Source organism: Schistocerca cancellata, chromosome 2 (genome assembly GCF_023864275.1).
Source record: "Schistocerca cancellata isolate TAMUIC-IGC-003103 chromosome 2, iqSchCanc2.1, whole genome shotgun sequence".
Classification (NCBI taxonomy): Eukaryota; Metazoa; Arthropoda; class Insecta; order Orthoptera; family Acrididae; genus Schistocerca; species Schistocerca cancellata.
In genome coordinates, this window is record NC_064627.1 from 21,479,539 (window position 1) to 21,767,896 (window position 288,358).

The following is a 288,358-nucleotide window of genomic DNA, read 5'->3' on the forward strand; positions in this document are numbered from 1 at the left end:
ACCCGTCCAAAGACGTAAACAACCATGCATGAGCAGCGCCTATTAGACGGAGAGGGTCTGACAGCCGATCACTTCCAGTCATTCCACCAGGAAGGAGATACACGGCTCATGTTGTCTGTAGTTCAACCATGCCTAGACGGTGAATACCGTGGTTCGATCGCGTCCGCATTGTTACTATACGCCAGGAAGGGTTCTCAACAAGGGATGTGTCCAGGCGTCTCGGAGTCAACCAAAGTTATGTTGTTTGGACACGGAGGAGATACAGAGAGACAGGAACTGTCGATGACATGCCTCGCTCAGGCCGCCCAAGGGCTACTACTGCAGTGGATGACCGCTGCCTACGAATTATAGCTCGGAGGAACCCTGACAGCAACGCCGCTATGTTGAATAATGCTTTTCGTGCAGCCACAGGACGTCATGTTGCGGCTCAAACTGTGCGCAATGGGCTGCATGATGCTCAAATTCACTCCCGGCGTTCATGGCGAGGACCATCTTTGCAACCACGACACCATGCAGCGCGGTACATATGGGCCCTAAAACATGCCGAGTGGACCGCTCAGGATTGGCATCAAGTTCTTTTCACTGAAAAGTGTCGCACATCCCTTCAAGCAGACAATCGTCTGAGACGTGTCTGGCGGCAAGCCGGTCAGGCTGAACGCCTTAGGCACACTGTCCAGCGAGTGCAGGAAGGTGGAGGTTCCCTGCTGTTTTAGGGTGGCATTATGTGGGGCGGACGGACACAGCAAGGTGGAGGTTCCTTGCTGTTTTAGGGTGGCATTATGTGGGGCGGACGGACGCAGCAAGGTGGAGGTTCCCTGCTGTTTGGGGTGGCATCATGTGGGGCCGATGTACGCCGCTGGTGGTCATGTAAGGCGCCGTAACGGCTGTACAATACGTGATTGCCATCCTCTGACCTATAGTCCAACCATATCGGCAGCATATTGGCGAGGCATTCGTCGTCATGGACGACAATTCGCGCTCCCATCGTGCACATCTTGTGAATGACTTCCTTCAGGATATCGACATCGCTCATCTAGAGTGGCCGGCATGTTCTCCAGACAGGAAGCCTATCGAAAATGCATGGGATGTATTGAAAAGGGCTGTTTATGGACGACGTGACCCACCAACCACTCTGAGGGATCCACGCCGAATCGCCGTTGAGGAGTGGGACAGTCTGGAGCAACAATGCCTTGATAGTATACCATGACGAATACAGGCATACATCAATGCAAGAGGACGTGCTATGGGTATTAGAGGTACCAGTGTGTACAGCAATCTAGACCACCGCCTCTGAAGGTGTCGCCGTATGGTGGTACAACATGTAATGTGTGGTTTCAATGAGCAATAAAAAGGGCGAAAATGATGTTTATGTTTCTACATCTACATCTACATCCATACTCCGCAAGCCACCTGACGGTGTGTGGCGGAGGGTACCTTCAGTACCTCTATCGGTTCTCCCTTCTATTCTAGTCTCGTATTGTTCGTGGAAAGAAGGATTGTCGGTATGCCTCTGTGTGGGCTCTAATCTCTCTGATTTTATCCTCATGGTCTCTTCGCGAGATATACGTAGGAGGGAGCAATATACTGCTTGACTCTTCGGTGAAGGTATGTTCTCGAAACTTTGACAAAAGCCCGTACCGAGCTACTGAGCGTCTCTCCTGCAGTCTTCCACTGGAGTTTATCTATCATCTCCGTAACGCTTTCTCGATTACTAAATGATCCTGTAACGAAGCGCGCTGCTCTCCGTTGGATCTTCTCTATGTCTTGTATCAACCCTATCTGGTACGGATCCCACACTGCTGAGCAGTATTCAAGCAGTGGGCGAACAAGCGTACTGTAACCTACTTCCTTTGTTTTCGGATTGCATTTCCTTAGGATTCTTCCAATGAATCTCAGCATATTGGCGAGGCATTCGTCTTCATGGACGACAATTCGCGCCCCCATCGTGAACATCTCGTGAATGACTTCCTTCAGGATATTGACATCGCTCATCTAGAGTGGCCAGCATGTTCTCCAGACAGGAAACCTATCGAAAATGCATGGGATGTATTGAAAAGGGCTGTTTATGGACGACGTGACCCACCAACCACACTGAGGGATCCACGCCGAATCGCCGTTGAGGAGTGGGACAGTCTGGAGCAACAATGCCTTGATAGTATACCATGACGAATACAGGCATACATCATGCATCTCTTCTTCTTCTCTTCTTCTGTAGTGGTCAATCCAAGGATTGGTTTGCAACAGCTACAATGGCAGCTTGTCTCCATTCTGTGCGTCTTTCAGCTTTATCTTCATTTCTTTATAGGTGTCACATCCCACATCTTTCACGATTTGATCCATGTACCTCAGTCGTGGTCTTCCTCTTGGTCTTTTTCCCTCGACATATCCCTCTATGATTGTGTTCAGGAGTCCTTTATGTCGTAATAGATGGCCTGTAAATTGCACTCTTCTTTTAACAATGAAACTCCGGAAGCTTCTCTTCTCACCTGCTCTTTCCAGAACCACTTCGTTGGTGACCTTGTCAATCCATTTTATTTTGAGCATGCGTCTATAGCACCACATTTCAAAAGAATTTAGCTTCTGCTGTTCCTCTGTCCCGAGAGTCCATGTTTCACACCCATAGCATGCCACACTCCACACATATGATTTCAAAAATCTTTTCCTGGTTTCAAGGCTGATGCTCTTAGACGTTAATATGTTTTTCTTCTTGTTAAAAGCAGCCTTTGCTTGAGCTATTCTACTTCTCACTTCTGCCTTGCTCCTTCCATCCCTGGTAATATTATTGCCCAGATAAGTAAATTTATCAACTTGTTCAAGCAGTTCATTGCCTACATGAACTTGGACTTTCACTTGATCTTCTTTGTCGCATGCCATTACTTTTGTTTTTGCTTTATTAATTCTCATATTATATTCTTCATCCATAACTTTATCCATTCTATTCAGTAGGACTACAAGATCTTCTTCACTTTCAGCCAGGACAGCTATATCATCGGCATATCTTATCATATCTATTCGTTGGCCATGAATTACTACACCTGTCTGTGAATTTTCCCTTACTTTTTTCAGCGCCTCTTCAATGTATACGTTAAAGATAACAGGGGATAGTGCGCAACCTTGTCGGACACCTTTCCTTATCTGCACCTCTTCTTGTTTTGTCCGTCCACGGATAACTGCTGTCTCGTTTTTGTACAGGTTCCATATCATTTTTCTATCTTTATGGTTTAGTCCTACTTTTTTGAGTACCTCAAACATCTTATCCCACTTAACATTATCAAAGGCTTTCTCTACATCTACGAAAGCTATGTATGTTTTCAGGTTCTTATCTAGTCGTTTCTCTATTATTAGTTTTAGAGCAAATATTGCTTCTATGGTTCCTCTATCTTTCCGGAATCCAAACTGGTCTTCGGAGAGTGTAGCTTCGACTTTTTGTTCTATGCGTTTTAGGATAATTGAGGTTAATATTTTAGAGGCGTGAGTAACTAGGCTGAGCATCTCTATAATCATATAATTGGTTCTGTTGATCACAGAGATGAGATGTCAGATGTTTTGGAAAGCGCTTGGTCTACTGATCATTTGTATACCTACTGGAAAAAGAAGTATACTGTAGCTACCCTACAGTATACTGTCAAAATTTAAACATTTAACTCCACCCCAAGCAAATTAAGCAAATCGGGTGGTTCTTTTGGATTAGGAGTGGTCTAGCGTGGGGTTTAGACAGCTTATAAATGCACCATTTATCCATGCGTGGTTCTCGAAAAAAAAAGCCCAAAAAATCTGTGACAGCTGGGCATAAAAAGTACCAAATGTGCGGATGGAAACTTCTATAATTTCTGTTCATGCTAAATCGTAAAACTTTTGCCAAAGATTCTTGAGATAATGTTCTTGGGGAACCCTGAAAACTTTTTGATACCACTATCCGTTACCGTGTCCTACAGGTTCAGTTACCGTACGTACGAATGAAAAATATGCATTATATCCGGTCTGACGTAGTGAACACATGCAAGGGCTCTGAGATCACCAAATTACGTTTTTACTGGCCATTTATTCACAGATAGGGCTTTATGACGCCGTTTCTCTGTATAATGGGCACTTCACAGCTCTACAGGCTGTCTTGTCCTGGAAGTTATTCTATGTCACATGGTGGCGTAAGCACCTTCAGAAAGTCATTTTGAATTTGAAAATTCCTTTTAGCTACATATCAAACACTGCATTTTTTGGTACACAATAGGTATAGCCCAAAAATGTTGTGCGTTCTTATGTACAGTAGCTAAAGTGTTTGTGTTAACCTTATGTAATGAGTAATTATCTGTTGTTTGTATGTGTCAAAGTATGTAAATTTGTCGAGGTACATAAATGAACTGTCAAAGCTTTACTGATCTACAAAATTATATAAGCAGCACGCCCTACTGTAAAAGAGAAAAGAAGGGAACCAGCTGAAAATTGCTCCTACTGAAGTACAAAAAAGGCGAATATGCTTCTCTTTAAAAAACCGACAGAAAAATGGGAGAACCAGCCTCCTTCAATCCACATTCCACCCTCCTCACCAAAAATTTTGGCATGCAAACGTATGCATACTTTTTGTGGAACAGTGATAATGGTAGAGACAAGACACAGTGCCAATTGGAGAGACACAAAGAACAGGCAGTGATGGTGGGAGAGAAAAAGTGGCAGTGAGAGACAAAGGGGCATGGATGAATATGATCACAGTGGGAGCGAAAGAGAGAGAAAATAGTGGTGCTCAGTGACAGTCAGTGTCAGTAAAATAGAAGGAGAGAAGGGTGGAGTTAGTAGCAGCGTGAGAAAAAGAGAGAGGAGACAGTGGAAATCAAAAAGAGAGATGTGTAGAGACCATACACAGGACGGGGGGCTCTTGACTGCTCCAGACTGGTGAACTTTAACGCGAGAAAATTTGCCTTCTTTCCTCGTCCCCTAAGCTCACGTGTTAAAGTTTCTCCGTCTAGGGATCAAAACCCTGAGCTAACCGTTCCGAAGAACATGTGTGGAAAGTAGATAATGGAGTCGAAGAGAAAGAAAGGAGACAGGAAGCGAGAAAGAAAGAGACAGTGGCAAAGGGAAAGAAAAGAATGGAACAGAGAGCGAAAGTGGAAGAAATGGAGACATTGTTAAGAGCAAGAGAAAGGCATGAAGATGGCATCAATGGGAGAGACAGAAAGGAGAAAGTGCCAGTGGGAGAAAGAGGAGACAGTGGGAGAGAGACATATGTAGGCAGTGGCAGAGAGAGGGAGAGGCTGAGTATGGAGGCTTCAATACAAAGAGAGACTGGGTAAAAGAGATTAGAATTTTCCGTGTTAAACTGGCGCGAATGTGTTCACATTACAGGATTTTTGACGCGGGAGTCGAGGAACGAGGCAGCTCACTTCCCACCTTTCTGCTTTCTGTCAGGATTTTAAAGAGGAGCATGTTCGCCTTTTTCTATGCTCCAACAGGAGCATTTTTCAGCTGGTTCATTTATATTCTTCTACACGACAGTTTCTGAAACTTGTGAAGATTTCCCCGTTTGAAAAATCTGTTTTATTTGTAACTTGTAAAGCCCCATCTGTTTCTCACGACCGATCAAAGTCAGGTTGCTGATTGTGATTCGGCGATCAGATCCACCGTCTTTTATTTAGCACCTTCGACCTATTTGCATCGAAAAGTGATGGAAAAGGCGAAATAAGTAACGTATAAAGAGGAAAGATAAGAAATGAGGATGACCTCCGCAGAACCAGCGAGGAAAACAATAAATACAAACATTGAGAAGAACAAGGGATGGGGTGAATGACATACGTTAAGAAATTAGCAAACAACTTCCATGTTTCTACTGGATTCAGTAGCGTTTAAAAACAGCGTAGGAAGACATATATTGAAATATAGCAATAAATAATTAGTAACGTTGTGTGTGAGCGCTACTCTGAGGTGAAGAGGTCAGCACAGAAGAGAAAGCCGTGGCGAGCCGCATCAAACTAGTCAAAGGACTGACGACACACAAAAAGGAAGGAAGCGCGAACACTCCAAGACATTATTAATATTTTCCCTCGAAACGTAACTGTGCTATCTGTACTGGAAAGGAGCAGTCTCTTCTTGCGATAACTGTTTGATTAAAAGACAGCAAAGAGCAGCGCATTGGCCTCGTTTTCGTGGTTTCATTGTAAGGAGAGATCTGGCAGCCTGTGGAGTTTACCATGTCACGTCACACTGCTGTGTATCGTATAATCTCCGGGTGTCTTGAAGAAGATCAGAAACCACAGGTTAAGCACGGTTCAATATTACCACATGTCAGAAAATCCTAAGAAATGTGATTCCGGTTTATCACAACGTATCGCGAGATCAACGACGTATGTCAGGAATTGTATGAGAAAATTGTTGACTGAAAATCAGTGAGAAGTTTTCCTCATCGTCATGGTCTTCTTCTTCTTCCTTACCTTCTTTTCCGTTTTTCTATGACGTCGACATTTTTCACATATTTTTAACAACGTTAGTGACAGTTTGTGGTCGGTTGCACCTCCTGACGCCACTACTGCCACTGGTGTAGTGACCAGAGTGCGACCACACACGCAAATGCCTATTTGTCGATAGTACAATCACGAAAAACTTTATTTTTAAGATAGTAAATGGTGTCATTTACAAATAATACCTACGGGAACGCTAAGTCAAAAGGACACATGAAATTCAATCTTTCTTAGTAAGGAAGCACAAGAAACTATAAATGACTTGAGGTTAGTTGTCCACACATTGTGATAAACGTCACTTTACTTACCCTGAGTCTGGTCAGATGCTTGTCGCTGAAGGCAATTGCTTGACAGAGGTGCCAGTTCTAATTTCTACATACCATGGCAGTAGCACAGTATCCACTGCGGCATAAGTCGGTGGAGGCGAGGGTTCCTATAGCAAATGCTGGCTCTGCCTTGTGGTGCTGCTGTGGTCTGTAGATCCTCTATGGTTGGTGCTGTGATTCGAACTGTATCTATTTAGGTCTCACTGAGACACAGAATGCAATCCCCAGTGGACGGATGCTGGCTCCGCACTTGGTGGAAACATGATCTATGTAGGTAACATTGTGTCGTGATGCTGCCGCCGCTCGTTTTTATGAAGTCCACTGAAGGCTAGCGTTTAAACACTTCGGCGGGTCAGTGCGAGTACACAAATTTTATTTACATTCAGCGAACGCCAGCTAGTGTTATGATGACAAGCAGTAAACGTAAATGTCGTGTGGCTGGGGCCTCCCGTCGGGTAGACCGGTCGCCGGGTACAAGTCTTCCGATTTGACTTTACTTCGGCGATTTGCACGTCGATGGGGATGAAATGATGATGATTAGGACAGTGAGGCTTGACATTCTGTCCCGCTGACCACTCAGCTACCGGGGGCGGACATGACAAGTAGTGCCAGCTAGCCCCTGTGGATCTGCAGTCAAGCAACCCGCCGGTCTTGCCTGCAATGCCAGGTAGTCAAAGTCACAGGCGACATCTTGGGTTACAACAGTCGTTGTGTAATTTGTACACTCCATCTGTCTCTGTCTAGAGCAGAGTGTGAGAACATTTTCTAAATGCTTGGATAGTGTGTATCTGGGGTAGGATGTAAGCACCAGCGCAGTATTTACCCAGTTGGATGAGGGTAACGGCCAAAAGTCACATTAAGACTGTCTGTCTCACTCGCCCTCTTCAATCCAAGACGGAGATTTGACCTGGAGGAGACGCGCCTCCCCAGTCCTGAAAGCAGCCCACTGATGTGCTTGGGTGTCTAGACGGGTTGTGTGAGAAGATTTCGCTGAAACGAAAATTGGTTCTGATTTATGTATCGCTACCACTGTTCACTGGATACTTCCTTCTCCATTTCGTGATACCACAAAACTAGATCCCATTCTTCAAACTTCCTATCTGGTAAGAGTCCCACAGCAGTACTCATGAAAGTAAAGCACATACGAACTGTAATACGTATCTTACTAAATTTATTGCACTTGCTAAGAGTTCTCCCAATTAAACAGAATGTTTGGTTCGTCTTTCATATAACATTATCTATCAGATCACTCCATTTCAAATAATTTAGAACAGTAATGCATAACTAGTTAATTCGACAATTACTGCATTTGAGTCATTCATCGAGTCGAAGAAATTCTGCGAATTTCTGTTAATATTGATGTCAGCACCTTACAATTTCTGTGATTCACGGTCAGTTTCCACTTTCTGCAGCGATTAGACATATTGTTGAAACCGTTTCGTAATTCGTTTTGAACTTCTTTTGTGGTTACTAGACGGTAAACTATGGAGTCATCTGCTTACAGTCCAAGAAAGCTGCCCATACTGTCTCCTAAATCATTCATATGTACACTCAAGCCTCAAAGACATTAGTATTGGCAAGCATATTGAAATACAGAGATATCAAAACAGAAAGAATACGGCGCTGCGGTCGGCAACGCCTACATAAGCCACAAGTGTCTGATGCAGTTGTTAGACCGGTTACTGATGCTACAATGGAATGTTACCAAGATTTAAGTGAGTTTGAACATGGTGTTACCACAGCATCTCCGAGGTAGCGATGAAGTGGGGATTCCCCGTGCGACTATTTCACGAGTGTACCGCGAGTATCAGGAATCCAGTAAAACATCAAATCTCCGACATCTCTGCGGCCGGAAAAAGATCCTGCAAGACGAGACCAACGACGACTGAAGAGAATTGTTCAACTTGACAGAAGTGCAACCCTTCCGCAAATTGCTGCAGATTTCAAATCTGGGCGATAAACAAGTGTCAGCGAGCGAACCATTCAACGAAACATCATCGGTATGGGCTTTCGGAGCCCAAGGCCCACTCGTGTACCATTGAAGGCTACACAACACAAAGCTTTACACCTCGTCTGGCCCCGTCAACACTGACATTCGACTGTTGATGACTGGAAACATGTTGCTTGGTCGGACGAGTCCCGTTTCAAAACTGTATCAAGTGCATGAACGTGTACGCTTATGAAGACAACCACATCAATCCATGAACCCTGCATGTCAGCAGGGTAATGTTCAAGCTGGTGGAGACTCTGTAGTTGTGTGGGGCGTGTACAGTTGGAGTGACATTGGATCTCTGATACGTCTAGATACGTCTAGATACGATTCTGTTTGATCACGTGTATCCATTCATGTCCATTGTGCATTTCGACGGACTTGGAAAATTCCAGCAGGACAATGTGACACCCCAGATGTCCAAAATTGGTAAAGAGTGGGACCAGGAACACTCTTCTGAGTTTAAACACTTCCGCTTTAATCCACTCCACTAGACTCGCCAGACATGAGCATTATTGAGCATGCCTGGGATGCCTCGCAACATGCTGTTCAGGAGAGATCGCCACCCCCTCGTACTCTTTCGGATTTACAGACAGCGCTGCAGGATTCATTATGTCAATTCCCTCCAGCATTACTTCAGACATTAGTCGAGTCCATGCCACGTCGCGTTGTGCCATTTCTGCGTGCTCGCGGGGGCCCTACACATATTACTCACGTGTACCAATTTCTTTGGCTCTTCAGTGTATATGAAGAACAGCAAAGGGAATGTAACACATTATTAGGAAAGCTAAGGATATAACTTCAATTTTAGTTGATACCTTTCCGTCAGTTACTAGTGACAGCAATTTTTCTGGCAGGAAATAACGAATCCCGCGGTACAGCTGAGACGATATTCCGCAGGCACGCAATTTGATCAGAAGCAGTTTGCGAGGAAGAAAATGAAATCTACTTGAGACGCGTTGTCAATAATACTCATTACTACGAGTGGAAAGAGACCTATTTGTGTTGTACAAAGCAGTTTCCTCTTGTTCCGTGATCCTACTGGAGAAATATGTGCTGACTTCTTGGTAGTGTTTAACTTTCATGTTCTGTCCTACATCAACTCCAGGCTGTAGAACAGGCAGTCCTGAAAGAGTTGCTTACTTTACAGAATATTGGCTATTTTAATGTAACCCACTGGAGCCCCTGATGGTAACACTACCACGGCTTACCAAAGAACTGTGCCATTTGGATGCAGTGATCCTTTTGATTCTGTGATAGCTGATTGAGTGGATTCTTGCAGGCTTTATGAAGGATGATAACAGTGTGGGACGTCGGCCGTCGCTCTGATGGACGTGGGAGAGAAATATGAAATCCAGACGGATGACCAGTAACAGCGCGCGGTTCCCTCACTTAACGAGACAATGGAATTCCGTCCAGCCGTTAGGGCGTATTCTGGTATTCAGGTTCTATTCCGGTCAAACTAGGTGGGTGAAAAGTTTTGTCACTGCCACTATTTCCTGTAACTAACAGCTAAAGTTGTATCATACGGCATCTAGAGGCGACTATCGCGTGAAATATTCTCGAAATAAATTTGCCTGTGGTCGGGCATCCAGCCACGACTGAAATACGAGGGCTGTTCAGAAAGTAAGCTCCGATTGATCGCGAAATGGGAACCACAGTGAAAATTAGAAATGTTTCATTTTTAACAGTTAGCTACACCATCCAGCTACTTCTCTACGTAGTTGCCCTTCTGACTAAGACATTTGTCGTAGCGTTGTACCAACTTCCCAATACCCTCATCATAAAAGACAGCCGCCAGTGCTTTCCGCCAATTCTCTACGCTGGCCTACAGCTCGTTTTCTGTGCCAAAATGTTGTATTCATAGCCAGCGGTTCATGTGAGCAGAAATGAAACGCAGGGGGAGTCAATTACGGGCTGTATTGTGGGTAGTCAAACATTTCCAATTGAAAACGATGCAGGAGCATCTTCATTGCCCCTTCAGAATGCGGCTGAGAATATTGCCTTGTAGAAGAAACTGCACGACAGTTATGTAATGTTGGCTGTATAGCTTCAGGCGAAATTTCTCACCAGGTCCTCGTACTTGGCGGGAGACACTATTCTCTAGACAACTTTACGCGATCACTGTGAGCTCAGAAATGAGAGGAGTGACGTGATGCTATCTAGGGTCATACTAGAGACACTGCCCAACACATCTGTGCAAAGCTTTATCGGATTATCATAGTCGTTTCCATTTCGCGATCAATCGGAGCTTACTTTCTGAACAGCCCTCGTACAATTCGCCACTGCCTAGGAGGATCAAATTGTCTGTCTGCAGCTGCGGAATTTGACTTCAGCGCGATTTATTGATGGTCCCTTCTAATGGATGTTATTAATCATGCCAGGATCCGCTTCAATCGATTGCACTCACCCGTCACCATCAGTGCTTTTATAGCGACTTTCTGAAACTTGCCGTCACGCCTATGTAAGAGCCGACAATTTCGCTCAGCAAAGGTTTCCTAGCCAAATTTTCATTCGATACTTTGAGATATAGCCGCACTTGGTAAATTAAACGTGACGTAGGAATTGAATGAAGAACCCTCAAAAACTACATGGAAACAGCTGCTACGTGCACTCATCAACATCACGACACTGCGCACAGTGAGAATGTATGCCTCCCGACGATGTGTCGTGGTAAGAAAAGTGTAGGGGTGCCCCAGCAATGTTGAGACCAACTTCTAGGGGAGATAGAGCAAATCATAAGAATTGAGAAGTGCATAGCAACCCAAAGACGCATACGTCAGTAGTAAGAGCAGAGGTCGAAGATAGGAGAGGAAATAAGAGAGTGATTCATTTAAAACATCTATGGTACTCGACATAACGAGTACACATGGTACACGACATGAGTACAGCCCTAATGTTACGACAGATGCTCGGAAGTTCGCGTGCTTGATACCGGTGGAGCATTGACTGCCGGGCACGCTCGAACAGACGGGGAATTTCTCTAATTGTAGCGGCTGCCCAAACTATTCTTACGACAAGATCGCCGCGCGGGATTAGCCGAGGGGTCTGAGGCGCTGCAGTCATGGACTGTGCGGCTGTTCCCGGCGGAGGTTCGAGTCCTCCCTCGGGCATGGGTGTGTGTGTTTGTCCTTAGGATAATTTAGGTTAAGTAGTGTGTATACTTAGGGACTGATGACCTTAGCAGTTAAGTCCCATAAGATTTCACACACATTTGAATTTGCGGCAAGATCCACAGGATCGCCGTACATCAAAGAGCTAATGGAAGGATATCGAGACTCGACAAAACGATGCGGGAATGACCAATGACCTGTTCAAATGCCCACGGACATCCTGTCCAAAATGAGCAGGCGCCCAACCGTGTGTTCATGTCGTATATCATGTGCACTCATTATGTTCAATAAAAGTTTCAAATGAATCGTTCTATTGTGTCATTTCCGATCTTAGACTACTGCTACCACTTTCCCCCGACGTTTGCAGCCATGGGTTGATACGCAGATCTCAGTCCTTACTATGTACTCCACTTCTCCTGCAACTCCGTCGCAACATTTCTGGTTTACCCTGTATAAGTGGAAGAGGAACGTAGAATGATTCAACTATTACAGCAACAGCAGGAGCTGTCATCACAAGCACTTTAAAACAAACAAGAAAGACATTCCCTTCCATCATATTCGGTTGGCAGCTCGTGGTCTCGCAGTCGCGTTCTCGCTTCCCGAGCACGGGGTCCCGGGTTCGATTCCCGGCGGGGTCATGGATTTTCACCTGCCTCGAGATGACTGGGTGTGTTCTCCTCATCATATCATCATCATCATGAAAGTGGCGAGATTGGGCTGAGCAGAGTTTCGGAATTTGTACGGGCGCTGATAACCGCGCAGTGGAGCACTACAAACAAATCATCATCATCATCATCATCATCATCCATCATGTTCGAGATTAGGACAGATGACTCCAGCTCACGACGTACAAACCAATGGCATATACCATTACCTGCAAAATTTCGAACAGGTTCTAATCGATTAAAGCATACATCTCTGCCGCGCGCGATAGCCGCGCGGTCTGGGGCGCCTTTTCACGGTTCACGCGGGTCCCCACGTCGGAGGTTCGAGTCCTGCCTCGGGTGTGGGTGTGTGTGTGTTGTACTTTGCGTAAGTTAGTTTAATTTAGATCAAGTAGTGTGTAAGCTTAGGGACCAATGACCTCAGCAGTTTGGTCCCATAGTACTTACCACAAATTTCCAAAATACATCTCTGTCTAATAAAAGAGGCCCATTTAGAAGCTAGCTTGAGACCTAAGGTAACAAATAAGACTTTCTACCGAAATTACAGATTAACTGTTGGAGGATGCACTGCCATTCATATCGACAGCTCTCTCAGGCAATACACAAAGCCGCGACCAACTCAGAGGACCATACAAATCACTGCAGCTGCAGTGGAGACGAAAACAGGAGTGATGGCATTCGTTTCTCCATATCGTGCGTCACAAGGACACTTGAAACTTGACGATGAGCAGCATTTTTGCATCAGTGATGGGCGTTGTTTGTCGCAGGAGGTCTAAAGTCTAAGCGTGTGGAATTCGATGGTCACCAACCATAACGGATGTCTGCTCCTACAAGATGCTGAGAAAGTGCATCCATATGTCTGTGGCCCAGAGGAATCAACTAGATACACGATCAAAGGACGGCATAGATCCTAGAGATTGCCATTCCTAATGCGATAAACAAGTTAATGAAAGTGGAACTTCACCATATGATTCCATACTATCATCTACCTATAATATTCAATTTGAACACAGCAGCAGAAGTATGTAGATGAATCTGAAGAGAACAAACTGGACAGTTTACAGGAAGCAAATTGCTTACTCCCTGGCGACGAACCGTGAAGAAGGGGAAATCGACGTCGATAAAGCTGTGTAACATTTCAGTAAAGTAGTGAACGGACCATTGGTGATGTCCACACGACATGAAGAACATTAAACCGTCCTGCCTCTGTGTTGCCGTGGAAGATACTAGAATCGATATGAGAACGAAATCGTATTTGCCAGGACTGGCAAGACAAGAGGAGGAAATATATACATCGAAGGGAAATTAAAGCTGCTGTCATAAACTACGGGAATCGACGACGGGTAGACAAACTTTCATCACTTCAACCAGATCCATCTGTATCAGACACTGTCGGAATAATCGCGAAGTCATCACAAGGAATGTCGCCACTCGAAGCAACAGGTGCAACAGTCTTCACACCAACAGATAAAACATTAACAGAACTGTTCGAAGATAATTTCAAGCCGGTGGATGGCTCAGTGGATATACAGCACCTATGGATGCCCGAAGAAGGTATCACTATCTACCACGACGCACACAACCAGGAAGACGATATGAAGATTTCTCCCATTACTGCCAACTGCCAACAAGATACGCAGCTACATCAAAACCCGCTGCATGAAAGCCCTGCTAAACAAGGCACCAGGGAAGGACGAAATCGCTGGAAGAGCAGTAAAGAAATTTCCCTTGGAAGCAAGAACTTTCGACGGCATACCAAGAAGTAAAACTCAACAAAATGGAAGCTAGCTATTACAGCAATAGTTCCAAAGCCTGGGGAGTACAGAAAGGCCCTGACTAATTACAGGCAGCTTAGTAAATCTCCATCTCCGGATGGAATTCCAATTCGGTTTTACAAGGAGCACTCTACGACATTGGTCCCTTAGCTAGCTTGCATTTGTGGTGAATCTCTCGCCCAGCACAGAGTCCCAAGCGACTGGAAAAAAGCGCAGCTGACTCCAGTATACAGGAAGGGTAAAAGAACGGAGCCACAAAATTGCAGACCAATATCCCTAACTTCGGTTTGCTGCAGAATTCTTGACCATATTCTCAGTTCGAATGTTGCAAACGTTCTTGACACTGAGAAGCTTATATCATGGTCTTAGAAAGCATCACTCGAACAAAACTTGCCCTTTCCTCGCATGATACACTGCGAACTATGGATAAAGAGCAATAAGCAGATTCCATATTTCTAGATTTCCGGAAAGCATTTCACACGGTGCCCCGTTGCAGGACGTTAGTGAAGGTCCGAGCATATGGAATAAGTTGACAGACGTGAGTGGCTCGAAGACTTTTTAAGTAATACAATCCAATATTCGTCCTCGACGGCGAGTGTTCGTCAGAGGCGAGGGTATCGTCAGGAGCGCCCCACGGAAGTGTGACAGGACCGCCGTTGTTTCTACGTACACAAACTGTCTGGCGGACATGGTAAGCGGCAGTCTGTTGCTGTTCGCTGACGATGCAGTGGTGTACTGGAAAATGACGTCGTTGAGTGGTTGTAGGAGGATACAAGATGTCTAAGACAAAATTGCTTGTTGGTGTGATGAATGGCATCGAATAGTGAATGTGGGAAAATATACAGGGTGTTTCAAAAATGACCGGTATATTTGAAACGGCAATAAAAACTAAAAGAGCAGCGATAGAAATACACCGTTTGTTGCAATATGCTTGGGACAACAGTACATTTTCTGGCGGACAAACTTTCGAAATTACAATTTTCTACAACAGATGGCGCTGCGGTCTGGGAAACTCTATAGTACGATATTTTCCACATATCCACCATGCGTAGCAATAACATGGCGTAGTCTCTGAATGAAATTACCCGAAACCTTTGACAACGTGTCTGGCGGAATGGCTTCACATGCAGATGAGATGTACTGCTTCAGCTGTTCAATTGTTTCTGGATTCTGGCGGTACACCTGGTCTTTTCAAGTGTCCCCACAGAAAGAAGTCACAGGGGTTCATGTCTGGCGAATAGGGAGGCCAATCCACGCCGCCTCCTGTATGTTTCGGATAGCCCAAAGCAATCACACGATCATCGAAATATTCATTCAGGAAATTAAAGACGTCGGCCGTGCGATGTGGCCGGGCACCATCTTGCATAAACCACGAGGTGTTCGCAGTGTCGTCTAAGGCAGTTTGTACCGCCACAAATTCACGAAGAATGTCCAGATAGCGTGATGCAGTAATCGTTTCGGATCTGAAAAATGGGCCAATGATTCCTTTGGAAGAAATGGCGGCCCAGACCAGTACTTTTTGAGGATGCAGGGACGATGGGACTGCAACATGGGGCTTTTCGGTTCCCCATATGCGCCAGTTCTGTTTATTGGCGAAGCCGTCCGGGTAAAAATAAGCTTCGTCAGTAAACCAAATGCTGCCCACATGCATATCGCCGTCATAAATCCTGTGCACTATATCGTTAGCGAATGTCTCTCGTGCAGCAATGGTAGCGGCGCTGAGGGGTTGCCGCGTTTGAATTTTGTACGGATAGAGGTGTATACTCTGGCGCATGAGACGATACGTGGACGTTGGCGTCATTTGGACCGCAGCTGCAACACGGCGAACGGAAACCCGAGGCCGCTGTCGGATCACCTGCTGCACTAGCTGCGCGTTGCCCTCTGTGGTTGCCGTACGCGGTCGCCCTACCTTTCCAGCACGTTCATCCGTCACGTTCCCAGTCCGTTGAAATTTTTCAAACAGATCCTTTATTGTATCGCTTTTCGGTCCTTTGGTTACATTAAACCTCCGTTGAAAACTTCGTCTTGTTGCAACAACACTGTGTTCTGGGCGGTGGAATTCCAACACCAGAAACATCCTCTGTTCTAAGGAATAAACCATATTGTCTACAGCACACTTGCACGTTGTGAACAGCACACACTTACAGCAGAAAGACGACGTACAGAATGGCGCACCCACAGACTGCGTTGTCTTCTATATCTTTCACATCACTTGCAGCGCCATCTGTTGTTGAAAATTGTAACTACTGTAATTTCGAAAGTTTGTCCGCCTGAAAATGTACTGTTGTCCCAAGCATATTGCAACAAACGGTGTATTTCTATCGCTGCTCGTTTAGTTTTTATTGCCGTTTCAAATATACCGGTCATTTTTGAAACACGCTGTAAGTTAGTGCGGATGAGTAGGAAAAACAAACCTTTAATGTTAAAATACAGTCAATTCGTTTGAATATCTGGGCATAACGTTGCAAAGTGACATGAAATGGAACGAGAATGTGAGAACTGTGGTTGGGTAGGCTAATGGTACACTTCGGTTTATTGGGGGATTTCTAGGAGAATTTGGTTCACATGTAAAGGAGAATGCACATAGGATGCTGGTGCGACCTATTCTTCAGTACTGCTCACGTTTTTGGACATGTACCAGGTCGGATTGAAGGAAGACATTCGAGCAGTTCAGAGGTGTGCTGCTAGATTTGTCACAAGTAGGCTCGAACACGACCTTAAGTCTTACGGAGATGATTCGGAAACTCAAATGGGAATCCGTGCAGGGAAGCCGACTTTCTTTTCGAGGACCACTGTTCAGAATATTTTGTGCACAGGCATTTAAAGCTGAATGCTGAGTGATTCTACTGCCGCCAACGTACATTGCGAGTAAGGACCACAAAGATAACATACGAGAAATTAGGGCTCACACGGAGGATTATACATAGTCGTTTTTCGCTCTCTCTATTTGCTAGTGCAACAGGTGAGTAAATGACTAGTAGTGGTACATGACACCCTCCATCAAGCACCGAACGGTGGTTTGTGGAGTACCTGTGTAGATGCAGATGACGATGTAGTCTTTCTCCTCTCTCATTCCTAGTACCAACAAATATTCTCCTCCAACAATTCCTTCTACTGCTTCCCCTACACCCGCTTTCCAATTTCCCATGACTATTTGATTTTCATCTCCCTCTACGTCCTGAATTACCAGTTCAATATCCTCATATACTTTCTCTATGTCTTCATCTTCAGCTTGCGACGTCGGCGGGTATACCTGAACTATCGTTGTCGGCGTTGGTTTGCTGTCGATTCTGATGAGAACAAGCCTATCACTGATCTGTTCATAATTAACATATTTTCTGCTCTACCTTCGTACTCCCGTTATACTTCTGCTGCTGTTTATATTACTCTATACTCATGTGACTAGAAATCTATGTGTTCTTTCCATTTCACTTCATTGAACCCTACTGCATCTAGATTGAGCCTTTTTAGGTTTTCTAGCATGCCTACCACTTTCAGGCTCCTGACATTCCACATCCCGTCTCGTAGAACGTTAGCCTTTCGTTGGTTATTCAGTCTGGCCTCTCCATACGCTGATTAAGGTTGGTTGGTTGATTTGGCGGAGGGGACCAAACAGCGAGGTCATCGGCCCCATTGGATAAGGAAAGGATGGGGAAGGAAGTCGGCGTGCCCTTTCATAGGAACCATCCCGACATTTGCCTGAAGCGCTTTAGGGAAATCACGGAAAACCTAAATCAGGATTCTCGTCGCGGGTTTGAACCGTCGTTCTCCCGAATGCGAGTTCAGTGTACTAACCACTGCGCCACCTCGCTCGGTACCTATTAATATCTATAAAACCAGACTATCTTGCATACATGCAGTTTTATATCATTTCGCTACCGTATTACACTTTCATGCAAAGTAACGCCATGTACATGACCGGGAGTAGGATGCATGCTTGTCATAGTTCTGTTCATGTCACGTTGAAGACGAGCGGGAACTTCTGTTCTGTGAGGAGGCTAACATCTCACTAGCAGTGAACAGTCAGGGGGCAGGCGTGACATCCGGTCGCTGGGAATTGTGGACAGAATCTCGGCGGCATTATCTTCTGATGTCGGGTCTCAGGGACCAGAGTGACGGCCGCTCGCTATTTTTGCAATGGCTGGAGCCAGTTTTCTCGCGAAAACTTCATGTTTTGGGAAGGAACACGCCAGCACATCGCCGCGTTAGTGCTGTTGTTTGGAACGTTTCAGAGAAATGGTCGCCGAGTTCCGGGGGATAACCGCGAGAATGGCGCCACATGTACCAACTCAGTTATCATATACCGTTGGCGCCCATCGTCAAAAAATTTCGCCGCACCAAGTCCTGGCGAAGGCAGTGGTAGGTTGCTCGACCGTTACGTGATGATGATGATGATGTTTGGTTTGTGGGGCGCTCAACTGCGTGGTTATCAGCGCCCGTACAATTATCCAATCTTTGCTCAGTCCAATTTCGCCACTTTCCTGGATGATGATGAAATGATGAGGACAACACAAACACCCAGTCATCTCGAGGCAGGTGAAAATCCCTGACCCCGCCGGGAATCGAACCCGGGACCCCGTGCTCGGGAAGCGAGAACGCTACCGCGAGACCACGAGCGGCGGACGACCGTTACGTCAGCACACGTTTGCAGCCACCGCCGGGAATTGTCTGGAAGGACTGGTACTGGCGCCTAGGTTGACGGAGTACGGAAGTGGCAGTCTGGACGACTTTGCTGTAGCCGGCCGGAGTGGCCGAGCGGTTCTAGGCGCATCAGTCTGGAACCGCAAGTCCCATAGTGCTCAGACCCATTTGAACCATTTTTTTGACTTTGCTGTAAGTCCAAAACTGGCGAAAGCTTTGTTTATCAGCGACGATTGCTCCAACGGGGCAATCGCTATCTGCGTGCGCGGCGGAAGAAAAGTCTTCGGTAGTGGTTCCTGGCCGCCACAGGAGTCGCTCACTTACTTTGTCGCTCTCGCTGCAGAGTAATTCCATTCGCAGTTTCATTTGTCAACCCATGCGGACAAACACTTAGTTTTTTCACCCTCGCACTTCGAGCGGTCTTGAAGGCAGAGCCCATCTCCGGGCAACAGAGCCGACCACGGGTAGCAAGCGTCACCAGCGAGGCGCAGCTGCAGCCTGCACGGTTCCAGTTGATTTCTGAACTGCCCAAAATTGTAAATGAGGTTTCTCAGCGGTGGCATCTGCAGAACCACTTTGCCTCCTCAGTTGATATCGTGGCACTGCGCCCGATAACTCACTTGTTTATTGATGTTATACATTTCGCTAGTTCTATTTCCTGCCCCTTCTTGTAGCAGAGAAGAACACTTGATTCCACGCAGTATCGTTTTACTAGGTTCTTGCACACACCTGTATCAGGTGAGGACTGTTTACATGTTTAATTTACGTTAATATGCACGGTGTCCGAAAAGCCTTTCCCTGATTACATAAATTGATAACTCAGGTTAGAAGTAAGATACAAATATGAAACTGGTGTCTAATTGTTTACAGACTATCAAAGTTTTTTTCACACATCAGTTAATTTCCACATGAGCACCCTTCGTAGCACATAGCACATCTAAGCGATATTCAGTTTCCGTCCACACATTAGCCAACATCACTGGAGGGATCGATTCAATGACTGTGGTTATCCGTTGCCGCAGGGTTTCAAGATCTGGTCAAGATCTGGTACACGTGTTCGGTAGACCTCGTCCTTGACATAACCCCATAAAAAGAAGTCTAATGGGGCTATGTCAGGAGAGCGTGGAGGCCAAACCGTTTGCCCATCACGGCCAATCCACCGCCCAGGGAAGGTCATATCGAGATAGGCACGGACGTCCAAACCCCAATGAGGCGGTGCACCGTCTTGCTGAAACAAGACATCGAGGTGATACTGAAGCAGCTGAGGAACAGCATACAGTTGCAACATGTCCAGGTACACTGCAGATGTGACGGTAGCCTCGGCGAAGAAGAATGGCCCGATAATTCGATCGTGCAATAGCGCGCACCGAAGATTTACCTTTGGACTGCCTCTGGTGCACTCCATGACCTCGGCAGGGGGTTGTGAACCGCAAATGCGCACATTATGGCGATTCACTACTCCACTGAAAAAAAAGGTCGCCTCGTCAGAAAAGGCAATTCGTCTGACATAACCATCATCGTCCTCAATACGTGATAGCATTTCTACCGCAAAGTCATATCGACGTGTACTGTCATTGGGCAACAAGGTTCAAATGGTTCAAATGGCTCTGAGCACTATGGGACTTAACTTCTAAGGTCTTCAGTCCCCTAGAACTTAGAACTAATTAAACCTAACTAACCTAAGGACATCACACACATCCATGCCCGAGGCACGATTCGAACCTGCGACCGTAGCGGTCACGCTGTTCCAAACTGAAGCGCCTAGAACCGCACGGCTACACCGGCCGGCTTAACGGTTTCATTTAATATGAGACTACAATACAGACAAAATATCAAATCATTTTGTTAACATAGAATACTTACATTAAATTCATTTCTACGTGAATAACAATAGTTATTTATCTCTATCGCCGAGTACTAGAACACTGTTTATACCTAAAAAGTGAAACATCCCCATAGAAAAATTATAAATGACTGTACTTAAACTGACACACAATATTTTTAGCGCAACGCAATCTGACTTTCAAAAATTCCTGCAAAAGAATGGCCCTGACTAACAATAACATATACCTTTCATGAATCAGCTACCTCACAAAATCTTCGTTTCTCAAACTACTGCAATACGTGATAGCATTTCTACCGCAAAGTCATATCGACGTGTACTGTCATTGGGCAACAAGGTTCAAATGGTTCAAATGGCTCTGAGCACTATGGGACTTAACTTCTAAGGTCTTCAGTCCCCTAGTACTTAGAACTAATTAAACCTAACTAACCTAAGGACATCACACACATCCATGCCCGAGGCACGATTCGAACCTGCGACCGTAGCGGTCACGTGGTTCGACCGGTTCGACTGTAGCGCCTAGAACCGCTCGGCCACCACGGCCGGCCTGGGCAACGAGGTCTGAACGATTTGCACTTTGTATGCACGAAACAATAAACGTTTGTGTAAAATGTTATGGAGAGAGCTTTTTGGCATCTGTAATTCACGTGAGGCCCTGCGCACCGATTTCTTCGGACTTGGCAGAAAAGACTGCCTTACAGCTTCCACCCTGTCTGCTGAGGTTCTTGGTCGACCAGACCTCGGAAGGTCAGCAACCGATCCTGTGTTCTTGAACTTCTCATACCAGGCTTTAATGCTCTTGACATCAGGTGGATTCCTTCCAAATGTCGTCTGGAAGTGTCTTTGCACTGTGGTTGGTGATCGTGTGTCATGGTACCACAGGACACACTGTGCCTTCTCCTGATTGGTTAACAGGGATTCTTGGGCACTGCACCTCATCCACTACTTACGTACTGCGAACCTAAAACAGAAAAAAAACTTTGATAGTTGTAAACAATTCGACACAATGTTACTTAAAATCCGTCTTGATTGCAATTTTTTTTTATTATTATTCATATGACCGGTTTCGGTTCATTCAGAACCATCTTCAGATCTGGTATTTCAGTTACAGGAGTAACCCGTCCAAATCCAGCAACTTTCACATGCTACGTCACATCTACGTCATGTGACGTAGCATGTGAAAGTTGCTGGATTTGGACGGGTTACTCCTGTAACTGAAATATCAGATCTGAAGATGGTTCTGAATGAACCGAAACCGGTCATATGAATAATAACGAAAAACAATTGCAATCAAGACGGATTTTAAGTAACATAAAATCACTGATTGCTGTTATCCCATAACACATTATGTCTGTTTTTGCAAAATTCGACACAAGTTTCATATTTGCATCTTACTTCTAGCCTGAGTTATCAATTTATGTAATCAGGGAAAGACTTTTCGGACACCCTGTACATAACTGTTCCTTGTAAAAATTCATGATCTATTTTCCATTGCAATTTAAGAAAAATAAATGTAACTGTAATTTTTTAGGACGGCATATATCTGTTAACAGTTACACGCAGCAGAATCCTTTTCCATCACCATTTTCGGAGGGAACTTCGATCAATTAATTTGTCACACTGATGTCCGCCTGCTTAGCTGAGTGTTAACGTGTTTGCCTACTATGCAGCAGACCCGTGTTCGATTACCGGTCGGGTTGGAGATTTTCTCCGCGCTTGGACTGAGTGTTCTGTTGTCCCCATCATCGTGTCATCGCCACCAACGCGCAGGTCGCCCAGTGTGGCGTCACCTAAAGTAAGACCTGGAACGCGGCTGCCGAATTTCCCGAACGGGTCCTCCCAGCTATCAGTGCTACGCGGTCATGTCATTTTTTACCGAATGAATTATATGAGAGGCTAGCAACCCCAACATAGACTTATATGTGGGTCACTAAAATATTGCATTACACACATTCCGGAGATTCAGTATAAACCCACGTAGGTGTGATTTGCATAACATCGAATTCTGTCCTCTATCTTGCGTATCAGTTTAGGATCCCACGATACCAAACACGTGGCTGGTTTGCAAACTCCGCAAGACCTTCCTTGCGCGCTCTGCACAGATGACTGCCGCACACAGCCAGGCAGAGCAGCCTGTCAGAGCCCCGTACTTTTTCATTTAAAAATAAAAAAAAAAGAAAAGAAAAAAAAGGAGGTTGGGGTGCTGGGAGCTTGCCAGTTTGCCCGTTTATGAAAGGAGTCGGTGTGGACAGCCGAAGCATTCCAAGTTCAGCCAGAAAAACGTTAAATGGGACTGAGGTCGGGGCTTTTGGTACGCGAGTCCATCAAACCCACAGCCGGCTTTTTCTCCCCAAAGCGTCTCGTGCCGGTGGCTGCGGTGCACAGAGGAGGCTTATCGCGTTGCTACGGGAAGGCGAGACTTCATTAATCACCGGCCAAAACCAGTGGTGCGGGCCTATCGCGCCACCTCCGCCTGCCTTTACTATCGTCACAGATCCGTCACTGTCAGGTAAAAACAGGGTTCAGCAGGTAGCAGCCAGGCCGCCACGGGGCCGCCAGAGTTCTACGTCGTCACTCAACGTGACTCACCGCCACGTAATCCATTCTTCTGATGCCCCACAGAAAGACGACACGTGTGTGTGCGCCACATTAAGGTACGTCACGCTATCACTTTTGTGGTCAATGGCTTCGCGTCTCCAATACAACGAATGAAGGCAAGTTCGTGTTCAGAAGGGTGTAAGATGGGGTTCCAAACTATCACCACTGTTTGCATAACCTACACTTTGAAAATGCAATGAAAGAATTCGTAGCAAACTTCGGAAGAGGATTAAAAAGCAAGGGGGACAGATCTCAGCGCTCAGGTCGGCAGTCGACTCGGACCTGTTGAAATAATGGACATGATACTCAGCACAGAATAGGGTTCAAGCATAAACTTGTGTACCCTACTGTGTACAGACAGATTGCTATCAGCAGCACTGGCGGTGACATAGAGACTGCTGCGGCAAATAAGCGATTCTGATTCTTTATGACAATGGAGTACACGAAGTGAAAGAAAAGCCAAAAGCAAAGTCCAGACCGCAGCGAAAGTCGTTGTAAGCGTGCACAAAGATTCCAGGGAGTGATTAGAATCAAGAAACATAAACACAGGGGAAGTGAATCACTGTACTGTCAATGTCACGTGAATAGAAACGTCCAGGGAATTGTGAGAACTGTCGGAGAAGTGTGGGGCGGCGTATTTACGGACTCAACTGTCGCGTCAGAGACTGGACCTATGTGAGAAGGATGCAGAGGTGGCCACATTATCTCTGACCTCTCTTCCAAGTCGTTACCAGGCCTATATGGAAAACACGCATCACTGCCGGATACTAAATCAACATAGGGAAAATTATAGCGCTGAAGAGAAGAGTGAAGGAGACCAGCGACCTGCTTTACATCAAAACTGAGATGAAGAAGATGCAAGAATTCTGCCGCCTAGGATGCAAAACAGTTAAGGATGGCGAAGCAACGACGATATCGGTAGAAAACTGGCATGATTCAAGAAAACTTTCTTCAATAGAATAGCACCTCTGGTATCAGATATTGATGTGGAACTGTGGAAAAATCTCCTGCAACTGTGAGTCGGGTGAACTGCAATCTATGGGAATGAAACGAGAATCATAGGAAATCCGGTGAAGAACAAACCAGAAACCTCTGAAATGTTAAAGCAGCAGGACATAATATATTAGTATCGGCTTCATCAATGCTGATAACACTTTGTAATAGCACTGGTAGTATCAGATGCGAATCTGTAACCCAGGAAGGCCACTTCTGCCCACAGTGGGGTGTGCAGGAACTGTTCGTTGGGATCTTCAAATACCGCGGCAAGCACAGAGTCAGGCCAGCTCTTTCAGCGTGACTTCCACACAAGAGCACGATGTCTGGTCACATGCAGCGGGCGTATTCATCGAGTCAGCAGAGCGCTACCCTAGCATAACACACTGTGCACGGGCCCGCGGCGACGAGTGTATACAGTGCTGTCACAATGGGTCGGAAGTGACCAGTGAAGTGGTCAACCTGGCACAAGAATGGCGTCATCCTGGTAGCAGACAACTCCAACGGCGGTACCAGTTCGAGACCCGCGGCTTTGCCCAGCTGATGTCTTTCCTTGGTAAGGTTGGGGCTGCTCAGCAAAATGGCTCTGAGTGCTATGGGACTTAAAAAATCTGTGGTCATCAGTCCCCTAGGACCTAACTAAGGACATCACACACATCCATGCGCGAGGCAGGATTCGAACCTGCGACCGTAGCGGTCACGGGTTCCAGACTGAAGCGCCTACAACCGCACGGCCACACCGGCCGGCGCTGCTCAGCACCACACTGGACCATCGGCTGGTGCGTGCGAAGAGAGTCACGGCGTCGGTGAGTGTGGGAGATCCGAGTAGAAGTGTTATTCACGGCTGAGTAGGTCTGGGCAGCTGTCTGCGACTGCAGCTCGGCCCCTGTTAGGTAGGTGGAGCCGCAGCTTTGTACCGTGGCATGTGGAAACGCAGTCCAGTATCAAGGCTGACTGCTGCACTGCAGAACGCTATAGACGTAGTATTTTAGCATCCAGTAGCAGGATGTCGTAGACGGCTTTCTTGCAAGCCACTCGTCTGTTTGCGAAGTTTGGATAGCAGCTGCTGCCGGTACACGTTGAAAAACACAGCTATCCAACAAACGTGGGGGATTTGTTGGCAAAATCGGCACCGTAGCAATATATAAAAACATGATAATCGTTCTGGCGTAACATCAAGCGCCGGCACGTCGGCATGGAATGTAACCGCAGAGAAGGCTGTGAGGTGACGTCAGGACCGCACCACGACAGGAGCGGCCTCACTCCGGAGAGAATACAAGCGCCACCCAGCAAGTCTCAGCCGCACCAGAAGACCAGCCGTCATCCTAACTGTTTAGCTGAAACTTGTGATCTACATCAATTGCGAGTGCGGTAATTGTACAGGGTTATTACAAATGATTGAAGCGATTTCACAGCTCTACAATAACTTTATTATTTGAGATATTTTCACAATGCTTTGCACACACATACAAAAACTCAAAAAGTTTTTTTAGGGATTCACAAATGTTCGATATGTGCCCCTTTAGTCATTCGGCAGACATCAAGCCGATAATCAAGTTCCTCCCACACACGGCGCAGCATGTCCCCATCAATGAGTTCGAAAGCATCGTTGATGCGAGCTCGCAGTTCTGGCACGTTTCTTGGTAAAGGAGGTTTAAACACTGAATCTTTCACATAATCCCACAGAAAGAAATCGCATGGGGTTAAGTCGGGAGAGCGTGGAGGCCATGACTTGAATTGCTGATCATGATCTCCACCACGACCGATCCATCGGTTTTCCAATCTCCTGTTTAAGAAATGCCTAACATCATGATGGAAGTGCGGTGGAGCACCATCCTGTTGAAAGATGAAGTCGGCGCTGTCGGTCTCCAGTTGTGGCATGAGCCAATTTTCCAGCACGTCCAGATACACGTGTCCTGTAACGTTTTTTTCGCAGAAGAAAAATTGGCCGTAAACTTTAAACCGTGAGATTGCACAAAACACATTAACTTTTGGTGAATTGTGAATTTTCTGCACGAATGCGTGAGGATTCTCTACTGCCCAGATTCGCACATTGTGTCTGTTCACTTTATCATTAAGAAAAAATGTTGCTTCATCACTGAAAACAAGTTTTGCATTGAACGCATCCTCTTCCATGAGCTGTTGCAACCGCGCCGAAAATAGCGTTTGAATTTGTCATCGGGTGTCAGGGCTTGTAGCAATTGTAAACGGTAAGGCTTCTGCTTTAGCCTTTTCCGTCAGATTTTCCAAACCGTCGGCTGTGGTACGTTTAGCTCCCTGCTTGCTTTATTCGTCGACTTCCGCGGGCTACGCGTGAAACTTGCCTGCACGCGTTCAACCGTTTCTTCGCTCACTGCAGGCCGACCCGTTGATTTCCCCTTACAGAGGCGTCCAGAAGCTTTAAACTGCGCATACCATCGCCGAATGGAGTTAGCAGTTGGTGGATCTTTGTTGAACTTCGTCCTGCAGTGTCGTTGCACTGTTATGACTGACTGATGTGAGAGCATTTCAAGCACGACATACGCTTTCTCGGCTCCTGTCGCCATTTTGTTTCACTGCGCTCTCGAGCGCTCTGGCGGCAGGAACCTGAAGTGCGGCTTCAGCCGAACAAAACTTTATGAGTTTCTCTACGTATCTGTAGTGTGTCGTGACCATATGCCAATAAATGGAGCTACAGTGAATTTATGAAATCGCTTTCTATCTATGGAAGGATACTGATTATTTGCATGTCGCCAATTGCTTGCGACCCACCTTGTACATACGCAAGTTAAGTATTGTCAGTTCAATTACTGTGATAAACTGCATTAATATGATTTGCTTGTATGTTGTGTAGCTATCCGAGAAAGCAGCCTCCTAGGCACCCTATAAGACAAGAGTGGGCAGGATCGCACAATAGTAATGTGATAAACACACATCACCCATAGTGTACGGTCGCCGTCAGCATGATAACGCTGGCAGGGAAATGCAAGATCCGGACTTGGAAAAGTTACGGGGAAGTGCGTCGCATCTGCTAGTGCGACCAGTTCTCGAACACTTTTCTGGTGTTTGGAGGCGACGAATAAATTCAAAGACGTGCAGCTACGATCATAACTGCTCGATATGGCCCGTATACATTTATTATGTAACACAAGTGCTTGAAGAACTTAAATGGGAAGCTTAGGAACAAAGACGAAACGCTGTTGGGTAAATTTGGAGAACATCTATTCCACGGTGACTGCGCGACCATCATGCTGCCGCCAACATATGTGTCGCCTAGGGATCGTGAAAGAGAGATAACAGAAATTTTGGCCCTTGTAGAGGTCAGTAACTAATGCAACACCTTTTTCTGAAAGCAGGTTCATATTATTCCGTTTTAATCAGGAATCAAGTAGACCATATTGTTCCCCACTCTTTTGGCTACAAAATCGTATTTTTCAACATAATTTCTGCCCAGTACGACGGCCTTACGCCTCATTATTTCAAGGGCCTGTGTGTGCGCATGGTACCACTCTCTTGACGTCGGAGGCAACATCTTACTGCACCAACAACGTCCCCATCACCCACGTACTGCTTCCCGTGGAGTTACTCCTTCATTGAGCCGAACCGGTGGAGGTCGGAAGGTGCGAGATTTGGGCTGTAGGTTGGATGAGAAAGAGTAGTCTGCTGAAGTTTTGTGAGCTCCTCTTGGATGCTCAGACTTGTGCGAGGCTATTTCATTGTCATGGAGAAGGAGTGTGTTCGCATTTTTGTGGTGACGAACATGACGAAGTCATTTCTTAAATTATTGAAGCGTAGCACAATACACTTCGTAGTTGATCGTTGCAGCAGAAAGGAGAACGTCAATCCCAGAAGGCAGTCGCCACGACTTTATCGGCTGACGTTGCGGTTTGAAATTTTGCATCCGAAAAGAGCTGGTGGGGCTCCATCCATGGACGATTCTAAGTGGTGAACCCATGTTTTATCGCATGTATAACGATGTTCGACAAAAAATTGTCACCATGAGCCTCGTAACAAGCAAGCAATTGCGCACAGATGGCCTTCTATTAGGCGGCGAGGAACCAAGAAGGCACACTCCTTTGAGTACCGCAATTGTTTGATGTCTGTGTCAGCACTACCAACAGATGTCCAGTTCAGCAGCGAGGTGCTCGACTTTGATACGTCGATTACTTCGAATGAGAGTGTCCGCACGTTCCAACATTGCAGGAGTAAGAGCTGTGAGCGGCCGGCCAGCACGCGGGAGGTGGGACAGGCTTGCGCGACCTTGCTGCGACGATGACAAACGCCTCGCCGTGCTTTTGTTCAGTGCCAGGTCTCCGCAGACATTCTGCAAGCGCCTACAAATATCTGCGATGCTCTGGTTTTCCATCAAAAGAAACGCAATGACAGCTCTCTGCTTGGAACGCACCTCTGTTACAGACGCCAATTTGAAAGCAACTTATAGCGCCGCTACCTATCTAAACTTCATGGAACTACAAGGGCTGAAATGGGAATATTCCACGATGGCATTTTAACCGAAATTGGACGAAAAATAAATCCCTTGTATTACTTACTGAAAGCCTATAGCATATAGGCAGTCCCCTACTCAATAGAGGAATGCAGTATGAAAGACAATTGATAATATTGGTACAACATGCCCTCCGCCATACACTGTACAGTGCTTTCCAGAATACGTATATGTAGATCTAGATGTAGAACTGTTGGCCAAACATAGAAAATGAAAGAGGTATTTTCGTCTGGAAATCCTTGTTATGTTCTGCTTGATTGCAAGAACATGTGTTTGATTATTCAATTATAGCATTCTCTACTGGTATTCTATAGTGTGCCCAGCTACTCTTGTCTGTCTCCTGCTTCCTAGTCTATGATTTACAGCTGTGAGCACCCAAGGTACACTTGACAGCATAAAAAGTGGGTCGCACTTGAATTCCAACTTGTAGGCTGCACCTGAATGTATGCAACCAACATAGCATATCTGTGTTGCACGTAGTCGCAACCCTCCACAGCACAGTAGTTGTAAGATACACAATGGGTACCGCTAGAGACTACTAGAGAACACCGGTCTTTATGACAGTCCGTCCAGATAGTACCACGATAGTACAGAAGAGATCAGACAGTCCTTAGCGTTTGTAAACTTAATTACAATAAGTGACATTTCAAACGTTATGGGACAACTAATTTTGTCACATAAATCGTTCAGTAATCCTTAGGTACAATTAAATATTTGAGACAGTATATGGATTTATAAAGTCGTATGGCAATTGGGAACAAGTTCTTTGCTTTCTAAAAGGTTTACCCAACATATGCTGAACGTTGTTCAACGTTCGATGGGGAGTGGTTTGGCATCAACTTTATGTAATACTAAGCAGTTACAAGAAAACGTGATTAATGTCGGAATTCCCAACATTAACAGAGAATCACAAGTAATATCATTGTTCACATTACTCATCAACATTTACTTGTACTCAAAGTTGTACTTTAAATGACATGACCAACGTCTTTGTTCTGGATCTGGATGCCAACCCAGAACGTAAAGCCATTGTTAACCAAGCAAAGCTTTGTGCCTTATCGAGACACGATCACTAGGCAGAAAGAGACGTCAAATATTGATGTTTTCACCAGCATCAGTTATCAATTCTCAGCTTGAACGTAAATGACGATAATGTTTGTACGAAACCAGGAACCCTAACATGACAATTACCTTCTTGGTAATTAACCTCGAAAGACGTATATTTTTGCATTGTCAAAGAACAAAAGATGCACATGTTTAAAATTGAAATACCATCATGTAATGCTGGTGACAAGGATGCGAACCCAGCACCTAATTGGATTGTTGATTAAGTACGTAAAATCAGAATGTAGATATCGCAGTTTGTCACCAATAGTGAGGTTGGAACCTTAAATGACGACTGAAGTTGTATTGCCTGACCGGGATTCGAACCCGGCTCCTACCGCCGCCGTTGTCTAACCAGGAACAGACGGGAAATGTCCAATGTTGGTCCACCATTAGCGAGATGTGCGCACGTTTACCTAGAAATAAGGAGACGAAAACGTCTATGCTCACTGACAGTCAAACGCCGTACACATGGTTATGAAGACACGTTAATATGTTGTTGTTGTTGTGGTCATCAGTCCTGAGACTGGTTTGATGCGTTAATAATCAAATTCTTATTCAGTAGCAGCTAGGAGTAGCACGTTTAGTTGCATATCATGGTGTTAATTTGCAAGTGGATTGACTGCCGTAAAGAGCAATGTTCTCTAGTAGTCGTGTATCATTGAGGTGTAAATGAAGAACCTCAGCAGAAAGTAATTTCCGTCGTGAAGCACGTATTGTTTCAGAGACACTGAGTACATGTTATAAGTACACAAAACGTGTATTATATACTATTATTTGGAGAAGCTGCCGCAAAACCTGTTTACTTTTACATTCCACTTAGTTGTCGTGGTTGAATACGTGTTTTCTTAAGGCTACATCTAATGCAGAATGCTTACAAGAAAGAATAGTTTCCTGCTTCATGCTATTGCTAGCTAGGTGAAATATTTTGTGGTGGCTATGTTTAAAATGAATGTATTTTTGAACGTATTGTTCGTAAAATATTTGAATGAATCGTCAACTGTAGGTGTGCCTGCACATGTTACAGCTGCGTTAGTTTATACTACGTACTTGGGTAGGTTAGGGGTAACTTTTGATCCTCAAGGGGTGACTGTGGCCTTGCGCCCTGGAAGCCTGGGAGGAAGTTGCTTCTTCAGGCTGTTACGTCCGACGGCTTATACATTGTATGCCAAGACGCATGATAGAAGTACAAAATAATGAAGGATTCTGGAGAAAATATTAGAGTCCTTAAAATGTTTTGTTATGTCTTCTTTTTCGTCATTTTTCCTCATTGGGAGCTAGTGGAAGATCGCGTAGCAACAGAAAAGATACAATATGGGTTAGTTTTCCTTTGAGTTGCCTTTTTAATTCAAGTTGGTTTCTTTTGAATAAACAGTTTGTTAAAAATTCTATTTTGATTTCATTTATACCCTGTCTAAATACTTACAAACTAATCAGCGTAGATGGACTCTGTCACAGTAGTTTTTCTTATTTCAAATACATCTCTCTCTTCCCATCCATCCATGAATACACCGTCCGTCCTCCACACAATACGCAAAAGGTTTCATATTATGTTTACTGGTTGTTAATATCTCCTCTATTCTCTCTCTCAAACTCTCTCTCTCTCTGACACTATCGCCACAAGTACCCTTCTATTCCATTCCCCCAAAACTTTATAAACAAATCTAACGGTTTCCATTGACGCTACATTTTCTCTTTTAATTGCCGCTGTCTTTACTCTCTATCATTCCTCTCGCTGCTGTCTTTACTCTCTATCATTCCTCTCAACACCTATGAAACCGTATTCTTTGATCTCTCCTTCCCTATAACCCATTCTTCGTTCTGAAAACAGTCCTTCCTTATCTCTCGGTCCTAAGATAAAACGAACTGTGGCACACATTTATGTAAGCAATACTTTGCAAGCATGTCACGCTTATATTTTGCACTTCTGCACTTCTATCCATTCCCAGATCTCGCTCTCCTTCCTGTAACCCGTCCATTGGCATCTGCATCTACGTCTAAATGAATACTCTGCAATTCATAATTTTGTGCTTGGCAGTGGATTCTGTGGTCTGGTGGATTAATCTTGTATTGATGTGTAAAACGTGTAGGTTCACATCTCACGTCAACCGAGCGAGGTGGCGCAGTGGTTAGACACTGGACTCGCATTCGGAAGGACGACGGTTCAATCCCGCGTCCGGCCATCTTGATTTAGGTTTTCCGTGATTTCCCTAAATCACTTCAGGCAAATGCCGGGATGGTTCCTCCGAAAGGGCGCGGCCGACTTCCTTCCCCATCCTTCCCTAATCCGATGAGACCGATGACCACGCTGTCTGGTCTCCTTCCCCAAACCAACCAACCAACCATCTCACGTCAGGCGTACATTTTTAACACACACAAGTAGCTCTCCTTCACCCCTAGTAACGCCAAGTGCAGAACGCCAGTAAGCTCCGTAGTTCAATGACCGCAGTAAAGATAACACCCCTTCGCTGCCGACTAGGGCAGATCAGGATTCGTTTGAGCTGTGACAGATGGAGAAACCCCGAACGGCAGAGACTCTGTCACCAGCAATCCGTCGTAAACTAGAAAACTCATTTCATTTAATGAATCAATGGCCGTGTAAGTTCACAAGGCTCTTACTTTATTTGATACTGAGACGTTGAAAATTGTAGTGCTGGACTGGATTCGAATTTGATTTCACTGTGTTCCCCAAGATTGCAAGATCTTCTAGGCCTAATCGAAAGGCACCTATCTGGTTTCGAATCCTAATCAGCACAAAATATTCGTTATTTCATTTCAAGCCCTAGCATGTGCACTCTGAACTACTAGTGAAAAATAGTTGCATTTTCAACATCTCTTCGTGCGTTCTCAGCTGTAACGTGTTCGTTTCAACTCACATGATGAGCTTTTTATCACATTACAAGATCAAATGTTTCCTTACATCTTTTCAAGTTGAAACATTCCTCTCCATCCTACTGGCGAAAACGGATTTGGGTTTGACGTTGTGTTCGTTGTGATCACCAATGACGATATGTTGTGGATTCAACTTCCAGCCAGCAAAGTATTTTTCATCACATCATTGAAAGTACAAACGTGCCACTTCTAGCTATTACTGGAAAAGAATTTGATAGTTAAAGTGTCTTCATAACCACGTGTGCGGGGTTTGAATTCCATTCAGCACAGAACTTTTCGTCACCTGATGTCTAGCTAAACATGCGCACATCTCGCTACTGGTGAACCAACAATAGCTATTTATCGTCTGTTCCTCGCTAGAAAACGACGGCGCTAGATGCTGGGTTCGAATACCAGTTAGGCAAAAACAATTCTATCGTCATTTAAGGTTCCAACATCTCGCTATTGGTGAAAACATTTGATATTTAACTTCTGATTTTATGTACTTCGCTAACAATTCGATTAGGTGCTGGGTTAACATCCCTCATTTAAGGTTCCAACATCTCGCTATTGGTGAAAACATTTGATATTTAACTTCTGATTTTACGCACTTCGTTAACAATCCTATTAGGTGCTGGGTTCGCATCCCTGTCACAAGATTTACATGATGACATTTAAATTTTAAACATGAGCATACCTTGTTCCTTGTGAATGACACCATACTAAACGTCGTTGGGGGTAGTTCCCAGGAACGTAACTGTTATGACAGGATTCCCAGTTCAGTACAAACATTTTTGTCGTTTATTTTCAGGATCTGAATTGATAACTGATACTGGTGCAATACGGGTCCCAATAAGGCACAAACAAAGCTTAGTTTAGTTAGCAATGGCTATAGGTGCTGGGTTTGAATCCAGGTCCAGAACGACGACGTTGGTCATGTGATTTAAATTTCAAATTTGTATACACGTAGGTGTTGGTGGGTTACGAGAACAATGATATTACTGGTGATTCGCTGTTAATGTTGAGATTTCCGTAGAGTGCTTGTTGCCGTTAATCGCGCTTTTTTACTGGTTCGTCCAATATCCAGTTTCCAGAGCCACTCGCCGTTGAGCGACGTTCAGCATGTGGACGAAAAACCTTTTCGAGAGCGAAAAACTTTTTTTTCCAATTGCCGTACAGCTTTGAAACTCCATATATTGTCTCAAGTATTCAATTTTAACTAAGGATTACTGTACGATATATGTAAAATAATCCGTTTTCTCAGAACTTTTGGAATGTCGCTTTTGTAATTAAGGTTAGTTTAAGAGTGTTATGGGGTGTCTCACGGCTAAGAAAGTGTTTCCTAGTGTGTTTTGTATGACGATATTAGTTGACGCTTAGATTGGCTGCCATAAAGACCTTTGGTCTCTAGTAGTCTCTTGCGGTACCCATTGTATGTAGTCAAACGTCTGTACCCCACGGGGTTTTGGTGTTTAGAGGACCTGCAACACGGCTACGTTATGTTGGTTGTATTCTGCAGTGACCCATTTTTTTCGCTGTCAAGTGTACAATGATTTGTATTTCTAATTAAATAATGAAATCAATCTCAGAACACCTGAATTTCACGTGAACATAAGTTGTTTTATACGTTTCTGGTCCTCATATGTCATATCTCTTGTGCAGAAAAAATAACATCCAGAACCGCGTTCGGCAGCGCAACAATGGAGGAAGTACGCAGCAGGTGAACCAAGGGGGCAGGGTTTTAGTTGCAGCATACACCATTTGGTTTCCTGATATCTGCTCATAATTAAGCAATTTGAAGAGGACTAGGAGTGCAGCAGAATGCCCTTGGCTGCATGCAACGCAGTAAACTGCTCTGGAAAAGGCAAAACACCCCCAACAGAAGTGCGGAACGTCCACCTGCCACATTCTCCCTGTCATGAACAAGATGATGACGTACCAAACCTTCAGACAGAAGATTCTTTTTGGGAAATGACACAGTCACACGTCGTTACTCAAAACAGCAGGCCATAGCGACTGCTCGTATTTTACTGAGGCACAGAATTAGAATATTTCCCATTATGTTTGGTGGCATGTACGTCAAGAAATTTAAGCAATTATACATAAAATGTTGACTCTCGAAGTCATGTAGTATTCTTTCCGTTATTGTTGATAATGCTGGCCTATCATTTTATGGCTATCAATGTGTAGGGGTCAATGAGTGCTGATATTTCATTGATTTTGAGGATGAAGTGGGTAGAAGTTGTCGATTTTGTGAGAGTAGAAGAGTGTTGTAGTTTATATTTTGAAAAGTGTTTTGAAGAATTGGCAGGTTGTTTGACTGAGAAGAGTATCCCGGACATCTAACAATAAAGGAAGAAGAAAGAAATGTAGGAAGGAGGCTCAGATTTCATTTGGTTTGGATACAACGTGAACAGTATTTAGACGGCATTTTGTGGGGACGTGTTTTATTAAGTGTGGCAGAAAATGTGGACTGGAAATTGGAATTGAAACCAATGGGTGGCTTTGGTCACATTAGTGGAAAGTGAAATACATCTGAAGGCGTTCAATAGTGTTTAGGAGGCGGAGGGAGGGGAGGCATTTCCCATAATCGATACTTGTTTCGCGTGAGTGAAAGATAATGCACAACGATAGGCATATGTGGATTAGGAGTGACTTCCAAAACTCTGGAATATAGGAAAGCACGTTGATATTGGCGTTGTGGCCAACTTTGTGGGTGTATGGGATGGTGGGAGATGCAATCCCTATGTCTGCTCAGTTAATTGTTTTACCCCATTGTGTACTCTCTGTTGGACAGCTAATAGGTGGAATTATATTGTGATTATCGGACCTAACAAAAACGTTAGGTAGTTAGAGGAGCGCGGGACTACAAGTTCCGATTTTTAGTAAACCTCAAAATTCGTTAAGAATACTTGATTTTAGTATTCATGCGATGCAATCAAAATCAACTTATATATGTCATGACAGTTATTTGGGTCATTTGTTGTGAGATTTTTTCAGTAATAATGTTTTAATATCTAAAGTCATAAAATAACAACTTACCCCGACTTGGGGCAAATTGTTAACAAGTAGGGGTAAGTTTTTCCCATATTTGTTAACGCAATGATTTGTGAAATAGAAAACAATAAATGATTAAACCATGTCTTTTTATTTAAGTAATGATGAACAATGTCGTACGAATCATCAGATAAACATTTGTATGTTATACAACAAGTAACTATAATTTGTACTTAAACTGTTATTACCCCTTTAGTAATTAACAGCTTATCAAATAACTTGTAACTACTCAGCCTTGATAATGCAGTCTTCAGTCATATTGGCCTTGTCTGAGGCTGAAAATATCTATCATATTGCCGTCATAGGCAGAAAACATATATACTTATAATTAATTAATCATCAACAGATATATCACAATCACAGTTCGGGCATAGGTAGATTAATAAGGCTTGGTTCTGCGTACATCTGGAATGGGCCCAGTTCTTACATTCTTGACACTGAACACATTCTTCCCCAGAACGTGAATTAGAGTAATTGTCACAGCACACTAGACAATAATAATCTAAACTGTCCTCTTCACTCTCAGACCTTTCACTACTCGTTTGTAAAACCTGTCGTTTAACAGACTTCCCCTTCCCTTTGCCTTTTCCATTTCCTTGTGTTATTTTACCTTTCCCTTTTCCTTATTTTTTCGCACTTTTTCATTTTTGATGTTCAACTTCCTTTTCTTGCTTTGTTCTTCTGCTAAGATTTATTTTACTGGAGTATCGGCTAAAATAGCGGATTTTCTAAGACGTCTCTTGTCAGCGGTGCCTTCGGAAAAGGACGTACTGTTTCTGGGGAGAAAGGGACTTGATCTTCGAGTTGTTCTTCTATGACACTAGCACATGCAGGAAAAATTTAACCAGTGGTGAGATTCTGACCCGGGACTGACGACCTTTTGCTTACTAGTCACAGCTACAACCTCTAGACCGCAGGTGCAACGACTAACGTATCAGCTACAAACTCGTTACTGTTACATTCTCTAGACACACAGACAGAGAAGTTGCAGCATTAGAAAATTGCAGCAAAATTCAGGAAGATCTGCAGCGGATAGGCGCTTGGTGCAGGGAGTGGCAACTGACCCTTAACATAGACAAATGTAATGTATTGGGAATACATAGGAAGAAGGATCCTTTATTGTATGATTATATGATAGCAGAACAAACACTGGTAGCAGACACTTCTGTAAAATATCTGGGAGTATGCATGCGGAACGATTTGAAGTGGAATTATCATGTAAAATTAATTGTTGGTAACGCGGGTGCCAGGTTGAGATTCATTGAAAGGGTCCTTAGAAAATGTAGTCCATCAACAAAGGAGGTGACCTACAAAACACTCGTTCGACCCATACTTGAGTATTGGCCATCAGTGTGGGATCCGTACCAGGTCGGGTTGACAGAGGAGATAGAGAAGATCTAAAGAAGAGCGGCGCGTTTCGTCACAGGGTTATTTGGTAAGCGTGATAGCGTTTCGGGGATGTTCAGAAAACTCAAGTGGCAGACTCTGCAAGAGAGGCGCTCTGCATCGCGGTGTAGCTTGCTCGCCAGGTTTCGAGAGGGTGCGTTTCTGGATGAGGTATCGAATATATTGCTTCCCCCTATTTATACCTCCCGAGGAGATCACGACTGTAAAATTAGAGAGATTCGAGCGCGCACGGAGGCTTTCCGGCAGTCGTTCTTCCCGCAAACCATACGCGACGGGAACATGAAAGGGAGGTAATGACAGTGGCTCGTAAAGTGCCGTCCGCCACATACCACTGGGTGGCTTGCGGAGTATAAATGTAGATGTAGATGTAGATTTGTTACAATGTACGTCTTGTCCTTTCTGGAACAAGAACATTGTCTCTCATTGGTAGTGAATATCATGAAATGTTGCCAGCGTCGCATGTTTCTCAGAATTCCGGTTTGTTTATTTTGCTAATAAACTGTTCCTTGCGTGGTTCCAGGCGGCCGCTACTCGGTGTTCCCGTCCGGCGAGCTGCACATCCGCCACGTGACGCAGGCGGACGGCGCGCTGGCCTACCGCTGCGAGACCAGCCACCTGCTCACCGGGGAGCTGCGCCTCAGCGCCGCCGCCGGCAGGTGAGCGTACTACAGCTCCTACCTGCTGTCTGCCGCTCTGGACACAACTAGAGATGGGCAAAACTGTTCTTTTCAGAGATTGGATCAGAACTGTTCACTCCCTGAAATGAATTAGCTCTTTTTCATGACTCACCACTCATTCACAATAGAAAATAAATGGAAAGCACATTGCCCTTTAAACTTGGTTTATTCCAGTACTATAGCTGTATTTTGATCTTATTTGATCCTATTTTGAAGTAACACAGATAATGAGTAAGAATTTTGTATTGTTTATTGAAATTTCCACGATATGACAAAGTTTTTGATTATTGATTTATTTTGCACTATCGTGGTTTTTTGGGAGATCGGAAAATGTTGTAACTTGAGATTTACATTAACAATATATTTGGCTATAATGTATTAAAATTTCATTAACCTCATACAAATACATCACAAGCCATATATTTTTAAAGTGAACGTTTCCTTTCGAAGACGCCTAAAATCGCAAAATCCGTACCAGAATAAGAAAAAAATATATAAATTTGACTGTAAAACTAAAGTGCTGCATATAGCCTTACGCAGAATAAAACAAGGAAAATATTGGTGTATCACATTTTGCGATACGTTTATCGGTTCGCTCGTAATTAAAGCGTAAATTCGAGTGTCCATAATAAAAATCCTATAGTAAGAGGAGTCATCAGGAACCTAATCTAATCAGTTTAAACAAATAAAAATAAAATAAAAACAATTGATGTATACATAACATAATAATGTAATATACATAGCGGTATTACTACGAAGAACAATATCCAGTGGGGACGAACTCCGATGCAGAGGTGCTGAGTCGAGCAGGTCGAGCTGCGAGCTGTATTACTGCGTGAGCTGAGACCGCAGAGACCAGAGTGACACCTGAGTCGCTTTGCTCGACGCTCTGGCTAGAGTCGAGACGGTGGGGTGAGCGTTGAGCGGGCGAGTTCCGAGGGTGGGGGGGAGCGGTGAACTCACCCGCTCCGAGACAAATCGTCCGTTCCCTTGCGAGCAGGTTTTTGCAAGTAGTTCCTATGTTATCCGCTAGGTGGCTCTCTGTCCTGTTGCTCGCATCAACTGCCCAGAGGGCAGGACGTGCGACTGAAACGATCGCCGACAGAGTGTGATGCGAAGTTAAGCTGCGCCAGACACTGCACAGTGCACACGGCAGACGACGCACAGAGACGGCACGGCATATGTGAAACACAAAATCCAATGGGGCACTGCACAATGCAGGCAGCCAAGGTAGAAGCAGGCCAGAGGCCGGCGCTGGCTGTGTTGTGTGGCATGCACTGTGCCCTGACCAGCAGAGGCACTGCTGATATGCTCCGTCTCTCTCTCTCTCTCTCTCTCTCTCTCTCTCTGCCGTGGGAAACGTTTGGAGCTACCGTTCTTTTTTTCTGAATCACTGATTGTTCACTCCTTTGAAAGATTGAACTCTATGAATTAGTTCAAGAGCGCATCCCCCATCTCTAGACACAACCGGCGACACAGCTCTGTCGTACCATCAGACATCCAACAGTCAATCTTCAGGAAGAGTGACAAGACACTGCATAAAATTACTAACCTCTCACAATTCTCAAACTTTAAATTAAAAAATATGAGCAATTTCCTTTTACTAATGTGTAAAACATTCTGCCGCTCCCCATACTACAATCTTACGTCTTGGGGTAAGAAATCGGTTCATTTCTTTACTCGCCATTCCATGGGCATTGATTTCATTCCCTTGAAAGCTACTATTAATTGCGTGATATGTTGAGGAGGCGACCTTACTGATGCCACAGTGAAGCCTACAGTTGACGACTTAGTAACTTGAACTCAACGAAATTAGTAATCAAATAGTACTAATTTCTATATTATCAACATGCACATGTTATGAAACTAGCCGAAACATAAGTTCTTACGTGAAAACAATGGTATGTAACTCTGTGCTAGTGGTCAGTTCAGGTGTTCCTTTCAGGCTAACGGTCAGTGATATAAGTTAGTAGTCATGTTTCGCCATAAAAAAAAAAAAAACTGCTATCCCTTTCCAAGATTGTTTCAGCATTATAAGTGATCAAAAGGTGGATCAAAATCTAATGATAAAACGTTATCTTAACCAACCAAGCAGTAATTAAGTTTTCTAGCACAAACATGTGCAACATGTTGCTCAATGATGTAAAAATATTCTTTTGGCTCCTTGAAACAAATAGCAACTATTACACTTGGTGATCGTGCTTCGATTCCAGCACATCCACGTGGAGTGAATACATCCTTCAATCAGGTTTCATGAAGAAGATGCCCCTGCAAGAAAAGCACGAAAGTCTAGCTAGTGTGAGTGAACTTCAGCAGCTGTCTAAGACTACTGCACAGTTGCGTGTTGTGGTATATTGTTTTTCCTCTACTGCTGCTGGCTATTGGAATTTCTTGGTACCATCGCATGGCCACGTCAAGAGTGTGGAAAAACATACCTGCGAGCAGAGTTCCACAGCTGGTGTGCCATCGCACACAGGTGTGTGCGGCCAAACTGAAGAGCCAGACAGGAATATTTACATATTATTGTAATAAATTAAGGAGTTCCATTTTACGCATACCGCGACTTTTTATGATCTTAAAGAAATTGAGATTACAGTATTTCCTTCGATTTTTAGTAAGAATATGCTTTTTTATTTATTTATTCGAATAACACTTTTGGAGGGTGCAATAAATCGGCTTTGGTTTTGCTTTTTGTGTTTAATTTTCGTTTCTGCCAGACTTCCTTCACTCTTCGGCAACGAGATTCCTTTCCTTTCGGGTCCACTTTCCGTCTTTTGCAGACCTCTTTCCTTCCTGAAGTCTTACCTTTCATATTGTTTCTCTAAAATGTGTTCCGTTATGTATTATGTCCTCTATAGTTCCTGTTTCCATATCTCCGTCAGTTTCGCGGAACCATGCGGATTTGGATTAGTAGTTGTTTAGTAAGTTGAAGATCTGCTTCGTTATTCTGTTATTATGCATTTGGTATATCTGTCCATAAATGTCCATAAAACCGTAGTCATCTTCTCCTCATTACACTAGTTATCTTTTCCATTTTCAAATAGAGCTCTCGGTTTGATCTTAATTTATATTCAACATTACTATTTCTTCTAGGTCTCAGTATTTTCCTTATAATCCTTCTTTAAACTGTTTCCAGATTTTCAACAACCTCAAATCGTGTTATTTTAAGTGCCTCTCCTGCACACGATGTTTCAGGCCTTACCACTGTTTGATAGTGTCTTAGTTCTGTGTTCCAGGACAAAGTTTTGTTGTTATATATGTTTTCTGTCACTTTGAATGCCCTTTCCGTTTTATGTTCTCTATTTTTGTGGCTACTATTTCTTTTGTGTTGCTTGTTATCTATTCTCCTAGATAATTAAAACAACTTGTTTTAGGTATTTTGTAGTTATGAATTTTAAGATTTGGAGGGGCATCATTGATATTTGCCATTAATTATGTTTTCTATTATGTCTGCTTGTTTCTGTAGCTCTGTGATTTGCTCCTTGGCATTATCCAATGAGTCAGTTATTAATGCCATGTTATCTACTAAAGCTAGACAGTCTACAGCGATTTTATTTGGGTATTTCTTACTATTGGTTAATTTTCTCCATTCTCGCACTACTTTCTACAAAGCTCAGTTAAAAATTAAAAGTGATAAACCGTCTTCCTGTCTTACTCCGGATTTTATTTCAAAAGGTTTTTGACGATTTTCCAATAAATTTTACTTTTGAAGTTTTGTTTGTTAAAGATTCTTTTATATCTGTTGTTTTATTGTCGAAATGTTACTGAGCTGATCTTAGTAGATCTTTTATACGTTGTATTGTCATCTTTATGAGCCTTTTTGATGCATGTTTCCTTGCTTCTATATAAAAAAAATTCTTTTATCATCATTTTTATTTGCATTCCAGATACTTCAAGCCTGTTGTCTCTTTATAATTGTACCCAGAATTTAGGTATTCTTTTTTCCAACTGCATTTTGCAATCATTTCCTCTAGGTAGCTTCAGTATCTCAAACTTTCTCGGTTGTTATTACTTCATTTTTCTAAATATTTATCTAACCTTGAACTTAATCGACTTAAAAAAGCAAGCGTACAATGTGCGTGCCGCTAAAGCTCAAAAACGAGTCCCGACGCGACCAAGGGAGTTATGAGGTCTGGCAGCCTTATATCCCCCATCCATGAAGAAGGTTCCCGTTTTTTACCTGAAGGGCGTGCTTTTGAAGGAATAATGGCTGAGAGGGTTCACGCTCTAGAAATTTCCAGAACATTCGATAGCATTCCACAATATTCCAGAGTGTTCCGGAGTGTTCCGGGATATTCTGGAATGTTCGGGAACAATCTGGAACATTCGCGAGGATTCCGTAATGTTCAGGACATCCCAGATCACTGTGGAACATTGCAGAACACTCTCGAATGTTGTGTAGGTTTCTGTAACGTTATGGACCATTTGAAGTCTTTTTTGTATGTTCTGGAATTCGCTACTGGTGGGACTACCCACTGCCAGGGGTATATAAAGCAAGACCCGTCGTGGGTTCTAACGTCAATTTTTTATAAGTGACGAAGGGAGGAACCGAAAAAGTAGTGCAGTGAATAAAAACAAACAATGAAGTGCGTGTAGTCAAAGTGATTCAGTGAGTATAAATGGAAGGTAAAGTGTGAAACGCGTGTAATGAGTGTATTTGTCAGTAAAAAGTAGATCTGATTTATGTTTTAGACAACGCCCAAACGTAAAAGAGTTGTCAGTTCTGAAGCAAAATGGCGAAAACAAAAAGAACTGCGAAAAAATGAAACACGAAGAGCGCGAAGCACATTTAAGTTCCCAACTAGCGGCAATGAGCATGGTGGGAAGCAGGGAAACCGAACAACAACGAAATGAACGTACTGAAGAACCATGCGACACAATCTTATCACAAGAAACTGCGGACTCAATCCAGCCATGAGAATAGGACCCTATGAAAAGCGCGGACGAGGCCAAGTAAACAGCATGAAGCTAGCAAATGAAGAATTCCACTACGACCCGACGAAAGAATAAACACTTTTAAAAAATGGTTCAAATGGCTCCGAGCACTATGGCACTTAACATCTGACTTCATCAGTCCCCTAGAACTTAGAACTACTTAAACCTAACTAACCTAAGGACATCACACATCCATGCCCGAGGCAGGATTCGAACCTGCGGCCGTAGCGGTCGCGCGGTTCCACGCTGAAGTGCCTAGAACCGCTAGGCCACACCGGCCGGCTAAACACATCCTAATCGATAAAAATTGGTACCATCTACCAATTTTGCCACACAGAAAATTTCAGTAAAACACCAAGAGTCTTTGCATGATTGGAAAAATTCGATTACCACCATTGGAAGCGCCTCTGCACGAATTTTTACATCACATGACCGGGAAAACACCAGAATCAAAACTGTGGGATCCTGCCCACTCGTGTTGTATGGGGTGCCTAGGAAGCTGTTTTCTCGGACAGCTAGACGACATGCAAGCAAATCATAGTAATCGAGTTTATTACAGTAACTGAGTTGACAACCCTTAACTGGCGTTTCTACAATGAAGTGTCGCAATCAATTGGCGACCAGCAAATGATCGTACGAGCAATTAACACAAGGCACAAGCCTCAGCTAAACAGTTAGGATGAGGGCTCGTCTTCCGGTGGCTCTTCTACCAGCGCCTCTCTCCTGGTGCGGCCGATGCTGGCAGGAGCGGCGCCCCTGTCGTGCTGCGGTCCCAGTCAGCGTACTGTTGGCCGGCTTCGCCTCACAGCCTTCTCTGCAGTTACCTTCCGTGCCGACGTGCCGGCGCTTGATGTTAAGCAGGAACAAAAACACTTTCTTCAAAATATAAAAGCGTACAATCCACAAATGTTCAAATGTGTGTGAAATCTTACGGGACTTAACTGCTAAGGTCATCAGTCCCTAAGCTTACACACTACATAACCCAAATTATCCTAAGGACAAACACACACACCCATGCCCGCGGGAGGACTCGAATCTCCGCCCGGACCAGCCGCTTCTATCCACACTAACAGAGTTGAAATCGATTATGGTTTGTTTTTTTTTTCAGCCGAGGGCACATCTATCACAACATGGGATCATCACTACCGCTATCAAACGAAGACATTAAATTTCTTCAAGTATATTTCATCGGAACTGAAGAAACAGAAGGTGATCAACATTTTACAAATATCAGTGGACTGAGACGAGAAGCAGTCGAAGATGTACAGAGTGTCCTACACAAATCCAATCAACTGACTTGCATATTCAGAACAGCACTTGACCGAATGATTTGTGATGACTATAAAGTTATAATTCAGATGACAAAACATCACCTGGAGAATACTAACGTCAATTTATTGCACCTCAGATAGACAAATACGTCATCGTAATTGTGAAAAATGAAAACATAAGCCGTGACGTAGCTGTACAACGAAGAAGATAAGGACTACAACGCATTGCAGACACACACCGTTCATATGATGCGCTCCAGCATCCGTTAATATTTCTGCGTGGTGAGCACGGATATCATTTTAATGTGAAACAAATCTAACCTGAAAAACGCATAGAAACAAAGAAACAATTCACTTCCAAGGAGTTCCGTTCTTACTGCTTAATGATCACAAACAATGAAACATACACCACATTCTCAACACTCGTCGCTTATTCCAACAATTCGTAGTAGATACCTGTGCAAAAATAGGAGCGGAACGGATGCTTAAAGTAAGACTGAATCAGAAGAAACCACGCACGAAAGAATACATCCATCTTCGAGACGCAATAATAAATGATGGAAACTTTGATGACATAGGAACAATGGTAATCTTACTCTCACCACAGACAGGATGTCCGAGAAATACGCACGAATACACCCAGGATTCCATGATCTACATAGGTAAATATGGACGTCCTCATAACATTCACAAGCGACTCACCGTGACCAGAAATCAAAGGACGACTAAGATACGGACAAGCTTCCATGCATCATCACGACATAACAGCCCTAGTTTTCCAACAAAACAAATGACATTTATTGAAATCATCACAAAATACCACATTTTAAACATCGTTAGATGGTAGATGTACACAGTAGAATGGCAGAAACGGGGACTGAATCACTCACACAACCTCACAGAATTAATCCCACGGTTATCGACAGAATCATCCAAGCTGAGTTTCCCAATCCACAAGAAGTTCGGGAACTGTACAACATAGTAGTGAAATATAAGATTCACGGACCATGCGGGCCATTAAACCCTAATTCGCCCTGCAGGACTGATGGAAGATGTACAACAACAAAAAAAATACCCAGAACCATATTTGGACGACACCCAAACCGGAGTTGATGCCTATCCCAAATACACAAGACGATCACCGGAAAACGGTGGCTTCACAGCAAAAGTACGAGTACGAGGCAGTGACGAACTGGAATAGATAATCAATGGGTAGTACCATACAGTACACTACTTTCCCAAATGTTCCAAACGCGCATAAGAGCAGAACGTGCAGTTCAGTGAACTCCATCAAATATGTCTAAGTTTGTGCACAAAGGCAGTGACATACCAGTATTTAAATACCAAAGACAGTTGACAGCAAAACAGAAACGACGAGATCCTGATATACCAAATGGGAAGATACGTCAACAGTAACGAATCAGCCTGGTGGATTTTCAGTTTACCCACACACAAACGCGAACCAACTGTGCAGCATCTGGCAGTACATTTGAAGAACGATGAAAAGAAACAACCAGAAAAATTGCAACCGAACAACCTCGCAACACAACATTAATAGCTTTCTACCAACTGTGCCAAATGGATCCATTCACGAAAACATTACTGTATGTCGACATTCCTATGTTTTATGCGTGGAACACCAACAAAATAAAAACAATATATATATTGGTAAATGGTATCAATTTTTTTGATTAGGAAGTGTTTAGCCGGCCTGTGTGGCCGAGCGGTTCTAGGCACTTCAGCGTGGAACCGCGCGACCGCTACGACCGCAGGTTCGAATCCTGCCTCGGGCATGGATGTGTGATGTCCTTAGGTTAGTTAGGTTTAAGTAGTTCTACGTTCTAGGGGACTGATGAAGTCAGATGTTAAGTCCCATAGTGCTCAGAGCCATTTGAACCATTTTTTTAAGTGTTTATTCTTTCGTCGGGTCGTAGTGGAATTCTTCATTTGCTAGCTTCATGCTGTTTACTTGGCCTCGTCCGCGCTTTTCATAGGGTCCTATTCTCATGGCTGGATTGAGTCCGCATGGTTCTTCAGTACGTTCATTTCGTTGTTCTTCGGTTTCCCTGTTTCCCACCATGCTCATTGCCGCTAGTTGGGAACTTAAATGTGCTTCGCGCTCTTCGTGTTTCATTTTTTCGCAGTTCTTTTTGTTTTCGCCATTTTGCTTCAGAACTGACAACTCTTTTACGTTTGGGCGTTGTCTAAAATATAAATCAAATCTACTTTTTACTGACAAATACACTCATTACACACGTTTCACACTTTACCTTCCATTTATACGCACTGTATCACTTTGACTACACGCACTTCATTGTTTGTTTTTATTCACTGATATATATATATATATATATATATATATATATATATATATATAATAATAATATTGTCGACCACATCAACATTAATATTCAAAAGAAAATTCCCGGCGAAGAGAGAATATACAAATCGATGGTTACGATGCTAAATGTAGAAGAAAGTGTGAATTTCCCTACAGAATTTCTAAACTCTTTGCAAGTACCAGGAATGCCATTACACTGCCTTCCACTTAAAATTTGACCTCCGATCATACTACTCAGAAATGTCAACCCACCAAAACTATGTACAGAAATAAGGAAGATCGCCAAGCAGCTATCGAATAACATCATCGAAGCCGCACTTATGACTGCAAAGTAAACAAAGTGCACACACTATATATCCCACGAATACCACTGATCTCAACTCAACTGCCATTCCAATTTAAAGGACTGCAATTTTGAATCAAATTAACTTGCAGTTTTATAATTAACAAAGAGAAAGGACAAACTTTAAAATATTGCGTCAGCAACCTCAAAGACTCCTGCTTCTCTCACAGTCAACTATATTGGGATTGCTCTCGAGTATGAATTTCAAAAAATTTGTGCATATGTACCCCGGATAACAAAATGAAAAATCTTCTTTACAAACAAGTATTATAAACAGTTACAATATGTTTTCAACATTTTTTTTTACTTCTTACACTTCAAAGTTTGTCCCTTTATTCCATCTACCACACAATTTCATATCATCCCCCTGAGGAAATCTGGATACCTCAGCTAGTGATAGATAGGCAGTGGTCTGAATCTAAACCGGCGCTCTTGGCAGGTAGTCCATTACATACCTTCGTTGCAGAGCATCTGCTTACACGAGAACAAGTTGTTTTTCCTCACAAATCGAATTTGGTAGTTTGTTTTGTAGGTAGTTTTTTGAAGAAATGTTTGTGTTGGTTCTTTTACGTGCACGGAGTTGTCCTGCTATTGAACTGTGCTGACGTTCTTTGCCAATTTCTGAATTAAAGTCTCCAGGTAATAATACTGTGCTTTTCGATGAAATGTGTTCTAGTGCGTTTGACACATTTAGAGAAAAATTTTTTGTTCGCGCCTCCCGTATTCTCTTTTTTTTTTATTTGTTGGTGCTTGCATATTTAAAATAGTGTAAACTTTGTTTGATGATTTGAATGTTAGCGTGAAAAGTATTTCATTGTTTGATTAAAATTCTGTTATTGAGTTTAATATGTTTTTGTTTACAATGACATGTGTTCCCACTTGGGTCACGTTCTTCATAACTCTTTTTCCTGGTTTTCCCTTAAATATCTTGAATCCGTCTGAATCAAAAGTATGTTCATCATATCTTTTTTATTGCAGTTGTGTTATTGTTATAATTTTTCCTGTAGAATGTTTATTAAAGTTTTAAGTTTTCTTGTCTTTATGAGTGGATTTACAATAAAAGTGGCTAGGTAACGTGTTTCTGTGTCTGATTTTATGGGTCTGTTGTTTAAGGCAGGTTTCAGAATGCTCTGACTCATTCCTTGCACGATATCGTAGGCCCTCAGAATCTGAATGCCTACTTTTCATTTCCTTGGAAATGGGAAATTGGGTGCTCCCTGGAGTAAAATCTCTTTCAAAGTGCATCTCCATTGTTTGCTGAGCTACGCGAAACAATCCCCTAACGATACTACTCAGGGTTGTTACCTCTGAGGAACACATGTGGTGAACTGACGCTGACCACTTTACCGCTTTTCACGAGTCGGGCGCATTGCGGATTTTTTCCTGTGTTGTTTCTTCCACTAGTTCGGCCGTTCCGAGATCCGTTCTTTCCGTCTTCACCGCCGTTGAAGTCTCCATTGTAACCCTAACATGGAGCCATCACAGGGTGCCACCACCTGGGCCAGGTGAGCCCTGTTTTTTTTTACGAAGTTCTGACTCCTCGCCTCCTCCCACTACATCACTTGCAACATGAGGCCCTGAGCATGGGACCGGCATAGAACAGTGAAGTGCTTTTTTATCATTTAATTATTTCATACATGCTGATAACTCTCATATTTTCATGGAAATTAAATGTAATTTTTTTTGCACAGTAATGTTATTATTCTTTGCTTATCTTCAGTTAATTGTATTCTCGCCTGTCCCACTGCACCATCTGTGACGCTAGGGTGAGAGTAGCTACTAGCACTGCGTGTTTTGTGTATGGCCGGGTGTATCTGCTTTTCCCTCAAATTCTGGGATTAGCAAAAATGTCCCTCTCTTATTATTTTTGTTGCTCTGCTCTAATATTTGTTCCAGTCTGTAACTGCTTCTTAAACTTCATTGTTCTTCTCGTTCGCTGCCAAATGACCCATACATTGCCAGAAAACAAATCACAGCTGTGCTCTGTAGTCGTGTGAACATTGTGATTGCTACACCAGTATTTTCTATTACAGTACCATTAAACGATTTTTTTCGATATAAGTAAATTCATTGTACATAGTGGTCCATCATCGAGTGCAAATAGTGAAACCGTCGAGCCAGAAAAAACGAAACAGAAAGTAGGTCAAACACAATATAGTGGTAATTATTTACTTTAAGGCTTTTTTTTTTGTTTGGTAACAAACCGTACCCAACCCCTGAGCATGTTGTGTAAAGTGAAAAACTCAGTAATGCTGCTATGGCTCTCATTAGTATTGGGGCACAGCAGGTTCTGAGCCACTTTGCACTGTTGCCAGATGTGTTCAAGATGCCGGTGATAATGTCATACAAGATGACGGTGTGTAAACTTGGCAACAGTGCATGATGTCATCCAAGATGGCAGGCCATGAGTCATCCAAGTTGGCGGATTTTGGTGGGAAGATAGGTCACTTGGGCTAACTCCACTTACCTTAGTCATCCCACCACCACCTCTTCCTAGGAACTGGCGCCAAGTTTGAATTTCGGTGTTAAAGAAAGGTCACTTGGCCTATCACTACCAACCTAAGAAAATGACAGGAAAGAAAGCTCACCTCCACTAACCTAAGTCACCCAACCACCACCTCTTCCTAGGGATTGGAGGGAAATCGACGTAGCCTGTGCTGGGCTCCCGGAGAGAGGAAGGAGTGTACTTTATTTATTTTGGAACAATTTATTTAGGGATGGATTTCGAGAGATAGTATATTTATTACACTTATACAAAACACACACTCTGACATGCTTGGGGTAACGGCACACAGCTTACAGATATGCAAACTACTAAAAGATTTTGCAGACATGCTTGCTTATTGTCAACTGTCAAAATCATGCACCAGTCTTTATTTAAACAATTTGAGAAAATAGAGCTATCAAGCATGTTCACCACGAGGCCGAGAGCCCAGCTGACCTAGTATACAGTACCGCCACCAGAGGGTGGTCCCATCCATTCCTTGACATAACCGAAATTCACTGTCTGGAGGGGAAAATGACTCAGCCTATACTGGGCTGCTGGAGAGAGTTTATTTTATTTATTTTGGAACAATTTATGTAGGGATGGAGTATATTTATCACACTAAGACAAAATACTCCCCATGATGTGCTTGGGGTCACAATACAGAGTCTGCAGACCTGTAAACTACTCCTAAATAACGTTCTCCAGACACACTTGCTAATAGTTGACTGTCGAAATAATGCATACCACAACCTACACACATGCAACCTACCATGCAGAAATAATTTCATTACAGACCTGCAAACTGCTCCTAAATAATGCAGCACAGTGATGTGTTGACACAATCAGTACTCATAAACTGTCCAAATAGCGCATAGAACAGCCTAAAGACCTCCTCGCAAAATAATGCTGGAGCACCAACCGGCACCCCTGTCCAGTAGGTTAAGAGCAGCAGCAGCCAAGTGACGCGGCCGTCAGCTGTCAAACCACACTCAGGTGCCCTCAAGCCTGATGCAATGAATTCCCTTACATACTTGGTACCTGAGAAATTCCTCTGAAAATACGTGTTCACCTAGGCACTGTAGCTGACATAACTGGACAGGAACGCAGATGCTCCAAGAGCGCATGCGCTGACACAGCCGTGAGCCACCGCCGGACGCAAGAAAGTGCAACTCATTGCTCTCACGCGACTGCAGGTGAATATTGCTTCTATTTTCGAGTATACAGCCACTGTTATCCTGACGTCACAGAACTAAAAGGCTCGCTCACGCCACTCCCATATGTAAGACGCCTCTGGGTTGCACGTGTGTTTTTCCATTGATGACTGAGTATCGCAGTGTGCATTGTTCTTAGCTTGACATGTGAGCTGCATCTAACCGTGCTTAACAAACCAGCATGACTCATGCAATGCCGTGAATTGTGCTTGCGTAGCTACGAACTATCGCAAGTGCATCTAACACGGTTCTCAATCTTATACTGATGTCTCATGGCTATGTAAAATCAGAACCAAGTCGACCTCTCGAAAATTGTATAGTGTCCCAGAAATAGTTAACACTCGCTTTCTTGATATCTCAGTTTGTACGCACGGAAATTATTGCCCTAACAGGACCTGTTTACGAAAATAGCGCAGAATAACATCGAATGCAGTCTTCCTCACAGGCTTAACTTGGTACCCCCTCCATAATGTGTTACCCTTCATGCCTTCAACACACACAAACGTACCATCCCCTATGTACAGACTCCTATATCCCAGCACAAAAGAACGTCTTTTGAATGTATCGAGCATTATGATTTGCTCTTATCGAATTTACCCTCCAAATTACTTATGTGAAAGCATGGAACCACCATCTGCCATTTCTTTTTCTTTCTGCCAACGAGATTTTCAGTGGGAAAAAAACTATTTTACACTGATCCCCATATTGCATCGACAATTAAACTCTGCAAAGTTCCCCTACATATCGTCAAATATGGAAAGACTCATAATTACGCTGCTCTCCCACTGAGCACAGGAGCCTGAATATTAGGACGTCAAACCGATCTCTGACCCATCAATATATCACTACATAGTGTGTCGATGTGGTAAACATACAATTCCTATCCTGCGCCATATGAAGCCGTCCTAATACATCATTCATACATATACAGTGAAGACAAACAGAACAAAATGTGTATTCGTGGTACTAAGGATCCACACCCAACGGGTGGCCACAGCAATCTCAGCGCTCAAAGTCACTCTCAGAATTGTTCTACACATATGCATTACTCTTTCTGGTCCGGACCTGCTTGCTTGCCTTTCTACACCCACCTCCAGGCTCTGTAATTACAAGAACACATATATTTTCGAGTGGTATCCCTTAATATTATACCATTTTCACGGTACATTTCGATATCAAGCACATAGCAATAGCCTACCGATCACTCGCGCAACACAAGTCCGAAGATATAGACAGGAAATTATTTCTCTACAAACCCAAAACTTTAGCGCTTATCCTGTCTGTGTAGACCTTTACGTGAGAACTCGAAACAAATATAGCAAAATGACATTTCAACTCGCAAATACCGATGTCGGTGATGCAACAGATTCCAAATCATCCCTGTAATTTACAAAGTCAACTAAGTAGTTTCTCATGTCTAAAGAACAAGCAAACGTCTCTTTCACCTGTTAGATGTACAGACCAAAATCCATAATCCCTCAACTAAATAAAGGCACGAAATGTGCAGAAGTAGTCAATCGAACAATTTACGTGGGTGGGAATAACGGTCCAGCGCAAACACACCTCCATATTTAATATTTTCAAATTTCCACGGGATTACGAAAGTTCATTATTCTGCCCTTTCAGGTTAACTAAGATACATTCCTGCATTCCAATAGGCCTTTGCATTCTGTCGGCTGCTGCTGTTAACGGGAAACATGAATCATTCCCACAAAGGTCACTAACACAGCAGGCCAAGCACTCATAGAGAGAATTATCCTACGAAATCGTTAACATATATATGTTGTCTGTGTACTTACAACTAAATGTTACCACTGTGGTCACAGTTGAATGACACTCGTCTTTGACCAAAGTGTCGGAAATACACCCTGTTGATGGCTATGGCTCTGGAAATAGAAATATCTTTACCCATTCTTATGACTTGACAACCTCTTCCCATGCTGTCACAGTACTCCACGTCAAATCCATACCTTCCTTACACCTGCACATAGTCATTTCCTTTGCACATGTTGCAACACAAACACATACTTTATAAGCCTGATGCTAAAATGCGACTGTATCACGCACCCCTAACTACTAAGTATAATTCTTCGTCAATAACCGATCACAGGCGATTCGAAATAAAACTGAGAGAAAATCAATCATGGATGGACATGTCTCATAACTTTGTCTTGTGAGTGCTAACACCGTGTACTAGAAAGAGAGGTTTAACCACCAGGTGTTAAAAAATCTCGATCCCAACAACTACAGTAAGTTACTGTCAAAAGTGGTCTTGGTTCTACAGGTGCACACAAGTATCCATGTTATAAGCTATACTGGCTTTATAAATCGAGGTACGACATTACCTCTGAATGAGGTGGTTTTTTCGGACAAATGCCGAGACGGTGATCTTAGGAATGTGTATTATCAGACCAGCACTCTGGTTACACGTCGACGACGGTGTAACCTCGTAATAAAATCGCTCAATTTCGAAAGTGATTTGGCTAAGGAATGTGGATTGTAAGCGGTATTTGCTACTCCCTCACGCCGCCCCAGCTGATATTAGCACTTGTAAAGTTTTCTGTCTCGATACCATGTCAGAGGTTCTGCTATATATCCACTGAGTTATAGGCGATGACTGATTGAGAAGGATCATGAACAGTAGTAGTAGATGATGTGCTGATTGAGGTCATAAGGAAATGTACACTAGCTTCTCAGATCTCTAATGTTACGCTATCTGCTAGAAATGATGTCCATGATTTGGAATCAGATCTTTCCATTCAGAAACATACCTACATTGAATCCTTTTGACAAGTCCTTTATGATCCATTACTCAATCATATTTCTGGCACTCCCATATCCTGAACCCGTCTGCCGCAGTAAAATTTACACCTGGTTTCAGTCAGCCGTGCCCATCATGCAATTGCTCCCATTTCTACAGCTTTGCACATGTGATCAGTGCAATTTAAGTCAGAACTGAGCAGAAGTCGGAGACAGCCATATCCTCCACCTTCTGCAACCCATGTAGAAACAGAACGACCTAACTTATTTCAACAGGATGGTATTTTCATCATTCTGTGGAAACGCGCGCAATGTGCTATATCTCCAAACTAGATACAAATACTACAGTCTGAAGAAGATCCACATGCATTCACGTCTATCAGTCCAACATGCTATCATGATTTTCTGTACCATCCAACAGAGAAAAATTACGATCAATGAAAGCTGCATTACCTTCATCCGATATACACTCCTGGAAATGGAAAAAAGAACACATTGCTCCGGACACTGCGAGAGGGCTGTACAAGCAATGATCACACGCACGGCACAGCGGACACACCAGGAACCGCGGTGTTGGCCGTCGAATGGCGCTAGCTGCGCAGCATTTGTGCACCGCCGCCGTCAGTGTCAGCCAGTTTGCCGTGGCATACGGAGCTCCATCGCAGTCTTTAACACTGGTAGCATGCCGCGACAGCGTGGACGTGAACCGTATGTGCAGTTGACGGACTTTGAGCGAAGGCGTATAGTGGGCATGCGGGAGGCCGGGTGGACGTACCGCCGAATTGCTCAACACGTGGGGCGTGAGGTCTCCACAGTACATCGATGTTGTCGCCAGTGGTCGGCGGAAGGTGCACGTGCCCGTCGACCTGGGACCGGACCGCAGCGACGCACGGATGCACGCCAAGACCGTAGGATCCTACGCAGTGCCGTAGGGGACCGCACCGCCACTTCCCAGCAAATTAGGGACACTGTTGCTCCTGGGGTATCGGCGAGGACCATTCGCAACCGTCTCCATGAAGCTGGGCTACAGTCCCGCACACCGTTAGGCCGTCTTCCGCTCACGCCCCAACATCGTGCAGCCCGCCTCCAGTGGTGTCGCGACAGGTGTGAATGGAGGGACGAATGGAGACGTGTCGTCTTCAGCGATGAGAGTCGCTTCTGCCTTGGTGCCAATGATGGTCGTATGCGTGTTTGGCGCCGTGCAGGTGAGCGCCACAATCAGGACTGCATACGACCGAGGCACACAGGGCCAACACCCGGCATCATGGTGTGGGGAGCGATCTCCTACACTGGCCGTACGCCACTGGTGATCGTCGAGGGGACACTGAATAGTGCACGGTACATCCAAACCGTCATCGAACCCATCGTTCTACCATTCCTAGACCGGCAAGGGAACTTGCTGTTCCAACAGGACAATGCACGTCCGCATGTATCCCGTGCCACCCAACGTGCTCTAGAAGGTGTAAGTCAACTACCCTGGTCGGCAAGATCTCCGGATCTATCCCCCATTGAGCATGTTTGGGACTGGATGAAGCGTCGTCTCACGCGGTCTGCACGTCCAGCACGAACGCTGGTCCAACTGAGGCGCCAGGTGGAAATGGCATGGCAAGCCGTTCCACAGGACTACATCCAGCATCTCTACGATCGTCTCCATGGGAGAATAGCAGCCTGCATTGCTGCGAAAGTTGGAGATACACTGTACTAGTGCCGACCTTGTGCATGCTCTGTTGCCTGTGTCTATGTGCCTGTGGTTCTGTCAGTGTGATCATGTGATGTATCTGACCCCAGGAATGTGTCAATAAAGTTTCCCCTTCCTGGGACAATGAATTCACGGTGTTCTTATTTCAATTTCCAGGAGTGTAGAACTCACCTAGATGCCATTGCAGGTGCGATGGCGCATAGCTGCGATGTGGATTCGGCGCAGCGTGAGAGTTGTGCGATGCTCCCCAGAGTAGCATTCCTAACGGGACACCTCGTCTGTCATCCAATTTATTTTCAAACTGCTGCTGCCTATGTGGGACGATCCTATTAAATATACAGCTTTTGATCCACTGCAGAGGGCAGTTTAAGGTTTCGTCACCCATACTGTAGGATGATCATATCCCACAGACAGTACTGTAAGTTGCAAGACACGGTCCATGTGACCTTGCGTCATTGTTGGAAGCATTGTTTTCTAACACTCTTTGTACACTTCCATACATTTTCTTTTTGTGACACGACTTTGAGGTCTGTGTCAGGTCCTAAACTGACATTAAGACGCTCTGATCCACGGCCTCTCTCAAAAAACTAGACACCGTACGGTGTAAATCATTTCTTTACTGAAGCTACTGTAACACGTGACACACAGTGAATGTCTTAAATAAAAGACAGTTACAACACAATTAAACTATAAGAAATTGGTTGCATTGTGGAGAGTTTCCAAACTGATGCCCGAAAGTGATTGATGACCTCTACATTTAAACTCATCTGTCACAGTGACAGAATAGATGACGGCTCCGCGTCCCCTTTAGACTGATTCCTCATATTGCACTCACGTATGCAATCACTTTTTTCAGTGTTATCCACGCCAAAAGGTGCTGTCCATCCACCAAAACTCTTTCCCCAACTCAAACAAGCACTGTCAGTCAATCATTACGTGGTAACCAAGAGTTTGCCAATGCATGGACAGGATGGAAAAGACACCATCGATATACTCTAATAATAAGCATCACAGTTGATAGCGCGAACAATTTTACAGTAATTTCAACACCGACCAATTATGTGACAGCACGTTTCCCCAGTTTCAGTGTCATAGCTAAACAGCCCCTTCTCTACAGGCAAGCATCATTGCGAATGCAGATAGATGACTGCGCAATAAGTACATTCAATGTTAATTCTCGAATACATAAATCGTCAAAGTATATCAGACAGCATTCTACATTTTTCTAACACCTCGAGCACAGTGCTTAATTTACGATCTATCTCTCTTCCTGTGGCAGTTACAGAGTATTCTCGCTGTCTTACGGTAAAATTAAACAGTGAAAGAGCCTCCTCACACTGTCATTGACCAACCAGCCCTGCAGCACTCTTACCGAATGAATCTACAACCGACCAGACGAAGACCGCTACACTCCACATCTCGTGAATGAATGGAGCTTTCCGAGTCCTCACCCATCCAAGTGCACGACATTTCTCGAGACGCACCCATGTCGAGGAGCTTAGCACTCTTTATTGATGTATAGTAACAGATTTCAAAGTGTCGTGATGTAATAGCAGATGGTTAAGAATAATAAGAAACGCATGATTTTTAGGCGTGATGAAGCTCCAGACGGATGGAGTTCGACACAATTTTACGTAAATGAACCACGCTATCAACTCTAAAGTATTGTTCTAGAGTCTAGGATCGGTACCTGGAAGGTATAGGTTAGAGAGAACATAAACACATGCACTCCTGAGGCTACAACATTCTTACTTAAAACGGGCTGTATGTCAGATCGCTTGACTTTCCAACTAATCAGCCGTATGGAATGTAGCGCTGTTAATATTCCAATGTAAGAAATATTTTTCAAGCACTGGTCATAGATCCTTCTTCCCCGTTTCTCTACCATAAACTATGTTATCGAACCATAAAACGAAGAAACTACTTGCTTAAAACATTGGCTCTGTGTGATACGAGTACAATGCAGCTTTCCAGAGATCTATAGCGCCCACTGTTCACATCCGATCACGGTCCGGAAATTATACTATGCCTGCATCAGCCCTGTATAAAATGATCGTTACTACCAGCGAATAGCTCTTACAAGGAAACAGATAAACGCATAACAGCAGTGCCTGTCGCGTGAAAATTACAAGTCATTCCGTCACTAACTCCGTAAACAGCACATCTGTCAGGCAAATGTGTACACGGGAACTGCAGCACTTCACAAGCACCTATCGCTAACGTTGTTATGACGCTGAAGTCTCAATTTTACACCCAAGATGCGATAGGGGGAGATCGCATAAATCAAAGTTCGTTTAGAAGAATGTGTAAAGTTTCATCACACACGAGATGGAAGTCCTCCGATGACCGAAAGGTTTACCGTTAACGATCGCAAGTAGACAGTGCTTTAACACACATACAGAACACGTGGCTCTGTATGAGTAGAACGCAGGTTACGACACGCGACTGATGCATTCTGGCAGAACAGTGGAAAAACTGACCTACAGCAACTTCTCCTTCTCTAGAAGGCATCATTAGTCTACCATTAAATCGTACATCATTACAGCTCCATCTCAATCGATTATCCCGTCTACTCTGTGTCACCCTTTAACGCAGATGCATCTAAGTTTAGAGGTGGATGGTTCTCTGTCTTCCTGAAAAGCGTCAAATACAGCAGTCAACTCGCGTGTATCACTGCTACCTCAATACACATACACTATAATGCCGCCTCTACAGAAAAAAATTACTACTTCGCTGATTCCCTTCATGTCGACGTTTCCTCGGATTTCTCTTGCTGCCTCATACTTGTTCTCATGTTGTTCAGCGGAAACCAGAAGATACGCAAGTACTTCCTAAATTCCCTGGCATTTCAATGTACACTCCTGGAAATTGAAATAAGAACACCGTGAATTCATTGTCCCAGGAAGGGGAAACTTTATTGACAAATTCCTGGGGTCAGATACATCACATGATCACACTGACAGAACCACAGGCACATAGACACAGGCAACAGAGCATGCACAATGTCGGCACTAGTACAGTGTATATCCACCTTTCGCAGCAATTCAGGCTGTTATTCTCCCATGGAAACGATCGTAGAGATGCTGGATGTAGTCCTGTGGAACGGCTTGCCATGCCATTTCCACCTGGCGCCTCAGTTGGACCAGCGTTCGTGCTGGACGTGCAGACCGCGTGAGACGACGCTTCATCCAGTCCCAAACATGCTCAATGGGGGACAGATCCGGAGATCTTGCTGGCCAGGGTAGTTGACTTACACATTCTAGAGCACGTTGGGTGGCACGGGATACATGCGGACGTGCATTGTCCTGTTGGAACAGCAAGTTCCCTTGCCGGTCTAGGAATGGTAGAACGATGGGTTCGATGACGGTTTAATGTACCGTGCACTATTCAGTGTCCCCTCGACGATCACCAGTGGTGTACGGCCAGTGTAGGAGATCGCTCCCCACACCATGATGCCGGGTGTTGGCCCTGTGTGCCTCGGTCGTATGCAGTCCTGATTGTGGCGCTCACCTGCACGGCGCCAAACACGCATACGACCATGATTGGCACCAAGGCAGAAGCGACTCTCATCGCTGAAGACGACACGTCTCCATTCGTCCCTCCATTCACACCTGTCGCGACACCACTGGAGGCGGGCTGCACGATGTTGGGGCGTGAGCGGAAGACGGCCTAACGGTGTGCGGGACCGTAGCCCAGCTTCATGGAGACGGTTGCGAATGGTCCTCGCCGATACCCCAGGAGCAACAGTGTCCCTAATTTGCTGGGAAGTGGCGGTGCGGTCCCCTACGGCACTGCGTAGGATCCTACGGTCTTGGCGTGCATCCGTGCGTCGCTGCGGTCCGGTCCCAGGTCGACGGGCACGTGCACCTTCCGCCGACCACTGGCGACAACATCGATGTACTGTGGAGACCTCACGCCCCACGTGTTGAGCAATTCGGCGGTACGTCCACCCGGCCTCCCGCATGCCCACCATACGCCCTCGCTCAAAGTCCGTCAACTGCACATACGGTTCACGTCCACGCTGTCGCGGCATGCTACCAGTGTTAAAGACTGCGATGGAGCTCCGTATGCCACGGCAAACTGGCTGACACTGACGGCGGCGGTGCACAAATGCTGCGCAGCTAGCGCCATTCGACGGCCAACACCGCGGTTCCTGGTGTGTCCGCTGTGCCGTGCGTGTGATCATTGCTTGTACAGCCCTCTCGCAGTGTCCGGAGCAAGTATGGTGGGTCTGACACACCGGTGTCAATGTGTTCTTTTTTCCATTTCCAGGAGTGTATATTGAGTCAATTTATACCTATTCCCTTGTCATTTTTCGCAATTCCATCGATTTTACGTCAAATCTATCCATGCGATCATGACGTAACCTCTCGTTCTGAGTTCTAAAATTGCTTGTAAATGTAGTACGGCTACTAGCCAGAATGCGCTGATCGGGAGGCGTATTATCCAGTCACCCCCAGATTTGGAGACCTTTTGTTCTGTTTTCTGCATGTATATATGCATACCTCGCGGACGGCTGCCAGATTGCAATATGAGGAGTCAGTAGAAAGTGAACACAGAGCCATCATCTATTCCAACACTGTGACAGATGAGTTTAAATGTAAAGGTCATCAATCCCATTCAGACATCAGTTAGAAAGTCTCCACAGCGCAGCCAAACTCTTCTAGTTTCCTCATGCTGTAACTGTCTTTTGTTTAAAATCATCCATGTGTTATGGTAGCCGCAGTAACAAAATGATTTACACTGTGCGAGAAGCCATGGATCAGAGTACCTTTATGTCAGTTTAGGACCTGACACAGACCTCGAAGTCGAGGGAGAAAAGAAAATGTATGGCAGTGTAAAAAGCTTGTTAGAAAACAATGTTTCAAACAACGACACAGGGTCTCAGGAAGCGTCTCTTGCGACTTACAGTACAGTCTGTGGGATACGGTCACCAACCTACAGTACAGGTGATGAAGCCTAGAACTGCCATCTGCAATGTATCAAAAGCTGTATATACAACAGAATTGTCAAGCATAGGCAGCAGCAGTTTTACAAGTAAAGTCGATGGCGGTCGGGGTGTCCCATTAGGAATGTTATTCTGGGGAGCATCGCACGACTCTCTCTCTGTGTCGGATCCACATCGCTGCTATGCTTCATCGCACCTGCAAGGCGTCTAGATGTGTTCTACATCGGATGAAGTTAGTCCATAATTTTTCTCTGTTGGATGGTACAGAATAATGATGATAGCATGTTGGACTGACAGATGTGAATGGACGCGTATCTGCTTCGGGCTGTAGTGTCTTTATCTCGTTTCGAGATGTAGCACATTGTGCGCATTTCCACCGAATGGTCAAAACACAGTCCCGTTGCGCTACATCAGGTCGTTCTGTTTCTACGTGGCTTGCAGAAGGTGGTGGATATGGCATTCTCCAACTTCCGATCAGTTCTGACTTAAATTGGATTGATCGCATGCGCAAAGAAGTAGAAATGGGAGCAGTTGCAAGATGTGCACGGACTGGCTCAAGCCAGGTTGGAAATTTACTGTAGCAGACAGGTTGGAGAAAGGTGGCTCGTTTCAGAATATAGGAGTGCCACAAATATGATGGAGTAGGGGTTGTAATCATTAAAGGACTTGTCAATAGGTTCCAACAAAGGTATGTGCTTGAGTTGAAGGACCTGACTCCAAATTATGGACATCATTTCTAGCAGATATCGTAACACTAGGGATCTGAGAAGCTAGTGCACATTTTCTTACTACCTCAATCAGCACATCATCTACTACTACTGTTTCTTATCCTTCTCAACCAGTTATCGCCTACACCTCAGTGGACATATCACAAAACCTCTGACATGGTATCGAGACAGAAAACGTTACAAGTGCTATAGAAATATCTAGCTGGGGCGGCGTGTAGGAGTCGCAAATCCCGCTTACAATCCACATTCCTTAGGCGATTCACTTTAGAAATTCATCGATTTTATTACGAGGTTGCACCGTCGTCGACGTGTAACCAGAGTGCTGGTCTGATAATACACATTCCTAAGATCACCGTCTCGGTATTTGTCCGAAAAAACCACCTCATTCAGAGGTAATGTCGTACATCGATTTATAAAGCCAGTATACCTTTTAACATGGATACTTGTGTGCACCTGTAGAACCAAGACCGCTTGTGACAGTAACTTACTGTAGTTGCTGGGATCGAGATTTTTTAACACCTGCTAGCACTCACAAGACAAAGTTATGAGACATGTCCATCCATGGTTGGTTTTCTCTCAGTATTATTTCGAACCGCCAGCGTTCAGTTAGTTGGGGGTGCTTGATATGTTCGAATTTGAGCATCGGGCTTATAAAATATGTGTTTGTGTTCCAACATGTACAAAGGAAATGACTATGTCCTGGTGTAAAGAAGGTATGGATTTGACGTGGAGTACTGTGATAGCATGGGAAGAGTATGTCAAGTCATAAGAATGGGTACCGATATTTCTATTTCCAGAGCCATAGCCATCAGCAGGGTGTATTTCCGATACTTTGGTCAAAGACGAGTGTCATTCAACTGTGACCACAGTGGTAACATTTAGTTGTAAGTACACGGTCAACATATATATGTTAACGATTTCGTAGGATAATTCTCTCTATGAGTGCTTGACCTGCTGTGTTAGTGACCTTTGTGGGAATGATTCATGTTTCCCATTAACAGCAGCAGCCGAGAGAATGCAAAGGCCTATTGGAATGCAGGAATGTATCTGAGTTAACTTGAAAGAGCAGAATAATGAACTAATACTTAGTATGTGTTGCGCTGCTTTCGTGATGCCGTGGAAATTTGAGAATATTGAATATGGAGGTGTGTTTGCGCTGGACCGTTATTCCCTCCCATGTAAATTGTTCGATTGAGTACTTATGCACATTTCGTGCCTTTATTTAGTTGAGGGATCATGGATTTTTGTCTGTACATCTAACAGGTGAAAGAGACGTTTGCTTCTTCTCTAGACATGAGAAACACCTTATAAATTATAGGAATGTTTTGGAATTTGTTACATCACCGACATCGGTATTCGCTAGTGGAAATATCATTTTCCTCTATTTCTTTCGAGTTCTGACGTAAAGCGGGATAAGTGCTAAAGTTTTGGGTTTGTAGAGAAATAATTTCCAGTCTATATCTTGGGATTTACGTTGCACGAGCGATCGGTAGGCTACTGCTGTGTGCTTGATATCGAAAAGTACCGCGAAAATGGTATAATATTGTGGCAAACCATACAAAAATACATGTGTTCTTGTAATTACAGAGTCTGGAGGTGGATGTAGAAAAGCAAGCAAGCAGGTCCAGACCAGGAACAGTAATATGTTTGTGCCGAGGGGAAGTGAGCCCGAATTTGTAGAACAATTCTGAGAGTGACTTTGATCTGCTGAGGGTGCTGTGGCTGCCCATCGGGTGTAGATGCCCTAGTGCCGTCAGTATAGGTACTGTGCTGTCTGTCTTTGCGATACATATATGAATAATGTAAAAGGACTGACTTCATATGGCGCAGGATAGGAATTGTATGTTTACCACATCGACACACTACCTAGTGATATATTGATGGGTCAGAGATCGGTTTCACGTCGTAATATTCAGGCTCCTGTGCTCAGTGGGGGAGCAGCGTAATTGAGTATGAGTCTTACCATATTTGACGATATGTAGGGGCACTTTTCAGAGTTTAATTGTGAATGCAATATGGAGATCAATGTAAAATAGCTTTTTTCCCAGTGAAAGACTCATCTGCAGAATGAAACAAAAATAGCGGATGGTAATCCACATGGTTTCATCAGTAATTTTGAGGGTAGATTCAATAAGATCCAATCATAATGCTCGATTCATTCACAAGACATTCTTTTGTGCTGGGATATACGAGTTTGTACATAGCAGAGGGAACGTTTGTATGTGCTGAAAGCAGGAAGGTTAACATGTTATGGACGGTGTACCATGTTAGGCGTGTGAGGAAGACTGCATTCGATGTTATTCTGCGCTATTTTCGTAAACAGGTCCTGTTAGGGCAAGAATTTTCGTGCATACAAGCTGAGACTTCAAGAAAGCGAGTGTTAACTACTTCTGGGACACCCAATTTCCTAGAGGTCGTCTCGGATCTGATTTTACATAACCATGAGGCATCAGTATAAGATTGAGAACATTTTTGGATGCGCTTTCGATAGTTTGTAGCTATGCGTGTGCACTTTGCGGCATTGCGACAGTCATTCTGGGCAGTTAAGCATGGTTAGATGCAGCTCACATGTCCAGGTAGGGACAAATGCACACTGTGCTACTCTCTCATCAATGGTAGACACACGTGTCGCCCAGAGGCGTCTTGCATATGGGAGTGGTGTGAAAGCGCATTTGAGTTCTGAGATGTCAGTATAACAGTGGCCGTATACTCGAAAATAGAAGCAATATTCACCTGCAGCGGCGTGAGTGCAATTGGTCGCGCTGGCTTGCATCTGGCAGTGGCTGACAACTGTGTCAGCGCGTCCACTTTTGGAGCGTCTGCGTTCCTGTCCAGTCATGTCAGCAGCAGTGCCTAGGTGAACACATATTTTGAGAGGAATTTCTCAGGTACCAAGTATGAAAGGGGTGTCACTGCATCGGGCTTGAGGGCATCTGAGTGTGGTTTGACAGCTGATGGCCACATCACTTGGCTGCTGCTGCTCTTAACCTACTGGGCAGGGGGAGGTGGATGGTGCTTGCACACATTGATTGCATGTCTCCAACTTTATTTTGTGGGCAGGTCTGTAGGCTGTTTTATGCGCTATTTGGACAGTGTATGAGTACTGATTGTGTCTACACCTTACTCTGCTGCATTATTTAGGAGCAGTTTGCAGGTCTATAATGAAATTATTTCTATGTAGTTGTTTGCATTAGTGAAGGCTGTGGAATGCATTATTTTGACAGTCCACAATTAGCTAATGTGTCTGTGGAGCGTTAATTAGGAGTAGTTTATAGGTCTGAAGACTGTGTATTGTGATCCCAAGCACATCATGGTGAGTGTTTTGTGTCAGTGTGATAAATACACTTAATCCCTAAATAAATTGTTCCAAAATAAATAATGGACGCTCCATCCTCTCTCCAGCAGCCCAGTTCAGGCTGCATCAGTTTCCTCTCCAGTCATCTTGGGTTATGTCTCTGAATGGATGATAGCACCCTCTGGTGGCAGTACCGTGTACTAGGTCAGTTGGACTCTAGATCTCGTGTTGGAGATGCTGCCTGCAATAGAAAGACTTATGTCCAGCACAGGCAGAGTCGTTTTCCCCCATTTTCCATCACCCCACACAGCCATCTTGGGTTATGTTATGGAATGAATGACCGCACACTCTGGTGGCAGTACTGTGTACTAGGTTAGATGGACTCTGGCCCCCATGGCAACCACATGGTTTCCCACCATTTCCTCCCCACCATCTTGGATTACATCATCGAATGGATGGCAGTGCTCTCTGGTGGCAGTACTGTGTACTTGGTCCTGAGCTAGTGGTGAACTCAATGTTTCCCGCCAAAATCAGCTATTTTGGATAATGGTACTTGTGTCATCAGCTGATGTCATGGCCACCATCTTGGATTACGTCACAAAATAGATGACAGTGCCCTCTGGTGGTGGTACTGTATACTAGGTCAGTTGGACTCTGGACCTCATGGCGAACACAGCTGTAGTGTCTCAAATTGTTTAAATAAAGACTGGTGCATGATTTTGACAGTTGATGATTAGCAAGCGTGTTTGCAAAGTCTTTTACTAGTTTGCAGGTCTGTGGGCTGTGTGGTGTGATCCCAAGCTTGTCAGAGTGTGTGTTTTGTATCAGTGTAATAAATATACTCTCACTCGAAATCCGTCCCTAAATAAATTGTTCCAAAATAAATAAAGTACACTCCTTCCTCTCTCCAGGAGCCCAGCACAGGCTGTGTCCATTTCCCGCCAATCCCTAGGAAGAGGTGGTGGTTGGGTGACTTAGGTTAGTGGAGGTGAGCTTTCTTTCCTGTCATTTTCTTAGGTTAGTAGTGATAGGCCAAGTGACCTTTCTTTAACACCAAAATTCAAACTTGGCGCCAGTTCCTAGGAAGAGGTGGCGATCAGATGACTTAGGTTAGTGGAGGTAGCCCAAGTGACCTATCTTCCTGCGATTTTCTGAGGTTAGTAGAGATAACTGTGGTGTGATGCATTATCCTGTTCGAATTTGAACTTCCGCCATTTTTCTGGGGAGTGGAGGGAAGGGGGTTAGGTTAGTGGAGGTAGCCCAATTGACCTATCTTCCTGCCAAAATCCGCCATCTTGAATCACGTCACGACCGCCATGTTGGATTATGTCTTGTGCTGTTGCCTAGTTTGCATGTCGCCATGTTGTATGATATCATCACTGCAATCTTAGGATACATCTGGCAACAATGCAGAGTGGCTCAGAAAATTCTTTGGCCCAATACTCCCATTAAATTAAAATGACATTTGTCACCACAACATTCATCTATGTTAAGTATAGGTAATTACTCTCATCAGTTGTTGGAATAAAATAAAAAATAAGTGAAACTCATAACCATGTCAGTAACCATTTCGCAAAAAGTACAGGAAGCTAGCTGTAAGGTTGTCAAACTTACACCATACACAATAGCAGAAACTTTGTTAATACTCATGTGTAAAGAAATGGTAATAATATTCCTTGATTCAGAAACTGCTACTTTAATTTCAAAAGTTCCTCTCTTTGCTGGCACAGTCAGCTGCTGAGAAAGTTACCTGTCCGTTGACATTGAAGAACAAAATAAAGAAGCATCGTAACTTCTCACATCTGAGCGACAAGTCCATCGATATTGGTGATCACCCACTGCTTCTTTCCTACTTGAGATATGTTGGTGGGGATGTAATTGCAATTAATTTCCGTTTTTTGCAAAGAACTACCCACATGTGCTTTGGTTTGTAATTAATTAACGTTGGAAGGTTACGTTAGTGTTTGTGCAGATGAAACCGCTTTTATGACAGGCCGAGTGAAAGTATTCATGGGTAAAGTACGTGAATTAAATCCTAACTTACTAACTGCACATTAACTCATTCACCACGAAGGCTGGATCTGACATATTATTGTGAGCTTCACATAGCGATGTGTTGGCATTACGTTTTCTCTGCATTCTCTCATTGTAGCAAAGTTTTAGCAGTTACAATTTTCATGATTCGAGCAAACAAAATTGTAAGAAAAAAATCATTTTGTCGCAGTGACCACGGAAGATTGTTTAGAATAAAGCAAAATGCGTGTGGTCTTAGTAACACTTTTGTCACGATTGCAGAATCCGGCAATTAAATTATACAATTTGTATTACTGTTTTCGCTAAATTCTCCGAATTTTATCATCAAATCAAGGAAAGTATTGGATGTCTTTTATTATTTTACTTGGTGAGGTTTCAACTAGACCATTTATTACTTGAGTTTTATTTACAGTAGCTCTGCATTTGTCGAATTTGAACTATATGTTCTCTGCTCTTGTGTTTGAGTGGCTGAGTATTTGATTTCTGCGAAATATTCTCAGTATGTCTTTTAAGCAGTTTGTGTATATCAGTTCAACCAGTGGATTCCATGTTCATGCTTGTTTCTATATATACACTAGCTGCCGGAGAATCTAATCAGACTTTCCAATGTATGTCACACAGTGTATTGAAACATTACTCTATTTTCGCTTTGCATTTGCAGAGAGTCTCAGTTCCTAACACTACACTTTCTAGAAGACATGTGAATTCCTGGATTCTCAAGTATATTACGGCACAAACCGAGGCAAGTGCTTCTAGCGTTAATCATGACGCTTGTTGTCACCAGCTGTGCCACCTGTTTCAGTACTCCAGTACACTGTTCCGTCAGTGACCAACTGTGTTACACTAACTAGGGACGCCACAGCGAGAGGTGGGCATGATACTGTATGTGGGGAGTCTGCTCCAAAACAAACTCGCCCTGGCATGTATGAATACTGCCCGCCTAGCCTGGCGGAGGCGCCAGGTCAGCAATCATGAAGTCGACGTTCACTGTATTGTCAGCTTCCGCCATGAGGCCGCTATCCTGACAGGACCTCCTGGGTCAAACTGGGGCCGTCACGGCCACCATGCCACCGGCTGCAGTATATCCACCACACACTGCGGCCGTCGGCCAGCCAGCCTTGCCTACCTACTGTTCAGCGAGGCCTGCCCGCCTCGCCAGCAGCTGACCCAGCACGGCACAGCACGGCCGAGCAGGAATGCTAGCCATGTAAGGTCACCCCGTCGTCGAGCTGACCTGGGCCTGGCCACTGCTGGCTACAACTTACCTACACATCACCTATGTGCGTGATTTCGACGTCAACCACACACCGAGCGCCTGCTGTGGGCACGTGTCTTGTGTATTCAAATGTTGGGAAATAAATAAAGGGTTAAACTGCCTTGGAGTTGTCAATAACTTGTGCTGCCGACCTACTACCAACACAGAACACTGGCATCCTACAGTTTTCTTCTAAAACTCTCAGAGTTTCGCCTAATCTGAAACATAAATCATGTACCATTCACATATTTTCTCCGACTCCAATGGTCCTCTTTCGTGTGTCAGGCACACTCGACCAATCCAGGGAAACCCTACAGGTCTCCACACTTGAGCACACATCGAGGAATCCACAGCTAAGCTCATAAAACATCAACAAAATTTCTGCCTTGAAGCTCCAACGGTTCTGATTATCAGAGTCGTACTGTAAATCAGCAGCGAGTCCGCAAGCGACCTTAGCTGTTTTCAACATACCTGCCAGTTTCCAGAAAGAACTTCTTTAAGTTCCGTTTGGAAAGTCCCAGATCCCAGTCGATGGAACTCATTGATGCCAACGAGAACAGCTGTCCTAAGTTCTCTGCAACCAGTGCTCTGAATTGCAAATTGGTGGCCTCTTGCCTGTAGTGGCAAATTCCTTCAGTGATGCAAACTGTTTGTATACTTAATTCGTTATCCTCGAGTGACGCAGTTTCTGTAGGTGGTACCATCACACGACCCTATCGTTTCAAATACCTATTTCGATATTATTCTACTGAACTTGCCAGGTTTTTATCAATCGAAGATCGACTGCGACCAGTCCACCTATTCCGAACCGATTGCTTCTAATGAAAACTACTGTCTTCTTCACAACCTAAATTACGCGCTATAAGAGTTAATTCTGATGTAATTTCAACCACTCTTTAGGCCACTTCGCAAAATTACTTGAAATTATCCGTCCCTTTTCATATCAATAGATATACTAACATGTTTTAGAAGCCAGAACAACGCCATACTCACAATGACGACGTAGGTTTTCTGGTTGACTGATTCTATCAACTAATATTGCAAAGCAACGTACGAGACCAATGTTCATCTTAATTTTGACGTTATTTTAGAAAAGCATTTTCAAGCAACTAGTGTATTTGAATCAAAGCAGGAAGTAAAAATACCTCGCTTCTGAGAAATAGCTTCAAGCAAAAGACGATGTTTTTATTATCAATCGTTAATTAAAACACTGACAAACACATATCAGTAACTTTCATAATGAATTGCCTAGACAAAATTCAATTATAGTTTTGCAATACTCTGATAAAAGAGTATCTTTTGATGAATATCATGATAAATTTTTATTTTTTATTTTCATTTTTCTACTGATATAGACATCACACAGGATAACACAGATAAAAGAACGCCGAAAGAGAATAATCCCTCTACACCTGCCCTCGAAAGCCAATCAAAGATCCATAAACCGACAACGCCAGTGAACCCAATGCCCGATTCTGGGTTTCATAAAATCGCAGTATAAGAAGACAGAACCATTAAAAACGCTAAACAGATCATACAGCAAATAAAAGATATAAAAATACCACATACAGCATCACTCCTCTCATTTGATATATGAAGCATGTGTTCAACATAAGGGTAGCAGGAACAATAGACATCATAGAAAGAGACCTAAAAACATACAGTCAACATCCTCATGAATAGTTTAATGAAACACTTATATAAATCACAAATAGGTTTTACCTGCCCGTAAAAGCGCAGATACTTTGCGTCACAAGCAAATATTTACTTCCTCAGAACACAACATAAACTTGAAGTACCCCATGACAGAAATCTCAATGGTCTTTGGAACTGATTACGTACAACAGCTAGCTACAGCTGAACACACATTCTGTCCAACAAGCAGGATCATCATGCTAACAATTTGCTCGAAATGTTAGTGGTACAACTTAAAAGGTGGTAGATATTATGAGACTCCATCCTATATTCAAATTGTGTTTAAAACCATTTTTAATACTATTATTACGATTTCATTACTATATGTGATACTAAAAGTATCATTGTTTGGTATCTACGAAGTAAAAAGTACTGTCTGTTTAAAGCCCTGGTCCAGTGCTCAAAGATGACCCTAATCTGATCAGGTCATCTAAATAACATGATAAAATAAAACAAGTAACAAAAATCACCCATTAACTTACATAGCTCACGTGACTCATTAAACTAAGATTTCTAGCTTCTTGCATTCGACCTTTGTGTAAAAACACATTTATGAACACACACAAACTACTGCTTAAAAAGAGATTTTGCCAGTTGGAACCGTGTTTACAATAACGTCCAAGACTTCACAGGCTTTCTATCATTACACATTTTAGTAGTGTTTGTATCTCATAAGCCTCCTTATTGAGGAAAGCATTATTTAAACAAATAAAGGGTTGCACACAGACATTTCTTAACGCTACATCGAACTGATGTGTATAAAACAGCTCCAAAGCCTGACCACTTTACAAATAAGTTAATGCGTTAAATATTTGACATTTAGCCTGTGAAACCTTTATGGCTGAATAAGCAAAACACTAGCTTTTCACACATTTCATAACTTACAACGTCAAAGTATCTTTAACTATGGGTTGTACAGTGATATAATTTTGCGTGTACATTTTATGGCGTACGCGGATGCTGTATGAAAAAGTGTTATGAATAACAGAGTTAGTAGTAAAGCAGAAAAAACTCGGACGTCACGCCTGATGCTTAAGTGTTACCTTATGAACAGCGCAAATCCAGTAAACGATGAACTTTCTCCCTTTCATTATTTTGTAGAAGATGTCAGCGATAAAACGTTTCGAAATGGTTTGAAATAATAATAACAAGTAAAGTTTCTTAGCAGTCGCTAAGTCATCTCATTCTCGAATACTGGCAGAATATACTTTACTGTTGCTAATTCGTGCACTGTGATTTATATTGGCTCAAGATGCACACATTTTCTAATTTTAAGACTCGTCTCATTGTGTCAACATAAGATTCTACTTCTATACCATTGGATTATAACAGCATTTTAAATTTTTGAATTGAATTTGAATTTGAACTGGGTTAATAATTATGCGAAATACTGAAAATCAAATTGTTGTTTCCTCTGGAAGCCGCAAGACAGGCAGTCTGCAATTGGGATTTCGTGATCACTTTAGCCATTTAGTAATAAGCACTGCTTGATTCAGATTCTTGGAATTTTAACTCAATAATTAATGTAAGGTATCATGACACAGAGAGGGAATCCCTCGTGAATGACAGTTTTTGGGTAAAACTTGTCGCCAATCGGCCTGGCACATCTACAGGCCATAAACGATGATGGTCTGCTTCTTCACTATGTCGTCTGGCCTCCACATGAAACTAAATAAAGTCTATATCGTCTGTTACATCAAACACAATCTGGTAGTGGTAAAAATCGCTCACATGAACCTGAACAGCGCACTGGGTGCTAATATCGCTTGGTACGACATCATGCCTGCTGTCACTGGCGGAAGAGGCCGCCATGTTGTTATTCGCGGCTCTGGCCTGCGTTGGGTGACGTCAGAGTCTGCTCCAGTGACGTGCTGGCGCTGCCCTCTGTTCGGGTCAGACTGCACCTCGCACTGTGTGACTAGGTAAACATTAAAATCGTATCGCATCAATGGCCGGGGAGACTCCGAAGTGCAGGTTCAGCTGCCCTGTCCGTACGACAGAATACCGGAGCAGCAGCCGCCTGCAACTTTAATGCCGCGTCCAGGGAACAAGCACCATGCTCTCCGCTGCTAGTGTCAGCCGTCCTGTCATTGACGCCGGTCTTCACTTGTTATCACTGCTGTTTGAACCCTTTTCCTACTCCATCCGCACTTAGAGACCGACATTGATTTATCTTCTGCATGATCTATAGACAAAATAAGCTATTCAAAAGAAGTTTGGCACCATCTGCATACCTCATCATCGAATCACAGCAGCACAGCTACCCTGTAGATGTGGAGGACGCCATCCAATAAACATACACAAGTACACTTACACATACCATACAACTTCATGTTTTTGTATGATACGTATTGTTCCAGAATTAATGCAAAATAGTTCCCATCCCCTGGTATTAGCCAAGGGCAAGATAAAGCGACGATTGGAAGTTCCCTCCCAAATATTCCGAATATGGACACCCACTTCCCCAATATCGTTCTGTAACTGAAGAATCGCTGACTCTGAAATAGGACAGAGCTAAGAGAGATTGTGGTGTCATCCGAAAAGTGAGGTCCTTTAGTAAAGATGGTACTCACGACGGAACTACAATCTAAGGATAGCCGGTGCCGCATGCAGCCACTAATGAAGTGCGTCGAAGAAGACGCGTCCTCAAGAGGCTAGGTACGCCACTGCTGCTGGAAGTCTACTCACATCAGACTGCAGCACCGCCCACCCACTCTCGTGTTCCGATCCAGGCAGTGAGCTACTGTCATTAGTCAGAACTGTGTACCAAAATTATAGTTAAATGATATTTGACAGTCATTCAGTACTATTCAAAGTAATAAAGAGTAATCATTGTGTTCTGTAGTAGTACTACGAGCGGCGATCAATAAGTAATGCGACACATTTCTTTCTTGGACAATTTCGGTTGAAAAAAATGTGGAATTTGCTGTGGGATATCATGTAATATTACGGCGTCTACCCCTGCATTTTCATGAAGTTTCGATGGATAGCGGCACGATATGTAGCCTTCAAAGTGGCGTCTGTAACGGAGCTGTGATCGAAGCAGAGATCTGTCATTGAGTTACTTTTGGCGGAAAACCAGAGTAGAAAAACAAAGCATCACAGATATCCATTGGCTCTTGGAGAATATCTACGGAGACCTGGCAGTGAACAAAAGCACGATGGGTCGTTGGGCGAGAGAGTTGTTCTGTTTTATGTCCTTCCTCATGGTGCAGCGATCGACTCTGAAGTGTATTGTGCTACCGTCAGGAAACTGGAAAAACGACTTCAGCGTGTTCGTCGCCACAAAAATGCCAACGAACTTCTCCATGAAAACGCCAGGCCTCTCACAAGTCTGCACACACGAGAGGAGCTCGCAGAACTTCTTTGGACTGTTCTTCCTCATACACACCACAGCCCGATTCTCGCACCTTCCGACGTTCATCTGTTTGACCCAATGAAGACTGCACAACCCAGGTGTGGATGATAGGGAGGTTACGGATGTAGCAAGACGTTGGCTTTGACGTCGGTCAGCAGAGTGGCACCATGCGGGCAAACAGGCCCTCCCTGTAAGGTGGCGTAAGACCAACGCATTGAACAAAGATTACGTTGGAAAATAGTGTTTTGTGGCCAAAAGAGTGGAGAATAATATGATGTACCGTAGTCTTGAATAAAACAACCTTGTAACCTCCACAAGAGATAAATTCCGTAACCTCTCAATAAAAAGGTGACTAACTCTCAATAAAAATGTGACTCATATATAACCTTTCAAAAGAAATCTCGTAATGTAACCTATCAACAATTAACTGACTGTGAATCTAAACTGGTAAATCTGGACGTCAGCACTGCTGTGTTATGGCCCAGAAAAATCATTCTGAATAAACTGAAAATTCTTACAACAATGATGTCGCCGGATGTTGTTGTTATTGTGGTCTTCAGTCCTGAGACTGGTTTGATGCAGCTCTCCATGCTACTCTATCCTGTGCAAGCTTCTTCATCTCCCAGTACCTACTGCAACCTACATCCTTCTGAATCTGCTTAGTGTATTCATCTCTTGGTCTCCCTCTACGATTTTTACCCGCCACGCTGCCCTCCAATGCCAAATTTGTGATCCCTTGATGCCTCAAAACATGTCCTACCAACCGATTCCTTCTTCTAGTCAAGTTGTGCCACAAACTTCTCTTCTCCCCAATCCTATTCAATACTTCCTCATTAGTTACGTGATCTACCCACCTTATCTTCAGCATTCTTCTGTAGCACCACATTTCGAAAGCTTCTATTCTCTTCTTGTCCATACTAGTTATCGTCCATGTTTCTTATTATTGAAAGATTTTTTGAAAACATTTACGTGGGACTTTGATATAACAATAATACAAAAATCAGTTGTAGCAATTACCATATGCTCGTGGCAATAAAGAACAACAATATTTTGCTTTTACCTTATACTACATCGCTCAGGCACCACCATCGCCTGGGTAATTCCATACAGGACACAAATGCTCTCTGTGAGCTATACAACTAGACAACTGCTCTGTAAGAGCGACCTGGCCCAACCACCCGACTGCGAGCTACTACTACTGCTGTTGCCGACGCTGCTCTCTGGTCTGCGATTCTATTGTTGCTTATATATCGCAGGCAGCGCGTGAGCAATCCATCGAAGTTACATCTGCTCGAGTGCGCTAGCAATAAATTCCTTAGTCATGGACCTCTTATAACCTGATTTTAGAACAAAAATGTTGCATTACTTATTGAACGCTCATCGAATATTGTGATTCATGTAGATATGAAATGCTTCACTGTTCAAGAGTTTGCTGTCCTTAGGTTAGTTAGGTTTAAGTAGTTCTAAGTTATAAGGGACTGATGACCATAGATGTTAAGTCCCACAGTGCTCAGAGCCATTTGAACCATTTTTTTTTGTTAAAGAGTTTTACTACACTGAATTAGTATTCTTCATACGTGTTATAGTAATGATTCGGCCTCCTCCAGAAGTAAAACTACTGAACTGTCGCCTAGGCTCCGTATGACATACATAAGAGAGCCCACTCTACTTTCATGGTTAGAAAATGGAAATAAAACAAAACATGCATATGTGCAAATCGGTAACGGCTTAGATTGAGAGCAATGGGAAATGAAAAAGTAAGTCTTGTGAAACGAAAAATATAACTTTAATGTGAGGTAGAAACAAAATATTAACAAAATAAAATCAGTCTGTTTGAAAGTTCACATCTGTGAAATCCACATCCACTACTGACTAACGTTCAATAACATGTTGCTGCCCCTTTATATTGTAACGTGCTTCTGTCCTACCTTGCATATCTTCCACTTAGTGCTGGAGATGCTCCTACTCAAACTTGCACATTCTTCGACAAAAACCCTCACATTCTTCGACAGAAGCCCTCCTCATGTCATCCAATATGTGAGAAGTGTACCGGAGGCGAAGCACTGCAAGTCCCAAGTCGGCCTCAAGCACGCCCATAGCATCTGCATCAGCAGATACCGCAAGCCAAACGCCTCCCTTTGATTTCTGCCATCTGGAGGAAGGTAATTACAAGATGGGCGTGCTGTGCGCATCCATTATGGACCTGAAAAACAAACCCAGTGCCGAACTGTTGTCAGGTTCTACAAGACGTAGGGTAATGCTGCCCCGATTATGCACAGCCCCTCTAATCACCGCTAGTAGCCCAACGTATGAGAAAGATACAGCCGAAACATGATTGACCCACCTCTCTAAGTAACATTCCTGGGACGTTCCTTGTTACGTGATCATCTGCACATTCTATACCAATGTTAATCAGGCATCGAGCAAATCAGCTAGTGAAAGAACCCCATTCCGTTGACCAAGGTTCCATCCTAGGATTTGACGTTTGCCTACTTGGCGCATCACGGAGCTGGGAGACCTCTACTATTGTACCTAGGAATCAAACGGACTGTATGGCGATAGAAGGGTAATTTATAGGTCGACACAGCCCTCCCAGCACCAACCAAAGCAGTAGCGTGCGGTTGTGACATAACGTCGTAATGTGACAAGGCGCGCATGGTCTGACTTTCAAATGACCCTGTGAGGAACGCTGACAGCCCGAACAGTGTACAGAAAACGCGTTGTCCCTTTCACTGTCAGGGACACAACTCGCTGTACTGAACTACATCGAGAATACAGATTCAGTTTTACCTCCATTACACACCAATTTCCTTCCGCCAAAAAAATATTCAGAAGGAATTTTCTCATCAAAAATTACAAAATTCTCAAGTCATGATGACGGTGCAAAAATTTTTTGATCGGTTTATATCATTTTACTCTCCCCACTCTCTCGTCCCTCACACAGAACACATCATATTTCCCATACTTACACTAAATTTGACGCCAACTGCCCAATCGTTTCATCTCTGGTTATTAGTCCTCGTAGTCTGTTAAGCTTGGACCCACTGATTCCCAACATTACACTTATTCACTCTCCACACTCCATCTAAACGAAACTTAAGCCAACTGGCATCCTCCGAACAGAGATCTATCCCCCCTTGCAGCTTCGACAGAACTCTCCTTTTTCTCTACGTATCTGAGCTCCCCCTCTCCCCAATGCTGTTCCTTCCTTCCTAACAGCTTGGTTCGCACTTTGGAATCATCTACCCCTCGTCACTTCCAACCTAGATCCTTTCCAAAAACTCTCTCTCACGAAAGTCCACTTGCTCCTCACTTCTGTCTCTAATCAGGAAATACTTTCCAGAATGGGATAAAACCCGCACTGATTTTTTTAATTGAATGACAGGAGTTGACCACCAGGCGGCAGGTGTGTCTTATTGTAACTTATTGTTCAATGACTGTCCTTCCCGGCAGGTCCTCCGGAGATGGAAAGCTGAGGTAAGTCTGTTTTTTTACCACTTACATGTAACTTTTCTGATGTTTTATTTCAACATTGTCTAATACAGAGTTTGAAGAAAGAAGAATAAGCGAATTACTCGTTGACACTACTGCATGTAAGTTTCACTTTCCGTGAAGATAATTGTTCCAGTTGGTCCTCAAAATCAACAATGGCGCTTTTGTCAGAAAATGGTGATGGTGAAAATCCCCGCAGGTGATCGGGGTAAGTCCCCGCAACTCCATAACAATTTTCCCACTTTCTCCCCTCTGTCACCCCCCTCCCTCCCCCATAACATGTCATTCAATCTAAACTGTGTGAGATTATCTCACTTGAACACAAAATTCCGTAGCCTAAAATAATGATTTAGGAGAAACCTTTCTGGCAAAGCGTTGAACTTTGTGCTTCTAACGTCGACGCCCGATAAAGAATGAGCGGAAGAAGAATGCGTGGGAAAAGAAAAGCTGACTTCTGCGAAGGAAGAACGTGACAAAGAAAGAAAAGAGCATACTATAGAAACAAAAGGACATAAGCTAAATTTCATTAAATCAGTACCAAAGAAGGAAGAAAACATATCAGACAAGCAGTTAATTGTTGTTCAGAGTCATATTCAGACTTCTCACATCATTACAGTGGCTCAGATATGGATTGGATTTAATATTCGGCGAAGAAGTATCCCAAGAAGAAGAAGAACAAGAAGTACACTGTTTATTAGGTACCTACACAGCGTAACCTCCGTAACTGAACTCTACCAGGCTACCCTACTAATCCTCCTTTCATGGAGAAGAAAGTATTATTTTTGTGCAAGTATTTTTAAGCATGATGTTTAAATTTACGAGGCAGTTTACTTCAGCATTATGTTGGACAACTTAGATACTATAGAACAATGTTGCAAAGGTTTACTTCAAACATTTTCTTTATTCAGTCATCCATTGCCATCCATATTTGTTTCAAATGGGGCAAAAGCCTGCAATGCGGGATTTTATCCATTTTGTTTTAGCTGAACTGCAAACTTCTCCATAATTAGCGATCATACAGACATGGTATTTGGATGGGCTTTTGTTAATAACTCAACCCATTGACTTCAATCTGAAATCGCGGGAAAACGTACCCTTCATTGATCACAATATTAGAAAAACTGATTCTAATCGCCAATAAAGCCTAATGTTAATGAAAGATATACGTTTTATTTGCATTCTCATAAAAAATCGGCTTTTGTCAGGAAAACACGTAGAAATTCATTGATACTGTAACTTTTAAAGGCAACGGCCTTGCCGTTCCCATGAGATCACCGAAGTTAAGCGCTGTCGGGCGTGGCCGCCATGCGCTGTTGCCATTTTTCGGGGTGCACGCAGCCTCGTGATGCCAATTGAGGAGCTATTCGACCGAATAGTAGCGGCTCCGGTCAAAGAAAACTATCAAAACGGCCGGGAGAGCGGTGTGCTGACCACACGACCCTCCTATCCGCGTCCTCATCTGAGGATGATACGGCGGTCGGATGGTTCCGATGGGCCACTTGTGGCCTGAAGACGGAGTGCTGTGCTTGTAACTTTTAAACTACATTTAATTTAATATATTTTAATGTTTCTCAAGCCACTTTCATATTGTCTGAAAAGAGGATGTAATTATTAGCGCTAACAGCCCTTTCCTCTTCACAGAGATCATATAGCTCTAAAGAAAAATATATAATATTTACCGAGTTCCGTGGTTTAGCCCTTTTGCCGTTCATAACAAGGCTTCTCGTGTTTTCATTAATTTAACTATCTCCGTCAGCAAAATGGCTGTTATAAGCCACAAAGTACGCTTCCCATTGTTCAGACGACTTCTTTCAAGCAGACATCACGAGGATCAAATCACTCAAAGAACAACAATGGAAAGCTACGCACGACTCTGCCATCTCGTCCGCCCTGGTTATACCACGCTACACTTCAGCAGAAGTCTCTCTACTTTCACTTTCGTTTCGCTCCGTATCAAACCCGTTCGTACAGGTGACGTCAGAGCGTTCGCCTGAGGGACAGCGTGGTGAATCGTAGCCGGATTTAATACAAGTGCCGGACCAACAACGCCTTATCAGGTAAACGAGCCAGTCTGAGGCTGTATTCCGGTGGGTTCTCACACTTGCTTGGGCAAATACCGGGCTGCATCCCAACCCCTGGCTTAGAAACACGACACACAGCTGTATCATGAATACACACAGCACGAAATTTATACGATTTTCCCCCCCTGAAGGTAATAGACCATTCCTGCTGTAGAAATGCATCAGGCCACGTACATAAATAAAAGTAACATCTCACTCGTAGATAAAAGTTTTCCTCTCGTTAGGTACCTGATATTTAAATGCGGGATCTAGTTTCTCATGACGTACACAGTGTCAAAATAACTTACGGGAATGCAGCCTGGTGACGTCGTCGACAAACGCAGATATTTTGACAGCAGACCATCTTGTCATTTTGAAGATAAAACTGCAGCAGGAAAGCGCTTTGCAAGGACATCACCTAAGTTTGCAGAGCAATTCCAGAAAGCTAAAACACACACATACACAATGTAAACAGTAGCGCCACCACACCAACCAATGATCCCGACGGCAGAAGTCACAGATAGTCAAAGTTGTTGAACGACAGGCAAGGTAGCATTACGTCTGTCCCTCTGCTTGTTGACAAGGGAGACAGTAGGATTCCAAGCTGTATTTAAGCAAAAACCTCCATCTATATTTACAATGGTACTTGCCGATTTAGCTTCAACTTCTTCCTTAGTAATACTATTCCAATAGCTGGAAGTACACGGCAGAATCTGTTAGTTGTTATATTCCATATGGTGGTACCAAAACAATATTCTACAACAGCGTGTGTGACGCTTAAGCTGAGTATTCGGAGCCTCCGTGGCCCTCATACTTTGACCAATGTATGAAATGCCACAACTGCAAGGAATACGATAGACACCAGCCTTACGCAAACAAGTATCATCCTTAACAAGACCTAAAAGGACCCTATTGGAGCTTGGAAAACATTTCACATCATACACGACAAAAAAAGGCGCACAACGAAGAAATTATCCGAATGGGACGGCAGTCGGTAAATGTGATGCAGATGTACAGACAAATAAATGATTACAATTTCAGAAAAATTGAATGATTTGTTCAATAGAAAGAGCTTCAAAAATTGAGCAAGTTAATAACGCATTGGTCGATCCGGATATTTTTATGCTGTCCGCGGACAAGGGCGATGTACCTTTGGACTAGCAGGATTACATTCAAAACATGCAGTTTTTACCATCTGACACAAGGTACCGCAGTATCGGTGCTGATCCCACAAAATGTTTTAAGAGGAAGACAGTCTGCCGAAGAAAGGTTCGCTGTTGCAGGAGACTGTCAAAAGCTTTAATACTTATTGCGCTGTTCGCCTCAGGTTATATGGCCTTTCCATGATCCACAAAGAAGGGCTCCTCTTCGTGTGGTTGTAACATTGGTGCTCCGACACATCGTGTAGCAAAAAACCTCGCTATTCTGTTGAGTTCACTAACTGAGCATCACATTTAAGAACTCAGTGGACTTCTTACGTCAATTAGATGGAATGCGTTTGAATGACTTTGATATACTCATAAGTTTTGATGTGATCTTTCTCTTCACTCATGTTCCTCTGTCTCATTCGCTGGTTCATTGAGTTTAGGTTTGGTGTTGACCAACAAACGTATTTAGGTATGTGTTGGCTTCCATTTATGCTGATGAAGGAATCATCCTGTTAGACGATAACGCCTGCCCCACGCTACCAAGAGGGCGAAGGCTAAGCTTCAGCGATTCGATTGGGAAACACTGCAACATCCTGCGTACAGCCCGGATCTTCTACCGAGCGATTTTCACATCTTTGGCGACCTGAAGAAAGACATGCGTGGACGTCGGTTTCAGTCAAACGAGGGAGTGAAAGAGTGGGTACGTTTGTGTAGCCGTTAGCAGGGAGCCGTGTTCTACGAAAGAGGAATTGATCGTCTCGTCTCCCAGTGGGATAAATGCCTTAACGCGCGTGGTGCTTAGTTTAGAATGGAACCATTCTATGGTCCCGTTGTGGCGGTTGTCGGTTCCCATTTGTTTGCCCCTTATCTTTGCCAGACATAAATCGAATGGGATTACGCTGTTTCCAGCAGACAGATCTTGGATCCGTGAGGATGGAAGCTCATTCCTCATTTGGCCACCTTGATTTTCATTTCCCCTAACTTACTTCAGACAAATGCAGGGATGCTTACTAGTATAAGACCATGGCCTGCTAACTTTCGCATCTTTCTAAAACTAGACCGGGTAAGTAAATTAAAAACATCAAACATTTTTTTTTCTTCTTAAACTGTAACATCACGACGTGTCTGGTAACCTTGTAACGTGATCCACAGATGAATAAAACTTTTACCATTATTTGATAATATGTCAGTACGACCCTATAAAGCTTATACGAAATAACTTCCTCCACTTGTACAGCAGGTTATTGTAGGTCTCTGGGGCAAGAAACAGGTTACAGGAAGGTTCACATAATCACATAATTATAGGCAGTAGGGGATTGTGGGTCCACCTTGATACAAAACACTTTTGTTTAATTTCTTCCCCAAACTAGTTTCAACCAAAATTTCGCCATCATCAGTGGATTTATTTATCCTAAAACGTGCAAAATTAGCATCATTACAAAACATTACAGAAAAGGTTTTACATGTATACTGTATATTTCCATATACTGTGTCGTATGTATGGTTTTATAATACCTTTCCACATTTGAGTCACTGTATGGTTCGCCCGCATCTCGTGGTCGTGCGGTAGCGTTCTCGCTTCCCACACCCGGGTTCCCGGGTTCGATTCCCGGCGGGGTCAGGGATTTTCTCTGCCTCGTGATGGCTGGGTGTTGTGTGCTGTCCTTAGGTTAGTTCGGTTTAAGTAGTTCTACGTTCTAGGGGACTGATGACCATAGATGTTAAGTCCCATAGTGCTCAGAGCCATTTGAACCATTTGAGTCACTGTATGGTTCCCATACTTGTTGCCGCTTTTCGGCCTGTATTCTAAGTTTGTTGGCACCTTCTACGGTAGGAGCCTCAGTTATTAGCTAAATATATGGAAATATGAACTTACATACGCCAGTGTTATGCTGTGTAGATATGAACCTTCACGTTTTCAAAATCACTCAGACAAAACCTGCACTTACTAATAGGAGTGCACGAGTGGCCAGTGGGATCGTGTTGTTTCAGTATCCCTTCCCCAAGATGAACGACCACATGAAACTATCTGTAGATAAATCAGGGGTGATGTTAACATTTAATGGAAGAATCCTAAGATGACGTAATTCGCCCACGATAAATACCAACTTACAAAACACTACTTCTGTCGACCCTTGAATACTCTACATCATCCGGGGACCCTTATCAGATTGAATTAATAGAAGAGATCCATCGAATAGCGGTGCGTTTCGTCACGGGACTGATTGGTAAACGTGAGAGCGTCACCGATGTGTCCGACAGAGACGGGAGGGTTTCACTGCGAAAATCCCGAGAAAGGAAATCAGGATCAGGCCAAATTATTATTACTTTCACAGCATACGTTCTCAGAAAGGTCTCTGGTGAGACACTAGAACTGTTTCTTGTCTTTTCCATTCACACTTCGTTTTCTGCTGAGAGTCTGAATTCTTAGTTGCAAAGCTGTGGCTATAGACAGGTTCCAAAAATGTTCAAATGTATCTGAAATCTTATGAGACTTAACTGCTAAGGTCATCAGTCCCTAAGCTTACACACTACTTAACCTAAATCTATCTATAATGTGTAGATTAAAGTAAAATTAAACAACATTTTTAGTCCCAGTTTAACAATATCAAATGTAATATTCGAAGAATGAAATTTTGAATCTGTAATTTTAAAACTACATGCAATAATTTTGTGATGTGTAGGGTAAAGGTAACATAAAGCAACATCAATACACTATATAAAAGACTGATATGTTGGAATCAAAAGTTGCAGTGCTGATACTAGCACTGTATTTTGCTATTAGTTTTGGTATAGAGAACATCATCTGGCAGGCGTATTATGACGATCAACAAGGATTTCCTTTTGCGACTCTATAAATCGATTGCCAAGTCGAAGGTTGTTCTGTTTGATCCGCCATCTTAAGTTTAGTTCGTAGTACCGATGTTTACAATAAAACGACATGCCGCGGGTGAATGACACAAAGACTTCAGACAGCGATCGGCGAAATTTGATTACCTGCTATGAAGAAAGAAGGGCAGTGCGACACCAGAAGGCATCCAAGACTTACGAGCAAAGTAAGTGAATTTCCAAATTGTTCTGTCAACAGCATACTAGTGGACAACGTGACACACTCAGATATTACACATTGTAGTGCAACGTGAGGGATTTATAGAGTTATTCATTCCGCGTTCTAAATACGAAAGTATCTGAAAGAAACCTTTACACTTGATACAATTATACGTACCTTCTGCCACACCTCAAAGTCATTTGTACAGTACGGATACTTATATGTAGATGTGGGCATCTCTTTCTTCTCAAGTGTTCCGTAGTGCCCACCATCAAATAATATCACGGAAATATCATCGAATATTTCGGCCAGATGTCTGTCATATTTACGTCGGAACATACTGAGACTGCCTACGAGGCAGCCACTGATTGAGAATGGTAGAAGTTCCTGTAGCGCGTATTTATTACAGAGACGAAAATTATGAGAAATCAAACATTGGAAAATTCAGGAATGAACAACGACAGTATTATGTAAACATAGATTGCTAGTCACCATATAGAGAAGATGACTCGCAGATAGGCAGAACAAAAAGACTGCTATAGATTCAAACTTTCGGTCAAAAGGGCTTCTTCTGAAGTAGAAAACACGGAAATTTCCAAGAATGATTGCGTATCAAAGTCGCGGGGTCCAAACGATACATATCGAACGTGCGATCGTAAATTGATCATGTGACTCCGGTGGTGGGTGTTGTGAGTATGTTTACGATGGTCACTGCAGCAACGAAAAAAGAAGAGCGTCACAAAAATACTTGTAATTGCAAAGGAGACGACTTACCTGGTTAGTCGTCGGTGTTGTCATGTGAAAGTCCATTACGGTGGTCTGGATGGATAGTTTGGAAGTGTCGAACCATGTATTCTTCCTGATACTCGTTCGTTTTCCGCACTGTCCGCAATGAAATTGTAACGGTATTTCAGTGTCGAAACTGTTAGTACCAAGTTTCACACACTTCGCACCACCACAGTCTGCACAGTCCGTTCTTTCCTCGTCCGGTAGTACTCCTATTTGTGACAAAAAGTCGAACAATTTTCTACGCTGGATAAACTTGGAATAAGATTTTTCCATGTGAGAGAATCCGCCGAAAAAACGTCAAGAAGACCAGACATCCCACCCCTACCTCCTCCTACCTGGGTAGCATAAGGGGAAAAAGTATTGCAGGTTCCTTTGCGTATAAGACAGATTTCGTTAATTTTGCCGCCATAGTCATTTCGAGAGCTGTATTTTGGAAACATCAGTACGTTTCTTCACACTTACTGCACGGTGGTAAGGGTTTTCGAGGTTCACGACAGCTATTTTGGGAGTATTCCCACTAGTGTGTCTTGGGTATTTCTGTATCCCTCTAGCTTTTACAAAACGAACCTCTGACAAACTGAACAGCTCTTGTTTGAATCCTCTGTGGCTCCCCATAAATCATTCTGGTGAAGGACGAAAATTCTTCAAGAATTGGTCGAACGAACATCAGTATTACTGAAACTCATATATCAGCATGTCGCCGATGCAGACTGCCTATCTAACAGCTTCCAGTGGCAACAAACTTGATTTTCAGTTCGTCATACAATTATTGACCGAAGTTAAAAAGAATTAAAGTGCTGTCATAACCTACTCATTAAGGTGTATAATCTTACATTGTTTTAACACAATAAGTATTAAAGTTACGAAATGTGTGTATGTCTTAAGGTAAGGTAACATTTATTTATTCGTTCGGCATATACAAGGCAAATATTACAGTGTCATTACAATCCACCAGGAAATTACAACACTACACAATGCTACTTATAGTTTTGAGCCAATCTATGGCTAGGTCAGGCAGGTAATGTATGTCCTTCAGTTCACCACTATATCCTACCACTTCACACACCAGTAGGTGGTCCATTGTCTGGATTGTCCATTCACACACGGGACTCTCCGCAAGTACCCACTTATTCATTAGATGTTTGCATCTTCCCACGCTTGTTCCAAGGCGATTTAAGGCAACCCAGGGCTTCCGAGGGAGATCAAAGTCATTTATCTTCTTGCTGGGGTCATCGATAAGCTTTTGGTTCTTGTGTGTCCCTTTGCGCCATGATTCCCCCCAGGCTAGCTTTGGGTCGAAGTCCTGTAATTCCCTGCCAATCTTCCAAAAGGGGGACCTAGATTTTAGCCTGTTGATGGGTGATAAATCTTGGTGTATAGGGAGTTCTGGATTGTATACGATCTTCCTATATATTCTTGAGGTCGCCATGGAGCGCCTTATATCAGGGGGTTCTGTGTTGGCAAGGACTGGGAGCCAGTCACATGGGGTAGCCCTAAGTGTGCCTGAGATAATTCTCATCGTCTCTTTCAATTGGGTGTCTACTTTATTTACATGCGCACTTTTCGCCCAGACTGGTGAACAATCTGGGCGAAAAGTGCGCATAAAATAATAAATAAATAAAAAATTCATTTGGTATTTGCAAATGAGAGCATGTAGCGACTTACACCAAATTTACACATAATTTCAGATCGTTACGAAAAGAAAAAATTATCTCATACCAAATTTTCGCTTTTCATGCAGTAAAACATCAGCATTAGCCATGATGTTTTAACTAGTTATTTTTTACTACTAATTTGATTCGCAACACATTTTGCAGATAATATCCACATATGCCTCTGAATGTATCTGCAAAATTGTAGCACCGTACGACACATACTTATGGAGATATGGCGTCATAAACATTGAGGTGAGTGAAAAACTAGGGTTTTGAGCCTTCAGCGTTAAAGATCTTACATGCTTAACGTCTAATATTCAACATATTAACTCAATTGTAAAATAGTAATGCGATGAAGCTGTTTTATACATTGCAGTTAGATTGCTTAAATATCGGAAGGGCGAGGGAAGGGAATTACTGGTTGGTTTGTTCTATTTGTTCACAACGTCATTAACCAGGGCTCTCTCGTTCTGGATCGGCAGAAGTCAATGGAAGCCGGTTGACTTCGCCCCACTAATGTTTCGTGTCCAGCCGCTGCAACGTTGGCGATCTAACAACTCAGTCTTTTTTTTGTTTGATTGATTAATGGAGTGCTTTATCTTCAACCGAATTGTTGATTCCATTTTTCTGCACGATATTTTGACGACCTTCTCTTCAGGTCGTCGAAATACATCGCAGAAAAATTACGTGAGTAACTCGGCTGTACACATGAAAGCATACCACTAACTGTTTAAACTGGCCGTTGATTTATCTTGCCTATTCTATCCGTGATCGGCTTAGAACTTGTACTTTTGAGGTAGCTGACTCACACCACACCCATTAGATAAGTCCCTAGCAGGATGCTTTCTCTAGAGGCAGCTGAGCCCCAAATAATCTAAGAGCAATGATTTGAAAAAAAATTGGTCTTAGTTCTTTAAATAAGCATTAATCGAAATTTCTGCTATCGTCTATTGTTGTGGGTAACAATAAAACAAAATTTTTTCACAACATTAATTCGATGAGTATTAGGGGATACGTTGTTCATCCAACATAAAGGTTCATAACGCCAATGAACAAAGTTATCGAATAGGAGCCCTTGAAGCTGATTAATCTCACACGGGTCATTCATTACTTCGACCGACTGTGCCGTATGGCTAGCTGAAGTAACTTAATAAAATTCGGTCGCTAGGTTAGTGTCAGACAACGACTAATCAGAAAGAGTAACCGCTCGCGACAAGCAAGCTGGAAACGCTTCGGATCAAAAGACATCGGTTTGATCCTACTTCCAGCGTTGGATGGAACACTGATGCACGTTAATCGATTTCAGAGCTGCAAGATGGATGGAGAAGGCAGTACAGAATCCGTTACTTGTGCTGGTCTTGAATGTATGAAGACAGGAATTCTAGAGAAATTGCATATGTACTTAATGAGTTTCAGTGCATTAGCTATGATGAGAAGAAGGTATGGAGTTCTGTTGAGTGCAGGAGAAACCAGAAGATCTAACATACCAGGGTCCTTAATTGCTCTGAGAGCTTGCCATTATACGGTAATGTGGTATTTTCAGTGACTGACTTCAATGGCGGACGGGCCCAGCGTAGGAAGCAGAGGGTAGTCCTTCACTGGGACGGCCGCGCGATACGCGTGCTCTGTGACACCGCCTGGCTACAGCTGACCTCCTGTTCCCCTGCGGAAACGTCGGCCATTCTTCGGCAGTTGACTTCATGGAATCTCCCGCTCTGTCCCCTCCCATGCTGCCAACCCAAGCGGGCTCTCAGGAACGTCCCTTTCAAAGGGATCACCGGGGAACTCCTCTCTGTTAAGGTTCGTAGTAAGGTCGACTTTGCACACGACCCGCAGCTAACACGGCCTTTTCCAACGAACCTTAACTTGACGGCCTCACTCTCACTTCCTGTCCCAAGAACGGCCACTGCACAAAATTTGCCGGAATATGGAGTGAAGTCGACTTTCTGATTCATCCCCTAGGCGTTCCATTGGGTTCAGGTTCATACTCTGGGCAGGTCAGACCATCTCAGTAATGTCATTGTCCACAAACCTTTGCCACACAGATGGTGCTTTACTTCAGTGTGCATTGTCATGCTGATATAATCAGTCACCGTCTTCAAACTTATCCACTATTGTATGCAATACACAGCACTGTGAAACGTGTTGATATCCTCTTGCGTTTAGCGTTTTCGTAACAGCTTTAAGGGGGCTATACCCTAACACCAAAAACAACCCCAAAACAACACCATCTCCTGTACACCGTTTCCACTACACATAATGCCAGGCATTCGCCATGCTGAAACGCTTCCATTCGGTTGATGCGTGGTATAACGTGATACATCATTCTAAATCACACGTTTCTAACCTTCTACTGGTCAGAACTGTCTCCCTTAAGACCATTTCACAGGCATCGTAGTATTGACGTGTGTGGCTTGTGATTAGCTGGTCGTCCGTTGTTCCCCATTCCTTTCAGCTCCCTATGCACAGTCATTGTGCTAGCTGCTCTGCTGGAAGCACTTTAGAACTCGCGAATGATTCCTTCCGGCCATTTCAAGCGATTTTTCCACAAAATATTCGACGGCCACCATCCGTCAGTACGTAAGGTCTGCCTGGTTTTCCTTTTATCTGTGGTTGTTCATTCGTGTTTCGACTTCACAGCCACATCACCAACAGCCGGCATGGGCAGCTTCACAAGTAGTCAAATGTTCGCGATGCTTTTATTACTGAGGTGACATCTGATGACTAATCCGTGTTCGATGGATTGAGACTTCTTGACCGAACTATTCTGGTGTCAGTACGTCTCTACCGACTACGCAGTGCTCCGTGTCCGCTTTAATACTGGTAAGTCTGCCTCTCGTGACATATGGTGTTGGATTCCACGTTACAAAGGACCGTCCGGAAACTTTTAATCAAATTATGTAAACCACATTGGCTCAATGCCACACATCTAGCTGTGTCACAACGAATATTTGGCTCACTATAAAGCCGCTCTAGAGCAGAAGGACAGGGAGGTGAGAGACGGTGGGGACGCCGCCACTTGTTGCAGACTGCTGGTGACGTCACCGCAGAGCTCGGTGCCGCCGCGCATCACGGACTCCCGCAGCCACGTGCAGGCGCGCTACAGGCAGCCCGTGGAGCTGCCGTGCGCCGCCCAGGGGTTCCCGCTGCCCACCTACACGTGAGTACCGCGTCCAGGCCACCAGTCGCAAGTCCTGTGCTGTCATCTTTTCAATCTCATAGTGATACGTTTAGTTGATAAGCCCCTTTTGAAGGTATTTTTTGTTGACAGATGTGAAAATTACCGAACAATCAGTTTAATAAGCCACAGCTGCAAAATACTAACACGAATTCTTTACAGACGAATGGAAAAACTAGTAGAAGCCGACCTCGGGGAAGATCAGTTTGGATTCCGAAGAAATACTGGAACACGTGAGGCAATACTGACCTTACGACTTGTCTTAGAAGAAAGATTAAGGAAAGGCAAAACTACGTTTCTAGCATTTGTAGACTTAGAGAAAGCTTTTGACAATGTTGACTGGAATACTCTCTTTAAAATTCTAAAGGTGGCAGGGGTAAAATACAGGGAGCGAAAGGCTATTTACAATTTGTACAGAAACCAGATGGCAGTTGTAAGAGTCGAGGGGCATGAAAGGGAAGCAGTTGTTGTGAAGGGAGTAAGACAGGGTTGTAGCCTCTCCCCGATGTTATTCAATCTGTATATTGAGCAAGCAGTAAAGGAAACAAAAGAAAAATTCGGAGTTGGTATTAAAATCCATGGAGAAGAAATAAAAACTTTGAGGTTCGCCGATGACATCGTAATTCTGTCAGAGACAGCAAAGGACTTAGAAGAGCAGTTGAATGGAATGGATAGTGTCTTGAAAGGAGGATATAAGATGAACATCAACAAAATCAAAACGAGGATAATGGAATGTAGTCGAATTAAGTTGGGTGATGCTGAGGGAATTAGATTAGGAAATGAGACACTTAAAGTAGTAAAGCAGTTTTGCTATTTGGGGAGCAAAATAACTGATGACGGTTGAAGTAGAGAGGATATAAAATGTAGACTGGCAATGGCAAGGAAAGCGTTTCTGAAGAAGAGAAATTTGTTAACATCGAGTATAGATTTAAGTGTCAGGAAGTCATTTCTGAAAGTATTTGTATGGAGTGTAGCCATGTATGGAAGTGAAACATGGACGATAAATAGTTTGGACAAGAAGAGAATAGAAACTTTCGAAATGTGGTGCTACAGAAGAATGCTGAAGATTAGATGGGTAGATCACATGACTAATGAGGAAGTATTGAATAGGATTGGGGAGAAGAGAAGTTTGTGGCACAACTTGACCAGAAGAAGGGATCGGTTGGTAGGACATGTTCTGAGGCATCAAGGGATCACCAATTTAGTATTGGAGGGCAGCGTGGAGGGTAAAAATCGTAGAGGGAGACCAAGAGATGAATACACTATGCAGATTCAGAAGGATGTAGGTTGCAGTAGGTACTGGGAGATGAAGAAGCTTGCACACGATAGAGTAGCATGGAGAGCTGCATCAAACCAGTCTCAGGACTGAAGACCACAACAACAACAACAACAACATACATACCACATTCTGGTACTAAGATGTTAATGACTTTATGTTGACTTATGGCATGACTTTCTAGCTAGGAAACATGTTGGAAATATGGCGCCTACTTCTATGCGACATGCTTTTAATAATTTCCACAGCGAAATTCTGTCTCAAAATGTCGCAGAAAAGCCAAAGAGATTCTGGTCATACACAAAGCACACCAGTGGCAAGACGCAGTCAATACCTTTACTGCGCGATAACAACGGTGAAGTCACTGATGACAGTGCCACTAAAGCAGAGTTATTAAACACAGTCTTCCGAAACACCTTCACCAAAGAAGACGAAGTAAATATTCCTGAATTCCAATCAGGAACAACCTCCAAGATGAGAAACATGGAAGTAGATATCCTCGGTGTAGCAAAGCAGCTTAAATCACTTAATAAAGGCAAGGCCTCTAATCCAGACCAGTCAGGTTCTTCTCAGAGTATGCTGATAAAATAGCTCCATATTTAGCAATTACATGCAACCACCCGCTCACAGAAAGATCCGTACCTAAACACTGGAAAATTACTCAAGTCACACCAATACCGAAAGAGGGAAGTAGGAGTAATCAGCTAAATTACAGGCCTATATCACTAACGTCAGTTTGCGGTAGGATTTTGAAACATATACTGTATTCGAACATTATGAAGTACCTCGAAGAAAACGATTTATTGACACATAGTCAGAACGTTTTCAGAAGATATCGTTCTTGAGAAACACAACTATCTCTTTATACCCATGAAGTAATGAGTGCTATCGACAGGGGATGTCAAATTGATCCCATATTTTTAGATTTCCAGGAGGCTTTCGGTACCGTTCCTCACAAGCGTCTTCTAACCAAACTGCGTGCCTACGGAGTATCGCCTTAGTTGTGCGACTGGATTCGTGATTTCCTGTCAGAAAGGTCACAGTTCGTAGAAATAGACGGATAGTCATCGAGGAAAACAGGAGTAAAATCCAGTGTTCCCCGAGGAAGTGTTATAGTCCCTCTGTTGTTCCTGATCTATATTAACGACATAGGAGACAATCTGAGTAGCCGTCTTAGATTGTTTGCAGATGATGCTGTCATTTACCGTCTTGTAAAGTCATCAAATGATCAAAACGACTTGGAAAATGATTTAGGTAAGATATCTGTATGGTGCGAAAACTGACAATTGACCCTGAATAAGGAAAAGTGTGAAGTTATTCACAAGAGTACTAAAAGAAATCAGCTAAATTTCGATTACGCGATAAGTCACACAAATTTGAAAGCTGTAAATTCACATAAATACTTAGGAATTATAATTACATATAACCTAAATTGGAACGATCACATAGATAATATTGTGGGTAGAGCAAACCAAAGACTGCGATTCATTCGCAGAACAATTGGAAGGTGCAAACAGGTCTACTAAAGAGACTGCTTACACCACGCTTGTCCGCCCTATTCTGGAATATTGCTGTGCGGTGTGGCATCCGCATCACGTGGCACTGACGGATGACACCGAAAAAGTACAAAGAAGGGCAGCTCGTTTTGTATTATCGCGAAATAGGAGAGATAGTGTCACAGACATGATACGTGAATTGGAATGGCAATCATTCAAACAAAGGCGTTTTTCGTTGTGACGGGATCTTCTCATGAAATTTCAATCACCAGTTTTCTCCTCCGATTGCGAAAACTTTCTGTTGGCACTCACCTAAATAGGGAGAAATGATCATCACGATAAAATAAGAGAAATCAGGGCTCGCACAGAAAAATTTAAGTGCTCGTTTTTCCCGCGTGCCGTTCGAGAGTGGAACGGTAGAGAGACAGCTTGAAAGTGGTTCATTGAACCCTCTGCCAGGCACTTTATTGTGAATAGCAGAGTAATCACGTAGTTGTAGATGTAGATGTAGAAGGGGGATAAGTTACGATCAACAGCTGTTTAATGAACAAATTTATATATTTAGCGTATGTCGTAGTGCATAGCATGAATTAATGAAATACAAACAATAGAGACTTTAATAACATACAGGTTACATAAAAAGAAAGCAGAGTAAACTTAAAAATACATAAAATATAAAAAACCCACAAATATCTGGAAACACAGCTGAGGCCGAATGTCCATGTTGCTGACATATTCTTTCGCCTTTCGGTAGCAGACAGGAAATCGGAGAGGTCTCCAGTGAAGGCTGCAACCGACGGACTTAAAAGGCTTCAGGTGTATATTCACAGGCTTGCCTAGTAGCTCCATAATCGCAACTGAGATTCTATTTACGGTAAACTAGATTTTTCAAGGCTTATCGAATCCGAGTGCTCTGCTCGTGAGAAATGGCATATTATGAAAGGCAGCGGGTGCCAGTTTAGCCTACTCCTCATTCCAGCGATTGGTTACACTGTTCAATTTTCTCCAAAATCGTTGGGCTCTTCAGGTGTGAATGTCGAGAGCGCAAGTCAGCGATGTTTTGTTGGAATCTGTTGTTGTTGTTGTGGTCTTCAGTCCTGAGACTGGTTTGATGCAGCTTTCCATGCTACTCTATCCTGTGCAAGCTTCTTCATCTCCCAGTACCTACTGCAACCTACATCCTTCTGAATCTGCTTAGTGTATTCATCTCTTGGTCTCCCTCTACGATTTTTACCCTCCACGCTGCCCTCCAAATGCTAAATTTGTGATCCCTTGATGCCTCAGAACAGGTCCTACCAACCGGTCTCTTCTTCTCGTCAAGTTGTGCCACAAACTCCTCTTCTCCCCAATTCTATTCAATACCTCCTCATTAGTTATATGATCTACCCATCTAATCTTCAGCATTCTTCTGTAGCACCACATTTAGAAAGCTTCTATTCTCTTCTTGTCCAAACTATTTATCGTCCATGTTTCACTTCCATACATGGAATCTAGAACATGGTTATTCTCGTATTTTTTTGAGTTCTGTAACAAGTGGTTTCTCTCGTCGCAGGCGGGGAGAACTATATTGCTTAGCGTATTAGCCACTATTTTACTTTTACTTTACACGTCTAGTTCTGTGGGACCAAATTAACGAGCAAATCTTCAACGTCAAGGAACGTGTCAGTAGATGAAATTACAACATAAAAGTAATAACAGGTAAAACAAAAAGCTTACGAACCCAAAAAATAGACAAGTCATAACTTATACTAAAGCAGTTAAGAATTCAACGCAGGATTCAGTTTAGTTTTCCAAGAAACTCCTTGGCAGAACAGACGGAGTGACGCATGAGGAAACTCTTCAGTTTAGATTTGAAGGCGCATGGATTACTGCCAAGGTTTTTCAATTCTTGTGGCAGCTTATTGAAAATGGATGCAGCAGTATACTGTACACCTTTCTGCACAAGAGTTAAGGAAGTGCTACCCAAATGCAGATTGGATTTCTGCCCAGTATTAACTGAGTGGAAGCTGCAAATTCTTGAGAATAAGCTGATATTGTTAACAAGAAACGACAGTAAAGAATATATATACTGAGAGGCCAATGTCAGTATGCCTAGACTAGCGAACAGGGGTCGACAAGAGGTTCGCGAACTTACACTATTTAGTGCCCGAACCGCCCGTTTCTGAGCCAAAAATATCCTTTCAGAATCGGAAGTTACCCCAAAATATAATACCATACGTCATAAGCGAATGAAAATAAGCAAGGAGACTATTTTCCATCTCGAACTATCAGTTACTTCAGATACCTTTCTAATAGTAAAAATTGTAGCATTAAGTCTTTGAACAAGATCCTGAATGTGGGCTTTCCCCCAGTTTACTATCTATCTGAACAACTAGAAATTTGAACTGTTCAGTTCCACTGATCATATGCCCATTCTGTAAAATTGAAACGTCCCGTTTTCTTGAATTGTTTGTTAGAAAATGTAAAAACTAATTCTTACTGTGATTTAGCGTTAATTTATTTTCTACAAGCCATGAACTTTTGTCTTGAGCTGCACTATGTTGGGGGTTGCCTTTATTGGTGCTGTTATGAGGCGCATAGTTCGATTTAGTTTTACGTGAATGAGGCTAGTGTGAGTTCTGTTGAGCCAAACTGGTGCACAGTATTCCACATCCAGATAGGGCAAAGCAAGAGCTTGAAGTCCGTAGCGTGAAGCCTGAATACTCCCATGGAATTATATCAATCATGTTCGTCTCTTGGATCACATTTCATCATCATAAGCACAGCAATCATGGCTGTGTGCAGACAAGCGCAGAGACTGCCTTACCCTCTTTCTTTTTTACTGTCTTATCAGCGTACATTGTCCGTTGACCTTAACGCTCTTGTCTGAACAACACAGCAGAAAGACGGCTGCCCATCAGAGCAAAATGCTTTCTGTCCGATTCCATCGTTCAGCCACCTTCTCGAATTCCATCTCAGTATTAGGGATTCGACTCTGTAACAACCTCCTGCATTATATTAGAGAACCAAATAACATCTTCACCTTCAGAAGACAGGTAATGACATATCTACCAAAGCAACAATAAGATTACTATTCTCTTTGCACTCACTCTTTACCCTTGTACATCCCTCTTTCCAACCTGATCTTCCTCATTTTCCAGTATTCCTAGCCGATGTATTCTCCTAAAATTTCCTTTACCCCAAACTCGCTATATCAGTTAACATTTATTTTGTACATCTATATATTCTTCTTACATCGGCCATTATCATTATTGTTTTTAACGTCACACAATTATTATTAGTAGTAGTAGTATTATGAAATCATTTAATACTAATTGTCATATTGAAATTTTTATTTCTTTGGTAACTGTGATGTAATAGATACTGTACGTGTGAAACCCTGGTCTGATGTAAGTCAGGATCTGATGGCTCTAATCACGTTAAATAAATAAAATAATTTAGGTGCCAACCGTTTTCTGCAAGATGTTGGTGCGAGTTTTAAGTTTGGTTGCTGTGTTCTTGATGCCCTGTGTATTTTTACGACTTACTGCCAGGGCCCAATCGTGAGCATTTTCAAAAATCTGTGAGGTGGCCTCGGACATACCCATTATGTAAAGGCTAAATAACAGACGAGCCAGAACGGATCCCTACAGAAGACTTTTGTTCAGCTTCATCTGAGTGCTCAGTTCAGCTTCACAAACAAAGAGATGATGTGTTCTCTTCTACAGAGCTTGTTTATGCTAGTACGCTGGAACCCATTCCCAGTGGCACTACCGTGATTGTGAAATGCTTTGACGGCTGATCACTGCGGGGAAATGACCAGCGTGCCTACTGCTGCCGGTTTAGGTGCTTTCGAATTCATCAATTTACATGTAAATTTGTACTGCGCCGGCCATTATACAGTATGTGGCGGAGATTACAACGTTGGCAGTGAGTATTACCCCTTCCTCAATGTTCTACTTCGATTCGTGAGTAATGTGCTGGAGAGCCACTACTGGTGTAACACAGTATGATCGCTGGATGGCACTAGTAACGTCTGACGTTATTATTGTTGAAAATCTTGCCATTTGATTTTATTAAAGCAATTGCAGCCTGGTAATTGGCCGAGTGTTTTGATTCCAGTGCGTACTTAAAGAAATTTGTGAAAATAATGGAAATTTCATATGAATGTTACATTTGGACTTTTTTTTATTTTCGTAATGGTATACCACAGCAACAGTGTCTCGATTCATTTCATCCAATATCTGGTAATGAGTCACTCTCTAAAATGAAACAAAATTTCCATATGAATCTGCCTCAGAAGGCCCAAGAGTACCAACTGACCGTTTTGCAATGCTGAACCGATAGACATAACTGAATGTCGATATGGAGGGATATTTAATCAGCACACCTCTCTCCCAGTCATGTTCAGTTGCACTTCACTTGCCAACTGCACTTGGCAGATCTTGATGGTAATCCATCCAAGTGCTAGCCAACCCTGACATAACTTCAGTAATGTCACTAGAGTAGTGGGGGAGAGTCGATCCTGGCGCATTTTGTTTGTGTGGGTTGCATACATTTCAGGAGTAAATTATCCGCCTCCCCTTAAACTGTTTTTCTACTAATTGATTTATGACCCCCTGGGAGTTGGTTTATGACCTCTTGGGGATAATCCATCTATCTGGGAAACCCCCATCTCCCATCACCCTCCTCTTCCCCTACCCCTGTGGGAAAAGGGACACTATTTTGTCACCTTTCCCCAGTTCAGTTCTGAGCCACTTTTGTCCCTCCGGGGAAATCCCCCAGCCCTCCCCTCCCCATATAGAAATAGACAAGAAAAAGACTGAGTCTATACTGATCTGTTGGTATGAATGTTATCTCACAAAACGAAATTCAGTTCAATGTCAATTATCATAATGATATGTTATTCAATTCAGTTTGCATTTTCTTTATTTAATCAGTTTGCAGGAGACAGAGCTCCTCCCCACCCCCCACCCGTTTGGGTACAGCTCCTGGAAAATTCCCAAGCCCTCACCTGCTCCCCCCCACTTCCCCCTTTCACCATATATGAAAACTGGTCAGAAAAATTCTCAGTCTATGCTAAGCTGTTGGTGTGAATAATCTCACAACACGAAATTCAAATCAGTGCTAACTAACATAATAATATATTGTTCACTTCAATTTTCATATTCTTTATATAGTCAATTTGTGGGAGACAGGACTCCTCCCCTAAACACTGGAAATACTGAGGCACTTGTGATTGATCACAACAGGTCTTTTGCATATTTGGTGGGAAATATCTCATCAAACTGATTGACTTGTGAAATTTTTCAATTTGTGGGAAAGAACTTCACTTAAAACACTCGCCCCAACCCATATCTGCAGAAAAATGAAAACTTCCGATCACGCCATCCGGCGATTACAGGCTGGTACATCGCATCTTCACATATGTGTGCCAGTCAGGAGAAGACAGCACTTGCAACGACCACACCAGAAGTTGCACAGCCATCTTCTGTGTGCTCTATGCAGCATCACCGCTGGCCAGCAGAGGTTGAACGCAGCATTCATTCTATTCCAGTCTTTGGATGTTACCTTACAGCATCTGGCATACATCCTGTTTCTCTCTGATGTTCTGTGGTGACAAACTGTAAGTTCATAAAACAGCTATCTTGTACAGCAAAGAAAACATTGCATCATTGTAACGAATCCTTTCTGTGTGCCCCTAGTCCACAATACCACTCAAAACTGACCTGCAACTAACGGTGGAAGAATTTTCTGAGCAACTGAACTGACAATTAACCTACAGTCCTGGTGTTTCAAACACACACAGATTACAGTTCAATAAACGCTACCACAACTGAAGGAAAATGCTTCACCACTCAACTTAAACATCGAAAGAGTCATGAAAAAGAACACCACTGATAAACAATGGATCATAATGCAACACTCACATGAGAATCACATATGCATTTTGCAAATCAAGTAATAAAATTTCAGCCACAAATAGATCATAGTGCTAAATATTTATATCCAACGTCTTGTATGCACTGACATTTGAGAGCAGGAGCACCTTCCTCCACATGCTGTCCATAAGATACACATCACTGTGTTGTCTTGAGTGTCTGGTTGTGTCGCCACTCAACTAACATAAAGGTTAGTTCCCTATTCACCCGCCATGATGGCGCAGCTGTAGACCAGAAGTCGCTTCCCTATGGTATTTTGTGCCTGGGAAATTCCTGTGGAATTCCTCTCCCTCTCTCTCTCTCTCTCTCTCTCTCTTTCACCCCCCCCCCCTCTCTCTCACATTGGTACTTCCTACTATGCATCAAACCCTTAGACAAAGGTGTTCTCCCCTCTCCCACTTCTCATCAATCCATGACATGTGAATTGGCAGGATAAAGACTCAGTGCTATTAGAGGGAAGGATATAAGGTATTTATTTACTTTCTTCATTTTTGTGGGTGTTGCTCTGCTGGATTGTCCTAAAGCTGCCCCTACACACTGCCATCCTCTCCAACCTCACTTTCTGCTGCCCCCTCCCACTCCCTACTTTTTCCAATAGTGCATGTGTGAGTAAACTTTCACCTTGTTGAGAGCCCTAGGCCATAATAACATTTGAAATTGTTGGGGTACCATCCTATTGTCACCCTCTTTTTCCGAAGACAAAGCCTATTCCTATGAAGGTCCTTGGAGAGGTCTGTGTTTTTACGTCAAAGACTCACAATGCGGTGGTCTACTGCCGACTCGTTATTGATGAAGACGATCTATGGGCGGCTTACACAACATCTGCTGATCCTTCTGTTGCTTGCTCCAGAGGGCTCGCATTGATGTATTCCACACTCATCCACCTGTATTGGTCTATGGACAGGCGAGGTGGGGTCTTTATTTATTTTCTGGGATAGTATCTTACAGTGGCCACCTCCAGTGTCTGATATACACTCCTGGAAATTGAAATAAGAACACCGTGAATTCCATTGTCCCAGGAAGGGGAAACTTTATTGACACATTCCTGGGGTCAGATACATCACATGATCACACTGACAGAACCACAGGCACATAGACACAGGCAACAGAGCATGCACAATGTCGGCACTAGTACAGTGTATATCCACCTTTCGCAGCAATGCAGGCTGCTATTCTCCCATGGAGACGTTCGTAGAGATGCTGGATGTAGTCCTGTGGAACGGCTTGCCATGCCATTTCCACCTGGCGCCTCAATTGGACCAGCGTTCGTGCTGGACGTGCAGACCGCGTGAGACGACGCTTCATCCAGTCCCAAACATGCTCAATGGGGGACAGATCCGGAGATCTTGCTGGCCAGGGTAGTTGACTTACACCTTCTAGAGCACGTTGGGTGGCACGCGATACATGCGGACGTGCATTGTCCTGTTGGAACAGCAAGTTCCCTTGCCAGTCTAGGAATGGTAGAACGATGGGTTCGATGACGGTTTGGATGTACCGTGCACTATTCAGTGTCCCCTCGACGATCACCAGTGGTGTACGGCCAGTGTAGGAGATCGCTCCCCACACCATGATGCCGGGTGTTGACCCTGTGTGCCTCGGTCGTATGCACTCCTGATTGTGGCGCTCACCTGCACGGCGCCAAACACGCATACGACCATCATTGGCACCAAGGCAGAAGCGACTCTCATCGCTGAAGACGACACGTCTCCATTCGTCCCTCCATTCACGCCTGTCGCGACACCACTGGAGGCGGGCTGCACGATGTTGGGGCGTGAGCGGAAGACGGCCTAACGGTGTGCGGGACCGTAGCCCAGCTTCATGGAGACGGTTGCGAATGGTCCTCGCCGATACCCCAGTAGCAACAGTGTCCCTAATTTGCTGGGAAGTGGCGGTGCGGTCCCCTACGGCGCTGCGTAGGATCCTACGGTCTTGGCGTGCATCCGTGCGTCGCTGCGGTCCGGTCCCAGGTCGACGGGCACGTGCACCTTCCGCCGACCACTGGCGACAACATCGATGTACTGTGGAGACCTCACGCCCCACGTGTTGAGCAATTCGGCGGTACGTCCACCCGGCCTCCCGCATGCCCACTATACGCCCTCGCTCAAAGTCCGTCAACTGCACATACGGTTCACGTCCACGCTGTCGCGGCATGCTACCAGTGTTAAAGACTGCGATGGAGCTCCGTATGCCACGGCAAACTGGCTGACACTGACGGCGGCGGTGCACAAATGGTGCGCAGCTAGCGCCATTCGACGGCCAACACCGCGGTTCCTGGTGTGTCCGCTATGCCGTGCGTGTGATCATTGCTTGTACAGCCCTCTCGCAGTGTCCGGAGCAAGTATGGTGGGTCTGACACACCGGTGTCAATGTGTTCTTTTTTCCATTTCCAGGAGTGTACATTCACCCCATAAGTTTCATTCCAACACACTATGGTGACAAATTTTAAGGTGATAAAACAAATACCTTGTACATGAAAGAAAACGTCGATTCTTTACAACACAGCCAGGAATGCGGCATTGCTGTATGCCCTACACATCAGTACCACTCGACAGACGCCCTGCTTTTGAGTGTGTTATCCTATAACTGTCTCCATACACCACTACTTCAACTGCCACCCTTGCCATGTATCCGATGTGCCCGAGTGGTTCTAGGCACTTCAGACCAGAACCATGCAGCTGCTACAGTCGGAGGTTCGAATCCTGCCTTGGGCATGGATGTGTGTGATGTCCTTAGGTTAGTTAGGTTTAAGTAGTTCTAAGTCTAGTGGACTGATGACCTCAGATGTTAAGTCCTATAGTGCTCAGAGTCATTTGAACCGTTTTCACCATGTATGTATTAATCTATGACACATCGAAAACTTCCAATATTTTGACGTGAAAACTGCAGAACGTCCCGGATATTTAGGAACATCAAACCAAGTAAAAGTGAGAACTATTTTGGTTCAAACTTCAAGTTGCAAAACATCTATTTTTATAAGCTATAGCACAGTGGAACAGTCATATCTAACATCAACCTAGCTCTCATGAGCAACCAGCTATTAGAAAACACAATTGCAATGATAATAAAGCAGTCATGTTTCCACGAGAACAGATAGAACCTATTTCTTTCAGTTTGATGGCCAAATTGGTTTAGTGTGAGAGCCTGCCTCGCATTCAAAATTAGTGTCTGTGGAAGTATTGTATATTGATTGTCATGCACATCAGCACTACATACATTTCAGATGCAGTACAGAACAGTGTCTTTCACGCCTGTCAGAAGGAAAACACACTCATTTTTAAGTTTGACAGCAAGCTAAAATGCACATCTTCCTCCCTCCTCGTTATTTTGTAACATCCAGTGGAGTAAGATTATGGACTATATTAGCATCACTCTGATGTTCTTTTTTTCGAAATGGGCTGCTCCTTCAATGAACCTATCAGCTAACTATTTTGAGGAAAACTCCTGATGGTCTCTCTCTATATGCATCTTGTTACTGACTAGAACTAGGAGTGATCAGTATGCGCTACTTGTAATATGTAGTGATGGAACAGGGTGAGGTGAGTTCCACAAAATCAGTACACTTCAATATTTTGCATTCGTAAAGGGTGTAACATTGGTTCCAAACACGCACAAACGAATGATGCTGTTGATATAGATTGGTATAGTAATTTCAATATCAGAACTGCCGTTCTGCAAAGACCGTTCTGTACCAATCTGACTCACAGTACCCAGCCAAGTACACTCAGTCTCCTCTCTAGATCTATGCTTGCAGAGGAGGTTAGCACTCCTTATTACCGTATAGTAGATATGTACCTCAAGCATTTGAGAGTGTTGTGGTCATGTAACATACAGTTAAGAAGAAGAAGAAGAAACATATGGGTTACGCATGATGGAGGTCCAGACAGAAGGAGTTTCAAACATTTTACATTAATCACATGTACTATCAATTCTGGAGTTTTGTTCTAGTCAAACTAGTGTTTTGAGTCCATACCAAGAAGGTTTTGGAAATAGACAAATGATTGTAGAACATAATCACAGAGTCCTGAGGCTACACAGTCCTGCACATAAACACCTTATAGTTTTAAGGCTTTGCAGTTTTCCGATAAATTGGTCATATGGAATACAATGCTGTTAATACTCCAATGCAGTAAATAGATTTTCAACATCTGACATACATTCACTCTGTAAGTTTTGCATCCCAATCAATACGGCGAGGAACTTTAAGATGATAAAATTATCTTCTACATCAAAAAATATACACTACTGGCCATTAAAATTGCTACACCGAGAAGAAATGCAGATGATAAACGGGTATTCATTGGACAAATATATTACACTAGAACTGACACGTGATTACATTTTCACGAAATTTGGGTGCGTAGATCCCGAGAAATCAGTACCCAGAACAACCACCTCTGGCCGTAATAACGGCCTTGATACGCCTGGGCATTGAGTCAAACAGAGCTTTGATGGCGTGTACAGGTACAGCTGCCCATGCAGCTCCAACACAATACCACAGTTCATCAAGAGTAGTGACTGGCGTATTGTGACGAGCCAGCTGCTCGGCCACCATTGATCAGACGTTTTCAGTTGGTGAGAGATCTGGAGAATGTGCTGGCCAGGGCAGCAGCCGAACATTTTCTGTATCCAGAATGGCCCGTACAGGACCTGCAACATGCGGTCGTGCATTATCCTGCTGAAATATAGGGTTTAGCAGGGATCGAATGAGGGGTAGAGCCAAGGGGCGTAACACATCTGAAGTGTAACGTCCACTGTTCAAAGTGCCGTCAATGCGAACAAGAGGTGACCGAGACGTGTAACCAACACCACCCCATACCATCACGCCGGGTGATATGCCAGTATGGCGATGGCGAATACACGCTTCCAATGTGCATTCACCGCGATGTCGCCAGACACGGATGCGACCATCACGATGCTGTAAACAGAACCTGGATTCATCTGAAAAAATGACGTTTTGGCTTTCGTGCACCCAGATTCGTCGTTGAGTACGCCATCGCAGGCGCTCCTGTCTGTGACGCAGCGTCAAGGGTAACCGCAGCCATGGTCTCCGAGCTGATAGTCCATGCTGCTGCAAACGTCGTCCAACTGTTCGTGCAGATGGTTGTTGTCTTGCAAACGTCCCCGTCTGTTGACTCACGGATCGAGACGTGGCTGCACGATCCGTTAAAACCATGCGGATAAGATGCCTGTCATCTCGACTGCTAGTGATACGAGGCCGTTGGGATACAGCATGGCGTTCCGTGTTACCCTCCTGAACCCTCCGATTCCATATTCTGCTAACAGTCATTGGACCTCGACCAACGAGAGCAGCAATGTCGCGATACGATAAACCGCAATCGCAATAGGCTACAATCCGACCTTTAGCAAAGTCGGAAACGTGTTGATACGCATTTCTCCTCCTTACACGAGGCATCACAACAACGTTTGACCAGGCGACGCCGGTCAAGTGCTGTTTGTGTATGAGAAATCGGTTGGAAACTTTCCTCATGTCAGCTTGTTGTAGGTGTCGCCACCGGCGCCAACGTTGTGTGAATGCTCTGAAAAGCTAATCATTTGCACATCACAGCATCTTCTTCGTGTCGGTTAAATTTAGCGTCTGTAGCACGTCATCTTCGTGTAGTAGCAATTTAAATGGCCAGCAGTATAGATTCTGTATGATATCGCTTTTTGGAGGTGTATAGCACCGACAGTTCACATCTCATTACAGTTAGAAACTCATGTTACACAGGCATAAGTCCTATAAAATAATCGTTAGCAACGGAAAATGCATGAAAAGACATCTTACGGGGAAACAGACAACCGTATGACAGCTGTGTTTGATATGTGAAATTACACACCATGTTGCACTAACTTCATGAAAAGAATACAGTCTCTTCCATACAGTCCGCAGCTCGTGGACGTGCGGTAGCGTTCTCGCTTCCCGCGCCCGGGTTCCCGGGTTCGATTCCCGGCGGGGTCAGGGATTTTCTCTGCCTCGTGATGACTGGGTGTTGTGTGATGTCCTTAGGTTAGTTAGGTTTACGTAGTTCTAAGTTCTAGGGGACTGATGACCATAGATGTTAAGTCCCATAGTGCTCAGAGGCATTTGAACCATCTTCCATACAGCTGACAACTGTCAAGCCTGTTCCGCCGTAAAGTCGAGCGCCAGCACGGCGGTCGGCACTGTTGGAGCAGAGAGGGCTGTGTAGGCAACCCGACTGCAGCGCCCTCGGCGCGAAGAGGACAAAAGCACCACGTCGCGTGGCCACGGCCCAGTTGAAGACGAGCCCTGTTCTACGAGTTCTACAGCAGCGAGATCAAGAACAGCATCAAGACTAGTCATTTCGCTTCTGCTATGTAGCGTTGTCTATACCGAAGAGATTTCTTATATTGTCTCTCTCCTTTTGTCTGCGACACATCTGTTTAACACAGAGTTAAGTATTGAAATCACTTCCTTTTGTAATAAACATCATTAATACGATTTGCTTGAATTGTCGTCTAGCGATCCGATAAAGTATGTTTCTAGGCACCCCATATTTGACGAGTAGGCAAGATACAACAAAGAAAATGTGTGCACAGGGTTTGCAGTATCTCACAGACCCCTGTCACTGACTTAGGATCACTGCAGTTATGAAACTGAAGACTCGACAGACAGAGAACTTTGTAAATCGATCTGTGCTCCAGTTGTGGTTGAATGCCCCACACGACAAAGGTCAACAGGAGCCTCACATGTTGCCCGACCAGTTCACGTAGAGTCAGCTGTGGCCCACGCCTTTATCTGGAAGTTTCCCTTCATTCCGCTCGCACCCAAGACTGCCAGCTACACTACGCAACGCCACACCGCAAGTCATGACTGATAAGCAGGTCAGTTTACCTCTCTGTATCGACTCATCTTTCTCTCTGTTGTCTTATTTAATCAGGCGTTGATGACCATCATTCCACATCCACCATCCATCGTTCCACGTTGGCTGTAATGCAACACCTCATATGTGACACTTAAATTGTTGAGACCGCATGCTATTATCACGATTCCAAATTTACGTATGATGTTTGCTGCTATCAATATACAGGGTGATCAAAAAGTCAGTATAAATTTAAAAACTTCATAAACCACGGAATAATGTAGGTAGAGAGGTAAAAATTGACACACATGCTTGGAATGACATGGGGTTTTATTAGAACAAAAAAATTCACAAAATGTCCGACAGATGGCGCTGGACAGCAGAACTGCTACCGTGACTGGTGAGAGGTACGCCGATATGTCACAGAATCGCATCATCCCCAGCCTGGCTGACAAACACCTGCTGGAACGTACGAAGTTTAAGCAGGATGGCGCTCCACCCCATATTGCTAGAATCGTGAAAGATCTCTTGCGCGCGTCATTTGGTGATGATCGTGTGCTCAGCCGCCACTTTCATCATGCTTGGCCTCCTAGGTCCCCAGACCTCAGTCCGTGCGATTATTGGCTTTGGGGTTACCTGAAGTCGCAAGTGTATCGTGATCGACCGACAACTCTAGGGATGCTGAAAGCCAACATCCGACGCCAATGCCTCACCATAACTCCGGACATGCTTTACAGTGCTGTTCACAACATTATTCATCGACTACAGCTATTGTTGAGGAATGATGGTGGGCATATTGAGCATTTCCTGTAAAGAACATCTTTGCTTTGTCTTACTTTGTTATGCTAATTATTGCTTTTCTGATCAGATGAAGCTCCATCTGTCGGACATTTTTTGAACATTTGTATTTTTTTGGTTCTAATAAAACCCCATGTCATTCCAAGCATGTGTGTCAATTTGTACCTCTCTATCTACATTATTCCGTGATTTATTCAGTTTTCAAATTTATACTGACTTTTTGATCACCCGGTATGTCATGACCCTAGTGGCAAGTCCAAACAAAAACTTGATAAACAATATCACGTTTCTTATTGGCCAGCTGGCTGTAAGGGCACCAATTCTCTTTATAATCCCTTCAACGTAGGAGGAAGTGACTCACAAATTCAGAAACACAACAGGGACACCTGCAACGTCGTGAAACGATCTGACAGGATTACATGGGACAGGTGTCAGTATACTTGTACGTGAGTAACTGAATTTACAAGTTAAACCTGTGTGAATATAAGCCATTACCATTAAAACTACACACAAAACATACGCTATTATCCGTTATCTAACCTTACACAATGTGTTGTGGCATGACTCATAAAGATTTGTCCTGTGCCTAATCACATCGGTTTACGTGAGGTGACGTTACAATTAGGAGCGATTTGTAGGTACTGGGAGGGAGTAAAAATAATTATCAATACAGTCCCTATAACGCAAAGCGATACTACCCTATTATCAACGCAAAACGATACTGCCCCATTACTACTCTACAACTAGCCACTGGAGGCCACAAGTCCCTTACACCAAAATACTAGAAAATTTCCCTGAACAGCATAGGAAATAACGTCAGAGATCTCGTTCGCCATGTATACATCAAAGTTTACCAAACAAACCGTTTTACAGCAGTGTGGACTCTAGTGGACACGGTACAGAACCGTATTACGCAGCCTAGTACGAATAACTATCAGCATCACTGAGGAGTTGCAAATATTAGCTTAATACTACAGTATTCCTTAGTCAGAGCACTTTATAAATTCCATGAGATATACACGCCTGGAAATTGAAATAAGAACACCGTGAATTCATTGTCCCAGGAAGGGGAAACTTTATTGACACATTCCTGGGGTCAGATACATCACTTGATCACACTGACAGAACCACAGGCACATAGACACAGGCAACAGAGCATGCACAATGTCGGCACTAGTACAGTGTATATCCACCTTTCGCAGCAATGCAGGCTGCTATTCTCCCATGGAGACGATCGTAGAGATGCTGGATATAGTCCTGTGGAACGGCTTGCCATGCCATTTCCACCTGGCGCCTCAGTTGGACCAGCGTTCGTGCTGGACGTGCAGACCGCGTGAGACGACGCTTCATCCAGTCCCAAACATGCTCAATGGGGGACAGATCCGGAGATCTTGCTGGCCAGGGTAGTTGACTTACACCTTCTAGAGCACGTTGGGTGGCACGGGATACATGCGGACGTGCATTGTCCTGTTGGAACAGCAAGTTCCCTTGCCGGTCTAGGAATGGTAGAACGATGGGTTCGATGACGGTTTGGATGTACCGTGCACTATTCAGTGTCCCCTCGACGATCACCAGTGGTGTACGGCCAGTGTAGGAGATCGCTCCCCACACCATGATGCCGGGTGTTGGCCCTGTGTGCCTCGGTCGTGTGCAGTCCTGATTGTGGCGCTCACCTGCACGGCGCCAAACACGCATACGACCATCATTGGCACCAAGGCAGAAGCGACTCTCATCGCTGAAGACGACACGTCTCCATTCGTCCCTCCATTCACGCCTGTCGCGACACCACTGGAGGCGGGCTGCACGATGTTGGGGCGTGAGCGAAAGACGGCCTAACGGTGTGCGGGACCGTAGCCCAGCTTCATGGAGACGGTTGCGAATGGTCCTCGCCGATACCCCAGTAGCAACAGTGTCCCTAATTTGCTGGGAAGTGGCGGTGCGGTCCCCTACGGCACTGCGTAGGATCCTACGGTCTTGGCGTGCATCCGTGCGTCACTGCGGTCCGGTCCTAGGTCGACGGACACGTGCACCTTCCGCCGTCCACTGGCGACAACATCGATGTACTGTGGAGACCTCACGCCCCACGTGTTGAGCAATTCGGCGGTACGTCCACCCGGCCTCCCGCATGCCCACTATACGCCCTCGCTCAAAGTCCGTCAACTGCACATACGGTTCACGTCCACGCTGTCGCGGCATGCTACCAGTGTTAAAGACTGCGATGGAGCTCCGTATGCCACGGCAAACTGGCTGACACTGACGGCGGCGGTGCACAAATGCTGCGCAGCTAGCGCCATTCGACGGCAAACACCGCGGTTCCTGGTGTGTCCGCTGTGCCGTGCGTGTGATCATTGCTTGTACAGCCCTCTCGCAGTGTCCGGAGTAAGTATGGTGGGTCTGACACACCGGTGTCAATGTGTTCTTTTTTCCATTTCCAGGAGTGTATATACCATCCAGCACATCTCCTATATTTAACAGAGACAAAGAACAGGTCAGGTTAACTATAATCCCTCTGCAGGAATCAGCTAGAAACTCTTGCTTAGATTCAGAACAACGATCAACTTAATCACTCTTAAACTCCGAAAAGGGCTATTCTGTTGCTAACCGCACAGTGTCTGCTCCATTATATTTAGATACAGTATCGTTATTGTATATAAGCAGATCAAGAGGGATATTTATAAACATATTTTACATGTGTCCTTATCACGTAAGGCGAGGGGGTGAACAATATACTGGGTAGGTTTGGGTAGAGCTGGGTTAGAGCTCGTAGGTGTATCCACCATGCATTACGTCTGGGATTGGGTTCGAGTGTGGATCGACCACATGTTATGACCAGGATAGTGTTTGAAGATGGATTTACGATGAGTTATGGCCAGTGTGGGGTTCAAAGAACTTGCCCCCCTTCTAACCGCAAGTCTCTAGAGGAACGGAAGGTTCCAAATGATTGGAAAAGAGCACAGGTAGTTCCAGTTTTCAAGAAGAGTCGTCGAGCAGATGCGCAAAACTATAGGCCTATATCTGTGACATCGATCTGTTGTAGAATTTTAGAACATGTTTTTTTTTGCTCGCGTATCTGGAAACCCAGAATCTACTCTGTAGGAATCAACATGGATTCTGGAAACAGCGATCGTATGAGACCCAACTCGCTTTATTTGTTCATGAGACCCAGGAAATATTAGATACAGACTCCCAGATAGATGCCATTTTCCTTGACTTCCGGAAGGCGTTCGATACAGTTCCACACTGTCGCCTGATAAACAAAGTAAGGGCCTACGGAATATCAGACCAGCTGTGTGGCTGGATTGAAGAGTTTTTAGCAAACAGAACACAGCGTGTTGTTCTCAATGGAGAGACGTCTACAGACGTTAAAGTAACCTCTGGCGTTGCACAGGGGAGTGTTATGGGACCATTGCTTTTCACAATATATATAAATGACCTAGTAGATAGTGTTGATTGTGTCTTTCCGCTAGCATATTTCACATACGACCAGAATCTCTTTGGATTTTCTGTCCTGTCTCGAGACAAAGTTTAGTTGTGCAAAGTATTATAAGCATCTTGCACTGAAGTTCGCGCTAAATTTCGAGCTTCCGTAAAAGATCTCCAATATTGGAGATTTTGCGTCTGTTTAATTTTGGTATGTTTTTTTCGATGTTCCTCCAACAGTATTCTGACACGTTTTGTGTACCAAGGAGGATCAGGTCCGTGGTTTCTTAATTTGTTGGGTATAAATTTGTCAGTTGCTGGCGATACTATTTCTTTGAATTCAAGCCACATCTGGTCTACACTGACACTGTTAATTTGGAAGGAGTGAAGACTGTCTCTCAGGAAGGCGTCAAGTGACTTTTTATCTGCTTTTTTGAGTAGGTATATTTTTCGTTTACTTTTGGAGGATTTGGGGGTTACAATATACAGTCTCGCTAAGACAACGTTGTGTTCACTAATCATTGTATCCATTTTCATGCTCATTATTAACTCAGGATTATTTGTTGCTAAGAAGTCACGTGCGTTTCCACAACAGTTTACTATTCGCGTGGGCTTATGAACTAAGTGCTCGAAACAATTTTCAGAGAATGATGTTTTATGCGTACCTCCGGCATTAAACATGAACTTTCGCCAACATATCGAGGGTAAATTAAAGTGACCACCAACTATAACTGTATGAGTCGGGTACGTGTTTGATATCAAACTCAAGTTTTCTTTGAACCTTTCAGCAATTGTATCATCTGAATTGGGAGGTCGGTAAAATAATCTAATTTTATTTTGTTCCGGTAGCCAGAAATGATCTCTGCCCATGCTAACCCACAGGAACTCTGTACTTAAATTTCGCGACAAGATAAACTACTTCTAACAGTAACAAACAAGCCACCGCAAACTGTGTTTAGGTTCTTCGCAAAAATTTGGGCTGACCTTATCTCTGGTTTTAGCCAGCTTTCAGTGCCCATAACGATTTCAGCATCAGTGCTTTCTATTAGCGCTGGAGCTCTGGTTCTTCCCCATCACAGCTACGACAATTTACAACAGTTATACCGATGGTTCCTGTATCTACCAGTATGTTCTTCCTGTGTTCGGCCTGCACCCTTTGTGACTGAAGCCCTTTTTGTGTTTTCCCGAGACCCTCCACGCCACACAGCCCTGCGACCTGTGTAGCCGCCTCCTGCATGTAGTGGACTCTTGACCTATTCAGCGGAAACCGAAACACAACCACCCTATGGCACAAATCAAGGATTCTGCAGCCTACACGGTCGCAGAACCGTCTGAGCCCTTGATTGAGACCCTCCACTTGGCTCTGTACTAGAGGTCCGCAATCGGTCCTGTTGACTATGATGCAAATGGGCAGCTCTGCTATCATCTAGCAAGCAAGACTGGCAGCATTTACCACTTCTGTTAGCAGCTCGAAATCAGAAAGAATCACTTCCGTTCCAAAGTGACACAGATCATTGGTACCAACTTGAGCCACTACCTGCAACTGGCTGCACACTGTGCTCTTCATGCCATCCGGGAGGACCTTTTCACATCTGGAATGACTCCACCCGGTATACACATGGAGTGCTCATTGGCTTTTTTCCTCTTCTTGGCAGCCACGTTCCTAAGGGGCCCAATAAAGCGCCTAACGTTGTAGCTCCCAACTACCAATAATCCCACCCTCTGCCATTGCCTGGATCTTGCAGGCTGAGTGGTTTCCTCTGAAACAGGACAGGCGACAGCATCTGACTGAGTGACAGTGTCAGCCACAGACAGCACCTGGAACCTCTTTGTCAGACTAACTGGGGAGGCGTTACGTGCGACTGCATGGGAAGTCTTTCGCCGCCTGCTATGTCCTGGTGAGAACTCCCACTCGACCACAGGTGACGGGTCAACCTCAGTGCGAGCAGTAACTGAGCTGGCCGCCGGTGGGGACCGAAATGAAGCCATCACAGCCCGGAGCTGAGAGCGAAGTGTCACCAACTGGGCTTGCATCTGCACACAACAGTCACAGTCAGTACCCATAATGAAGACCGTGGGAAACTAAACAACCCAGATAACGGACTATCTGCACATGCTGCAGAACTCTACTGTAGATGCTGACGAAAACGCAGGAACTGCGTCTAATAAATTAGATTAATACGCATAGATTCAAAAACCTAACTGCCGAAGCACTCAGGTGAAACTAAATAATTTTCCCCTGATTAGGAACTTGTAATATGCCACAAAATCGGTTTACTCTCCAGCACAAACGAAAACATGAGAACTATGGCTATTATATATTAAATTAACATGCAGAAACTCAAGAAACTAAACTATCAAAGCACGCAGATGAAGTTATACAATTCGCTCCTGGTTAGCAAATCATTAAAGTTACAAAATCGGTTACTTCCCTATTGCTGTGTCTTTCTCAGCTGGCTGCTGCTGCCTGTAGCTAATATGCAGATAACAGCGAAATTCTCTATTACACCACACCTCAAAATTACGATTATATCTATAGATGGGAGATGCTATTGATATATCACACACTTTGCATGCATTTGAGAGGGTGTCCCCCACTCATTACCACCACCCCGTCACATAAGGAAATCATGGTTGGTCTGCCCTGATGCTGGAAAAGAAGATTAACAAAACAGAGCCCATCCGTCAAACAAGACAGATTTGTATGTGTGTTGCTGTTGTTAAGTGAATAATTACTGAGAGACTTACAATATCTCCTCCGTTCCATATATGGCGTCAATATCAACTAGTGAATCCATAACTACAACTGAACTGGACTGTCTGAATCTATAGCAGAACATCACTCCTCACAAGGCATTGCCATTCGTTGACGGGACAGATATTCATGAGTCATGCCACCACACTTTGTGTAAGGTTAGATGACTGTTAATTGCGTAGATTTTGTGTGTAGTTTTAGTGGTGATGGTTTATATTCACACGGGTTTAACTTGTAAATTCAGTTACTCACATTCAACTATACTGACGTTCCATGTTGTCCTGTCGGATCATTTCGCGACGTTAGAGGCAGCACCGCTGTGTCACTGAATTTGTGAGACATTTCTTCCTATCTTGAGGGGACATAATTATTGAGAGAACTGGCGTGTCCACAGCCAGCTGACCAACAAGGAATGTAATACTGTTTTCAGGTTTCTGTTTGGACTTAACCGCTACAATAGGCCACTGAGATCATAAGACTATTGATAGCATCGAACCTGACATGTCAATTTGGATTCCTAACAACAATATGAGGTCTGAACAATTTTTAAGATGTGGCGTCCGAGGGTTTGAACGGCAGTCAGTGTAGAACGATGAATGGTCAGTCTGGAATGACTGTGATCAACAGTTGCAGTCCGTATGACGATAGGGAAAAAGATGAGTCGATACAGTGAGGTAAATTGACCTGCTCTTCGGTCACGATTTAGGACGTGGCGTTGTGTAGTGCAGCCGACAGTCTTGGGCGTGAACGGAATAAATGGACATGTCCAGATCAAGACGCAGTCAGCCACTGACCCTCTCTGAACCAGTCAGGGGGTGTGCGAATGTGTTTCCACTATCTTTGCATTCTCCAGTATCAGACCATGACTGCAGAAAGGATCGATTTACAAAGTGCTTCGTCCATAAGTCGAGTCTTCAGTTTCATAGCTGTAGTGATTCTAAGTCAGTACCACGTTTTTGTGAGGTGCTGCAAATCCTGTGTACACGTTTGCGTAACAGATGTTGTATGTGTGTGAAGGAACAGTACTCTGTTCATGCAGTTACTGCAACATGGTGTGTAATTTCGAATGTCACACACCGCTGCTGTGCAGTTGTCTATTTCCTCAAAAGATGTCGCTTTACGTGTACTTTCCGTTGCTGATGATCATTTTATGGGACGATACGTGCATAGGAAGATTTCCGAACTGTAATGGGACATGAACAATGGGTGCTATACACCTTCGGAAAGCTACATATTGTATGTCCCACAAAGAATCTATGTTTTTGGGTGCAGATGGTAGTAGTTTTATCATCTTAAAGTTTCTCACGATAGTGATTGGGATACAAAACATTTAGGGTGAATGTATGTTGGGTATTGGAAATGTATTTCCTGCAATACAGTATTAATAGCGTTGCATTCCATGTGACTAACATACACTCCTGGAAATTGAAATAAGAACACCGTGAATTCATTGTCCCAGGAAGGGGAAACTTTATTGACACATTCCTGGGGTCAGATACATCACTTGATCACACTGACAGAACCACAGGCACATAGACACAGGCAACAGAGCATGCACAATGTCGGCACTAGTACAGTGTATATCCACCTTTCGCAGCAATGCAGGCTGCTATTCTCCCATGGAGACGATCGTAGAGATGCTGGATGTAGTCCTGTGGAACGGCTTGCCATGCCATTTCCACCTGGCGCCTCAGTTGGACCAGCGTTCGTGCTGGACGTGCAGACCGCGTGAGACGACGCTTCATCCAGTCCCAAACATGCTCAATGGGGGACAGATCCGGAGATCTTGCTGGCCAGGGTAGTTGACTTACACCTTCTAGAGCACGTTGGGTGGCACGGGATACATGCGGACGTGCATTGTCCTGTTGGAACAGAAAGTTCCCTTGCCGGTCTAGGAATGGTAGAACGATGGGTTCGATGACGGTTTGGATGTACCGTGCACTATTCAGTGTCCCCTCGACGATCACCAGTGGTGTACGGCCAGTGTAGGAGATCGCTCCCCACACTATGATGCCGGGTGTTGGCCCTGTGTGCCTCGGTCGTATGCAGTCCTGATTGTGGCGCTCACCTGCACGGCGCCAAACACGCATACGACCATCATTGGCACCAAGGCAGAAGCGACTCTCATCGTTGAAGACGACACGTCTCCATTCGTCCCTCCATTCACGCTTGTCGCGACACCACTGGAGGCGGGCTGCACGATGTTGGGGCATGAGCGGAAGACAGCCTAACGGTGTGCCCAGCTTCATGGAGACGGTTGCGAATGGTCCTCGCCGATACCCCAGGAGCAACAGTGTCCCTAATTTGCTGGGAAGTGGCGGTGCCGTCCCCTACGGCACTGCGTAGAATCCTACGGTCTTGGCGTGCATCCGTGCGTCTCAGATGTTTGAGGCTCATATCTACTAAACATTAATAAGAAGTTTAATCTCGTTAGCATGCATGTGACTAGAGAGTTCATGTGTACTTGGATGGGTGCCATGCGTTAGAGTGGTACCGAACAGTCTTTGCAGAACGACAATTCCGGCACTGGAGTGAGAATGCCATTCTATATTACTAGCGCCGTTCAGTTGTGCAAGTATCAATGTCTATTGATGACATGGGACTCAGCTCACTCTCTTCCATCACAATGCAAAATGCACCGAGTATAGGGCCCACCTGTTTCTGGGCAGTTCCAAATTGAATCGGAGACAATGCTGCATGGTGGGTTGGCCAAATATAGAGGAACAGTTACAAGACACTTACAGAGAGTGAGACTGGCCAGAATTTGCTTAGCATCCTTAGCTGATAGGTTCAACGAAAGGGCAGCTCTTTTCGGAATAAAGTGTGAAGCGTTGCTGATATACGAGTACTTCATAATTTTACTTCGTTTGATGTTACAAAACAACCAGGATAGAGTAAGATGTGCATCGTAGCTTGCTGTCAAACGTAAAAATTAGCGTGGTTTCCTTCCTAAAGTACGTGAGACACACTGTTCTGTATCGCATCTGAAATTCATGTAGTACCGACGTACATGACAATTTATTTATTTTTTTTAAGAGTTCCACGGACACTAATTTTGAAAACTCTTAAACTGTACCATTTTGTCCATCAAACTGAGAGAAATCGGATTTCTTTGTTCTTGTGGAACCATGACAGCTTAATTACCGCAGAAGTTATGTTTTTTAATAGCTAGTAGCTTCTGAGAGGTAGGTTGACATTAGATATGACTGTTCTACTGAAACTTTTCGTCAGACAATAGCTTATAAAAACAGAAGTTTATAGCTTAAAATTTGACCCAAAATAGTTCTCTCCATTACTCAGTTTGATGTTCCTACATAACACAGACATTCTGTAGTTTTCACGTCAAAATAGTGGGAGTTTTCTATGTGTTAACGATTTTACGCATGATACATATGCACAAGAGATGTGTGGCAGGTTAATACGTATATGGTGTGTGCAGCAATGGAGGCAGTGGTATGTGGAGACAGCTGTAGGATAACATCCTCAATAGTATGGTGTCTGTCGAGTGCTATTGTTGTGTAGGGCACACAGCAATGGCGCATTCCTAGCTGTGTTACAAAGAATCACTGTTTTCTTTCGTGTACAAGGCTTTTGTTTTATCACCTTAAAGTTTGTCGCCATAGTGTGTTGGAGAGAAACTTGCAGGGGGATGTATGTCAGACGCTGGAGGCGACCACTTTACGATACTACCCCCAAAAATAATTAAAGACCCCCACCTCGCCCACGCATAGAAGGGCGGAATGCTGCATTCCCGTCAATTTCGAACAACCTCTGTGAAATAGCTCAGTTGAGTGCCATATATCAAGGTGCAAGTGTTGTGCAGCATCCTATAGATCGTTATCGTCAATAACGAAGCGGCAGTGGACCACTCATATTGGGAGTCTTTGTCCTGCAAGCACAGGCCTGTCGCAGATCCATCACAGATGTAGGTTTTGTGATAAGAAAGAATGTGTGCAGTTGTAAAATATTTTCACGCCAATTCGAGCGGTATTGTGCGCCAGGGCACACAGTAAGGTGAAAGTATAATCACACATCATGCACCATTGGAAAAAAGTGGGTGGGGATTGACAGAAAATGGATGAGGAAGAGGTGGTGGAGTGTGGAGGCAGCTGTAAGACAATTCAACCAGGATAACACTCTCAAAAATAAAGAAAGTGAATAATACCTTACATCCCTACTCTCGAGCAACTAAGTACAGGCTGAGTCTTTATCCTGCGAATTCACAAGTGGGGGAGGGTTGGGAAGTTGGGAAGAAGGGGGTGGGGGGAGGAGTGGGAGGAAACCTTGATCCGCGGGTTTGAGGCACAGGTGTTACAACAGTAACCTGCCACTTGAGAGCGGAAGAGATAGAGAGGGAGAGGGAGATAGCGATAAAGATAGAGAGAGAGAGAGAGAGAGAGAGAGAGACTGTGAGGTCACCGTCCAATGACTGTAGACTGAATGGGCAGCGGCGCTCGTGGTGCCCTCTAGTCGGCTCAATAGTGAACTATCAAGCATGTCTGTGACTTCGTAGGTTTCTCTGGTGTAATAAGTCTTGAAAGTATTTTTGGGTTTGCGACCGATCTAACTGTTCGCTGTCTTCAGAAGACGCTAGTCCAGCTGGAAATTGGTACCACGGCTGCAGATCGTCTTATATATAAGATAATATCCTAACTGTACATGGTGCATGTGCCACCCATCACAGTTGGTACCCTCCAAGAGTGAGCTGCCCTTAATGGAACAGCGGCGTCATCAATATATCGCACTCAAAGACTATTTTCTCACTCTGATCGGTTAAAAAGAAGAACGTTCTCTTTTGATTAGGGCTAGTACAGTGTTCCACGCTCTGTTGAGAGAAAGGCCATAGTGTCTATTAATAAATTTGTCTGCCAACATAATTTCAACTGATTCTTTAAGAACACTGTCCCAAAAACCGGAAGAGTTTGCAATTATCACCAGCTCGTTGAATTTGATTCCATGTCCCTCGCTTAAACAATGTTCTGCTACAGCCGATTTTTCCGTTTGTTGTAGCCTCGTACGACAGCTATGTTCCACGAACCTGTTTCGATCTGTGCGAATCGAATGGCCAATGTAAGCCTACCCATATAGACGGAATTTTATATATGTCAGGCTTCCTAAGCTCCAAATCATCTTTTCAGGGCCACGTACTGCCCTAATCTTGGAAGGTGGATGGAACACACTCTTAATGTTAAAATTCCTTAAAATTCTCCAATTTTAAACTATATTCCCCCACCTCCAGGGATAAAGGCCACAGATCTGTGCTCTTCTTCGTACACTTCCAGGGATGTCCAAACTCCATAGACCAACGAATCTACTTCTGATAATATCCACTCTCCTGAAAGACAGCCATCAAATATGGAAGTTCTTGGGTTCAACTGTCTGCGTCAGAAATGGTATACACTGTGCATATCAGTGTCCTAAGAATGTCACTGCATTTGTCTGGTGAATGGCAACTCTTGGCATGCAGGCACCAATCGCTGTGTGTCGGCTTTCTATGAACGCTATGTCCCAGAGTACCATCTCCCTTTTTGTAAACCACGACGTCAAAAATGGAAACATCTCATTACTTTCAATCTCCATGTTAAATTTTATTCTAGGATGAAGACAGTTGAAGTGGTCCGAAACTCTGTTGAGAGCATCACGTCCATGACGCCATATGATAAAGATATCATCTAAGTACCTCCAGAAGCACGTTGTTTGCAATGCTAAATTTCTCAGTGCTGTATCCGGGAAGTCCTCCATACAAAAATTGCCGATAAACGACTACCTATAGCCACTCTGCTATCATATTCTAAAATGTTGCCAATAAAAAAATGGTTTTTCACTAATCATACTCAGAGACTCTCCCAGAAGGGCTCATGTAAATAGTGACACCGCATCAAAACTCACTAGTAAATCTGAAGGGCCCAGCCTCAGATATTTCAATCGTTGAATAAAATCCATCGTGTTAGAGATAGGATATTCACGCTTTCCAACACATGGGCTGAGAACAGAAGGACTGATTATCCCCAGCTGTCATAAATCAACACCAAGGTGTCATAAATTAATAAGCAGAACAATAGGTTAATGGGAGAGGGAGGGGATGATTTTGCCCTGAACGTATGTGTCCTGCTGAATGTATCCAACCCACACAAAAAATGCCCCAAGATCGGGTTAACCCCGCTACTGATGGAAACGGGTTCTACCACTGTGACAAGGCCGTTGGCAAATCACCTTCAGGAGGCTTTATTCACAACTGATCTGCAAAATTTCGTCATGGGCGTGATTTTGTGAGCCATGGATTTTGTGAAGATCGACCAAAATCAGTTGTTGTTCCGAAATATGTCTATGTTGTACGTACCACCACTGCAGGCGATGGACAAACTACTTATCGTGAGATATATGCGCTCTTAGGCACATTGTAGACTGCAATACTTGTGAAAAACCTGCTCCTGATCAATTTCATGCAAGTTGATCGGAGCTCAAAAGCAGGCCCTTTTCAATTGTTGTGTAAAAGTGTCCAAAACATTCTACCAAGCAAAGGCAAAATCCATATACGTAATCGTAACTGTAGCTAGAAGTTGAGTATATTCGCACGATCCAGAAATTAAGCAGTTCCAAGATGAACCAAAGCCAGCTGTAGTGGTTTGTTCAAAAAGCGCTTAGGAGCAAAATCTTTCTTTGGTTACTTTGGTCGTGTCGAAACCATCGCTTTAGAGGATCTAGAGCAGTTCATACTGAATGATATACAACAGATCGTTCGCTAAAAGTCACCGATGACATCAGGAAACAGAACAAAAATCACATCGTTGTTCATCATGACAATGCCAGCTGTCAACAGTACATCGTTGAAGCCATTGTTGGATGAAGAGAACCCGCTTCTATCGTCTCATTTAAATCTAAACCCATATCTAAATTATAGTCCACAAGCCACGTAAAGGTGTGTGGCGGAGAGAGTTCCTAGTACCACATCCCCTTCCCTACTGTATTCGCGAATGCCGCGTGGGAAGAATGATTGTCGCTAATTTTTCGATTTCCTTGTCACGGTCATTGCGCGAGATGTATCCAGAAAGATTTATATTCATGTGTTGTCTAACTCTTCGCGGAAACCGTCCTCTCAAAATTTCAATAATAAATTTCTCCGTGATCCATAACGTCTGTCTTTTAACGTCTGCCACCGGAGTTTGTTTAGCATCTCTGTAACGCTCTTGCGCCTACTAAACGATTGCGTGACGAAACTTGCCGCCCTTCGTCGGCTCTTATCTGTCTCTTCTATTAGTTCTAACTGGTGAGAATCCCAGATGGATGAACAACACACAAGAATTAATTGAACAAGGGACTTGTAAGCCACTTCTTTTGTGGATGGGTACACTCTTTGAGATTCTTTTTGAGAATTTGTCTCACATCTGCATTTTCTGGTACTTTTTACGTCGTCATTGGACTTCAGCTGACTCTGGATAGCTACTCCTAGACATTTTTCTATGGATACTGTTTGCAGCAATTTGTCATCAGTAGTGCAGTTGTACAACAGCGGATATTTTTTCGTATGTATGCGCAATTTGTCAGATTCATTTATGTTCAGGCCCAACTGCCATAGCGTGCACCATTCATAAATCTTCTGCAGGTCTCACATATTCACAGGTGATTTATCTCCTAACTACTAATTTTCGTTCCATAAAGACAATCAAATTTGTCTTGACAGCAAGTTTCATCACTTCGGTTCTTAAAAATGGTGTTTTGTGGTATCAAATTCAGAGTAGAAGATATGTTTCTGGAACTGGTTCAAGAACGTGAAAAAATGTATTAATTTTAAATGCGAATATACTGATGAACAACAAAACGATTTTTAGAAGATTATCTTTCGTAGTTTTTGTAAAAACTTGAAAACGTGTCCGTCGAATAGTGTTTTCTCTGTATTAGCATAATGACTCAAAACAGAAGAAAGGAGACTGTTTAGCGACACGTCAGCAACAACACTGCACGCAGAGCGAAAGTACGGGGAAGGTATTTGCCGGAAGCTATTCAGGAAGACCAGAAAACCTGAATCTGGTTTGGCCGGACGGGGATTTGAAACCTGCTCTCGGTATCGTAAGAGTAAGTCTCACTGTGATTCAAAGCGACTTCATTGCTGCGAGACCCATCAGTCTGAGGTGAGCATTTCTGTGGCACGCTCGCTCTCACTAAACAGAACCTAAGCGAACAACACTCAGGAGTCAATATGACAAGTGTTTTGCAGATCAGCTCCTTCGTGAGTGGATTAAATCTACTTATACTCCCTCCAAGGAATCACATTTCAGTAGTCCCGTCGAGTCTGATTGTATAGCGGTAAAACGCATATCTGGAAACTGAGATGGCATGCGATCTGATTTCGGCCGAAGGAAATCTTCAGTCTGCCTTTAATCTAGTCTTCAGCTCTGAACGATGTGGGGTGTCACCAGAAAGGTCACGTAGTTAGGGTTCTACGTTAAGCTGTAGGTCCTCTGTTTCTAGGTGGATAACAGTGGTAGGTCAAGTACACGCAAGTCGCCAAATGGCGTCCATTGAGCTACACGCAGTCTTCCCCATAATGAGAGAAGGACCTTACAATTTGTTCCAGAATGAGTCTTCTGGACGAATTCCCCCAACTATTTACCTTTATGTTCCCCTGCTTGACGATTGTGACTGGTTCCAGTAAATGAATGGTATAGGAGTTAAGAGGGAGGACTTGCATTAAGGTCAAATGGAGTTTCAACCATCGCGCACTCATTCCGACCTAAATTTTTCTTGTGGTTTCGCTAAACCACATTCAGTAATTTAGAGGATGATTCCTTAAACAAGTAAAGGCCGCCTCTCTCTCCGTCCTTGTGCATGAGAGCTCGGTGCAAGTCGCACCTTAGGCCGAACATTCACTTTTTTTTCCAACGGTTCGTCATTGACGCTATAGTCGGACAATACTTATTTACTTACTTAGTTAATTCGCTCTTGATCTAACTCGCGGTGTAAAGGACACGACGGATTTCCATCTCTTTCTGTCCGCAACAACTATGGCAAAGCGTAAAGTTCTCGCTGTGACTCACAGACTACATCGACGTCGGTGAAATTTTATTTTGGTCATGACCCTACATAATTCGAGATAACGTGAAATAAATGATGTTTTATGTGTGCAGTAGAAAAGTTTTGTTTGTACAGTTTTTTGAAGTGGTCACGTCGTGTGTGCTTCATTCAAATGGAAACAACTGAATATCGAATCGTATCAAGTATGCTCGTTTTATATGGTTTATTTCCAACGGCAATTAATCCAAGGTTGCTGAAATTTGCCTCTTGTAGTGCAGGCTATGGGTGTAGTGGGGAGCCACAAGAGCTAGGCTTCCGTTTCCAGAACCTCCGCTCGATACTTCACTATTACTACAGACAATGCGACTAGACAGAGCTAGCTAATATACTGACAACGGGCAGCAGCATAACACAGAAAAACTTATAGCTCTGTACAACAAACCTCCGTATGAATACAAAAGGCTATATAGCTATCATTCACTTACTCCGTCATAGCCACGACTTAGAGTATAGGTCTTACAACTTGTAATAGTTACACGATCTTTGTAAACACAACAGCAGCCACTGGCTGAACCCACTACTTTCTGTGCCCACCACACAATAACTTCACCTTGACAACTGCCAGCTGCCCACCAGTAGATGTGGGTCATTAAATGAAAGCGCTCGGCATTCTGTGCAGTACAACACTAGTTAATCAACAGTCTTTGCTACCGAGCGAGGTGGCGCAGCGATTAGCACACTGGGCTCTCATTCGGGAGGACGACGGTTAAACCCCGCGTCCGGCCATCCTGATTTAGGTTTTCCGTGATTTCCCTAAATCGCTTCAGGCAAATGCCGGGATGGCTCCTCTGAAAGGGCACGGCCGGCTTCCTTCCCTAAACTGGTGAGACCGATGACCTCGCTGTTTGGTCTCGTTCCCCAAATCTCGTCTCTAGCTGTGGCTGCAGTTCTTCGTCTGGACACCGCTCACCGAGTAGTCCATGTCCTCGTACAGCTTGGCCACGTCCCGAGTTGACCCTTGTGGCTCTCAACACGCTCGCTGGTGTCACGGCACTCCAAGTTCCACACTCCTGACGGTTCCGTCTCGCTTATTGGTCGACAAGGAACTTCTCCGCCACCCAGCCCCTCGAATTGTGGGTCACGGGGAGTACTTGGGCCAACAGCACTGATTCGAAAACAAGTGCAGCACCCTGCCTTCACCCTGTGGCCTTTGGGTACGGTACAGCGAGTCCAAACTTGCAACGCTGCGTTTCCTTTGAAGGCGTCACACTGTCGTTGCTACGGCTTCTGAGAATGACACATAAATAAATACGCTGGTCTCATAGATTAAGAAAGAGATTTGTACTAAACCGAAATAAACACCTAAACCAAAGTCACGCACACACACAGACACACACACATACATACACCAACTTATGGCTTACAGTTTAATCCCAACTTTTAACCCTTCTTCCCCCAGTAGACAGACAAAATAGTTCACTCTTTTAATTTATAATTTCTGCATAGGCACAGCTGACGGAATCCTTGTATTTACACTCGTTGCTATACACACTTGCAGCACCCAGTCATTGCTCGAGGAGGCTTTCTAAATTGCGGTTATTGGTTACTGGGTTATCAGAGATAGTCATTATCAATATGTACGTCCAGTACCTGTTTGATATGTTCGTGCTCTTGCTCAAATTAGGGCAGTGGTAGCGTTCGTGGAAATAGGTCCCGATACTTGCTTAGCGCTGAAAATCTTTCTACAAATGGTGATGTTTATATGTGAGTCCAGTAACTGTTGGTATAGCTTTGCACTGTAGCATCGCAGATTTTGTCTGCACATCCCCAAAACGTTGTTGGTGTTTCAGAATAGATCTTATCTTGAGATATTTTTTATGTAGTGTTAAGAATGCTTCTACTGTTTTGAGTAACAGTGCATTCATCGGAGTAGAATCTAGAGCTCCTGTGCGTAATGGCAGTGCTTCGTTGTGATATCTGTCTAGTGTCTGCAGCAGCTGTCTGGAGGCTGTCCCATACAACGTGCAGGTGAAATCTGTGTAGGTGAGATAGCAGCAGCGCGTCAAATATTTATAAAACCATTACGGGATAAATACCCCACCTCTTTCCCGTCGTGGTACTAAGTATATTCAGAATGCTTTGACATATAGCTTCGATGCACTCTACGTGGCGGGAACATCGAAGCTTATTGCCTTTTATGAAGGCCTAATTACACTGATCAGCTAGAACATTGACGACCAACCTACTATAGATATAAACCCATTCAGGTAATACCAGCATCACGTGGTGAGGAATGACCGCTAGAGAGATACACGCACAGTACATTTAGTATCGGTGAGCATCCTGTCCATGTGCAGAATGCGGAAGGGGCACAATCTATCTGGGTTTGACTGAGGGCATTTCTGAAACTGCAGGACTCGTCGAGTGTTCGAGGAATGCCGTTGTGTGTATCTTCAACATGAGGCTAAACCAAGGTGAAACCATGTCCAGACGTCGTAGGTTTGGGCGGCCATCCCTCATAATAGATGTCAGACGTCTTGGGCTGGATAGACTGGTAAAACAGGATAGGCAGTCGGAGAACTAACATCAGACTTTAATGCTGAGCAGAATATAAGTGTGTCTGAACACACAGTCCACCAAACACTCCTAACGACTGGCCCCTGCAGCCGACGACCCATGCCTGTGACAATGTTAATACCACGACATCGGCATCTATGACTGACATGGGCACGTGCCCATTGGCACTGGACATAGGCGCAGTGGTGGAGCATTGCATGGACTGATGAATCGCAATACCTTCTTCATGATGCCGGTGGGGGGGGGGGGGGAGCGCAAATCCGTCGTCTTCCAGGGAAACAGCTCTTCAACAACTGTACTGCAGGTCCGAGACAAGCTGGAGGCAGCACCTTTATGTCCCGGGGAAAATCTACGTGGGCATCCAGGATCCAGTGGAGCTCGTGTAAGGCACCATGACGACCAAGGACAACCGTACATTGGTTGCAGATCACATACACCCTTCCATGGCGAACGTGCTTCACGATGACAATGGCGTTTTTCAACAAGATAATACATCATGTCACAAAGGCAGGAGTGTGATGGAATGGTCTTAGGAGCATAGGGGCGAGTTTGAATTGATGTGCTGGGCCCCTGGCTTGGCAGATCTGAACGCAATCGAAGACGTCTGGGATGTGACTGAACATGGCGTCAGAGCTCAGCAAACCCCTCCCCTGAATGTATGGGAATTAGGTGACTTGTGTGTGCAGGTGTGGTGCCACCTTCCCTCCAGCGACCTACCGAGGCCTCACTGCTTCCAAGTCACGATGCGCCCGCTGTTATCCCCGCAGTGTTATTGCTGATCAGTGTACGCTGCTCAACGAAACTTAAAGGCGAGCTAGGTAAAGTAACATAACATATTGAACAGTCGGTAAAAATGAATGAAAGTGCGGGAGCATGTTGCCAGACGTGAGAAACTTGGATGTCATACGCAGTCAGCGTAAGTATTGCGCCAATAAGCAGTTGAAGGAATTGGAAAAAAGTGGGTGTCAATCTGCGACCAATTAGGGTGCGCTTTGATGGCGTTTTCACTACAACTTAGTCCGGAGACAACATCTGGATACCTCCAAACAGGGAAGAATCATTAGGATACTGGAAGGAGGACGAAGCAGGACAATTGTAGCCCAGCAATTTGGTACTGCTCGCAGGATTGTTTCATTTGCATGGGGAGCGTTCCAAACCTGCCGTCCAAAGGTGAGGATGTTATCTACCACGGCCAACTGCAACAGTAGATGACCTCTACATTGTTCGACAGACAAGAAGGGAACCACGTCAAACAGAAGCTGCAATTGGACCACATTTTACAAGACTGAAGGGCACGCCATCTCTCACTCCACAGTGTCACGGTGATTGCATTGAGGTTGTCTCTTTCAAAATGGTTCAAATGGCTCTGAGCACTATGGGACTTAGCTTCTAAGGTCATCAGTCCCCTAGGACTTAGAACTACTTAAACCTAACTAACCTAAGGACATCACACACATCCATGCCCCTGGCAGGATTCGAACCTGCGACCGTAGCGGTCGCGCGGTTCCAGACTGTAGCGCCTTTAACCGCTTGGCCACCCCGGCCAGCTGTTGTCTCTTTGCCCGACGACCAGTATGTTCTCTTTCGCTGACATCCGCACATTGGCAGCACCATTGCGATGGTGCCTAGAGCTTAGGGGCTAGATCAGCGAGGAGTGGGGTTGTGGGGTTGCGCGCTCTTCTCGGATGAGATCAGATTCAGTCTGAGCAGTGTTTCTGCACACACCCTCAGACGGCGAAGGATGGGAACACCTAGCAATATAGTCGAACAGAATCGTTTTGGTAGTGCAGATGTTGTTCTGTGCGGATTCATAATGTAGGTTTACCATACTGACCTCGAGATCTCTGAATGTGGTACACTTACAGGTCAACGTCATTGTGACACTGACCTCCTTCCCCACGTGCGTCTTTTCAGGGGTGCGACCGATCCTGACTTCATGTTTATGGACGACAATGCCGGCCGGAGTGGCCGTGCGGTTCTAGGCACTGCAGTCTGGAACGGAGCGACCGCTGCGGTCGCAGGTTCGAATCCTGCCTCGGGCATGGATGTGTGTGGTGTCCTTAGGTTAGTTAGGTTTAATTAGTTCTAAGTTCTAGGCGACTGATGTCCTTCGAAGTTAAGTCGCATAGTGCTCAGAGCCATTTGAACCATTTGACGACAATGCACTACCGTATCGATCGATGCAGACGACTGAGTTTTTGGAACGAGAGGACATTGAGCAAACAGAGTGGCCTGCCCGTTCCCCGATTTAAAACGTATCGAGCACGTGTCGGATTCGTTCAAATGGTTCAAATGGCTCTGAGCACTATGGGACTTAACTTCTGAGGTCATCAGTCCCCTAGACTTAGAACTACTTAAACCTAACTAACCTAAGGACGTCATACACATCCATGCCCGAGGCAGGGTTCGAACCTGCTACCGTAGCGGCCGCGCGGTTGCAGACTGTAGCGCCTAGAACCGCTCGGCCACTCTGGCCGGCCTCCGTACTGTTAAAAAAAATGGTTCAAATGGCTCTGAGCACTATGGGACTTAACATCTGAGGGCATCAGTCCCCTAGAACTTAGAACTATTCAAACCTAACTAACCTAAGGACGTCACACACATCCATGCCCCTCCGTACTGTATTTTCATTGTTAAGTTAAATATGTTTCAAACCCAAACCACGTCGGCCAGTTACGTCCATTTTCCGTATTACTAGAATCGGTCAGGAAAGTTAAAAACTAACTTTAATGTACTGGGTGTAACGGATATAAGTGCAGATTCTGGTACCTTAATACGTACGCACCTAAGTGTGTAGGTTGTTTTTACTTTGCGTCGAATGGTCTTCCTACAAACACGTCACAAACGTTACAACCTGGTTTTTCTGCATCGTCGTAACTGTATCACTAATTGGACTACGCCTGTCGGTAGAGACTAACCGCTTTGCCTCCACGCGTCCACACTTCATCACCTGATGACGAGGAGAACTGCTCTTGCTACACATTCATGGCAGTGCTAAAGACATATGACTTGAAACATGTATAATTATTAGTTTACACATGACGTAATGTTGTTGAGTTCACCGTCCTCTTCAGCAATAGAAATATCTGCAATTATACCCGTTACACTCAGTATTATCTACTGGTGCTACTAAAACTTGACATCAGATTTCAAGGATCGTTGCATTGATTTTCATAAGAGACAGCCTTTGTCAGATTCATTTAGCGACCCTTTTGCCATTTTGCATGAAAATGCACCAGGATGGATGCAGTAGAAACTCATCAACATGCAAGTGGATGAGGTACGGCGAATTACATATTGTGAAACAAGTCTGTTGAGTTGGTGTCGTCGTGTTGATAGGGACAGTTAGTAGATAATGCAATAGAATGCGCTAGCCTCTTGGGATCAAGTTTTATATATATGAACGAACTTTTCTCATGATGAACATTAACAAATCAAAAATAAGAACCGTCTGACAAATGCCTATTTGGGTCTCTTTTACGCTTGTCTATGTAAAAAACTAGCCAAACATCAAAGCAATTGTGAAATGAGCAGAGTGTCAGGTTCCAGATTAAATTATGTAAATGATATTTCTGTAAAATACGTTTTTGTAATTATATTTGTTGAGTGAAATGAGTATTTGGGAAAGAAATTATGTAAATTTGTTTGTTTTTCTTAACTGCCCTTACGTATTCTGACCACCACCACGCTCTTATAACTCAGTTATTAATTTTCAAGTAAATTTAAATTTAGGCTGCTGGTCACATTTTTCAGTAATTGGCACGCTGAGATAGTGACACGCTGCAGAAGGAGGCAATGGTAGAATCTGAATGAACAGTTTTCATTACACTCGTCTTTTATATCCTTAGTTGTTGAAAGTTTTAGGCTCGTAGTCCATTCTGAAATGCAACCTTTTATACTGGTCTAGAGGATACTCGGCTTCATTTTGTTAAATAATATGAACACTGGTAGAGTTTCTGTTGTTGGATAGATATATTTTTAGTCATTTCACGTCACAATACAAATTAACATCAAACACCATGTTAACAGAACACTCATAACTCGTACTGAAAAAGAACAAATATTCACCTATTACATCATGTAGCAAAGAAAATGTCATCATATATCGATCTCGTCGTGAAAAATCATCTTTGAAACATACGTTACAAAAATAAAGCACAAATCATAGTTTTCCATTGCTTATCTTGTTAATAAGTACATAATCGTCACCTTAATTACATGAAGTGTTTATATATGTTGGCGTTTATGAATTTTCATATAGCTATATACAAGTGGATTTCTGGGTTTAAATCTTCAACTTGGGAATCAGTCATTTCATATGATCCAAGATCGGATAGTACAGGGTGATTCAAAAAGAATACCACAACTTTAGGAATTTAAAACTCTGCAACGACAAAAGGCAGAGCTAAGCACTATCTGTCGGCGAATTAAGGGAGCTATAAAGTTTCATTTAGTTGTACATTTGTTCGCTTGAGGCGCTGCTGACTAGGCGTCAGCGTCAGTTGATGCTAAGATGGCGACCGCTCAACAGAAAGCTTTTTGTATTATTGAGTACGGCAGAAGTGAATCGACGACAGTTGTTCAGCGAGCATTTCGAACGAAGTATGGTGTTAAACCTCCTGATAGGTGGTGTATTAAACGTTGGTATAAACAGTTTACAGAGAATGGGTGTTTGTGCAAAGGGAAAAGTTCTGGACAGCCGAGAACGAGTGATGAAAATTGGCTGTTCCCTCAGCTCGAAGAAGAAGCACAACAATTCATATTTCAGCAGGATGGAGCGCCACCACATTGGCACTTATCTGTCCGTAACTACCTGAACGTCAACTACCCGAGGCGATGGATCGTCAGCCAGGCAGCCCGTGACAGAGCACTTCATCACTGGCCTCCAAGAAGCCCTGATCTTACCCCCTGCGATTTTTTCTTATGGGGGTATGTTAAGGATATGGTGTTTCGGCCACCTCTCCCAGCCACCATTGATGATTTGAAACGAGAAATAACAGCAGCTATCCAAACTGTTACGCCTGATATGCTACAGAGAGTGTGGAACGAGTTGGAGTATCGGGTTGATATTGCTCGAGTGTCTGGAGGGGGCCATATTGAACATCTCTGAACTTGTTTTTGAGTGAAAAAAATCTTTTTAAATACTCTTTGTAATGATGTATAACAGAAGGTTATATTATGTTTCTTTCATTAAATACACATTTTTAAAGTTGTGGTATTCTTTTTGAATCACCTTGTACATTTATCTCACCATTACCAGTTTTATTACGGTAGTCACAGGAGGGGCTTGCGGCTCGCGTTACCAGCAAGTCTGTACACACCTGCTGGACAGCATGTGTAGACGTGCCACCGATGAGGCAGTCCACACTACTATGATCGCCAGGCCAGCAGCAGCTCGCTGTCCGACACAGTAGCCACCTTTCAGTCATCTGCCCATCACTGTGTATATCATATGTGCATACACCAACCATCCTCCTTCTGCATTTGAAGCTTTAGACACTTGTGCACATTCCATTTTCACTTTTTTTCACTTTGCTCTGATACCTTCTTCTGGGTCTTCCTGCTTCCCTTATTTCTCTTGGCTGCTAAAACATAGCCTGCACGGGATTATTTGCACGTGATGTTTCCATAATATTGTGCTTTCTCCAACATTTTCGTTAATATTAGGAATATGTAATTGATGCCTTATACCTTCATTTATTGTATATGTAACTGATGCCTTATACCTTCATTTATTGTATAACCTCCCTGGTAATACCTCTTACTTTCCTGAGAAATCTTATTCTGATGCTTTTAGTTTATTTATATCTCGTTCTTTTAGGGATCAATGATTCACTTCTGTATATCAATTCAGGTACAGCCTTGGTTGTGTAAAATTTTAGTTTTGTTCCCTAATGTATTTTGTTTTGGAATGTTTTGTTTATCATTCTCCATGTCTACTGATATTCGTTGTTGTCTTTTTTATACATTTGTCCATATCATAGCTTGTATCACATCCTAAGAAATTTAAGCTGGAGATCTGCTCAAGTAGCAGGAGGAGAGGACGTATTTGCCCTGACGAGCCATGATTTTATTTGTCTGTATTGATATGCGAAGTTTATGTTCCGTTTTTATGAATTGCCGTAGTCTTTACCCTGCTTTTTGTAGCTTATCTTTACTTTACTCCAGAATTGTTACAATGGGTTCGTACATAAGGATATTAACTGATGAGTGTGGGTCACCTGGGTAGAACGGCTCTCATATGTCCTACTAGGTTTAGGTGCACTGAGGTAAACGGAGGAACTGCAACAATGCAAACAAATTAGTGACACACACATGCGAGGGTTGGAACTTTAATAGTGGCAACTATTTGTTTACGGCTCGTACAAAACAGATACGTGTTTCAAAGTCTTACTGACCTTCATAGTAGTCAGCAGCATTGTGTATAACCCGTTGCCAGTGACGTGGAAGTCGTAGGATACTCTTAGCAGTGCCAGTTGTGTTGACAGTTCGACAGGCGCGGTCTATTGCCCGACGAATTTGTAGCAGTTCTGAAGGGAATGCCGTGAAGTGTTTCCTTCAGTTTAGAACTAACGAGGGCTTAAGTCAGGGGAGTGCAGTAGGTGGTATAGCACTTTGCAGCCCCATCAGTCAAACAAATCAGTAACGGCTTGCACTGCACGTGCTCGACCATTGACCTGCAAAATGATGGTCAGGTCCTGCAGAAAGTGTCATCACGTCTGTCTCTACGCTGGTCGTAGGTTGCATTCCAAAACTGAACAGCATAGAGACAGAAGAGACAAGGCGCTGCCGTGGTGTCAGTCACAAACTGTCTCACCGTGCCAGCTCCGTTTGGATCCACTGGAGAGGACACAGCATTAACATACTTATTTCTATTAATTTGTGTATCCAGTTTTACATACTGTCTCCAGTTCTTAATCAAATAATTTATGTTGTTGTTGTTGTTTTTGTCGTTGTGGTCTTCAGTCCTGAGACTGGTTTGATGCAGCTCTCCATGCTACTCTATCCTGTGCAAGCTTCTTCATCTCCCAGTACCTACTGCAACCTACATCCTTCTGAATCTGCTTAGTGTATTCATCTCTTGGTGTCCCCCTACGATTTTTACCCTCCACACTGCCCTCCAACACTAAATTGGTGATCCCTTGATGCCTCAGAACATGTCCTACCAACCGGTCTCTTCTTCTGGTCAAGTTGTGCCACAAACTTCTCTTCTCCCCAATGCTGTTCAATACTTCCTCATTAGTTATGTGATCTACCCATCTAATCTTCAGCATTCTTCTGTAGCACCACATTTCGAAAGCTTCTATTCTCTTCTTGTCCAAACTATTTACCGTCCATGTTTCACTTCCATACATGGCTACACTCCATACAAATAGTTTCAGAAACGACTTCCTGACACCTAAATCTATACTCGATGTTAACAAATTTCTCTTCTTCAGAAACGCTTTCAAATAATTTATGTACACATTAAATAAGGTTGGTGATATCGTATAGTCTTGTTTAAGTCCTTTATTGGCAGTGATTTGTTCAACTGTTTGTTTTTTACCTACTTTTATTTTTATTTTTTCGTATACGTATGTATTCTTCTTATAGCTTCAGTAAGTTGTATAGGATATTCAGCTTTAATCGTTACGCTCCGAAATCTCTTTCTGTACACACTGTCAAAAGCTTTTTCGAAGTCAGTAAAGGTTTTATGTGTTTTCTAAATTGACTTATCGTCGTTTCTCTATAATGGTGGGTATTTGATCACTGCACGAACGGCCTTTCCGTCTGTATAGCTCAGTAATATTTGAAGCAGGCGCCACAACCGACGCGCCGTCGGCGCTTGCGCGTGGCTCTGTGTGCCTCCTGCACAAGCCGGGCGCCCCTGTCCTCCGCTGCCGTACAAGACGCTCTCTGAAGTGTCGGCAGAAGTGCCAACACTGTTTTGTTTCAGGAGACCGAAATGCACGATATAAGCTCACGCAGGCTGGCGTGAGGTCTGTAACAGGATACGTAATGAATGCTATAAAGAAAAGTACGTAGCTTCTGGAATACTTAACTTTAATCCACATTTGTAGAACATTGCTCTTGATGATACCGAAATATTATAGCAATTGAATACGGCGCCTTGCTAGGTCGTAGCAACTGTAGCTGAAGGCTATGCTAACTATCGTCTCGGCAAATTAGAGCGTAATTCTCAGTGAACTAGCAACGTCGGCTCTTAACATTTAAAAAAAAAAATATTCAGCGGCTGGCTTGCTGTAAGAGATCTCTTATTATTACTGTTAACCACTGCATTCAGTCGGCAGAATCAATCGTGTGGACAATTTGTTCCTTTTACGAAAGATTGCGAATTCCAGATGTGTGCGAAGCCTTTTTGGACGATTTAACACAGACTCAGTGATTGCAGGCTCTCTTCGACACAGCTGAAACTTCCCCACTAATTACAGGGCCAACGTGATCATCAAATGATTCAGAAAAAAAACTCATTCGTTCATTCCCTCCAGAACAAAAAGGTCACAAACCTTATTTATGATGGAATTTGTGTATTCCATCTCCATTACATGTCCAGATCTCCGGTGATTTCAAGTCTTAATTATTTTCCGTTTACATTCTCTTTCTCTTCAAACAAACCGCTAGCGGCACAAATGTTAATGGCTCGCTTTAGCGAGAAGAAAAGCAAAATATGTATCTCTCAGAAACACGTCAATCCCTCAACAGATACTACCGAAGCTGTCCTAGTTACCATTCTCTAACAACCATGGAGAATCCATATATGCATCTCTGTTATTCCAAAGAATAAACGTACTAGAAAATACTTTGGCGTCGACGAGCTGTCGCCGCATATATTACTAGAAAATCAGATCAGATACTTTTCCAAAGTGAATGAATGTGGATGGTTTGATTGACAATGATTAACTGGTGCGTGGTAGAGGGTATTTTATGTGGGGACATTACAGGCTGTACAACTGGGGCGAGTGCTAGTACGTCTCTCTAGACCTGCCGTGTGGTGGCGCTCGGTCTGAAATTACTGACAGTGGCGACACGCGGGTCCGTCGTATACTAGCGGACCGCGGCCGATTTAAAAGCTACCACCTAGCAAGTGTGGTGTCTGGCGGTGACACCACACTCTCGGTCGCCTCGAGCCGTGGAAGGCGCTGGAGGCCTAACTGAGGCCGTAGCCGGCGACTGTCGCCGGTGACGCATTGCCGGCTCAGCGCGGGCCCAGCCTCTGATAAGGAAGGCATTTGCATCCGCCTGAGGCGGGCCCGCCGGCCGCGAAATACGACAGCCAGTAGCGGGAACACGGGCCGCGAGGTAGCGGCTGTGCCTGCGGGTTCCCCAATGGGGCCATCTGCTCTCGCCCACACAATGCTCCGAACAAATTTACCCGAGCTCAGAACTGGGGACGTTTTCTACCATTGTCGGTACTGGCTGCTACCTCACTGGCTGAAGAGAAAAGACATACTGAACCAGGGAAGAAGTTGTATGGGATCTTCAGACTGGGCAGAATAAATATTTCATGTTCCTTAAGGGGCTCCGGAACGCCCTATACTTGCAATGTTAAAATAACGCTTATAAATTACATCTTTCCTCACAAAGTATTTGAGGTAGGAAGTTGAACTTTTTACAGATTATTTATTGGAATATGGGCTACAACGTAACACAGGGATTTTACAAAATTTTAGTTCAGTTATTAAAGGTGATTTTTTTTTCAATTGTAATGAAAATTCACAACAATTTTTTGCAATTTTTTATTTATATATTCAAAAATATAAAGTTTTTTGGAAAAAGGCTGTGTTAAATTATGCAGAAGGTACTGTGTAACATTTACTGAAAGTTTGAAACAAATATGTTTGGAAGATCCTTAGAAAACATGCAGTTAGTATGAGAAAATAAAAGTTTTGGGAATCTAGCGACAAAGATTGGATTAACTTTTTAGTGCATTCCAGGTCCATAGGATGGATTATCTTCATCCTCTGCAAACTCCTCCTCCAGCTTCCTCTTGTTCCTCCTCCTGTTTACTCTTGCTTGTATTTCTGGACTCTTTACAGCCCTGTCTGCAGCCCGAAGGCGTTCCTTGTCTAAAGCAAGCATCGCTCGTACCATGTTAGAACCTATCTTCATTCCCATATTTCTAAATACCTTGCACCTTACAATGTTGCCATCATTGAAAGTCGCAACAGCAACTTTACTTTTACTCATTATTATACTTCAACAAAACAGAGACTCAAGAAACAGAATTAATTACGAATATTTTCGAGAAAACGACAGAGTAAATAAACATGAAACAATCGACAATCACACCAGCGATATATATTGAACCATCACAGGTTAGCCACAACACATACTTTATCTCACATCAGTAAAATGTACCTGATGAACACGGACGTTAATAATAACACCATTTGACAGCAGTTTAACAGCGCCACAGTGGGACACGCCCATGTAGAACACATTTCAAAAAAAATTTAAAAATAGTTATAGAGTTCGGAATTGAATAAATTATATATGTATTAAAAGGTAATAGTCTGCAGATTCAGAAAACGCAAAAAAGTAAAAATTGAACTTTTCATGATTTTGAGCCTTTCCGGAGCCCCTTAAGACAGAAAACTCAACTTACGTCACCAGTCCTGGGTATGGATGACGTAAGTCTGGTTGCCTGTCGTAAAGTGCGTGGAATACTTTCTGGGCTAGTTGCCCATCACGTATATCTGTACAGGATACGGGTAGGTGGGGAGAACCGCCTATACGGGACGGCACACGCGTGGCCAAGCTCCACTGTGGGTGCATGAGAAAGGGAATGTTTGTAAAACAACGGATGTGCCCAGTTAATGGACAGAAATTAGATTTGAAAAACACTCCATAACACTGCCAGTAACGTGCAATTTCTACGTATATAGAGAGTTTGAGATTTGACGCTGTGATTTTCGAAAGAACGGAAGATGCAAGTTGATGAGAAAACTAGTTACAGTATTATAAAGCGGGATGCTCCAAGAACATTGTTAAAGAGGGCGTCTACAAAGAGGTTGTTAACAAAACACTCGTGCATCTTTGAATATCCTTCAAGCCTGTGGGATCCGTACCAAACAATACAAAGAAAGTTTGTTCACCTATATGACTTCATACAGGCTAGTGCTGTGCTGCGCTGTGCTGTGCTGTGCTGTGCTGTGTGTGTGTGTGTGTGTGTGGGTGGGAGGGTGGGTGGGTGTGTGTGTTTGATGGGGAGAGAGAGGGAACAGGGTGAGGGACGGGAGAGAGAAAGACAAGAGTTCCCAGAGCAAAAGGATTTTCACAAGGTACAACCATTGCTAGCTTTGTTTAGAAACCCGTTTACCATTTCGCCTGAAAATGCACCAGGATAGATGCAGTAGGAAATCATCAACGTGCAAGTGGATGAGGTCCTGTGAATTACATTGGATGAAATAAATCTGTTGAGTTCGTATCGTGGTGTTAATAGGAACACTTGTAAGTTATTGGCAGATAATGCAATAGAATACATTAGCCTCTTTCGATGAAGTCATATACGTGAACAAACTTTCTTTCATAATGATAATTAACAAATCAGAGCAGACTGAAATCGTCTCTGCTGATTGCCTAACGTTCATGACGTAAAAGAAACGTAGTTTGGTAATGCAAGAACCGATAGATATCTCTGCGGTCCGCATTTCGTCATCCCATATCGCTGTACAACATTGTAGAAGACGAAATGAAGTAGCATCTGATTATATCTTCAAGTGGCACTATCACTTCAATTTTAGTAGCCTGTTTCTTAAGGGAGAAGTTGACAATTTCATTCTCATTTGGAGCTTTATGGAAAGAAACGGGTTACCACACTAGTAAACTACTGTGTGCGTACCACGCTAGTAAACTACTGTGTGCCTACGTTTAACTGCTGCTGGCTGCCGGATCGGTGGACTACTGCTCTAAAGGTGTGGGGTTCACAGATCCGTGCCATGACTTTCTTTCGCGTACAGACTTCTTTCACCTCCGGTAACGATTTGTTAACTTGAAAAGTGGATAAGCAATGTCTCAGCTTAGGTCAATATCCTATCTTTTTAGTGTTTACTACGTGTCCCACAGGCTTGAAGGATATTCAAAGATGCAGGAGTGTTTTGTTAACAACCTTTTTGTAGGCGTCATCTTTAATAATGTTGTTGGAGTATCCCGCTTTATAATCCTGAAATTAGTTTTCTCATCAACTTGCATCTTCCATTCTTTCGAAAATCACAGTGTCTAATATCAAGATATCCCAAGTTACTGGCAGTGTTCTGGTGTGGTTTTCAAATCTAATTTCTGTCCGTTAACTGCGCACACCCGTTGTTCTACAAGGATTCCCTTTCTCATGCACCCATAACTTGACGCTTCAAGTGAAATGTAAAATGGTTCAAATGGCTCTGAGCACTATGGGACTTAACATCTGTGGTCATCAGTCCCCTAGAACTTAGAACTACTTAAACCTAACTAACCTAAGGACATCACACACTTCCATGCCCGAGGCAGGATTCGAACCTGCGACCGTAGCAGTCGCGCGGTTCCGGACTGAGCGCCTAGAACCGCTAGACCGCCGCGGTCGGCAAGTGAAATGTATCACGGAAACATTTATGACAAACGATGCGTTAATAGCAACAAGAAGTTTCAGGGATCTATTTAACAGACGACGCACTTGTTTGAATACACGTGAAATTTTTCCAACACTTTGCTCCTAAATTCGATTTGAATACTATTTACACGGATGAACGCAATCATCGTGAGCAGACTGCAAGAAGTGCAGCGACATGTATCGGCTCGTAGTAAAAGACCAAGCTGCCCTACATTAGGACATCCTGAACCGTATCAATCAGCACACTTGATGCCAGACTGCCCCAAAAGCAGAAGAGAGAGAGAGAGAGAGAGAGAGAGAGAGAGAGAGAGAGAGAGAGAGAAGGGTGTCGAAGAAACTTTGCATAGTATGGTGGAAGTTGCCAGAGGTGAACAGTACTACCTCGATAGTAGCAATGTGCAAGTAGAATGGTGCACGGTGGCAAGGGCCACCATACCATGCGGTGCTTCAGCCAGAAGCATCGTTCTCCCTCGTCTCTCTGTAGCTTGCACTTTGATGTGTGCGTAGGACATTTAGCGCTCATTTTCATGTTAGCTTTGGTACGGTGCAGGTACTTGTAGGAGACATAAAACTGGCTAGAGTCAGAGTCCAAAACACGGCAAGATCATTGGAAGCATACAAAAACAGTCAAGAGTGAATACGGAAAGAGGGAAAACCGGGACACAAACAGTTGCCCATCATTGTATCGAATGGTGTAGGTTGAAGGCTTCACGGTTTAACATGCAGGTAAGTGACGCCACGTCAGCGTACGAGCATATTTAATAAGCACAGAACTCCGCAAGAGGACGCACCCTTGTGCCAGCCACAGTGTCTCAGATTCCGGAACGATACAGCAGCTTGGCGTAGGATCCGAATAACTGTCGCATACAAGGGAAACTCCACTGCCGAAATGGAATACCGACCCGAAAAGCACCTTCCACGAGCGTGGCTGCGCCCTTCGAAAGCTTGCCGCCGTGTCGTCTAAGCGGCGTGGCAGGACGACGCGCAGTCTGCGAGTGGGGTCTGGGCTGCAGCTGTGTGCACGGCCAGTGGCGACAGAAGGGCTGTTCGATACTTGACAGAACAGCAGGTGAGGTGCCGCAGTCGTGAGATGCTGGGTTTTCATTCAGGAGGAGTTAGTTCAAATCCCCTGCCTCCAATTTACATTTTTGTTTCCTGTGATTTTCCTGAATCGCTTAAGGCAGGGGCGGGCAGGAATCCTGCACATGTGCGGTGCACTTGCACGCGTGCAGTTAACAGGTGTTCCGCGTGCACACAGGGGCAAGCTGGCCACCCGCTTATCTCCCTTCCCCACCATACCTTCTGTCCGCTCCTTCCTCTGTAATGCGTTTTGTTTCCTAGCTTGCTTTATTGAGTGAATGAATGAGGTTAGTAGGAATGCTTGAAAGAAATCATGGTTTGAAAGAGTACCTATTACCTACGATACGTTTTATTTAATTACAATACGTGTAATATCTGGAACAAAATTTCTACATACAGACAAACACAAACAGTTACGTAAATTTTCATCACTGATGTTTGCTCTTAACCGAGACTTATTAATTCAGCAAATGGTTTTCCAGCTCTTCAAATGGTTCAAATGGCTCTGAGCACTATGGGACTCAACATCTTAGGTCATAAGTCCCCTAGAACTTAGAACTACTTAAACCTAACTAACCTAAGGACTTCACACACACCCATGCCCGAGGCAGGATTCGAACCTGCGACCGTAGCAGTCCCGCGGTTCCGGACTGCAGCGCCAGAACCGCTAGACCACCGCGGCCGGCTTTCCAGCTCTCGCTATATTAAGCGCAGTCTTATAACTTGCACATACCGCTGGGCTATTATTGTTGTCGTCCTGAAAACTTGAAAACAGTGCTCCATAAAATGTTAAATCAGTTAGACGAGAGACATGACGAGAGAAAGTCGCAGATCTCTCGTTACAACAGCAACTACGACAAATTCAAATGGCTCTGAGCGCTATGGGACTTAACTGCTGTGGTCATCAGTCCCCTAGAACTTAGAACTACTTAAACCTAACTAACCTAAGGACATCACACACATCCATGCCCGAGGCTGGATTAGTACCTGCGACCATAGCGGTCGCGCGGTTCCAGACTGTAGTGCCTAGAACCGCTCGGCCACTCTGGCCGGCCAACTACGACAGATTCATCTGGTATCGTCAGATCGCTCTTCTTAAGCTCAGTCAATTCCCCGTCAGCTCAGAATCCAACAATAAATTGTACTCGTCCTTGTGAAATTTATTATAATGGCCTTCAATACTAAACTTCCGTTGACCATCGAGAATACTGACACATATTAAACATTTCGAATTTTCACGTTTTTGCACAAAGAAAAAGTGATTCTGCCATTACTTTTTAAAAGATAGCAAATCTCTACTTCTCCGTTTCTTGATATACAACCTTCACTACATAGTGCTCGCTTCGCATCAACGTCCGCAGCTTAGCCTGGCACTACACTGCCGCAACCTGCCGGCTGTCGCCACGGCCCCGGTCGACGCCTGCACGCGAGCAGCACACGTGCAGCGCTGTGCGCTCATGAGCCGCGTGCAACGTTTGCCCGCCTCTGGCTTAAGGTAAATGCCTGGAAAGTTCTTTTGAAACGGGCTTTCCTTCCACACTACACGGACAAAACATCTTTTCCAAACTTTAGTTTCAGCAATAAGTTTCACAGCCTGTTTGTGAAGCCAAAACACCTTAGATCCGCTGGCAGCAAATATACCAGAAATTTTCGATTCACTGATGAAAGTGGTAGCAACGATTGGCCGAAAAACTGTAACTGCGTCAGTTGAAAGAAATGTTAAGAACAATAGGAGAATGTTTTTGTTTAGGAAGTGCGACAAGAAACTGGTTGCACTGAGCAGTGTGGTATCCGCGCCTGCCGATAATTTCGTGCCGGCGAAGGACGCGGAGCCAACGGTGCTGGCCGGCAGCGGACCGGTTGCGGCGCCTGCCGACGCGAAGGGTCGCGCCCACGCCGTGTGTAATGTAGAGAGCCAGTATAGGGAGAGAGTGGCCGACCACACGGTACGGCGGCCATTTTTCTGCCAAGCTGCGGGCCGGACTTTTGAATGGCCAGTAGTAGAGTAGTGGAGTACACACTCACCGAATCAAAAGCACAAGACAATATGGCGAAATCATTCGTTAAATGCCTTTCTTTACAGCTACAATATACTCAAAGTAGCCTACTACGTACAGCACAGGCTGTAAAAATTATTCGTTACTTGCATTTCTCTCCTTTAAAGTTCGTTTACTGGACATATTGCAATGAAAGTAACGTAAATTAAAAAAGAAATAGTGTATAGGATTTGTTTTGTTTCGGAAGTGCATAACGCTGAAGATTTAACGTACCTGTATTACGTCATATGAATGAAAGTCGTAAGCAGTTGTTTACCTCTCGTAGATAACAAACGAAAAAGATTACAAAAATCAGGTAATGTTAAATGTAGGCTACTGTAATAACGACCAAATACAGGGTGATTCAAAAAGAATACCACAACTTTAGGAATTTAAAACTCTGCAACGACAAAAGGCAGAGCTAAGCACTATCTGTCGGCGAATTAAGGGAGCTATAAAGTTTCATTTAGTTGTAGTTCGCTTGAAGCGCTGTTGACTAGGCGTCAGCGTCAGTTGATGCTAAGATGGCGACCGCTCAACAGAAAGCTTTTTGTGTTATTGAGCACGGCAGAAGTGAATCGACGACAGCACTGAGAATCCGCGGGAAACAACTCAGTATGAACGTGCCTCGCCTAAGGTGAACGTTTTCTGTGCCATTTCAGCCAATAAAGTTTTTGGTCTCTTTTTCTTCGAAGGTGCTACTGTAACTGGACTACAGTATCTGGAGATGTTAAAGAATTGGGTGTTCCCTCAGCTCGAACAAGAAGCACAACAATTCATATTTCAGCGGGATGGAGCGCCGCCACATTGGTACTTACCTGTCCGCAACTACCTGAGGCGATGGATCGGCCGCCAGGCAGCCCGTGACAGAGCACTTCATCACTGGCCTCCAAGAAGCCCTGATCTTACCCCCTGCGATTTTTTCTTATGGGGGTATGTTAAGGATATGGTGTTTCGGCCACCTCTCCCAGCCACCATTGATGATTTGAAACGAGAAATAACAGCAGCTATCCAAACTGTTACGTCTGATATGCTACAGAGAGTGTGGAACGAGTTGGAGTATCGGGTTGATATTGCTCGAGTGTCTGGAGGGGGCCATATTGAACATTTCTGAACTTGTTTTTGAGTGAAAAAAAACCTTTTTAAATACTCTTTGTAATGATGTATAACAGAAGGTTATATTATGTTTCTTTCATTAAATACACATTTCTAAACTTGTGATATTCTTTTTGAATCACCCTGTATAATAAGAAAACTACCGTATCCCTTCTACCCCACAGTAAGTAGGCCTATTAGAAACTGTCTTCGAGACTACCCACAATTATTTACTACGAATAATGTTTCAGCAACCACGAAAACGGCGGAAAACGTGCTTACAACTTGCCTGCGTCAACAGTCAGGCAATAATACTGAAACCAAAATAGTGCCTAGTGTTCTGATTCGGAACGAAATAAAGTTTCACGCTATAAAGTCGAATGAGCATGGCACAACAATTACAGAAACTTTCCGTTTCCAGCAAGGAGTGTCAGATATTGGATTCAGAAAAAGCTTGTGATGCTACCAGTATGCACGCGAAAGCTAATTACGTACTAGAAACGATATACAACTATACCGAACATGCATGCACAACGCATAACAAGTCTCTCAATAATTCAAATACCTTTTAATCGTTTCCAAAAGTCCTCTTAACTTCAATTCAGTTCAAAAGCACGGCAAACATTGGAGGCGTGAGAGACGTTTGGCAGAAAAATGGCGCCAAAGCTAATCGACCAGTCACGGGCGACTTCACCCACGGCCACTGTCTCCCTATACTGGCTCTCCAGTGTAATGGCGACGACGGCCTCTGGTGTCAGAGGCGCGAAGGTGGGGCTGCCGCCGACACTCGAGCGTGCGTTCTCTGGCCTGGAAGCGGGGCGCGCCGGTACTCTGCCACAGTGGGACGTTTGTTTGTTTAGGGTCTTTTCTTTCTCAGCATGCTCTATTGGTATATTACGTGCGCTGTTGACTTTCCCGGCTTCTCTACGGTTTCCGTTGGTCTTCGGTTCTCAGAACTCTCGCACTTGACGACGAGGCACGGTCGCAACACAGGGCGGCGTTTTCCTACCAGTTTGCATGTTTATACTTTTAAACAAATAGCCTGGAAACGATTTGTAAAAAGTACCTAAAATTTCTGGCTGAGACTATTGCAGAATGCATGATGGATAATCGACCTTGGATTGTAAACTGAATTTTAATGATACAATTGATACTTTTACCAAAAACATAACGAAGCTGTTTCATGAGCTTAACAGTTTATTGTGTATATTTGTTACATTCATTTTAAACCATTTACAGTAGTAGCTTAGGTATCCGATTAATGAGGGAATTAGTATATTTCATCAAAACGTACAAGGCATTAGAGATAAAGTTAGTGAATTACTTATAGATGTAGACTCTGAAATTATTGGTATATCTGAACACTTCTTAAATAAGGAGATAATTCAGAGGCTTCCTTTACCAGGATACAGGTTGGCTGGCAGCTTTTCTAGGAACTCTTTGCGGTGTGGGGCAGTAGCCATGTATGTGAAAAACGGTATCCCATTTGAGTCAATTGATGTTTCAAAGTACTGCACTGGAAAGGTGTTTGAATGTTGTACAACTGTGGTTAAATTTAGTGGAGCTAAACTTCTTACTGTTGTTATTTATAGATCCCCAGACTCCGATTTCACAACGTTTTTGCTAAAGCTAGAGGAGGTTCTTGGTTCACTTTATAGGAAATACAAAAAGTTAGTTATATGTGGTGACTTCAATATAAATTGTATACGTAATTGTGCAAGGAAAAGGATGCTGGTAGACCTCCTTAATTCATATAATCTTATGCAAACCGTATTCTTTCCAACGAGAGTGCAAGGGAACAGTAGAACAACCATAGACAATATTTTTGTTCATTCGTCATTACTAGAAGGGCATTCTGTTAGCAGAATGGTGAATGGCCTTTCAGATCATGATGCACAAATTTTAAGTCTAAAAGATTTTTGTGCTGCAACGCAGTTACCAACGTTTTAGGAAAGCTGATCCAGTTGCTGTAGAGGCTTTTGTAAACCTTATCAAGGAACAAGAGTGGCAAGATGTTTATAGTGCTGATACAGTAGACGATAAATATAATGCTTTCCTCAAGACTTTTTTCGTGCTCTTTGAAAGTTGCTTTCCGTTAGAACGTTCAAAACAGGGTACTAGCACAAACAGGCAGCTTGGGTGGCTGACTAAAGATATCAGAATATCTTGTAGAACAAAGTGGCAATTATATCAAAACGTTAGAAACAGTCACAATCTAAATGCAGTAGCCCATTACAAACAGTATTGTAAGGTGCTTAAAAAAGTTATTAGGAAGGCAAAAAGTATGTGGTATGCAGATAGAATAGCTAAGTCTCAAGATAAAATTAAAACCATATGGTCAGTCGTAAAGGAAGTGGCTGGTCTGCAGAGACAGGTCGACGATATAGAATCAGTGCGTAGTGGAAATGCCCGTGTTACTGATAAGTCGTATATATGTACAGTATTTAATAATCACTTTCTGAATATAGCAGGCGAACTAAATAGAAACCTAGTCCCAACAGGAAATCATATAGCGCTCGTAGAAAAAAGTGTTCCGAGACTGTTACCTGAAATGCTCCTCCATGATACTGACAAGAGGGAGATTGAGTTAATAATTAAATCACTAAAGACCAAGAACTCTCATGGATGTGACGGGGTATCTAGCAGAATACTGAAGTATTGTTCCATGTATGTTAGCCCAGTACTTAGCCATATCTGTAACTTTTCCTTTAGGAGTGGTCGGTTTCCTGACCGATTAAAGTACTCGGTAGTGAAGCCACTTTATAAAAAGGGAGACAGGGGTAATGTTGATAATTACAGACCTATTTCTATGCCATCGGTGTTTGCTAAAGTTATCGAGAGGGTTGTATATACAAGGTTACTGCAGCATTTAAATTCACATAATTTGCTGTCAAATGTACAGTTTGGTTTTAGAAATGGCTTAACAACTGAAAATGCTATAGTCTCTTTTCTCTGTCAGGTTTTGGACGGATTAAATAAAAGGTTGCGAACGTTAGGTGTTTTCTTTAATTTAACGAAGGCTTTTGACTGTGTTGACCATAAAATATTACTGCAGAAGTTGGAAAATTATGGAGTAAGGGGAGTAGCTTACAATTGGTTCGCATCTTACTTTAAGAACAGAAAACAGAAGGTAATTCTCCACAATATTGAGAGTGGTAATGATGATCAGTCCCAATGGGGCACTGTTAAATGGGGCGTTCCCCAAGGATCGGTGCTGGGGCCACTGCTGTTTCTTATTTATATAAATGATATGCCTTCTAGTATTACAGGCGATTCAAAAATATTTCTGTTTGCTGATGACGCCAGCTTGGTAGTGAAGGATCTTGTGTGTAATATTGAAACATTATCAAATAATGTAGTTCATGAAATAAGTTCGTGGCTTGTGGAAAATAATTTGATGCTAAACCACAGTAAGACTCAGTTTTTACAGTTTCTAACACACAATTCAACAAGAACCGATATTTTGATCAGACAGAATGGGCATATTATAAGCGAGACGGAACAGTTCAAGTTCCTAGGCGTACGGATAGATAGTAAGCTGTTGTGGAAAGCCCATGTTCAGGATCTTGTTCAGAAACTAAATGCCGCTTTATTTACCATTAGAACAGTATCTGAAATAAGTGATATTTCAACACGAAAAGTAGTCTACTTCGCATATTTTCATACGCTTATGTCATATGGTATTATTTTTTGGGGTAATTCTTCTGATTCAAAAAGGGAATTTTTGGCACAAAAACGGGCTGTTCGAGCTATGTGTGGTGTAAGTTCTAGAACCTCTTGTCGACCCCTATTCAATAGTCTGGGAATTCTGACATTGCCTTCACAGTATATATTTTCTTTAATGTCGTTTGCTGTTAGCAATATTAGCTTATTCCCAAGAGTTAGCATCTTTCACTCAGTTAATACTAGGCAGAAATCAAATCTGCATGTGGAATGCACTTCCTTGACTCTTGTGCAGAAAGGAGTGCAGTATTCTGCTGCATCCATTTTCAATAAGCTACCACAAGAACTCAAAAATCTTAGCAGTAGCCCAAACTCTTTTAAGTCTAAACTGAAGAGTTTCCTCATGGCTCACTCCTTCTATTCTGTCGAGGAGCTCCTGGAAGAGCTAAAAAAGTAAGCAAATTCCAGTGTTGCATTCTTGATTTTCTTTATTTAAACTAATGACGTGTTGCCTGAATATGTTTCTTATATTTCATTTTATCTGTTTCTACAATCGTGTTATAATTTCATGTATTGACTCGTTCCATGACCATGGAGACTTCTCCTTAATGTGGTCCCACGGAACAATAAATAAATAAATAAATAAATAAATGTTACGTGCTATAATGTTTGAGATATGCTAGACCACCAAGTCATTCGGAGGAATGTAGGCCTTTCATTCTACATCCTTTTCTAATGTTGAGCATGTTTTGTGTACTCGAATCATATGATATGCAATAAAACAGTGTTTCGTTTTTTGAAACTATTGTTTTATAATCCACTTAAATACCTTAAAAAAAGGTTACACATATATGGAATATTTTTTGCGGTCTGCTCGGGCGGGCTAGTGAGACTCGCCATGTTCCGCGCTTGCTAACGATCTAGCTTTAGTGCAACACAACGCCATAACCATCGCTGACATTCACGTTACCCCTAGAATAGTGCATTGAGAATGGCTAGCCACTATCCGAAATCTGGATTTGCGTAATTAAATCTAAAAAGGGATAACTGGTTGCTGCACTCTATAATTTATAAACCCCTAGAATAACTGGAAAATAGGGAGGGTGACAGCCCAGAAGAAGACAACGTTATGCGAGCTTTCACATTTTCATAAACGGCCACAAGATGGAGCAAATGAAATACAACATCACTGTTGTTGTTTTAATATTTGTTGTCTGTCTTTGTGAAAACTTGGCATCTCAGAAATTTTCCATCTAGTTTGTTTGCAGTCAACGTTCAAAGGAACAACATTGTAAATGAGAAAAAAATTTCAAGGGAAATCTGTCATTTGTCTTTTACTTTTTGCAGAAATAACTAATGCAATGATCAACTTCTTCTTCTTCTGCAATTAAATATTAGGCCAAGGGTGATCTGTTACGTTTCCCATCTTTTTCTTTTCTTTCTTATCTTTTCTTTTCATCTGTCAACTGCCAGTCTCTCTTCTCGATTTTGTTTTAAAGTTCTATATCTGACGTGGTGGTTTTTGTTTTCACCCAGTTTTTTTTTCACACTCCCGATTTTCAACTCCTTTCGAATATATTCGTTTCGTATTTTATCTGTTCTTTTACATCTCTTCACCGCTCTTAAAATTCCATTAGTTGGTCCGCAGATACTTCAAAATCTATTCAACTTCATCTGGATATCTTCTTCGCATGTATACGATATTCTACATTCAAGACAGTTAAAACAGTTTACCTGTAAAGTTGTTTCTACATTAGCTACTATCTTCGTTCACACTGAATATCTTCCACAAAATGCTGTTGACTTAGATTTACTAGGAGATATTACAGTATTATATTCTGTACACACTTTATCTAGATCACAATTTCCTTTTTGTAAATCATCGCCTCTAGAAAAAGATCAGTGCAACATCATTAGCCTTAGTGTTTATCCTAGAATTCCATATGCAGACAGCATCGTCGGTGTAAATATTGAATAGCTTAGCGAATAAACTATAGCCTTTTATCATCTTTTATGATAGTAAATCACCTACAGAGGAGACAGTTCTCGGCACGTGACTGTCATCGAACACTGCCGTACTTTCGATTTTGCAGGAGCGTTTAGGTACGCAACAGATCTGCCCTGGTGGACTTCGCGCAATTTGGCCAAAGCATAAACTGTCAGTTGGTCTGAAGAAATGCTGAAGTACTACGACCGACATACTGCAGAATACGTATATACATCGTTACTGGAGACCAAAGTTGGATATATTCGTCGGAGTCGGCAAGTAAGCATCAAACAGCAGTTCGGGTATTCCAAGACGAGCTGAAAGCAACAAAAGCGGTTGCTTTGCGAAGCACGTCCAAGAAGATGACTGCTTGTCTCCTTGGTTACACAGACGATATCGTGAGTATCGTTTTAGAGGATCAAAGAACAGTTACTGCTCAGTGATGTAATATTTATGTACCATGTGTCCGCGTTGATCTCACGGAAAGTTCTTCACCTTACTCTGTCGGCTGTTGACAATTCATGTAGCATTGGATTATTTGACGGTGAAAAGTGTGGAGTTAATCCCTAATTACCCATACTAACCTGATTTATTGCAAAATAACTTCATTTTGTTCCCTTGTATCGAACAAAAAATTACAAAAAATGTGTGTACATCGATTAATCATCACCTCACGTTGCTACTGATTATTTCTAGATCCATGTTTCTGAGGTTATGACATTAGCGTGGAATTCTTTTTCCAGTTTGAATGGCAAGCAAGACCGTATACATTTTAAAGACGAACATTTTAAAGAGAGACAAAAGTAACAGTCACGTTTTCACTAGCAGAAATGATTTTCTTTCGTCATTTTTGTAAAACCTTAGGCGCCATTATTAAGAGAACGCAGGTGTTGACACCAAAGTGCAAGCTGTTCTGACTACGTCACTTTCACGCAGATGAGCACGTTAAGCTCACTTTACAGGGAGACACTATGTTGCAGCGAAAGTCATTGGCGGGTCTATTCACTTTCAGTACGTTCCAACGTAGACGACACTAAATGCACAGTTGTGAGTGTTTTTAGGTTAGATGCCGGTTCAATAAGTGTGATACGGTGTGTGTAACCAAGATAAGTGCTGGTTTTTTTTAGAGTTACACTATGCATGGATACTTGTGCTTGTGGGGCGTTAGTGATATCATTACAAGAACCAGGTGTCAAGCAATGGTGTACCTGAAACAATTTTTCTTGTCATAAACTCGACGAATTGACGGTGTCGGAGTAACTAACACGTTGCTCAAACACGTCTGCTATATTTGTCCATTATCTTCATAATCACATCCGGGGATGAGACTAACTACCTGTACCGTCTTCAGACTATTCTTGAGTCCATCTCATTTTGGGCCTACCAAGAATTCTACTTCCTCTCGCCCTGTATCTGCACAGTTGTTTCGTCAGTCTTTCTTCTGGCATTTTGCTCTCATTCTCTTTGAATCCGTTTATATATTTTTCTATAGTGTTGTTTACCTCTTCAAGATTAATTTTTCCTCTAATTTGTTCGTTCCTAATTCGGTGTCTATGTGTACAACCTTTTACCGTTCTTAGACATCTAATTCTGCTACCTGTATTTTGCTGTTATCCTTTTTTGTGAGAACCCAGGCTTAACTCCGGTGTAGGAGAGACGTGACAGCCATACTTTCATAAAAGATTATTTTTGTTTCGTTTCTAGCGCCATTCTTCAATCTTCTGTTAATGGACCCACATATGTATCGAAACTCATGAAACTTGTTGTTCACATCTCTATTATGCTGAGAGCCAATTTGAGTTCCTAAATAATTGAAGCTGTTAACATGTTTAATTATTCTATTATTGCTACCAATTTTTGATCTCATTAGTTCGAGTCCTTTAAATGCTATAAGCTTCGTTTTATTGAGATTTTCTTAGGCATTGTTTCCTAGCAGATACAGTTCATGTAGGGCACATTGTAAGTTTCTTCCTTCGTGAAATACAAAAAACTGACCGTCTACAAATGTCAGTTGTTTATGGTTCCGTACTGTGATATCTGTAACCCAGGATGCAGTTCTTCTGTATATGTTCTGAAAAGATCGGCAATGTGTATATTAAATAATCTCGTGATAAACTGCACTCTTGTCTGACTGCCTTATTCACAGGTCTGGTATCTGAAGTACTTGCATCCCTTTCTATCATTGTTTTAATGTTCGTATACGTATATTTCAAACCCTTTATGATGTGTTTCTCTAATATTCTATATAGTGTTTGCCTATTTACACGACGGGGAAGGCTTTTACGTAATCTATAAGGACTTTATGGGTTTCCATATTAAATTCGCACATTTTCTCTATTAACTGTCTTTTACATAATACGCTATGTCTGCACGAAGTTTGCTTCCTGTAATCATTCTGTTCTCCTATACGCAGTCTTTCAGTCACAGGCGTTACCCTGGTGCCTGTCATTCTACACATTTTTGTAAGCTTTGTCTATCAACTTTCTCCCTCTATAATTACCACAGTATTCCGTTTTCCCGGTTTTAAAAAGAGGGATGACAACTGCACTCCTCCAGGCCCATTCTTACAGGAAATATTAAAAAGATAGAATAATTTTAGCAAGGTACTATCATATTTTATAAGGTCTTTTTGTTTCGTATAAGGAACCATCAAAGAGTTTCCGTTTGAGGGCGTTGCTGCAGCGCATATGAAACCCAGCGCGAACCCCATTCGGGTCTATCAACACCGACGTGCGGACAAGGGGTTAGTGTGGCCTTCGATCCGAAACTTTCTGATCGCGGACTATACTTGTTTCAAGCAGTAAGCCTGAACGCCACCAGTGCCAATGTAACTGCGACAACTCTCATTTCAGAGACTGAAATGGGGATTCGACACTCATGAAGTGCCGAAACTGAAGGTTCTGTTTTTAAATTTTTGGTAAGTTCCTATAGGGCCAAGCTGCTGAGGTCGTCGGTCCCTAGGCTTAGACACTACTTAATCCAACTTAAACTAACCTACGCTACGGACAACACACACGCCCATGACCGAGGGAGGACTCGCACCTCCGACGGGGGAAGCCCTGCGAACGATAGGGAAGGCACCCAAGTCAGCGCAGCGCGGCTACCCGTCACGGCTGCCGAAACTGAAGTGTGTAGACAGCCAGTTACGAAACTTTATTTGCAACGCTGGTTTCAAGAGCCGAGTTTCGCAACTCGGTGTCTCCGTCGGAACTAGACTTCACTTGCAGGATGAGCCGGTGCACGCGTGCAGTGCCCGGGCTGGAGGCAGCCACGGTACAGCAGCGGCGCGCACCCCATTCCCGGCCAGCCACGGGGGTGGGTGCCGGGCTGAGAGCAGAGCAGAGCAGAGCGGCGGGGTGCGGCGGTAACTCAGGTGGGGGGCGTGGCGCAGCCACTGCCGCGGCCGCGGCCGCCGGCCGTCCATCTCGCGCCCGGAGAGCCTCATTAGCGGCACAACACAGCACGGCACGGCACGGCGGCGCCCCAACCCGGGAAAGCTCCCTGCCTCTGCCCCACAGCTCTTGCGGCAGTAATTTTCTTTCTCCCAACGGCGTAACGAAGAAAATTGCGCTTTGTTTCTTGAGCGCCGGCTGTTGTGCATGCAAAGTGAAGGGAACAGCCGACCACTGTATATGCAAAGCGGAAGAGCAAAGCATAAAGAAAGGGGAAAAAAAGGAAAGCATATTGGTTCCTGCTTCCTCTTTGTGTGCTAATTTGTACAAAATGCCGCAGTGTAATGCTGCAGATGCTAGGGAATTTTAATTTTTGGTGACTCGTGCAAGGAAGTCATGTCGAGATGGGAGACTAGCATACAGATTATTTTAATTCTAAAACCAGCTACTTCGGTACGAATGGTACGTTTCATTGCAGTTACCTTATTATCTACTGCCAACAAGTTCGAATTAAATTTCGTAGCCTCACGTAATCCATTAACAAATGGTCGCAGAGTTGATTTCTTTTCTGTGTGAAAATTAACTCTTGAAAAGTATTGAACCGTGATTTATTTTCAAAGAATATTCTTAAGAATTTATTTTATTTACTAGCGATTCATCAAGAAAATTAACATATTTAATCACACTAAGTAAGCATGGAAGTAGTTGCCAGGGAGTAACTGATGAAATCATATCCAAAGTCCTTTTAACAAATGGGAATTTTATTCACTTTAATAGTGCCTAAAAGCATTTTTTAAGACGAACAGATTTAAAATTATAATCAGAAAGCACCCTCTAAATATCAAAGTTACAATTTATTCAGAGGCAGAAAGAAACATGTTTTGACTGTATGAGTTTTCGGGCAGAGAACCTTCTCGCTTCCTTTTGACACGGCCGTAGCCATGACCGCTCACAGCAGCCTCTGAAACACTACACTGGTGCAAATCTGCAACACACCAGATTACTTTAAACTAAGAGTTTTAACAATTTACACAAGCACACAAACTATGCACCCCGCCCGTAGGAGGGATGGAAATGGTACAAAAAGCAAAGAATTAAAATATTAACCTTGCCACCGAAGGTGCAACTTGATTTTATTTTCTAAGAAAAGTCTTACCGTGAAAGGGTGGCAACCTTATATACTAAAATGATCATTTAAATAAAAGCCCATGAAATGCAATCTTATATAAAATTCTACAAGGTTGACCAAACAGTAGTTAAGGTGCTCTACAGTACACAGATACCGCCTCTCAAGATCATAGGCAATAATATCAAAGTTTCCAAAGATCAAAATATATTTCAGGTATTAGGCCGTTACACTCCAAGCAATAAATTCGTTAACACACCAAATCCGACAAACATGACAGAGGCAGCTACCAACGTACGGTAGAATGATGGGGAGATTACCGAACAACCCGAACCACAGGTTGCTCTAACCCGCCCCTACTCCACAAGGGAAAAACGGACCACCCGATTTATAAATAACCACCTTCTAGCGGGTGGGCAAACGGAGAAGAATGGTGGGACGACCCTAAAGCAAAACGGCTGGAGACCTCGCCAAGGAAACAAGTAGAATTTAACAAGAGTAAATCAAACAAAATATCACCAATCACTTAACTTCTAATAAACCGCGATTTCTCGAGAAGACCTGGCGCGGCACCCCCAAATCGCTCTCCCGAGCCGTCCGCTGCCAGCCGCTTCAACGGACGCTGGAAGGCGCGCCCATCTCCCGTCTCACGGCGTCGCACTCGCACCGGCCAGACTGATGTCGTGGGTTGACTCCCGTTGCTCTCGTGCCGACCGTGAAGTCACTACCCCTCGCTATACGCCACGGCCCACTGGACTCACGTGGCGACCTCACATGCGCCGACGCTCAAGACGGACAAGTCATCTTGTGTCTCGGTGCGCGACCGACCAACCGATCGGTCCAACCGCCAATGACCAATGCCTGAGCAAACTCGAGCAGACTGGCGGCCTAACGCGCAGACTCAGATGCAAGAACTAAGCCCCGACCGGGCGACCACTGCCTGAGTTCTCTTACTGGCGGAGTCGAAAGACTCTCATTTTGCCGGCTTTAAAGGTTGATCCGAACGACAGACAGACACTAACTGCCTAACAAATGAGGACGAGAGACAGATTAGCAAGCTGGGGACGAGAGACTGACCCAGACTGGCCGACTGGTGATCTCATAGTGCCCCCTTAAATGCACGTGAACAGGCAACGTTTCCCCTTTCCTACTAGAGGGAGACACGAAAGCTGCGGCTGCCACAGCAGCACCACCGCCAGGAACGGAGGGCGACTGCTTCACACTACGCGCAATTTTCAAAACAGCAATTTTTACCACGGCTCAAGTATCATATTAATTCGATAGAAATAATTTCGACCTGTGTGCCAACCTTTTCACCTCAGAGTAGCAATTACAGCCTACGTCCTCAGTTACCTGATCGATGATTTCCTATCTCCGTGTTCCTCTACAATTTTTACCCTGTAGACTTCCCTCTAGTACCAAGGACGTTATTGCCTAACGTCTTAACAGACGTCCTATGATCCTGTCCCTTCTTCTTCTCAATGTTTCTCATATATTCCTTTCCTCGTCGATTCTGCGGAAAAACTCCTCATTCTTTACCTACCTCATTCTTTACCTACGTTGCGGCATTCCTGTGCAGCACCTAATTTAAAATACTTTGCCTTCCGTTCCATTTTTCCCACAGTCAGTGTTTCACTACCATACGACGCGGTGCTCAAAACGTACTTTCTCAGAAATTTCTTCCTCAAATTAAGGCCTATGTTTGGTACTTCCTCAAATTAAGGCCTATGTTTGGTACTAGTACACTTCGCTTGGACGTAGTTATGCTCAACAGCAAGTTCCCTCTCAAGTGTCTTTGCGACTATCCGTGTATGGTCTGGCAATTTTTGAAAAAGTTTTAAAAAAGGAATCTTGAAGTATTTTGTTGTAATTAGAAGGAATGTTTTCGTTTAAAAATACATATTACTCGTGTTTTATTGGCTCCAATCCCGCTGTCGAACATCCCTGAAATATTATTTGTATTCTTTGCTAATTTATCTTCAGGTAAATGCCGTTGCTATACACTTGTAGCATGTCCAGGCCGATTTTTTGTCTATATGCTGGCCAAGTGTCTTCCCTAGGAACTGAAAGTCTATAATTTCCAATTCATTCAAAGCCGATAGGAAAGGAAAAAAATTATATTTTCTTCAGGGACGGTTCCCTTCAGAATTCTTGCTCTGTGTTTGTGCAAAATGGAAGCTTACTGTTAAAAATTTCTTAGCTGAAATCCAAGTCTCCGCTCGAAACGCACTTGGATTTCTCTCAGTCTTCCGTCCTGTAATACGTAACTCACGGCTTGCACATCTCACGAGGGCTGCCAGCCTTGTCCTCGATTTAGCTAGCTCCAAATCACTCCACGAAAATATGTAACACTCAGGCATTCCAGCCGGTCACAATCACGATCAGAATGCAGGGTTTCCTGTTCCCTCTAGCAGCGCCTCTGCTTCCTAACAGGACTTTCAAGAGTTTCTCTCAGCCATGGATGTTGGAAACACCGGCTATCTCACCTGTAATCCACCCACGTGGGCTCCGGCCATCACCCAATTGAGGATTAGGAAAAGAGCAGCCCATCACCTCTAGGTTGAAAATCCTGCTTCCTTCCTCCAGTTCACAACCCTGTCGTAGACAGTAGCTACAAGGAGAGCACATAGGTGTGACTAGAAAATATGTTACAAGCCAAGCTATACTGTCGCTGCTTACGTGCCTGTAAACTGCAGTAGAGGCGAAGCTGGGTGACGCACTGCACTTGTGGTTCCAGCGCAGGAGAACAGAAGAATTTCCCGTGCCACAGCAGTTTCTAGTAGAGGAAGGAGGAGAGCTAACGCGCAGCTCTGAAGATTGAGGGAAAACACAGCGCTTCGTCAAGATGGTTGACACAATTTAAACTTCGTTACGGAAATCGAGAAACTGCTGTTCAGAGAGAAAAACTTAGTGATGGATTTTTTATCTTTGCGATGATTTCTTCAGTTACATAGACTCTGGGAACATGTTTACAACGCCAATGAAACTGGACTGACTGCACTTGAGGGGATTTTCACAAGATCCTTAGCCTCTTTGACACAGGCACATGATAATTTTGGACATTATCCACGTTTTTCCGTTATCCGTTTACCTAGATAATCGGGAGTTTGCTGTATTTATAATGGCATTTTTTCTTGCCTGTCAAATGTACTTAATACTAATCATTAGTCTGTCGAAGCGGATTTTAAACTGTTGTCTGGACGTGAAGAGAGAATTCAGATGCTGTGGGCTGACGGTCTATACGTAAGGAAGAACAAGTAGAATTGACGACAACAATTTCAAGGGCTGTGCAGGGCCTTCAATCACACAGCAACATAGCTCCTTACAGAGCTCCATGGTGCATAGTGTTACGTCGTCCCCAAATGGACTGTGATTTAGAAATTGTGGCCATTTACAGTATAAAAGGCACGTTAAAGCCATTATCTCTGTCAATCACCTTAGTTTGTATTTTGTAGTGTATAGGGATGAGTAGTTCCTACGTGCGTGTCATTGTAAACTTGTAAGTTACTAGACACTCCAGAATAACACATGAAAATGGATTGTAATATGACAGTTTAATACTAATAAAGATGTCGGTTAATTTTAAATTAGATTTACCTGTTATCTTTCCTTCTTGAAAGTATTCGAAGATTTCGCCGTGAACACTGTTTTAGAATTTTCCAGACTGATTTGCGTGACTCTTATTGCGGTGTTTCTAACGGTCTGTCAATTGAGTTGTTGAACAACTATGTTACTCTTTCCAAGGACAACCCTATTATCACATTCTGTGTCATTCTGTGTGTACACACGACTTGTTCTGTTAGTCTCTCCTGATACACTCGTGGAAATGGAAAAAAGAACACATTGACACCGGTGTGTGAGACCCACCATACTTGCTCCGGACACTGCGAGAGGGCTGTACAACCAATGATCACACGCACGGCACAGCGGACACACCAGGAACCGCGGTGTTGGCCGTCGAATGGCGCTAGCTGCGCAGCATTTGTGCACCGCCGCCGTCAGTGTCAGCCGGTTTGCCGTGGCATACGGAGCTCCATCGCAGTGTCCGCCGCTCGTGGTCTCGCGGTAGCGTTCTCGCTTCCCGAGCACGGGGTCCCGGGTTCGATTCCCGGCGGGGTCAGGGATTTTCACCTGCCTCGAGATGACTGGGTGTTTGTGTTGTCCTCATCATTTCATCATCATCCAAGAAAGTGGCGAAATTAGGCTGAGCAAAAGATTGGGTAATTGTACGGGCGCTGATAACCACGCAGTTGAGCGCCCCACAAACCAAACATCATCATCATCATCATCATCCATCGCAGTCTTTAACACTGGTAGCATGCCGCGACAGCGTGGACGTGAACCGTATGTGCAGTTGACGGACTTTGAGCGAGGGCGTATAGTGGGCATGCGGGAGGCCCGGTGGACGTACCGCCGAATTGCTCAACACGTGGGGCGTGAGGTCTCCACAGTACATCGATGTTGTCGCCAGTGGTCGGCGGAAGGTGCACGTGCCCGTCGACCTGGGACCGGACCGCAGCGTCGCACGGATGCACGCCAAGACCGTAGGATCCTACGCAGTGCCGTAGGGGACCGCACCGCCACTTCCCAGCAAATTAGGGACACTGTTGCTCCTGGGGTATCGGCGAGGACCATTCGCAACCGTCTCCATGAAGCTGGGCTACGGTCCCGCACACCGTTAGGCCGTCTTCCGCTCACGCCCCAACATCGTGCAGCCCGCTTCCAGTGGTGTCGCGACAGGCGTGAATGGAGGGACGAATGGAGACGTGTCGTCTTCAGCGATGAGAGTCGCTTCTGCCTTGGTGCCAATGATGGTCGTATGCGTGTTTGGCGCCGTGCAGGTGAGCGCCACAATCAGGACTGCATACGACCGAGTCACACAGGGCCAACACCCGGCATCATGGTGTGGGGAGCGATCTCCTACACTGGCCGTACACCACTGGTGATCGTCGACGGGACACTGAATAGTGCACGGTACATCCAAACCGTCATCGAACCCATCGTTCTACTATTCCTAGACCGGCAAGGGAACTTGCTGTTCCAACAGGACAATGCACGTCCGCATGTATTCCGTGCCACCCAACGTGCTCTGGAAGGTGTAAGTTAACTACCCTGGCCAGCAAGATCTCCGGATCTGTCCCCCATTGAGCATGTTTGGGACTGGATGAAGCGTCGTCTCACGCGGTCTGCACGTCCAGCACGAACGCTGGTCCAACTGAGGCGCCAGGTGGAAATGGCATGGCAAGCCGTTCCACAGGACTACATCCAGCATCTCTACGATCGTCTCCATGGGAGAATAGCAGCCTGCATTGCTGCGAAAGGTGGATATACACTCTACTAGTGCCGACATTGTGCATGCTCTGTTGCCTGTGTCTATGTGCCTGTGGTTCTGTCAGTGTGATCATGCGATGTATCTGACCCCAGGAATGTGTCAATAAAGTTTCCCCTTCCTGGGACAATGAATTCACGGTGTTCTTATTTCAATTTCCAGGAGTGTATATCCTTACGCAGTCAACCAAATTTTCCGGGTGCAGACAGTTGAAGCTTCAGGTCTGCTTTACCATACATGAAGTTACGCAGTAGTTGTTTCGATGGTAGGCAATGAATACCTCGTAAGTCCATCTGTCTGTGAAAACTCGTAATTCTAATAACCAGTAATTCCATAATCAAAAAGAGAATTTAAAGTGCATGGATTTCTCTAATCTGCAAGAACTAGGCTTCTACTATGCAGTTACACATGTAGCAACTTCCTATATCACTTTATATTATTTTCTTAAGAAACTGTTTTTGCTTCATCTGAAAAATTTAACAAAGTGGAGTTAAGAGGTTTTAATTGCCTACCGTCGGTCTGTCATATCTCAACACACTCTTTACATGACATTAATTACACTCCTGGAAATTGAAATAAGAACACCGTGAATTCATTGTCCCAGGAAGGGGAAACTTTATTGACACATTCCTGGGGTCAGATACATCACATGATCACACTGACAGAACCACAGGCACATAGACACAGGCAATAGAGCATGCACAATGTCGGCACTAGTACAGTGTATATCCACCTTTCGCAGCAATGCAGGCTGCTATTCTCCCATGGAGACGATCGTAGAGATGCTGGATGTAGTCCTGTGGAACGGCTTGCCATGCCATTTCCACCTGGCGCCTCAGTTGGACCAGCGTTCGTGCTGGACGTGCAGACAGCGTGAGACGACGCTTCATCCAGTCCCAAACATGCTCAATGGGGGACAGATCCGGAGATCTTGCTGGCCAGGGTAGTTGACTTACACCTTCTAGAGCACGTTGGGTGGCATGGGATACATGCGGACGTGCATTGTCCTGTTGGAACAGCAAGTTCCCTTGCCGTTCTAGGAATGGTAGAACGATGGGTTCGATGACGGTTTGGATGTACCGTGCACTATTCAGTGTCCCGTCGACGATCACCAGTGGTGTACGGCCAGTGTAGGAGATCGCTCCCCACACCATGATGCCGGGTGTTGGCCCTGTGTGCCTCGGTCGTATGCAGTCCCGATTGTGGCGCTCACCTGCACGGCGCCAAACACGCATACGACCATCATTGGCACCAAGGCAGAAGCGACTCTCATCGCTGAAGACGACACGTCTCCATTCGTCCCTCCATTCACGCCTGTCGCGACACCACTGGAAGCGGGCTGCACGATGTTGGGGCGTGAGCGGAAGACGGCCTAACGGTGTGCGGGACCGTAGCCCAGCTTCATCGAGACGGTTGCGAATGGTCCTCACCGATACCCCAGGAGCAACAGTGTCCCTAATTTGCTGGGAAGTGGCGGTGCGGTCCCCTACGGCACTGCGTAGGATCCTACGGTCTTGGCGTGCATCCGTGCGTCGCTGCGGTCCGGTCCCAGGTCGACGGGCACGTGCACCTTCCGCCGACCACTGGCGACAACATCGATGTACTGTGGAGACCTCACGCCCCACGTGTTTGAGCAATTCGGTGGTACGTCCACCCGGCCTCCCGCATACCCACTATACGCCCTCGCTCAAAGTCAGTCAACTGCACATACGGTTCACGTCCACGCTGTCGCGGCATGCTACCAGTGTTAAAGACTGCGATGGAGCTCCGTATGGAACGGCAAACTGGCTGACACTGACGGCGGCGGTGCGCAAATGCTGCGCAGCTAGCGCCATTCGACGGCCAACACCGCGGTTCCTGGTGTGTCCGCTGTGCCGTGCGTGTGATCATCGCTTGTACAGCCCTCTCGCAGTGTCCGGAGCAAGTATGGTGGGTCTGACACACTGGTGTCAATGTGTTTTTTTTTCCATTTCCAGGAGTGTATTTCAGTTGTGATTCATTAACTGTATAATCAAAACCGCTTCACTTTTTACATTTTGCGAGCATACCACTGTACGTTTCCTACATTAACGTTTAGTCGTCAATAATTGTCATACAGTCAAAAACATTTTACCTGTTTTAATTCTCAAACAATTATTCTCTCCGCAAATGTAAAAAATAACTAATACCACACAGTAAGTAATCAAACAAAGACATGAACTGTAACGTCCTTCATACTTCAGTGGAACTTACATGGGGCTATTCATTTGTGCGGTTTCAGTAGACATTAGCCCGGAAACTGCTACACATACAGAAAAACGACACATACCCGGTGACGGAGCATATTTGCATGTTTCGATCTGTAATACGCAACTTGGCGTAGTTGCATGAGGGGACAAGCGTCTTGGAACACGTACGCAAACCATCCGCTCCGTATCGTCACACTGATTTAGTGCGCGACTGCAGATAGGCAACGCAACAAACAGCTTTCCATAGCGGGCTGCTTTCGCTACGTCCCGGGAAATTCGTTTTGGTAACATTAATGAATGGCACACACTTATTGACATTTGCCATGTCAGTAATGAAACCTATATTGAGCACCTGTAATGTGAGACAAAAACTTGGGGAGGTGCTGTTTCAACTGATATGTGTCCGCTTTCTGTATGTCTTGTAGTCTTCGTACAGTGGTGTTATGAAACCCCAAGGGGGCTTGTGAAAGCGCTATATTTACTTAGGTGTCTGTGGCGGTACGCTTCAATTGAAACCGAGCTTTGTAGCCTTAAAATACAAATTAAATTTCTGTTATTTCTGTCTGCCATGGGATGAAAGAGCAAACACCTTGGAAAATTCATTTTGTCCGTGCGTCGGAGCTTCCGTGGCAAAGTGCGGAGCGCCAGACAAATTACGCGGCGTATTGCACCGCGGGTTTAATTGGAAACATTTATTGTGAGCCCGGGATTAATTGTCTGCTGCACCGGTAGGTCAGACCAAATAAGCGTCTCCAGCCTCTCTGTGACCCGTGGGAGAGGGTTAAACTTCTCACGGCTCTCATACCAGTAATCAAAGGCCTCCAGCAGTCCTACTACAGTCAAAAGGATTCCCATAACTGACCACATTTTCTAGATTGACAAATCCGAGGAAAGTGTCTTTCTTTCATAAGTCTTGCTTCCGTTATTAACCACAGTGTATTACTCGATCTCCTTTGACTTCCAAATCGACTTCCATTTCTTCTTGTATCACGTCGTCAGACGAGTGTTGCTCCTCGCAGAAGCCTTCAATGTACTCGTAGCACCTATCCACTCTCTACATTTACCAGTGTAATTCCCATTTCATTCTTAATACTGACTATTTTGCTTTTAATTTCACAGAAGGTTGAACCGACTTTTCTATACGCTGAATGTTTACCTCCGACCACTATTTCTTTTTCGATTTCCCTGTATTTTCCCTGCAGGTATTTCTCCTTCCCTGCACTTTATTTCATTACTAAGCCACCCTACGTTACTGTATTTCTGTCTTTTCCCGAGTATTCTTGTACTTCCTTGTTTCGTCCCGCAACTGAAGTATTTCATCATTGTCGAAGATTCCTTCGCAGTTACCTTCCTTGTTATTGTATTTCTCTGTGCAACTTCTGTAATTGCTCGTTTTAGAGATGTCTATTCCCCTTCATCTGAAATGACTACGGTACTAGCTATTCACGCAATACATATAGCCTCAGAGAACTTCAAACGCACATCGCAATTCTACATCTACATGGATACTCTGTAAATCACACTTAAGTGCCTGTCAGAGGGTTCATCAAACCACCTTCACAATAATTCTCTATTATTCCACTCTCACACAGCGCGCAGTAAAAAGAAGCTCTGATTTCTCTTATTTTATTACGATGATTGTTTCTCCCTGTGTAGATCCGCGTCAACAAAATACACTCCTGGAAATGGAAAAAAGAACACATTGACACCGGTGTGTCAGAACCACCATACTTGCTCCGGACACTGCGAGAGGGCTGTACAAGCAATGATCACACGCACGGCACAGCGGACACACCAGGAACCGCGGTGTTGGCCGTCGAATGGCGCTAGCTGCGCAGCATTTGTGCACCGCCGCCGTCAGTGTCAGCCAGTTTGCCGCGGCATACGGAGCTCCATCGCAATCTTTAACACTGGTAGCATGCCGCGACAGCGTGGACGTGAACCGTATGTGCAGTTGACGGACTTTGAGCGAGGGCGTATAGTGGGTATGCGGGAGGCCGGGTGGACGTACCGCCGAATTGCTCAACACGTGGGGCGTGAGGTCTCCACAGTACATCGATGTTGTCGCCAGTGGTCGGCGGAAGGTGCACGTGCCCGTCGACCTGGGACCGGACCGCAGCGACGCACGGATGCACGCCAAGACCGTAGGATCCTACGCAGTGCCGTAGGGGACCGCACCGCCACTTCCCAGCAAATTAGGGACACTGTTGCTCCTGGGGTATCGGCGAGGACCATTCGCAACCGTCTCCATGAAGCTGGGCTACGGTCCCGCACACCGTTAGGCCGTCTTTCGCTCACGCCCCAACATCGTGCAGCCCGCCTCCAGTGGTGTCGCGACAGGCGTGAATGGAGGGACGAATGGAGACGTGTCGTCTTCAGCGATGAGAGTAGCTTCTGCCTTAGTGCCAATGATGGTCGTATGCGTGTTTGGCGCCGTGCGGGTGAGCGCCACAATCGGGACTGCACACGACCGAGGCACACAGGGCCAACACCCGGCATCATGGTGTGGGGAGCGATCTCCTACACTGGCCGTACACCACTGGTGATCGTCGAGGGGACACTGAATAGTGCACGGTACATCCAAACCGTCATCGAACCCATCGTTCTACCATTCCTAGACCGGCAAGGGAACTTGCTGTTCCAACAGGACAATGCACGTCCGCATGTATCCCGTGCCACCCAACGTGCTCTAGAAGGTGTAAGTCAACTGCCCTGGCCAGCAAGATCTCCGGATCTGTCCCCCATTGAGCATGTTTGGGACTGGATGAAGCGTCGTCTCACGCGGTCTGCACGTCCAGCACGAACGCTGGTCCAACTGAGGCGCCAGGTGGAAATGGCATGGCAAGCCGTTCCACAGGACTACATCCAGCATCTCTACGATCGTCTCCATGGGAGAATAGCAGCCTGCATTGCTGCGAAAGGTGGGTATACACTGTACTAGTGCCGACATTGTGCATGCTCTGTTGCCTGTGTCTATGTGCCTGTGGTTCTGTCAGTGTGATCATGTGATGTATCTGACCCCAGGAATGTGTCAATAAAGTTTCCCCTTCGTGGGACAATGAATTCACGGTGTTCTTATTTCAATTTCCAGGAGTGTACAATACATTTTGCAATATCCTGCCGAATGTCGACGTTAATGATATGGGCCTGTAACTTTGTGGATTACTCCTGCTACCTTTCTCGAATACTGGTGTGACCTGTGCAACTTTCCAGTCTTTGGGTACGGGTCTTTCATCGAGAAATCGGTTGTATATAATTGTTAAGTATGGAGCTACTGCATCAGCATACTCTGAAACGAACCTAATTGGTACGCAGTTTGGACCAGAAGACTTGATTTTATTACGTGATTGAAGTTGCTTCACTACTCCGACGATATCTACGTCTAAGTTACTCATGTTGGCAGCTATTCTTGGTTCAAATTCTGGAATATTTACTTAAGTAATCCGTATCCCACATCTTTCCATGTTGTTGCTCCTGACGATTCTCTTAAACTTAAGCTACTCTTCATCACCACTAAATTGCGCTCTGACTTTGTTAATTCAACTGGAATTTTCCCCTGCCTGAAGGCCCTTTCAGGTATATGTTCCCCTCGTTTGATTTCCGAACATTGTGTTCGCTATTACCAGCTGGAGTTTACTGCAGACTCCTGCTAGTCTCTCTCCGTGGTACGTACTATCCAGCTGCGATTCCACCCGCCCTTATTGTTAACGTCCTTCCAGTGCACCCTATGAGCAGAGTGTTAAATTGTCATCTCCTTTTTGTGTACCGAGTTACCAGCGGACTGCCGTCATGTACTCAAAATCCGCTTCTTCTGCTTGTGACGTCGGATGTGTAACTGAATTATTGTTATTTGCGTTAGTTTGCTGTCAACTCTAACAAGAATAACGCTGTCACGAAGTTGTTCAATGTAACTAACTCTCTGACCTACCTTTGTACTCATAACGAATCCTACTCTCGCCAAATAATGTTACCTTGCTGTTGATATTGCCGTATATGGTGTGACCATAAATCCTTATCTTCTTCCCATTTCACTTCATCGACCCCCACTATACAAACTAAGCCTTTACCCTCCCTTTTCAGTTTTGCTAGCTACCCTATTAAAGGTACCTCTTATTTTCGGTCCATATTTTATTTCCTTGTTTTCCAGGTTTACATTTTATGTTGTGTCTGACGATATCAGTAGCATTCAGTAACCTTCGGCAGACCTGCAGAACGCATAACACGGAGTACGATTTCAGTTCCTACGCTGGCATAAGTGGTCGCTGGACCATCTGGCGTTGCCAGCAGACTGTGGGCGAGGCGCAGTGGCTAGCAGCCAACCTGGTGCGAAGCAAGCAATCTTGTTTAATAAATATTTACTAATAAAAGCTACTTCTTCCAGCACAGGTTTTAGGAAAACCTATTGGTCATAAACACTTCCTTATAACGATATTACGACGAAGGAAAGCAGTCGCTTCAAAAAACAAATGAACATTGCTTAATATAAAGGAGTTTTACGAACAGATACGATGTTTCACGATTGTAAGTACGAGATGTGGACTGTGCGCCACAGTCTCCAGCCGCCAGTAGGATCCCCACCAAACTAATTCTGTCATAAGACCACGCGCTCAAGAAACTGCTGGTTTTGAGATAATAAGTGATACATTGACTCGCAAAGGTATTCCGCCATCAGTGTTACGTTTTATTTTTACTTCATTATATACAGGCACACATATTGCAGGAGTAGTCTCGGCACAAAATGGTATAGGATTATGTAATTTACAAACTTAACTCGAACAGCATAAACAATAATACATAAAGAAACATTCCCACTATCACATCCAAAAATGTTTTCGAGCAGCAAGTACAACAATAACAAAAATGGTTCAAATGGCTCTAACAGCTATGGGACTTAACATCTGAGGTCATCAGTGCCCTAGACTTAGAACTATTTAAACCTGACTAACCTAGGGACATCACACACATCCATGCCCGAGGCAGGATTCGAACCTGTGACCGTAGCAGCGGCGCGTTTCCGGACTGAAGCGCCTAGAAGCACTTTTTTAAGACCGCTTTTTTGCCTTTTTACCATCTTTTTTTTTTCTTTTTTTTACCGAAGAGAATATTGAAAAAATTAAAATAAAAGAAAATATAATTTAATAACAAAAAGTAAATAAAGTACCAAACATTTGCGGCGCGATAAAAATATGGCCGCTGTACGGTTTTTTTTAGACCGCTTTTTTTTATCAAAAATGAAAAAAAATGGAAAAAGGCTTTCGAAAGGTTTGTTTTTCTGCTTTTTTTATTTTATTTATTTTTTAATTTTTTTACTTTATTTTTTTATGCAAATGGATAAAAGGAAAGCCTTTCTTCTTCGGATACATAAACAGAATAGTAGAAAGTCGTCCCGTTACGACAAAGGATGCTCCATACTATAGCCCGCTGCGAATTTTTCGACGACTGTCGTCTCGTTGCTGTGATGTTTCCGTTGTTTGTTCAATCTCATAAAAAAAGGACCTGGAAAGAGGTGTTGTGGTTATCTTCTCATGTCATCGATAATCCAGCTGCGAGGCGGATTATGGAATGCGCTCCAAAGAAAATTAGAAAAATATTGCCTATATTTAGGGTTCTTGACGATCGCACAATGTCGTTCGTTGAGGTAATACCAAAAATCGGGTATTGTCTTTTCGCCATTACCGAATAGGTAGTGAACAGCGTGGCCGCTGATCCACGTCACAGAGTTCGTTTTTGCTCTTGGGAAACAAATCTTATCGGGGAAACGAAGAGATCAGGTAGTTATCCTGTCGGGAGTCGTGCGTGTGAGAAAAGCCAATATCTGACGCACCAAATACCAAACGTCCTTTGCCGACCCGCATTCGAAACGATGTTCATCCGTGTCAATCACTTGGCATGTGGCACACAAGAGTGAATCGGCGAGGTGGATGTGATGTAGGCGGGACTGGCACAACTGTTTCCCATAACGTGTCATGCAGATTGCACGTCAGCAGGAAGGGTGGTGGCATTCACTGCCTGCCGCACAGCACGCCACTTTGTAGTGGGGCGTTTGCTTTCAGTCACATTCGGCGTCCTGTTCAGTTACATGGAAGCATATATCGCCCTCGTCATCATCAAGCGTGTGGGTAGTAGTGCGGTGCGGATGTAGCTTAATTCAAGGAAGAATTGGCTAATGTAGAAGAAACTTGCTGGGATGTCCGATATCATCACAGGGGGTGCGAGTGAGATTGGTCGTAAGGCCTCCAGTAAGAGACTTGTGAGGCACGTCGGACTTCGTCGCCACAGTTGCAGGTGAGAGCTGACGAACAGAGCCTTCGCTCTGTTCTGAACATGACAAAGGCCTAAACCCTCTCTGCTCCTCGGGCGGGTTAGGGACTCGTAACGAATCTTAAATAACATGCCCGTATTACCAAAGGATCCCAAAACCTGCAACATACGGTGAGCCAGAGTAGGTGGTATCGGGAGTATCTGTGCAAAATGGGGGATACGTGCCGCCAAATAGACGTTAGCATATCGTGTCCGTTGCAGATAGTCTAGATGTCTAAGACGGTGGTCACTTATTCCTGCTCTCATCTGATTCAAGAAACGCCTGTAGTTAAGGGCTGTGGAGCGCTTCATGTCAGATGTGAAATCAATACCAAGACAGCGGATTGTGCCACTGACCCGTAGCGGTGCGACGCTTTCGTCTCAAAGGCCTCTGCCTACAGACAGGGCGTGCCATTTGTGGAGATTGAGATGGCTCCCCGACGCCGCGCCGTAGGTCGCCACCCACGCCAGTGCTGCACGAACATCGTCATTATTGCGAAGATGGAGTACCAGATCATCCGCATAGGCAGTGCAGCAAAAAGTGTGTCCACCAAGGTACATCCCAGTCAGGCGTTGTCGGAGGCCGCGGAGGGGTGGTTCCAAGACGAGGGCGTACAAAATCGCCGAAAGAGGGCAGCCTTGTCGCACCGATCGCTGGATCTGTATCGGCGGCGTGAGCCGGCCACTATATAACACCTTGGACGTCGCGCCGCGTAGGAGGCGCATCAGTACCTTAACTATGATGTCCGGATACCCCATGTGTCGCAGTACCTCCACCAAAAATGTGTGGTCGATTCTGGCAAAGGCCTGGCTAAAGTCGAGTGAGGCCATAACTCCTGGCAGTTGGAGAGCTTTGGCTAGCGCTATCATATCTCGATATCAGCACAGTGCAATGCGAATATTATGGTCACCACCTAACTATGCCTGGTCCTGCGACACAACACATTGTACCGATCGCTTTAGGCGTGCCGCCAGAAGCCGGGTGAAAATCTTGAAGTCACTGTTGAGTAAGGCCGCGGTGGCCGTGCGGTTCTGGCGCTGCAGTCCGGAACCGCGGGACTGCTACGGTCGCAGGTTCGAATCCTGCCTCGGGCATGGGTGTGTGTGATGTCCTTAGGTTAGTTAGGTTTAAGTAGTTCTAAGTTCTAGGAGACTTATGACCTAAGATGTTGAGTCCCATAGTGCTCAAAGGCACTGTTGAGTAAGGTCAAGGGGCGATAATCACTGATCCTGGTTTCTGTATGGGCTCAATCAGTCCTTCTAGGAAAGCCCCAGGGATCTGCGTCGTGGGATACATAAGATCGCGGCAAATATCAGTCCATGCTGGTGCCAGCAATTGCTGATACGTCCGGTAAAATTCCAGAGGAAGGCGAGCAGGTCCTGGGGACTTATGAGCAGCCCGCACCTGTATTGCTTCACTGATTTCCTCTTCCGTTACATCTGCAGTCAAGTCGGCTGCCGCTGTCGGAGATATCACTCGACTTTAGCTAGGCTTTGAAACAGTCGACCAAGTGAGTTGAGAGACTTCGGCAACCACCTCTGGGGGATGTCGGTGTTCCGAGTAGAGCCTAGTGTGGTGAGCTGGGTATCAGGGCGCCGTCTCTCTTCCGTCGTGACAGCTTGGATCAGTGTCCTGCGTCGGCGCCGTCGTTCTGCAATGACGTGGTGCATGGACGGTTCCTCCTGGGCCACTGTGTCTTGAATTCGCGCTCTGACAATCGCACCCTCAAGGTGGCAACGTGTTAATCTGATGATCTGTGCCTTGGCACGGTTCACCGTCACCTGCAGTGCAGGTGAGTACGGCAGTGTTGTACATTCCCTTAAGATGCTGTAGTAAAAGTCCATGGTATGTCTCTTCCATCCTGCAACGTCTCGGCCGTAGCCTATCAAGGTCTTCCGGAGGGCTGGTTTGGCGCAAAGTAACCACCACGACAGTGTAGACCGGTAGGTGACACGCCAGCCGGGGAGGGGTATCCAAAACCTTAGGGCAAGTATACAGCGTCCACAGTCTCACAACATCCGCTTTATGCTTCGGATCATTGTCTTGATAAACTCTGAACGTCCTCGAAAGCCCGCAACTTGTAGCACTTTGCGGTAAGTTCTCTTTTAGGATGTTCAAATACTTCCGCTTGTCCATTGTACCTTCAATGAATGGTAATTCGCCTACCCCAGATGACGACATGGAACCCCAAATCATGACACCTCTATCACCGTGTTTAACTGTGGGTTGCACATGTTTCAATTGAAATTCTTCAAGTGGTTTTCTCCAAATCATGGGTCTTCCGCTTGAGGAGAACATCTGCACTTGGCATTCATCGACAAAAATTACTTTGTCCCACCAACTGACTATTTTATTTACGTGTTGCTTCGCGAGGTCTAGTCGTTTCTTTGTATTCCTCTCATTTCTCACAGGCTTCTTCCTGCTTACTCGACCATTGTATCCCTCTCGTCTGACAATTCGTCGGACTGCTTCAGGGTGCACGTCCTTCCCATATTCCAGCTGCACTGCGGCAGCGATTTTCGTTGCCGACAGCCTTGGATTTGTTTTAATTTTTCTTATTACTCTGGTTTCCTCTCAGCTTCTTTAGTCGCCCTGGTTTTGGTTTATCTTTAATTCTATCTTCTCTGTTGAATCTTGGTATAATTTCACCTACAGTACTCTTATTCATTTGTAACAATTTGTCTCTCGGAACTTCCTTTAGCGTGATGGAAAATAACAAATTGTCTCTTTTCAAATGACGTATTGTTTCCTTTCCGCCGCATCGTACGGTGCACCGTGCGCGTCAACACGGAAACGCAGCAAGGAATGCGTCTGCTCGGTCTACAGTTAGCACCACCGCCGCCTATACGACATGTGCCCGAATAATAAAGTGACTGCATGTTATGGTGTCTCATACTGCAGATATACTTTGCCCGTAGTTAATTATATTATACAGCGACCTGCTTGTGGTACATTGTCAGACAATAATCACACAACAGAATGGACCGGCAATTGCTTCTCAAATTTTCGAAGAGAACTTCACGTTTCAAGTACAATGGGAGTGGTCGAATACTTTTATGATGCACTGTGTATTGTTCATTTTTATCAGATTATCGGTTTTTCGTAAATAAACACATCATAAGGGCATCTACGAACATTATTTCTAAAACATAGCTTCACGTATTATTACTTAGTATAACAGAATATAGAAATGCACTTTTCCAGAAAATCCGATGGGTTTGAAGTCTGACATTACACACTCCGTCTCCTAGTATGTAACCCTTTAGTTGGTTATTCTACATTTTTTACGTGGCTACGACCCCTTTCGCCCGGAGATCCGAATACCGCTCTAATCTGGATACTTTTGCCAATGGAAAGATTATCATCACACCTTTTGAGTTACTGGCCACATGTGCTGTGGATAGACGTTGTGAGTCTTTACAGTGATAGAAACCACCGTAGTAAAGACGCAGAACGTCTCTCCATTCTTTGGTTTACGACGTTATCTGTGTGATCGTTCCAATTTAAGTCACTATCTCCGACTTGCGGTCTCGCTGAGTTGTACAAAATGCAACAAGTAAAGTAACTTGCTGCTTCTCCACTCCTGTGCCACGTACGGCGCAGTCCTTACGTGAGGGTGGGTGTCACCTTGCAGCGGCAAGGCTTGGTTTCGAATCTTCTGGTTTACCTGTCGTGTACGCACGTCCTGCGGGTGAACAGGTGTCCCTTATCCATTACGGGTACGGAAATGGAGAGGGGAGGGGACTCGCACAATTGGAGATTCAGAAACACCGATCGTCAAAGCATGTAACGCTATGGTGCAAAGGCTTTCCTCACCTTTGTAAACCCACCAAAAGATTAGTCATACTCATGTCAGCCTGAGACAAATAACACCCTGTTTTCTAGCACAGACGTGCATTTTCAGTTAAACAAACCTGTCTCGAACTTATATGAACAAATCCTGTATTTACAAATGTAATTACAGTCTTTCAAGCAACCTACGACGATGAATTGATAAATTTTGTAAGAAACGTGGTAAATAACAGTGTTTACTAAACAAAGTATTATTTCTCAACATAATCACCACTGAGTTGAACGCATTAGGTCCAGTGAGATTGTACTTCTTTTTACCTACATCTACATCTAAATGCTTAGCTTTCAAACCTCTAACGGCGAGCAGGAAAAACGAACACCTAAATCTTCCTGTGCGACATCTTTTTCTTATTGTATGATGATGATGATCATTTCTCCCTATGTGGGTGGGCACCAAAAAAATATTTTTGCAATCTAAGGAAAAAGTTGGTGACTGAAATCCCACGAAAAAATACTGCCGCAACGAAAAAACGCCTTTGTCTTAATGATTACCACCGCAATTCACGTATAATGTCCGTGGTACTCACTCCCTATTCGCGGTAATAAAAAACTAACTGCCATTCTTTGAAGTTTTTCGATGTCCTCTCAGTCCCCTCTGATACGGGTCCCACACTGTAATGCAGTACTTCAGAAGAGGGCAGACAAGCGTGGTATACGCAGCCTCTTTAGCATACCTGTTGCACTTCCTGTTCTGCCATTAAATCTGGGTCTTTGGCTTGCTTTACCCACAACATTATCTATGTGATCGTTCCAATTTAAGTTGTTCGTATGGTAGTCTCTAAGTACTGCATTTAGTTGAATTTACAGCCTTTAAATTTGCATCACTTGTTACGCAGCCGAAATTTAGCAGATTCATTTTAGTACCCATGTGGATGACTTCATACTTTTCATTATTTGGAGTCAGTTGCCACTTTTCACACCATACAGGTATCTCGTCTAAATTACTTTGCAATTCGTTTTAAGCATCTGATGACTTTACAAGACGGTAAATAATTGCATCATCTGCAAACAGTCTAAGAGGGCTGCTCAGATTGCCTCCTAAGTCCTTTATGTAGATCAGAAATAACACAGGGTTCAAATGGTTCAAATGACTCTGACCACTACGGGACTTAACTTCTGAGGTCATCAGACCCCTAGAATTTAGAACTACTTAAACCTAACTAACCTAAGGACATCACGCACATCTATGACGGTCGTGCGGTTCCAGACTGTAGCGCCTAGAACCGCTTGGCCACCCCGGCTCGCACTAACACAGGGCCTATAACAATTCCTTCGGGAACGCCATATGTAACTTCTGTTTTACTCGATACTAAGAGTTGTGACCTTTCTGACAGGAAATCAGGAATTCGTTTAGGCAACCGAGGTGAAACTCGACAGACACGCAATTTGATTAAAAGACGCTTGTGAGGAACGGTGTCAAAAGCCTTCTGGAAATATAAAAATAAGGAATCAATTTGACATCCCCTGTCGACATCATTCCTTGGTTTCTGACAATAGAGTTGTGTTTCCTGAATCACTACTATTTGTCAATAAATTGTTTTCTTCGAAGTGATTCATAATGTTCGAACACAGTACATCTTTTTTTTTACTTGAGTGACTTGCGCAAGTTTCCAGTCTCTGGGGTCGGATCTTTCGACGGGCGTGTGATTATATATAATTTCTAAATATGGAACTATTGTATCAGCGTTCACTGAAAGGAACCTGACTGGTAAACAAATTGGACCGGAGACCTAGCCTTTAGTAAGAGATTAAAGCTCCTTCGCTACATCGAGGACATCTACTTCGGAGTTATTAATGTTGGCAGTTGTTCTAGATCAGAACCCTCGAATATTTTCTTCGTCCTCTTTGGTGAAGGAGTTTCGGAAAACCGTTTCTACTAACTATGCTTTAGTGGCGCTGTTATCGCGCAGTGAAGGTACTCATTGCGTCTCGCCGCTGGTGTACTTAACATACGACCAGAATCTGGATGGGTTTTCTTCCAGATTTTGACACAGAGAGTCGTCGTGGAAAACATTAAAAGCATTGAAGTTCACGCTAACTTTGCTAATCTTGAGGATTTTGCTTCCTTTTAAATTTGCCATGCTTCCTCCGTTGCTTCTGCAACAGTGTTCTGATCGGTTTTCTGTACCTTTTCAATGTTGATACAACAGGCTTGTGGTCACTAGTCCCTGTATACGTCACAATGTTCCATATTTGCTCGGAATTATTTGTTTGCTAAGAGGTCAAATACGTTTTCGCAACCATTTACACTTCCAGTGGGCTTCTGAACAAATTGTTCGAAATAATTTTCTGAGAAAACATCAGTATAATTTCAGACGACGTTTTGCACCTACTGACGGCTGTAAACTTGTACTTTTGAAAGCATATCAGGGGTAGATTCAAGTCATCACCAATTATAATTCTATGAGTGGGCTACCTACACTACTGGCCATTAAAATTGCTACACCACGAAGATGACGCGCTAGAGACGCGAAATTTAACTGACAGGAAGAAGATGCTGTGATATGCAAATGACTAGCTTTTCAGAGCATTCACACAAAGTTGGCGCCGGTGGCGACACCTACAACGTGCTGACATGAGGAAAGTTTCCAACCGATTTCTCATACACAAACAGCAGTTGACCGGCGTTGCCTGGTGAAACGTTGTTGTGATACCTCGTGTAAGGAGGAGAAATGCGTACCATCACGTTTCCGACTTTGATAAAGGTCGGATTGTAGCCTATCGCGATTGCGGTTTATCGTATCGCGACATTGCTGCTCGCCTTGGTCGGGATCCAGTGACTGGTAGCAGAATATGGAATCGGAGGGTTCAGGAGGGTAATACGGAACGCCGTGCTGGATCCCAACGGCCTCATATCACTAGCAGTCGAGATGACAGGCATCTTATCCGCATGGCTGTAACGGATCGTGCAGCCACGTCTCGATCCCTGAGTCAACAGATGGGGATGTTTGCAAGACAACAACCATCTGCACGAACAGTTCGACGACGTTTCCAGCAGCATGGACCATCAGCTCGGAGACCATGGCTGCGGTTACCGCTGCATCACAGACAGGACCGCCTGCGATGGTGTACTCAACGACGAACCTGGGTGCACGAATGGCAAAACGTCATATTTTTTGATGAATCTAGGTTCTGTTTACAGTATCATGATGGTCGCATCCGTGTTTGGCTACATCGCGGTGAACGCACATTGGAAGCGTGTATTCATCATCGCCATACTAGCGTATCACCCGATGCTATGGTATGGGATGCCATTGGTTACACGTCTCAGTCTCCTCTTGTTCGCATTGACGGCACTTTGAACAGTGGACGTTACATTTCAGATGTGTTACGCCCCTTGGCTCTACCCCTCATTCGATCCCTGCAAAACCCTACATTTAAGCAGGATAATGCACGACCGCATGTTACAGGTCCTCTACGGGCCTTTCTGGATACAGAAAATGTTCGACTGCTGCCCTGGCCAGCACATTCTCCACATCTCTCACCAATTGAAAACGTCTGGACAATGGTGGCCGAGCAACTGGCTCATCACAATAGGCCAGTCACTACTCTTGACGAACTGTGATATCGTGCCGAAGCTGCATGGGCAGTTGTACTTGAACACGCCTTCCAAGCTCTGTTTGACTCAATGCCCAGGTCTATTAAGGCCGTTATTAGGGCCAGAGGTGGTTGTTCTGGGTACTGATTTCTCAGGATCTATGCACCCAAATAGCGTGAAAATGTAACATGTCAGTTCTAGTATAATATATTTGTCCAATGAATACCCGTTTGTCATCTGCATTTCTTCTTGGTGTAGCAATTTTAATGGCCAGTAGTGTATTTGAAATAAGACAAAAGTTTTCTTTTAACTGTTCAGCAATTGTATCATCTATGTCAAGGGGTCGGTAAAACGACCCAATTATTTATTTACTCTGGTTTTCAAGTATAACTAACCTCTACCCACTCTAACTCACAGGAACTATCTACTTCAATTTCACTGTATGGAAAATTACTTCTGACAGCAATAAACTCTCCACTACAAACTATATTTAGTCTGTCCTTTCTAAAAGGGAATTTTGTTTCCATCTCTGACTAAGCTCATTCTCATGACAGAGAACTTCTTTACCCCATAACACTGTATTCTCTCCAAATCACTTTCTAAGGCTAGTATGAGGAAAAATGTTACATCACGCTCATCTGAAGAACGGGATCTAGAAGGAACTCGTTTGGAGACGTTCTAATGCGTTGTTGCATCACCTTTTTATGATTGTGGGCAGCACCATGGTGATGATCATTGTTTTATGTCATAGTGTCGTCCACATATGTAAATAGTCGCACTACCTGATAAAAACCATTTACAATTTTACCTATCTTACAAATAAAAAACTTCACGTCACTTTTCTCCATCAACAAAACTGATTCCTGATTTTCTTGGTTTACTTCCATCTTCGCCACGACAGTATTTTTGTAAGAGTTTTGTCGGTCGAAAGTAAATGAAGAATACTCAGTATTGTAGAACACTCAGTATAATGTCGTTTATTGAAACTGTACTACACTTCTCGAACAATCGCAATATACACACAAAAACAAATAACTTGAAGACGACCATTTATCTAGAGCGTCGGTGAGGTTTGTCGGAGCTGCTCCTAGCTCGGCGGGGAACTGGCTGTTCTGCTGCTGTGCTGGTCTTATAAAGACGGTGGAGGCCGGCGGAGTACTCCAACTTTCCCTGTATCTGTGAGGCGACCTCTGCAGAAAAAGATTCGCATTAGTCTCTAGCAAGTTCTATTTGTCTTGAACTGTTTTCCTCTTGGTTGCGCCTTAAGTACTAGTGTATGTTATATGGTACACAGGAGTGTCTTGAGTGTAGACTGTGTGGCAGGGGCTATCTGTGGCAGACGTAACAGTAAAGATATACGTATTTATATTTCGTCTGAAGTCGCATAACAGCGTCAGAACCTTCAACCTCATGTAACTTCAACATCTACGATCACGTGTTTGAAACATACATCCTTGAGCGCTTTGGGCATTGAGGCCGCGCGGGGTAGCCGTGCCGTCTTGGGCGTCTTGTCACGGTTCGCACGGCTCCCCCCGTCTGAGGTTCGACTCCTACCTCGGGCATGTGTGTGTGTGTGTGTGTGTGTGTGTGTGTGTGTGTGTGTGTGTTGTTCTTAGGATAAGTTAGTTTCAGTAAGATTAAGTAGTACGTAAGCCTAGGGACTGATGGCCTAAGCAGTTTGATCCCTCATTTCTTACTGCAAATTTGCAAATTTCCATTGAGTGAGTAAACATAGCATTTCTTGAGCATACTTCATCACCACCATCATCGCCATAAACATTTAGTGATCACAGGTTTTATGGACAAGCACTGCCGTAAAAAGTTACCTCCATTGCAGTCTGTATCTTCCTTCCCTCTTCGAGTCGCGTGATACACCAGGTTTAATTAGGTTCGTGCTCTTCCGGCTCACTTTGTCACAGGTTCTTGGTCAACAAACGTGACTCGTTCTCCCTGGGGTTTACTCTAGCACAGCTCTGACAACCGTATCTTGAGACATACACGCGACACAACCAGCCCACTGGAACCTATTGCTTTTCTCGATGCTCGAAATACGATGTCACAGACTTCATTGCTCGTCCGCTCTCACTATTTGGCTGTGTCCTTAAAAAGACTCCTCTTTCGAAAATATCAAGTTTATTTCTGTGCACCTTACTTGGGCTCTATATTACCGATCCATAGTTTACAAATGGATCAATCATGACACTTCTTATTTTTGTGATGTGCGACCAGGCTTGGGGTTGCTGAAGATACAACCTTACTCAAGCGTGAAGTTTCTCAAGGCACTGGATCTGGCACCAGAAGGTCGCCGCAGTTATGTTACAAAGAACTAAAGTAGATGCAATTGTTGTCATTGATAGCACATTGTCTGTCCTTTTGAAGTTAGTATTACGCTAACCTCATCCTGTTCGCTGGTCTCGTGGTCACTGTGTAAGCCGCTTCGTGAATTTCGGGACATTTTGTGGTCATTAACAAACTCATGCAGCTTGTAACACTAAAGGTTTGGTGCGTCAACATCATCTGCAGATGGGCCTGTTTTGATAGACACCCTAACCTTCTGTAACTCCTTCCGATAGCTGCTCGTAAAGTTGCTGATTTTGTTTGCAACTGACGATTTCGTGAAACCTGTTTCCTTTCCATTTTTTGCACGTGTCTGGTACATGCAACATCCCACCTCACACAATCGTGGTATCCAGGGAACCTCACATTCCTGTGTCAGCTTTCGCTTTGATAGAGGCTGATAAACTCTTCGACACAGTGGTTTTCCTTGTCCCCTGACTACTGCTGCTTGAACCACACAGATCTAGTACCAGACGCATACTGAGAGTCGTCAGCTGGCCTGACAGCCTGTCACATCACCCCACACACTGTCCAACGCGTCTGCGCGTTCTTCACTTAGGCCAGATAGTCGAACGAGATTCCTTTGTTTCTCCAGATGCCGGATTAGTTAGACTAGGACTGGGTTAAACTACGACTTTTTTCTGAGAATGTTACTTTTCGGTAATGGGTATTTTTAGTTATATAGTCACAATTTAAAATGACATTTAAAGAATTCGCAACCTGTATTCCATGTGCTGGTGCCTGCCCAGCAGGTGGTACCGCAGCGCGGAGGGCCGCAGCCAGCCGGTGTTCCAGGGGGGCGGCGGCCGCGTGCGGCAGGTGGGCGGCAGCCTCTACGTGACCGGCGCGCTGCTGCAGGACTCGGGCCGCTACGTCTGCGTCGTCAACAACTCGGTGGGCGTCGAGCGCGCCTCCACATCGCTGCTCGTCACCAGTGAGTACCGGCAGTCGGCCTCTTAAAATAGGAAGTGATAGTAACCCTGGCAGGGTCGCCAATTCAAAGTCACCTGTTGTCTTTTTTGAATTAACTGCTCAACGAAGAGAATCTGGATTACATGTGACTGATACTGCTGACTATCCAGCAAGTCCAAGTGAAAAGCGCATGTGACTATAAGTTATGTGTCGACAGCAGTTAGCCTTCACAAACGCAGCAGGAAACAGATTCATTTCCATCAGAAAGAATTAATTACTCTGTACAGCAAGGGGAATGAGTGGATATTAGGGGGAGTAAAGATTATGAAACTTTGAGTAGAGTAGATGATCTTCCTTGCAACGGATATGTTTATGCAGTTTCTGTAATCTGAAACAACTCTGTATCTTACTTAAACGCAAAAATCCTGACCTCTGAACAATAAAATAGAGAGACTGTCTCTGAGTTCTCGGTGAAACCTGTGTGCTATCAGTGTACTATCAGTGACGCTGCATTACATATAAGTCTGGTTTGATGCGGCCCGCCACGAATTCCTTTCCTGTGCTAACCTCTTCATCTCAGAGTAGCACTTGCAACCGACGTCCTCAATTATTGCTTGACGTATTCCAATCTCTGTCTTCCTCTACAGTTTTTGCCCCCTAGAGCTCCCTCTAGTACCATGGAAGTCATTCCCTCATGTCTTAGCAAATTTCCTGTCATCCTGTCCCTTCTCCTTATCAGTGTTTCCCACATATTCCTTTCTTCTCACATTCTGCGTAGAACCTCCGCATTCCTTACCTTATCAGTCCACCTAATTTTCAACATTCGTCTATAGCACCACATCTCAAATGCTTCGATTCTCTTCTGTTCCGGTTTTCCCACAGTCCATGTTTCACTACCATACAATGCTGTACTCCAGACGTACATCCTCAGAAATTTCTTCCTCAAATTAAGGCCGGTATTTGATATTAGTAGACTTCTCTTGGCCAGAAATGCCTTTTTTGCCATAGCGAGTCTCCTTTTTATGTCCTCCTTGCTCCGTCCGTCATTGGTTATTTTACTGCCTAGGTAGCAGAATTCTTTAACTTCATTGACTTCGTGACCATCAATCCTGATGTTAAGTTTTTCGCTGTTCTCATTTCTACTACTTCTCATTACCTTCGTCTTTCTCCGATTTACTCTCACACCATACTGTGTACTCATCAGACTGTTCATTCCGTTCAGCAGATCATTTAATTCTTCTTCACTTTCACTCAGGATAGCAATGTCATCAGCGAATCGTATCATTGATATCCTTTCACCTTGTATTTTAATTCCACTCCTGAACCTTTCTTTTATTTCCATCATTGCTTCCTCGATGTACAGATTGAAGAGTAGGGGCGAAAGGCTACAGCCTTGTCTTACACCCTTCTTAATACGAGCACTTCGTTCTTGATCGTCCACTCTTATTATTCCCTCTTGGTTGTTGTACATATTGTATATGACAAGTCTCTCCCTATAGCTTACCCCTACTTTTTTCAGAATCTCGTACAGCTTGCACCATTTCATATTGTCGAACGCTTTTTCCAGGTCGACAAATCCTATGAAAGTGTCTTCATTTTTCTTTAGCCTTGCTTCCATTATTAGCCGTAACGTCAGAATTGCCTCTCTCGTCCCTTTACTTTTCCTAAAGCCAAACTGATCGTCACCTAGCGCATTCTCAATTTTCTTTTCCATTCTTCTGTATATTATTCTTGTAAGCACCTTCGATGCATGAGCTGTTAAGCTGATTGTGCGATAATTCTCGCACTTGTCAGCTCTTGCCGTCTTCGGAATTGTGTGGATGATGCTTTTCCGAAAGTCAGATGGTATATCGCCAGACTCATATATTCTACACACCAACGTGAATAGTCGTTTTGTTGCCTCTTCCCCCAATGATTTTAGAAATTCTGATGGAATGTTATCTATCCCTTCTGCCTTATTTGACCGTAAGTCCTCCAAAGCTCTTTTAAATTCCGATTCTAATACTGGATCCCCTATCTCTTCTAAATCGACTCCTGTTCCTTCTTCTATCACATCAGACAAATCTTCACCCTCATAGAGGCATTCAATGTATTCTTTCCACCTATCTGCTCTCTCCTCTGCATTTAACAGTGGACTTCCCGTTGCACTCTTAATGTTACCACCGTTGCTTTTAATGTCACCAAAGGTTGTTTTGACTTTCCTATATGCTTAGTCTGTCCTTCCGACAATCATATCTTTTTCGATATCTTCACATTTTTCCTGCAGCCATTTCGTCTTAGCTTCCCTGCACTTCCTATTTATTTCATTCCTCAGCGACTTGTATTTCTGTATTCCTGATTTTCCCGGAACATGTTTGTACTTCCTCCTTTCATCAATCAACTAAAGTATTTCTTCTGTTACCCATGGTTTCTTCGCAGCTACCTTCTTTGTACCTATGTTTTCCTTCCCAACTTCTGTGATGGCCCTTTTTAGAGATGTTCATTCCTCTTCAACTGTACGGCCTACTGCGCTATTCCTTATTGCTGTATCTATAGCGTTAGAGAACTTCAAACGTATCTCGTCATTCCTTAGTACTTCCGTATCCCACTTCTTTGCGTATAGATTCTTCCTGACTAATGTCTTGAACTTCAGCCTACTCTTCATCACTGAAGATGATCTGAGTCTATATCTGCTCCTGGGTACGCCTTATAATCCGGTATCTGATTTCGGAATCTCTGTCTGACCATGATGTAATCTAATTGAAATCTGCCCGTATCTCCCGGCCTTTTCCAAGTATGCCTCCTCCTCTTGTGTTTCTGGAACAGGGTATTCGCTATTACTAGCTGAAACTTGTTACAGAACTCAATTAGTCTTTCTCCTCTTTCATTCCTTGTCCCAAGCCCATATTCTCCTGTAACCTTTTCTTCTACACCTTCCCCTACAACTGCATTCCAGTCGCCCATGACTATTAGATTTTCGTCCCCCTTTACATACTGCATTACCCTTTCAATATCCTCATACACTTTCTCTATCTGTTCATCTTTAGCTTGCGACGTCGGCATGTATACCTGAACTATCGTTGTCGGTGTTGGTCTGCTGTCGATTCTGATTAGAACAACCCGGTCACTGAACTGTTCACAGTAACACACCCTCTGCCCTACCTTCCTATTCATAACGAATCCTACACCTGTTATACCATTTTCTGCTGCTGTTGATATTACCCGATACTCATCTGACCAGAAATCCTTGTCTTCCTTCTACTTCACTTCACTGACCCCTACTATATCTAGATTGAGCCTTTGCATTTCCCTTTTCAGAGTACTTGTCCAGAAATGTAGAAAAGTCGCGTGATATATACTCGTAGTGTAGTAAAATGTGCCAGATATTTATGATGGCTGGTGCGGTTACACAGGCGTTGAATAATTGTTGTGCCTGCTGCAGATTGTTAGTTTATGTAACCACATGACTGCAAAAGGGACTAGTAAGTTTTTGCAAGGAACTGGCACGTTGACATCAGATATTAATAACTCGCTCTATTAGAAAATCACTTCTTTTACAGAAATTGCAGACCTACATAGAACCTCCTCAACGAAGATCGAAATTCATAGAGGGCAATGGACATGAATTACTACACGGTATGTAAAAAGTAGTACCAGAAAAACTAAATGAGTGAGGGGGGTTTTTAGAATCCAAAATCGTCATGGATGACAATAGTCTGCATGCAAAACGGCGTGGAAAACTTACGGACGAAAGTAACTTTCGCATGATGGGTTATTGCGACGTAACATAGCTAGATGAAACTTGGACCCTACATAGAAATAACTCCCACAGTAAGGTATGGAAGGTAAGTGAAAGAAATACGCAATGAGATGAACTGAAATGACTTTCATTCACAGACAACAATTTCACTGAAGTCACCGATATTTATGAAGGTCCCCAGGGCATTATAAAAGGCGCTACATAAATCTAAGTAGCATATTTGACCACCACGAACGTCAGTGCATGCTCTACAACGGGCTCCCGTCGTAGCAAGTAGACTGCTCAGGAGGTCTTCAGGCAGCACGACGTGGCTGGCAGCTGCTGCCTGGTCGGTGGTGCGTGTGTACGTGCTGCGGTTCACCCCCCCCCCCCCCAAAAGCACCCCACACGTTCTCGACGTACGAACTGTCTGGCCACTTCCTTGACCGAATACACTCTCATTCCAGGAGCTCCTCCACCTGAGCAGTTCGATGTGGTGGTGTATTGTCAGCAACAAAAATGATGTCAGGGCTGAATGCACTCCTGAATAGACTCAGAGGACAGGAGTACAGTGTCACCATAACGTTGACCATTGAGTCTATGATATTCAAAGATTTGAAGGTCAGTATGCACATGCAAAACTGTGCCTGCCCATCCGTAACACTAAGACCACCAAAACGATCATGTTTGACAATGTTGGACGTAGTATCATACGACGAAGCGGAGAACACATAATGTACAGAGGAACATTGTCGAACATTAAAGCTTTGGAAGTCCATCTGTTATGGTCTGGCAAGGCATAATGTTGTATAGGTGCACTAACGACAGAATCTTTGAAAACGGTACGCAACATTATAGTCGAACTGTCCTTCCCCATATGCGTCTTTTCAGGGATACATTCGGTCACATACATCCCCGATCCCCTCCCCCGACTCGTTTGGGAATCTCACATCTTAAGCCAGAAATGACTATTTGTTCCGGCTGCCAGCTTCCTCCGCCACGCACCCGGCCTCCATTCAGAACCAACCTACGAAACCAGCCACACATTTATCAGTATAATTACAACGAAATATTACAATTGTACCACCAATATGGTGGCATTCGACAATGGGAGCAGTATCAGAAGTAGCTCCTCCCACAACTGTGGCTCTGGAGTTACTAATTCTCGTCTTAAATCTATATCCTCCTTATGATTGGATGTAATTCTCCACGTAAAATCTTTCATCTCCCTTATGGGTACGAATGCGCTGAAATCGTAGTTTTTGACATCAGATCTATACCTCTCTTACGACCGGACATAGTCACACCGTTTATTCCTAATGTCACCTGATATATAAGATATTACAGCATCTCCTTCTTCCAATATATCGAAAATTTGCACACAGCTGTGTAAAGTTTTATCGCCTGTACTGGAGGAAGACCATATCCCACAGACTATGAATCACAAGAAGAGGGTTGTTGTGTCGCTGTCTCATAAACAGTTTGATACCTTGTTTTTTGCTGTGACACATCGAAGCAGTCCATTACTAAAGCCGTGTACACACACATACGTTTTGTTCTTCTATCATGACTTCGAGGTCTATGTCAAGTGCTTAACCAGCATTTACACGTTTCCATCCATCGGCGCTCACGGAAAGCTGGACATCACATGGTGTAAGTTAAGATGCTGCCACAATAAACAGGATGGTTCAAATAAAAGACAGATGTGTTGTTTCTTATTGACAAAAATGTGGAAGACATGTCAATAGAAGTACACTGAAAAAGTTTGCGGCGTTGTGGAGCTCTTCCAAACAGCTATCCGATGGTGATGACCTCTTCTTTTAACCTTATCTTCCACACTGAAAAGCTAGCAGGCGTCTGGGTATTCTGTTTTTGAAGAGATGCAGAGCATTGATTCCTCACACTGGTGGTGCATATTGCGCCCAGATATGTGATCTTCGTTTCCGTAGTCATCCTGACCTCCAGACCTTTGGAGACTGCGTCTTTCATTTTTATGACTTAAAATGCATAACTGCATGTGGGACAAAGGGGTATCCTGCAGGACTTAAACGCATAGAGCACAGATAGTATGCACCATCAGTTGCCCATCACACCTGTGGAGGAATGAAATGATTTTCATGCACACTGCCGAGAGAGGGAGATGTAGTGGTAGGTTATTTATCATACGTTTAACCATTTCTTCCATTCTTCTCTCCGTGTGTATCAGTTGTATGGTACAACCTGCACATGACTCATATACAACTTCCTGTTCTGTGTGTGACTTAGAGCGCTATCTTCCAGCAACTGTTAACAGCAAACCTCTCCATACCCCTCTCAGCAGAGCACTGCCAACGCATGTCTGGTGAATTACGTCTACCAACCCAGTGGAAAACCTATTTTGGCACTCTCCTCTAGAGGAAAAACAATGTACATGAAGTACTTGATTCCACCACCACATATTGGGCATAAATCAGGTCGTCAGCTTCATAAATGCAGTGATTCTCAGCTATTGCCAGGGGTTTCTGAGGTACTGCAATCCTGTGTATACATTTGCTTGACAGATGTGTATGGAAGAGACTGCATTCTGAAAATGGAGTTGGAACAGCATGGCATGTAATTTCACATGTCAAACGCCGCTGCTATGCATTCTATGCATTTGTCTAATTCATCATAAGGTGTTGTTGTTTTAAGAATTTTCCGTTGCTGACGATCACTTGTAGGACTGATGATGCGGGCATAACAGAATTTCTGAACTGTAATCGGATGTGAACAGTGGGAGCTATATATCTCCAGAAAGCTATATAGTGTTAGATCACAAAGAATCCATGTTTTTACCACTTTGGAGTAGAAGGTAGTAGTTTTATCATCTTAAATTTGATCACCATAGTCACTGCAATAGAAGACTTGCAGAGTGATTGTATGCCATGTGTTGCAAACAAGTATCATGCATTGGAGTATAACAGTCCTTCATTCCACGCAACTAATAATCAGAAACCACACTGTTTTAACATTGTAGTTCCACGGTCATTTGTCTCTTCAAAGTACCTCCTTGGTATGGAATCCAAACACTACAACAACTCTACAGAATTGATAGCACAAGAGATTTACGTAAAATGTTTCAAACTACTTCCATCTGCGGTTCCTTTATGCATAAATAATGCGTTAGTTCGTCTTCTTAATCGCCTCTTATATCACTACGGTACTCTTAGCTGTAACAGGCTCGTATCTACTATACAACGACAAGAAACGCTAAACTCCTCCGCATGCAAGTAGCTACAGAGTTCATGTCAAATTGGATGAAGGACATGAGCAACATTGGTTGGCACAGTCTTTACAGAACGGTTGTTACGGTATAGGAATGAGAATACTTTTCAATATCACTAGTGTCGGTCAGTACAAGCTTGGATCACGTGTTATACTGTTTGCACAAGCAAAATAGTGAAGTGTATTGATTACATGGAACTCAAACGTACTGGGTATAATACCGTCCTACTTTTGGTCAGTTTCAAATTAAATAGGAGACAGTGTTACGGGGAGGGTTGGTTAAAGACAGAGGAAGAGTTACGAGACGCATAGGGAGAGGCCATCTAGAATTTTGCTCAGGTCCTTAGCCGATAGTTTCAACGAGGGGGTAGCTCATTTCGAAATAGAGGGTAGGGTGCTAGATCTTTGAAAACTTAAAACAGTCGTTTGGTTAAGGAACATAGTCTTGGCACCTCCTCTCTGGTGACAGCTACTTCCCACACTAAGACACAGTATTTGTGTCATGTGATGTAGGCACTGTAACAGGGTCTGCAATACGTCCACATGTATATGACCTTCGCAAAGTAATGGAGTGGGTGCTGTAGCAGTGATACGAAAACTGAGAACTGTGCTGCAGTGACACTGTCTCATAGCATCACGAGATCCACGTGATGAGATGTGCTGCTGACATGACAACTTGTCGAGAGTGGTGGTATGGAATTCGAGTAATTGAGTAAAATTCGTTGAAATTACAGAAAGCCTGGTAAAATTACGTAAACTGACTGAAAATACGTAAAACTGACGAAAATATAACGAAAAATGTGGAGAGATGAGGGTACTTTCTTGCTCACCTGGGTGTATGAAAATCATTCCATTCCTCCACCGGTGGGACTGACAACTGATGGTGCATACTATCTGTGCTCTATGCGTTTAAGTCCTGCAGGATACCCCTTTGTCCCACATGCAGTTATGCATTTTAAGTCATAAAAATGAAAGATGCAGTCCCCAAAGATCTGTGGGTCAGGATGACTACAGATACGGAGATCACATATCTGGCTGCAATATTCACCACCAGTATGAGGAATCAATGCTCTGCATCTCTTCAAAAACAGAATACCTAGACACCTGCTAACGTGTCAATGTGGAAGATAAGATTAAAAGTAGAGGTCATCACCATCGGATAGCTTTTTGGAAGTGCTCCACAATGCCGCAAACTCTTCCAGTGTCCTTATATTGACATGTCTTCCACATTTTTGTCAATAAGAAACAACACCTCTGTCTTTTATTTCAACCATCCTGTTTATTGTAGTAGTATCTTAACTTACACCGTATGATGTCCAGCTTTCTGTGAGAGCCGATGGATGGAAACGTGTTATTGCTGGTTAAGCACTTGACACAGACCTCGAAGTCATGATAGAAAAACAAAATGTATGGGTGTGTAAGCAACTGTAATAATACACTGCTTCGATCAACACCCACCGAAGTTCTATAAGTCCCTCCAAATCCTCAGACGCCATGCACTCCCTTTTGCTTTCTGCATCTGTTTACGGTCCCCCCCCCCCCCCCACCCCACTTGGATCCTCTACCATGTCATCAAATTCCCATCCCTCCTAACCTATATCTAACACCTACACATCTCCTCTAGTGTCCGCAAAGAAGTTCCCAATAACCCCATTGCCTCACCCCTGATCACCAAGCTTCGTAAGCTGCTGCACCTTCGCAAACAAATCCCTCCGTCCCTACACCTACACACACTCCATATCCTATTCCAACACAACTTCAACCAACTTCCTCTCTCAGACAACAAGATCTTCCCCGATGATTTATCCCTCCTACCAACCTTAATACTTCACTACCTGTCCCATTCCACATCAGGACTTCTCTCTGCTTTCCCTCTCTATCCATCCCCATCCCTTTCCTCTTGCAGCCACTGCCCTACCAACATGACACGCTATTCGTCACCCTCTGTCTTTCCCACCGACTGTATTTTCCTCTATCCTTCACACCTCCTACCTCTCATCTCCATAGTTTTCCTGTCTAACAAACTCCACTTTTCCTACCCATACCCCTCAACCCTATGGAATACACACGCTCCTCTAGCAATACCTCTCACTCTGGTGCAGCTACTTCAGATTTTAAGTGACTGTGCAATGCCTTAGTTTCCTGCAGTGTATTTTTAAAAATATATTTTCTTTGCTTTTAACTGTCCATCTTTGATTTTTAATTTAAAATAGAAAACAGCCCCAAATATTTTTTATATTTCTCACTGCAAATTTTTTAATTTGCCTCGCTGAAGAGTAGGGAACTGTACAATAGACAGCCCATCTCCTGCCCATATAAGGTGATGGGGATGAAGTAACAGTGAAGCAGGAAAATAGGTCCACTGGATCACTGTTCTAATAGTATTACGCATCCTTACGTCCCCTCGAGCAGCTATTCACTTCCAGATTGGCAAGTGCTACTCGCTTCCACTTCAGTGATAGATTGTTATCCTTTTATTATTACTCATCCTTCCCACATAGCGTTATTGGCAAAAATGGCTGGAGCAACTCTGCACGCTAGTCAACAACATCCTCTGTATATCCAGCAATCATTGATGAGACATCCTACAGTGCTCGAACAATGGCAACTACCCGTCCCCAACCCCAACTTCCGTACTTCACAGCCAGAGTAAAAGATTTGGATTTTCCTGCCAGTTTTAAAATTTCCCGCCAATAGGAGGGACAAGGGGGAGTTGAACTGCACCAGTATTCTGGATCGGCCATCTTCGATTGTGACATCATAGTTAAACTCTGTCAGTATTCCAAAGATGATGAAATAAAGAGAGTACGCTACCTTATTCCACACCAGCAATACGCAAATTGAATTTTTATAAATAAAGGATTTATTATTATTAATTATTATTAGGTCCTCCACAATACAATCTTATTATCATTTGAATTTACAGCCAAAATTCGACTTTACCAAGAAATTTTGAATTTACCACTGATTTTTTCATTTCCCACCGATTTTTGAATTTCCTGTAAATAGGGGGGTGGGGGAGGGGAGAGGAGGGACACTCCGATAGGCTGGGTATTTCTCAGAGGGGGAGAAAGCAATTAATTGAACAACTTAATTAATTACTCAGTTAATTTGCGATCAAAAGTGTGTGCTTGTATCAGCACTGGGGAGAGGGGTTGGAGATTTTCCGTGGGGAGAAGGGGGAGGGGAGAGGTGTTTCCCCGAAGGATGGATTAACCCCAGATCAGTTTCATTATTTAGAATATGAATTTGATATCAAAATAGCGCCCAAACGAACTTTGTCCCACTGTTTGCAGATTATCAAACTATTTATTCCATGATAATTACATGAGAGACAAAAGATTTTTAAAAAAGTGCTTTAAAATTTCAGCACATAAAAAACAATCGTTTCCAGAGTCCAGGCGGTCAGCGCCCTCTGTGAAGATCGACAGTTGAAGTTAAACATCAATAAATGTAATGTAATGCGCGCAAACGCATGAAAAGGTCTAATATCAATCGTAGGAATCAGTCAAAACCACTAGCTGCCTAAGAGTTTCTGTCCTGTTCGCATACATCTTGCCGTAGGCAAACTCAGATTTATTGGAAAATGACTAAGGCATTCAAAATGGTTCAAATGGCTCTGAGAACTATGGGACTTAACTTCTGAGGTCATCAGTCCCCTAGAACTTATAACTACTTAAACCTAACTAACCTAAGGACATCACACACATCCATACCCGAGGTAGGATTCGAACCTGCGACCGTAGACTGAAGCGCCTAGAACCGCTCGGCCACCCTGGCCGGCTACTAAGGCCTTCCTCAAACAGGAACCAAAAACAGTGGTGGACGAGGGGAGGTCGAGTTTCGTGATGTCACAACGTGGAATTTCACGTTCCTCAACATCCTCAGTTGCGAAAGATTGAATAAGACAAGTCGGATTTTTACACCGTGAAGAGGAACGTGGCCAATGAGAGGCGAGATCTCGTTCTGTGTCACAAGCCGGACTTGGTAGGCGCCATAGTGGATTGTGTCATTTAGAGTTGGTTGGTTTCATATTAAAACTTTCGTCTTGTGAAGCACCAGCACAGTGATAATCCCTGGAAAAGATTTCATTTTTGGAACGATTTTTTGTAATAAAAGACAGGAAACGTTATATTGGTGGTTAAAAACTCCTCGTATTTGGGCATTATCGTGTTATAACTTGGTCCTTAATGAAGTATGACATTTCAAAGCAACAGCGCATTGAAGTTTTATCGAAAACGGTTCGTTCTTGTTACGATTTGTTTTAATTAAATACCAGTTAATGATGTGTCAGCAGTGAAGACTTCAGATTGTCGCGACATTGAAGAAAATTACATTCATCCCCCAAGTTCGCTGTAGTGTAGTGGAGGGAGATGCACAGTGGTGAAGATGACTGCGGTTAGTTTTTACCCTACTATACCCATTTTATTTAATTCGGCTTCGCATTTTCAAAAAGATTATGACTTTCGTTATGAATTTAATGGAAGTGTGTCATGTAATATTCGATGTTATGCATATATGAGAGCTCCCTCCATCTGCCCTATGTTTCTGTCTGTCTCTCTCTCTCGCTCTCTTTCTCTCTCTGTCTCTCTGTCTCTCCCTCTCTCTCTCTCTCTTATGCTCTCTCACTCTCTCAGGAGTGAGTTTGTTCCATTCTGTGAACATGTCAAGGATGGTGGACCAAAGAACTACAAGACTGCTTTCTACGTCCCTGCCTGATTCGGTCGCAATTAATTAATCTACAGCAATGCTGCACTAAATAAATGATTTATTTGGCTTTATCTTCAAGAAAGTTTGCTCTTCTCACAGCAGGAGATCTTGCACTTTCTTGTAAAAGTCTCGTGGAATTCACATGTTGTAAAAATCCTGCTACTGAATACAAGCAGTGCTGTAGGAAGAATGACCTTAGTGTTGTAAAAAATGTGACAAAATAATAAAAATTATTTCATCTTATGTGGAAGACTGTTGTAAATTCTTGTCCCGCTATTTGTAATGTGTGTTTTAAAAGGTGATGTCAGTACTAACTGGATATGCAACTTTCCTTTTTGCCTCGTTTCATTTTCGTGGATACTGAAGTTTTTATTTATGTACAGTACGGACAGAACGACATAGCTAGCACGTGGACAAGGAAGTAATACGCTTTTTAATAGAGCTAAAGTAGAAAGTTTAAACGTGTCCGTTTTTATAAGTAAACTCCGTGAACTGCGAGAGAGACACATAGGTTCTTGAGCGCTGCTTGGGAAGTTTACCACACTGAATTAATGGAAGATGTAGAAAAGATTCAAAACTGAGCAGTAATGTTCCTCTGGATTTTCCTTAATCAACGTGAGAGTGTTACGTATATACTGAACGAACCGCAGTATGAGACGTCACAGGAAGAAGGTTGTGCTGCGTGGCGGATCTTACTCCAAAACATCGGTGAATCACGAAGCATATTACTTGTTCCAAAACACATCTCGCATAACGACAAAAAACGGTAAAATTATGAAAATTTCGGTTCACAGAGAAAGATAATGGCAGAGTTTCTTCAAATATGCCATCCGCAAACGGATTAGAAAGGAGGGAAAATGATGTTGTCACACTTTGTATCCTCGACAGCTCTCTGTATGATTGGCTGCTGTAGTATACACGTAGGCGTAGGATCGATGTACGTTGCATTCATTTTATTACGAGGTATTTACTAAAGCTCGTGAAATTGGCTTTTCATTCAGGCATGTTCCCGCTGTGTGGCAGGAAAGGGCAAATTTCGCTAAAGAATGTATGCCTCTAGAAACTTAAACAACTGAAAAATCTCGTCAATGTTGCTGTATTTCTACGTTCCCTAGACGATTCAGTCTCGTACGAAGCAGATTCTTACTGCGTGGGGTTGTGCAAAGATCAAGCTCTTCACTAGTGTCAATTGAGTTCGCGGTCCTACCACCAAGATCTGCTGGTGGCGTCCCTGAGCTGTTTGAAGTTTAGTGGGGAGATGGATCCCTTGAAAGGGGTACGGCCAATTTCCTTCTTCATACTTCCCAAGCTTGTGCCTTGTTGTTGTTGTTGTGGTCTTCAGTCCTGAGACTGGTTTGATGCAGCTCTCCATGCTACTCTATCCTGTGCAAGCTTCTTCATCTCCCAGTACCTACTGCAACTTACATCCTTCTGAATCTGCTTAGTGTATTCATCTCTTGGTCTCCCCCTACGATTTTTACCCTCCACGCTGCCCTCCAGTACTAAATTGGTGATCCCTTGATGTCTCAGAACATGTCCTACCAACCGATCCCTTCTTCTGGTCAAGTTGTGCCACAAACTTCTCTTCTCCCCAATCCTATTCAATACTTCCTCATTAGTTACATGATCTACCCATCTAATCTTCAGCATTATTCTGTAGCACCACATTTCGAAAGCTTCTATTCTCTTCTTCTCCAAACTATTTACCGTCCATGTTTCGGTTCCATACATGGCTACACTCCATACAAATACTTTCAGAAATGACTTCCTGAAACTTAAATCTATACTCGATGTTAACAAATTTCTCTTCTTCAGAAACGCTTTCCTTGCCATTGCCAGTCTACATTTTATATCCTCTCTACTTCGACCATCATCAGTTATTTTGCTCCCCAAATAGCAAAACTCCTTTACTACTTTAAGTGTCTCATTTCCTAATCTAATTCCCTCAGCATCACCAGGCTTAATTAGACTACATTCCATTATCCTCGTTTTGCTTTTGTTGATGTTCATCTTATATCCTTCTTTCAAGACACTGTCCATTCCGTTCGACTGCTCTTCCAAGTCCTTTGCTGTCTCTGACAGAATTACAATGTCATCGGCGAACCTCAAAGTTTTTATTTCTTCTCCATGGATTTTAATACCTACTCCAAATTTTTCTTTTGTTTCCTTTACTGCTTGCTTGTGCCTTATCTATAATGATATTGTCGTCGGTAGGAAGTTAAACCCCAACTTACTTACTTCCAAGTACGTCCTTTGCCTTTCTGGAGAGGAGTTGTTTACTTTGAGACAGGCCTGACGTTCGTGATGTATTTTCCAGCGCCGCTGTCGGCGTACGTGGTTCCGCAGCTGCAGACGGTGGACGCGGGGCGGTCCGCGCAGCTCAACTGCTCCACCGCCGGCCACCCCCAGCTGGCCGTCTCGTGGCTCAAGGACGGCCGGCCGCTGCGCGCCTCCAGCAGGGTGGTGCTGCTCTCGCCGCAGGTGAGTCACACCGCGCTGCGCCCCTCCCAGCTGTTACGGCGAGAAAGCCTCACAAATGCGCCACTCGTTGTGAGGGTTACTGCGCGCGCCGTCGGTCCACAGCTTATTGTTCTGCGCTGAGGTACTCAGACAACTGCGTTCAGTGGTCAACTTCAATGCACTTCAAGAAAATAATTTCTGGATGAATAACACTGACTTTTTGCTCACATTTGCAGTAGCCATCCTCTGCATCTCCTGCTGTATTGTGATGTTGGCGTGTCCATATTTCATCGTAACCCAAATGCCGGGAACGGCACGCATCAGATAAAAAAATGCTTAGATGACGTACGGTGGAAGGATTTGGAGGCTCTATTGAATTGGTTTCCGGTGTTGAAAGTAGTGGGAATCTACTGTGGTCTGTTTCCCCATTCAGTATTTGTCACGACTGGCAGGTGTCGACCATGTTTTCCTCAGGCAGCAGCGGCAGTTTCTGGACGGCACCGCGGGTGTGTCTTGTTGATATTGCGAACTCTAGGGCACTGTTGGCTGGCTGCCACGACGGCGCAATCCTGTAATAACCCAGGACGGGTATTTCAATATGTCAGTAAGCTCCTCCATCTTGTACTTCACCGTATATGACTGCTTTGCATGTACACAAGTTTTGCCGAATTTTGTCATCTCGCTGCCGACTTTCTCGTATTCACCCACAACCCATATCTTTTTCTACCTGATTCCAATGCATAGCCTGTGCTCCCGGATGTACTTTGCTACTGGCGTCCCAATTTCACCGATGTATACTGCTCCACACTTACATCCCCCTTGTACCCACCAACTGTGAGCACAGCATCTGTCTAGTCCCTGCCTCTCGCTCTCTCTCTCTCTCTCTCTCTCTCTCTTTCTCTGTCTCTCTCTCTCTCTGCCTCTCCATTTGTTTAGTCGATTCCGACCCTATGAACTAAACCACGCCAGTTTCTTCTACCATACCCTTTCTACCGCATACTTTCCAGGTTTGAATACATTACTCTGTGAAGCCACCGAGAACCATCTCAACTTTTCCCGCCCTGTTCTCCTTGTGCGTTCGGTATTCACAAGTATTAACGTCTTTTCCAGCGGATCACGTTCCTTCATGATGTGCTCACAGTACTTCAGTTTTCGTTTCAGTACCAGATCTTTCAAGCAGCAGTCTGGTTTCGTTTGCTCTAATACAGACCTGTTTATTCTCTTGCGGTCCATAGACTCTGAGGAGTTCCCTCCAACACCACAGTTCAAAGCTGCTTGTTTTGCGTCGTTCAGCCTTTCTTATGGTTCAGGTCTCACATCTGTATAACACAACTGGAAATACCATAGCCCTTGCTACACGTATCTTCGTAATTAATGTCTCTACTCCGTAAAACTGATCGCATTTTATCCATGTCGTGGTTGTCATTTGTTATACTTATTTGTGACCATCGCTGTACTGATCAGTTTGGGGTTACAGGCATTGGCCACATTTTGTAAGAACACGTGTTGTATTGAGAGCATCTCTTACATGTACTGTCATGCCCACTTGAGAGACCGTGACGAAATCTTACAGGACCCTCGACGGATCAGTTCAGCAGCAGGTCCAGAGAAAGGCCTTCCAACTGTAACCAAAACTTTGGTTTTGTTAACCCAGATAGTTATTTTACACTATGATGCGGCTCTACACACATAAAACATTTGCGTTAGCTGAATCTAGCACTTAAAAACAAATTCACTAAAATGGCTACCAGGCAAGTCTGGCCAAGTTCTGTGCTTTTATTAAGTGCTCGCCGTCCTGAATTGCAACCACGCTTAGCCAATACTCCGGGTTTACCTCGACTCCCTGCTACTTGAAGGTGATAAGTCAGTTACTTCCTTGATCTTGCACTTAACCGTAACTGACCGCTGATCTAGGGGCAGGAGTGTGGTTGGAAGAAACGCTCACGCGGTGCACTGTTAGGGCAGTGTACGAACCCGCTAACTGGTATCCACAAAAAGTGTTTTATTTTGTACGGTTTCTTTCATTGGGTCATGTTATTATAACGGAGCAGGTGAGACGTTTTCTTCTCCAAGCGCACTGTGCCATGGTTGAGCTTCAGTACACAATGCGAAGCTAACGACTAACATAACTTCGATCACTGTGTTTCCCAGTCTCGCAGAATGGTCGCTTCTTGACAACATTTGCTCTGTCCCCACTGTATTAAGGTACACTTTCGTTTCATAGACGTCTATGGAGCACCACAAACCTTACTAAAGTTCCGACATCATGCTCGAAGCGTTCACAGATATCTTGCAAATTTCTGTCAGTTCTTCTTCACTTGATTGATACTGTTTACTGGGTTAATCTTCTTAATTCTTGTCCAAGAGTTTCTGCTCAATGTATCCCTTTCGTAAATAAATTACTTTCTTTTTTTTTTTGAAACTCTTCTAAGTCACTACTTAATACTTGCCCTCCGTTTATCCGTTTGTCTGCCACGAAACACAAGAGCTTTTCAGGTGTTTTGGGTAGTCTGTGTGTGTATTTACTGCTCATGCCATTGTACAGCACCGCCGGGGGGTACTTCGTATCAGTAACTCCAAATTTATTTCCGATTTTTTTCGTGTATTTAGAGAGGTAAAAATGGCTGCCTACATACGTCGGTACGCGCTCTAGTGTCTCTCATCGTCGTGCCCACAACGCGAGACACCTGGTGGTTGCAGCAGAACTGCCGCACGCTTCTCGAATACTGCTCCTCTACGTTTATCCAACAGAGTTTCACTTAAACTTCGCTTCTTTTCTTCCAGAGATTCCCATTTAAGTTCCCTTGGCATGTCTGTTGCACTTTCGTATAGGCAATAACAAAGTGCTACGATCCTACAAGAGCGTCTCTGAATTCGCTCGATTTTTGCTATCGTCCAACTAGATAAAGACTCTGAGGACTGAAGCAGTATGCTAGGATTACCTGCACTGGCGTCGTATATGCGATCTTCTTTGACAACGCACCACACTTTCTTATGCCCCATCCAGCAAACATAAGTTCTCTATTCAGCTACTTCACTACAGATTTCATGTGTTTGGTCCATTTCATATAGCTTCTTAGCACCACCCGAAAATATTTGTAGGATCTGACATAATCCACATTATGGCTATTGACCTTGTAGTCAGATGCTGTCCAATGGAAATATACTAGCCTTGGTCACGAATATAATTTTTATTCATCTTCTCATCATTACACGTTTCAAGATAACCCCATAATCAGATCGGTCAAGGAAAGAAAAAAAAAGGATGCAGTACCATGTGGCCTCCTAGTATATTGCGAACAATTAGATCTGTCGAAAACGATGCGTTGGACCCATTCTGAAACAATCAGACCTGTCAGAAACAAAATGCAGCACCCTTTCGACTCCTATTTTGTTCTGAATATAATGATGAGATGAAAAATAAAAATTATGCTGGTGACGAAGACTAGCGCGTTTACATTCATTGCTAAAGATGGTCGCAGATTTCCTAAGCGACTTCTTGTCAAAAGTGATAAAACAGATGGTATCAGATTCTTTCTCTTTCTTTCTCCGCTCAGGGGCGGGGTGTTGTGTTTTCATCATCATTTCATTCCCATCTGGCGCGAAGGTCGCCCAATGTGACGTCGAATGTAATAAGACCTGCACCAACGCAGCAGGAACTGCTCCGTAAGTGGCCTCCCAGCCAATGACGCCAAACGCTCATTTCCGTTTCCATCGGTGGCAGTTGATTCGGTAACGGAGTTTGAAAAAGCCGGAGAAAGGCGAAGTGGGATGCAGAAGTTGCGGCCTATGTTTGGGGAGTGCCAAATCAACTGAGTTGGAACAGCACTGCCCCTGGAATGTCTTTGGTCCCACTCTTCTTTCCACCAACGACCGAAGTTCTTAACGCACATTACCTCACAGAAAAAGAAACCTGACCGTCATAAATCGCCGTTGTCCACACCCGATCACGAAGCCACCACAAAAAAACTTGACATAAAGCTGTGACCTAGAAGAGGAAAATAGGAGAAATCGAAAATTGAACAGAGAGTACAATATTTGTTGACAGAGTAATTACGTGACAGTTGAAAGATGTCGACTGTAAGTGAACTCTGTTCCAAGATATTTTTGGCAGAGGCTGAGGTAGGATCTTCTCGTACGCCTGTAAGTTGCTAGCACCAATGTGTTACTTACATGGTGGTTCATCTGAAAAGATACCGCATGTAGGACGTTGGTGTGACCTATTCTTGAATACTGCCCGAGTGTTGGGGATTCGTAGCAGGTCGGATTGAAAGAGAACATCGAAGTGATTCAGAGGCAGGCTGCTAGATTTGTTACTGGTAGATTCGAACATCAGGTAATTGTTACGGAGATGCTTTTGGAACTCAAATGGGAATCACTGGACGGAAGGCGACATTGTTTTTTGGGGAACACTATTAAGAAAATTTAGAGAATCGGCATCTGAAACTGACTGCTGAATGATTCTACTGCCACAAACATACATTGTGTGTAACGACCATGAAGATAAGACACAAGAAATTGGGGCTCATATGGAGGCATACAAACAGCCATTCTTCCCTTGCTCTATTTGCGAGTGGAACAGGAGAGGAAGTAACTAGTAGTGGTACAAGGTACCCTTCGCCACACACCGTGCGGTGGCTTGGGGACTGTCTACGTAGATATAGATGTAGATGTACCGTAAATGCTACTAAAAGAACACTTCACACAGTTGTAAAACATGTAGTCAAGAATAATTGTGTAGCCAATAATAATTTCCGTGAGTTTTTAAATCAGCCACCCCTCTGGGAGTGAATTACAACAGTTGAAAACCTTATCTGTAGTTTTCTGTGGCTTTCAACATAGTATCATAATATTCAGGCATGGATTCAATCGTTTTGTCCAGAGTAGCGAGTCACCAAGTATTACACTGCACAGTGTGCCCTTCTGTTCAGTGACCAGATGCAGTCATCCTGATTTGGATGTCTCCTTCCTTTAGAGTGGATTTAAGGGGCTCCGCAAAGGCTCAAAATCATGAAGTTCATTTTGTACTTTTTTGCGTTTTCTGAATCTGCAGACTATTACCTTTTAATAGATATATAATTTATTAAATTCCGAAGACTACAACTATTTTTAAATTTTTTTTTGAAATGTGTTCTACATGGGCGTGACCCACTGTGGCGCTGTGCGATATGTTAATTACCTTGGTGACGGTGATTCTAAATGTTTCAAACATGTTCAAGGACTGAAGCCCTATGGTGATGATGTTGTAGTGCAGAAATTTGAGTGTATTGGACACGTACAGAAGCGAATGGGAACAAGACTTCGGCGACTGAAAGCTTCGTACAAAAAACAAAAACTCAGTGATGGTAAAGGGTTGGATGGGAAGGGAAGGTTAACTGACAGTGTAATTGACAAAATACAGAACTATTATGGAATGGCTATTAGGCAAAATACACAAAGTGTCGACGAAATGAAGAAGGCTGTTTGGGCTCTTTTTTTTTTTTTCATACTTCTTCAACCGATGAAAATCCCCAACATAACTTGTGTCCCAAAGAAGAAGACAGTTGGTGTAAATATAACAAAGGATTGCTAACTGGTGAAGTGTACACTCATAAGCATAGTCTGCCTCATGCAATAATGGAGGTGATAAAACCTATTTTCAGAGACTTAGCAGCACCTGAACTGTTGAAAAAGTGTATTCACGGAAAAACTCAAAACCCCAATGAAAGTGTAAATAGTGTTATATGGTCGAGAATCCCCAAGACTGTATTTGTTGGAATAGAAACACTTCACTTTGGTGTGTATGATGCTGTTGTGACTTTCAATGATGGCAACATTGTAAGGTGCAAGGTATTTAGAAATATGGGAATGAAGATAGGTTCTAACATGGTACGAGCGATGCTTGCTTTAGACAAGGAACGCCTTCGGGCTGCAGACAGGGCTGTAAAGAGTCTAGAAATACAAGCAAGAGTAAACAGGAGGAGGAACAAGAGGAAGCTGGAGGAGGAGTTTGCAGAGGATGAAGATAATCCATCCTATGGACCTGGAATGCACTAAAAAGTTAATCCAATCTTTGTCGCTCGATTCCCAAAACTTTTATTTTCTCATACTAATTACATGTTTTCTAAGGATTTTCCAAACATATTTGTTTCAAACTTTCAGTAAATGTTACACAGTACCTTCTGCATAATTTAACACAGCCACTTCCAAAAAACTGTATATTTTTGAATATATAAATAAAAAATTGCAAAAAAATGTTGTGAATTTTCATTACAATTGAAAAAAATCATCTTTAATAACTGAACTAAAATTTTGTAAAATCCCTGTGTTAAGTTGTAGCCCATATTCCAATAAATAATCTGTAAGAAGTTCAACTTCCTACCCCAAATACTTTGTGAGGAAGGATGTAATTTATAAGCGTTATTTTAACATTGCAAGTATAGGGCGTTCCGGAGCCCCTTAAGGTATCGTTACACCTTAAATAATTCTAGAGTGAAACTGACCTTCGATCATCTAATGATATCGGGTGCTCCTTTTTTATTTGCGCACATTACATTAAATTCATTTATGAGGGGTAACTGTCAATTTTCACATCAGGCTCTTATCATTTGTTTCAGTTTACATCATTTTACAGACGTGACGTATGCTAAGAAATGGAAATGGTGCTTGCCTGTGTATCGTTTTGATACCTGTTGTTTTGATAATGGAATCTTTTTATACCTGTGGTACTGTAGTTCTGTCCTATTGTTTTCAGACTCTCCTTATAGAACGCGTAGAGATGTCAGATCGTGGGATGTACCAGTGCGTGGTGTCCAACAACGAGGAGGCAGCCCAGGGCACGGCCGAGGTCAGGCTGGGCGGTGAGTACCTGCAGGCAGCGCCGCCTGCTGGGGTCGGCCCTTGGCTCACTGTTGTCCGTGGAACACTGCCGGTCTCCGACTGTTATTCATGTAGGGTCTATTATAAAAACAGATTCGACATCATGACGAATAAAATTTCTCAGTTGACATGGCTGCCCTTGGAGGAAACGCCATACGACTCACTAGCTAGTATAGCAGACATGACAAAGTGACTTTTGGAAAAGCTGAGGACAGGTACTAGGGAATTACGACTTTGTTCAAAGGAAAGAAGAGCGGTAGTGTTTCCACGTCCCTCAGACAACACAGCCCTTGAAAGTGGAGTACCTCGGATTGAACAATGAAGTAAATTTGTCGTAGCTTAGTTTAAAGAGTGAAAAATAACATGGGGCAACAGTTAATTAGCAAATACTCACCTTTGTTTCCGGCGATCTCCGATGCTGCAGTATCTGTAAAATAATTTTGTGAGTATCTACTCCATTAAAATTTGCTGCTACTTGCTGAATTCTTGACAGTGTCGCATGATTTGTTAGTACTAAGAGAAATTTCAATAAATTCGGGTTGACACGATGTTCTCTTTCCAATCACATATTTAATGATTAAGACTGTAACATAACTGGCTCACATGTGTCAGAAAACTGAGATGCTGATGACTGATTCGCCATTTCTCATAATGTTGTACGGGGTGGGTCACTAACTATTGCCACCTAAAATAACTCCGAAAGTATGATAGGAGCTGAAAAGCTTGTGGGACAAATGTTGCATGGGACAACGGGGACCACAATATGACGTTGGGATTTTGTTGCTAGGTGGGGTCGCGTCAGAGATATTAAGGTCAACTTTGTTTTTTTAAGTGGCATACTATAGTTTGGTACCTATTTTCTGATAGCAGCTATCGAGGCGAATGCAATGATGTGTAACAGTAAGGTCTTTGAAGGTCAGTGAAGGTCAAAGAGGTGGTATGAACGTCCATTTACAGAAGGTGTTTGAAGTGATGGCTATTGGTATCAATACAGTGCTGCAATCTTCTTATCATAGATTGAGTGATACTCCTTATCACTTCCGCACTTATCGAAGCACATGCTCTGACAATTCCCTCTCGCATATCGTGCAGATAGTAAATATTCGACGAATACGGCGTATCCATCTAACGTGCCATTGACATGTAAACACCATTCTACTGTTTGGCAATACAGGAATGCTAAGACTAGTACCCTCGAATCAAGAGAATGTGAATGATGTACTCCTTCGAAGAACAAGTCGATATGCTTCTCATTTATGGAGAATGCCAACGAAATTCAGTGAAAGCTAGAGACTTATACGCTGAAATATATCCTCAACGTACTCACCCTACTCATCGAACATTTAAATGTGTGTTTGATAAATTGAGAACAACTAGATCTTTAATGCATCGGAAAAATATCCGGCAAAGAAAAGTTACTGACGAGGAAACGGAGATTGGTACTCTTCCTACTGTGGTTCGAGATCCTTGTGTTAGTTCGCGTGAAATCACAAGGGAATCTGGCATGAGTCAGAGTAGTCTTGTTCATATTCTGCATTGCCATAAATATCATACTTACCATATCAGTGTCCGCCAAGAATTAACTGGTACGGACTGCATGCGTCACACCGAATTCTGCAGGCGGGCTCAACTCCAGGTTCAGCGGGATGACACATTTATTAATTTGATTTTCTGTACTGACGAGGCTACATTCTCGAACCATGCAAATGTTAATTTGCATAACATGCATTATTCGGCAACTGAAAATCCATGTTGGCTGCGGCAAGTTGCACACCAAAAACCCTGGTCGGTGAATGTATGGTGTGGGATTCTGGAGTCGGCCGCGGTGGTCTCGCGGTTCTAGGCGCTCAGTCCGGAACCGCGCGACTGCTACGGTCGCAGGTTCGAATACTGCCTCGGGCATGGATGTATGTGATGTCCTTAGGTTAGTTAAGTTTAAGTAGTTCTAAGTTCTAGGGGACTGATGACCACAGATGTTAAGTCCCATAGTGCTCAGAGCCATTTGAACCATTTTTTTGGGATTCTGGAGGACTGAATTATAGGACCCTATTTCATCGAAGGAAATCTTAATGGTAGAAAGTACCCCACATTCCTGAAAGAAATATCAGGTCTGTTACTGGAAGAAATACTTTTAGGAACAACGAACAGAATGTGGTATCAACATGATGGGTGTCCGGCACATTTTTCGCTGATGGCTAGAAATGAGTTGCAGAGACAATTCCCAAATCGTTGGATTGGACACGCAGGAGGTGTGTCATGGACGGCTCACTCGCCAGACTTGGTGCCTCTGGATTTTTTCTTGTGGGGATTCGTAAAAAACATTGTTTATAAAGATGTTTCAAGTACACCTGGGGAAGAGCGATGTCACCAGAATGCGACTGCGGTGCCCCTAGACAGACGATCCAACACATCCATGGTGAATGCTCCTTGCGAGCATATACAGGGAACTGGTCCGACTTCCTGGAGGCATCCCCATCGGCGCTAGAATGGACCTCAAACCTCGATATAACCTTTTAACTGACCAATATAAACATAAATTATATTCATGATTGTTATAAGATTTTAATGTCTAACACTTGATGTATTAATGTTGCATGTATAGCCATACGCTAAATAAAAAATAAATAAACTACACCTGAAGATATGCGATAGAGAATTGTCAGAGCATGTGCTTCGATAAGTGCGGAAGTGATAAGGAATACCACTCAATCCATGATAAGGAGATTGCAGCACTGCATTGATACCAATGGCCGTCACTTCAAACACCTTCAGTAAATGGACGTTCATACCACCTTTTTGACCTTCAAATACCTTACTGTTACACATCACTGTATTCGTCTCGATAGCCACTATCAGAAAATAAGTACCAAACTGTAGCATCCCATTTAAAAAAACAAAGTTGACCTTCATACCTGTGACGCGACCACACCTAGCAACAAAAAACCAACATCACATTATGGCCGCCGTTGTCCCATGCAACTTTTGTCACACTAACTTTTCAGCTCTTATGATTCTTTCGGAGTTATTCTTGGTGGCAATAGTTAGTGACTCACCCTGTATATTTCTGACAATCACTGCTAATGCCATCCATTATTACAAACAGAAAATGTATGCATTACAATCAAACACTTGGTCGTTGTATACCGATTGGCCTCATCCAGTTACGCATTAATTCGTTCCTCTAACATTCCAAGATAAAGCTTTACATGGCCATTAATTTCTAGTATAGAAACTGAAAAAGGTATTCTGGAATTACATAGGCTAATGAGAATTGGTTGTGTGTTATGTTCAAGTATCGATTAGTAACAGTCAAACCAGCGCAGAGATTTTGTATGCCTGCTGAGATGGAAACGAAATTAATATCGCAATATTAATCAGTAAAACATATTAAATTCTAAAATGACTATTACAAAATTTGTCATTTAATCTTCATTTCCCGTCTATCCAACATCTGGTCGGGTTGGGGTACAAATCTATATAAGCCTATGAATGTGGCAGCCTGACACATGAGGTCAACACTTCATGTCATACTCATCCTGACGACCATATACTGGTACGTTTCATGAGTTAACCTAGCATACATCTCATTTTACTGAAGGAAAATTCAGAAACTCTAATTTACGACTGCCAAAGTCCTTTTTATTCAATTTTAGTTATTCGAGTCACAAACTTCGCAACTCTTCAACTCGTACACCGAGTGTTTCTCCTTTGGGTCGTCACTCGCAATTTCTCTGGCGTTTCAGCAGTTATTTGCAGCTTCGTTCTTGCGATATGTAGCTGGAGACAGCACAAGCGAATGCTACCCAGTTTTGATGGAAAGCGTTGATTTGTTTTCCACTACAGAGAAAATCATTTTTAAACCGAAATTTTACTTGCCTATTCGACAGAGCAGTCCTAAATTAATCCAGTGCTGTACTGTTTTCGACGGTATGTATTAGCAGGGTCAGTAAAACACAATGAATAACCAGTAAACCAGCAGGGACTAAGCAGCAGTTTTGCATGGCGGCAGCAGTCAGCGTGGGCCAGGGCAGTGTTATCGCTGCAGGAGTAGTGGTTATTCTTGCGAGTTTTACTGTCTCTGGCAACACACTCTAACGTTTTTGAAGACAAGAATGTGTGAAGTTGGATTGCAACCTTCTCATTTCTCTTATACTAGTCGACTTACTTGTTGTACACAGCCGATTTTCTTCTCTGGACAGCCCGCTTCAGGAATCTCTACAAACTTCTTCTCCGAAGAATGATGCTCGTTACAGGAACCTTAAAGACTACCTCTCTACTTGCGGAATAATTAGGTACTCGAAGAATACTTTTCAATAACTATCGGTATATTTGAGCTTCATAAAGAACAAAATTCACACTTTGCACATAAACATTAGACTTCTTGTAAGTCACTCGTATCGTCTCACACTAGAAACAGATTTAAGTACATGCAGCAAAGAGTTGGCTTAACAACCATAATTCTATTACAAACAAATCGTAAAATACTCCTTGTCTCCAGCAAGTCCAAGATAAGAGTTTTTTTCAGACATCAGAATATCAATTGTTCTTGTTATTTATAACAGTGGTCACTGATACGATTAGCACAGAATAACCTAGAAGTTCCACGGTTCTTCCACATACTTTCACTAGAACTTCCGTGGATCGCCCGTCAAGAACTTGTCGGTGCTGTTTGTCCACCGCGCCTACCTTCTGCTCGCGACTGATTTCACACCTGCGCACACAAACATGTGACATGCAGTAGGCAGGATTCTAGCATCCCACTCTCACATATAAAATATCGTGTGTTCAAGATGGTAAGAGGCCGAGTGGTTCTAGAATTTACGGAGAAATTCTCGAAACACTACAACGCATCGATAAAAGGAATATTGAATTAGAATGACATGGGACCACTCTGTCGAATGGGCACATAAAATCCCGATTTAAGCGGTGCGTTCCGTCGATCCTGGGCGTCGGACGAAAGACCTGACCAGCAGTGTCTGTTTGGGCTTACTCCCGCTGCACTCCGTAAAAAGAAAACTGCAAATACCTGCCGAAACACCACACAAAATGCACCTGGCGATTCTTGGGAAAGACACCCTGTACACCGTTCACTTTTATCCATAATAGTCAGTGTTTCTTCCTTACCGTATTACTTTCCTAAAATAAATAACAACCGCCTTCGGCCACAACCGTGATTTTGTTTCAATGCACAACGCATCTCGTGCCCTGACCTCTCATCTTCAGTTGCTTTAACAGTCTAAATCATTTCCTTGTTTTTCTCAGATCTGGGTTAATTCTGGTCCTGGCATAATTACAGTGGTATATTACGAAGTGCCACGTTGTGAATATAAGATACCAAAATTAAGCCAAATCGAAAAATACCTTACTATTTCCACTGTTGGACACATGGTTTTGAAGCACACTAGGGAAACGCTGGAAACAGTAAGTTATTTTTCGATTTGTCTTCGTTTTGTTAACGTATATTCACAACGTGCCACTTTGTAATACACCATTGTAGTCTTTCCAAGGCCAGAATTAACACAAATATGTGAAAAAGGAAAAAAGTTATGTAGACTGTTAAAGCACCTGAACATGAGCCCACATACCTCGAAATGTATCGTGCAGAGAAATGAAGTCAAGATTCTGACTCACAGCGATTGTTCTTTATTTTGCAATTATACAAAGTGGATTCCTTATTGCTGACGTGGCCAAACACATTCCTGCTCTTGATCGTCCAGGAAGACTCTGTACAAGATTACACAGAACAAAATCTGAAATGGTCGCTGTAAAAGCTTAATGAGAAAGTGGGATCTTGCAAATGATTCTTTCTGTGAATATGATGAAATTCAAACTATGGTTGACATTTTAAATTGTGTAATTTATAATTTCAAAGGAGGAGGAATTAAAGACATCCACTGTGTCTCCGGAGAATCCCTCCAGTGGCAGAGTGATCTTCAGCATGCTGTTTGGCTGTAGTGTGTCCAGTGTTTATGTTACTTATCAACAGACCTGTTTTTTTCTTTTTTTTAAAAAAAATAATTATTTTACATTCATGTGGTTTCGTGATTTTCAGTTCAGATGCGCTGTTTGCTACCTGTATAGTGTATTTTCCTTTCTACTTACTACGTTTCTCTCATATATTATCTGCTTTATTATGATTTGTGTCCTTTTTTTTTTACTTTGTGATGTATTGTTGTAATGTATTTCTACTTCATGATGTATTGTTGCCTTTGCCACGTTGAACGAATACACAGTATATTCAGGGCGTTAGGGGTATAAGTGAAGAAATATCTGTTGATGAGCAAGGACAGTGCACTGAACAACATGACTTCAATGTTTGCTTCATTTGGACACTAATAATTACAGCTATTACGAAGAAGTATGTTTTTAGAAGTACCTCGAAGTACAGGTGCCACAACAAGCCATTAACGTTTATCCTGTCCTGGGTAGCAGGTTGGTTATTGAGGTGTGGGTAGGTGAGCATAAAACGTTAGTCTATACTGACAGGCGTAGTCCACCTCATGGTACAATAACGACCGTGCAGGAAAGCAAAGTTAGTAATTCTTTTTGTCAGACCGCTTGACGCAGAGAAGAAACAACTAACACACTGATGTCGGTACACATTCAGGTACCAATTATTGTGATGTCTGTACCTACAGCCCCAGCATGCAGCCTATGTACACTATGTGATCAAAAGTATGCGGACACGCCCAAAAACATTCATTTTTTTTATATTAGGTGCATTGTACTGCCACCTACTGCTAGATACTCCATATCAGCGACCTCAGTAGTCATAAGACATCGTGAGAGAGCAGAATGGAGCGTTCCGCAGAACTCGTGTGCTTCGAATGTCGTGAGGTGATTGGGTGTCACTTGTGTCATACGACTGTACGCGAGATTTCCACACTCCTAAACATCCCTAGTTCCACTGTTTCTGATGTGATAGTGAAGTGGAAGTGTGAAGGGACAAGTACAGCACAAAAGCGTACAGGCCGACCTCGTCTGTCGACTGACAGCCACCGCCGACAGTTGAAGAGGGTCGTAATGTGTAATAGGCAGACATCTATCCAGACCATCACACAGGAATTACAGACTGCGTCAGGATCCACTGCAAGTAGTCTGACAGTTATGCGGGAGGTAAGAAAACTTGGGTTTCATGGTCGAGCGGCTGCTCATAATCAACACAACACGCCGGTAAATGCCAGACAAGGCCTTACTTGGTGTAAAGGGCGTAAAAATTGGAGCACTGAACAGTGTAAAAACGTTGTGCGGAGTGAGGAATCACGGTACGCAATGCGGCGATCCGATGGTAGGGTGTGGGTACGGCGAATGTCCGGTGAACGTAATCTGCCAGCGTGTGTAGTGCCAACAGTAAAATTCGGAGGCGGTGGAGTTATGGTGTGGTCGTGTTTTTCATGTAGGGGGTTTGTTCCCCTTGTTGTTTTGTGTGTCAGTATCAAAGCACAGGCTACACTGGTGTTTTAAGCAATTTTTTGCTTACCACTGTTCAAGAGCAATTGGGGGATGGCAATTGCATCTTTCAACACGATCTAGCACCTGTTCATAACGCACGGCCTGTGGCGGAGTAGTTACACAACAATAACATCCCTGTAATGGACTGGCCTGCACAGAGCCTTGACACGAATCCTATACATCACCTTTGGGACGTTTTGGAATGCCGTCTTCGTGCCAGGCCTCACCGACCGACATCGATACCCCTCCTCAGTGCAGCACTCCATGACGAATGGGTGCCATTCCCCAACAAACTTCCAGCACCTGAGTCAATGTATGCCTGCGAGAGTGGAAGCTGTCATCAAGGCTAAGACACTGAATTCCGGCATTACCGATGGAGGGTGCCACGAACTTGAAAGTCATTTTCAGCTAGGTGTCCGGACTTTTGATGACATAGTGTATTCGAGCTGTACTACTTCCCTCGTTAGATGGAAACTTGTGGAACATGTCTCTCATGAACTTACTCGTCTGTTTACCGCTGAATGATTATTTGAGGTGCCTTACCTATCGATCCTTCCTTTCCTGTTGGAGATGTGCGACAGCGACCATTTTGTAACTTTTCCTGTAAATAATAATATCTTGTTTTACTTAAGGGGCTCCGGAAAGGCTCAAAATCATGAAAAGTTCAATTTTTACTTTTTTGCGTTTTCTGAATCTGCAGACTATTACCTTTTAATAGATATATAATTTATTCAATTCCGAAGACTACAACTATTTTTAAATTTTTTTTTTAAATGTGTTCTACATGGGCGTGACCCACTGTGACGCTGTTAAACTGCTGTCAAATGGTGTTATTATTAACGTCCGTGTTCATCAGGTACATTTTAGTGATGTGAGAGAAAGTATGTGTTGTGGCTAACCTGTGATGGTTCAATATATATCGCTGGTGTGATTGTCGATTGTTTCATGTTTATTTACTCTGTCGTTATCTCGAAAATATTCGTAATTAATTATGTTTCTTGAGTCTCTGTTTTGTTGAAGTATAATAATGAGTAAAAGTAAAGTTATTAGAAATCCTCTGAAGGATGGCAACATTGTAAGGTGCAAGGTATTCAGAAATATGGGAAAGAAGATAGGTTCTAACATGGTACGAGCGATGCTTGCTTTAGACAAGGAACGCCTTCGGGCTGCAGACAGGGCTGTAAAGAGTCTAGAAGTACAAGCAAGAGTAAACAGGAGGAGGAACAAGAGGAAGCTGGAGGAGGAGTTTGCAGAGGATGAAGATAATCCATCCTATGGACCTGGAATGCACTAAAAAGTTAATCCAATCTTTGTCGCTCGATTCCCAAAACTTTTATTTTCTCATGCTAATTACATGTTTTCTAAGGATCTTCCAAACATATTTGTTTCAAACTTTCAGTAAATGTTACACAGTACCTTCTGCATAATTTAACACAGCCTTTTTCCAAAAAACTGTATATTTCTGAATATATAAATAAAAAATTGCAAAAAAATGTTGTGAATTTTCATTACAATTTTAAAAAAATCATCTTTAATAACTGAACTAAAATTTTGTAAAATCCCTGTGTTAAGTTGTAGCGCATATTCCAATAAATAATCTGTATGAAGTTCAACTTCCTACCTCAAATAGTTTGTGAGGAAAGATGTAATTTATAAGCGTTATTTTAACATTGCAAGTATAGGGCGTTCCGGAGCCCCTTAAAAGGACTCGTTGTAGATGTAGGTGCGGCCCCCGGCAGAGCACGAGCGCTGAGTGCGCTTTTGCCCGCAGACTCGTCGCCGGCGCTGCTGTCTGCGTTCGGCGGGGCGACGCTGCAGCCGGGCGCCGCGTGGTCGGCCGAGTGCGAGGCCGCCGGCTCGCCGCTGCCCTCCGTGTCGTGGCTGCTGGACGGGCAGCCGCTGCGCTCCTCCGCCGAGCCCGGGCAGCGCAGAGTCGAGGTAAGACGCCAGTCTCTGATAGCGGCAGTAGTAGCAGTAGTAGTAGTAGTAGCAGTATACCACAGTCACGTATGACTGATGCCAGCGGTCGGGAACGGAGTTGCCTGCTCCCACACGTGACAAGTTGTCTTGTCATCGATAGTTGCACGTGCACAAAGTAGTAAAAATGGCTCTGAGCACTATGGGACTTAACATCTATGGTCATCAGTCCTCTAGAACTTAGAACCACTTAAACCTAACTAACCTAAGGACATCACACAACACCCAGTCATCACGAGGCAGAGAAAATCCCTGACCCCGCCGGGAATCGAACCCGGGAACCCCGGCTTGGGAAGCGAGAACGCTACCGCACGACCACGAGCTGCGGACGCACAAAGTAGTAGTTACCGACGGTTGTAATGGTGTTCTTCATTGATAGGGAGGGCGGTGATAACAGGTGCAAGAGCTTCTTATTTGGCTCTCTTTCCCTTCCCCGACGTGGCCAAGAGGTTCTAGGCGCTACAGTCTGGACCCGCGCGACCGCTACGGTCGCAGGTTCGAATCCTGCATTGGGCATGGATGTGTGTGATGTCCTTAGGTTAGTCAGGTTTAAGCAGTTCTAAGTTCTATGGGACTGATGACTTCACAAGTTAATTTCCATAGTGCTCAGAGCCATTTTTGAACTTTCCCAACCCTTCCGCCATTCCTGGCTCTCTCCCACTCCAGACGACTGTGCTGTCTGGCAAGACTCCGCAAGTACCTACTGCAGAGGCAACACAGCATGCACATGGAGCCCGAAAAACAACTGCGACTGGTTCGCGCCCAGCCCCTGCCAATTAACTCACTGAAACAGCGCCGGCCGCGGTGGTCTAGCGGTTCTGGCGCTGCAGTCCGGAACCGTGGGACTGCTACGGTCGCAGGTTCGAATCCTGCCTCGGGCATGGGTGTGTGTGATGTTCTTAGGTTAGTTAGGTTTAAGTAGTTCCAAGTTCTAGGGGACTTATGACCTAAAATGTTGAGTCCCATAGTGCTCAGAGCCATTTGAACTGAAACAGCAATCCCAATTTTTATCAAATGTACTTTTAGTTATTCTCCTGTCATAAACGTGCATAAAATACAGTTCATAAAATTGTTGACAGATCAACACACTTTACATAATCTTTGACCAAAATTTGGTCGCTTCCAATGCATTTTCCGTTTCCTGCTGCTGCGCAGGCGACTGGACACAGTCGATACTGAAGCGTATGTTGAACAGTCTTTTCTTCCCCGCAGTCATATAGGGTTTCGTTTTCTTCAATGTATCTCGATTTTGCCAGGTTAACCCGTGATCTGCCCTCTCCTCACCTCAGCCTATTCGAGGACCTCCAGATTGGCCAATTCTCATCGTGACCACCCTGAAAATATTTTCCAGCCAGGAGGGTGGGATGTCTCAGCCCTCCATAATTGTAGCCTGGCTTCTTCATCAGTGGTTGCTAGTTTCTGCGACGTTGTGAGGAAACTTTTCCTTGACCTCAGTCGCTGATAGTAGGATTGTTGCCCACGCATTGGATGCGTTTTTTCGTGCTCCAGTTTGGTTCTTTCCTGTTTCCTGCTGTTCCTCTTCGAACGGGAGGTGGTGCAGTTCCTACGAGGTGGTAGAGCCGTTATGTCTCATTTAGCGCAATATCCACTTGTTTGGCATATGTTCGCGCTGAGTGGTCGCGCGGTTTGAGGCGTCCTGTCACGGCCTGCGCGGCCTCTCCCCCCGGAGGTTCGAGTCTTCCCTCGGGCATGGGTGTGTGTGTTGTTCTTAGCGTAAGTTAGTTTAAGTAGTATGTAAGACTAGGGACCGATGACCTCAGCAGTTTGGTGCTTCAGGAATACACACACACACATTTGAACATTTTTGGCATGTATTGTCTTATATCAAATATGACAGACATGCTCTGCCACGGAGTAACATAATTCCATTGTAGAAATAATCAAATATAGTAGTAGCTGTTTTATTCATTCATGGATCGTATTTACAAGGGTACTTGGTGTGTCATCTGTATCACTTAATGGCTAGAACAATCAGCCATTCAGAGTTTTCAGGTTGCCTATCTAAAAACTTCCAGGGGCAACAGAAATTTCTTTTTCAGTATTTCATATAGTTATTGAGTGAAGCAGTATATCTATGAGCTTTCCAGCACACTTTGTTTACCTTTGTGACATCACGTGCCAGAGTCATTAATATAGTATGTCATCACTCTTAAGAGTGGCATCATTTTTATCAGTGAGTAGCCAGTCTCCCCCTCCCTATTTCTAACCAATCACAGCGAAGCATTAAAAATAAAACAGCCAGTGAAACATCCAAGATGGCAGAAATAGCCGAACTGTGCTAGATGTAAATTTAAAACATCGTTCCCTCCCTCCCTCGTACAGAGCAGCCAATCGGAAATCTAATTTTGGAAATAGCTCTGTTGTCCTTTATGCCCCACCCCTTCCCCTCCTCTCCTGCCAGTCGCAGTCAGATATTAAAATGATGTGTAAAAAATGGGTCAAGTTACATTATTTCCGTGAGATTTACACAAAATTGCTTACGCATACATGCCTCTGGTGTAGTATTAAAAATAAGTGCGAAAACGTCGCCAAGTTCAAAGTGTAACACCCCAACCGTCACTTATCTGGTTTTGGTGTGTGTTTACCCCAGGTAACTGACTAACAGATCAACAGAGAGTGCAAAACTGCCACAATGTCGGATAACGCAAAGAAAGTAATAAGGCCCTGTGACTCCTGATTTAACTGCGGTGGCAGTGTTGACATTAATTGATTCAGAACTGATCCCTTTTAATTAAAAGGGGTGCACATTGATGTTATATTCAGCTATTGAACACCAGATGCAAATGTTGAACATAAAGTTAATTAAGAAAGTGACTTGGGATTTCAACTACTTGATTGAAAACAGATGCAGACGATTAGCACAGATTTATTTTAACTCACGACCTTCAATCATCACATTACATGACTATCCTAACAGGCAGTAGGAATAAATTGCGTTTACACGGAATAAAACGCGATAAATCAAAAGTAATTCCTATCGACTGACCCAGGCGTAATGCGAAGAGCAAGAAGAATTCTACAATACACGGTCCATGAAAGCCTCGTGGAAACTTTGCCGACGTGATCCAACAAATTAATGAGTGGCTGGAGCGGGCGCAATATCACCGAATTCACGTGGCGGAGCGGCTTCGTTGTGCGGACGTCGGCCCACCTCGTGGTGCTGCAAGGCTGCGCTCGTCTATTCACTCCTAGCTATATCTTGCTCAGTACGTAGCTGAACCGAAACTTCCTATCTCCAAGCTCAATCATTCCATTTGCTAAGTCCTAAACTGCAGAGATGCTCAGTCTTTCTCAGGCAAGCTGAGTCAAGAACGCCACGTCCACACTCTAGGCAAGTTGGGAATGGAAGACCTCTACGGAGACTTTTCACAGTCCGCTCTTCGCCTCGGTTTCCCCTCCAGCAAAATCACTTACGCCAATTGCAGCGCAAGTTGCGTTAATTATGCGTCGCTTCCCAGCGCCGACCAATGCCTGCTCTGCGACGTGAACAAATTCCGAGAAAATTTCCCTTCCTCTCAACTTCTGTTATTTAGCTCCTCCCAGGCCACCCATCAAGGTTAGTGTCTGCACAACACCAAGTTTTCCGGAATTCTGACTCCCAGGAGAGTACTTCAAATTCCTTGGTCCTACGTTCCCATCAGAGGCCGGCGTATTTCATTCTGTCGCTCTTCACCTGATTTGCTTCAGACTCTGTGGACCGTGAATTCAGCGTGAAGTTGCTATAGTCACGGACACGCATATCTTGACCTCTATTGACCGCTCCACCGTAGCTTTGCGCGGCTTTCTCGCACGTTTCACAGAAAACGGGACGACAGACATTTATCAACAGGTGTACAAGTTCTCCATCTGTTTCCCGGTACACAAGCATGGAGTCGGGGTCAACCACCCACTCACTGTCACTCATCTTAAGGCGGCTGGAGGCCGCGCCCCGTTACCACTTTCTCAGAGCTTGAGCCGCCCTAAGCTGCCTATTGTCACTTCCCTTAGCCGCTCCCCCGGCGGCCACGATCAATTCTGAGTACTTCCGTGGGGTAAAGTAGCTTCGAGTAAATCGACGCGTTTCCACAAAGTTTTCATGGCATGTGAATTACTTTAAAACCATCACCCGACATTAATTATTCCAATACGTCCATATTATACCCTCTACAAGATGCATTGTGCCTTGTCAATCGTTTTTGTTCAGCCCTACTCTTCGCTCAACGTGAGTTAGGTGATCTGTAATGACTTCATGTAAGGGGCATAGTTCTTGCCATCTTACAAAAGGTAACCATTATTTACGAAGAATTGCATACCGGATGGTTATAATTACAGTGCACCCACTCACGGAGGTCCAGTGTGTGCCGTAATTATCGTATGACAGCGAAACTTGCTAGATATGCTGATGCGTTACTGCAGAACCGATTTACGCTGGGGTAACAATTAGCTGCAACTGCGGGCACCAGGAGTAACTCTGGTACTGGAACTTGTTTGTTTCTGTTATGACACCCACACTGTCATGTCACAAACCATTACGTGAGTTAATGGTAGGGCTATCTAGAAGAGAGACAGTGCGCCTCCATCTGGCCACTAGCAACTCTCGGCCATAACCGCCACAACAGAACAGGAATGCAATTCAAAGTCAGTAGGGAAAGAGTCACAACAAATATCATCACCCTCAGACTTGCACGCAAACAACTATAATTTACTGTCACGAATTAACCATTGCAAAGTTGGTCACATTTACCATACATCATATCCAGGAAGCTAACGACTCACGCTCTGCTCTAAAGTCCATGGTCACTAATCCACAGCTCACGCCGAGAAAAACAGGAAAGCTCGTACCCATAAATTCGTGCCTGCTTCGAGGAACACACTTGGAACTCTTCAGTACTTCGCTGTGCAATAAGCAACTTTGCTGATCACGAAGCATCACCTACTCCCGACCTCGTTATAATTAAAGTGCATGGTTCAAAATGGCTCTGAGCACTATGGGACTTAACATCTATGGTCATCAGTCCCCTAGAACTTAAAACTACTTAAACCTAACTAACCTAAGGACATCACACAACACCCTGCCATTACGAGGCAGAGAAAATCCCTGACCCCGCCGGGAATCAAACCCGGGAACCCGGGCGTGGGAAGCGAGAACGCTACCGCACGACCACAAGATTTAAAGTCCATCTACTTACTGAAGTCCTGTGCGGGATGTAATTATCGTACAGCGTGAGTCGACAGTAAGGCTATCGAGAATATAGAGCTTGCGCTTTTAGCGAAATTATTTTATGTGAACGGCAACAATTACAGTGCTGATAAAATGGATGTAGATGTAGATGTAGATGTAGATGTGTGAGGAGAGCCCAATGTTATTAAATGGTTTAATGAAGATGGTGATGAAATTCGAAAATATAAGTGACACTGGTGTGGTACCCGGAAGAGTGAGGCGTCCTATACCAGCAGAAGTTATGGACGGGAGGGAACGTGTTCCGTGTGCTGCTAGAGCTTGTGCAGAGTCACGGGAACCGTCCAGCCCAGGGTCAGCTATACAGAAAGCTCTGCGGTCTATTTTATGCTGGAACCCGTACAAAATCCAGACTGTACAGCAACTGAACCATCATGACCCGCAGCAACGTTCTGAATTTGCTCTTCGATTTCTGGTATGGATCGAAGTTGATGACGTGTGGCAGGCAGTATTCTGTGGAGTGACCGCGCACATTTTACACTAAAGGGTGCAGTGACTACACAGAACTGATGAATTACTGGTAGTGTTAAACCGCATGTTTTGCACGAAGAGCCACTGCACACGCCGTATGTGACTTGTGACTGAGTGGTGTGCATTCACAAGCATCTTTATTCTGGGTCCATTCTTCTTTAAAAAGAATATATCTAGAGGTCTAATCACGTGTAGCGTCACATCTGCATGTTATCGAGACCTCGTTATACAACATGAATTCCTCCTCTGGAAGAGCGCAGCTGTGTGGAGACCACTGTTTCCGTGCAAGATGGAGCAACAGCTCATGTCGCTAGTCCAGTGAAAGATCTGCTCGATGCAACCTTTCACAAACGTGTTACCACCAAAGATTTTCCAGATTCATGGAATGGAACATCACGTAATCTGAATCCCAGGGACTTTTGACTATGGGGATATTTAAAAGAACACGTTTACCAGGAACACGTTCGGTCTCTGCCTGACATGAAGGCCAGTGTACCAGCAACACGTTGCTCACACCCAAACCTCCAGATGTCAGACGCTCAGATCATTACCAAAGATTGCATGGCGATAGAGTGTCAACCGAAGCTCCGATTTAGTTCGTACTGTCTGCTGTCATCCAGCAAAATAGGCGTAAACATTAAATAAAAGTAGCATTGGAAATACGGAGCACGGGAGAAGCATAACTGTATTTGTTAAGTACAGCTTCCGTTGGGAAGTTGGTAGAGCGTTGAATCCTCGTACCGAGGGTCATTGGTTCACTGTGTTGTGGATTGGCAAGACAGTCAATCCACTATGACAGGAAGCCGAAAGGCACGCGTTTGAGCTCACGCAGGCTGGCGTGAGGTCTGGAACAGGACAAGGAATTTATAGTAGCAAAGAACGTACGTAACTACTGGAATACTTAACTTTAATTCGTAATTGGTGAACACCGCTCTTGATCGTACATGTTTTACAGCATCAATAGTAACTGGTAATGGCGCCTTGCTAGGTCGTAGCAAATGACGTAGCTGAAGGCTATGCTAACTATCGTCTCGGCAAATGAGAGCGTAATTTGTCAGTGAACCATCACTAGCAAAGTCGGCTGTAGAACTGGGGTCGAGTGCTAGGAAGTCTCTCTAGACCTGCCGTGTGGCGGCGCTCGGTCTGCAATCACTGATAGTGGCGACACGCGGGTCCGACGTATACTAACGGACCGCGGCCGATTTAAAGGCTACCACCTAGCAAGTGTGGTGTCTGGCGGTGACACCATACACTGTATTACGCGTGAATGTGTCATGTGAAACAACATGTTTGAGACATGTAAAAGGGCTGTTTGCAGTTTACAGCAATGTTCTCTTAGTCTGCTTTCGCTTCGTTTCTTTGAAAGCAGTAAATGTACAGAGTACGTTTGTAGTTTCACAGAATATACAATCAGAACAGAAAAATAACGAAACAATTTTATCACACTTATGGGAGTAATGGTTATAAGAATAGTAATAATAATAATAATAATAATAATAATAATACACATAATAAAACTACTAGCAGTAATAATAAACAAGATCAGTAATAAGTGCTATAAGTACATAACATTCAAAAATCAATGCAAACACACACAAACACACACACACACACACACACACACACACACACAAAGTGTCATTCATTCAGGAACAAAGGCTTCACAGTAGTGGTTGTATACGAAGAAGTGAGTGAAGCAAAAATTACATATAACAGTTTCATGCGCAAACAGTTAAAAAAAATTGTCATCACTGGAGTTCAAAGGTGGAATATGTGGCACGAGGACCTCACGCTTTTCCTGTGCTTCAAAGTTGTGATGTTATTTTTTAACTGCCGTTTACGCACATTTTACTGGATGGCAGCACATAGCAAAAACTAAATCGGTGTTTAGGTTGATACTCTATCGACTCATAACGTTTGGCATCGATCTGAGTGTCTGACATCTGGAGGTTTGGGTGTCAGATTCCACCAGAACTGCTGCGAGCAACTGTTGATCACATCGTTTTACTGATGCAGCTTATCGCCAACGTCACCGGTGCTTATTTTGAAAAAATTGTGCAAACTGTGGTTAATAATAAAATCAACATTATGCTTTTCTCTCTCGTTTGACCTTTCTTGCCAACGTTCCGTTCCTGATCCATTACATATGGAAACATTTATTTAAGTCTTTCTTGCATTCACAGCTCCAGATTTTCACCTGGTGGCCAGAACTGCAACTATTTTTTCCATTGTAAATCGGTCCTGCATAAACACATTAGAATATCTACCATTTTTCGCTCCCATACGATAATTACAGTCCACACTTGACCTCTGTGAGCAGTTGCACTTTAATGATAACCGGACGCTACCTCTGACATTATATCAAATTGATCTGCAAAAGTGGTCGTAAGTTAAAATATGCGTTACTTACATAAAACTGAGTAATATTCTTGCCTCTCAGTTGAATAGACACGCATTTATATGTTTCATACATCAAATACTGCATTCCTTATACAAAGGCATTCCTCTCATACAAAGTAGTAATTTCTTTTCTGTCTCTCTCTCCGTCCCTCCCTCCCTGCTTCCCTCCCTTCCTCCCTCCCACCCTCTCCCTCACATGTGCGTCATCATTATACTACAGAAGAAATGAAAATAAAAAAAAACAAAATGTATATATAAAACAATTTTATTATAAAAAACAACTTTTAGAGCGAATTTTGACAATTTATAGTGTCACATGCAGTGGACATATACTATTTTAATGTATAATTTACATCAAAGGTTTAATATAACAAGGCAAATATTAAACTTTAGAAACTGTGTACTAGTTTTATTTTGGACTTTTTCAATAGTCTATATTTGACTAAATCTAAAATAGTAAAACCAATACAATTATCATTTTGCAATTTAAGCCTTAGTGGTTTCACGTTCTTAACATCAAATATTTAACCCATTAATGAATTTGTGAAGTAGTCAGACGTTTGAAGCTGTTTTATGCATGGGAGCTCGATTCTTTCAAGAACTGGGCGAGTGGTGGTGGACGGGGGGAGGAGGGGGGATAGTGTTACTAGTGGTATTAAAATTTTAAAAAATAAAATAAAAGTAACATGATTCATATTAGGCATATACATACTTAAAAGTACATTGTGACAATAATGACATAGAGGTTCAGTTGTGACCTGATTATAATCATCGTGACATTCGCGTGAAGTAATTTCGGGACAGCACGGAAACTGTAAATCAGGCGTCCACATGTAGACTGGAACATCCATCCTCCCGAGTGAAACGCCAGTCTATTTCGAACTATGCTATCTCATTCAGTTTATCCGGTTGGTTGGTTTGTGGGGGTTGAAGGGACCAGACTGCAAAGGCCGTCGGTCCCTTCAGTTCATCCCTAGTGTACAATACTGTTATGAAGAGAAAATATTAAATGGGAAAGGTTATTGCTACGTTATTCCTTTATTTCTCTTCCCGAGAACTTGCAAGGTGCCGCCTCGAGTTACGTACCTCTCCGTGGTGCTTGTGATTCACACCGGCTGAACCGACCGAATGACGGATCGCTCCCCAGTGCGAATTGGAAATTATTTCACAACGGGACACATGAGAAGGAAAGTATGGCCTACGCATGTGAGTCATAGTTGGCAGCTCTTATATACGACAATAACAATTCATCGTGAGTGAAGGTACTCAGCTACTACACTGATTGTCGTAGTCCACATTAACCCCAACTTCATTACCCTTTGTGTCCAAACACGAAAAAAGACCATCATCAATGCAGAAAAGACAATCGTCAGTACGAGCAAGTCAAAAATAAGAGGAGAACAAGAAATTACTGATCACATACGTTGATACCACCCGGTTGAAACTGAATTAGCTTGAGAAGCCGCTAGGGAAGGATGAGGCAGGAATGCCAAATGTCCTATCAAGTCGCTCCCCCTATATAGGGGTGTGATGACTGGGCGTGTGATGGCTGCTACAACTGTGCATGTAAAGTAAGGAAAGTTTCTGCATGCAAAATCTGTTAGCACTGGGAATGAGTAAGCCCATGTTACAAACCATAACATCAGGACGCATTAACTATTCAGCTTTACGAATCAGATCATCCCAAACCGTGAGCGGTTCTTACCATCATTGAGGTTGCGCCTCGACAAAACCTTCGCTCGCAGTAGCCCGCCGGCAGCGGCCATTCATCGGAGGGTGAGGAAGTGTTTCTGAAGATGCAAGTCTGTTGCCTCTGCCGCCGTCTCAGTTCTGCCATCCCCCTTCCTTTCCATCTAACTTCTCCGACGGCTCCTGGCCAAATGTCATCAGAAATCTCTTCTCACTTCTTTGATCCGGCATTTCCCAAGAAAATTTTGTCGCCAGTGGGTAGACTCTAAAAGATTGCCCAAGTAACTTTTTAGGAACAGAGCTCCAACCTTAGAGCTCCACTTAGTAAACGTTTTTCCATTCACCCAATGAGGTGCTTCCTCATTTCGTATGAGAAGAATTTTGTTGTTCTGCATATTTTCGCGTTTGGCTGGCGCCATTCCGCCACCACATAGCGTTCCCATATGAACTCCAGAGAATGCTGTGTTTTCTACGGATACAACTGATTGTTCCCCGCTTGAGAGTGTTTGTCGGTGCGGACCGACAATGCAGCGTGCCTACGTCGAGGCCCACTCAGATCTTCTGCAAATGTCCAATACATTAATTAGCGGAAAACTCAGTTACAGTATATACATGAAACTACCTGAGATGAGATCCTCGCAATCACTAACAATCACATGATATGGGGCCTTGTATGCCGATTAATGAAATGGCCCAATTAGTAAACAGATCTCCATCAATGGATGTAAAAGAAGAGAGATATGGAAGGCATAAGAGCAGCCCCAAGATGATGCGTACTGTACATACGTAAAGAAACACACTAGACACATTATCAGCAAAATGAAGATTTTGTGTATTACTACTTACCATTTGCCAGCTTGAAAAATTGAGTCAGTATCCGTCTGTAACAAATAAGATGTTGAGCTTAGAAAGAGGGTAAGGTGTTACTACTGTACATTAAATCGTTCTGGGACAAACGTTTTCCAGAAGTGAACTGTGCATTAAATCGTTCTGGGAGAAACGTTTTCCAGAAGTGAACAAAAAAAAGCACAAGTGGAGAAATCATAGTGTGAAAGTGTTCTGTGGAATGATACAACGGAAACTCTAGGCTGGTATAACAGCAATATAAGGATGACATGAGTTGCAGACAGGTACGAAGGACTGTTACGTACAATCTTCCGGCCGAGACCTTCCTCAGAAAAGAGAAACCCACGCACATTCAGACAAGCAATCAGATCTTACGCACATATGACCGCCATATCCGACAGCGCGGACTGAAATGTGCCTATCTGCAACTCGAAGTGTCACCTTTACTATGAGTTGCAACTTATCTTTTTCCTTATATTGTTGTTCTGTGAAGAGACAGATGCTTTATTATTATTTTTACTATCATTTTTTTAAATGTTAGTATTGACCAAATTATTACTCTGTATTGTCCAAGTTAGCAAGTACATTTTAAGTGTACTTCAAATAACTTCTTTTTAGTAATCTCTTTAACGTCCTAGGGCAATTTGTTGCACAGTTTTATACCTTGATGTTTTGAGTTTCATTTTTATTCTGTAATTTTGTTCCATGATCATGTGCAGAGGTGTTTATGTGCAAAACAGTAATTATCAGTGTTATTTTTATTTGCATAAACCGTTAAATCTACTCACATCGCGAAGTTAAAAGTCTTGAAAATATCTTTACAATGAGCTCGATACTATCTTTTATTATTAATCTTGTGGCCCTTTTCTGTTGTTTGAAAGTTGTGTTTATATTTTGCGCGTTTGTTCCCCAGAAAAGAATTCCAAAGCTATGGACTGAGTGTATATACGACTGATATACCGGGCAGTCACGTGAAAAAGGTACAGACAGAAAAAAAGGAAGTAAACTCTTTATTATTTCAAAATTCATCACCATAACTGTTAATAAATTTATCCCACTCTGACACAATACGGGCAATGCCTTCGTGGAAAAATGTTTACGTTGCCTATCAAACCACGATGGCATCCAGTCATGCACTTCTTTGTCCGAAGAAAATCGACGGCTACGAATGTCTTTCTTCAGGGTTCCAAAAAGATGGAAATCACATGGGGAGAGATCGGGGCTCTATGGAGGATCTGTAAGGGCTTCCCAGCCAAACTTCTGCAATTTACTCGTAACAACCTTGGCAAGACGTGAGCGGATGATGCCGTCCTTGAACAATCCTGGCTGTTTCCACTTGATGACAGGCTTCAGTTTCCAAAAAGTGCCCACGTACCGCTGTGCGTTAATGTATTAGCTCCATACTTAACAATCATATACAACCGCTCGCTCGACGAAAGATCCGTACCGAAAGACTGGAAAGTTGCACAGGTCACACGAATATTCGAGAAAGGTAGTACGAGTAATCCACTAAATTACAGGACCATATCGTTAACGTCGATATGCAGCAGGATTTTAGAATATATATTGTGTTACAACATTATGAATTACCTCGAATAAAATGGTCTATTGACACACAGTCAACATGGGTTTAGAAAGCGTTGTTCCTGTGAAACACAATTCAATTATTCACATGAAGTGTTGAGTGCTATTGACAAGGGATTTCAGATCGATTCCGTATTTCTGGCTTTCCGGAAGGCTTTTGACACTGTACCACACAAGCGGCTCGTAATGAAATTGCGTGCTTATGCAATATCATCTCAGTTATGTGACTGGATTTATGATTTTCTGTCAGAGAGGTCACATTTCGTAGTAATAGACGGAACGTGATCGAGTGAAACAGAATTGATTTCTGGCATTCCCCAAGGTACTGTTATAGGCCCTTTGCTGTTCCTTACCTATATAAAAGATTTTGGAGACAATCTGAGCAGCTGTCTTCGCTTGATTTCAGATGACGCTGTCGTTTATCGACTAATAAAGTCATCAGAAGATCAAAACAAACTTCAAAACGATTTAGAAAAGAAATCTGAATGGTGCAAAAAGTGTGAGGTCATCCACATGAGTGCTAAAAGTAACTTGTTAAACTTCGGTTACACCATAAATCAGTCAAATATAAAGGCCATAAATTCAACTAAATACCTAGGAATTACAATTACCATCATCTTAAATTGAAAGAAAGACTGTGTTTTATTGGCAGGACATTTAGAAAATGTAACAGTACTACTGAGAAGACTGCCTATACTACGCTTCTCCGTCCTCTTTTAGAATACTGCTGCGCAGTGTGGGATCCTTACCAGGTAAGACTGACGGAGTACATCGGAAAAGTTCAAAGAAGGGCTGCACGTTTTGTATTATCACGAAATATGGAAGAGAGTGTCACTGAAATGATATAGGATTTGGGTTGGACATCATTAAAAGAAAGGCGTTTTTCGTTGCAACGGAAGCTTCTCGCGAAATTCCGATCACCAACTTTCTCCTCTGAATGCGAAAATATTTTTTTTGCTCTGACCTACATAGGGAGAAACGATCACCACGATAAAATAAGGGGAATCAGAGCTCGTACGGAAAGATATAGGTGTTTATTCTTTCCGCGTGCTATACGAGATCGGAATAGTAGAGAATTGTGAAGGTGGTTCGATGAACACTCTGCTAGGCACTTGAATGTGATTTGCAGAGCATCCATGTAGATGTAGATGTAGATGTAGACGTAGAAGGAACTCCCTGCACTCCCTCCTGCCTGGGCGCCACATCGATTGGTGTCAGAGATACGCTCCTTCCACAGGAACAACAGAGCAGATTCCAGATTCCGATTATGAATTAATGTGGGGGAAGTTAACTATCAAAGATCGGTCAAAAATGGTAATCGGATGCTTTAATAGACCGCTGGAGTCAGGAGCTCTAGCACTAGAGCGCTTAAGACAGAACTTACAGAATATCGTTAATAATTTTCCTGGACATGCCATTGGAACAGAGGGTGACTTCAGCTTGCCAGGTGTAGATCTGGAGTGTCATGCTACCGAAACTGGTGCCAGACACAGGTATTCGTATGACATTATGTAATAAAATGGAACACCTACAGCCGTACTTACCATGTCATTGGTCATATGGCTACCAGTTTCTGCGCTTCAGTGCACCATCTTTAGAGCTTAGCTGACGCTGAGGGAATTAAAACCATCCGTATACACGATTCGTCAGTGGACAACATCCATAACTGGTTTTCGCTACGTTCTCTGCCAAAACCAGTTGCGTATATGATCCACTGACGAATAGTGATCACTGAAGATGGTGCACCGAAGCAACGAAACTGGTAGTCACACAATAAACGACATAGTAAGGACGACTGTAGGTGTTCCATTTCATTACGTAAGTGGACGGCTGAAGTCCCTCATACCTCCAATCACAAGGATGGACATGCAAAAACACGTGTGACATTGTGCTGGATGTCTTGTCCGAAAATTATTTCTAGCAGATAATCAAAGAATCAACTCGTGAGAGTAACTTCTTAGACCTCCAAGCCACAAACAGGTCTAAACCTATGAAACTTCCTGGCAGATTAAAACTGTGTGCCGGACCGAGACTCAAACTCGGGACCTTTGCCTTTCGCGGGCAAGTGCTCTACCATCCTAGCTACCCAAGCACGACTCACGCCCCGTCCTCACAGCTTTACTTCTGCCAGTACCTCGTCTCCGACTTTCTAGCGGAAGCAAAGCTGTGAGGACCAGTTGATGTAGAGGAAGGTATCAGCGATCAAAAAGCTTTGATAGCATCTACGACAACGGGTCTTCCAAAGAATGTTAAGAAACGTAGGAAGGTATTTTTATTTAGCAAGAAGGACAGGATATAAATTTCAGAGTATATGAGCAGTTAGCATCAAATGTGGATGAAGATGTCGAGAACAAATGGAAAAAATTCAAAGACATTGTGCAATATGCCCTATATAAGTCTATGTTCAGAGTAAGGTCTTAAGGGATGGGAAAGACCCACCACAGTTTAATATACGTGTTAGAAAACTGCTACGTAAGCAAAGAGAGCCTCATCTCAGATTCAAGAGAAATAAACACCTAGTCGACAAACAAAAGCTAAACAAAGCGAAAATGCACTTATGGAGAGCAGCGAGAGAAGAGTTCAGAGACTTTGAAAGTAAAACTTTGTCAACCGATCTGAGTAAATCCCTAAGAGGTTTCGGTCGTGTGTAAAATTAGTAAGTTGGTCAATATTATCTACTCATTCACTCAATTATAATGACACCGAAACAGAAGATAACAGATAGAAGGCCGAAATACTGAATTCGGTCTTCTGAAATTGTTTTACCGTGGAAGATCGTAACAAGGTTTCCGCCTTTCAACGTCAAAATGGTAGGTATTGAAATAACCGATCGCGAAATAGAAAAACAACTAGAATCATTTAGTAGTAGAAAGGCGTGAGGACCAGATGAGAAACCTATGAGATTCTACAAAGATCATGCGAAAGAACTGGCTCCCCTTTTAGCAGTAATATGTCGTAGATCACTTGAGCAACGGAGGATGCCAGGCGACTGGAACAAAGTGTGGGCCATCCCATTTTTTAGAAGTGTTGTAGGACAGGTGCACACAATTATAGATCTATATCGTTGACGTCAATCTGTTGTAGAATTATGGAACACGTCCTGTGCTCAAGAATTACGACGTTTTCGGAGAATGAAAATCTCTGATATAAAAATCTAAGTGGATTCCGCTAACAGAGATCCTGCGAAACTCAGATTAGATTAGATTAGTTTTTCGTTCCATAGATCCGTGCTGAGTAGATCCTCGTGGATGTGGAACATGTCAATTTTTTAAGCTTAAATAACAATGCTATTAGTATGTGTATATACAATACATCATTTGTTTCTATTAAAAAACTCATCAATGGAGTAGAAGGAGTTGGCCACTTTCAGGCTCTTTTTAAACTGATCTTTATTTCTAACTAAATTTTTTATGTTTGCTGGCAAATTATTGAAGATGAGTGTTCCTGAGTAGTGGACCCCTTTTTGAACTAAAGTAAGTGCTTTTAAGTCCTTGTGCAGATAATTTTTGTTCCTGGTATTGTATGTATGAACTGAGCTGTCTGTTGGAAAAAGTGATATATTATTTAGGAGAAATTTCATTAAGGAGTAAATATACTGAGTTGCAGTAGTTAGTATACCCAGTTCTTTGAAGAGGTTCCTACAGGACATCCATGTATTTACTCCACAAATAATACGTATTACATGCTTTTGGACTCAAAACTTTTGTTTGACTTGGACTTACCCCAAAATATTATACCATATGACAGTATGGAATGAAAGTAGGCAAAGTATGCAAGCTCATTTTTATGTCGCCTATGTCTGCTAACACTCGAATTGCAAATACAGATTTGTTAAGGCGTTTGTGCAGTTCATATGCTGGGTGGAAACCTCTTACAGGTTCTGAATTGCATACAGTGAGTCTTTTTGAAGTTTAATGTCAGTGAGTTGGCTTTATCCATGAAAATATCATCAGCACATCTTTCAAGAACTACACTCGACATACTATTTATCACAATACTTGTGTCATCTGCAAACAAAACGAACTCTATTTCTCGCAGTGTAACTGATGAGAGAGCATTAATGTACACAAGAAAAAGCAATGGCCCTAAGATGGATCCTTGTAGGACTCCACATGTAATTTCTTCCCGTTCTGATGATGACTGATGACTTAATTCACTAGTCCCTTGCACTGACACCCGTTGTTTCCTGTTAGCGAGGTATGACTTGAACTATTTTGCAGCACTGCCTGTGACACCATAGATTTCTGATTTATTTAAAAGTATGTTGTGGTTCACAAAATCAAATGCCTTTGAAAAATCACAGAAAATATCTGCTGCTTGTAATTTGTTATTTAATGAATTAAGTACATTTTCACTGTAGGTGTAAATAGCCTTCTCGATATCAGAACCCTTCAGAAATCCGAACTGAGTTCTTGATAATATGTCATTTGTGGTCAGATGGTTGAGAAGCTGCCTGTACATTACTTTTTCTAAAATTTTTGAGAATGCTGGCAAAAGTGAAATCGCTCTGTAGTTTTATGGTATCTCTTTATCCCCTTTCTTGAATAGACACTTAACATCTGCATATTTTATCCAGTCAGGAAATGTCCCAGTTATAAATGACTGGTTACACAAGTAACTTAGAATTGTACTAAACTCACAAGAACATGCCTTAATTAACTTCGATGATATTTCATTGTAACCACTAGAATGCTTTGTTTTTAAAGATTTTATTATGGAAGTTATTTCTTTTGGTGAAGTGAGTGACATATTCATGTACCTGAAGCTATTTGTAAGGGCTAGATTCATATATTCAAGGGCATTGTTTACTGATCCTAACAATCCCATCCTATCAGTAACGGATAAAAGTACTTGTTAAATAGATTTGCCACACTATGTCCATCGGTTATTAATGTGTCATCTACCCTTAATGCTATTTGCTCCTATTCCTTTCTGGTTCTACCAGTCTCCTCTTTCACTATATCCCATATTGTTTTTATTTTGTTCCCTGACATTGCTATCTTCTTCTCATAGTGCATTTGTTTAGATGTCTGAATTACTTTTTTTAATATTTTACAGTATTCCTTGTATTTAGCTAAATCATCAGCATTGGAGCTATTCTTGGTCGACAGATACATTTTCCTGTTTGTCATACAAGAAATCTTCATTCCTCGAGTAAACCATGGTTTTATTATAGACTTCTGTTTCATTTGAGTAACTTTTAGGAGAAAATAGTTTTCAAACATGGTACTGACATTGTTCATGAATGTGTTGTATTTTTCATTCATGTCATGAGCACTATAAACATCTTTCCAGTTCATATCTTTGAGTAGTTTTCTAAAACACTCAATTTTTGGTTGATCGACTACTCTGCTGTACTCAGATTTAGCAGTCTTGATAATCTGCTTAGAATTTACATCTAAAACAAGGAGCTGAATGTCATGATCTGATAGACCATTTATTACTGGTTTTATGATATGATTTTGTTCCTTTGATTTGTCTATAAAAAGTTATCAATTGCTGTCCTTGAGGATTTAGTGATCCCAGTTGGAAAGTTTACAGTGTGAGTTAGATTGAAAGACAACATTACTAACTGGAGTAAATTTTTACTGGAAGATTGCATTAGAAAATCTATATTAAAGTCACCAGCAATCAAAATTTCTTTGTTTTTTCCTGTTAAATAACCCAAAAGAGCTTCTAGATGATTTATGAATAGATTATAATTTCCTGCAGGTGCTCGGTAAATAGTTACTATTATATAGTATCTGTTATGGAACTCTACTTCTGTTGCACATGCTTCTAGATGCTGCTCTAAACAGTATTTATTAATGACAATGTTCTTTAATTTATGGCAGTTTTTAATAAATTTGACAACTCCTCCTCCATCCATATCTACTGTGCAGAAGTAGGAAGCTAGCTTAAATCCTGAAATGTCTAACATATCTATACCAGTGGTCACTTGATGTTCAGAGAGACAGATTGTGTCAGTTGGTTAGATGAATTCATTTCATCAATACAAATGAGTAGTTCGTCAACTTTATTTCTGAGTCCCAGAATGTTCTGGTGTAATAAAGATAACTGATACTGCATACTAATGGGATTATAACTGCTTTGGCGAAGATGAACTGGCAGTTTCTGATTACTTTCTGTTAAACATTGTTTAAGTGGAGGCTGTATGCCAAAATCTGACTCCTGTTCATCTGTTTTCTTATACTGTGTCTTCCAATATCTCTTAAAACTCGTTTTCTCTCCCCCTTCCCTATCCTCAAAAAGGCATCCCTCTGACACCTGTGACCACTGGTATTTTACCACTTGTGACAAAAGTGTCCCCTCCCCCCTTAAGTTTTCAGCTCCCTCTGTTCCTACATGAGACCCACAGCACTATAGATGACGGCGGTCAGGTTGATGCAATGTTCCTTGACTTCAGGGAGGAATTTGACACCGTTCCGCACTGCCATATAGTGAAAAAAAATACGAGCCTATGAAGTATCGGAGCAGATTTGCTACTGGATTTAAGAAGTCCTTGCGGATAGAAACGCGTCGCTCTTAATGGAATAAAATCGACAGATGTGAAGGTGGTTTCCAGAGTACCCCAAGGAAGTGTGATAGGATCGTTACTGTTTACAATATACACTCCTGGAAATGGAAAAAAGAACACATTGACACCGGTGTGTCAGACCCACCATACTTGCTCCGGACACTGCGAGAGGGCTGTACAAGCAATGATCACACGCACGGCACAGCAGACACACCAGGAACCGCGGTGTTGGCCGTCGAATGGCGCTAGCTGCGCAGCATTTGTGCACCGCCGCCGTCAGTGTCAGCCAGTTTGCCGTGGCATACAGAGCTCCATCGCAGTCTTTAACACTGGTAGCATGCCGCGACAGCGTGGACGTGAACCGTATGTGCAGTTGACGGACTTTGAGCGAGGGCGTATAGTGGGCATGCGGGAGGCCGGGTGGACGTGCCGCCGAATTGCTCAACACGTGGGGCGTGAGGTCTCCACAGTACATCGATGTTGTCGCCAGTGGTCGGCGGAAGGTGCACGTGCCCGTCGACCTGGGACCGGACCGCAGCGACGCACGGATGCACGCCAAGACCGTAGGATCCTACGCAGTGCCGTAGGGGACCGCACCGCCACTTCCCAGCAAATTAGGGACACTGTTGCTCCTGGGGTATCGGCGAGGACCATTCGCAACCGTCTCCATGAAGCTGGGCTACGGTCCCGCACACCGTTAGGCCGTCTTCCGCTCACGCCCCAACATCGTGCAGCCCGCCTCCAGTGGTGTCGCGACAGGCGTGAATGGAGGGACGAATGGAGACGTGTCGTATTCAGCGATGAGAGTCGCTTCTGCCTTGGTGCCAATGATGGTCGTATGCGTGTTTGGCGCCGTGCAGGTGAGCGCCACAATCAGGACTGCATACGACCGAGGCACACAGGGCCAACACCCGGCATCATGGTGTGGGGAGCGATCTCCTACACTGGCCGTACACCACTGGTGATCGTCGAGGGGACACTGAATAGTGCACGGTACATCCAACCGTCATCGAACCCATCGTTCTACCATTCCTAGACCGGCAAGGGAACTTGCTGTTCCAACAGGACAATGCACGTCCGCATGTATCCCGTGCCACCCAAAGTGCTCTAGAAGGTGTAAGGCAACTACCCTGGCCAGCAAGATCTCCGGATCTGTCCCCCATTGAGCATGTTTGGGACTGGATGAAGCGTCGTCTCACGCGGTCTGCACGTCCAGCACGAACGCTGGTCCAACTGAGGCGCCAGGTGGAAATGGCATGGCAAGCCGTTCCACAGGACTACATCCAGCATCTCTACGATCGTCTCCATGGGAGAATAGCAGCCTGCCTTGCTGCGAAAGGTGGATATACACTGTACTAGTGTCGACATTGTGCATGCTCTGTTGCCTGTGTCTATGTGCCTGTGGTTCTGTCAGTGTGATCATGTGATGTATCTGACCCCAGGAATGTGTCAATAAAGTTTCCCCTTCCTGGGACAATGAATTCACGGTGTTCTTATTTCAATTTCCAGGAGTGTATATAAGTGATCTAGCAGAAAGTGTCAAATGTTCTTTATGCCTCTTCGCAGATGATGCAATTGGCTATAAAAGTATCAACGCCAGAAGATAGTAACGATTTGGAGAATGACCTCTAGAGAATTGATAAATGGTGCAGGCTTCGGCAGTTGACCCTGAACGTAAATAAGTGTAACATGTTGCGCATACTTGGGAAAAGAAATCCACTACTGTACAGCTACACTACTCATGACAAACCGCTGGGAACCGTATCTACCGTAAAATATCTAGGAGTAACTATCCGGAGCGACCCTAAGTGGAATGGCCACATAAAACAGATACTGCAGTGGGTAAAGCTGATTATAGACTTTGGTTCATTGGAAGAATCTTAAGAAATGTCACTCATCTACGAAGGACGTGACTTATAAGGCGCTTGTTCGACCGAATCTTGAATATTATTCATCTATCTGGGATCCCTACCAGGTAGGTCTGATAGAAGATATAGTGAAGATCCAACAAAGAACGACGCGTTTCGTCACTGGATCGTTTAGCGGCGCGAGAGCGCTACGGAAATGCTCAACAAACTCCAGTGGCATATGTTACAAGAGAGGCGTTTTGCATCACGGAGAGATTTACTATTGAAATTTCGAAAGGACACTTTGGGGTAGAGTCGCACAGTATATTACTTCCCCCTTACTTCTCGCGTAATGACCATGAGGAGAAAATTCGAGAAACTAGAACCAATAGAGAGGCTTACCGCAAATCATTCTTCCAACGCACTATTCGCGATTGTAACAGGGTTGGAGGGCTCAGTCAGAGTGTGTGTGTCTGCTTAGCAGTCATTCCTCGCCTGGTGACGCTGAAATCACCTGGAAGAGCTTATTTCGAGAGCAGGTCGGTGGTCGCAGCGTCCTTGGCTGGTCAGTGTACGGAATCACTGTGCTTGGTCAACACGGGAGTGTTACGGAGACGCTTCGGGAACTCAAATGGGAATCCGTGGAGGTAAAAAGACGTTCCTTTTTGCGAAAAAGTTCCGGTCGGCAGATTTGCAATGATTTTCGACCAGCAAGCATTAGACGTCTACAGTAGTCAGAAGAAACAGCCAACTACACTAGGATGGTATTCCTGCCTTTGTTGACAGTGTGTCCATGAAGTCTGGCAAGTTCTATAAGGAACACCGAATGAAATATGTCTTTCGTCCTCTGACACGAGCATGCTTTCGTAGCTTTCTTCGCTGATAGGTGACTCTGAATGTCAACTTCCCATGCGATGGCGTTATAGCCCCGGTTCTTGGAACCTGCGCTTTTCAAGCAAACTGGTGTTAAGGCTGGCGAGCCACAATTGCTAGCCACAGTCGCAACTGAAAATAAGGGACAATTACTTTGTGGAAATATTGTACATTTTATGATCCAAAGGTATGCGTGAGAACGTGTCAAACACATCGTGTTGTCCCAGTCATGGCATACTGTCTTTCTCTGTAGATATTCAGCTAACCGTGTTACTACTTCGTCATGTATTACTATGTAACATAGAAGCACGTTGACAGAGATCTCGTCAGAGTCTACAGAGCAATTCCACGACCCAGACAGGAACATAATTCCAAAGTGATTAGAATGTGAAGAGGAAAGGAGTGTTTGCCAGAAACTGAGCTTCAGCTTTTAATTTTTCCAGGCGACAGCCACTGCCCAGCTGGACAGCAAACGTTTCAATCATTGCAGGAATCGGCTAAGCTCTTGTAAATTTCCTGCGTCCAACTGCGACCCCATACTGCCGCAGACTCTGAATCACTAGGACGGTGATCTTTGGTGCCTAGCACAGTCTTTCTTTTGTCAACAGATGCCAAGACGATTCTTACGAATAAATAACTACATTCACAGACGCTGTGTTGTATTCCACTGCTGGAGCTCGAAGCCCGACTGCTCTGTGATTGCAGGTGACGGTGCAGGCTGGCGGCGCTTCGGTGAGGGGGCGGCTGTCGCTGTCAGGAGTGCGGGCGGCGGACGCGGGGGTGTACGAGTGCGTGGCCAGCAGCGCGGCGGGGGAGGCGCGGCACGCCGCCCCCCTGCACGTGCTCGGCCCGCCGCACGTGCGGCCCATGCGGGACGCGAGGCTGCTCGCCAGGGAGGACGCCGCCTTCCACTGCCGCGTCACCGGCTACCCCATCAGCGAGATACGCTGGGAGAGGCAAGGTGAGCTGGCAGCTGGTCAGGGGCGCCAGTACAGAGGCAGCCAAGAGTGACTGCCTAAATACACTCCTGGAAATTGAAATAAGAACACCGTGAATTCATTGTCCCAGGAAGGGGAAACTTTATTGACACATTCCTGGGGTCAGATACATCACATGATCACACTGACAGAACCACAGGCACATAGACACAGGCAACAGAGCATGCACAATGTCGACACTAGTACAGTGTATATCCACCTTTCGCAGCAAGGCAGGCTGCTATTCTCCCATGGAGACGATCGTAGAGATGCTGGATGTAGTCCTGTGGAACGGCTTGCCATGCCATTTCCACCTGGCGCCTCAGTTGGACCAGCGTTCGTGCTGGACGTGCAGACCGCGTGAGACGACGCTTCATCCAGTCCCAAACATGCTCAATGGGGGACAGATCCGGAGATCTTGCTGGCCAGGGTAGTTGCCTTACACCTTCTAGAGCACTTTGGGTGGCACGGGATACATGCGGACGTGCATTGTCCTGTTGGAACAGCAAGTTCCCTTGCCGGTCTAGGAATGGTAGAACGATGGGTTCGATGACGGTTGGATGTACCGTGCACTATTCAGTGTCCCCTCGACGATCACCAGTGGTGTACGGCCAGTGTAGGAGATCGCTCCCCACACCATGATGCCAGGTGTTGGCCCTGTGTGCCTCGGTCGTATGCAGTCCTGATTGTGGCGCTCACCTGCACGGCGCCAAACACGCATACGACCATCATTGGCACCAAGGCAGAAGCGACTCTCATCGCTGAAGACGACACGTCTCCATTCCTCCCTCCATTCACGCCTGTCGCGACACCACTGGAGGCGGGCTGCACGATGTTGGGGCGTGAGCGGAAGACGGCCTAACGGTATGCGGGACCGTAGCCCAGCTTCATGGAGACGGTTGCGAATGGCCCTCGCCGATACCCCAGGAGCAACAGTGTCCCTAATTTGCTGGGAAGTGGCGGTGCGGTCCCCTACGGCACTGCGTAGGATCCTACGGTCTTGGCGTGCATCCGTGCGTCGCTGCGGTCCGGTCCCAGGTCGACGGGCACGTGCACCTTCCGCCGACCACTGGCGACAACATCGATGTACTGTAGAGACCTCACGCCCCACGTGTTGAGCAATTCGGCGGTACGTCCACCCGGCCTCCCGCATGCCCACTATACGCCCTCGCTCAAAGTCCGTCAACTGCACATACGGTTCACGTCCACGCTGTCGCGGCATGCTACCAGTGTTAAAGACTGCGATGGAGCTCCGTATGCCACGGCAAACTGGCTGACACTGACGGCGGCGGTGCACAAATGCTGCGCAGCTAGCGCCATTCGACGGCCAACACCGCGGTTCCTGGTGTGTCCGCTGTGCCGTGCGTGTGTTCATTGCTTGTACAGCCCTCTCGCAGTGTCCGGAGCAAGTATGATGGGTCTGACACACCGGTGTCAATGTGTTCCTTTTTCATTTCCAGGAGTGTACCTCTGTGCGCGCTGTAATAGCAATTCTAACTTGTTTCTGCTGTCTCTACGTGATGGATGTGTGGAGATCTGTAGTATATTACCAGATCCTTCACTTCACACTACATCTCGAAACTTTGTAAGTAGTCTCCTGTTCTATCGTTCGCGTATATCCTCAAGTGTCTGCCGGTTTAGATTTTTAAGCATTTCCGTGATCCTCTCCTGTGCGTCACACAAACCTGTGGTCATTCGTGCTGCCCCTTTTTATCTTGCTGTTGTCCTGTTCTTCACTCTGATGACTGATTCGGTGCAGTTCTCCTGTAAGAGCGTCTTTATCTCCACACAACTACTGCAAGCAACAGCATTTCAATTTACTTACAGTATGTAAGCATTCGTCTTCTTCTACAATTTGTATCCCCTTCACTTTCTTTGCTTACCAATCAGACGATTCATTGATGCCTCAGGATCTGACCTATTAACCGATCGCTCCTTTTTCTTCAAATTACACCACCAATTCCTTTTTCCCCAGTACGATTTTCAGTGCCACCTTATTAGTTATTTAGTCTACTCATCTAATCTTCAGCATTCTTCTGTAGCGTCACATTTCAAAGGCTTCTATCTCTTCTTGTCTAAACTTTTTATCGTCTACGTTTCACTTCCGTGCAAGGCTGCACTCCATACAAACTCCCTCAGAAAGAATCACTATCGGATTCCTGTCCATCTTCATAATTATATTTCCATATCCCTTTACTACCCAAATAATTTCTTTTATCTCATCACACATTTTTCCAATTCCTTCATCATTTTCTCTGCTAGTATGCTTGTAAGTTTGAAGTACTGCAGCTGGTCACGGCTTCGTGTCTATCATCAGTACTACAATGTGTTCACTTTGCTGTTCATAATAGCTCACCCGCGTTACTATTTTCTTATTCGTTATTAGACATGTTCCTGTGTCACCCTCATCTTGTTTTGTGTTGATAACTGTCAGCTGACCTGATGAAAAGTCCTGTTCTTCCTGCCACTGCCTTCCTGCCTTCACTGCACTGCAAGAATGTATGTGTGTATGTGCGTACATACACTGATAGAAAAAAAAAATCGCAACGCCAAGGAGGGGCTTGTGCGGCATAAATGAAAGTTGGTAGACCTGTTTCTACATATGAAAGGTGATGTCTGTTCAAATTTAGCGTCAGTCACATAAGAGTGGCGCTGATAGTGCCACTATCAGCATGCATATCAGGTTTGCTTTACGAGGTGCATTCAAGTTCTAAGGCCTCCGATTTTTTTTCTAATTAACTACTCACCCGAAATCGATGAAACTGGCGTTACTTCTCGACGTAATCGCCCTGCGGACGTACACATTTTTCACAACGCTGACGCCATGATTCTATGGCAGCGGCGAAAGGCTTCTTTAGGAGTCTGTTTTGACCACTGGAAAATCGCTGAGGCAATAGCAGCACGGCTGGTGAATGTGCGGCCACGGAGAGTGTCTTTCATTGTTGGAAAAAGCCAAAAGTCACTAGGAGCCTGGTCAGGTGAGTAGGGAGCATGAGCAATCACTTCAAAGTTGTTATCACGAAGAAACTGTTGCGTAACGTTAGCTCGATGTGCGGGTGCGTTGTCTTGGTGAAACGAGACATGCGCAGCCCTTCCCGGACGATTCTGTTGCAGTGCAGGAAGGAATTTGTTCTTCAAAACATTTTCGTAGGATGCACCTGTTACTGTAGTGCCCTTTGGAACGCAATGGGTAAGGATTACGCCCTCGCTGTCCCAGAACATGGAAACCATCATTTTTTCAGCACTGGCGGTTACCCGAAATTTTTTTGGTGGCGGTGAATCTGTGTGCTTCCATTGAGCTGACTGGCGCTTTGTTTCTGGATTGAAAAATGGCATCCACGTCTCATCCATTGTCACAACTGACGAAAAGAAAGTCCCATTCATGCTGTCGTTGCGCGTCAACATTGCTTGCCAACATGCCACAAGGGCAGCCATGTGGTCGTCTGTCAGCATTCGTGGCACCCACCTGGATGACACTTTTTGCATTTTCAGGGCGTCATGCAGGATTGTGTGCACAGAACCCACAGAAATGCCAGCTCTGGAGGCGATCTGTTCAACAGTCATTCGGCGATCCCCCAATACAATTCTCTCCACTTTCTCGATCATGTCGTCAGACCGACTTGTGCGAGCCCGAGGTTGTTTCGGTTTGTTGTCACACGATGTTCTGCCTTCATTAAACTGTCGCACCCACGAACGCACTTTCAACACATCCATAACTCCATCACCACATGTCTCCTTCAACTGTCGATGAATTTCAAATGGTTTCACACGACGCAAATTCAGAAAACGAATGATTGCACGCTGTTCAAGTAAGGAAAACGTCGCCATTTTAAGTATTTAAAACAGTTCTCATTCTCGCCGCTGGCGGTAAAATTCCATCTGCCGTACGGTGCTGCCATCTCTGGGACGTATTGACAATGAACGCGGCCCCATTTTAAAACAATGCGCATATTTCTATGTCTTTCCAGTCCAGAGGAAAAAAATCGGAGGCCTCAGAACTTGAATGCACCTCATAAATAAACGCTGTAGCGGTCGTGAGCGTTGGTTACGTTTCACATAGGACGCGGTGAGTTAATAATGTTAGGCGAGAATGCCTTCAAGGCAAGCAAGACACCGTTACAAACACCTCACTGAATTTGAACAAGGTCGTGTAATAGGGGTACGAGAAGCTGGAAGTTCCTTCTGTGACAGTGTAAAAAGACTTGGCAGGAATGTAGCCACAGTGCATGATTGCGATAGCGCTGGTCACGAGAATGTACGGTCACAAGAAGACTCAGACCGGAAGGGCCACGTCACTACAGAGGACGACGACCATCGTGTTCAGTGTACAATTCTGGCCCGTCACACTGCAGCTGCAACAGAAATCTGAGCCGTAGTTAACACCACAATGACGCAAATAACTGTTACAAATAGGCCAATTCAAGGACAGCTCTGAGCCAGATGTCCTGCAGCGTGCATTCCACTGACCCCAAACCACCGCCATTTGCAACTTTATTGGTGTCAAGTGACAGCTCATTGAAGGCAGGGGAGGTGTGTAGCGTTTTCTGATGAAAGCTGGTCCCGCCTTGGTGAAAGTGATGGTTGTGTGTTGGCCAGGAAGTGGCCGACTGAGCGCCTGCAGTCCACCTGTCTGCATGCCAGACACTGTGGGGGCTGTCGTAATCTTGATATTTGTTGACCACTTGGTAGGGGTTACTCGTTGGCGTGGCAACTATTAATTTTCTTTGCAAGACTATGCCCAGTTTACTGTCTTTAAAACTCGTCCTAAAACAGGGTTCGTATTGGAACTGAATATTTCGTAGTATCTTTCTCTCTTTAACTTTAATGTACACTCCTGGAAATGGAAAACACATTGACACCGGTGTGTCAGACCCACCATACTTGCTCCGGACACTACGAGAGGGCTGTACAAGCAATGATCACACGCACGGCACAGCGGACACACCAGGAACCGCGGTGTTGGCCGTCGAATGGCGCTAGCTGCGCAGCATTTGTGCACCGCCGCCGTCAGTGTCAGCCAGTTTGCCGTGGCATACGGAGCTCCATCGCAGTCTTTAACACTGGTAGCATGCCGCGACAGCGTGGACGTGAACCGTATGTGCAGCTGACGGACTTTGAGCGAGGGCGTATAGTGGGCATGCGGGAGGCCGGGTGGACGTGCCGCCGAATTGCTCAACACGTGGGGCGTGAGGTCTCCACAGTACATCGATGTTGTCGCCAGTGGTCGGCGGAAGGTGCACGTGCCCGTCGACCTGGGACCGGACCGCACGCACGGATGCACGCCAAGACCGTAGGATCCTACGCAGTGCCGTAGGGGACCGCACCGCCACTTCCCAGCAAATTAGGGACACTGTTGCTCCTGGGGTATCGGCGAGGACCATTCTCCATGAAGCTGGGCTACGGTCCCGCACACCGTTAGGCCGTCTTCCGCTTACGCCCCAACATCGTGCAGCCCGCCTCCAGTGGTGTCGCGACAGGCGTGAATGGAGGGACGAATGGAGACGTGTCGTATTCAGCGATGAGAGTCGCTTCTGCCTTGGTGCCAATGATGGTCGTATGCGTGTTTGGCGCCGTGCATGTAAGCGCCACAATCAGGACTGCATACGACCGAGGCACACAGGGCCAACACCCGGCATCATGGTGTGGGGAGCGATCTCCTACACTGGCCGTACACCACTGGTGATCGTCGAGGGGACACTGAATAGTGCACGGTACATCCAAACCATCATCGAACCCATCGTTCTACCATTGCTAGACCGGCAAGGGAACTTGCTGTTCCAACAGGACAATGCACGTCCGCATGTATCCCGTGCCACCCAACGTGCTCTAGAAGGTGTAAGTCAACTACCCTGGCCAGCAAGATCTCCGGATCTGTCCCCCATTGAGCATGTTTGGGACTGGATGAAGCGTCGTCTCACGCGGTCTGCACGTCCAGCACGAACGCTGGTCCAACTGAGGTGCCAGATGGAAATGGCATGGCAAGCCGTTCCACAGGACTACATCCAGCATCTCTACGATCGTCTACATGGGAGAATAGCAGCCTCCATTGCTGCGAAAGGTGGATATACACTGTACTAGTGCCGACATTGTGCATGCTCTGTTGCCTGTGTCTATGTGCCTGTGGTTCTGTCAGTGTGATCATGCGATGTATCTGACCCCAGGAATGTGTCAATAAAGTTTCCCCTTCCTGGGACAATGAATTCACGGTGTTCTTATTTCAATTTCCAGGAGTGTATTAGTCGATGAATAAAGACAATAATCTTTAAGCAAGCCTGTCCAAATTGATTTTACACTCTTGCAAGTAAGTTAAATTCGCGCCAAAAGACATTTTTTCTGGCAGTGAAAAATACTAGGCCTATGTTAACTTTCGTTCAATTTGATGAAAAATAACAATCGTTACGATGCGCTGCGTAATGTTGCGATCGGAAATAATTAAATTTCTCACAGTTTCAACTTTAAGTTAATTACTATCCACTGAAACTCCCTATCTCACTCCCCTGAATTCACTTAAAAATTAATTAGCAGTTATTTTTAAGAATAAAACTTTTCCCTTTCAGATAAGATGGAAGGTACTTCTTAAATTAAGTTTGTGATTGCTTTCACACGATATATATTTTCACAGCTAAACAGACAAGCACTCGCACGAGCTAACACAGTAAAGAAAACGTGAGACAAGATGAAATCAGACAAAATGACAGCGAGACACTATTGTCTCGACTATTTATAGACTCATACAAAACAGAAGTTGAAATAACTACGACTTCTTACACCTAGTAATTCTTAGTACAAGACTTATTCTTTTGAAATGTTTATTCTTAAATAGTTCACAATCATACAAAAATAATTACGAAATTATTTAAAACGATGGCTTATGCCCATATAAGAGTGACTTCAACACCCTGGACCTGGGCCTGGAGTTATGGTCTGCGGTGCGATTCCATATGTAATAGGAGCAGTCTCGTGGCTATCGCACGCACCATGGCTACAAATTTGCGCATCAGTCTGGTGTTTCGACCTGTTGTGCTACCATTCATGGACTGCGTTCCAGAGGGTGTTTCCTAACAGGACAACGCTCGGCCACGTACAGCTGCTGTAACCCAACACGCTCTGCAGACTGTCGACATGTTGCCTCGCCCTGCTCGATCACCAAATCTGTCACCAATCGAGCACATATGGGGCATCATTGAATGACAGCTCCATTGCCACCCACAAAGAGCATTAACTGTCGCTGTAATGACCGACCATGTGCCACAGGCATGGCTCTACATCCCACAAACATCTGGTACCTGTACAACATATTCATGTACGTTTACATGCCTGATTTCAACATCCTGGCAGTTACACCAGTTATTAATGTATCAGCATTTCGTATTTACAGTGGCTTAACTCATACATTAATTTGAGATCTTCCAATGTTAATCACTTAAATATGCTTCCTAGTTAAATTTACTCCTGAAACTTCATTACTCTATATTGATTATTTTTTGGTGTTGCGATTTTTTTTTCTGTCAGTGTATGTATGCGTGTCCAGGATCTTCCTCCAAACACCTGTATCGATTTCAACCAGATTTGGCACACAAACAGCAAACCTCACAGGCATGACCACTGTGGGGGTTTATAAAAATGGTTCAAATGGCTCTGAGCACTATGGGACTCAACATCTGAGGTCATCAGTCCCCTAGAACTTAGAACTACTTAAACCTAACTAACCTAAGGACATCACACACATCCATGCCCGAGGCAGGATTCGAACCTGCGACCGTAACGGTCGCGCGGTTCCAGACTGTAGCGCCTAGAACCGCTCGTCCACTTCGACCGGCGTGTGGGGTTTATAACTTCCTAGCTCCAGTAGGAGCGCAAATACGTACTAGAACGTGTTTTTCAGCACCTGGCGTATAGCATGTATTACACAACAGGTGTGTTGTGTGGGAGCAGTATCAGCTTGTCTTCTCAACCATGCTTGGCATAGCAGCTTACGCGTCCGAGGCAAGAAATTTTCCCAGTCCCTGGGCCGTAGGACGCTAAGAAAGAAGGTGACGGCAGGTTGTTGAGGTCAGTATCTAGGTGTTTCACCACTCCTGGATGCGGCATGTCAGACGCTCGGAGGCGCCAGTGGAGCACGATTAACTCGGTAAACATTTATCCCTCAAAAATGCGCAGTTGCCTCGCTTCTCAGGCCGCCTGCAGCGGCAGAATTGGAGTGGCGTGCAGCACGCCACCGGTGCGCCAGCGCCAGCTCGCGGCGTGCAGTCCCATCTCGTGACGTCACCGCGCAGCGGCGTCACGGGCCAGTGGGCACGCTGTGCGGCCGGCTGCTGGCAGCTGCGGAGAGTGGGCGGGTTCATGCAGAGCCAAGCCGTGACCATCTGACAGGAAAAGCGCCAGCAGCATTGACGTCTGCTCGCAGGACCATCTACCCACCGTTTTCATAATGTGTAGGAACAAGAACAGAATACACTTGCGTTGAAGAAGCTAGAACAGTATATAGTCTGTCAAATAAACCTTTTGTTTTGAAAACGAAAATATTTCCAATATAGCCGGATGAGGAATGCAATAATACATTGTTGGGATGAATAGAAGTACTAAAACCATACAAAAGATACTCTTTGAAAGAAAATGCCATAAACTTCAATAGAATGCAGCCGAAACTAAAATGACTATTCAAAAATAATCTTCGTATATCCATAAAAGATATATAGAGGAAAAGAAGAAGTGCAAAGAAATAGCGGAAACAGCAAAGAAGAAGGCATGGGAAGAGTTTACAAAAAAAACTTGCAGAAGATGTGAAGAGCAATAAAAAAATGTTCTATAAAATGATGAAAAATAAAAGTAAGGTTTCTGAAGTACCAGTAAAGATGGAAACAGAGGACGGTACCATTATTGAAGATCCAGCGAATATAAAAGAGCTCTGGAAAGAACATTTTAAGAAGCTGTTAAACGCTGAGGAGCAGGTACATGAGGAAACAACAAATAATGGAGAAATTGAGAGAAGTTGGGAAGCAGAATTAGGACAAATTATACGGGAAGAAATGGAAAAAGCTGTGAAGAAGATGAAGGCGGGGGGGGGGGGGGGAAGCCCCAGGACCTGATGAAGTATCAGTGGACATGATAAGAGCAGCAGGTCCAGTGGGAATGCAGTGACTGTATAGAGTACTATCAAGAGTGTGGAGAAATAGTACAATACCTGACGATTGGAGAACAGAAGACATTGTTCTCATCTTCAAGAAAGGCAATAAAAGACTTCGTAAAAACTACAGAGGAATAACCCTTATGAGTCATACAGCCAAGATTTTTGAAAAAATTGTACTAAATCGAATAAGTGTAAAGATAGAAAAGGAGCTGAGTGAAGAACAGTATGGGTTTAGGAAAGGAAGAAGCACGATCGACCTGATATTTTCTATCCGTCAACTGATGGAAAAAAGTTGGGAGTATAAGAAAAAGGTGATAATGGTTTTTATAGACATAGAAAATGCATATGACTCAGTTGACAGGGAAAGACTCTGGGAAGAAATGAAGAAGATAGATATAGAAGATGGATAATGTTATAAAGACAATGTACAGAGGACACAATTGTAGAATTAGAACACCATTGGGGAACTCTGAATACTTCGAAATAAGACAAGGACTTAAGCAAGGAAGTATTCTATCTCCTGCACTTTTTAATGTTGTCATGGAGGGAATGAATAGGGCAGTTAAAGATATAGTAAAAGAAAAAGACAAAAAGATGATTTTTGCAGATGATATGGTAATATGGGGTGATAAAGAGGTAGGTGTTCAATTACAGCTTGATGCGTGGAAGGAAATAATGAAAAGGTATGGATTAAAAATAAATAAAGATAAGAGTGAAGTAATGGTATTTGGAAGAGAGAAAGGGATCAACGGAAATATTACCTTGAATGGAGAACCCCTCAAAGTGGTAGAAAGTTTCATTTATTTAGGGACTGAAATATCTAGGGATGGAAGAATAACTAACGAAATTAATAGGAGGTTACAGAAGGGAGGCTATTTCTACCAAACAATAAAACACCTGATTTGGAATAATGAACTTTCAGAAAGAATAAAACTCCTTACATATAAGAATTATTACATCCCTATTGTCACCTATGGTGGAGAAACATGGACAATGACAGAAAGGGACTGGAGCAGACAGCAAGCAGGGGAAATGAAATTTCTCAGAGCAGTTAAGGGAAAAACAAGAATGGACAGAGTAAAGAATGTAGAGATTAGAAAGGACCTGAAACAAGAAAGTATGATAGAAGAAATTGAAAGAAAGAGATTAAGATGGTATGGGCATGTTAAGAGGATGCATGGGCAGAGACTCCCCAAAATTATGGAAGAACTAAAGATGGATGGGAAAAGACCTAGAGGGCGCCCAAGAACACAGTGGAAAATGGGAGTGAGAATATCTGTAGAAATGAGAGGTGTGACCTGGCAGCAAATGGAGGAAGAAAAGTGGTGGGAGGACCGAGCCAAATGGAGAGGACTCATCAGTACCGAGACCCAGCAATAGCTGGAGCGGGATTCGGATATAGATAGATAGATATCCATAACTGAAATGGACGACTTGGGACGTCAGCTAGCATAATATATGTTAAAAATGACGAAATTCCTCCAGCTATATTAAGGTGTTGGTTTTATTGGCAACTAGTTTCGATGTTCTTACATCATCTTCAGGCCCTAAATACAACATACCATACACAAACAACCAATACAGCAACAGTAATTTATGAGATATTATGCAAAACAATTCTATTATAATGATATTACAAAATGGATAATTTTAATGAAACTAATTATATTTTTTTGTCATTTCCGTTAAAATGCCACCACTCTGGACATTAGCCATTTACGTGGTATTACTAAATACAATGAAGCTGTATATGCACAATTGTTATATTATAGGTTAATATCAGGTATTAAAAAATGGGAGTATATAAAAACTTAAGCGACAAGCCGTTATTCTAATGGATAATTATATAGGCATCGAACATTGTAATTGTTTTAAAGAATGAACTATAAAAAGGAGAACATACTCATTGCCAATCAGGCATATGTTAGGTAAACTTCATTGTTTACTAGTAGTGAACGGTGGGCAAGGTAGACTAGTTATGTTTGCAAAATTCTGTACTGTCATCATACTAAAGTAACAGTGGTGTAATTTACTTAAACTACTTCGTTCCTAACGCCACGAAAGAAATGGTAAGGGACCGAAAAAGTGGTGTGAAACCCAGTTGATACAGGCTAGTCAATACTGTAAAATACATGCTAGTCAATTTAAAAACTATTCATTCCAATACAGTATAAGTTATCACGTTCCTGAAATAATTTCTACGTCAGTCTCTCATCGAAGGCTATGACCAGGGTCTAAAATAATCAATTCCAGTAAGTTTACATGGTCAAAAGCAAGATCAGGTACATGGCAATGCTCTAAATAGAAGCAATCTAGGTAATGTCAATTGAAATAAATGGTCATATATGTAACCTATATTTTACTGAGTGTCTGTGTTTGTGTGTATTTATTAGAGGAACAACAGATAGGCTACATATATGACCGTTTATTTCAACTGACATTACCTAGATTGCTTCTATTTAGAGCATTGCCATGTACCTGATCATGCTTTTGACCATGTAAACTTACTGAAATTGATTATTTTAGATCCTGGTCATAGCCTTCGATGAGACACCGTCATAGAAATTATTTCAGCAACGTGTTAACTTATAATTTTATTGGAATGAATAGTTTTTTAAATTGATTAGTATGTATTTTACACTATTGACTACCTTGTATCAGCTGGGTTTCACACCATTTTTAAATCCCTTACCATTCCTTTTGTAGTATTATTAACAAAGTTGTCTAAGTATATTACGCCACTGTTACTTTAGTATGATGACAGTACAGAATTTTGCAAACGTAACAATAGTCTACCTTGCCCACCGTTCACTGCTAGTAAACAATGAAGTTTACCTAACATATGTCTGGTTTGCAATGCGTATGTTCTGCTTTTTTAGTTCATTATTTTAAAAAAATTTACTATGTTCCACGCCTATATCCATTAGAATAATGGCTTGTCGCTTAAGCTTTTATATACTGACATTTTTTCAAAAATGGTTCAAATGCCTCTGAGCACTATGGGACTTAACTGCTGAGGTCATCAGTCCCCGAGAACTTAGAACTACTTAAACCTAACTAACCTAAGAACATCACACACATCCCATGCCCGAGGCAGGATTCGAACCTGCGACCGTAGCGGTCGCGCGGTTCCAGACTGTAGCGCCTAGAACCGTTCGGCCACTCCGGCCGGCTCCCATTTTTTAATACCCTATATTAATTATATACCTGATATAATTATAAAAACAGGTTTAGAAGGTTATGTAGAAGGGAAAAGGAGGCGAGGAAGGAAGAGATTCCAGATACTGGATGACATGATGGACGATACAACATACAGCAGCCTTAAGAAGGAAGCAATGGACCGCAGAAAATGGAGAGGCAACAGACCTGCTAATGTAGCAGATAACTGATGATGATGATGATGATGATGATGATATTAACCTATAATAAAACGACTGTGCATATACAGCTTCATTTGTATTTAGTGATACCACGTAAATGGCTAATGTCCAGAGTGATGGTATTTTAATGGAAATGACCAAAAATATAATTAGTTTGATAAAAATTTTCCGTTATGTAATATGGTTATAATAGAATTGTTTTGCGTAATAACTCATAAATTACTGTTGTTGCATTGGTTGTTTATGTATGGTATGTTGTGTTTAGGGCCTGAAGATGATGATGTAACAACATCGAAATTAGTTGCCAGTAAAACCAACACCTTAATACAGTTGGAGGAATTTTGTCAGTTTTTAACATGTATCCAAAAATAAGGAGAAATATGCATGGCTGTAACAACTTTAACATAAGCTTACCCAGCCCAATCATCTGGCAACGAACTGAGTCTATACGTAGAGTCTGGAACAACAACAACATCTGTATAACAGGACTTCTGAACAAATTAGTGGATGACTTCATGGAACATTTGGCACCAGACATAGTTGAACAATACATTCATGAGAAACTAGACAATTTCCTGAACAAATGCTCTACTGTTGCGGAATTCCACAGAGAACTGTTATTTAGGAGAGGTAGTGCCCCAGGAACTAGCAATAAACATTACTGCGTGGTCCCTTCATAAATGCAGAAAGGGATAAATCATCTTTGTAGTATTTGTAATGATATTTGGAACAAGAGAACTGATATCCCCGAATGAAAGACATCATGAATAGTGTCGATAGGGAAACAAGCTAAACCATGTAATGAAACAAACACATAAAGGCAGATAACACTCATAAGCTGTGTACAGAAAGTTCTGGAAAGGGTGTAGAAACAAAGATTTGAGTGGTGGTCTGGACACCACAACCACTGCCTCAAAACAAACTACAGATTTTGGAGACGACATGATACGAATCAAACGCTAATACAATGGGTAACCGATATCCGGGCAAGTCTCAGCCACAACGGATATGTCACTGCTGTTTCAACACACATAACCAACACTGGTTGCCAAAATGCGAAGACAGAATATTCCCACTAACATTCTCCACACTGGTGGAACGTCGTAGGTACATCTGGACATGCAATACATCTCTCCATCACCTTTAACAGGTGGTAGATGGAAATCAGGTCGAAAAAACGCGCCGGTCAGTCCATTTGCTGAATATCTCTCATTGCAAGAGCTCTGGCACCTGCGCTTGTTAGATGCGATCGCGCATTGTTATGAATAAAAATTAAGTGAGAGCTGAATGCACCCCACAGAAGACCACATGGGGAAGGAATACAGTGTCTCTGTAACGTTGACCCGTGAGTGTACCTCACCGTTCGCTTCCACAGCACATCCAACGATTAATCTTCCCCCAACCTTTTTACCCAGCACAGATGCTTCAGCTCTTCAGTGAAACTGCAGTCCTCCATTTTAATGAACGTCACAGCCGTTTTATCATCTTTTAAATGTCTGTTTTGTCTTTCTCTCTTTCTTTGTTATTGTTAAACTTTTTTCTTCCTTTTATAAATTATGAAAACTTTTTTAATGTTTCATCCATAAATATTCTTGCTGATTTTGTCTGAAGAGCGCGATATTGTACCGATCGAGATGAAATAACAATAAATAAAAAAACGGGCTGGGTCGCTAGTGTGTTTTATACACTCCTGGAAATTGAAATAAGAACACCGTGAATTCATTGTCCCAGGAAGGGGAAACTTTATTGACACATTCCTGGGGTCAGATACATCACATGATCACACTGACAGAACCACAGGCCCATAGACACAGGCAACAGAGCATGCACAATGTCGGCACTAGTACAGTGTATATCCACCTTTCGCAGCAATGCAGGCTGCTATTCTCCCATGGAGACGATCGTAGAGATGCTGGATGTAGTCCTGTGGAACGGCTTGCCGTGCCATTTCCACCTGGCGCCTCAGTTGGACCAGCGTTCGTGCTGGACGTGCAGACCGCGTGAGACGACGCTTCATCCAGTCCCAAACATGCTCAATGGGGGACAGATCCGGAGATCTTGCTGGCCAGGGTAGTTGACTTACACCTTCTAGAGCACGTTGGGTGGCACGGGATACATGCGGACGTGCATTGTCCTGTTGGAACAGCAAGTTCCCTTGCCGGTCTAGGAATGGTAGAACGATGGGTTCGATGACGGTTTGGATGTACCGTGCACTATTCAGTGTCCCCTCGACGATCACCAGTGGTGTACAGCCAGTGTAGGAGATCGCTCCCCACACCATGATGCCGGGTGTTGGCCCTGTGTGCCTCGGTCGTATGCAGTCCTGATTGTGGCGCTCACCTGCACGGCGCCAAACACGCATACGACCATCATTGGCACCAAGGCAGAAGCGACTCTCATCGCTGAAGACGACACGTCTCCATTCGTCCCTCCATTCACGCCTGTCGCGACACCACTGGAGGCGGGCTGCACGATGTTGGGGCGTGAGCGGAAGACGGCCTAACGGTGTGCGGGACCGTAGCCCAGCTTCATGGAGACGGTTGCGAATGGTCCTCGCCGATACCCCAGGAGCAACAGTGTCCCTAATTTGCTGGGAAGTGGCGGTGCGGTCCCCTACGGCACTGCGTAGGATCCTACGGTCTTGGCGTGCATCCGTGCGTCGCTGCGGTCCGGTCCCAGGTCGACGGGCACGTGCACCTTCCGCCGACCACTGGCGACAACATCGATGTACTGTGGAGACCTCACGCCCCACGTGTTGAGCAATTCGGCGGTACGTCCACCCGGCCTCCCGCATGCCCACTATACGCCCTCGCTCAAAGTCCGTCAACTGCACATACGGTTCACGTCCACGCTGTCGCGGCATGCTACCAGTGTTAAAGACTGCGATGGAGCTCCGTATGCCACGGCAAACTGGCTGACACTGACGGCGGCGGTGCACAAATGCTGCGCAGCTAGCGCCATTCGACGGCCAAAACCGCGGTTCCTGGTGTGTCCGCTGTGCCGTGCGTGTGATCATTGCTTGTACAGCCCTCTCGCAGTGTCCGGAGCAAGTATGGTGGGTCTGACACACCGGTGTCAATGTGTTCTTTTTTCCATTTCCAGGAGTGTATTTGCAGTAATATGTTAGTAGTATGGTTCAGTAAACCAACCCCCACATCTACAAGAGATGAAGATTAGGGTTTAATGTCCTTTCGACGACAAGGTCATTAGATGAAATTTACTTGATGTTGCGAATATGGACAATCACCAGGTGTACAATGGAATCACGATAATGAAAATTTGTAGCGGACCATGACTTGAACTTGGATTTCCCTCTTATCGTGAGCGGTCGCCTTACCATTTTTTTTTTTAATGAAGTAGAGCTGTCAGATTCAGGCCGTTGGAAGATGGGTGGGCAGGGTTCGAAACCCGAGGCCTGGCCACGACGCCTGCCCCCTTTTCGTCCTTGAACCACCCCCTCCGATTTTTTTGTGGGTGTGGAGCAGGAAGACAGGTTAAACAAAACATCTTTACTCATACAACCTGCCCTTCTACGAGTAAAGAAAGTAACTAAACAACAACAACAGAAGTAAACCATAAATATAATGTAAAGGGCGCCCTTCTGGCAGAACCAGCATTAGACACTACACCCGCTGCTATCAGCGACCAGTATGTCCATGTGACCTTCTAAGTCGCCATTGGAGCTGGGCATGTATTCACAAAGAAAGGGTCCATTTGGTGCTGTCACTTGTTCCGGTCTGTTTAATAAAATTGACGTGCACCTCAGGTTAAATTCTCATACTCGGCACACCCAGCTGTTGCGACGGTCTAAGAAGACACCATCCAGATAATTAGCAAAGTACTGGCGGTAGCGCAAGTGACGTCAGAGACAAGTGGATCGCTGCAAAAGCAAGGTCCAAAAATCGAGAAAGTGTTTGTCACCATTCTGGTAAAGTACGATATGGTCAAAACCTTGATCCATATCACTGCATTCTTCATAGTATGTGGACGAAACGTCGTATCTAGGATAAGAAGGGATGTCGCGGTCACTGATGTTGGGGTTGTTCACTGAACAAGAGGCAACATCAGTCTCATCAACCTCCACGGCAGACCCGCATTCGAGACGTTGTTAATCCTTATTACATATATGGCACATGAGATGTAATGGAGTATCCGCCATATGTATAGAATGTAGTCTCTGGTGATTCATATGTGTTATTGGTTGACCAAATACCAGGCTGCTCTGGTGTTCGAATCGAGAAAAGCACTGTTTACTGAATTCCAGACCACTGACCAAGTAACTGAAGGTAAGCAGCTTTCGGTAAAATTTCAGGGATGTCCTCGCATCATCTGGAATAAACATCATGGGCCCTCTGTGCAACTACTCATTCAGCAGGTCGACATTAACGTGACTGAAGTCCACAAACCACTGTTTAAGGTACAGGGTAAATATGCACCACTGGAATCGATGGTTCATGAGAGGCAGGGGCCAGTTCTTCTGTCAAGGTCCTCGTAAAGTGCTGCATAGAAAGCACATGACGGACATGACGGCGTTAATGAATGACAGGGGTGAAGTTAGCTGCCGTGGCACTCTCTCAAGATATGACACAACCTGTCGAAAGTGTGGTCAAAGTACAATTGCACAAAGGCTCCACACATGTGACATGCCACCATTGTTGCAATGACATCACGCTAATCACTGACCGCCATATGGGTATTGCTGTTACTACCAAGACATGTCTTGTCTGTAGAGATGCCTTGGGGAGGACACTTTGAATGCAGGCAGTTAGAATCTGCAGACAGTCAGAATCCTTGTAAAGAACTTGAAATTGCTGTTAAGCAATATAAGAAGCAGCTAATAGTCAACTTCCATTCCAGCAGATGGCTTGTGGAACGATATGAGGATGCCATTGACAAGGGCAGGTGGAATCTGCACTGTAGGGTTCATTGGCTATCAGTGCATTGTTACCCATTGGGGCATCATAACATCATAGAAATTACAATAAATATTGGGAAACCATCTGGGCCTTACAATTTGTTGGTAGCCCCTTTTTGGAGGGCGTTGGCGTCATTCTCCGCTGTTGGGATCCGTGAGGGTTCCCACCACATCTCTATTAAGGGTCCGAGGTAGCAAGTGGAGGACTTCTTCAGTTTCTGAAACATCGTAGTCTCCTATGGCATAGAACTGCCCGTAATGATCCAATAAGGTGTTGGCGATATCCTTTTGAGGTGTCAGGCATCGTCTCGTCCATCTGGTATATTCAGTATGGGAATCAACACTCTTCAATGCATGCTATGTTTGCGTAAAATGTAATGCATGGCTGGCATTTCATCCCAGATCCAGTCCTGACTATGTTCACGCACAAGTGTGCCCTTGAAATGGCATCATGTAAGCTTAGGGATCTTTGCTTGCAGTCACTGAACCTTTGCCTGATGTCCTGGCGATGGCAGTTGGGTGGATATCTTCCATAGTAACATAAAATGATATACCATAGTGTGCCATTTCCAACACATATCCTCTAGACCACAATAAATCAACATGTGCTGCAGTGTAGGTTTTGCACAATCAAGCCATCAATGGATCGTAGAAGTAAACGTCGGATGCCACCTCTCACAGTTCCTCCAGGTCTCCACTACCTTCTGCCAACAATTGGTATCCTCAAGGAGCAAGACATTCATCTTCCATGAGCTCCTTCTCCACCACAGAAACTGTCTTTGAAGGGAGATGGTGCAGAGGTAGGCATCAAGATTGGTAAAGGCCATCAGCCATATCTCAGCATCAAGCATGTCCATCGTACATCCCTGGGAGACATTGACACAGTCAAGACGACTCGCCAGATGTCTAGTAAATGTAAGTAACCCTGTCTATAGTCAAGAATGCTCCACCAGCTATCAATGAGGCGAAGGTCCTGTACCAGAATTATGGTTCCCTGCACGTGTTAAAGTGTAGCACTCGATCCGGTGGTGACAGGACACAACTACAATCCCCCCCCCCCCCATGGGTGATAGGATGATATTATCATGGCGTCCCTTGAATAAGGGTGTACCTTATCCACATAAAATGTCAAATGGTCCCTCCTCTCGTCTGTACTTGAGTACAGATTTGCACACATTCATAACCCTGCCGCCATGGTATGTGACAGCAAGCCCTTGTGCTGAAGGAAGGAAGGTCACACCATTGATCACGATGCTGTCCTTCACAAAAGTGACTGTACTACAACCACTGTCCGTCCACAAAGGCTGATAAACATCCTATCCATAAATAGACAGACACTGGTTGAGGTGCACTTCCTGTAGAAGGGCGATATCGAAATCCACCACCTGCAACATGTCATGAAACATCTACAGTTTGACCTTCAAACTGATGGTATTGGGCTTGATGGTGCGGTTGGCCTGGCAAGGGGAGATGGAATTGTTGGTACCCATTTCGACGGGTGGAGACGGGAGACCCAAAGGAGGCCCTGCCATCAACAAAGGTGCCTCTCCTATGTCCATCGCCATTTAACTGTCATGATGTGAAGCAACTGAATCACTTTAGCTGCAATAGCGTATATAGTGTCTACATAGTGTCCTCAATATCTTCAGCTCTCGTAGTTAAGCTTGTACTGCAATCATTCCTCAGAATTAACAAGGTGGCTCAAGGCTGCAGCACATCCATTATGAGGCAGACACTGTATCCATCTGCTGTCCATTATTCATGCTGACGCTGTGAGAGATCTCCTTTGAATCCACTGCCGATCAAATCCCATCAGGGAAACTGTCGATGATATCTTCCAGCTGAGGGCGATCGTCACTGTCGAGGTATTCATCCTCTATAGACATCGTACTGCAGGTATTGGACAATGCCAGTTGGCGTTTCATCCATCTCTTCTGAACCCATTTTTTCAGAAATGACTGTTGTCAGATGGAACAGACTGAAGGGCACCCACATATGTCAACCGAACCACCACCATCAGTTTGGGCAACATTTTCTCCTCCTCCATCGACAGCTGCGTGATGCGATGTTACACACAGCTTAATCTGAGATGCCCCTCTTGCCAGCATCCTGAACTGGTCTTTCGTTGGCCTTCGTAAATTGCAATTGAACAACATCTACCTATGTTCAAATAGGGCGGAACATATTTAGTAAGATTTATGCACACTTGGCGCACCCCATTCAGAACTAGGTACGTGGTAAGGTGTGTACATTTTTCCGTTGGGTGGTTTATCATTGTGCAGTCTCTGCTGGCATCTCAAATGGCAGTTCGAACACTCGGACCGTCCTCTGGGCGAGACCTGTGTGTTCCACTTCCACAGAGTCTATGTGCCAATCCAAATGTCTGAATCAAAGTCGCTCAACAAATTGAGGATTCCTTCACAAGTCACGTCATCCACCAGTTCACGTAGACCACACTACTCACGATGGAGAGATGAATCCCTGCTAGTTCACTATAATCGATGCAGACGTCACCTCGTGAGAGCTGTTCAATTTCCAATGCTTTTGGTCGCTCATACTCCGTCGTAAAACGAAAATTCAGTGTCGATTTTCGTTGTGAAAATGTCATGGGGCATTGAAGGAAGTAAGCCGCACAAAGACCACTATAAATCACACCATTAGGCTATCCTAGCACACCTCACGGCCAGACACAAACTTCCATATGTCGTCAACCACGCTTACAACCTGCACTCGTACGTTCATTATGTACACTCCTGTACACGGGAGACATTTTAATTGAAAGTCACTTGCCCAGTGACGGCAGATAAATGCGATATTGCACTGCCTGTGTGTGTAAGGAGTACAGTGCATCGTTTCCTCAGACATGGATGCATGTCCGAAGGAGCACTGCATAGTACTTCTTACAATCACAGGTGGTGTAATACCGTAATGCCATTAGTGGTAGAGTGCAAGCTCGCATTGGAGGAATTATGGAGGCGGAAATGGTGCGCATTCTTTTCTGATGAACCATTCTGACATTTGTCTCCAGAGATTCAGAGAAACCGTGGGTAACCGTACCGGAGTGTGAACCGGCGTGCCCCAGCGCGCGCTGTGCGCCCAGCAGGTGTCCCTCCCCCCTGCCCACCGTCGTGCCCGCTGCAGCTGCTCGCCGGCTCCACCCGTCACTGTTCCTCTCGCGGCCTCCTCAGCACGGGAACAGAACCCGGTAGCGCCACGAGCCACGACTGGACGCCCTTTTGAATGACGTGCAATGCCCACTCAAGAACCGCTCATCAGCCTACAATCTTTGGGCTGTTCTATGAGATGTAGCACATTTGTAGGCCCATCTTGAAATAACACTTTTGTGTTACTTCTCTACATAACTACCACACAGCAGTTATCACATATGATTGTCGGTTGACTTCAGAGCATTAACTGTCTTTGAATTCAAGTGTCATTTCAGATTGTCTTATTGTGTACTTCTCTCAGTTACTTTCTGTGCTGTGCTGTAGCACTTCTTTCTATCTGAGGTCCAAGTTTCATCGAACTTTGTCATTTGGCGGTGACAAAATATGCGGAAGTTACTTTTGTCCTTACATCTTGTACACCGAGGTCCTAAACTATATCGAATTTACAATTAATAGTGGAGTATCCTTTTTTTCAGCTAAGGTTCTTCGAGAGAACCATTCCGGCACTATAATTCGTGATTTTATATTTTTTTCCTGACACTTCTGTATCAGGTATTAGAAACTTCGGGAAAATCAGATAATATGTATGTAACTACCGAATTTACAATTCATAGCAAAGTGTTCTTTTTGTTTTCAGGTAAAATACTGCCGGAAAATCATAGGCAGCAAGTATTTCCAAACGGGACTATGGTTATCAAGGATGTACGGAAATATGCTGATGAAGGAGGCTACGTGTGTGTCGCTACCAATCCGCAGGGCCAGACTTCGAGAAGCAAAATGAATATTCAGATAATGGGTAAGACAATTTAGTTTAATAAGTATGTGTACGGCATATGAGATTGAACTGTCGTATTTTCAATATAAATACAAAGTGTTGGATTTTTTCAAGAGCTTGCTAGAGTTATCAATATAAATTTCATTAAAGAATTGGCGAATAATACTTTTTCGTGACACTTTACCACGTTGTTTACTCATCATGGTAAACGAGTGCTTGTTGAGACACTACTCTACAGAAAAACAAAGCTGTATGCAGAGCTGGATTTACGCATAGGCCAGGAGGCCCAAGCCTAGGAGAGGGAACTGGCTGCTGGAAGTTTCGGTAGACTGGTGAAACAAAAAGTAGGTTACTCGAAAACTTGGAAGGCCAGCCAGTAGCCAACAGCATTTTGTTCACCTCCGATTTCAGTTGGAGAGCGGTTACTGATGTCGCTGGTCGTTAAGTGCTGTATAGGTGAGTTTCGCAGCGTTTATAATACAAAGTGATCACAACGTCCCTTTAACTGATATCGTGTGTCCGCTTATTCATAGATTTTCGTATTGTATTAATATGGGATGGTGACAGAGGACAGCTTTCAGGCAGTGTGACTATTCTTTATTATTTTTCCAGAGTGTCTGTTTGTACACCATCGTTTTCATAACAGATATTGATTCCCTTTTGTCGCTAGATTACAGATAAGGGCTTCGTGATCGCTTCACTCCAAAGGTGCAGGCAAACGGACAAAACCACGTTCAATCCATTTATTAGGGAATACTTCATTGAGATATATTCTACCAGCAATAGCGTAACGGGCTGGTGCTCCATTCTACAGCAACCATACAAGACCGAGCAGTTCCAGATCGTGCACATGTGGAATAAATCAGTCACATAACATGGTGAAATACGCAATGTGACTCATAGCGCCATCAAAGAAATATGAACCTACCAAAAAGTGGGTTGCAGACATTTCGGTCTGCATTATGACATGTGGTGGGTTGTGTTAAAGTTTTTCATAAAAATGTGGGTTTTCTTCACTCCAGATGCAAATATTTCTCGCTTTTGCACACGATACGTTGCATATTTGCCCGAGAAAAACACTATCCCCCTTGAAGGAAGAGTTGTAAAAACATCGAACATTCGCCCACATGCCCTATGATGTCTTTACGTGTCATTATCATTCAGGTCACTTACCAATTAAGGGTTAAATGCCCTTAACTTCAAATCAGTCTTCGTATGTCCCCGTAGTGCCGAGTGTGGGACTCCCAGTTCTGTGACGGATTACGAATGAACGTCCAGCAGCCGCTCTAGCCTCCACACACATTTCCAGTGCTGTTAGTGGTCGTTCTGAAGGAGCTTGTCCTTTATGCAACCAGCTAAAAAGAACTTCTTCTCCCGCCATAAAGCTGTTGGTTTTTGTAGAGAAAAAAAAATGGTTCAAATGGCTCTGAGCACTATGGGACTTAACTTCTGAGGCCATCAATCCGCTAGAACTTAGAACTACTTAAACGTAACTAACCTAAAGACATCACAAACATCCATGCCCGAGGCAGGATTCGAACCTGCGACCGTAGCGGTCGCGCGGTTCCAGACTGTAGCGCTTAGAACCGCTCGGCCACTCTGGCCGGCCTTTGTAGAGGAAGTTTCTGAAACCTTGCAGTGAAATCATGCTGAATATCTCTCACTGACTTTCCTGTACGGGGTCGTTCGTGAGCCTACGAATAACAGCAATTCATTAACTTCTGTGTAACACATAGGGGGGCCAACGGCCTTGCCGCAATGTTAATACCGGTTCGCCGCGCGGGATAGTCGAGCTGTCTGTGAAAAATTTTTATACCGGTTCCCATCAGATCACCGAAGTTAAGGACTGTCGGGCTGGGCTAGCGCTAGGATGGGTGTCGGTGCGGTATGCCGAGCGCTGTTAGCAAGCGGGGTGCAGTCAGCCCTTGTGAGGCAAACTGAGGACCTACTTGATTGAGAAGAAGAGGCTAGGAAAGCAGTGTGCTGACCACATGCCCTTCCATATCCGCAACCAGTGACGCCTGTCAGTGAGGAAGACACGGCGACCGGTCGGTACCGTTGGGCCTTCATGACCTGTTCGGGCTGGGCTTAGTTCAATACATAGGGGGTAATCGGACTTCCTGATCATTCTGTCCAAGTCAACATTACTTAAGATGTCAGTTCTTCTTTTAAAAAAATTACATTCAAAAACTAAAAAATGTGGCCTATCCAACATGATGAGCGACGCAAAGAAGCTAAATACTGTTCAAAAAAGGGAAACAAACTATTGCTGGAAAAAGGAAAAGGCCGATGAAGTTAGAAAAATAAGCTAATATTTTTCTAAGCGTGAAAATGAAAATTTGAACTGCACGGTCGGTGGTAATAACATTAACGGCCAAGGTGTTGCGGCGGTGAAATGTGTGGTGACAGTGGTGGCTGTGACGCGAACCCTGGTTCACGACGAATATTATAAGCAGCATGCAGTGCTGTAGTTGGAATAAAGTATCTTTGGGTAATGCAGTGCTGTAGTTGGAATAAAGTATCTTTGGGTACTCACCTTTAATCTAGAAGTTTCAGTAGGGTACGATATTCAGGAACCTAGTGTCGCTCTAGTCGAGCTATAGAGTGTTTTTGTGGGAAAACTAACAATCAGATTTATGTACACATGGCATAAATATTTTAAGTATTTCTGGGAACCCACCTGTTCCATCCAACTAAAGCACTGGCAGTAGGGACAAGGCACGCGGGTGTAAGCGGTCCTTCAATATGGGCGCGCACACACACACACACACACACACACACACACACACACACACACAAAGACATACATACATAATTTTTTTCCGAACATACACATTTTGCTGTTCGCGTAAGCCATTATTTCATGTCACGTGGGACAGCCACGCGGTCTTGGATGCCTTGCCAGGGTTTGCGCAGCTGCCCCCATCTGAGGTTCGAGTCCTCCCTCGGGCATGGAGGTGTGTGTTGTCCTTAGGGTAAGGTAGTGTAAGTTAGGTTAAGTAGTGTGTAAGCCTAGGGGCCGATGACCTCAGCAGTTTGATCCCATAGGAACTTACCACCACCATTACTTCACAATAAGAAACAATTAGCAATAAAGTTGTTTGAAACAGTTGTGTACATAGTTCCGCGGAGTCAGCCGGTACACAACTTTCCCACTAGAGTACGCCCCGCTAAGCACAGCAGCGCACGCGCAGCGCTTGTGTGTCTCCGCACTACGAGATGGCGCTGCCTTAGAGACGGACCATATTCTGCTTCCGCCGATCCGCATATTAATATGTAACGCAGCCAATGAGGTTGCTGCTAACGTAGAACCATTTCTCCTCACGGATCACACTCGCGCAGTGATACCTGAATGCGCGAGGTATTATAACGGGTGTACAGACCTCCGATTAGTCAGTCTGTAGTCAAGTTTAAGTCTGCGCCTAATAAGATTATCATATTCCTGTACATAGCCATGAAGAGAAATGTATAGACACTTTGTCAAGTATCAGAGATACGTGAGAATAAGATTAACGTACCAACACCAAAGGAACTTCAGATTGTCAATTGTAAATAGCATCCAGAATCAAATTACGTAAGGTTTATGCTTGTTACTATTTTAATAAATGTGTATGAAAATTAATCAAGTTTTGTTTAAAGTTGATCGCCGTCAATCTGCTACTCTAAGTGTGCAAGTGGCATTTCTATTGTCTGACCTAACGGCAGAAGATAAACACGCCACGATAAGACCACGAGACACATTGCTGGCACTCGCCTACATCGTTAGAGCGACAAGTCAAATAATCTGATGGTGTGTGTACCGAAGGTCTTACAGTACGCACACCACAGAAACAATACATTAATCTCATTGTCTCCAAAAGAAAATATCTCTCTGTGCTTAACATAACAATTACAGATCGAGAACTTGATGGAATCCAAGGACGCTACCACTATTACACGTTGGTTCTTAACCCTAACTCATGAGGTATGGTCTCTCAGGCCACGCAAAAACTTTCGAATTCGCTCTACAAGATCAGTTCTAGCGGAATGCTTCTGTGCCCTCCGTACCCTCCTTAAATCGCCCACACTACAATGATTTGTTGCTGGTTGCGTTATCGCCTTTTTTGTGCATTTTTGACACGTGTTACTGATATGTCTTGGGGCTTCCAGACCGTATCTCATAAACTACGTAGCTGTTTTCACGTGTTCACAGCAAAATGACAGTTTAAACAATTCTATGTTTGACGAAACTGTTAGTCAGTGGATGTAAGAAGATGCAAGTGATATAGATCAAGAAAGAGATGGAAAAGACGGCTATTTTATAATAGCCAATGATCGCAGTTCTACTAGCAAACAAGATCCCTCAGACGAAGAACTTAATGTATTACTTAAAATCAAATGCGTTTTGAATGGTGATAAAGAAAAATATACATCCCAGCATCGAAAGTCGGTTTTGCAGACTTTCTTTCTGTACCCATCAACTGTAGTTTATACGTGCAAATTTAAACCCTGGAATACAATTGTATGTGAAAATTTACTTTCTGCATGGATACTATAATTTTTGAATGCAGAATTAAGTTCTCTAACAGTTCATTTATGTGTACTATTTAGAAACCGCACAAAATGACCTAATTTTGTGCGATAAAAAGTGAAATAATTCAGGCTTTATTTATTACAATAAAAGCAACACGGAATATTTAAGCAACACTTAATTAGTTGTAGAAATAAATATCATGTAAATTAAATTAAAAATTTTAAATGATTTGTGTCTTAAATCTCGGTTTAAACATAGCCCCACCCCATGGTGTACATTACAGAAAACTCACCTTACGAGTTAATGGTTAAAAATGAAATAGGGCCTGTATTGACACATTACACAGTACGGTAGGTGAAATGTTAACTACATTAACAAATCTTAAAAATTTGTGTTACGACTGTTTGCATTTCAGATCTCGTTCTTGTAACTGGTATTATGTCTGACGCTTTCCGATTATGTAAAGACAACAAAGAATTTTTCAGCATGTGAAGAGAAACGATCTCTTTATTTTCAACAGATCATTTACACTGTTCAGACGCGGCGTAATACCGGTATTATATTTCTTTGTCTGACATATTCCTTTCAATTCCAGTATTATTATCAAGCAGATCGCAATATCTTCCACGAGCGTCTAAATCAGTGGTTGTCAAACATTTTTGTTCAAGGATCAATACTTACATTGTACGGCGGCACATCGAGCCCCATATATACGGATCTTATGATTGGTAGGTAAGTTTCAGAAACTGAGGTGAATAAGGTATTAAGAACAGGGAAGAATGGCAAATAACCAGGACCAGGCAGTATCAATCTGGAGCTCTTAAAATATGGTGGTGACAAAACTGTGAAACTAATAATATGCTTAGATGCAACTTGTGCGTACCATAGAGTGGGTGGAGAATAACATGGCTGGTAGATGTGCAGTCGCCAGGGCAGGCGACAGTGGTAGGGGTTGGTGGCAGGTGCTGTAGGGGAAATGCGGAGTGCCGGAGGGGAAGTGCCGTTCCTAACTGAAGCCTACCGTCACATTTGTCGTATAAAAAAGTGAACTCCCTCCACGCCCACTACTTGCATTGAGACCATCCAATAAAACCTAGTCACATCTGTTCTAGTTAGCACCTGAAAATAATTCTTGTTTATCATTTGCAACTTCCAGAGAAGCGTCATGAATTTTGACTACGTTTCTCTTCTTAATGTGCTAAAATATGCTTCTTTGCTAAAACACAGCGGAGTTTCCACAATATCACTTCACTAACATGTTCTGCAGACACAGTTGTGAGAGACTTCTGAAACAACAGCTTATTAACTGAGGATCTGTGTACAAGTAAGGTCAATAACTTATTAAAAAGCACGTCGTTGGTACAAAAATAAATGTGTAGAGTCTTCACTTATGTTGTTCCGAAACCGTCAGCATTTCTCATTTCACCAGCCATAACGGCCCTTAAAAACTAATTTCAGTCATTAAAAAAGTCTGTAGTTAGCGTAATAACACGGTAGATAATGAAGTTTCACGTAATAATCATACGGAAAAATACTCTACTCTGTCAGTGCTATAGCTTGCTGAAATATCATTTCGATATCTCAATCCATTTATGAAATACGAGGAATATTATGGATGTTTCACTCTTTTACACAACTGTAGATAAGTGAGCTACATAAAACCAGTTTTCTTGAGATCAGTGACGTAGAGACCTTCACCCAAGCCTAAAGAAAAAATTCAGTATGTTACCTAAGTTTCGTAAGCAGCAATATGTTTTGTAATATGCACCAAACGCAAAATCATAGCAATCCTTATTTTTCACTGCAAACTTTTTTGAATTTCTCGCGGTGTCTTACTTAATTGCAAATATCACAATAACGCTATCCATTAGCGAAATGATGCCCGTGTCATCATTAAGCTGACATATAAAGCTGTAAGTAAGGCAATTTTTTTTAACAAAATACTTTCTGTGGCATGGTTTGAGAAAGACTGCAGGGTGTGTGCCTCGATTATGTCACTGCAGCGTGTTGGCAACCGGCTGAAAGCGGGAAAACAATGCTGACCTCCCCTTACGAATGAACTCGCCCAACACTTTGGATGAAAACTGGTCACTGCGCATCAGCCACCATATCCTGCGTAAAGTCCACACGTGTCTCAACCTGGTATATGCGATCGCAGCGCGCTCTAGCGGCAGTCGTCGAAATAAGAACTTCAGTATCCACGAACATATTGTAACCCAAAAAAGTAAGTACCATGACCTGTTAACAAGGACATCGGCTTATATAAGTTCCAGTACAAATACTGCGATATATACTTAACAATAGTTCTCCAGATAAGATAAATAGTATTTCATCATTCTCAATTTTAGTAACTTTCTTGTTACTTTGCCACTGTTCCGATTTAGTAGCAGAATCCTTACAACATGTAAAATACGAAATTTAAAACAAGAAAGTGCAAAATATCATGTAGATTAATCCAATAGAACAAACTCACTCTTCAGGAGAGCGCACTTTTATTTACATAACATCGAGTGTTCTAGGAAACACTTTTATTAAAGTAAGAAGCAAGTAAGAGAACCTATTAGAAAACGCGAAAGTTAGTAAAAAAAAAAGTTTGGATCCAGTGAGACGGGAGCCAGCAACACGTCTCCTGATACCTGACAGTTCTGCGACTCTTTCCATTGTACTACAACGGCCATAAATGATTTGTGTCTGTACTTTGCATCTTACCATCTCCTGAAAGCTTTAATAATAGCTACGTTATCAACTGACATTTAATCATAACAAATTTTATCATAAACAAAGCGTTTTTTATGTGTCCTCAATAAGCCGTTGCCTTGAAATGGCATACTTCCATAATACGGAAGTTAAAATAATTCTTTAACCACCAATACAACATTTTCCTTCATTTTATTACAACGAATCATACAATTAACGACGGGTTTTCGAGAGATCCTCATCTTAATGCTAGTCAGAAACGACATACATACGAATGGGCTTCAACTGGTAGCCAATATCGCCTCTCACGGTTCTGTACTGAAGAGAGGTGATATCCACGTGACATAGTTGGCGTTCTTCTCCACCAGTGGTCCAGTTCAAATGCACTTTCAGACTTTCTGACACGCTAGGTATTGCTCTGCACGTTTGGCAAGATTCCCCGCCGTGATTCTTCCCAGCTATGAGGTCAGAAACTCGACACGCTCAATGCTCGACGTACGAATGCACGATTAGTGATCCGACTGGCTTAAGGGAGCGATAGGTTTGCCACTGACCCGTTTTCAAGAAGGGACATCGAACAGATATGCAGAACTATAGACCTATATCTCTAACGTCGATCAGTTGTAGAATTTTGGAACACGTATTGTGTTCGAGTATATGACTTTTCTGAAGACTAGAAATCTACTCTGTAGGAATCAGCATGGGTTTCGAAAAAGACGGTCATGTGAAACCCAGCTCGCGCTATTCGTTCACGAGACTCAGAGGGCCATAGACACGGGTTCACAGGTAGATGCCGTGTTTCTTGACTTCCGCAAGGCGTTCGATACAGTTCCCCACAGTCGTTTAATGAACAAAGTAAGAGCATATGGACTATCAGACCAATTGTGTGATTGGATTGAGGAGTTCCTAGATAACAGGACGCAGCATATCATTCTCAATGGAGAGAAGTCTTCCGAAGTAAGAGTGATTTCAGGTGTGCCGCAGGGGAGTGTCATAGGACCGTTGCTATTCACAATATACATAAATGACCTGGTGGATGACATCGGATGTTCACTGAGGCTTTTTGCAGATGATGCTGTGGTGTATCGAGAGGTTGTAACAGTGGAAAATTGTACTGAAATGCAGGAGGATCTGCAGCGAATTGACGCATGGTGCAGGGAATGGCAATTGAATCTCAATGTAGACAAGTGTAATGTGCTGCGAATACACAAAAAGATAGATCCTTTATCATTTAGCTACAAATAGCAGGTCAGCAACTGGAAGCAGTTAATGCCATAAATTATCTGGGAGTACGCATTAGGAGTGATTTAAAATGGAATGATCGTATAATGTTGATCGTCGGTAAAGCAGATGCCAGACTGAGATTCATTGGAAGAATCCTAAGGAAATGCAGTCCGTAAACAAAGGAAGTAGGTTACAGTACGCTTGTTCGCCCACTGCTTGAATACTGCTCAGCAGTGTGGGATCCGTACCAGATAGGGTTGATACAAGACATAGAGAAGATCCAACGGAGAGTAGCGCGCTTCGTTACGGGATCATTTAGTAATCGCCAAAGCGTTACGGAGATAATAGATAAACTCCAGTGGAAGACTGCAGGAGAGACGCTCAGTAGCTCGGTAAGGGCTTTTGTCAAAGTTTCGAGAACATACCTTCACCGAAGAGTCAAGCAGTATATTGCTCCCTCCTACGTATATCTCGCGAAGAGACCATGAGGATAAAATCAGAGAGATTAGACCCCACACAGAGGCATACCGACAATCCTTCTTTCCACGAACAATACGAGACTGGAATAGAAGGGAGAACCGATAGAGGTACTGAAGGTACCCTCCGCCACACACCGTCAGGTGGCTTGCGGAGTACGGAAAAAAAAAGTACTAATCGTTAAAAGTCGACATCATTCGGAAAACTCAGTGATGATTGTTCTCTGCTTTCGATTGTTGCCTCCCTAGACAACCCCAAAACTGTGACCTGTAATCGTATCACGAAGTGCTGTTGTGTTGTGTTTGTTACCGGATGATAAATTGACAAATAACACTGTCTCCAGAATGAGGTTTTCACTCTGCAGCGGAGTGTGTGCTGATATGAAAATTCGTGGCAGATTAAAACTGTGTGCCAAACCGAGAGTCGAACTCGGGACCTGTGCCTTTTGCAGGCAAGTGTTCTACTAACTGAACTACCTAAGCACGACTCAGGACCCGTCCTCACAGCTTTAGCTCTGCCATTGCCTCGTCTCCTATTTTCCAGACTTCACAGAAGCTCTTCTGCAAACCTAGCAGAACTAGCACTCCTGGAAGAATGCCCCCAGACTGTGGCTAAGCCATGTCTCTGCAATATCCTTCCTTTCAGGAGTGCTAGTTCTGCAAGGCTTCGCAGGAGAGCTTCTGTGAAGTTTGGAAGGTAGGAGACGAGGTACCGGCAGAAGTAAAGCTGTGAGGACAGGCTGTAAGTTGTGTTTGTGTAGCTCAGTCGCTAGAGCACTTGCCCGCTAAAGGCAAAGGTCCCAAGTTTGAATCTCCGTCCGGCACACAGTTTTAATCTCCCTTAAGTTTCAATACTAATTGTACTTATATACACTCCTGGAAATTGAAATAAGAACACCGTGAATTCATTGTCCCAGGAAGGGGAAACTTTATTGACAAATTCCTGGGGTCAGATACATCACATGATCACACTGACAGAACCACAGGCACATAGACACAGGCAACAGAGCATGCACAATGTCGGCACTAGTACAGTGTATATCCACCTTTCGCAGCAAGGCAGGCTGCTATTCTCCCATGGAGACGATCGTAGAGATGCTGGATGTAGTCCTGTGGAACGGCTTGCCATGCCATTTCCACCTGGCGCCTCAGTTGGACCAGCGTTCGTGCTGGACGTGCAGACCGCGTGAGACGACGCTTCATCCAGTCCCAAACATGCTCAATGGGGGACAGATCCGGAGATCTTGCTGGCCAGGGTAGTTGACTTACACCTTCTAGAGCACGTTGGGTGGCACGGGATACATGCGGACGTGCATTGTCCTGTTGGAACAGCAAGTTCCCTTGCCGGTCTAGGAATGGTAGAACGATGGGTTCGCTGACGGTTTGGATGTACCGTGCACTATTCAGTGTCCCCTCGACGATCACCAGTGGTGTACGGCCAGTGTAGGAGATCGCTCCCCACACCATGATGCCGGGTGTTGGCCCTGTGTGCCTCGGTCGTATGCAGTCCTGATTGTGGCGCTCACCTGCACGGCGCCAAACACGCATACGACCATCATTGGCACCAAGGCAGAAGCGACTCTCATCGCTGAAGACGACACGTCTCCATTCGTCCCTCCATTCACGCCTGTCGCGACACCACTGGAGGCGGGCTGCACGATGTTGGGGCGTGAGCGGAAGACGGCCTAACGGTGTGCGGGACCGTAGCCCAGCTTCATGGAGACGGTTGCGAATGGTCCTCGCCGATACCCCAGGAGCAACAGTGTCCCTAATTTGCTGGGAAGTGGCGGTGCGGTCCCCTACGGCACTGCGTAGGATCCTACGGTCTTGGCGTGCATCCGTGCGTCGCTGCGGTCCGGTCCCAGGTCGACGGGCACGTGCACCTTCCGCCGACCACTGGCGACAACATCGATGTACTGTGGAGACCTCACGCCCCACGTGTTGAGCAATTCGGCGGTACGTCCACCCGGCCTCCCGCATGCCCACTATACGCCCTCGCTCAAAGTCCGTCAACTGCACATACGGTTCACGTCCACGCTGTCGCGGCATGCTACCAGCGTTAAAGACTGCGATGGAGCTCCGTATGCCACGGCAAACTGGCTGACACTGACGGCGGCGGTGCACAAATGCTGCGCAGCTAGCGCCATTCGACGGCCAACACCGCGGTTCCTGGTGTGTCCGCTGTTCCGTGCGTGTGATCATTGCTTGAACAGCCCTCTCGCAGTGTCCGGAGCAAGTATGGTGGGTCTGACACACCGGTGTCAATGTGTACTTTTTTCCATTTCCAGAAGTGTATAAATCCATTATGCAACATGAGACACGATCACAAATATTTACTAAATATTTTGAATGTCATTTTTCTGCTATTCATTACATTGTACTACAATAGCCTTAATTTTATTTCATATTCCTTGCTACAAATATGTGCCGCACTTGAAACTGGTCGTCTGTATGATGCATGTTCACGAATACGTGTTACTTCAATTTGAAATTTATGTACAGGTGGCTGTCCACCTGCTTAGCTGGGTGGTAACGTGCTTGTCTCCCAAGCACTGGGCCCGGGTTCGATTCCCGGCCGGGTCAGAGATTTTCTTCGCTCGTGGAGTGGGCGTTGTATTGTCCTCATCATCATTTCATCCTCATTACTGTCCGCAAGTCGCCAAATGTGGCACCGACTGAAATAAGACTTGCACTTGGCAGCCGAACCCGAATGAGGCATCCCGGCCAACAATGCCATCCGATCGTTTCATTTCATGTGACTGCTACGAGCCCCGCACGCTCGTGAGTTGTCAGCACTGTGTCACAAGCAAGGAAACACTCCCTCTGTAACGCCCTCTCACCCCTTAACCACAAATCTAGCAGTCCCCGTAACGAGCTTCTCACCTGAGGTGATCGGCCAGCTTTTCGCGCGCCTACTATAACTCCCCCAGCATATTTTTGATTCGACTAAGGAGTCAGGTACAGTCAACAGATGCAAATGGTAAGTACTTAATCTTTACTGGAATAGGAGTTGCATCTGGCATACTTCCACAAGAGATATTAAATGTTATCACCTATAGTAAATGGAAATGTATTTTCGAAACTGGTAAATAGTAAATAGTAAATACTTATCATTCGCAACTGTTGGTTCTACCTAACTCTGTCATCAAATAAAATTACTGTGGAGTTGTTGACAATAATCAGCCATATAAATGACATTAAAATCATGTAATACAGAGAATAAGAATTTTAAATGACTGGGCGCTTGTTTGACAAAAATTAAATTTTGAGAGATGTATTCCCAGGAGCTGATAGTTGGCACATGCCATTTTGACAACAATAACTTTTTGGAGAGTATTCAAGGGAGTCGACTGTTAGCGCCAACTGGAACAATCGTCATGACGTGAGCTGATGACGGGATTCGCCACTCACAGAATGACTGCCACAATGTTTGCGATTGTGGGACATAAAGAGCTGCTGATGAATTTAAAAAAAAAAAAAAGAACTGCTAAAGTAAGAATACAGTGCGCTGGCCTAATTGAGTCGACTCTGTCCTATTCCTGTGAAAATAAAGTTCACCTGACTTGCTTAGCCTCATAATGTTCACGTCGTTTGACAGGTGCATGTGAATGGCGCAGGAAAGGAATGGACACATTAGTAATCTGATCATATGAGTCACTATAAAAACTGACTGGGATCAGTGTATTTTGTTCCTTAAGTTGATTTCAATATACTTTTATGCAATATCAGCCAGTTGCATCACTAAAAAATTATGTTACATTATTCAGATGGTTTCATAAACTTCATTCTAATGCTATTATCTCAAATGTTCAACGTGACAAAAAGCCGATAAGCCCTTCCATTTCCGATACAGTTCACATGCCAAAGGTTTTATAAAAAAGCTACAAGTTATCCTCAAGTCGAATTATTATTCATTCTAATTGCAAAACAAAGTTAGGTTCAAAAATAAAATTGTTAATTAATGTGATTTGTAGTGACGTACTTTTTTCGGGTATTTCATCCGTATTTGCCCCGTTCGGATTGAATGGAAAATCGATTACGATATTTATTTTTCAAGTAGTTCATTTTGAAAAAATTAAGTTTCTCAAAAGTAAGTTAAGGGAAATAGTGTTAAAATAAACTGTGCACAGTCTTCTAAATTTTTACAATTGTGAGGCACACGTCTCCTATATTCAACGTACTCGTGTGCTTCACAATGTTCTATAAATACACTTTTTTTCTGGTTTTAGGACGCACAACTTCAATGGTCATTAGCGCCCAGACTACGTTAGGAATGCACCGCGATGCAAAAGTTTAAAACAGCAACTAAAAGGGAAAACACGATAAAAGACAGACTAACAGGCATAGGATTAAAAAAAAAAAAACAGCATAATCAAATGTCCTTAGAGAGGTTGGTCAAGTTGATAAAACGAAGAACGCGAGCAGCTGCTCGGGGGTCATCCGCTAAAATGGCATCTAGACTACATGGCAGGCCAAGATCAAGACGCAGTGTGTTAAAATCCGGACAGGACGTTAAAATGTGGCGGACCGTCAGCAATTGCCCACATGGGCAGAACGGCGCCGGCGCAACCGTCAGCAGATGGCGATGGCTGAACCGGCAGTGTCCAATTCGTAACCGGGCCAAAACGACCTCCTCCCGCCGAGAATGGCGGGAGGAGGACGTTCAAGCCGCGGGAAGAGGTTTCAAGGCCCGAAGCTTGTTGTCCGTAAGTGCAGCCCAATCGGCATGCCACAGCGATAAAATGCGCCGACAAATGACCCTGCTACAATCTGACGAAGGGACACAACAAGTAGCTGTCCGAGGCTGGAGGACCGCAGCCTTGGCCGCGGCATCTGCAGCTTCGTTCCCAGGGTTACCGACATGGCCAGGAACCTACATAAAGCTAACCGGAGAACCGACGTCCACCAGCTGCTGAAGAGAGCGTTGGATCCGGTGGACGAAAGGGTGAACCGGATACGGATAACTGAGACTCTGGATGGCGCTCAGGGAATCGGAGCAGATGACATAAGCAGAATGTCGGTGGCGGCAGATGTAGAGAACAGCCTGGTAGAGGGCAAAGAGCTCAGCTGTGAAGACCGAACAATGGCCATGGAGCCGGTATTTGAAACTTTGTGCCCCGACAATAAAAGAACACCCGACCCCGTCATTGGTCTTAGAGCCATCTGTATAAATGAAGGTCATATTAATGAACTTCGAACGAAGTTCGACAAAACGGGAGTGGTAGACCGAACCGGGGGTAACCTCCTTTGGGAGCGAGCTGAGGTCAAGGTGGACGCGAACCTGAGCCTGGAACCAAAGTGGCGTTTTGCTCTCCCCCCACTCGAAAGGTTGCAGGGAGTGAAAAATTAAGGTGTTGAAGGAGGCGACGAAAGCGAACTCCAGGGGGTAGCAGGGCAGAGACATACAACCCGTATTGACGGTCGAGAGAGTCGTCAAAAAAGGAACGATAAGACGGGTGGTCGGGCATTGACAGTAGCCGACAGGCATACCGACAAAGCAGTATATCGCGCCGGTAGGTGAGTGGCAATTCACCAGCGTCAGCATGAAGACTCTCGACGGGACTAGTATAAAACGCTCCGATCGCAAGACGTAAACCCCGATGTTGTATGGAGTTGAGGCGGCGTAAGATGGATGGCCGTGCAGAGGAGTATACGAAGCTCCCATAATCCAGCTTGGAGCGGCCGATCGACCGATATAGACGAAGTAGGACGGTTCGATCCGCTCCCCATGACATACCACTGAGAACACGGAGGACATTTAGAGAACGGGTACAACGGGCAGCCAAATATGACACATGTGGAGACCAGCTAAGTTTCCTGTCAAATGTAAGACCTAAAAATTTTGTTGTCTCCACGAATGGGAGAGCAACGGGAGCGAGTCGTAAGGACGGTGGGAGAAACTCTTTGTAGCGCCAGAAGTTAACACAGACCGTCTTCTCGGCAGAAAAACGGAAGCCATTGGCGACACTCCAGGAGTAAAGACGGTCAAGAGAACGCTGAAGACAGCGCTCCAGGAAACATGTACGCTGCGCGCTGCAATAGATGGTAAAATCGTCCACGAAAAGGGAGCCTGATACATCAGCTGGGAGGCAATCCATTATTGGATTGATCGCTATGGCGAAGAGAGCGACGCTCAAAACTGAGCCCTGTGGCACCCTATTCTCCTGGCGAAAGGTGTCTGACAGGACAGAACCCACACGTACCCTGAACTTTTAAGCAATGTGTCCTATTGAAGTCCGACCATTTAATTTATCAAATGAATTTTATGGAACACAAACTGGCAGAATAATTTGATATCATGATTTGTGTTTGCCAATTATTTGAAAATTTTTGAAATTTGTGGTAAGGTCTTATGGTACCAGACTGCTGAGGTCATCGGTCCCTAAGCCTACAAACTACTTAATCTAACTTAAACTAACTTACGCTATAGACAACACACACAGCCATGCCCGAGAGAGGACTCGAACCTGTGACAGGGGGAGCTGCACGGACCGTGACAAGGCGTTTCATACCACGCGGCTACCCCGCGCGGCGCCAATCATTCTTCTATATCACGTTCAGCATATTTTTGCCAGCATATTTTTTTCGCGCATTTCAGATTTCAAGTTGACAAATCGTTCAAGCACTATTCCCGTGCTTAGCCGTCTGACGGAAGTGTGTAGGATAACAACACCGTAGCAAGCCTATAATTGCTCCAGTAGTTCTTAAAATTTTCGGTGATTAAAATTCACGTGCACGAGTGAAATCTATAACCGCATTCTTAAATTTGTTATCCGATAAGACAAAGCAGTGAATGGGCAGTAAATCTGATAAATTCCATTCCTTCTTAATTAATGCCATCAACCCATTGTTCATGCCCGTCATTACCGGACAGACGTCTGCACATATAGTATTAAACTGCTTGTAGGTATGGCATTTTCCCTTGCAAACTCCATAATTGCATCCATAAAATCACAACCTTTTGTGTGACGTCTCATGGTTCAAAATGGGTCAAATGGCTCTGAGCACTATGGCACTTAACTTCTGAGGTCATAATTCCCCTAGAACTTAGAACTGCTTAAACCTAACTAACCTAAGGACATCATACATATCCATGCCCGAGGCAGGATTCGAACCTGCGACCGTAGCGGTCGCGTGGTTCCAGACTGTAGCGCCTAGAACAGCTCGGCCACTCCGGCCGGCTCGTCTCACGGTTCTAACTGCCAGAAAGTCTTCCTCTGTTACCCCTTCATTTGTGCAGTAACGCCCAAATAATGAAAATTGAGCCATAGAAGCAAAATTTGTATTTTAAAAACATGCAAGGGGTGAAAGTATTTGCATATTTTTACTTTATTAATTAGTCCCTCCAACATATATTTTGAAATATCGTCTATGTGGTGGCGACAGGTAGCTTCTGGAAGCGTAAGCTTATTTATTTCAGCAAATATTTATTCACTGTTTGAGAACTGTTGAAACACTGTTTGCAAATCAATTGCCATATATTGGATTACTAATTCATCATCAATGAAAGATTTCATATTTTTGCAAGGATATTAGATACTTCTTGTGAGACTTTCGTGACAGCCTCATTTTGCCTAACTGCAGGTAACATGACGTTCTGTTGGTGACAGTATCATTTAAAATGAGCAATTTTTTTCTTGTTTCATTTGAATCTACAGGAAAAGCTACTGTAATTGAAGTATGCCTACTTGTGTAGTGGTGAAATAAATTGTACGACGCCTGTAAAAAAGTACCGGAACTTTGTATACAATTTTTTTCTACGCTTACCTTTTGCTTATTGGGCTCCTTCGAAATACTCTCCTCCACAATTGATACACTGCTCCCAAAGCAGATTCCACTTCCGGAAGCAGTCTTGGTACGCCGTCTGCGAATTTTCCTTTCATCTCGTCTATCGTTGCAAATCTCCGTGCTTCCAACGGCCTTTTCAACTTTGGAAAAGTCCGCAAGCTCCAGGTCTGGACAGTCCGGGGAATAAGGCAGCACAGTGATTTTGTTTTTTGTGCAATAGTCACACACTAGCAGGGATGAATGTGCGGGTGCCTTGTCGTGAATTGCCATGAATTGTCTCGCCACATTTCAGGCCGTTTTCTTCTCACATTTTCTCGTAGGTGTTGCATCACGTCCCCGTAGCACCGTCGATTAACAGTGGCACGAATTCATGGTGAACTAATCCTTCAAAGTCAAAGAAAACTACCAGTATGGCTTTGACATTTGACCTGACCTGACGAGCTTTTTTGGTCTTTGAGAACCTTTCCTGACCCATTTTGAAAAATGAATCTTACTCTCAACATCATAACCCATGTCTCATCACGAGTTACGATTCTCTCAAGGAACATCTCATTCTTATTTGCGCGATCCAGAAGCTGTTCACAGAGTACCAGGCGAAGGTCTTTCTGGTCTTGACTCCTGAGTCGTGGGACAAAGTTGGTGGTAACACAATGCACTCCAAGCTGCTGTCTCAGTATTTGATGACATGGTCCAACTGAAATGTTACATTCTTCTGCAATCTCTCGGACAGTCAGTCTTCAATTGGCACGCACAATTTCATTGACGTTCCTGACATGAGTGTCGTCGGTAGACGTTATACGACGTCCTGAAGGTGGGCTCATCTTTAACCTGCGTCCGGCCACTTTTAAAACGTGTGAACAATTCGAGTACTGCTTAAGCACTTATCACCGTAGGTTTCCCGCATCATTTGGTGTGTCTCTGTAATAGTTTTCCTGTGTTTCACGTAAAAATTGACGCTAATGCGTTGCTCCTCTAGCTCTGCCATCTCGAAATTCGCAAAATGTGTGACACAATACAGCACTGAAAAATAACTAACAAACATACAACAATGAAACTAACGGCAGTTTCGTATTAAACACAGGTGTGCACACTGTACAGGTATGCCAACTACATTTCGCTCCAACACGGCATTGGCGCGAAATTACGAATGTTACGGAAGTTTTTGAACATACGTCGTATCTCTCCATTGCTAGGACCGTTTCCCGGAGTATTAAGCAAATAGCAGTATCTTCCTTGCGTCCAATTACGAAACAAACTTCTTCTTCCCGTATTCCTTGGAAACTTCTCTTCTGCGCACTTATCTCCCTCGTAGCCATTATTTTTGGCGGTACACCAGATATTATTTATTCCAATAAATACAGTCACATCGAGAACGAGTGCAAAACCACTAACAACATGACTGACGCTCCCGAGTACCGAAACTTGGGGTGCGACTGACACTGCGTCACGTCACGCTGCCTTATACTGACAAGGGAACCTCCCCATCGCACCCCCCTCAGATTTAGTTACAAGTTGCCACAGTGGATAGGCCTTGAAAAACTGAACACAGATCAATTGAGAAAACAGGAAGAAGTTATGTGGAACTGTGAAAAAACAAGCAAAATATACAAACTGAGTAGTCCATGGGTCACATAGACAACATCATGGACTATGTGAGCTCAGGAGCGCCGTGGTCCCGTGGTAGGGTGAGCAGCTGCGGAACGAGACGTCCTTGGTTCAAGTCTTCCTTAGAGTGAAAATTTTACTTTCTTTATTTTTGCATAGTTATTATCTGTCTGTTCGTTCATTGACGTCTCTGTTCACTGTAATAAGTTTAGTGTCTGTGTTCTGCGAGCGCACTGCAAAACCGTGCGATTAGTAGACGAAAGGACGTGCTTCTCCAGTGGGAACCGAAAACATTTGATCGCAAGGTCATAGGTCAACCGATTCCTCCACAGGAAAACACATCTGATATATTCTATACGAAACTGGTGACGGCATGTGCGTCACATGACAGGAATATGTTGTCGACTCACCTAGCTTGTACACTTGGCGAATGGGTGAAAAGATTCTTCTACCATGCCCGATTTAGATTTTCTTGTGGATGTGATAATCACTCCAACAAAAGTGATGAAAACATAAGAGTTTGTCACATACATTGAAAATAAAAAATTAAAATTTTCTCTCCATGGGAGATATGAACCCATTACCCTTTTTTTTTTTTTTTTTTTTTTTTTTTGTTGCGTATTTGATCAGAGGCCTTCTGCGCCCCGCTGGTAATATGTTGAGTCACGTCTTCTCGAAATTGATGTGTTCCGTTGAATTGTTCAGAAATGTTCATTGGTTCAAACAGGAAACCTTCTTCTCTCTTGGCTTAACACATTCCAGCTGCGAGGCGGGTCGTGGAAAGCACTCCCAAGGAAGTTCGAGAAAAATTGTCTGTATTTTGGGTGACGGACAACGACATAATGACGGTCATTGAGGTATGTCCAAAAATCGAGTACAGAGTCTACAGTTTGTCCAAATAGGTAGTGAATGGCATGTCCTCGAATCCAATTCACAGCATTGGTCTTTGTCCGAGGAAAATAGTCACGTTCCGGAAATAATAATGAAAGGAGAGTAATCCGATCCGGAATGTCCCGCGTTAGAAAAGCCACAATACGTCGAACCAAGTGCCAAACCTCCGCCGCCGGTCCGCAAACAAACCGATGTTCATCATTGTCTGGCACTCCACACGTGGAACATAGAGGTGATTGGGCGAGGTGGATACGATGAAGGCGAAATTGGTTGATTTGCTTACCATTGACAGTTAGGTACCAGACAGACTGAACATTCGTGTCAAGGTAACAGGCGAACACCGCGCGCCATACATGACGCCAGTCAACCTGGGGGAACTTTTGTTCAATCGCGTTAGGTGGACGACCTAATTGGAGGACATTGTATACTTCCTTTGTCTTGAGTAAGAGCGGTCTTGGTAAGGTGAGGCGTAGATAACTGAGTTCAAGAAAGAAGTACCGTATATAATGGAACTGGGCCGGAACATCCGAGATCATCACTGGGGCTGACAGTGAGACCGGCGAATATGCTGACAGGAGGAGACCAGTGAGGCTCGTTGGGCAACGTGTCCATACCGTCATCTGGGAGCTGACAAATAGGGCACGAGCTCTATCCGGCACGTGAAACAGACCGATCCCACCTCGTTCACGGGGAAGAGTAAGGGTTGCATAGTTAACTTTGAACAACAACCCAGAGCTGACGAAAGATGCCATCGCTGCCAACATGCGACGTGCCACAGTAAGCGGGAAAGGTAGAACTTGTGCTACATGGGGAACTCGGGATGCGATATATATATTGACATATCGAGCTCGTTGGAGAATATCTAGAGATGAAGGCGATGGTCCATAAGACCTGCTATGATCATTAAAAGGAGGCGTCGGCAGTTGATGGTGGCTGAACGCCGGAGATCAGATGAAAAATCTATTCCCAAACAGCGAATGGTAGCAACGGTGGTGAGAGGTGTAACGCACTCCACGGGAAGTCCCGTGCCAATGAACATAACTTGTGACTTACGTACGTTTAAAGAGCTGCCCGACGCCTCACCATAAGTCGCTACCCACGTCAAAACAGCTCGAACCTCGTCGGCATTACGTAAACAGATGACTACATCGTCAGCATAGGCCGTGCAACAGAATCGGTAGCGATCTATGGACAACCCTACCAAACGTTGTCTTAGGCCACATAGCAAGGATTCCAAGGAAAAGGCGTACAAAATCGCTGATAGAGGGCAACCTTGACGTACGGATCGACCTATTTTTATCGGTGGAGTGAGTCTGCCATTGTACATAATCCTGGACGAGGCACCCCGCAGAAGGCGCATCACTACCGTGATAACGGCGACTGGGAAACCCATATGGTGGAGAACGGCCGTAAGGAACGAATGGTCAACCCTATCAAAAGCTTGACTAAAGTCCAAAGACGCAAGTGCCCCAGAGAGGCATTGCGCTTGGGTAACGGCGATCATATCCCTGTAGCGGCATAAAGCCGTGCGGATATTATTATCCCCTCCCAAAGATGCTTGGTCTGGCGACACAACATATCGGGCAACGTTTTTAAGTCGTGCTGCCAAAAGGCGAGTGAAGATTTTCATATCACTGTTAAGGAGGGTGAGGGGCCGATAATCACTGATATTGTTGCCACCATGCGGTTTATGTACAGGAATAATAATTCCTTCCATGAAAGCGTCCGGCACAGGTACTTCCAGAGACATCAGTTCCCGACAGATGGAGGTGAAGGTGGACTCTAACAAATCACGGAAGGTGCGATAAAATTCGAGGGGAAGACCGTCGGGTCCTGGGGAGCGATTGATGGTTCCTGCCCAGATCGCATCGCGGACTTCCTCATCAGTCACCTCTGACATCAAGTCAATCGCCGCATCGCCTGGGATACCACCGAAGTTGAGCTGTGTGACTTCCTCGATCAACTCTGGGGAATGTGGAATTGCGGCGTATAGCTGCTGGTAGTGGGCGTGAAGCACATTCCCTATTGCAGATTGGGTTACGTAGCGACGCCCTTCTTGATCTGTGAGGACGTGAATCAATTTTCGGCGTCGATTTTGGCGTTCTTGGATGATATGGTACATCGACGGATGTTCATGAGGCATGCGATCAGCAGTACGAGATCGTACTATCGCTCCTTCCAAATGCCTTCGCATGAGATTGGAGATTTGGGCCTTAGCATGGTTCACCCTTGTATGGCGCTCAGGGGAGGCTGGCATCGTGGAGCATTCTCGTAGGATCCTGTAATAAAAGTCCATAGTGCTCTTCCTCCAGGCGACAACATCTTTGCCATACCGGATCAAAGTTTTTCGAAGAGCAGGTTTTGCACACTGGATCCACCAGGATATGGTAGACGGATACGTGGGTCGGCGTCTATTACATGTGATCCAAGTGTCTTCTATTAGAAGTCGACAGTCAGGTGAATTAAGAAGTGCCGTGTTCAGTTTCCATAAACCACGTCCGTGCCATACTGCCTGTCTTGTGAGAACAACATCACAGAAGTAAGCCTCATGATCTGAGAAAGCAACAGGCCAGATTTCAGCCTGTCGAGTGTGTTGAATAAGGGATCGCGAGATGTAGATGCGATCCAGTCGGCTAGAGGAATGCGCAGTGTGGTACGTAAAGCCCAAAAGATCACCGTGAACATGTCTCCACGTGTCAACAAATTGTAGCCGCGTGACGACTGTTTCCAGAGCTGCGCATAGTGAGTGACGCGGCAATTGATCCTGAGGTCGCTGGGTGCAATTGAAGTCTCCACCCATGACCCAGTCATCGTGTGGTCCCATAAAAAGGGGTGTAACTTCAGTCGCGAAGAAGGCATTGCGTTCACGACGGTAGCTGGAGCCCGACGGCGCATAAATGTTGACGATGCGTACACCAAAGAGAGTAAGGGCCATACCTCTGCCGTTGGGGAGGTATAGGACATCTTCGGCTGGAGGACCTTCGCGTAAGATGATCGTTCCACACCTGCTCACGTTACCACGAGACCACAGCGCTCTTGCGCTTCCAGTCTCCTTGATGTTGCACATCTTCCCACGAACTACTCAGTTTGTATATTTTGCTTATTTTTTCACAGTTCCACACAACTTCTTCCTGTTTTCTCGATTGATCTGTGTTCAGTTTTTCAAGGCCTATCCACTGTGACAACTTATAACTAAATCTGAGGGGGGTGCGATGGGGAGGTTCCCTTGTGAGTGACGTGACAAAGCTGTGGAGGATGGTGGGCGGGCGCGACGATGCTGCCCCCAGTCGTAGGCGTTTCCCTCACGCACTTATAATAGTCTCGGGGTACGCCTGTAATGTTGATGGGGATTTCGAATTAGATATTTCAGATGAACAATTAACGGAAACAGAAATGATACAGGAACATAACAATGAACGGATATTTTAGCATCGCTTTACATACATTAAAAAAAATTCTAAAGCACGTTTCTCACAGGTGAATGAATTGTAATTTAAATAAAAGCAGAAGCAAATGAAGGGAAAAAAAAATAAGGAGAAAGACTGAATTTGGCAGTGCAGCAACGGTCAGTGATGGACGGAGTTCAGCAGAAAATAATGACATGCCCTTAGTTTCCACTATAAAACGGCCCAAGCAGTTACGAGAGGAAATGACAAAAAGGCGAGGAGCACGTTCTCCTCCAGAACCCTCCACATCTGAATTGCAACGTAAAAACAATTACATGTTTGGCCTTGAATCTGGATCTTTATTTTCAAAAATTGCAAAGTAAATTTAAGTATAAAAATATTTAACTACTGAGGCCAGGTGAACTGAAACAATTAACAAATGCCATGGATAAATACAACATCAAAGTTATGGCAATACAGGAAACACGATTTGCAGATGAGAACCACTTTGATTCTGAAACTTACAGGATATATAAGGGGAAACCAGCCATAACCATCCAAGGAAGAAATCTCAAACTCTTCGGAACTGGTTTTGTAGTACACAAATCGATACTGGACTCCGTAATAGATTTCACCTCAAAATCAGAAAAAATGTCGACACTCACAATAAGATCTAGAAACAAAGCCTATACATTAATCAATGGACATGCCCCCACAAACAATTATAACAAGAAGAACCCAGAGATGATTGAGGAATTCTGGGAAGATCTGGAAGAAACTACCAGCAAAATCCCCAAGAATCACATAAAAGTGTTACTAGGAGACTTCAATGCCCAGTTAGGCAAGGAAAGAAAATTCCGAGACACGACAGGGAAACACACGGCCCACATGAGAACAAACAAAAATGGAGAGAACTTGATAAACTTCTGCAGAAATTTTGATCTCAAAATCATGTCAACGCAATTCCAGAAACCAAACAGAAAACTTGTAACTTGGAAATCCCCCAACCATGCTCTAGGAGAATTTCAGATAGACCACGTAGCAATATCCACAAAAAACAGCAGAGAAATAATGAACGTAAGAACAAGGAAAGGAGTTTTCGAATCTGATCATCACCTTCTCCAAATTAAAGTAAAATTTATACCCAATAGACAAATCAAGAGAACCAACAGATCTTTCAGAACAGATCCAGAGTACCTACAAATAAACAAGAAAGTAATAATAGAAGAAATTACGAAAATCAACAGCAACAACTGGACAGAACTGTCAGAAAAAATAAAAGAACTGATAAAATTGGGGCAGCCACCGAGAAAAAGGAAACACCGATGGTGGAACATGACATGCGACAGGGCCATAGAAGACAGAATACAAGCCTGGAAAAAATTTAACAGCCATAAAACACAAGAAAAATGGGAAGACTTCAACAGGATACAGAAAAACACTTCAAAAATAATCCGAAGAGAAAAAAGAGCTAACGAAAACAACAGGTTGAAGGAGATAGAAGAAGACTTCACCAGAAACAACACACGAAATTTTTACAGAGTATTCCGAGAAAATATGACAGGATATCAGCCACCAAGCTTATGCTTCAAAAGACAAGATGGAACACTGGAGACAAATCCGAAGAAAAACTGTGAAATATTAGCCAGATACTTTGACACGTTACTTAACTGTGAGAAACCAAAACAGAGATTACAGTTTACAAAACCAGAACCCAACCGGGACTCCGAATCCCCAACATATGAAGAAATCGTGAAAATAATAAAATCCTTGAAAAATAATAGAGCACCAGGAGAAGATGGACTGATTGCAGAAATCTGGAAATTAGACCATGAAAACATTACACCCAAAATTCATAGTATAATCAAAAACATCTGGGAAACAGAAAAGATACCAGAAGAATGGAAGTCAGCCCTAATACACCCCCTCCATAAGAAAGGAGACAAAACAGATCCTAATAACTATAGAGGAATTTCGTTACTGTCGGTGGCATACAAAATTCTATCAAAAGCTCTGTTAAATCGCCTAGAACCTCAGATAGATCCACAGATCGGAGAATACCAAGGAGGGTTCAGGAAGGGAAGATCATGCAGTGAGCAGATCTGGTGTCTGAGAACATTATTAACAACGAGAAAGTCCAGAAACACCACAGTAACATTTGTTGATTTCAAGAAGGCTTACGATTCCATAGATAGAGAAACACTTTTTAATACACTAGAAGAAATGAAGGTAGATAATAAGACCAGAAAACTAATTCAGGAAACATTAACAAATACAAAGTCAAAAGTGAAGTTCATGGGCTAGATCTCAGAATCTTTCGAAATCAAGACAGGAGTGAGACAGGGAGATGGCCTATCACCCATTTTATCTAACGCTGTTTTAGAGAAAATAATCAGGATGTGGGACAAAGGAGTCAATGGGGTAAAGATGGGGAGAGAGAAAAATAGAACCGTCAACATAAAATGTCTGGCCTTTGCCGACGATATAGCCATCGTTACAAATGTCAGAAAAGAAGCCAGAGAAGCCCTAGAGATATTGCATGAAGTCGCAGCCAGAACAGGACTACAAATATCATATGAAAAAACCCAGTACGTGGACACAAAATCTACAGACAGAAGCCCATTGATAACAAAGTACGGAAAGATAACACAAGTAGAAAGTTTCAAATACCTGGGAGAGATTATACAGAAAACAGGACTGAATTCAACAGCCAATGAAGAAAGGGTTACAAAACTACAAAAAGCATACAGACTTACATGGAACCATTACAATAAAAGAAATATTTCTGTAAATGCCAAATTAAGACATTACAAAACAGTAGTCTTACCTGAGGCCTTGTATGCCTCAGAAACAACAGTAATCAGAGGAAGAACTAAATTCAAGGAAATGGAGAAGCAAGAGAGGAAAATTCTGAGAAAGATCTATGGGCCAGTTCAGAGACAGGGGATCTGGATAAAGAGACCAACAAAGGAATTGTACAAACAGGCAGAGACAATTACAGACAATATCAGAAAAAGAAGGGCAAAATTCTATGGGCACATTCATAGGATGAATGTAAATAGGCTGACCAAGAAGATTTTTAACATAGTGGTGACGAATAAGATGAAAACTAACTGGATAAAGGAAACCATGGAAGACCTCAAAAATCTAAATATCTCCACAGAAGAAATATCAAACAGAGAAAAATACAGAGAAAAAATCAACAAACAGAAATTCGAAGAAACACCAAAAAAGAAGAAACCAGGAAAGAAGTGGACAGAAGAGAGGAAGAAGAAACACAGTGATTTTATGAAAGGTTTTTGGGAAGAGAAAAGAAAGAGACAGAAAAAAGTGCCATGAATTTGAAATGTACCAATTTATGTACCATATTGTCATTGTGAATATTGATTGTGTTTTAACGCTCTCCTTAATGGGGAATTAACGATAATAATAATAAAAATGTGTCTCTTGATGTATTTTTTTTTTATTTTGCTATCTTACCATATTTGTGCCTATTCAGTTGCATGCACCCTTCCTGCGTTTTTTAAATGTGGAATGTTTGATTACCATGTAAGCCAGTAGTCTCATTACACATACTGCGATTAAAATTAGTTTGTACCTTGCAGCCGACTGTTTCAAATTGCTGCCAGTCTCAGCTATCCAACAGTTGTGACATTATAGTTGGGTGGTGAAGTGTTGGTTTTACTATGTTTGTGGTTGACTATGTTTAATAATAGTTTTGTTTGCAATACACCATCACAAAAGCTTGACAAATGATTTAAATATCAGTTTTATTCTATTCACTGTGTTTTACTACAATAGCCTTAATTAATTTAATGTCATTTGCTTCAAATAAGTAACACATTTTTAAAAGACCGCCTCTGTAATCCATGTTACACCCGTGTCAAAATATATGTCGCAGCAGTTGATCGATACTAGACGTGCATGCCCGTGAGTTGTCAGTACTGGAATAAAACAACAAAACATTCCCACTCTCACGTTTGATAAACCCGAAATGGCTGCACCACGCATCTCTCTGTGCCTGAGGTGAGCGGTCAGCTTTACTTAGCTCAAGGCCGAACTGACCGCCGTCAGTTAACATTGAGCACATCTTAAAATATTACTGTCTCTGTTAATAATTTTTATTATTACTTAGCAGGAAGCTCTTAACATTATATGACATTTCTGGATTCGACTGCCGGTTGCTAGATTCATCTATTCTCTTCTCTGTGAAGTTCCCTGGTCGCTTCTGCCAGGGCTACTCTCAGGATCAACTGTAGGGATGTCGATTCCCGCGACCGGCCGAGCCTTTTATGCGCTGCTGGCAGTAGTCGGTTGTGGCTGCGCAGTCCGTAAGCGCATGTAAGTGCTGAAGCACGACGGTTGCTTAAATCGTTAGTGGTTATATTCATTACCTAAAGTATTTCTCCGAGTTTTAATCGTAACTCTACGCAAAGCCTTAATACGGCAGTAAAGTCATCTAAATAAATAAATAAATAAATAAATAGCAGTAGATGCTTTGTGTTACCGATGGTGAAGCCCAGGCTTCGACAGTATTGTTATAAAATACGTCTGAGAACCGCTAGCCGTACGGATTCTTGAATCAGGCCGCATGCAACCCGCGGGTGGCAGTTTGATGATCACTGGTGTAAGTAGTAAGTTTGCGGATGAGTGATTGTCATTCTTTATTTCCGAATTGTTCCTTGGATACTACTTTTACAAATAAAAAAACACCCACCATTCTTTCATGTTCGTATTTCTTTATTCGACCCGTAAATCATGATGATTTAGTCCCTCGTTCGTACAAACGATACAGCTTGGACGTACCATACCGAAAGACTATGATACCTTCGGTGATGATGATGCTCGTAATAATAATAATTACATAACAATAACGTATAATTAATAGTAATAATAACAATAAACCACTGCCTTGTGTGAAATAGACCTGTATACATTAGGGCCAACAACATCTTGTAATGATGGTATTTTGTAGAGCACTTGCTGTCACTGCATACAAATGATCATCCTCTGGCAATTGCTCTATTGATTCCCAACACAAATCAGTATTTGGCATATCACATATTTTTGCTGAACTGGCATTGAGCACCGTTGTCTCATCCAATGGAACACAATTCGCAAATGCAGAAGAAGTCAGTTGATGGTGAACAAGCAACCGCTTGTAAGCTGCTGCAAATTGTTTTGCTATGGGGTTGTTATTAAAACTACCTTTATTTCTAATACAACTAAAAACATTTCTAAGTGTCTTGACTGTGAATTCGTATGTCAGCAAAAACTCTAATTTTTGTATTTTTATCAAATCGCTATACAAATTGAGCACACTTCTTATTTTCACGAGAAATCCTAGGAAACCTGATTTCCTATTTGAGTCTAGTATTTTCACTCCATTAGGCTGTCGCAAGGACTTAACATAATTTTCAGCTTCATTAAGGAATTGAAAAACCCCAGAAAAATTTTGTAGTGACATTGGAGATTTCAAGCCTCTGCTTAAAAGATTACGGCTGTTGAGTATATCAAACAAACCATCAAAAATTTTTAGGAACTCAGCTGTTGCTTCAGCACCTAGAAATTTTGGATCACACCTATCCTTCTCCATGTATTCAAGGGCTGTAGCCGCACTGCTGCTGAGAGTGTAGAAATTTTGGATCACACCTGTCTTCCTCCATGTATTCAAGGGCTGTAGCCACACTGCTGCTGAGAGTTTGTGCAGCAAGATTCACTTTCATTTTCTCCCTCTCCCACAGAACATGTCTTGCCCTTGCTGCAAAAAGACCTTCTTTTACTTGTACTTCTTGCAAGTTTACAATGTAATCCCAATTGATTACATTGGACTCAGAGTCTAAAATAAACTGTCTAGAAGCTAAAGTATTCCTCACTAACTTCAGCACAATATATGTTTTTACCAGTTCCCTTGTGGATGAAATAATTTTGAAAGCCTCCACTATTTACACCCAGATTAGCACCTAGTATATGAGCCATGGTTAAATTGCAACTAGCACCATCAAATGTCAGAGAAACAACTTCCAAACCAATATCTGCAATAAAATCCAGTGCTAAATTGATGAAGTTTGTCCTCTCGGAAGCTCCCAAACCATTGATAAAAAAATAGCCAATTGGTATTTTCCAGTGTCCATTAATAGCATTTAGCAGGAAAACCCATGCTTCTTTTGCAACTGGAAGCTGATCGTTATCCAGATCTGTTCCATAATCTATGTAGCCATTGAACTTTTGCCCATCCAATTCTACATGTTGCCTAGTCACAATTTCATCCACTATCATCACACAATATAGTTTGAGCCCCTTACTTGACGCTTCAGAAACTTTTGCTTTTAAAGCAGTTATAGCTTCTGAAGTAAAGCCAGCTGACACCCATTAACAGCATTATACCACTTTCTCAAAGTGGCCTCACGAGGCAAAGCAAGATCAAAAGTTTCTCTTACATAATTGTAAGCTTTTGTAGAATAGAACTGAAGTGTCAGAGCAAATGTTCTTAGTTCTGGTAAGTATCGTCCCTTTTCCTTGCCTGACAAAGCCCTGTTGACCAATTCTTTTGAAGGTCATGGGAGTGAGGCCTGAAAAAACACAAACTTATCAAATACCTGTTAATACTATTCAGAATGAAATAATAATTGGACACGATCTTAATATTTACCTCTAAAACTTGACACACTTCATAATCCTTTGGTTTTGTACAGCTACTTGCTTCCTTGCAATAGATAGCGCTTTTTTAGCTTTTGTTGGAGAATCCATATCTTCTGGTGTGAAGTCTCCCACATACCTATAGTAAACAATTTTTATGTAGGTTAATGACCTATACTAAACAATTTTTAAAAGAATGCAGTATATTCAGTTTTGTACTGTTACAAATGCAATGGATGCAGGTATAAAACTCTTTGACAATCTATATATGAAAATAAGATATTTTATATGAAAATAAGATATTTTCTGGCAGGTAACAGAAGTTTTATCGAATGTACATTGAAGGTGTTTCTTCTTAACAATTACTTCCATGCCATGGATTTATTCTTCAGTAGAGATAGTAGTTTTTAAAGAAAACTACCTGTACATTACCAGGATGTACCCATGTAAATATTACATTTTAATTTTTTTTAGTTGTATACAAGTATTCTACGTATGTTGTTTTTCACGTGTTTCATCACATCATAAGGTTTATCATGAATTTGAGCTATGGAACAATTAGGCCTAACTATGGTATTAGTTATAAATATTTTACTTCTTTTACTTTACCTGTGTTGCCTTTTCCTGCTTACTGACTTGGAGGGCATGGAGTCAGATGGCAAATTCTTACTTCCAACATCCATCATGGGCTCATATTGACTTTTTGCACTATTGTCATCACAGTTTGTCAAGGTTTCTGAGTGTAAAGATGAAACGGACACCTCAGTGTACAAACCTATGCCAAATAATGCAGAATGAAACACATTTCTCAGTGAAAGAAATTAGAAAATATGATAACCACAAGTTATATGTACAAACTTGACAAATTTCGTTTTACAGGTGGTTTTTGTGTGGGTACTTTTGGTAATAGGTGCTCTGAAAAATTAAAAATAGTTGGTACAACATCTACCTTCAGCCACTCATGTCCAAATTTTGCTCTGTCTAAACATTCCTCTTCAAGGTGCTTTGAACATACTTTGGAATATTTTGTGGGAACAAAATTATTCCTCCTTATTTTCTGGAGCCACATCTTTACTCATTTTTCATCCTTCGGGAAACTAAAATATAAATCACACATAATCATTCTCCATGTCCTAGACACATTTAACATGGTCTCCTACTGTAACTTTATAGTAAACAAAAAAGTTTGAACACAAATATTGTACGAAGACAATTACAGACCCCCATTCATTATCTGTCTCCTGTCTTTCAAATCTATATACATAATTGACAAGTCACTGATAAATGCATGGAGGATAGTATTTGCTGAAACAACTAACCATTCCCTATCCTGTTCCACTAGCAAATTTACGAGAGGAAGCGATTGTTTGTAAGCTTTTGTACAAGCCATAATATCTATTACATAATCATAAAATCGTAGAAAAATAGGTCTGCAGAATCAAGCCTTAATTATAATGCGTCTCGAAATTTTTAAACACATACAGTGTCTGTTACTAATATGATAACTATAATTAGAGCTACATGGTATGTACCCATGAAACGTTACTATCCCTCCTTTCACATATTTTTCTTTGCATCCGTAGCAACAACAGTAATTCACCAACTCTATTACACGATTAACAAATGGTGAAAACACAACAAAAACTCATGATGTTATAAACTTCAAACTCTGCAGAAAGCACACACGCACAGCGAAGTCCCAAAAACACGTGACAATCCTGGTTTAATGTTGACAACATGCACAGAACGCAATGGTCACTCCAGAGATATTTACTCTATGGTTGGGACAAAGTAAGCTCAAGGAATATCCCTAGAGTAGACATTCATGATCATGAGGAACAAATAAAACACTAAATTTTGAAGGTAAGGACTGAGAATATATAACTTTATTCAGAAATAGATTACATTAAATATACAAGTGTTGTACATTTCATCAACTGACTAATTCTCAAGTTACATGTTACACTATGGTAACTATTTGCAAAGAGAATATATAATATCTTATGTACACTGTACCATATAGGAACTTTGTTACACTAATTACTGATGCTCTAGTCACATTTTGTTAGTTGTGTTGAAATGATTATTCTTATCAAACCTCCTCAAGTATAAAGGACTTGGTCTTCTTTACACAGTCACTTTACTACCCTCATATCTCACCTCAGTTCCGATTTTGGAATATTCTTCTTAATTGTTTAAAACTGTAGCATATTGCCCAATTGCTAATTTATCTTTCCACGTTTTGTGGTGCTGGACATCTTCCTGCATATCACAGTACTTTCAGGATCACCTTCAATTGATAGCACCCCATCATCTTCATTTTCAGCTTACTTTGGCCTGGGCTAAAGTAACACCATATATTCCAGAAATGTGCACCATTTTACGGAAGTGTTTAACATATTACCTAAATTGAATTTACTACAAATGACAGTTTTCTCATCTTGGTTCCTTGTGGTGCTGGACATCTTCCTGCATATCACAGTACTTTCAGGATCACCTTCAATTGATAGCACCCCATCATCTTCATTTTCAGCTTGCTTTGGCCTGGGCTAAAGTAACACCATATATTCCAGAAATGTGCACCATTTTACAGAAGTGTTAAACATATTACCTAAATTGAATTTATTACAAATGACAGTTTTCTCACCTTGGTTCCTACCGGACGGATTGCAAAATTATACTCATCATATTTAACTTAACTGATGTAAAACCCTACAGGCAGAAGTTACAAGTGTTAAAATATTCGGATTACAGGAGCGTCCGATTCCACCTTTCTGCTTTGACCCATGACGTCACCAATATGGCGGAAATGACCATTCTCAGTGTCTCCAATATGGCGCCTATGACGTCATTACATAAACACGACAACAAACATGGAAATACATATAAAACCAACAAACACATCTCGTCCAAAAATATAATCAAACTAATGGGACCAGTGCGGGAAATTGCGGGTTTGTGGGTGGGGACAAACCAAATATAAACACATACAGACACACACCATGATCCCAAATCACACAAAACGATGACATAAAAGCTCCACAAAATTCCAAAACTCCACGACACTCACAATATCGACAGGAATCAGTCACTACCCTTCACCTACATAGCTCAACCGCAATTGTCAATACCACAAAATAAAAACTAACTACTCCAAAAATTATAATCAAACCGCGACTATCGATACAACAAAACCAACACCTAAAACAACAAAACTGGAATCGGATACTTCCCTTGACCTATATAGGTCAACAGCAGCTCATGATACCAAAACACAGCTATGACGACACATTGGAATTGGTCACTTCCCTTGACCTATATAGGTCAACAGTAACTCAGGATACCAAAACACACGTAGCTACTATGACAAATTGGAATCAGACACTTCCCATGAACTACATAGCTCAAATACAACTGACGAAACCAAAAAAATTGAAATCTAGTACTTACCCTAAGACGCACAAATCCACCACAAGTGCCGATACCAAAACATCAACCACCAACACATGCATTAAATAACACCGACCCAACAGCACATAAAAACCCCAAACATTAGATACAAAAAAACGACTACTTACCTCAAAAAAGTTCCAGAAATCCACCAACAGTTCCTGGTCCAAGATGCCAGAACTCTGGCCAACCACATATTCTACTTGCATACGCTGCATTTCACTATCTCCGCCACGAGCCCAAAAAGTTGCAGAAACTTAATGACGGTCAACATGTCATCCCCCATTTCAGCCCACAGACGTGCACTATTAAACTTAGGAGTCATATCCATACCTAACAAAAGAAGCCACAAACTGAATTAAACGACGTACCACATGGCAAACAGCAAACCAATAACATCAAATGACAGTACAATAACATAAACATAACAGAAACTTAATTCTAAACTCACTGACACCAATTTTCATTCTTCTATAACAGTTATGACTGATAAATGCACACTTCACACACCGACACCCATATGAACCCAATACACCATATAACATGCCGACCTTACATACGCCACTAGAGGACACCACCAACCACAACAAGGCGACATCTACAAACATAACACACACATTAACTAATCTCCGTGCCGTCATGACGTCACACACCACAACACCCATATGTCACGTGTCGAAGCCAAAGGGTGGGATAGCATGCCTCCATTGACCCTAAATATTATGACCAACATTGAGTCCAGTGCTGCCACCACAATATTACTTCCTGAAACTCTCAGCCTTCGGGATCACACTTCACACATTGTAAATACATCTCACCTATTTTACTTCTTGCTAATGATGTAATTTTCATGGGAAAAAAAATTTTAAACTATGGCCCAGCCCTTGCAAAAAGTTACCTGCAAAGGGCCAAAGTAACCCCAGCTTATGGTACCTGTTTCTTATTTTATTTTAACAGTAGAATGTTGTTATTCCACTACAAGAACTGTGAAACATATAGTAATTGTTAGAAACTTACTGAAAATTTAAGATGGAATTCTAATCTGTTAATCAGTCACCATGTTCCATAGTTCCTACAAAGGAGAGGCTTTAGGGGTGTGAAACAAATAAAATTTGTAAATTGCTATAAAGATGCAGGTGACCTTCTAATCTCAGAAATATTTATGTACTCCACTGCTGGAAAGCATATTATTATGCGGTGAAAGCAACATCGATATGAAACCATTTTGGACAAAAATAATTCTGTCACTTTGTAAAATTAAATTGTACTCGTACCATTTTTATATTCAGACTGGACTCATTCCCACAGTACAAAACCAAGTCTTGATATCATAGATACTGGAAACCCAAAGTGTAATGTTAAATAAATTTGAGGTTAAATTACAGTAAACAGTCTATTTTGACAGAATGTACTCAACACCATTTCACTCTCATGAAATAGGCCCATTCTTTCTCTGCCAGAACCACTTAAGTAAGCTTCCATTCATTCGCACAGCATATTCCAAAACTCCCATAGAAGCAGCCACAGCAACAAATTATGACTAGTGCTGTAAGGCCACTGCACTTCCATCCACAGCTTGTGGCTAGCATTGCTGCCTCTGGATTACGCCCCAGGTTTGATTGCCGTCTGGGTCAGTGATTTTCTCTACCCGGGAACTAGGTGTTAGTGTTGTCCTCATCATCATTCAAGACATGGCAAGACTGAAAATGGAAAGATTGGCAGCCACTACAGGTGCTGACGACCACGATGTTGAGTGCCCCACAAAACACCAATACCACCACTGCACTTCCACCTAGATTACTTACCTGTCATTTTTATCAACTACTTCATACTAAGTGTGCCATTTATATAACTTTTTAGAGCACACAATCAACTGTCTATATATTAGAAAGGTTAAAGTTGTTGAATGTGAAACTGAAATATACACACAGTCCAGATATTGTGATAAATTGTAGAAATGGCTAATAAGATACAATTGTGCTTTAGTTTTTGATCGCAGGGGATTCCCATTTTCCTGCTTGATTTCTGTCAGTAGATTGTGAAAGCAACTGTTGTATTTGTAATAGAAAAAAGACAGAAATATTTCTGTTTCATTTTTATTAGTCTCTTACATCAAATTGGTACAATGTCATATACAGTTAAAAAGAGGGTGTATTAGTGCTACATATATATCTACACAAATGCAAGACACATATTACTGGTATGTGGAAGTTTACATTATTGGAAGTGAGACAAAACTCTTTACCTAAGTTGCTGAACATAGAAATGTTTCTGATTGCAGTCCTACATGAAAATATACAATCATTTTGAAACCTTTCGATCCTTATGGTGGCAAGTTTCACCACCCAGTTCTTTTTATTTAGTTATTTTTTAACTTAGATGTGAATCAGTAATTCCTACCTATCCCCTTTTACACATTACAAAAACAGAAATTCTTTTACATGGTGTTTGCTGTTTGTGGGAGTTTATTCCCACAACATGTATTACATTGATGATGCCAAATACAATTTTCAAATAGTCTTAGAATACATACATAATGAGAATTTTATGGGTACATTGAAGTCAGGCCAGGTACAGCCTAACTATATTGTTCTTCAATGAGAATTTTATGGGTACATTGAAGTCAGGGCAGGAACAGCCTGACTATATTGTTCTTCAGAATAATGATAATTTTTTGCTGGTTGGTTAATGTATACAGTGATGATGATGGTTAAACCTGTCATTGCTTACTCACCATACTCTTTACATTAATACAGTCTTTGATAACTTCTTTAGTATCCCTATGCATCGCACCTTGCAGTATTCATGTAGGATTTCACAATTACGATTAACATAGTTGGTGCTGTCATGGCTACACTGCCAAATCGAATGGTCTATTCTAATCTGACTACTTATGAACTCATCCTTTTGCAGCAGGTAGTAATGTCATGTCCTTTTTTTTTACCAGTTAAAATAAAATCATACAGTAGTTAAAAATACAAATGTGAGAATATTACCAAGGTAATCAGATCAAACATTATGACTAATTACTTCATTTAACAAATGGATAGTATCCTCGTGTTCTGCAAACACTCAAAGCTGTACTTTTTGATACTGTAAATTCATGTTTGAAATCTTCCCCACATTCGAAGAGGGCCATCATTTATATTTAACTAATGTTTAAATTTTGAATTATTCCCTTAAAATGCAGAATGTGGTAAACCAAAGAAGATCACTGTGTTCAGAGAATCATAAGCTTCAGTATTATCAAAGTAGATTTTAGAAACGTGACAGGGTATAAAAATAGGCATGTCTGGAAATTGCATATTAATTAATTGATAAGTTTCAAAGTATTGACATTTAAACTAAAGTAATTGCTTTCTTTGAATGAGGAACAGTGGATAACTAAACTGATTAATTAGGTGGCTGGTCTTTTTCAGTTCTAATACATGTAATTTTGCAGAGTAATGAATTTACATCCCTCGAATTGTATCTTCTGAATCAATTAACTTTCTGTGAAAACCTTGGCCCCATAGTGTTCAGGCTTAGAGAAACCATTTCAGTAATAATAAGAACATGAAATCCCTTACCAAGTGGAAAATTTGACAAATGCGTGTACACTAATGGTGCAGTCATAATTCTGTAGTTACGATGACAAGGTAATGTAGGGTGGCATTCACATATGAAATAGTTATATTAACCATTAAATATGCTACATTTCAGTCTAACATGTCAGCTTTCCTGAAGAAGCAGATAGTGTGCTCGTAAGCTGATATTCTACAAGGTGGCCAATGAGGTTTGCTGAGTCAACATCTGTTGAATTACATCAGCTGATATTGATAAGTTTCCAGTCATCATTGTGAGACACATGTTTAGGACCTGTAGACCCCTAAGCTAAACCTGTACCCAGAAGGCAATATTTTAGAGCATTTTTTTCCTAATTAAAAGCCTGTAATGTGGCATTTAAGATTTATTATCATATTTAATTGTGTAAAATTTTGCTATACAACTTTAGATTTAATGAACTGACAAGAGTAAAAAATTGAAAAAGATTTAAATCATTGAGATACTGGCATTCAAAAAAATTTATTAAAAGTGAAGTGAGCTTCATGTCAGTACTAAACTCAATGTTTCAATAATTATCATTTGGTTTTAAATATCTGAATTTTCATAATTCACTATTTCAGTTTTAAAAAATAACATAGTGTGAGCGTAAACACACAAACGTGTTAGGCAAATTCAATATAGCAAGAAGAATGTGTAAACAAAGCATATTTTACCTATGTTGAATTCAAATACAATTCTTTCCCAAATAAGCAGTCTTAAAATGAAAGCTTTTAATAATCATATTGGCTAAATGGTTGGTAACTGCACTTTGTTGTAATGAAGCATCTTATAACATTTTCATAACTATATTGTCTTAAATGACCTTCTCCCACTGCGATCATAAGCAACAGATACATTCTCAGAGCGAACTCGATATTAAGAAAATATACTGTGACATTTTATAAATTCTGATTTTAATGAAATGAGGTAAGGAGAAATTGACTTCCTGTGATATCAAGCCCACACAAAATAACAATGTCTTTGTCTTTTAGGGTTGTAAAAGGGCTTGCACCACAGTATTAAAACAAAGATGTGTATTGAATTTTAATATTTTGTTGTGTGAGCTCCTCTGTGATGCTTGTCCTTTGGCTGTAACCTAGATAGCCTGTGCATACATCTGGCCATTACTGCCTTACATAGGTAACTGACAACACATTGTATATTACACATGAAATGACAGTGTAATTTCAGATATAGTTAATGCAAATGTCTTAGCAGTTGTTGACTCCCTACAAAAATGGTTCAAATGGCTCTGAGCACTATGGGACTCAACTGCTGAGGTCATTAGTCCCCTAGAACTTAGAACTAGTTAAACCTAACTAACCTAAGGACATCACAAACATCCATGCCCGAGGCAGGATTCGAACCTGTGACCGTAGCGGTCTTGCGGTTCCAGACTGCAGCGCCTTTAACCGCACGGCCACTTCGGCTGGCGAATCCCTACACCACTTTTGCTTTTGCTGACATTGGTGTTCTAAACACAGTCTTGTCTACTAGCTATGGTTTGTGGTGACCAGAAAAATTGTTAATAATTGTTAATTTTGGCTGATGTTATCTGACTGCTGTCACTCATCTTTCTTAGTGTCAACTTAAGAGAATGCATGTAATAAAAAGTTTACAGCTTTATCATGACGAATAGAACTTTCACTCTGTATTGGGAAAGAATATTACTCAGTGATGTATGCACTTAAGGAAAAATATAATTTTGTTGTCTAGTAATTCAGTTCCACAACAAATATAGTAATTTGACAAATATTTTTTCCCTATTTATCTTATACATCGTGGAAATGTTTATTGGTTCAAATGGCTCTGAGCACTATGGGACTTAACTGCTGAGGTCATCAGTCCCCTAGAACTTAGAACTACTGAAACCTAACTAACCTAAGGACATCACACACATCCATGCTCGAGGCAGGATTCGAACCTGTGACCGTAGCGGTCACGCGGTTCCAGACTGTAGCGCCTAGAACCGCTCGGCCACTCCGGCTGACAGATGTTTATTCTCATGTCTTTAACACTATTTGCATTTAGTTTTGTGTTGTACGATTTAACTCGTAATTCAGTTAACAGTAAATAGTGAAGACTGTGCACAAAGTGTGTGCGTGTTTAACAATAATTGTAGAAGTGGTAGTAATAGATCACTTGTAAACTGTGTAAGTACAAGTGTAGTGTGTACATAAATAAAGGAAACATGCAGCATATATGTATAAAGAAAAGCATTTATGTATAAAGAAAATTGCTTCTTCCATGATAATATTTAGTTATAAGCTGGTCAGTGTTATGTGCTACCTTGCTGTGAATGAAACTGTTCTGTCTTGCTTTATAGGCTAGTCAAAATTAACCAATATTTTATTCTCAAAAGCTGACAACTGTTCACTACTCTTTATCTTGTGTGGGAGCTTGGAAAAGGGGCTACCGGCAATTATTTGATTCTTACCCATCTGATTCAGGTTTTTGCATTTTATGTGACTATTCTTCCAATTTAGGATATTTGATATCTTGAAATCTCTTTCTCTCTGCATGGTTGCCGTAAAGATTTTTTCCAATGGAACTAATGGATTTTATCATGTGAAGATCTACCTACTTCTTTATATGCACACAATGAACACTGTCCCAGGTGCTAAGATTGTTTATATGTATCCATAGCACATTTTTTATGATGTGTCTCCACGTGTGTGAATTTTAGCTCAGTCCAAAGATTTTTACTTACTAGCAATATACACAGGAAATTCTGCATTAATTGTGAAAAATGGTACCTTCGTTATTTATTGGTGTACTGAACGCTCATCACATCCTTGTTAAAAGAAATTGAATTTCATAAAACAATCAGAATAAATAAGTGAATATTTTTGATTATTATGTAAACACTATTTCTTCTGTTTTCAGAGGCACCAGAAATTGATCCAATCATAATCAAACGTGACTTGCAACTGGGCATGCGGATGCGTCTTGTTTGTGTAGTAAGTAAAGGGGACTTCCCAATACTGATTCAATGGCTAAAAGATGGAAGTCCCATACCAGAGGACCAAGATGTTGCCGAGAAGATCCTAGATGAATACTCAAGTACACTGAGTTTCAGTAGTCTGGCTGTAAAACATAATGGAAATTACACCTGCCAAGCTTCAAATGCTGCTGCATCCAGGAACTACTCTGTGGAAATAATTGTAAATGGTTAGTATTTACTTTTAGCAATTTAAGGAAGTATTTCATATAGTCAAGTGATGCCCAATGCTGCTTCTTATATAGTACAAAGAACGTCCATTCTGTATTTGCATAGACTAATATTCATTATAATACCTGTGATGTTCTGTGGTTACTGCTGTCTGTTATTTCTACCCAGTATTTACATCGGCATCTATACTCTGCCAGTCACTGTGAAGTTCATGGCAGGAGGGAAGTTGCCATTGTGCCACATATTAGGGTTTTCTTCCATTCCAGATGCATAAGAAGTGTGGGAAAAGTGACTTCACATCTCTGCAGATGGTATAACTAGTCAGTTCCTATGAAAGTAATACAGGGTATTACGAAATAGTGTTTTATAGATTTGGAAGATTATAGAGAAATTTTGAATATTTTAAGGCAAAAAACGTGTAACAGGATATATAAAATAAAGTTTCAACAGCCGCAACTGAGGTATTGAAAAATCCATGTGCTACCTGTTCGAGAATTCTCAGGCAAGATTCACAGTGAGCATTTGGGCAAGTATTGTTGATCACCTTACTGGACCACACATCTTACAAGATTGCTTGACTGGTGGATGGTATTTGAACTTCCTGGTGTATGCCTTGCCTGATCTTCTGGAGAATATTTCTTTGCAACTGCGCACTTGTTTGTAGTTTCAGCTCAATGATGGTTCAGCACAGTTTGATCATTGGACCAGGGCATATCTTACAGACAATTTCAGGCAGAGAGAAACTGAATGGGATGCCCAATACCCAGTCCTATGGCCTGCACACTCCCCTGACCTCACTCCTCTTCATTCCTTCCTCTGTGGTTATGTAAAGTCTCTTCTGTACTAAGCACCAGTAGAAACAGTACCTGAGTTTATTGAGCATATCTTTGCAGCATTTGATGCCATAAGAGGGGATCACAGAATCTACAGAGAATCAGATAGAACATGGTGCACTGTTGAACATTTTGTAATGAAGCTGATAGTAGTCACATTGAACATTTACTCTACAGTAGTGAAGCCACATGTTCAATTTATATTATTTGATTGTTCTTTTCTGCCAATAAACATTTTCTAAGTTACAGTATTTTGGTTTTTCACTTAGCCTACCAAATGCATAGAACATGCATTGTGTAATAGAAACTGTATTTCATATTTCTTGCTATAGGTTCCTTATATTAAAAGATTCAAAATTTCATCTGCTACAATCTCTCAAATTTTTAAAACAGCATTCTGTAACACCCTATATACAGTTGTATTACAGCCCTAGATTCATCACTTACAGCCAGATTCTTGTTCAAACCGATCGAGAATTTGATTTTTTTTTAATTGCATTTTTTGAAAGTTTTATATGTCTAGAATGTTGGGACGAAAAGGTTTTTTAATCCAGTCATTACAAAAGTTTCTATAGTCAGTGTCACACCTGCCAAGGTATGCTCTCAGCT

General features: G+C 43.5%; 1 protein-coding gene across 1 annotated transcript; it reads left to right on the forward strand.

Moving 5' to 3' along the window:
- The first annotated feature begins 13,964 nt into the window (after window positions 1-13,964).
- On the forward strand, window positions 13,965-212,236 carry LOC126150288 (Down syndrome cell adhesion molecule-like protein Dscam2). The gene is made up of 8 exons (XM_049915867.1): window positions 13,965-14,256; window positions 37,836-37,971; window positions 87,575-87,706; window positions 173,103-173,284; window positions 187,251-187,414; window positions 194,127-194,232; window positions 203,475-203,641; window positions 212,222-212,236. The coding sequence occupies exons 1-8, from the start codon at window positions 13,965-13,967 to the stop codon at window positions 212,234-212,236; spliced, it is 1,194 nt and encodes a 397-aa protein (XP_049771824.1).
- Window positions 212,237-288,358: the final 76,122 nt, after the last annotated feature.

Excerpts from the sequence above, each read along its gene's own strand:
- LOC126150288 (XM_049915867.1), top strand. The coding sequence starts at position 13,965 with ATGTCGCCACTCGAAGCAACAGGTGCAACAGTCTTCACACCAACAGAT. Across the intron at positions 37,972-87,574 it reads CTCAGCGCCGCCGCCGGCAG|ACTGCTGGTGACGTCACCGC; the intron begins GTGAGCGTACTA and ends CACTTGTTGCAG. Across the intron at positions 87,707-173,102 it reads TTCCCGCTGCCCACCTACAC|GTGGTACCGCAGCGCGGAGG; the intron begins GTGAGTACCGCG and ends CCTGCCCAGCAG.